This window comes from Thermobia domestica, chromosome 10, assembly GCF_964235325.1.
Source record: "Thermobia domestica chromosome 10, izTheDome1.hap1.1, whole genome shotgun sequence".
Lineage (NCBI taxonomy): Eukaryota > Metazoa > Arthropoda > Insecta > Zygentoma > Lepismatidae > Thermobia > Thermobia domestica.
The window spans coordinates 77,476,713-77,765,070 of NC_137463.1; the positions used below are offsets into that span (position 1 = coordinate 77,476,713).

A 288,358-nucleotide genomic window follows, 5' to 3' on the forward strand; every position below is an offset into this window, starting at 1 on the left:
AGAGAGAAAATTAAAATTAATATTATAATCAAACCTCTTAATATTTTAGAATAATTTGAGTGAAAACTGAAGACGACTCAACTGTCTGTCTTTTGTGTAAACTCAATACTGTTGACCTGTATTAGAAATACAAAATAACTGCATCAAACTCCAACTTATTTGAAGTCTCACTTGTGAATATGGATCACCAGCATCAAGTACGCACTTCGTTGGGGTAAAATAATAATAATAATAATAATAATAATAATAATAATAATAATAATATATTTCGTTAGTCAATCACTTTTTTACCACTAGTAAAGCGCTCTGTAATATCGGTCATTTTCGATTATTTTTATGTTTCTCTCTCCTCCTTCTCCCCAAGTTGCGGCGCTGAATTTGGATTTAAACGGCATCACAAGTGTCACTGTTCGGGTCAGAAACCCCGAAAACTATGGATTCGGCACTAATATTTGGTCGTTTTTGATCATTATTACGTATCTCCCTCTCCCCCAAGTTACGAGGGTGAATTTGGTTGTAAACGGTGTAGGAAGTCTCAGTATTCAACTCAGCGACTTCGAAAACTATGGATTCGACACTAATATTCGTCATTTTCGATCATTTTTATATATCTCCCCTCCCCTTCGCCAAGCTACGGGGCTGAATTTTGATTTAAACAGCACCGGAAGTATCATTGTTTACCTTAGCGATCCCCCAAACTATAGATTCCATTTTAATGTCAGTCATTTTCGATATTTTTGAATATCTTTCCTCTCCCTTTCCCCTAAACTGCACCGTCAAAGTGATATGGCAGAAACCATCTCAGGTCCGATCCTCACCTATGCTGAAAATAAGATCGAGTTCGGTCGGGTGGTTCAACCCTTCCTCTCCTCGTCCCCTAGGTTCTACCATCAGAGTGGAACAAACTCTTTAAAAAAAAATCTTTCCAGGAAAGAACCTCATACATGTTAAAAATTTGATTGAGATCGGTTCAAGAGTTATTGAGTCACAAACTTAGTCAATTTTACTTTTATTCATATTGATTTTTGTACTTCTCCCGCTCCCCTACGTTACTCCGTCAAAATGAGCTGACATATTCCAGGCTTGAACCTCACCTATGTTAAAAATTTGATCGAAATTGCTCGTTTGGTTTAAGTTATTAAGTTTTATTTATTAATGTATAACTCCCCCTTCTCCCCTCCCCTAAGTTTTATCGTCAAAGTAAAATAATAAAAATACTCCCAGGCCCAAACTCCATCTATGTTGAAAATTTGATCGAGATCGGTCGGGTGGTTCAAGAAGTCACAAAAATAGTTACTTTCAATTTTATAATATAGATTTATTGTTGTAGTATAATGTTATATCGCTCAATCCTCAATGTGTCGTATAACTAGGGAGGCTAAAAGTTATATTGACAAGCAATTATTCAACGTATAAGCATCCACCCATGAAATCAAACTTGCGTTCACATGTACTAAGTTTTTGTCAATGTCACGAAAATATTATTTCGATATTAATTTTATGAGCACAAATTAAACATTTCCAACGGATGCTTGCGTCTCAGAGCCAAGGTCATACCCATGTAGTCGACACCTATGGTGTACGGTATTCCAATGTTCAATACTACATTTTTCTTTAGTTTTGGAAGAAAAGCACCACTATGTTTTGAAACGAAACGAAATATCTAGTTTAACCTCCCACGATTATGCATCGAGGCTAAGGGAGACGGTAATGATGAGAAATGAATGAAATGGTGGAATGAAGAAAGTAGGAGGAAACGTCAAAACCCCGAGTAAACCCACGCACACGGTGCTTGCCTACCAAAAAGTTCCCATGGCGCAAAGCTAGAATCCAACGAGGGACCCGTATAACCACACGCGACTGCTCTACCACCGAGCCGGTACTTGTGCAAGACTCTTGCGCAAGAGTCTTGGTCTTGGTCTTGGTCTTGCAGGTACGGTCTTGGTCTTGGTCTTGGTCTTGCACCCCTTGGTCTTGGTCTTGGTCTTGCATCGGGATTCCTGGTCTTGGTCTTGGTCTTGGTCTTGGTCTTGCATGCAAGACTCTTGCAAAAACTGCAAGACCAAGACTCTTGCGCTCATCACTACTTTTTGACTTGGGTCATTTTGTCGTGGAACCCTTTTGACCCGGGATCTTTTTATGAGGGGCCTTTTACTCGGGCCAGTTTGACTTAGGACCTTTTGTAGCGGGACCCTTTTATCCTTGGCCCGTTTGACTTAGGTCATTTTGTCTTGGGACCCGTTTGACGGGGCTCTATTTATGAGGGGCAATTCGGTTCCTTTCGATTCAGGCCCTTTTAATCCGGGGCCGTTTGACACGGGCCCTTTTGCAGCGGGCCCTTTTTTCTCCTAGGCCCGTTTGACGCATGGCCTTTTGACTTGGGTCATTTTATCGAGGGACCCTTTAACCCGGGCTATTTTTATGAGGGGCATTTAGATTCGGAACTTCACTTGCGCCCTTTTGTTGCGGAGTCCATTTGACCCGGGCTCTTTGAAGCGGGGCCGTTTGACTCAGGGGCCGCGGTGGCTCAGTGGTAGAGTGTTCACCTCTGCTGCTTGGGATCCCGGGTTCGATCCCAGCCCACGCCAATTGAATTTTGTGGTGGACAAACACCGTTGCGTGGGTTTTCACCCGGGCTCGTTTGACGCAGGGCCTTTTGACTTGCGTCATTTTTTCGTGGGACCCGTTTGACCGGGCTCTATTTATGAGTGGCGTTTTGATTCGGCTCCTTTCGATTCGGGCCCTTTTAATCCGGGGCCGTTTGACTCGGGCCCTTTTGCAGCACGACCCTTTTTCTCCTGGGCTCGTTTCACGCAGGGCCTTTTGACTTGGGTCATTTTATCGAGGGACCCTTTAACCCGGGCTCTTTTTATGTGGGGCATTTAGATTCGGGACTTCACTCGCGCCCTTTTGTTGCGGAGACCATTTGACCCGGGCTCTTTGACGCGGGGTCGTTTAACTAAGGGGCCGCGGTGGCTCAGTGGTAGAGCGTTCACTTCTGCTGCTTGGGATCCCGGGTTCGATCCCAGCCCACGCCAATTGAACTTTGTGGTGGACAAACACCGTTGCGTGGGTTTTCACCCGGGCTCGTTTGACGCAAGGCCTTTTGACTTGGGTCATTTTGTCGTGGAACCCTTTTGACCCGGGATCTCTTTATGAGGGCCTTTTGACTCGGGTCCGTTTAACTTGGGACCTTTTGTAGCGGGACTCTTTTTCTTTTGGGCTTATTTGACGCAGGGCCTTTTGACTTGGGTCATTTTGTTGTGGGACGCGTTTGACCCGTTCTTTTTTAATGAGGGGCATTTTGAATCGTCTCCTATCGACTCGGGCCCTTTAACCGGGAAATTTTTACACAGGGCCGTTTGACTCGGGTCCTTTTGTAACGGACCCCTTTCCCCCGGGCCCGTTTGACGCATGGCCTTTTGACTTGAGTCATTTTGTCGTGGACTTTTTTGACCCGGGCTCTATTTATGAGGGGCGTTTTGATTCGGCCCTTTTTGACCCGGGCCCTTTTGATGAGTTGAGTTTCGATTCGGGACTTTTGACTCGCATCCTTTTGTTGCGGAGACCTTTTGACTCGGGCCCTTTTGACGCATGGCCGTTTGACTCAGGGGAGGCGGTGGCTCAGTGGTACAGCGTTCATCTCTTGTGCTTTGGGTCCCGGGTTCGACCCCAGCCCACGCGAATTGAATTTTGTGTTAGACAAACACCGTGTGCGTAGGTTTTCTCGGGGTTCTCTCGTTTCCTCCCACTTTCTTCATTCCACCATTTCATTCATTACTCATCATCACCATCTCTTTTAGCCTAACCGGCATAATCGTGGGACGTAAAACTCAAAGATTTTTCTATATGGATCTTCGCCCCGTTGGAAAAAATTCTGCGGGAGTTAGTGATTATGATGTTGCGTAGTTACTGTATTATATTGTTTTATACACGGAATAAATACTTCTGTGTTTTATACAATAATGAGAACCTTATTTACGTTTATTACGGTCCTTGCTTTACGACAGCGAAACATATTCACGTTCAGCGTAATCAGTTTCCATTCCCAAATAATTACAGTGAGGCGAATGATATAATTCATGCACAGATTTAGGATTTAGGAAACATATCGTAGTAAATTCCTGAAGAGTGAAAAGCGCTAGTAGCAGTAATTAGCTAGTGAGTCCCTATAGTTCCTTAGTGAATTACATAAATCTTACAGATGTTGTATCTCTTTCTTTCTCTTCTTTCTACGTCATGTCTGGAGACTAGTGTTTGGACAAATAAGCTAAAGTAGCAATTTTAAAAAGTAAGATGATCTACGCTATAAGTGACAGATGTTGTGGTGTTTAACTTAACATATAAGGCAATAAATTGAAAAACAGAGATGACAGTGCACTGATGCTTGAAATCTGTGCCTTTCTATACCTGTGTCTCTCTATACCTACGTTATTTCCCTAGTCAAAATAAAAACTCTTCAAAATTAATCACAAATTCTTATGCAACCATCCGTTCCTTAGAGTACTGCGCAGTCACATACCCGTCACGGCGATGTAAAGGCACTTTTGGCGACGAGGATACATATGTGAACTCTTTTTTCATGTAGTCGCCACCCGTCTCGATGCATTTAGTGAGACGGGGGATTAATTTCATTTTAAGCTCTGGTCAAAGAAGTCTGCTGCCACCTCTTTTACCCAATTCTTCATCTCCACCTTCACCTTCCTCGTCAATTGAAAATTTTTCCCATCCATGTGTATCTTCAAGGAGATGAACAAGGGCCAGGTCAGGAGAATGTGTATATCAATCAAAATCGACAGTCTTCCACTCCTTTGCTCATTTTCCATATCACTACGACGGTTTTAAATTCACGACATAACTTAAACACATTCCATAATTCTCTCGCCATAATCTGATTTGATTTCGTTAAAAACTTCAGACGAAGATTTTCTCTTCGCAAAGAGATAACGGATAACTCTGGCACTTGCCAGCAGATTTAAAAGACATCTTTCACGGGAGACGTTACTGTGGCCACAGTTTTGGACGTACTGACGCCTGATTGGACTCGCTGGAAAGGGTAGGAACTAAACTACACAGCAGTGTGACTAACATAGCAACAACAAATTCCCTCTGTTCGCAAGGGCTCTGCCCCTAGTACACTTATTTTGCGGACGTGCCTCGTATTTTATTGTCCAGGTTAGGTTCGTTCTTCGTCTTCCACATCTAGGTTACTCCACACTTTTTCCTTCCATTACCATGTTAGTCCATCTGCAGTGGTACATTAAATGTCCAAACATGTTATTTTTATAAGCTTCCTATTGTCTTTTGCTTCTTTTAAAAATCTTTCCTTTCTGTTCAGTTAACACATTTTGATTAGTGAATTAAATGCTCTTGCTATGATACGTTCTCTCTTCCCTAATGTGCTTTGTTTCTTTTAATACATCTTTGATACTTTACTTCTATCTGCAGTAAGTTCATTCTGTACGGTGAATTAAATGCCCCGTTATGTTATTTAATATTTTCACTCGTGTCTTGCATCTTTCAATTCATCTCTGATACTTTATATTTCTTTCCGGTGAGTCCCTTCTGAATTAGTGAATTAAATTACTAGTCCCATTGTTTTATCACTTTTCTTATCATGCCTTGATTCTTATAACACGTGTCTGATACTTCTTTAAGTGTCCGGTTAGTCTAATATGAATCGTATCTCTCTTTCTCTTACTGGTAATTTATTTTATTTTTATCAAGGCTTAATATTTTCAATGCGTCTCTGATACCTCTTTTAGTGTCCGGTTAGTCCATTTTGAATGGTGAATTAAACGCCTAGTCACGTTATTTTATATCCTCTCTACGTATCTTGCTTCTTTTAATACATCTTTGATACTTCTTTTGTCTGTCCAATTGATCCATTCCATGTGGTGAATTATCATAAATACACAGTCATATTATTTTATATCCCCTCTTCGTGTCTTGCTTGTCTCAATACATCTTTGATACTTATTTTGTCAGCCCAGTTGATTCATTCTGTGTGGTGAATTAAATACCCAATCATGTTATTTTATATCCTCTCTTCGTTTCTTGCTTCTTTCAATACATCTTTGATACTTCTTTTGTCTGTCCAGTTGATCCACTCTGTGCGGTGAATTAAATACTCGCGTTATTTTATATTTTCAACCATACCTTACTTCTTCTAATACATCTCTGATACTTCTCTTTTACCCCAAGTTAACCCACTCTGAGTGATGAATTAAATGACCAGTCATGTTATTTTATCTTCATTTTATCATGCCTTTTATTGATCTCTCTTTTCTTCCCAGTTAATATTTTCTAAATAATGAAGTAAATATCCAAGTATGTTATTTTATCTCTATTCTATTACGCCTTTTCTTATTCTACTATGTCTTTGATTCTTCTCTGTGTCTAGTTAAGCTATTCTGAATGATAAATGCAATACCCTGCCCTGTTATTTTTATTTATTGTTTCCTCTTTGTTCCTGCTAATAGTCTTGTTGCTTCAAAATACTTCAATCATAATTCCTATCCTCGCTTGTAGTTTTCGTTCACATTTCATATCTACATTAATAATAATTCTGTATATGTACCGAAACCTACACGTTTTAGCTAATCTCGTAAGTATGAAAAGGAAGCTATAGACTGTAGAATGTATTATTTTAATAATGGTATAAGCAAACCTAACGAAGTGGGATTGATTTTAGATTGAGAGAGAAAGAAATGGTATCAGACTTTTTGAGACGTTGGGGTAATGGTTTTAAAACTAGAGAGAAAGGAGATATGATGTTTGTACGTACTAGACAGAAGATATGGAAGAAAACTATGAGAAAGTAAAATAAATCTTTAGTAAAGTATAAATATGAAATTTATACTCACATGATAATAAGAGCTGATTTTAAAGTGTTGTGAGGGAAAGACAGGGGGATGATATAATAGATAAATATGATTTAAGTGAGAGAAGTTAGACCGAGAGGATTGCGCTGATCGAACTTATCAATAGTAAGCTACGCGTGGTTCAACTAGTACAAAAAGAATATATTCCTGAATTTCCACATTTGATGAACAGAACTAATAAACAGATAGAAATGATAGGAATATGTTTCGGAAAACTCGGTAGCACCTTAAAGTATAAGATTCTTGTGTGGGCGATGTCTTTTCATATCACAATTTTGTTCTGGAGGAAGTAAATATACGATTGAAAATCATAGCCAAAAGAAAGGAAGTTGAAGAATTGATGAATTGTTAGAAAAAATGCAAAATTCAAAAAGAAGTGTCTAAATTCAGAAAAAAATAGATAGCACTAAAGGTTAGTGATGTTACTTAAAGTATTTTCTTACAATCAGATTGAGACAGCAGGATATAGTAAAGAGAGCAGGACTAGAATAGCATGGATTTCACAAAAGAAAAAGTGGTGTAAAGAAAGCTAAAATATTACAAAGAAAACTGAGAAGATAAAGAAAACTAGGGAATCGTATATTTGTACCATAAATATGAAATGCTGAACAAGGAGAAATTAGACAGAATAGGGAACTACGAAGAAATGTATTGGAAAGTTAAATAAGTGGCAAACAAGAAAAAAAAAAAAAGAAATATGTCAATAGAAACTACAAATAAAAAGATTAAGTTATAAGCAAGCAAATTGAAGTTTCAGGTTATTTGAAGAAAAACAATGAAGACTTGTAGAATGAAAGTGAAAATTGTCCATATATGAGAATAGGCGCTGAAGAGGAAACGGAAGCAAACAGGGGTGACACAGGATTTGAGATATTGAAGAACATATTCGAAATTGCAGTCTGGAAGATGAAGAATGGAAAAGTAAAATACAAACAGTATTCGATTAATTATATTTAAAAGAATTAGTGAAGTTCTATGAACCTATATATATATTTCTATGAACCTATGTATTTATTTTTATGAGCGTGAAATACCTATGGGATGGTAGTTATTTTGTTATTATTAATTAGTTATTTCTGAATGTCCTCCAGCCCCCTTCCGATAATACCTCTACCTTCCAAGTAGTTTCCGTTTATGGATACACTTCCGATGTTGCCCTCCCGGAGATATCACATACATTAGATCCCTTGGAAAACGAATACTAGCAACAGTTAGGGTCGATGATCGAGTAACACATCAATACACTACCATAACCATCATAACAAAAACTAATATTCTCTAGCCTGAAGACAACATTTGGCGCGTTCAGTGCATAAAAGAATCAAGTCCTCTTTTTTGTCATTTTGGATATATTTCATCTTTAAGATTTCGATTCGAAGATCTTTTCAGAGCTTAAAAGATTCATATCCAGATATTGTATATCACTCTTATAGGATAAGCAAGCAGCAGTGTTCCGTTTACGCTATGTGAAGACGCTTGGTTTGTATGACGTGACATTTCTCAATTAATATTGAAACTGAAAGGTAGTAGAATTCTACCCTTCTGGTTTTACTGGAGAGTGGATATGGAATATACCAAAAAAATACTGAAACACATCTTTAATTACTCTTAACCTTGTCGCTACTCTTAAGGGATTTCAAGATATGGTCATCTTATTTTAAGAATTACAATTCTATCCTTTTTCTTCCGTTTTTTTTCTTTCTAAGGGAAACATCTAAAAGACGGTAAATACTAACTTTCATGCCTCTAATCTTAAGGGATTTCGAGATATGGCAATGTTATCTAACAATTGCAACTCAGGCAAGGGCGCTGATTTCTCTGTAAATTGGAGGGGGGGCATTCAGATGCAGAAAGCATATATGAGGATTTTAGGACAAATTGCTTTCAAATTATGCCAAATATTGTAAATTTACAAATACAATGAGGGGGTACATGATCTTTCCGGGCCCGGGCCCCCTCGGCTTCCTCAGGATTGGGGCCCTTGAACTCAGCCTCTTCCTTCATTTGTAGGAGATATATATATTATTTTAAATGAAAAGTCTAAATACCAAATTTTATGTCTCTAACCTAAACGATAGTACGGCTATCTTATTTTAACAACTGCAACCATTACTTGTTTTTCTTCTCGTATTTTCTCTTTCCCTTTAGGAGAAATATTGAAAAACGCTGAAACACGTCTTTGATCATTTTAAGTGAAAAATCTAAGTACCAAATTAAATGAACAAATTTCAAGATATGGCCATCCGATTGTAACAGTTGTTAACTCCGATCTTTTCTCTTCCCTCCTTTTCTTCTTCTTTCCTAGGAGAAATATGGAAACAAATGAGTATCGTTTCACAATGTGGAACTAAGACTTCCAAACTATACGAATTCAATACCTAAACTTGAAGTAGTGAATCTAATATATACTCGTAAGTACTGGTTGCAATAGAGTAATAAGATAAAAAAGATAGAACCTGTTCCTTGGACGCTAAGTCCATATTAAAAAAAAAAACTATTACTCGCTATCTCTTAAAGTGTTTGTTCTATGGCAATAAAGGTTGAGGCCAAAAATCGTATATTTCAACCACTCCCGGTTTGGATAGAGGACTAAGGAAGGAAATGGATCTTATTCTTGGGAGATTGAATCAATTCCAAAAACGGTACTTCCTCATATGTTTTACAGTTTTTGATCTACGGACATCAGTTTTGAAAACAGAAATAATAGTAAATTTCAATCATTTCTGGTTTTGGTAACATGTTGTGGATAGAGACTCTGAATCGTTTGCAAGAGAGCGCTTCTCGATATCTATTAGTTACCATGATTGTTATATGTCAATAAATGTTGAAACCGGAAATGGTTAATTCTAACCACTTCCGGTTTGAATAGAGCTCCTAGATGAAACATATTCTTTAGAATGCAGAATCGATAGCAAAAAATGCATCTTGGTAGCATTTTTCGTTTTTGCTCTACGAAAATCAGTAAACTTATTGAAACCGGAAGTTATAGTAAATTAGAACCACTTTAATTTATGGTACAGTGTTGTGGATATTCATTACATGTTATATTGAGAAGTAACATTATTTACGAGAAACAGCTTCTCGCTATCCGTTACCGTTTTCATTCTATGGCGATAAACGTTGGAACAGGTATTAAAACCAGAATAATAGTAAATATGAACAACTTCTGGTTTTGATAGAGTTTTGTGGATAATTATGTTATGCTGTCTTGAAAAGCTGAAGTGTTTGCAAAAAAGAAAGAAAAAACGCTCCTTGCTATAAGTTACCGTTTTCGTTTTATGATGATAGATCTAAACAATAAAATCGGAAATCGTTAATTTTAACCACTTCTGCTTTGAATATAGAGTTAACGGAGCACATGAAAATTGTTCTTGGGACTCTGAATCAATTAAAAAAAAAAAAAGAGTTCATATTGATAACGCTTACCGTTTGTATTCTACGGAGGACAGTATTGAAACCGGATGCAATAGGAAATTTGAACCACTTTAGATTTCGGTATAAATTGTTGTATATAGTAATGATATGTTGTCTTGAGACGCTGAATGGTTTGCAAAAAAAAAAAAAAAATCTTATTTGTTGTCGTTTCCATTGTATGGCGATAAATGTACAGCTCACAGATGACGAGAAGAACCCTAAAACAGGGGTAGCGGGAAAAGGTCAACGACACGGTCAAGTCGATTTTCGGTTTTTGAGGTGTGGTCTATACTGAGATGTCGTCTGCTACTCCGGGTAAAGTTATATGTGTGCTATTGCGTGATGTCATATAAAACCCCCGTGCGAAAAGTGGGCAAGCCCATACCTACGTCACACTACTTCTGCTAGGGTTCTTCTCGTCATCTGTGAGCTGTAGCTAATTTGAACCACTTCCAGGTTGAATAGAGGGTTAATGGAGCATTGGGACCTATTCTTGGGGCACTGAATTGATTGCAATAAAATGCATCTTGATAGCATTTACCGTTTTTTTTCTACGGAAATTAACATTGATACTGTAAGTAATAATAAATTTCAATCATTTCCGGTTTCGATAGAATGTTTTCAATAGATATGATATATTGTTTTGAGACGCTGACTTGTATGCAAAACAAAAAAAAAAAAAAAAATGCTTCTCGCTATGTTACCATTTTTGTTCTAGGGCAATAAACCGAAAGAAATGGTAAATTCGAACCACTTTCGGTTTTGGTAGTGTTGTGAATAGTCAGGATAATTATATTGTCTTGAAACGCTGAATCATTTGCAAGAAACCACCTCTCGTTATCTGTTACCGTTCTCGTTCTATGGCGATAAACATTGAAGCCGGAAATTTCTAGTTTTAACTACTTCCGCTTTGAATAGATAGTTGACGATGGAGACGAAAGCTACGGAGATGAAAATGAAATGAAATGAAATCTTTAAGTGTTACGTCCTATGATTATGACCGCTAGGCTAAAAGAAACGGTGATGATGAGAAATGAGTGAAATGGTGGAACGAAGAAAGTGGCAGGAAACGGGAGAATCCCGAGAAAACTTAAGCACACGGTGTTTGTCCACCACAAAGCTCACTTGGGTAGAGGTGGGTTCGAACTAAGGATCCCATGCACTAGAGGTGAACGCTCTAGTACTGAGCCACCCTGCCCAGACGGAACCTATGGCTAAGACGTTGGAGCGATTGCAAGAAACCGTATCTCGATATCTCTGTACTTTTTTTGTTCTGATACCTGTCGACAGACGGGCGGACTCTGGCGTATTGTTTCTATAATACCTCCGACACTTATGCATAGCATAGTTTGAAAGTCTGAAAGAGGTTCAATACGTGTATAATTGTTTTATATGAGAGTCCAAATACCGAATTTCATACCTTTAATTTTAAAAGCTTCACAGGTATTGACATCTTATAATAATTGTAGTTTCCACATCATTTTCCTTCTCACTCCTTTTTAATTCCTTTCTGGGTCAAATACATATAAAAAATAAAAAAGTTGCAAGCTTAGGGATTACTTTTAACATTCGTGAAGACAACAGTATGTCCTAGTATTCAATATGCAACTGCGACTTCTTCTGGAAACACACACACTTACAGTTAGCAAGGGAGAACTGCATGAATGGGCAACCACATTTTTCACTTTCATAAAAAACACATTCACGCATTTCAGGAACATATTCATAGCCTAAATGGTTTTCGTCACGCCTTAACCCGTTAAATAAAATTTACATATGGTACATTTTTTTATGATTTCAACGCGGTAGGCAGCAGGGATGAAAGAAAAATCTAAATTACGAAAGCCATAACAGATACCAGAATCTGCGTTTCTTTTTATGATGGCATTGACAAGACCTGTATATCCACATTAGCATAGAGTGAAAGAAAATGATAGTTACAAATATATATTAAATGATATCTAGTTCCAGGTAGTGACAGTAGGGTTAAAAAAAAAAAAAAAAGAATCAGCGTGTCATTTCCATATATTACTTCTCATTTGAACTCACTATTTTAAAGATTTTTTTCTTCCTTTGATAATATCCATATGAAGGGTAGAGATATTCATAGGAGGGGTGAAGATATTCATAGAAGGAGTAAAGATATTCATGTAGTAATAGCATAGTGTTAAAGACAAAATGAATATGGTAGGGCGACTGAATTTAAATTTTCAATTGTTTCCTGACCCATATTCATTAATCTTCATCCATTTTTTAAGAAAACAAAAATAATAGTATTTTAATGTACCGTGACTGTCTTGCATATTACCTGTACTTATTTTGTATGAATATGTTAGGGGAATCGTAATGCTACTGTTTCTTGTATGAATACTTATCAAATGTAGCATGGATAATTTTCCTCTTTTTTTTTTTTTTTTCGGTGGAAAGACCTAAGTCTAACTTAACCGTCGGCGTTGCTGTATAGTTACTAGACATTAAAAAGATCAAAAGGAGATGACAAACTGCAACCACCTTTTAGTTTAACAGAAATTGCCAGTTACATTTATCTCAATTAATCGTCATTTATGAGGATTCCATTTTTATATTCGTCTTTGGTGTCCTGAGATTGGGATGCTATAAGATGGGAACATGGTTCAATATTCGAATTTAACGTTGGGCGTTAACTTAAATATTTCATTCTACAGGCTGATTGTAAATTCAGTACATATTTTAATTTAGATTATCCTAAAAACTAGCTGGCATGTAATACTGTTTACTAATGTGGGGTTTTTACCATTTATGATTTCAGAAATTGGTCCAGTGAAAACCGTAAAATTACTGGTATACAGCGTAGAAGACAGAACTAAGATTACCACCAGGTAAGAATTTTTGAGGTCGGTGATGCAAATGTAGTGATGGTGGAGGTAAGAACGAGGTAGGAATGCAATGCTGTCACATTTCGATCCAAATATAACGGTGGAAAAAAAATCAACGAAGACTAAAGGTAACCATCCGATGTGGAATGACGTCTACCAGATTCTTTGGTTCATACGTGCTACGCAACATCATGAAGAGTGAACGATACTTGGAGATGCTTCGAACGTACTGTGCGGACTGGACAGTACGTATGGACTGTGATTCTAGAATGGGAAAATGGAAGGGAATTGCTGTTCATACAAGATAGAGCTCCGTCCCACTATCCAATTCCAGTGAGAGCATTGCTTGATGACAATTTCCCTGGCAGATTGATTGGCCACCAGAAGCTCACATAATAGCCTGTACGCAGCCCCGATCTAACCCCATGCAACCCTTCCTTTGGAGTTGGGCCAAGGAACAAGTGTACAAGTTAAAACCAATGGATATTAACAGTCTTGAACAAAGTTGAGATGCTAAAAAGAACCGGATTATGTTTCTAAAAGATTCCAGAGGTGTGTTGAGAATGCAGTACATGCGTTGTAATTTAACTTAATAACCAAATGATACACTGTAATAATTTATTCAAGGAAAATAAAACTGTAATAGATTGTTTACTTTTTCAATATTCATTGTTACAAATAGCTAACCGCCCTGTATATATACTACTTACATTGCTACAACCCAAGAGAGAGGTAGCTATGTGAACAGCACCTAGCCCCATCCAATCTTTATTAGATTGAATGTAATGTAACCCGATCAACCTTCAGTATACGTAGTACCCCTAATGTTAAACCTCAACCTGTTCCTTCAATCAAACTGTGTAACTCACAGGGAAAACAACTGGCCCTAGTCCTGCTATATTGATTAGTTTGTTCAGTTTAGGTTTAGTATCTCTTTCAGCAGCGAGGCTATGCCACACTTTAATGCCTGAACCACATAAGCTTCCGCAGGGAGTCGGAACCCGGGTGTCTTGCGCAAAATTTGCTTGGTTGGTTGTATTAGAGCTTACTAGTTAGCGTCTGTTTCAGCTGCATAATTATATGAGACATGGACCTATAGCTTATCATAGGTTCCAAACCACATGAGCTCCCGCGCCGTGACGCGTGCGCCAACCATATAACCACGAGAAAACATCACATAAACAAGAGACCAGTTGTGATTGAAGGTCAGAATTTACGCATTTTGAAATGAAATCTTTAAGTTTTACTTACGTTCCAAGGTTATACTGGCTAGACTAAAGGAGACTGTAATAAGGAGAAATGAAGAAAGTGAGGGAAACTGGTGAACCCCGAGAAAACTCACGCACACGGTGTTTGTCCACCACAAATTCACTTGGCGCAAGCTGGGATCGAACCAGAGACCCTATGCAATAGAGGTGAACGTCCTACCACTGAGCCACCGTGGCCCCAATTTACGCATTTTGTGTGGGAAAGTCAGTTAGAAGCACTAAATATGTACGGTTGTTTGATTTGAAGTCTTTTGCGTCCAGCACTGAGTCTATATGAGACGTGGACTTACAGCTTACCATGAAATCCGGACAACATGAGCTTCTAAGGGGAATCGAATCCGAGTTTTCCGCGCTGAAGACACGTACACTATAATCACATGAAGAAGCTTCTAATTATTAGGTTAGTGCGAGTGAAATGTCCATTTCGAAGACTGGTGAGAAACTCCTCAGTGACGCAACAATGAATGGACTACGGTCACTAGTGTTGCCACGAGACGAGACATTTCTCGTGTCTCGTCTCGTCTCGTCTCGTAAACGAGACGAGACACGAGACGAGACAGAGCCCTTTTAGGCGAGACACGAGACGAGACAGACTACTTTTCTCGTCTCGAAAACGAGACGAGACACGAGACGAGACGGGACGTCTCGTGAAATGTCTCGTCTCGTCTCGTGTCTCGAAAATAAAAACGCTGGCAGGAATGGCCAAGATTGAAATTGCCAGTGGTCATATAGATTGCAAAAGGAAAACCCCCTTTGTGAGAAAACATGTTGAAAAGCCTTCATAGAAAAGTGTCCTCTGTCTATTGAATGAAACAATCGTGATACGTGAGCTTCCAGGAATATCATCCTTAATCTCTTGTCCCAAATTCTCCTTGCTGTAAACTGAGGATTTCTCATTTTTTTTTTTTTATTTCTGGCTGGAATGATGACGAACAAAACAAAGACAGGGAAGATTTTTACAAGGTCAAGAAACCGAACTACCACCATCAGCTATTCAATCACAGGCTGTAGTTGAAAGTTCTGGCTGAGGTGGCAAAGAGAAACAGACAACACTTGTCTTTATTCTCTGGTGGCGCGGCGGTATTCTTTTTTCTAAATGAACTGAAAACGGCAATTGAAGTACGTCATCTTGCGACTAAAATTTTGTCCTCTCTCTCTCTCTCTCTCTCTCTCCCTCCCACTCTCACACACACACATATAAAAATACACTTTTACCGTTTTACCAATCGCCCGCTTACAGCAGTCATGTTGAAAAATTCACATCTTCGTTTGGAAGCCGGGCGACGGACAAAGAAAGCAAACATATTGTCGACGAACACTTCAAATTGTTTGCTTTCAGCAAATTTATGGTACCCCTATAGTAACAATAACCCTGGAGCTGAAGAGGTTTTACAGGGGAGCCTTCCTTTTGTCACGCGGAAATGTTTGATCTGACCAGAGTGCGAAATTGCCCTCTGCTTCCATGTTAGGGAGGAGGGGAATACTTCACTTTCCTAGTGAAAAATATTCATTAGGACCTGAATTATCTTCAAAAACGGTTTCTTACAGGCGCATTAAGCCTTTCGAACTTAATAAATGTAAAGAACATTTGGTATGATATTCATGGAACTCCGTTGAAAGCAGAAAATATTATGAGAATGATCAAAATTCGAACATTGAAGAACGTAATTAAAAGAAAAGAAATAGGATACTCAAACCATATTTTAAACCCTGCTATAAAATGTATATCCTATATTTTTACTAATTCCATACTCCCATGAAAGTAACCTGGCCAGGATATTCTCTCCAAATTTTTCAGACTGAAATCCGTTTATTCCGTACGATTTCGCCCCCTGACACAATACGGAAAAACAAATGCTGTTAAAATCCATACACATGACCCTTCCGGGACTCAACCCGTGGCCTTCAAGCCGATGGTCTATCCCAGCAAACTGCTCGGTTTGGTATGAAGATGTACGTTGTATGATTACGAATAGATCACGACAATATAAGAAACTTTAATCCAAAATGGCCACCCAAAAATCATTTTTTTTTTAGACCACAAGCTAATCTGGGTATACTGTCATGAGTTTGTTACACAAACGGGGCAACCACCATATAGGGACACACACCCCGCGGGTATGGGAAGAGATTTGTACCATGGAGGTGTAGACTGGCCCCAAGCATTCTTTCCTCCGATGTGTCAAATAGAGCTTACTGTGCAGTAACCTATAAAATTTCAATCAAATACTTTCCATTACACTGTGAAACCTAAAGGCTGGAATATAACTAACTAAACTAACTAACTAACTCTATGGCCTATGGAACCCGGAGGTTCAGTGCCGCGTTCACAAAAGCTCTCCACTGACTTCTATCCTTAGCTAATTGCATCCAGTTTCTACTTTGTATTCCTATCTCTGCGAGATCCATCTTAATATTATCCTCCCATCTGCGCCTAGGTCTTCCTAATGGTCGTTTTCCTATGGGTCTACCAGTCAAGATTTTGAAAGCGTTTCTACTTTCTTCCATTCTAGCTACATGACCTGCCCACCTAAGCCTCCTAGACTTGACGACCCTAACAATGTTGGGTAAACCGTATAAACTATGTAGTTCCTCGTTATGAAGCTTCCGCCATTCCCCATTCTCGTTCCTCTTGGGTCCGAATATTCTTCTAAGGATCCCGTTCTCAAATACTTTCAGTCTATGTTCTTCCCTCAGAGTAAGCGACCATGTTTCGCAACCATACAGAACAACAGGCATGATTATCGTTTTATATATTTTAAGCTTCAAATTCCTCGACAGAATTCGTGACGACAAGAGATTTTGAACCGAATAGTAACACGAATTCCCTGCTTTTAGTCGACATTTAATTTCTTCGTGAAAGGCTGGAATATATGAAATCAAAGTGTACACACATCTATCTATCTATCTATCTAATATATATATATATATATATATATATATACCGACGACACTATAAAGCAAGTGGGCTGATAGTATACGGTAGTGTCGGGGATGGTGACACCTTTACATCGGACTTTGCTTGTCGTGAAAACATCATTTGACATTAGTGTCTTCATCTTCCACGTACCTATGAGCAATTTACTATATATTCGTGTATTGAAACTGGTGAAACAAATTTCAATGTTTCAAAATGTAAAAAAAAAAAAAAAAAAAAAAAAAAAAAAAACAGCGTCGAGAAGCCTCAGACAACTAACAGCAGAGATATTATATTATCTTGTAAACTATTTTTGCCCTTACCTTGTCAGCTTATTTGAATTTATTTTTAAGACCTTCAGGCAACTTTGGCCCACTCCGAATAGATGATGATGGGGAAATTAGTGGAATGAAGAAAGTGATAGGATACAAGACAACTTCGAGAAAACACACACACACACACTCGATGTTTGTCCACCACAAAGCTCACATGGCACTAACCGAGATCGAACCGACTACCACACACACCAGAGGTAAATGCTTCACGGTGTAGCTACCGTGACCAGAGATGGAGTGGGTCAATGGGTCAAGTGGGTCAACTTTTCTGAGTGTGTCAGTGGGTCGTGGGTCAACAGCATGTGACCAACCACCCACCATGACCTACTGTGACCCACTGCGACCCACCACCCACCATGACCCACTGCGACCCACCACCCACCGTGACCCACTGCGACCTACCGACTCAGTATGATCTACCGACCCTCTCTGCTCACTGCACTGTAGAGAGTACCTTCTGAAGACTGGTAAATTTGTCTCCGTTTTACTTTCAAGACCTTCATTTCCCTTTCTTTTCCACTTGTTTCTGTCTACTTACCTGAGGTGAGTATATCTAACCAAGTGAAAAAAGAACTTCAGGCACTTTTGGATATTAATATTTTAATAGTAATAATAGCAATAGGACTTACCGTACACTACAACTTGGCTTTCGAGACCTGTGGGTTTTTAGAGCTACCTACTGGAAAAAAATCACTTTTGAATCACTGTAATATATAAATTATTTATAAAAAATTTAATGTAACTATGTGTGCCTGATCATCACCGTCAAATTGCAAAGTCAAATGAAATTACTTTTGGTATATAGTTAGGCCTTAATCCAAATTAGGATGTCATATTGCTTTTATTATAATGCATAACATCCTAAGGAGGTAGTGAGGATCCGAATTTTTGCGAAACAAAATGAGTATCTCGCAAGCCGTTAAACTTACGGAGCTGAAATTCAGTGTATTAACTCTTTATTGAAAATAAACAGAATGTGTCATAGCATTTTTTTAAATTCTCCTTTATGTGGGGAGGGGGGGAAGCGCACTTTCTATACATGGAAAATTGGTAGTGAATTGGTTGTTAAAAAGGATCGAAAACGATCGATGTTATTTCAGAAAAAAAATCAGAAACAAAAAACACAGTGCTTGGCTTCATATATAAATTGCTTTCTGCTATAATAATTGCTGAAGCTTATGTTTATTATATTGAGCGCTCACAGCACAGGGTAATCAACCCATAAAGTTATGAGAAAAATAGGCATAAGATTTGTACTGTAAGCTTAATTACACGGAAATTTGAAATTTGGATTGTACGCATAATTGTATGGAAAATTTTACACTTTTTTTCCTTTACGTTGGTCTACTTACTTTGATTTGGAACTTCGAAATTTCATCCTTTTTTCCACTGAAAAGTATTGATAATTCAATAAGGAAATAATTATACTATGATAATTTAACTGAAACTCATCGTAATTTGGCACATGGCAAACAGCATTGTGGTAATTGAAGTTGAAGAAGGAGGGAAATTCCCATTCACCTCCGAATACTTTCCAGAAACCTCGTTCCCTTTCGCTTTCTAGACGGAGGAACGAACTTGGTAATGGTATCAAACCTTCATGTGTAATTACAAAAATTAAATTTATAAACAAATAAGAAATCATCAGTTTATCAGGCTTTAATTGATAATTTATTCACAAGATTCCCTATCAAAGGCGTGGTATATGAAGTTTCTGTTCTACATGGGTCGACATTGCCAACTGACATGGTCGATATGAAAAAGATGTTGTATGGTGATAGAGACATGATACTTCTTGCTGAGTATTTCAAAACTGACCAAGAAAAATCGTTATCAGACTTAAGTCTAACAAGTAGATTGTCGATGAGAAGTTGCAGAAATCGGGTAGAAGTATTATCAATTTCCACGACAGAGTGCGAACGGGGATTTTCCCTTATGAATTTACAGATGACTGATATTAGAAATAGATTAAGTGCTCAAACATTGTCTAACTTGTTGCTCATCAATGTTAATGGCTCACCGCTAGACAAGCTCAAAGTAGACGAGCTAGTTATTTCTTGACTGAAGGATGAACATCATTCCACTGCGGATGATTTACCGCCAGAAAGTTACCAACAGGAAATAAATCCGATTTCAGATTTGTTTTAAGGTGGAAAATTACGAGTTACGGAAAATGTATACTTGTATTACTAATGGCTTATTTGTGTTATTCAACTTTGTACCTACTTTTTAGTAACTCTCTTCTTTGGTTTAGGTAAACTACGTTTGAATAAATATTCATAATAATTGTAATTATGCATATTTGTAACTTAAATTTAACGTGGTGTTTTAGTGATTACAATTATGAGCATACTTTATGGAGATGCTCTCACATAGGGTACCCGAGCACCTTTATACCCTATGAACAACTGATTTTTCAAGTCTTTTGTGAGAAAAATACTGTGAACTGAGAAACCATAACTTTTTCCATATTGTACATGGGTATTTTCCTGCGAATATGTTTCTTTTGGAATGCGTTCAGAAATTAACACTTGCAAGAATACTCTCTTAGTACAAGTATATTTTAGGCACACACTAATTTCCCCCCACCTCAAACTGTTTCTTCACTGACAAACCTTTACCATTTTATATCGTAAAGGTCAGTTCCACCGTTATTGTAACAGAGTGGTGCTTGAGCAATTGACTAGAAATTCAAACTCCGATTAGTGACATTTCACAATCTTGTTTTATTACAAGTGTAAACTCTTTAGTCAGTTGGGAAGAGGCTGTGGATCGTGTTCAGACTTCATGACGATGGATTTTGGTGAGTCAGACTAGGTCAAAGTGGATGAGAGTGGTTCATGGTGGATTGTGGGTCACGGTGGGTGGTGGGTCACGGTTTGTGGTGGGTCATGGTGGGTTATGGTGGGTCATGGTGGGTGGTGGGTCAGTGGGTCGTGGGTCACGGTGGGTGGTGGGTCAGTGGGTCGTGGGTCAAGTTTTCATTGATCCACGCCAACTCTGACCGTGACATTTCTTGTCTTGTTTGTTCTGGGTAATAACTTAGTTGTATCTTGATTAGCATGGTGCACTCTGCTACATTTTACTTTCGTTCCCATGGTATGCTGCTATTTTTTACGAGACAAGACGAGACAAAACGAGACAAACGAGACGAGACGAGACGAGACGGGACAGAACCTCTCGAGACGAGACACGAGACGGGACGGGCACATTTTTTCGAGACGAGACACGAGACGAGACATGCTTTGCACGAGACGAGACGAGACAGCCTGAAGTCTCGTCTCGTCTCGTCTCGTGGCAACACTAACGGTCACATGTTTAAGTCACAAACTGTGCACGTCCAGCAAACCGATTGAGATACCGGGACAATTAGGAGTAGTACGTTTTTAAACAGAATCGTACGAAAGAGCACCACGGAGAACACACAATTGCGATCGATTTTGCTTTACAAATTCAAACTGGAACATTCTGTACAGCAAGATAAAAAAAAAACTACATTTAGACCAGAAATGGCAAATGAACGCACATTGGTTGTTTGAAAAAAAATTGTTTCGGTGTTACAGCATTGCAAACTGAGCCCCGTGGGCACTGGGCAACATCATGTTCAAATAAGCTATCTCATTAACACATTAGAAGCAGGCCCTGGAAAAATTGTTGGGGCCGTTGAGGAATATCTACTGTTCGGCGGCTCTGTGCAATCGATAAGGTGAAAAAGTTGAACTAACGCATGCCACATGAACTACTGTCGTTCGGTGGTTTCGTGCAATCGATGAGGTGAAAAAGTTGAACTCGTGCATGCCGCATGAACTACTGTTGTTTGGTGGTTTCGTGCAATCGATGAGGTGAAAAAGTTGAACTCGTGCATGCCGCATGAACTACTGTTGTTTGGTGGTTTCGTGCAATCGATGAGGTGAGAAAGTTGAACTCGTGCATGCCACACGAGTTCATACCGGAGTAGAACTTAAGAACTGCCATCTGGAAGTGTGTAATTCTCTAAGTGTAAGGAATGACCGGGAAAGTTTCCTATGTCGGATCGTCTTGTCAGATGAAAAATGGATCTCCTATGACACTCGTAAACGGTCAGGACAATGGCTAGGTCATCATCTACATTCAGGACGATTTGCTAAACCACTTTCCATAGGGGGTGTTATTGCTGGTAAGTGGTCTATAGTGCATGTGATCGATCATTCTTTCTCAAACAGGGTGCAACTAAGAATGCAGACCGTTACAATGCTTAACTACACCAAAATTATTTCCATGTGTCCAGCAATGGTCAAAAGATATCTATGGTATTCTCATGTTGAACGAGGATACTCGCCCAGAAATCACGCAAACGATAGGATAGGCTTTCCATGAGTTGTAGTGTGAAACCCTTTCTCATCCCCCATGTGTCCATAATAGCTCTCTTATGTTTACTACTTCTTCCAGCATCTCGAGCACTTTTTGAAAGGAGACCTTTTTCCACCACGAAATCAAACCATTGGCCGAGCAATGGCTGGAGTGTGTTGCTACAGATGGAGGTTATTTTTATTAACTAGGAATTGTACGTTGTATGTGGTCTTCATTCTTATTGTCTTTTCGAAATGATGCACCTAGGGTGGTCATTTCATTCGTATCAATTTAAGACATATGGCATCAACTACATGTTAAACTTAGTGTTGCCCACAAGACGTGTCGAGACGATAAATAAGGCATCGTCTCGTCTCGAGTTTTGAAAGGTTCTTTCTCGTCTCGATTCTTGTAATAGCTTTTCTCGCTTCATTTTTTAAAGTTTGTATAAAGTTACTCTTGATTTTTCTTAATTTCGTCTACAAGTTGTCAAAATTCTTTCGTGTGACGAGAGATCCACAAAATATGTGATGTAGCAACATATAAATTATAGTTATTATTGAAGTATATTGTTTAATCACTTGAATATCTTTGAAACTTGATAAATGCTCTTCATTATGTTTGTATTTATCAATAAATATAAATAATGTAACTCTAAAACAGTGTTAGAGATCTGAAACTTGGGTGAACTAGTGTTGCCCTCGAGACTCGTAAATTTCTCGTCTCGTCTGGCTTGTCTTGTTTCTCGTTTTCGGGACGAGACGAGAAATTTCTTGCATCATGGACAAAACTGAACAAATGTCATGTTCCCAAATTTTATCGGCTTCCTCGCTATTAATATTTCCACTACTTTTTCTTTATGATATTACTCATTTCCAGTTATTATTTCGCTGATCCGTTTGATACTGCACTGCATAACAGCGACATTGAACTTAAGATTTCATTTTAAGGGTCTTTTCACTACAGCGAAATTAAACTACCACTAATTTTAGAGATTTTCTGAAATATCTTCAAAACAAATAAAAAATATATTAGAAAATCAGAAACGTAGTGTACTAGACAATACGATTTTGCATGTGATACAGTTATCACAACTCATTTATCTGCTTTCAATTTGGAACTGTAGATATACTTAGCATTTTTTGCTGGTTCTGTAAATAGCGGCGTATCAAAATCGTATTGTCTAGTTCACTACGCTTTTGCTTTTCGAATATTTATATTTGTTTCCAAGATATTACAGAAAAACTCTAAAATTAGCGGTAGTTTATTTTCGCTGTAGTGAAGACCCTTAAGGGAACAATTCTGCCAAAAACTACTTTTACTACATGTCTTACATATCTTTTGATTAAGTTATTACTTAAAAACTAGATGTTTTAATTCGTCAATAGCCATAATTGTCAGAAGCTACATTTCTTAAATGAATATATTATATTATCTTCTGTCAGGATATCAGGGCTACTGGCTTAGTACTACACAAATTATTCGCAATTTATATTCCCTATTATCATATTCCAATTTTCTTTTACACAAGCATTGAAGATGGTAACATATAGCCTATAGTAGCTTTCAGAGGAAACACAAAGGCTTAGAAGAGGCTAAGCGGTTAGTGTACGAGCCTTTGGTGTGGGAGACCCGCGTTCGATTCCCGGAGCTCATGTGATGCAGATTCCACGTTAATCAGTAGGCCCAATCTCATATAGCCTCACTGCTGAACGGGACGTTAAAATCAAAATCAACTCAATAAATGCTTAGAGATAGGGAACTCACATGTATTTTGAGGTGTCCTTGGTTCGATTCCAGGTTGTAGACAATAGCGCGTCAGAATTTTCGCGGAATACTCTGTTTTTTTTTCTTTTTCTTTTTTTTTTTTTTTTACATTCTCATCTCACCAATTCTTCCATGATTAGATTAGACTTCATTTTATTTCAATAGTTTTCTCTAACGTTTCTCCCTCATATTCACACATACAAACACACACTCACACATTCATTTATAGCTAAAGCGTAATAGCAGGAAGACACGAGAAGAATTTAAGGTAGTAAATGCTAATAACTTAACTTCATGATATGCTTGCTTGTGCCGAAAATAAAAGGAATTCAATCAACAATAGTTTTGTGTAGAGTTTTCTTCCCTGTTTTTTTTTACCAACATATCATGTAAATAGTACCGAAAGTTGCTTTATGAATATTACTTAAATAAATAAATAAATAAAGAAACAAACAAAAGAGCCAGAAACTAAATTTGTCACACTTATCTCCCAACTAGGACATAAACAAAATAAATAAATATAAATAAAGTCACGCAACACCCGCGTCCAAAGACACACTTTTTTGTCTCTGTAGTTGTTACTATGTAGGCTAAACAATTAAAGTTCGATTTTCCAATAAGAAACGTATCAATAAAATTTCTTATTTCTCTTAATTATCTTCTGAGCGAACAGAAATTCCGTAAAAGTCTATATGTTTAAGCATTTCAATAAACAACATCTGTTCAAAGCTGACTATCTTATTTATAGTTCTCTGCAATACCCTAAGCAGTATCTCTTATCTACTATCGCTGAGCAGAATATGAAAAAAAAAAAACTATAGATAAGAGTCAGCTTTAAACAGATGTTGTTTATTGTAATGCTTAAACATGTAGATTTTTACGGTATTTCTGTTCATTCAGAAGATAATTAAGAGAAATATGAAATATTATTGATATGTTAGTTAAAATAGAAATCAATTGCTAAATGACGAATTACTTTTTCTCTCTTTTATTTACAGCATCATATAAAAACGATCGATTTTTAATGCTCCTACAACTTTGCATAAGTTATATTTCTTAACTTTTATATGTATGCTCTGACAAGGAATAAAGTAAGTAAATTACAGAAATAATGTTTCAATGAGCGTCTAATTATCGATCATTTACAGAAAGGTTTGAACCTGCGACCTTCAGAGTTCAAAATATTCATGCCATCGTTGAACTCAGGCAGTTCAATAAATGGGCTTTAATTCTATCAACGATTAGCCCTTTGCACACGTGCGGTTCGAGACATGCATAGAAGACCCTCTAAATATCGTGTAGTTTCGACCTTTCCACTTCCCCTTGCTCCAGTACCCGATTATGAGTGTCCGGATTGGCTTCGTACGACAAAAATCACCCAAAATTACCGGTCCATTCACTCCTCATTATTGACATAGTGAAGTTGAACATGCTCATAGACCAACTTGTTCACACAAATGCCCAAGATGATAATCACACACATACACACACACACATTCACACAGTAGCTTTCCCTCCCTTATCTCGCTCACATTCACGCACACATATATATATAGAGGGTATAATAGCAGAGAGGGGCAAAGAGGCACTGAAGAGAGCGTAAATTTTAACCTACTCGGCACGCTTTAATGCACAGATTGCCTTTGAAAACCGGTCTCCTCCATCGCAGAACCCCCTGAAGTAAGGCTTGACCCTTCGACCAACCACGTGTTCTCAACTCAAATAGATTCCCAGTATTGGCTAAGCTGTTTGAAAAGCTCCGCCTTTCAGTGACGGATCAATGCAAGAAATGCGCATTTCACTCCCTGAAAAGGGAGGAGCTTCTGAGAAAAGGTTTTCACGTTTTACGGGGCGCGGGGGGAGAGTTTAACTGTAAAAGTGGGGGTTTGAGACCATAAAAAAAGGAGGTGAATGAAGCGGTAGAGGAGGGGGGAATCACATACTTTGAGAACGTTGACAAGAGCCTTGGTGGTTGGATGGTGGGGAGATACGATGAGGATTTGCGGTGGAGTGGGGAGTCGAGAATTGACGATCTACCCTCTCCCCAACGCTCTCTTTTCAAGCGAAAGCGGGAAATACTTCAGAGGGAGTTATCATCACTTAGCTCTTCAGCACGAGACACTTCGAAGTTGATGATATACGATACGTGAAATTGTGGACTCGGAATGGGAGTTCATCATCCTACATGCTGTTATTTGAGAACATGGTAGAGAACGGAGAAGACCGAATCGCGTCTCGTTTAGTGTATCTTAGAACAGTGTCGAAATAAGAAAGCTTCAAGTGCGGCAATAAGATACGACAATATTTGTGAATTATTTTCCGAAGGCTGAAAGAACAACGCAACCGTGAATGTGTTAAAGTGTAATAACAGTGCTGAAAACATATTCCTGTGTGCATGTGCGGTGTGTGATAGTTAAATATTCATTTTTTTAAAAAAATAAGAAACTCAACAACAGTGCTTTTATGTACAAGTTCTTTTGAGTGTGAATAACTGTGGAATGGAATGATAACTGTGCGAAAACTATTAGTTCACCGTCCCGATTTTTCGGCGGTGCTCTCTGCATAAGAGAGTAATACACGGGCCATGTATCCTAATTTACTCAGTTCATCTACATTGTATCACAGCATGCTTAAAGGACTTCCCCAAGGCGTGTCTGGAGGAACTTCACCGTTTCTTATGGACAATCTTTTAAAGGAACGAAGTGTTGCTGGAACTCTTAATGGTAACGGAGGGACCACGTTATTAGCGTGTCCCATACCTTCTAAAGTACCTTTTACTGGATTGGCACAATCAAGTTTAGGTCTTATGGGTAAACAATCTTTGGATAGTCTTGTAGCGTCCAGGGTTACAGAGCCCCCACCAGCAATGCCGTCAACGGCCACGGCATCTTTGACTCTAGGTATAACTGCGTCATATTCTATCGTTGAAGGACGGGGTAGTAATGGGACAGTTTTAGAAAATGGGACAGCTGACATTCCTCTAGGGACTCAGTTACATTGTAGTGGGATGCTCACAGCTCCAGCAGGGTATTTGACAACAAGTTCAGGTCAATCACCTACAGTGACCTCCTCTTCTGCGGTAGTGACCTCATCAGGACGAATACTTCCGGCCCAACCCGTCCCGCTGTCCCTGTGTTCGTGTACCGGTGATGACTGTGGTAAACAACATGTGTATTATAGTGGCTCCTCAGGGACCATAAGCCCGCCCACGGATGCTCCTGTTGCATGTGCTGGTGGATCATGTACCACGTGTACAGCGGACGGAATCACTGCTGCATCATGCACGTGTCAGCACAGGGACGGATATTCAAACTCTTCATCCCCACATAATCAACAAGAACAGCGTCAACAAACATCGTCGGCGTCGAAAAAGGACGATGCAAAGCCTATTCTCAAATTTAGTGTTAGCGCTATTCTAGGGGCGGACGACGGAAAGCCTCAACCATGCACAGGTATGTTCCACATTATTATTATTATTATTATTATTATTATTATTATTATTATTATTATTATTATTATTATTATTATTATTATTATTATTATTATTATTATTATTATTATATTTAGTTGGAGGTTCCTTATGGCTAATTGGTTAACATAATTGCCTTTGGTGTGAGAGAACCGAGTCCAATCCTTGGTTGAGCAGCATGTAATTGCGATTTCCGTTTCAGCTTTAGCCAGTATCTCTTATACTCTTCGTGCCTTAAAAAAATAAAGAGAACAAAGGGAATGAAAGAAAGAAAAGAAAGAAATTATATATATATATTTTTTTAATTTTCATTGAAAATGTAGGGTTTAGCACGAGCCGGGGCAGAGATCTTCTATTAGAAAAATAAATTTTTCGAGGTATCATATTTAAGACACATTTTCGAGACAAGACAGCATCGACTTTTGTCATGTGCCAATCTCTACGAAAAAGTAAGATGCCCTAAATTTTCAAGTAAATGTTCCTTTCTTTTTAACAAATAAAAGAATCAGAATACGGTACTAGATAGATGCAAGAATGCATAATTTATTAAAAGTTAGTTATACAGACATCAATTCATTTTAGACTCTTAAAGAATGTGGCCTAAAACAAATCGGTTAGTGTGTAGTTTGCAATTCCTGCTTTTCACCAATAATTCACGTGATAATAATTATTCGTGTGAGAATAGTAACCACGATATCTTATTATCAAAGTTGTTACCTCTTCTGAACTATACTTTTATTCTGTTTGTTAAAATTACACTAAGTTTGGTGATATTTTGGCTGTCATTTTAACTTCGCTAAATAAGTCGAAAAGTAGTATAACACAAAGAATCCATATCATTCGAAAATATTAATTATTCATAAGAAAAATGACGATCGATAATAATAGCGGAAATGTTAATTTTTAAGATCAACTGTATTTTCTTGCTGTATACTACAGCAATTTACTGAAGACAAAATGGCATTTAATTTGCCAGTGATTAGTTATACTTTAAATAGAAATAAATCTTTGCGAGTGGTTGTTCTTTGCAATTCTCTGCAAAATTTAATTCCATATTTATGTTTACGTCTCTTCGCGCAAAAACCACAACACAAAAGCCTGAGGAAAATGTTTTCAAGTAGCAATATAGCTTCTTGATATTATATATGATGACAATTTCCTGTGTTAAATTTAATTTCATTTTCTTGTAGTTTAAATTAAGTGGCTGATTGATTCAAGACATTTATGATTTATTAAATATTAGGCCTATTATTAACAAAACTGTAGCTAAAAGATATAATAGTTTTTAATACATTTCGAAACACGTTAGAAAATGGATACAATGCATTTTCTCGTTAAATGGGCTAATAAGGAGATTGACATTTTAATGTGCTCCCGTCTTTGGGCGATTGCTTAGTGCTCGTGTCTCTGGTATATGTAGTCCTGTGATCGATTCACAGTAAAGAAAGATAAATCTCATTATCACGTAGCAACCGGAAACCTATTTCAGTTAGTAAGTCAGTAAACATTATTTTAGAAATGCAAAAAAATTCGGCGGTGCCATAGCCCCAATGAGCTTGATTATATAGCACTGAACTTATAGGTATGAAGTCAGTCGTAGTTCTTCGTCGACATAACACTACCGACTTGGCTTATTTTTAAAGCCAAAGACATATTCTTTCTCTATTTATAAAATACATTATTATTATTATTATTATTATTATTATTATTATTATTATTATTATTATTATTATTATTATTATTATTATTATTATTATTATTATTATTATTATTAAGTATTCTGCCCTTAGGTTTAGAAGAAAGTGTGAAAATTGAATGAAAAAGTTTGCATAAAAGACACTGCAAAAGATCTATACATATTTTCTAAGTAAAGTTCGGCTATAGGATCCGTTAAATATGTTGCCTGATAGACATAAAATATATCTCAAACAGGGGCGTCATTAAGGGGGACAGGAGGGGGCAATTGCCCCCCCCCAAGAGTTTGATTAATACATATACTTTCATAGATTGCCTACTAATATACTAGTACAAAACGTGAAAGTCTCACGTCGGTAGTGCTCTTGCACCCCCACCCAAGCGAAGTCTGAAATGACGCCCCTGATCTCAAAGGAGATTATTTTCCATACCGTAATTACCCTCGTATGAAGTAAATAAGCTACAATTCAATTTTTAAAAAGTCACTCAGATGAGAGATCAATTGCATAGGTTATCAATCTTTCGTATTTTCATCATAGGCCTCCTAATTTTTCAACAAAATATAAATATCTAACTGACTAAATCTGTGGCCTCTGGAACCCGGAGGTTCAATGCCTCGTTCACAAAAGCTCTCCATTGGCTTCTGTGTTTTGGCAACTGGATCCACTTTCTACTTTGTACTTCTATTTCTACGAGATCCATGATAACATTGTCCTCCCATCTGCACCTAGGTCTTCCTAATGGTCGTTTTCGAATTGCATTTACAGTTAAAACTTTGAAAGCGTCTCTACTTTCTTTGATTCTGGCTACATGACCTGCCCACCTGAGCCTCCTAAGCTCGATAACACTAACAATGTTCGATAAACGGTATAAATTATGCAGTTTCTCGTTATGAAGTTTCCGCCAATCTCCATTTCAGTTCTTCTTGAGTCCGAATGCTCGTCTCAGAATTTAATTCTCAAATACTTTCAGTCTACGTTCTTCCCTCAGAGTAAGTGATCATGTTTCGCAACCATAGGCCTACAGCACAACAAACATGATTATCGTTTTATATATTTTAAGCTACAAATTTCTCTCAAAAAATGTAGACAAATTTCTTCAATATAATAAAATGTAGAAATTCACCAAGATATATAGCCTATATATATATATATATATATATTTGCATTTACATATGCCATACCATTGTTGAATTCAGACATTCTTTCATCCGGGAAGAAGTTTGTGGGGCTCTGGGATATATCGAAGCTTTGTGAACCATATTAATGAAAGAGTTGAGTTGAGTTTAGCTTAATGTCCCGTTCAGCAGCGAGACTATATGAGACGTGGACCTACTGATTAACGTGGAATCCGAACCACATGAGCTCCCTCCCGGGAATCGAACCCTCGTCTCCCACACCAAAGGCGCGCACGCTAACTGCTTAGCCACGAAGGATATATTAATGAAGGAATAACCGTTAATTTTGAAAGGCTTTACTACTCTAATAACATTATGGCGAAATAAAAATTATACGTTTTCAACTCTCTCTGTGTGTGTGTTTAGGTTATTAAAGCTAATATGAAAAAAAGTAAGTCTTGAGAAGATTTTTTTTTTTTAAGTAAGTGTGTCTGTGGAACATTTTCTCTTTTATTTTTCACATTTGGGATTTAGCGTTCTTTCCGGCATCGCAGTTACCATCAACAATAGATATCTACTATTTTCTACTTATTATTACACCATTATATTTTTTACATACTTTATAAACTATATATAGATAAATAATAATTAAACGATCTGTACCAGTAGAATTGGCAAGGAACATTCTTTCAGTGTCATAAAAATAGTTTTTTTTTTTATTTTCTCGAAAATACACATAAGAATTTACCGTCAAGTGTTTCACTTTTTTCAGTTTGATTTTACCTATCGATTGGTTAATGTCTCATAGGGATGCGCACGAGACAAGATTTGACGCTGTCTCATCTCGAAAATGTATTGTAAAAGTGATGTCTCGACTCCAAAAATTATTTATTTCTCTGTTGGAAGAGCTGCGTCTCGACTCAAATTTTGTCAGGATAAGTCTTTTTCGTCTCGCCTCGTGCACATAACTAATTGTCTCATCTTCCTACAATATCATAGTTAAAAAATAAATAAATAAATAAATAAAGTTTAAAAGTTTAGTCACAATTTTGACCAATGCCTTAGTAACCAAACCATGTACAGTCAGCAACAAAAGTTATTTCCGTTCGGTAAAATTAATTTTGGAAATAACGGTGGTATGGCGGGAAGGTACAGAAAATTGCATTCTTTTTTTTTTTTTTTTTTTTTTTTTTTAGTTTACTGGAAACTATAATCAAATTGTCCCTTTCACTTTGAAGATATTTACGAAAACTAATTTCATGAATCGCAAATAACTTTTGTCGCTGACTGTACTGTGGTCTTCCTAGTGTAACACTGAAAAATCTTGATTTGCGTATCTACGATATCAGATCCATCTTAATATATGGAGTGTATATATATATATATATATATATATATATATATATATATATATATATATATATATATATATATATATATATATATTTTAGATTTACAAAATTTATTCGTACTTTCTTCGATTTTCCCGAATTCTACGCATGATAATTTTTACACTCACCTACCATATAATTTTGCTCAGCTCAATTAGGTCCATCTATTGGCACTTCTTACTTTTAGACATTCTTTTTCTTGTTTTTTTCGTTACATGCTGATATTGTTGTAAAATTGACGAGCTTATTTTAAAAACGTCTCTTGTCCGTGTGACAAAATAACTTATAAATCTAAATAAGGAAACAAAATGTTTAATTATGTGATAAACTTATTATAAAGTAAATTTTCACGTGATTTTATTTTCAATGTTTCTGGGGCGTTTCGAAAGCCAATCAAAACATGAAAATGATTCTAATTATATATAGGGTCTACTGTTAGTAGATATATGTCATAAAATGTGACTACGGCAATATTAGTTACTATTACAGTAAATGAGTGGAGTGGATTTGGAGTTTAACGTCCCTTTCAGCAGCGAGGCTATATGAGACGGGGCCTACTAATTAACGTGGAATCCGAAAAACAAGAACTCCCGCCGGGAATCGAACACGGGTCTCCCACGCCTAAAGTAAATAAGTAAAAGCATGTAAATCTATTAATTACTTTCCGCAACTATAATGTTTAGCGTTTGAGCGTCCATATAACTTCTACACATAAATACACTGATACTCACTGTTTCCTTAATTGTGCGATATTTCTATATTCCAAAGTGAGTACTTAAGTTACTAAAGGAAATTCAACTAAGCCACATAAACACAACTTAATATGATTAGAGCGACATGAGAGGGAAAATACATGAGAGTCCTAAGAAATCATATTCGACATATCTTGTTTGAACAAATTCCTTCTTGACAAATAAACATTCCAAAATAAAGTATGTGCAATCTTCTGTGACACTTTGAGGTCAGTACAATTATTCCGTAGCATTTTGTGCCCGTTCTAATTCATGGGAACATTAACGAATACATTAGTGTAGGGTTCACGGTTCAGAGACTTTTTTTAAAGAGAAAATAAAGGGAGATTTTACTATTTTTACTGAGAAAAACGGAAGATATGTAATATTCAGAATTTGTACGTAATAAACATATCTGATTTCACATAGTAACGTAGAATTCTAGGACATATTCATTAAATATAATTGCAATACATAAAACACATACACAAACTGTATTACAATTTCTGGTGGGACCCTATGTGGTTCAAATCTTGCATTAAGCTGTAGATCCTCGTCTTATATAGTTTCGATGTTGAAAGGGAGGGTACATTTACTCCAACCAACGAAGTTTGTTGCACAAATCTTTGTTTCTGTCTTTGAATTATAGACTTTACCTCTGTTAAGAATATCCATATCATTTTTATACGTTCAAAAAATAGCGTGAGAGTTATAGAAATTAGCAACTTGCGTTTTTCTTTTTTTATTAGTTCACATCAATATACCTCTATTAATCGAAACTTACGATATGATCATTGCCGTAACTTGTGGGAGGAAGGAATGGCAACTTCCCCCCAAGGAAGCACTCAGATAGCCAGCCCAAAAGTGTAGGGGGGGCAGTAGAAGTTAGGGGGGCCGATCCAACCATATTATAATTCGTCACCATATTATAGTTCATTTACAAGCCTACCGTGAATATTTTAGGGGGCCAGTAAAAATTTAGGAGGGCCCGGCCCCCCTAGACTCCCTGGATACTGGCCTGCAGGGAAGCTCCCCGTCGTTTGAGGGGGACCCATTTTAAGACAAAATTTCCTTACTCCATATACGATACGAACATGAAATTATAAATGAAGCATCAAACAGGTTCACTACATTATATAGGGTATAAACAAAACAGCACACAAAAGGTAAATACAACCAAAATGAGTCGTGGGTCCATTTCAGTACAAAACGTCTAGTATTAGGCGCCCTAGAAATAATATATATTCGTATGGCTTTGAGATTTGTCAATATTATCCCCTTAATTACCGTAATTTGTCATGTATGAAACGGGCCCAGAGGCGTAACTAACGGCCCCGCAGACCTTTTCGCACAGGAGGGCCCATAAAGAGTAAGAGAAAGATGGAAAGAGGGGGCCCAAGAATTAGAAAAAAAAACTTTTTCTAGGGGCCCAAATACGCATATCAATGATCCCCCCCCCCCGAAAAAATCTAAGTTATGGCGCTGGATATGATCGAAAAGATGTCTACAGACAAAGGATAAGGTGCTAAAACCCTAATTATTTTTAAAACGTTAAGTTCGAGATGCCGGTTAGATGGTTAATCGTTAAAAATATGACCTGTTGTATTTTCTCTCTAATACTGAATTGCATCGTTGGATTGCGCTGTTAACAGTATGTGAGGAACCAGTTCGTCTAAATATTTATTTTTGCACTAACTTAAGAAAAACATTTCAAAAGTATCGAGGATTAACAGTTCTTTTACTTAATTTATTTAAAAGAAACCGAAAGAAATTGTTTTACGGGAAGAATAAAAAATATAACGTAAAACTTACGGGAAAAACGTAAGATCTGGTTATCCTTCATTAATGGGGCGTGTGAAACTACTGTTACCAGTGATTTAGTTGGGAAAAGTACGGTCTTTATTCGAATGACTAGAATGCACACGGCTCAGGAGCCAATTTGTTACTGAACAACAAAATATCTGAAACAAATATTTTCTGGGACTCTGTTGTAGATCCCCGCGTTCTGGTCCAACTAAAACATTGGTTGTTAGTATAAGCCAGGGTTTCTCAACCTGAGGATCGCGAAGATATAAATATAATTAGGTAATACCGGAAAATATTTTTAAATTTTGTTCTGATAGGCATATTTTTATTTTATACATACTGTTAAAATAAGAAAAATAGGTCTACTAAACATTTTCAACAGATGCAGAGTTATTTAAAAATCAATTTAAATGAAAGAGGTACGATATGAAGCTAATTGGAACTGCATATTGAAATAACACAAAAATACAAATGCAACAAAAGCTGAATATTCAAATACAATAAAATTGAAAGCTAATGTGATACCTGAGCATTTCATTAGTGCGGCAATGCCCGGTAGAATCTTCATGATGCACATTATCAAGTCATTTTCAACTGATAAGAGATTTCTTGTCTTTATTTTAATGCTTACCAGAGAAGATAACCACTCCGGCGAATGGTATTCATTTTGAAACAGTATCACGGATCGGATTCGATATTTGTAATATGAATGAACTGACCAAATTTGGTTTTAATCTATTTGCTTTTAGGGAAGTTACTGTATCCACTATATACACACAAGAAATGGATTCTGCTACTATAGAAATGGATATCGTGAGATCTTCGCAGTAGATATATTAAAAATCCCACACATGCTTATTACAAACCAGAAATTATAAGGGGGTCACGGGCAAGAGGATGTGATAAAATGGAGGTTGTGATAGGAATTAGATTGAGAACCACTGGTATAAGCAATAATTAATAAAGAATTTGTACCAGTATAAAGGACAAAAAATTAAGAAAGAAGTTTTAGTGAAAAAATATTAATTAGTTATAATTAGTATCAAAGATAGAAGATGACGCTTCAAAATTGTGAAAAGATTGATTTTTACCTTTGACACTAAACTCTTAGAAGTTACATGCAAATTAACAACGTTTTACAATGTTTAATTTTCTTATTCTGTATGTGGTTACACTTTAACATAACCGTATTTTCATTTGGAAAATAATTGTTTATATGTTTAAACACAAGTAAGAAAAAATGCGTTCGTTACTTGGATAAGATGTGCCAACAGCTTCCGTACGTTATAAGTGATACAAGTCCATTCTGGTCCGTGATGTTGTCAGATTGTTTCTTAGTTCGACATAATGCCAATCATTTCTGTCTGGACGTAAGCTGTGAATATTCTTTCAACTATCAGATAAGAGGTGATGTAAATTTAGCGAACTCTTCTATTTACGTCCAATTCAGAGCCCTTGGATAGTTTCAGTGTTTATTAATTCTTAATTTGTACCCCACCCTACCCCCACCAGTTGTTGAATTCAAGCATATTCAAGGGGGTGCTGAGCCCCCCCTAGAATATATATGCTCCCCCTAGAATACCTACACACTTGCATAGAAATACTTGCTTTTTTTCTGTTTATTTTTTTTCGGAAATACAAGTCTTAAAAGCAAAAACAAAATTAGTTTTGCTCAATCTAATTGTTGTAATTAACAAACCGCGTTCTCGTATGAAGTCGAAGTTAAATAAAAAACTTAGAAATTAGGTACATACGCACAGAAATGCTTTACAACGTTACTTTGGGGAAGATGGCAACCGACCAACCAATAACAAGTTGCGAATTTTGTTGCGACAGATTCGTGCTGCACTATTGCAATCTAGAACAGAGCTCCCCCCCTTAAATTCGTATTGCCCCCCCCCCTGTGCAAAAGTCTGAATTCAACACTGACCCCCACACACAGAAAGTAACTTTTTAGTGTCTTAATCAACTAATCCTGTTAAAGAAACTCCTATGTATCGTCATCAGGATTAAAAATTATAAAGATTAATAAAAATAAAAAGCTGTTCTCAATATTATTAGCATAATTATAATGAAGAAAGAAAAAACAATCGTGTACCAATCGATAGATACCTGAGCCCAACAGAATGATATAGGTGAGTAGGTATAAATTTTCATGAACAGTTTTCGAGCAAATCGATAAAAATAACTTTTTTTATAAACCTAAAAATGCCAAAGAGAGGGCGTAAAGTGTATGTGTCTATTCGCAACTGTGCTTCAGTGTCCGTATGTTTCAGTAAGAAAATTTCCCTCAAATTACCCCTAAATTTTCCCTTTTCCTATCAAATTTTCCCTAGTTGGTTGAGTATCCAATTCCTACGACAGAAGTTATGTGATAAGATTAATTTAGCTATATTAAAGGAAATGCCAAACACATTTGCTTTGTGCTTCTATTTTTTAAAAATTAATCTTCACTTAAAAAAAAAGTAGACACAAAATACACCTAGCCAACAATGGGTGCAAATTATGCTACTTTGAACAAACGCACACATACAGAAATTATTGCTATTGTATTGGTTTATACCTTAAAAAAACAAGAAAAATTTAAGTATGGTATTTATATTGGTTAATCAGTCAGCAGGAGAATTTCCCTGGATTCTCAGCGTTTTATCGAAAAATTCCCTTTTTCCCTTTTTGTTAAATTTATCTACGGAATTTCCTTAGATTAGGGAAATTTCCCTTAAACTACGAACACTGTTGTGTTTTTGTGTCGATCTTTTGCTGACCCCTATTGGAATCGTCCTTTTGCTCCCCTTGGGAAAAAAATTATGCGGGCGTCCCTGACCATAACAAATTTTTTTAATATGACATTATAGTAAGATGGCGTCCATTATGGTTAATGAGAGAGTCCAAAATTATTTTTAAAAAATTTAATATCTGTTTAAAGTTTAATATCTGTTTAAGTATTATATCGTCAAAAGATGATAGATATGTCAATCAATAGATGTTATTGGGCTGAACAAGATGATACCTGCAAAACTTCATGCTCAGTTTTCAAGAAAAAAAAATATATGGAGCCCTTAATTGGCCAATAACTAACTATATGCCACTTATTAAAATGAAACTGATACTAAAGCATACCGTATCAAATCTTTCATAATATTAGCAAGAAGACAACTTACGCTATGGTTAATGATTATAAAGACCAAAAATTATAATTAATTGTTAAGCTTTTGATTTTAGGTCTTTGTAAATTAATATTGTATATACAGTTGTACGTGGTGCGGATTCCTTGTAAAGAAGCTGATTGTCTATGAGAAAGTAATATCATACTCTGCAAATGCACATGCACAAAAGATGTCAAGATCTTTTTTACTTTTCTTTCATGTGATATGCATAAGAATAAGACCTATAAAAATTTAGAAAGTAGCACAAATTTCCAGATTTGCTTCCTTCTTTGGGCTACCTTATGGCCAAGTAAGTAACGCAAATATTCCTCAGAGTACTGAAAATTATAACTCTGAGTATAACACAAAGATAATCGACATACTGTAAATTATAACTCTGAGTATAACATAAAGATAACTCAGAATATTATAAATTGTAACTCTGAGTATAACAAAAATAACTCAGAGTAATGTGGGTTTTAACTCTACAGTAATACAAAAAAAAATATTGCAAGTATTGTAGATTATAACTTTAACACAAAGACTACTCAGAGTATTGTAAATTATAACTCTGAGTATAACACGAAAATACTCGGAATATTGCAAACTATAAGTAGTATATATGTCACTGTTAGACAAAGACCAATAACACTTGATTCAGTCTGCTAATTAGCATCGATTGTTTAAAATAAAGTACATAAATAGACAAACTGATTCAGCAAAATAAAAACTATTAATTATTATTGGAAACTAAGGAATATACCGTATTAATTTTTCTCGAAGTTCTCAAAAACTAAGCATGAGAATTAACACTTACCCATCCATTTTGTTCAGCTCAATGAGCTATTGGTCTATCATTGGATTTTTTCTTCCGTTATTCTCTAATAATATAGTAGAAATTATTATTATTATTAATAAAATAATAATAATAATAATAATAATAATAATAATAATAATAATAATAATAATAATAATAATAATAATAGAATATAGAGAAATGCAATCAAAATGTTTTGTTAAAATGAGATTCTAACATCATTCAATTGCTTTAAAATAGTATAGACTAGTAATAATGTAAATATGGCGAATTATGAATGAGAAGAATCCACTGAGTAACAAAAAAAAAGAAAAAAAAAGAAAAAAAGAAAAAAGAAAGAAAATTAAACTTTACATTTTAACGTCCCACAATTATGCCCTTTAGTTTAAGGGAGACAATGATTAAAGCAAGTGAATAATAATAATAATAATAATAATAATAATAATAATAATAATAATAATAATAATAATAATAATAATAATAATAATAATAATAATAATAATAATGGAAGAATTGGTGGAATGATAATGTGGGAGGAAACGAGAATACCCGAGAAAACTCACGTATACGATTTTGTCTACCACAGACTTACTTGGCTGGAATCGAACCAGAGATACCATGCACCAGAGGTAAGCACTGTACCACTGAGCCACCCTGCCTCCATTTAGTAATAAGTTATTAACGATATATAAGAAATATGCATGAGTTCCATTCACATACGTTATGCTCAAAAAGTTGAGTTGATTTTGAGTTTAACGTTCCGTTCAGCAGCGAGGCTATATGAGACGTGGACCTACTCATTAACGTGGAATCCGAACCACATGAGCTCCCGCCGGGAATTGAACCCTGGTCTCCCACGCCAAAAGACGTACTATGCTCAAAAGGTTGATATATCTCTCCCATGGCAGGCTTCATTATTTGACTTTTTTTTGGTTCGCTTTAGTTTGAAAAATTAATGGCGTGGAAAAAGCCAATCCTCACACATATTATACATAATTTTTACAATCATGTTTAAACTTACACAAAAAAATGTGACCGAAAAATTTCTGGGTGATTTAAAGAAAATGAAGTAAAAAAAAATCTGCATAAAATAATACATACAAACAGAGAGCATGTTCGCTAAAGGTTCAAATTAATATTGTCACTAATAACGTGTTCACTTAATTAATATGTCTTTTAAGTTTTAGGAGAAGCACACTGAATTATAAAAAATATATTATTCATGATTGTAACTCTAAGACATATAGTATTGAGTTACATGTTGATTCATCTTAAGTTACTCGGAAAAGTAATAGATAGTATAGACTAGTGGTCCGCAAACTATGGTCCGCTTACTACAAGTGGTCCTCGAGGTCTTATTAGCTGTCACTTTAGTGGAAATGCTTATCCAATGTATGTTTAAACACTAATGATTCAGGAACTGTCTTGGGAGTTCTCGTCACTCCCAACAAGTGGAGGATCTTGAGTGAAGTCGCACCAGTAGTCATTTGATAGGGGAAAAGATAACAATGAAATACCATGTTTTATTTGTATGAACTTTTCCTTATCTTGTAATCATAAAATGGTATATCTTGTTACCGATGTGACTTCTGTCAACATTCGCCACTGCTTCTAATTCACGAATTCAGAACTTTCTCCCGAAGAATAAAATATTTTTTCTAAAGTTGTTTGCGGGTCTAAGTTTCATGGCGAAACAGTCCGTGAAGGGCTGTGCCAATCAAATAACATATACTTAATTCGATTATATATGATCAGTTTTTTTACACTAAGGTTCCAGCCCCTTGTTACTATCATGTTAGTGGAGCCTATAAGATAGTAATGTGAAGTACGTCCGTCTCTTACTCTACACTATAACTCTTGAACGAAGCTATTTTTGAATTGTGTCTTTTGCTATTGACACCTAAAACGATTATCTTGGCCGAGTTCGGGAATAAAGTCTGTATGTTAGGAAAGCTAAAACGATTATCTTAGCCAAGTTCGTTAATAAAGACAATTCATTAATATCTCGATGGGTAACGGTGACTTTAAAGGTGTCGATCCATATTCTATATCCTATTTAAGGAAATATCCTGAAGTTGTTTTTTTAAGGTTAAAAAATATAATATTTTGAGGGGGTTAAAAGTATTTTGGAGGTTGACAGATTTTTAGGTTAAACCTGAAAAAAAATTCTGAAAAACGATTCAAAATCAGCATAAGAAATATCTGTACCTTCACTGGGGATTAAACCTTGTACAACGCACACAGAATTAAAGTGCATATTTTTCAGTTATCATTATGATTAAGTTAACATATTACAATACTATCCAATGGACTGAATCCTTTTTATATGGGAGAATTAATTCCTCATAACCCATAACGTAAAGTGACAAAAAAAAATCAATGGTATGACTCACAAAAGGAATGAAAATAAATTTCAATTAAGCACTGTATGCACAAAATTACAGTACTATGCGTAGTATCCCTAGATTATTTTTCCCATGTTATGTAATACAATTAATTGGGTTGTCACGATGGTAAATTGTGCAAACTGTTACCGCTTCTTTGTTAAAGTACTATGATATCGAACAGAAGTTTATTTATAGAAATAGGTGACCATTAATTAATGAGTTATCGATCTTAAAATATAACACAAAGGCTCCCAGATGCTCTAGTTTAGCTGGGATAGTACCAGATTTACATAATATCTCCCCTCCACCCCCTAAAAAAATTGTTTAAAACTTGAACTGTCCCAGCTTTTCTCTTTACAAAATGTTAATTCTCGCATTTCAATGACTAATAAAACGGGGATTATCTACTTTCTGTTACTCACTTTTGGTGAGTGTTCATCTATTATTTAAATAATTTTCATTTTTCAAAAAAATCCAAGTGTATAACTATGATTACACTGTATATTTTTATATTGTCTTCCGGTCTTTTAGGCTGAAAAATTTTGAGCTCTAAATATAACCCACTTATGATTCACGTTTTTTTTTTTTTTTTTTTGCATAGGCTATAGTAATATTAATATCGATATATTCTGTCATAAATTTGTAGACATTTTAGTAAAAGTTTTCCAGTTCAAATTAGAGGAATGGCAGAGTTCCAATTTAAGAGAAATCTCCAGTTTGTTTCCAAACTAAATTGATCTGAAAGACGAAAAGTTATGTTAGATAACGTATAAAGAACGATTTGTATATTTTACATTACACTAAGTTGTGGTTGTGTAGCTGTAGATGCTTCCAGTAATATTGAGGGACTTTTTATTTCGACACATACTCTAAGCTGGATGGCTTCAACATTAAATGTTTTAATTATTTTGGCTTCAAGCACCTTCATGCCTACATCCCAATATGAATGCTTATGCAATACAAAATCGGCTCAGATTACAACCCAAGCTAAACCGCGAAGTTTGGTTCTACATACAAGAAATTCGGATTAAAATATAATCTAGACTTTAATTTAACAAATAATTATTTCTTATATAATCTTAATAATTTGATTAAGAATAATATTAAAGTTGTTTAATTATACTTCGTACCATTAAAAAAGAAAATAGTGATTACCTTAAGGCATAACAAATATTTAAAAGAAGAAAGGAGGTCATACAGTGTCTGCAAAATATTGTTATATAAACTAAAAGCTTTCTGGAGGTCTTTTCTTCAAGGCTAGAAATTCGGGTGTGCAGTTTATGTTGTTGGGTACTCAAATTTCTGCATAATATCAAACATCTTTAATAAGAAAACAAGCTCATTTAACAATAGTCTGTAATTAATTACCAAATAGCCTACTATCCAAAAATTATCAAATTGTTTGTTGTTATGAAGTTATTTACAAAGAAAAAGGACAGATAAGCTCATGTAACAGTTCCTAGTGTAAATATTCTTATTTTCGCTATAAGCGTAAATATCCTTATTTTCAAAATTTTCCTGTTGTTCGCTGTTACCAAGTTATTTACAAAGAAAAGAAAAAATCATTTAACTGTATTTTGCAAGCATTAAATAATCTACTTTTCAAAATTTTCGTATATTTTACTGTTATTAAGTTATTAAAAAAGAAAGAAAATGTTCATTAAGCAGCATTTAGTAAACATTTTAAATAACCTTCTTCTCAAAGTTTTCCCATTGTTTGTCATTATCAAGTTATTTAAAAAAGAAAAAAGTTTTTTTAACAGCATTTTGTAAACATTAAATAATCTACTTATAAAAATTTTTCTATTGCTTGTTTTCACCAAGTTATTTAATTTTTAAAAATGTTAGTTTGACAACATTTTAAAACAATTAAATCACGTAATTCTCAAATTTTTCCGTAGTTTGATATAATCGAGTTGTTTACAAAGAAGAAAAGAAAGAGAATAGTTCATTTAACAGCATTTTGTAAGCATTAATTAACATAGAGAGGAAATTTTCCTATTGTTTGCTGTTATCAAGTTATTTGCAAGGAGAAAAGTTTATTTAGAAACATTTTCTAAGCATCAAATAAACTACTTCTCAAAATTTCCTTATTTTTTGATGTTATCAAGTTATTTACAAAGAAACAAGAAAGAAAAATTCACTCTGCAGCAAGTTTAACCATCAAATAACCTATTAAAATTTTCCTAATGTTTATTGTTATTAAGTTATCTAATAACAAAAAGTTCATTTAACAACATTATGAAAACATGAAATTACCTATTTCTTATTGATAACTGTTTTGTTATTTGATGTTATCGAGTTATTTGGGAAAAAGAAAGAAAATTTTCATTTAACAGTATTTTGTAAGCATAATAAGCAAGTTCTCCAAGCTTTTCTATTGTTTCTTGTTACCAAGTAATTTACAAAGAAAAAACAATGAAAATAAAAATGTGGTGAAAATAGTATATTCCCTGCTCTATTTTGTTCTGATTTCTTTTTCCCCTCTAAAGAACGGAGTTTCAACAATATAATAATAATTTTGGAAACTAAGTCGTTTAGTACTTAATTATTAAGTTTATTAATACTTGTTTTCAAAATTTTAGGACGGAAAGTTTGAGTTTTCTAGAATATCGGACCCGTAAAAGAAGTTTGTAAACAATGACTTATCAGTTAATGACATTCTGAAAATTCTAGATTTCATAATTTGCAAATGATGGACGTTTTTGTGTTTGCAGTTGCACTATTCACTTTGATACTAAAGTAGGGAAGGAATTCTCAAAAGTAGACGAAATATTCTCTGCTTTTAAGGGCCCTGGTGGCTCAGTGGTATAACGCTCACCTCTGGTGCATGGGATCCTTGGTTTTATCCCAGCTCGCGCCAAGTGAGCTTTGTGGTGGACAAACACCGTGTGCGTGGATTTTTTATCGAGGTTCTCCCGTTTCCTTCCACTTTCTTTATTCCATTCATTTCTCATCATCACCGTCTCCTTTTGCCTAGCCTTGCATAACGGTACGACGTAAAACTTAAAGATTTCATTTCACTTTTTCATTAGGGATGCGCACGAGACGAGTCAAGACAGGATTTTCCTAACAAAATTCGAGTCGAGACACGGATCTTCCAATAGAAAACATACATTTTTCGAGTCGAGACATCACTTTTACAGCACATTTTTGAGACGAGACAGCCACAAATCTTGTCTCGTGCGCATCCCTATTTTTCATGTTTATTTCATGCCTTTTTTAAATGAACTTTTGGAAAAGTTACAAATTTAATAAAATCATTACTAGGAGAAGTTATGATTATCACAATAATATCGTGTGTATAACTGCAGGTATGCTTACAAATGTACAGTATTTTTAAAAGCACTTGTGACTTAACTCTCGTAGCACCAAGGCTAGCAAGTTACGTTAAGCACCAAGGAGCGGGTGCAGGTGCACCCCACATGGAAATAGTTTAATACTTATGTAACACTGTGCTTATGATTTTAAATTACGCTTGAAATTAACAAATAAATGTATTTAACACATTTTAGCCTATTTTTTATTGTATTTAGGCGCTTGCATCGTATAAGTTTATGCACAAAAAATACGAAAACAGTGCATTAAAAAAATTGAAGCTGGGGTGCATGTGCATTAGGGTGGTCCTTATTTCTCAAGTTATGTATATCTGAGACCGCACCCCTTAATCTTTTTCCTTTTAATGAGAAAAGTGTTATCTGTAAATTTGAGTTCGTTACGACAACGATAAATGGTGCCGCAAAGACATTTTAATCTTTATAGGAATAAGATTTAAAAAACAGTAGTTTCCTATGTTGCTCAATAGATGGCAATACATTCACAAATGTAGATTATTCTATTTAATCCCATTTTAAAAGTAATTTGAAGCAGGTTTATGAACAAAATTAAATTCAAAATAATAAATAAATATCAAACAATTATTTTTTACGACCCTTTACAACTAAACTGTCCTCTCCTTTGTTTTTAATTACAACTGTTATTGTAAATCAAAGAATTTTAGACTACTTGTAGCATATATTTGAATTCTTTCGGTTTGTATTTATGATCTTTTAATATCATTGTTATTTTTAGGGAATTGAAGTTTCATTGTTGATCTTGTATCATCACATTTGATTAAATGAATATAGTGATCTTTATGTGTTCGGTGTCTAGTGAAATAAGTTATAGTAGTGGTATTTACCTTATCGGCTCGTTGGTAATATGCGTGACAAATATTGGGTTGTAAGCTACTGTCCAACAGACAAGTAGGCCTACTTGGTGCATTCTTTTATAACATACGAATGTGAAATTACCTTTAAGAGAGAATGCCTGGTTAGCAATTCGTGAAACAGAAATGTTTTGGTCTAAAGCAAGAATACCGATCAAGGATACTCACCACAGAACAGAAAATACAATTCCAATGGAAGGAGTAGATTTTGATGAAATAGTGACAGGGTCTTCGAGAAGAAGAGGGAAAGTACGTTTTAGTACTCCACGACTCGTTGCGGCTGTTGATCGCTATAAATTGATTGATAGAGCTCCATGTGCATATTAATCGCAACAGCAGAGACATTGGAACACAACTTCTTCTAATACTGTACGTATCAATCGAGCTTGTATTCTTCTTGAACAAAAATTGGAAAAAGATCTTTTATATCTTCTGTGTAGGCATCACATTTTTGAATTGATATTAAAGTGTGTATTTGAAGAACGTGATAGTTTCTTCCGGTCCAGAGGTGCCAATTTTTAAAAAGTTTCCAGAAAGAGTAGCCGAGATTTCAACACAACAATTTTGTTACATGAATTTCTAATCGAAGTGTTAATTCAGCTCTTTGCAATATGAAGAAAGATAAGCTAGTTTTTGCTGTTCAAAATTTTGAAATGCAGAGAAGCATTGCAGAGAAGATTACAGAGAACTTTTGGAGCTTACAGTAATTTTTCTAGTAAGTACGCCTCCTGGAGGTATTTTTTTCCGTTTTCCTGGAGCTCTAGATCAGACAAGGTGGATGGGAAAATAGTTATGATGTTTAAAAATATTTCTCTTTAGTAATCACTTCAAATTAAATGAGCGGGAAGAAGAAGGACTGGGTCAAGTGTGCACTTTTCCTGTTCTAAAAAGCTTGGTTTACTTGGTTTAGCTACTTGTCCCAGTGCATCTCGTTCACCACATCAAGATTTACAATTTTTGAAGAGCCTTCAAACGTACAAACGTATAAACTCTGATGTCTCGAGAATGGCTTTATTGAAGTTTTCCTAACATCTTTGGTACCTCTCAGAGGAGTGTGAGCACTTTTATTTTTTTGACGAGAATATCAATAATAAACAAAACACAAAATAGCAGAAAAAATTTAAAATAGTGACAGTTCATATGAAACGATGAAGCGATTTGAACTGCACGCTAGTGAAATAGATGATATTGAAGAAAAATAAATTGCTAATTTTGTGATAAGAAACACGAAGTTCTTCGAAAGGTTTCGGATTTCTACAGGTTTTCTAGATCTTGATCCGGTTTGTTGGTCGACAAATGATGAATTTATTATCGGAAAAATAGTTGATAAACTGCATGTTACAAATGACGCAAAAGAAAGAGCGTAAAGTTAATGGAAAATCAGAATGCAGTTGTAACTAAAAATGAAAAACAGAAACAATTCCTTTTGTAAGTGGTGAAAGACAATAGAAACTTGTTTCCAGGATGTGGAGAAGCTACCTTGCGTAAAAAGTAAAAGTTATCATTAAGTCGTTCTACAATTCAAATCAGGCACGTAGCCAGGATTTCGTGAAGGGGGGGGTCCGTGACATGAAATACTGTGGTCATCACAAAAGGGGCTCGATCATTCTAAACTATTTTACTGGAACATATATTGGTTCGTTTAGCCAGGATTTCGTAACGGGGGGGGGGGGGGTAACATGAAATAATGAAGGCCCAGGAGCTCGATCAATCTAAACTACTTTACTATCAACATATATTGGTTTGTTAGGACAATAAAATGAAGATATGTTGGCAAGTATTTTAATAAACTATGAAGAAATTTCGAGCAAAATAATAAAAAATAGTATTGAAAAAGATTTTACAATATTTACGTCCTTCTCCTGTTCATTCAAATATAACAATTTTCCTTTCGTTATGACCTCAATTATTATAAAAAGTACATACTCAATACTGTCTTGTAAACTATCTTCTAATATAAATAAAATAAAAAGTTTGTTTGTGTGTTTGTCTGTCTGTGTGCGGCCTGGAGACCAGACGAGTGGACCGAGAGTTACCAAATTTTGGTCAGGGGTACCTTGGCCCAGGCCCCAGGTCAAGACGAAGTGTTTTTTTTTTTTTAAATTTCGAAACAGGGGGGTCTCAGGGGGGCGTTTACCGGAACCGGCTTGGGAACCAGAAAAATTGACCGAGAGTTACCAAATTTTAGTCACGAATACCTTGGTCCAGGCTCCAGACCAGAGTTAATCGTTTTTGTCGAAATTCGAATCAGGGGGGTCTCAGGGGGGCGTTTACCGGGACATGTAAAAGTAGTTGAAACTGACCGATATTTATTTATTTATTTAACATCACCAGATGCAGCTCAGAGGTCATTTTACACTGGATATCCAACAACATTAACAATGGAAAGGATTTGGGAAGGTATCGGCCAGGGCCTGTTTAGTAGGTGCCATGCCGGCATTTGCCTGGTAGGACTGAGAGAAACCCTGGAAAACCTCAGTCAGGATGGTCGGCAGCGGGATACGAAGCCACGACCTCCCGAAAACGAAGCCAACGCTCTACCACTTGAGCTATTTTGTCGAATTCATATTTACGCGGTCGCTGAAATCAATGGTGAAACTCGGATTGCATTAACTTCCAAATTCACGCTATTCGGCTCCGGGTCGGGGGGTCACCGAAGGGGGGTGAGATACCAAGACATATAAAAGTAATCCAAAATGACGGATATTAGTGTCAAATCCATAGTTTTCGCGGTCGCTGAAATCAATGGTGACACTTCCATTAGCGATGACTTGCAAATTTAGTTACAATTGTATGCGGGCCGGGAGTCAGCGGAGGTTGCATACCGAGACATATAAAAAATAGCCCAAAATGACCGATATTAGTATCAAATCCATAGTTTTCGCCGTCGCTGAAATCCATGGTGATACTCCCACAGGCGTTGACTTCCAAATACAGCCCCTGTGCGAAGCATGTGTATGTTCAACTAGTTTTACAATATATGCGTTCCTTTCTCTGTTGAATCAAATGCTAACAGAACTTTCTTTCAACATAAATTTTTGTTTTTATTATTCCGTCAACTATTGTCGGTTCCAAATGACAGGTTGAAAAAGCAATAGAAAATTGTCCTTGAAACAGCATGTTTGATACTGCAAGGATGCGATGACGAAAAACTATGATTTAAAATGTTCACGCTGTTACACAACGGCACTATGATTTCGAAAGCTTGAAATCTCCCTGACTAGTAGCGGAAATTCTGAGAATTCCATAACTTTTCTTGAAGTTTCACATTCCGCGACTCTTCCAGAATATCTCGCTTACCTCGCCATCATATTGCAAGTAATACAAAATCTCCTCATAAGAAAGAGTAAGCAAAAGCTTCCTGTAGTTTTCTTTTTAATTTTTAACGCTGATCCTTCTTTTTGTCATTTCATTTTATTTTATCCTTCCTTATTTTTTTTCATTTCTGGTCTCGAAGGGGGGGGTCCGGACCCCCCGGACCCCCCCCTTGGCTACGTGCCTGATTCAAATATATTTTTTGTCCATTTTTTTTGGAATATCAGCCATTATCATTAAATTTTTTACTTGTATTTATTAGCTGATTGATTTCTAACTCACGTAAATTTTACTAACGAAGTAAGTGGCATGAGAAACAGGTTCAAATATCTTCTCCACAGTGGTTCATAACACTGTGCATTACCATAAGTACTATATATACGGACAATGATCATGATGCTTGTAGCTTGTTACCTGATAACCAAGTGACTTTATTTGAACCCCAGTCAATTCTGAATTTCAGAGGAAAGCTTTATATTGTCCTATTTACATTTATGATAATTATTATACGTTTATTGACAAATAATAAATTAAGTGCCATTGAAATTCAAATGGATTTCTTTTTACAGAAGTCAACTGCTTTGCGGCACGGGTTAACGTTGTCGGATTTTTGTAAAATTTTGTGTATGATGTTTCTATTACCAAAGGAAAAGAAATAGGGGGTGCGGCGGAAGAAATTCGAAAATTTATTTTTTCCCATATACCTAAGGACCACCCTAATGTGCATCTGCCTTGGTGCTACGAGGGCTACTCTAGCAACAACAACAACAACAACAACAAACACATTATGGGCATAAAACCTGCTAGAATTGTTAAGTTTCCGAGTAAAATTGCAAAGAATCGATTACAAATGAAGTACCTTCATATTATTGGGAAATTACGTAAAATCCAGAGTAATAGTATGGTTATGTCAAGATTAGATTAACATTAAGATCGTAAAATGATAGATATTAAATTAACGATCCGTTATTGATTCTTTTAATATTAATTACACAATACTACCCGTGTTATTCTTGATAATTTTAACAATTTTTCACTTGCCAATTTTCATTATAATATTACTAAGAAAACATTTCGAATATTTGAGTTAAAAAAATTACCAGTAGATAGCACTAACCGTCTTATTCCTTTGATACTATAACTTAGAAAATTAAACATATCCACAATATTATTTGGAAACATTTTTTAAAAGCAAATAATTGTCGGTATTCAGCTAAGATATTAGCTAATTACTAAGCACTTTCTGTGCAAAAGTGAATGTCAAGAATGTAACAATTCCAACAGAGAATTAATCACTGACTTTTATATATAAAGACATTACTTTCGTAGGTGTTAATAGCAGAGTATTTCAGTTGACTGTGTTGCAAAACTTCGTACAATTGTACCAAATCCAGCCCTTTTTTGTCATTCACCCTCCCGTTGGTACCACGCTGGCATTTTCAGCCCCTTTAAAAAATGCTATAATTCTAACCAATTCAACACCATTTAACAGACACTTATCACATTTTCAAAAGTGTCAGTAAGTCTTTTTCTACTCACGTCACTCATACTGTGTGTTGAAATCTTAAGAAATGCTGTTGCAGAATGTCTATCGGTCACAATAGTCACGAAAGTCATGAAAAAGTCACGAAATCAGAAAACGGTCATGAAAGTCTAGAAAAAATCACGAAATTCAGCTTTTGGGTCACGATTTTTTTATCTGTACAACTATATGTATAGATTGAAAAATTTTGTTCTATAAAACGTCAAAATTCACCACCAAAAATGTTTAGACGCTATGTAGTAAATCTCAAGCAAAAACACGCTTCTACTGCGTGCATTAAAATTCGGCCCAATTCGCACCCAAATTTGTTCTTGAGAATGTTACTAAATTTTATGGTTTGGGAAAGAAAAGATCACGAAATTTCAGTTTGGAATTTTAGTAGACACCCTGTGTTGAACATCCATTCTGTGGTGTTGAACCGCATAAAGCTACGAACTTTGTGTGGAAAATTCGTAATTCGAACTACATCGGAAAACAAATGACGCTAGATGGGCGTATCCGCGCCGCGCATGAAGGAGACGAGAAAGAAGCAGTGTTGTGGAAATTTTAGCTTGAAATAATAATAATAATAAAAAAGATCCATACACACGATGAACTAAGTGTTGAAAATTCTGAAAAAGACCAGCGTGTGCTCAAGCGATCTGGGACCTTAGGTACCACCCGGGCATTTGCCTGGTGTGAATGAGAAAAACCCAGCAAAACCTTATTCAGGATGGCTGGTCTGAAAAAGCTTTATAACACTTTTTCGACCGAGTATCCCCACCGAGAATCGAGCCCGGGACCGCTCGCACAGAAGTCGAACACTCTTCTAGAGTTACTTAATTCATATTAATGAAAACCATAAAAATGATAGTGAATGTACGAACACAGTAAAGAGCATCCATGAACGTTTAAGGATAAGTAAGTGATTACACAGTATACTGCAATAGTAAATATGGTTTAAATGTTATTATATCACACCTTTCATGGACCTCTCGTGGTATGGAATTGTTATGATTATTTCCAGATGAATCTTTTTTGAAAAACGAGAACACAATTTGTACACAAATATATAAAACAAAACGGCAAAGATTTCGAAACGAGACAAGAACAATTTTTCAAGAATCAGGACAAGACGAGAAAGAATTGTTTGAAAATCGCGAAGAAACGAGCCTTCTAAAAAAAATTTACGAGACGAGATGAGTAAACATTATTCCTTGTTTTGTCTCGTCTCATGGACAACACTATTGATCATGATAATACTATATTTGTATTTTTTAAAGGAACTAATCATACTTTGAGAATTTACCGAATATTATACCTAATTACCCATTTCTGAAGTAGTTGGACATTTTTTTAATCGAAATATCTGGTTGTGGCCAAGGGACAAAGACACATGATCCCAGGTTCAGTTTCTTAACTCGAATACTTACAAACCCGAGTAGGCGATCTGATTCTAGTATAGCCAGTGTAGGTACCGTCTCATGTTGCGTAGGTGCTGAAAATTGAGATTTAAACTTCAATCAATTAAAAATTCATCACCTCCAGCGCACCGAGGGGTCAGAAACATTATTTCAGGTTTCGTTTAGGGGTGGAAGAAGGGGGGGAATGCAAAACTCTCTGAAAGAAGTAAAGTATTACATTTTTCATTAATATATTATGTTCCTATTTATTAAAATGTGTACATACCTCAAACTCTGGAGATAGGAAGGGGTGGGTGGAATTTCCTCCCTGCAGTATTAAATGACGTCCCTGCAAGTGATCTCATTACCTTGATTTATCAAGGACTGCAACCTGAATTTCATTATAAGCCAGTTGAGAATGCTCCAAGGGCATTGCTAGAACAAACTTAAAAAGAATTAATTTTTCCTATTAACTTCTACAGGCTTTATACCAATTATTCTATGTACTTTATTGTTATACTCATTAAACAACTCTTGTAATCAGTGTTTCTTCCAGACATGTTTTTTGGGGGGCACTGCCCCCCCCCGGAGCTCTGAGAGTGCCCCCCGGAGAAGACCAAAATAATGCGTCTATAATATAATAATAAATAGAATAGTATGTGAAGTGCCCCACCTGAATATTAAGTGTGCCCCCCCTGGAACATTGTTTCTGAAAGAAACACTGCTTGTAATATACGCGTATCTATCCATTTATAATTTCCTTGAGTACTAATTTTTTTACATATGTTTTGTTAAAACGTTCTACGATATGTTGTTTTACGAAGACACATGCTCAAAATGGAGGGCTCAAGATTGAAAATTTCGCAAAATATCATCTTTTTATGACTTACAGTTCCCGAGGTATAGCTACTTAATCTCCCGAAATCCGAATTTTTTTGGCCAATATCTAGGGAACGGTGACCAGTTAACAAGTGGCCATCGGTTACTATTTGATACCAAAATGTTCACTATTATCTTAGGTGTTGATCAACAATCAATATTATCTCTCTATGACTTAGGGTTCCCGAGATTATGGCTCCTTAAATATCCTGAAATTTGAACTTTTTTGGGGCAATATGTCGGGAATGATAAGAGTAACGAGAAGAATTCCTTCATTTCTTTGAGATAGTCTTTGATGCTCTATCGAATGGAGGGCTCAAAATTTTAAAAAATCGCAAATAACAGACACCCCCGCACCATGGGCGCCCACACAGGGGGGGGGGCAAGAGGGGGCAATTGACCCTCCCTGGATTTTTGAAAAAGTTTAACATTTATAGGCTCTTCTGGTGACAATAGTATACTTTTAAAATCAACATTCACTAAATGATGAGTAACAAAATTTAGTCAAACACATAACCAAGATTTTAATCTACTTCTCTACCCCATGTGATGTTTCATATTTTTTCAGTAATAATTATATCCAGCCTGATGCTGCATGCGATGCTAAGTATTTTGAATGATGGTATCCGTCAGTTGAGTTGAAAAGATAATTTCGCTCTTTGTTGTTTCTTTTGCTGATTTGGTGCTGATAGCAATGAAGTTTTGTTTTGTTGGGTTTCATTCTAGCAATTGTATGTGTGTGTCTTGCCCCCCTTGGAAAATATCCTGCGGGCGCCCATGCCCCGCACATACACACACACACACACACACAGAGAGAGAGAGAGAGAGAGAGAGAGAGAGAGAGAGAGAGAGAGAGAATAAAGAATTCATTAACGAACTTTTTAAGAATACTTTTTAATCTTAGAAAATACTATGATGGAATTCATTCATCATCCCTTCAATCCTTACTAGATTGATTAATAGCATAGGCGCAACTAAAGAAGGGACAAATGTGGTCAAGCTTCTCTAGAACATTGATGACCCACTTGAACACCTTGGACTCTGTGGTCGTTCTCAGTAGTGGGAGGTCACGGTTCCCCTAACAAAATATCCTAGTAATGCCATTAATTACTAATTAGTAGAGCAATCCACATTATGCTTTATTTTTTGTTTATTTATGATTTATTTTTTTCCAAATTATGCTTTATTATGCTTTATTGTTAATTTCAATCATTGTTTTACATTAATCGTGTATAATGTATAATATTTACTATATATTAAATATTCTAAATATCTCGATCTATTTATTAATATTTTATGCAACCAATTTCTTTCATATTTAATGAACTTTCTACTTAATGCACTGTAAAGATACATATATCTGCTCGAGTCAGTTTTCCTTATCACTTGTATGCACCTTAGAGGTGCGTATATACAGAAACTGAAAGTAAAAGATGCCACCAAAAAGTACAGAAAGTGCTCAAGTTCAAGAGGTACACATAACAATACAGTGTGGAGTTCTTGTATACTATTCATTGTTGGCGGAAAGTTTTCTTCTTCTTTTATTTTTTTTCTCCACATCAAAGAATTACACCGAAAAGAAGTTTACAGGAGTAAAAATAAGCTTTTCATTGTTGCATTGTTATGTTCTCAATGATTTTGTGTTGTAAATATTGGTTTTAAAAAATATTAATACAGTACTGTATGTTAAACTGGCAGTTAAACAGAATTTTTCAAGAATTGTGCTATATATTTTAAATAATGCTTTATGCTTTATTTTCTAAAATTATGCTTTATTATGCTTTTAAAATTAGTTTCTTCTGGACCCTTAGACAACCACAACCATGTTTAAGGTACCAACCATATATGTAAATTGCTATTATGCTTTTTATGCTTTTGGGTTGCTCTACTAATTAGTTTCTATTCCCTCTTTGCTAACCATTCTCAATTAGTCATTTTTTTACCTCCCTTAACTAGTTATTTTTCTATTAGACGAACTACAGATATGATAATGGCAATGTACTCTATCGAAAAATAAATAACCTTTTCTCAAACAATAAGGATTTTACGTTGTTGAGATTGTATATCCATTACACAACTAGATGCCACAAACTAGATGCCACAAACAATTAGTTGTTTTGAGCACCCTCCACTTGCCTAGATAATTTATCACGGTTCTTACACAAATAATAACTTTTTTTTTTTTTGCTAACAGATAACTTATTCCATTTTAAAAGACTTAAAAAATTGAATGTTTAAAGTCTAAGAATTCTTTACAGTCATACTATAAAATATAATATTTTTGTCTACGTCGTACATGTTGCTTTGATGTCATTCCCCTACATTAAAACTGTGCTGGTGAGTTAGGTATACTACTTAAACTGATTTTATTATAAATGGAGATCATAGATACTAGTTATGTAGTTTGTCTGCACCACGTCAGATTTTTTCCCAGTAAGAATTCCATACAGCGGGAAAATACACATGCCTGCGAAATTGATGTTTTTTTTTTTTAATTTAAGAGTTTTCGTTCAGTTGTATGTGATTTAGCGTGCTGATTTTGAAAATGACCTCCATTTTTGTCCATCACGTCAGGATTTTTTTTTTTGTACAATCGATATCGATATTTTTGCTAAAATCCTATTTGAAAAGGAATTCTCTCGAACAATGTTGCATGTACTATCTGGCAATAGTGGTTTTATCCATTTAAATCTATGTAAAATAATCGAGTCTTGGTGAGGCAAATTGATTTTACAAAATGGATGAAAACCACTGTTGTGAAATCGCACGAGTCGCCTCTGGTCGAGAGAAAAACAAGAAGTTCCTTGAGATTAAACTTTCGAGTCAGAGGCGGATCTAAAAGGTAAAAACTGGGGAGGGGCAGTCAGAAACCAGACTATCATGTTTACTATAAACTTCCAAAAATATATAAATAATAGCTTAAATTATTTTTGTTACTCAGAAGACATGTTAATTTTTTCTATGTATTGGTGCATTTTAAAAAAAAATAATGTATGCATGTGGTTAAGTGCTCGGAGAAGGCTGCAGAGTCTTAACTTCGCCACGTAAAAGGAGTCATAAATAAATAAATAAATAAGACTGGAGGCCTAGGCTAGATCTGCCACTGTTTCGAGCAGTGTTGAATTCAGACATTTTCACCCGGGGGGAATGTGAACTCCTCGGGGGGAAAGAGTTGTTTTTCTGTATTTTTGCAAGAATGCAGCATATTTAACAATTCCATTCACATCTTACCTAATATTGAGACTAATTGCTGATAAATATTCAATGTGAGATTATAATTTAAAAAAAAAACAATCGTTTAATTTTATCTAAAACATTAAATAAAGACTGGCAAAAATATTTTAGACTAAACTTTAACTGCTATTTACAGTAGCTATTTTTGTTATTATTTCCTATATTCAGTAGTTACTGTTTGTTACTAATGTAGAAGTTTTCAAAAAGATTTAAATTAATGCAAATATTTTTTTGTCCTAAAACAAACATACATAGGAATATCTTAACAAAAAGTTATCATTCTTTCTCACACTTCTGATTCTAAATCAAGCATATTAGCTTTGGTTTCTTCATTGCATACACATCAATAGTTTAGTTTACGAAATCTTCAGTAGGATTTTCCACGACTTTGTGCCGTGTCGTGGAAAATCAGCGGTGGGGCGAGAGTATACGACGGTAGCCCCGTACGTGTGAGTGAGGTCGACAGACCAGCCGCGAAAGATGAGAAAATTTTAAAAAGTAAACCCTGTTTTTCCTTGATTTTGAGCACTTTTTATTACTTTTTTTTCTTTCATTTTATATATGTGCACATGCCCACATGCTCATATGTGTTTCATTCCTCTCTTTTTTTTCTTTCCTTCTTTTCTTTTCTTTTTCCCTCCAGAATTTTGCGCCTCTTACTTCGGCGCCCGGGGCCGTTGCCTCTCCCCCATTGCATGACACTGAGCAGGATCTTCGTCACCTTCAATAGCAATCTTTCACTTATATACTACTATTATATTGATAAATTCTATATAAATCTCTAACCTAGGAGGGATAACTCTTCCTCCCTGATCCCTCTGAATCTCACCCTTTAACTCACTTATTTTTAGTTAAAGAAAGGTGTGTTTACTTTAACAATCGTAAAACACATTTACGTCTGTTACTTCCGATGCGAAAAATGGAATTTAGGCGCTCTATTTCAAATAATGCAAGGACTGTACATTTTCAAGAACTGAATGAAATCTGCTGACATCAGAGATCATATGGAATGATCAAAGCCCTATCTTTCCTTTCCTATCTCAATCTGTGCTAGTGCTACCTACAGTACTAATATATAATATAGGGCGAGAGTATAGTACCTACTAAAATACAAACCCTTCTTCAACAGTTGACAATTTGATGTTCTGCCAAACTCGGTCATAGCGTTAAGAAATACAGGTTTTATTGACTATTTTGGTATTCTATCTTAGATGTTAATTGTTTAATATTTATATAGAATGGGTCTGCGTCATTTATATTTATATTGAGAGATCGGATTTCGTCTGCACGTGCACGGAAAGAAAACCAAATAACTGGGTGAAGTAATTTCTACATTTTGTGACTGAAATTTTGGAAGTTTCTCCGGGGGGAATGAATTTTCTTCGGGGGGGGGGAGATTCCCCCCGGGCTATCCCCTGAATTCATCCCTGGTTTCGAGTGTCCGAGTGTCCAACTGGTACAGATGCATACCAGCTTTCGTGATGAAGAAGGACAGCTTTAGGGTTCCTTTTCGAGGCATCTATAAACAGCCTCCATTCATCTTTACCGAGGTGATACTACATTTGCTCATCAATCAGGAACATCAGAACAATAGACTAGATTCTCCTCTTCCTCAAATTATTTAACAAAATCATTTTCTCGATCCCTGTACCAAGAAAACGAGCTTCCTCTGGTCAATATTTGTTTTCTTTCAATCTGGAACCTAACAATTCAGCTGCCTCTTTCGAAAGGTTCAGATCTCTAGTCAGATCAATTAAGTTCAACCTGAAAGAAAAGCTGAAGTGAATTGCTTCCATAGGGCTTATATTCGGTATCGGAGCCTTAAACTTCTGGACATTCGAGTCTGAAATCTCTGAAGAGATGACTGGCAATTCAGTTGGAGGTAAAGGCACTGGCACATCAGGTCCATGAGGAACGGGGCGTATGGCCGATGGAATGTTCTCAGGAAAAGAGATTACCATTTGATTTTTGCAGTTATATCCACAGACATGGCAGGAACAAAAGTAACAATCATCAGAGTGATTTTGCTGCCACCTCCATAGCATTGGAATTCCAAATCGTAAAGCAGTTTTCTTTCTTTTGAGCCATAAGCGTAGATCATTTTATGAGAAGCTCACGATTTGTCCTGGTCTTCGAGTTCTTTTATACATTTACTTACGTCGACATTCGAATTTCAGCAACTTCTTGTAAACTTTTAGTTCCGGCAGCCGTATTGGTCAATCGCTCTGACATATTTTGTTGACAAATTATGCATCTGATGCTATCGAAGGACTCTTTCATGTATAGACGACTACGTTGAACACCTTGAGGAGTACTTGTTGCAGAAGTATTAGTCACCCCTGCCTCTTTTCTGAAATAATAAAAAGAAATCTTATTACTTAATTGTATACAGTTTTCGTGGCGTGTAAGTACACATACTTAGTACGAACATACTCAAAACCATTTAAAACTAATTTGGAAACGGTTTCATCAGATTCTATAATCCCGAAAACATGGGTTTATACTTTCAAATCACTCAAAAAGTGTCAGTAGTTCCCGAGATAATGTGGAAAGTGTAATAGCAGTCGCCATATTGAAAAATGGCTGCCAAAAGATAACGAACAGGATAACAGATGTTTACCTACGATTTTATTCTTATTCGGTCACTGTTTATCTCATTTCAGCAATAAAATTCTCCGGACCTAGAAATTTTTAAGGGGGTATAGGCTGGGGCCAGGACTATATGATTTGTTATCTAACATAACGATCTTATTAACAATCCGCACTTATTTCATAAGATATTTAGTATTTTTGAATCGCATTATTACTTCTTCCAATCACTTGCTATACAACAGTAAGATTTTTCCGTGTAATTATAACAGACTAGGGCAAGTTCGCCCTATATTTTTTTTATGTTTTTAATGTTTACTTATAGATTGAATACTGAACACAAGAGATGTATACTCACTGATAGTATTCAGCAGTGTATATACATCCATGAGTATTTGTTCTAATGCGTTCTAGAAGTTAAAGTTCAAAGTATTGTTTTAGATATACGTCAATTATATGTATAACGCCAACATGAGAAATTTCTAGCAGCTTACAATAAATTTAATTTATTCTGTAATATATACGGAGAGGGGGAGCTTATAGTTTCACTTCAGGTGTTCTTGTGTTTGTATGTAGTACTTTATTTTGATAAGTACTGGCCGGATCTGAACGAAAGTCGGTAGGCAATTAGCCCATCGCCTAGGAACTTTAGAGCAGTCAAGCTTGGTCAGGAATACGTTTAGTTCGGTAACAGAGCACATATTCCATAGCTTTGCACGCCGGAAGCTTCTGAGTTCGGTTTCTCCTCGTCATTTTATTTATTTATTTATTTTTTTTTTATTTTTTTTTAGCAATTTTCTCAAAAAGCAAGGATAAGAAGTTATGCTGATATCAGTTTGATTCAGTTCAATGACATCGAGCACGTCTTATCTCTTCTCGATAAATGCTAATAATGTTGTAGATAATGAAAAACTAAGATAACTATTTAAAGTTATTCACACTTTCTTTCATTATTATTTTCTGTCCATGACATATTTTCCACATTTTCTTTACCCTTCCACCCTTTCCTCTTCTCATAACAACAACAACAACAAAATCTAAGTAAACAGGGCCAAGGCCAGAAAATTTCAAGCATTTGAATCGAATTTTTACTTGGCGAATTTTGTAATTCGAAAATGACTATTATATGCCCATGCTAACCTCAAATCATTTTGTTTATAACAGCCATTGCATGAAAATTGCTTTTCTTTTCTCTTTTTTAGTTTTCGTAGAATCAATGGCGCCTTCTAAGTATTAACTTTATAAATGTTTGAAGTTTTTCCATGTGCTATGCACCATTATTTTGAATGAATCACTAAGTTTCAAAACCGATCAATAAAATAAATTTGCAACATATCCCCCACGAAAGAGAAAAGAATAGTTTCTATTAAAAATATCACAACTGATACAATGTGACAGTAACATTATGAAAAATTTTTTGTGGTTGCTGAACAAGCTCATGAGATAAGGCAAATTAAAATTTAAACATTAATTAAAAGAATACTACTCGTAAAATAATTCTTGCTTTCTTAAAAACACGTAACAAAATTCATGTGAAGTTAACATGATCAAGCATATTATTCTTTTATATAAAGAAATAGTACTGGCTTGCCATCTAACTTCAACAAAAGTTTTGTTGTCATTAGGTAGTATAAACATTACGTATAATTCTTGCTCTAATAGTAACTTTGACACTTCAATGAAAATAGTAACATATACATTTTTTTACGATTATTACTAAAATTTACGGGTTATTTAATATGAAAGATACGTAAAATTTACAGGATAGAAATTATGAGTCGGTTATTTTTCGTGAAATTCGTACAAACTAAACAAGCTTAATGTGTTATATACTGTTTTAAGTACAGTAGAGGCATGTTGAGGTCAGGCATCAGGATATAATTAGGCAATGATTTACTCCTAGCAGTTCTATGTGACATTTCGATTTTCAGTTTTTAACAACGTATCAGGGGCTTTATGGGGGAAAATTTCCTCCCATAAGTTTGACATTTGTGTACATTTTAATCCAATGAAAAACTTGAAAATCTACTGACATCTAGAATCCCCCCCCCCCCCAAAAAAAAAAACTAAAACGAAGCTCCTGCAACGTATGTTGATGGGGAGCAGAAGTTATTACGTTTTGTGGAGAGGCACAGGCTATTGAAATTAAGCACAAAGTGTGGTAAGTGTAGGAAGACATTGAAAATAAAGAAATGGAGAAACAGTTACATATTCAAATATGAACATCGTGTTCATAATCTAAAAGAAAGAAAAAGTGAGCACATAGAAAGTTATGTATTAGAGTACTTATTAGAGTCCTCTGGCAGAAACGAGTCGGTTGTTCATAATTTAATGAAAGGCAGTGTCGAAATTGTACAGGTAAGTAACCACAGTGAATGTATTAAGAAAGGAAGCAACCTAACGTAGTGTAGTGCTTTTAGTGACATTCTCAAATTATACACGAGGAAAAGGAGCAAAGGAATTCTCGAAGAATTCTTCCTCATCCTGTCTAGTTTCTCGATAAAACTTTTATCGTCTTGTCTCATTTTTTTTTTTTTTTAATTAATGTTCAAAATTTATGTCCAGATTTTTTTTCCCTCTAGAAGTTATCAGAATATTTGAGCCACGAGAAGTCTTCAAATTGTGTAGTATAACAACATTTAAACCATATTTGTAATTGAAGTAAATTTATTGTGTATCGTCGATGACTGTTCTTTATTGTGTTCGTTGAATCACTATTAATTTATACTTTTAACAGTAAAACAGTGTGTGCCATCTAAGACTTGGGTGCGTTGGTATCGCCCATGACACCCGTGAAATTTCTCGTCATGAAAACGAAACAAGACAGTTCTCGACTAGTAGGGAACGCCACATTGTAGTTCAGATGATGGTCTTCAAAACACTTTCTCCAGTAACATTGCGCCCAGTGTGAGTACTACCTGTCCTGGCCTCTTCGGAGAAACATTTGCCATTCCCAAGTGTGTAATAATTACATGTTACTCTAGTCATAATTGTCATCGTTCCACACGATACACTGCTGACTGTTTCCACTGATTTCAGAATATCCACGTTTAATCAGTCCATCTATGGTTCCATACTCTGCAGCGTGTGGCGTATCCTATGATTCAATGTGTACACCTCCGAAACAGTGTGATATCACATATATGTTGGTATGTATGCAGGCCCCTGGCGAATTCTTATCGTATCCTTCTCTTCTGGTTTCTACAATTCACAATAGACATCCTTATAATTTTTATAATAACTGAATTTATTTTACACCCTGCTATTAGAAAAATGCAAACTCTTAATATAATTTATCTGCAAAATATATAGAATTTATTTTTAGAATAATGCTTTTATAAAAGAAATTTTCAATAACATTTTTGCATGCTTTAAAAATTTATTTATTCTTGCTTTGACTTCGGCAAACTTGTCTTTTAATTTTGTGAAGTCTAGTTTCCTAAATTTAAAAAAAAAAAAAAAAATAGCAGCTCCATAGAAGAAAGTGCTAATCCTTTCAATAAACTATTTTCTTGACCTATGGTGCTATTAGATAGTTATTATTACTAACTAGATACTAATAGTCCTAAATAGTTTGGACAATGAACGCTCTGCGCAGTCGGTTCTGCATTACCCATACATAAGATACAAGTTTTACAAGTTCGTTACTGTAATAATTTAGGATTTAGGAATTTCACGCATTGATAAAATTACAGAAATCATCATCAACATAGGTATTCTGGCATTATTGGCAGGTTACTCGCTGCAACTGAGAAGCTTCCATGCTTCACTGTCCTCTACTAACCTCTTTGTCTTCACGTACGATTTTTCTGTTTTGATATCGGCCATTAATTCTAGTCTCCTTCTCCCCTCCCTCTCCTTCCTGCCACCGTACCCTCTAACACCTCTCATGATACAGTTCCTTCTTAACCAACGTCCCAACCACTTTCTCTTCCTCCCATACCATTTTTAACACACTCTCATTCGTTATCGCTCGACCCAGTTAATTCGCTCCATTCTTCTTCACACCTACATTTCAAAAGCTTCCAGTTGTTTTTAATCATTTTTGCGCAACGTCCATGTTTCTGACCCATACAGTACAATATTTCATACGAAACATTTTATGTGTCTTTTTTTGTCAACTCTATTCAAGGTCCCACAAAATAGTATTTTCTTCCTCCTAAAGGCTTCTTTCGCTATTCCTATCCTTGCTTTTATTTCACGTTCACATTTCATATCATTACTAATAATACTATCCAGGTATCGAAAGCGAGTCACTTGTCCTATTTTCTCCCCTCCTACTTTTATGTTTCACACCGACCCTTTTGTTGCAATCACTATAGCTTTTATCTTTCTAACATTAATTTTCACCCCATAGTTTTCACAGTCCTTCTTCAAGTTTCCTAACATCGTATTGATTTTCTTTTCAGATTCTGCAACGAGCGCCATATCTGCAAACCGTATACAGTACAACCCCTCAAATCCGAACCCCGGAAATCCGAACACGCTCTCAGGAAAAAAAAAAAATACAGCTAGAAAATGAAAAAAAGATATAATCACACAAATTTAGATTTTTTTTTAAGGTTTTAACATTTTTAGTCTTAATCCTTATTCAAAACGTTATAAAATACAGTTAAGTTTAGATAAAATAGGAAATAGTTTACGTCTACTTACGTATTTCAAAAAATCCAAAACAATGAAATCATTTTAGGTTAACTGGATTACGATTCACATGAAAAATTACAACACAAGATTAAACAAACACTGATTTTTCACTTGAAGTCAGTTATCTTTACTTGTCGAAGATTAGAAATTCAGTGACGAAATAAGTACGTAATATTATTTCCCGGGTAATCCGAACCCCCCGAAATCCGAACAGGCCTCAGCCCCAATTAGTTCGGATTTGAGGGGTTGTACTGTACACCTAATCATTTTACCCCTACTGAAATGCCATCTTTATTTTGTAGACTCTTTTTCACGATCGCTATATAGATATTAACTAATGTTGGCAAGAGACTGCATCAACTGTCGATCTTCCCTTTCAATTACACTCTCCTCTGTCATTTCCTTCCCTATTCTTACATTTACTTGTTGGTTCATATATAAATTTCTTATGAGTCTTCGATCCAGTGGCGTAGCAGCTGCCCCCGCAACCCCAGCAGTGCGGGGGGGCCCCGAGGTATAGGGGCCCCGAAGTCTTGCGATGAATAAAGATTTGAAGAAGTAGAAGTTCAACCTTACTTCTGTCGGCTTTACAACTAGGGCCCCTTCTCTATACTTTGCGGGGGGGGGGAGCAAAAGTGTGCTACGCCACTGCTTCGATCTTTCCATACCAACCCAACTTTCTTTAGAACTTCCAACAACAATTCCCAATTCACGCGGTCAAAAGCCTTTTCTAGATGTAATTTTTTCCTCTAGATCTAGAAAGATTGAAAAATTACAGAAATCAATAGTGTTTAATCTTAATAAGTTAAGAACGCTTTCTTGAATAAAATATTTTTAAAAAGTAAATATATATATATATATATATATATATATATATATATATATATATATATATATATATATATATATATATATATATATATATATATATATATTTATCGAGTCTTCGTTGGGTCACTGGACATTTGCGAGGCCAGTAACCCTGTAGTAGTTACGTAGCTGCTGCTTCTTAAGAAAAACAATTTGTACTTCGTTAACGCAAGTAATTAATCGTAGGACTCACAGAGTTGAGATTCAAACGAAGATAAAAGAAATTTAGGTTCACGTTAAAGATAGCAAGAACAAGTGAACCAAAAAATGAATTAACATGTATGTACAGAAAGAGAAGTATATATATATATATATATCATAAAGAGATTATTTTTCAAAGATACCAGTACGTTGGGCAATTTTCATGTATTATTATTATTACTAATAGTCTCTTTTTGTTTTCAACACGAATACTTTGCTTTTTCTATCCTTTTTCCATACATACGCACACACTCTCATACACAGAGAGAGAATAAAAAAAAGAGAAAAATCGCATCAGTGATTTTCTAACAGAGGGAATATTATTTTCCCCTCCATTGGTCACAAGAGGCGAACGTAAAAGCTGCCACTTTCAGGCTGCCTGGAATAAACCGCAGTTGGTCGGCATAATATATATATATATATATATATATATATATAGAAAAAAGAGTTGGTAGATTTAGGTGGGAGTCCCGTTATAAGGGCTTTTGGTGTGAGAGGAAAGTGGGGGTGTGAGAAATAGGTTGGTTTTGGTTATGAGGGTGGAATTGGAAAAGGATATATATATAAAAGAATAAAAAAGAGAGAGAAGCCAGTATGCGGAAAGCAAGCGAGCGGGGAACAGAATTCTCTCAGGTGTGAACTTCACAGAAGAATCAACTTTTTTTTTTTTTCCTACTTGCCGGTATGTTTTTGTATTTTCTCGTCTCACTCAACTGTTAGTCAGAGCCTAGAGGTTCTCTCAGTTCCTCTACATCACACTACACTGACACCAGCACCCTCTAGGCGACAATGCTGTCATCAACAAACCTCTTTTCCTGTTGATAATGTTTCGTTAATGGCAAAACATATAAATAAGCAAATGTAAAAGAGGAGAGGATAGCCATTTTTTTAAAAAAATTCCTTGTATTGTTACATGCATCAATGTTGGTTTTTACAATTTTACCAATGATGGAGTGTTTATCTCCAAGGTATTTGTTAATCGGGGAAAGCAACAACAAATATTTTCTCTAAACATCAATATATATATTTTTTTTTTTTTTGCATCAAATATAATGGTCATTTTTATACGTTTACTAGAGTCAATTACCCGCCTCACTGTGTTAAAAAAATAGTAATATGTTTCGTTAGTCAGTCACCATTTACTATTACGGAAGCGCTCTCTGATATTAGTCATTTTCGATCATTTTTATATAGATATCTGCCCCTCCACCTTCTCTAAGTTGCGGGGCTGAATTTAGATTTAAATGGCATCGTAAGTGACACTATTCATCTCAGTGACCCCGAAAACTATGGATCGACAGTAATATTGACCATTTTTGATCATTGTTATATCTTCCCCTCCCCCAAGTTACGGAACTGAATTTGGATTTAAACTGCATTGGAAGTATCACTGTTAATCTCAACAACTCCCAAAACAATGGATTCGCCACTAATGTTCGTCATTTTGGGTTGTTTTTATATATCCCTCTCTCCAAGTTATAAGACTGAATTTGGATTTAAACGGAATCGGAAGTGCCATTGTCTAACTCAGCAACCCCGAAAAATATGGATTCGACACTAATATGAGTAATTTTCGATCTTCCTTTTTTAAAAATATATTGTCCCTTCCCCTCCCCTAAGTTACACCGTCAAAATGAAATGATAAAAACCATCCCAGGCCCGAAACTCATTATTTTAAAAATTTGATCGAGATCGGTCGGATGGTTCAAGCGGTACAAAATCATAAACATAGTCATTTTCATTTTTATATATAGATAGATACATTGAACAAAATGAAACACTACATTCTCACAACAAAATAAAACAAAGGTTTTGACATTAATCTAGTGTAGAGGAATATTCAAATGAATTTATGAAAAAAAAAACGAAAAAGAAAGAAAAATATCACCATCTATCCTTACTCTTATGTAAGTCCTCAACATATTCTTTCCATCTTCCTAAGACTTAATCAAATTAAAAGAATCGAAAAATAATGTCAGTTCAACATTAACACTACTTTATATTTATAGTTGCTGTTATATTTAAGTAATGTTAATTGCTTTCAAAACATGAAAAGATCAGAATAGCTACAAGAACTATAAGTGTACACTCAAAATTTTGACCCATAAATATATATGAGTTATCATATGGTCATAAAGGTAAGCAGGTATCATGATGAAATTGGTAATGGCGGAACCTCAAAACTTGTGGGAAAGCGAACATACCTTTTCCTTTTTTCTTTCTTTCTTTCAGACCTGTAATCACATGTCTCTCCGAATGTTAATATCTCAAAAGCATTTTTCTGTGGTCACATTATAAGTTCCGAAACTGCATTGTTTTGGATGCCATAAATATACAAAGTCGTAGCAGCTGAAATATTGATTTTAGTAAATTCTCTCATACTGCTACCAATAGCGAAATTGCTGCACTGCTTCGTACAGCTTCATCAGTTATCAATACAACTCTTTGTGTAAATACTGTCTCCTCTATAATTTTCTCCATATTTTAATTTGGAGCCTTAGACTCCATTGGTAGTGACCAAAACCAAAAAAGTATATTTATATTTCTCTTAAGAGTGGCCATTCATTGTATTCGAACTGCGAATTGTTCTCAGAAAAATACTTATACCATAGTATAGGGTTATTGATGAAATGTGAATATAGGTATGTGGAAAAACCAAATCATTCGGGCCATACTATAGAAAATAATACTTTTTATTTTTATCCTTTAATAAACTACTCTTATTTTGAGGGTACGAAAGAAAATTTGGGGAAAAAATGAAGAATCTTATATAAACGTTAAAAGAAAATTCGAGGAAGAAAAACTGAAGAACCTTATAAAAATCTTAAGTTTAAAGTTTGGTGCGGATATGTTGAATAGTTGACAGACTTTTTGAAAAAGGATGTCTGCAAACTGCTAGCGGTTTTTTCGATAGAGATTTATCGATATTGTGGTATCCACATAGAGATACTATATGTTAAATAAGCAAATGTACACCTATTTGTGAATGTAAGGTTTATACACCAACTAGTGTGAAGAACATGAGAATTAAATTATAAAAAGCTATAGTTTTGTGGCGAGAGCCAATAAAAGTTTGGAATACATTACGTAAGAGAGCAGAAGTTGTGTATATATAAATTATACATATTGTAGATAAGTAACGACAACAGAAGAGAAATACGAAAGAGTCCATGAAACAGAGAAAACTATGATAGAAGTTTCGAAATAGGAACACAGAACTCGATTGCCGTACAGACATCAATGACAATGTATTCAGAGCGAAGTGCTCGTGGTCTAATGGTTAAGATAACCACCTACGAATCTGGAGCCAACTATAGTTTGAATCAACTCAAAGTGTACTTTCACTATTTATTATTATTATTATTATTATTATTATTATTATTATTATTATTATTATTATTATTATTATTATTATTATTATTATTATTATTATTACGATTCTTCATAGACAAAACGTTTTAATATTTCACTCTTCAGTAAGATAGAAATGCCATTGTCATTGACGATATAATTTTAACGATACAAACTAAGTGTGTATAAACATAGAAACAGAAATAATTATTTAGGGCAAGTGTGGGGTTTTTATTTAAGACCATTTGAGGCCTTCCAGAACCATAAGGTGTGGCCTTATGGCGTATAAGGAACATAAAATAAAATATTCTAGAAATATATTTCTGAAAAAGCAAATGAATTATACATTGTCTTACATTATCTTTTCAATACGTTATAGAGTTATGAATTTTCATGTAAATTATTAATGTAACTAATAAATATAAACTAAGTATAAAAATTAGGTATGTTCAAAACTACCATATGGACATTGTCAATGTGGCCTTTAAAATTTGTTTTAAAAAATAAGGTTTCTATTCTTAAATTAGTGGATAAAAGTAAGAGAGAGTGTTGTTTACAGCATATTGCTCAAAACATTCATTCTGAGAAGAAAATCATGCTGAGTCCGCGTGGTGGTCAATAGTTGACAGTAACTCAGCGTGGTGAAACTATGGGTTGTGCATCACAAGGCCGAAATACACCTCAAATCACCAAAGCACTTGGTTGTGACCGATGAACTGTTTGCAAATGTTTGGAATTAAGTGAGCCAAATCTCCTTCTCAGATCAGGTAGACCTAAGGCAACAACTCCAGCCAGGATTAAACACTGATAGAATTACATCAGAAGCAATCTAATACGCCATAGATCCGTCTTGCAGGATAAGCTTGTAAAGTACAGCTATTCTCACGAAACCATATGCCAAAGATTAAAGACAGCCTGCCTAACAAGTAATCGTGCTCATTAAACAATCGGGATTCTAGATGTGGTATATATATATGCCCATAAAGTGCTAAGATAAGTTTATTAAAAAAAAAAAAAAAAGAAAAAAAACGAAATCTGAACGGCAGACACCAAAGATTGCAGGAATTGGAAAGGTCTAAAGCTAACATAGTAATCTATGAAAATCTAATTTATATGTTAGTATCGAATTTCTTCAAGCCCTTTTTGCTAGTGTAGGGGATAGCGCATGTGCCTCTTGTGTAAGTGGCCCCAGGTTCGATCCCCCGTAAGAGAACACGGAACATAAAATTTTGATGTTATAATCATTCACTTTCATTAATCATCCTTCTCTTTTTTCATCTTGCTAAGTTGTATGAGATTCCCAGCTATCTATAATATGTGATGAACAAGTCACTTACATTTTTTTTTTTTTGACTAATATCCGATTTAAGAGGACCACAGTTTAAGAAACTAGGTATAGAACATCAGAAAGACCCACTAAAGAAGTCGTTTAAAAGATCCTAAATGTGTATGGATTTTTTAAAAAGATTTTTACTAATTATTTTTTTTTAATGGAAGAAAGAACAAGGAGTATTTACCTAGTTGTTTACGCCTAAATTCTAATAATATTTAATCGATGTTATAGTTAACTTCCTAAGAGAGAAAAGGGAATATTATAAACATCGTCTTGTCTAACATAATCTTTTGGACAAATTATAACCAGCAATTTCGATACAAACATACATTTAAACTTGTTAACGCTCTACAATTGCATTTTTGCCAATCTGAAATGTGAAGTTATCCATGTTCACATGCCACCTGCTACTTGCCATCTACTTTTCAGGAGGGAGAAAGCTCTGAACCACCGAGAATTGACAACGGAATGACGAGAAGAAGAACCTCTTATATACGTATATATATATAAGATTCTCTCTAACCCTTACAACGGGTGCCCATTTCCAGCTATTCTTGACCAAAAATCTTTGTACGACAAAAAGTCAATACCACCACGACGTCTGCGTCTCAGCCAGATGGAGGTTTTCGGTTGACGACTAGAGAAGGGAACTACAGGAGGAAGGGGGGACGAATACGCAAGCTGGATAGAGTGCAGAGCAGAGAAGAGTGTGTAATAATGAAATAGACTGCGTCGACAAAGAGATATCAACGACAGAGAAGAAATCATACCAAATTCAGAAACGGAGCTCTTTTAAAAGTTTTCTGGGCACAATAATATTAAATTGTAAGGAAACGCAACTATCGTAAACATTTCTGATGTATTTTAGTGCTAATGTAGCCAGAGAAGTGCTCGAGGAAGTAAATTAAATTAAATTAAATTAATGGTGTGAATTGTGTGCTATCATTCTTATCAATATATCGCAGCAGCTATTGTCGAGAAACTCAAACAGGTTAGTTTCATTAGGAATTCAATTTTGAACCTGGAAGTTATGTTTCAATAGTAGGTTCAAGGGAAGGAAACTGACTGACGCTGAATTTGTATATACCGTTTCCGCACGATGAAGATCCATCATTAAACTGGAAGTTTTGAAATTAACCATTTTCTGTTTTCATAGAAAGATAAGAATGGATATAAATTCTATGCTTGGTACACTAAATTCGCAGCGAAAACCTTTCTCTCTCTCTATGTCTCTCTCACTCTCTCTCTCTTTTTTTGGTGTATGGAAATCCAATATTGAAACCGGAAGTGATAAATCTCTGCCACTTCTGGTTTCAATAAAGGAATAACTGCGGAGACGGAATCTATTCTTGAGACTTCGACGCATATACATAAAGAAGGAAACTTTTCGTAAATATATCTTGTTGTTTTATGTTCTATGGGAACTAATGTTAGAAGCGGAAATTGTATATTCGCACCACTTTGGAATAGAACGAATAAGGACGGAGACCTGGGACGGGGAATCCAGATTTACTTTCAAATCTCACAATTTCCTACCGTTTTTGCTCTGACGAAAGACGCACGGACGAATGGACAGATTTGTTGTATTAGAGTTTCAATACTTTTGCATTGCATATTTGGACCTCTCAAATGAAATTATTCTCAAAACTAAAATTCTTTCTACTTAAGTCTGTGAATGCGGAAGTTGACCGACTACTTGGAGGAATGAACACAAGTAAACATTGACTGATTGATTGAGTGATTTGAGCTTAGCACCCGTTTCAATCGCGAGGCTATATGAGACGTGGACCTACAACTTAACGTGTGATCCGAACCACACTAGCTCCCACCGGGAATCAAACCCAGGTTTCCTCCGCCGAAGGGGCGTACATTAACCACGTAGCTACGAGGAACGTCACAAACATTGATTAAAATCAAAGTTTTTATAGCAATAAAAATAATAATAATGTAAGCAAAATTTCGGAGCAAAATTTGAAGAACAATCCGGGAAATGAATAAAATTAAGCTTTCTCCACGTCCCCACAACTTTCTCTTTTTCAGTTGAAATATTTCTAACTCAAGAACTACAAACAAATGTATTAGTTTGAAAATGAAATCTTTCAGTTATACGCTCGACGATTATGCCGGCCAGGCTAAAGGAGATGGTGATTATGAGAAATGAATGAAATGGTAGAATGGAGAAGTGTGAGGAAACGAGAGAAACACGATAAAACCCACGCACGTGGTGTTTGTCCACACATAGTTCAATTGACGTGAGCTGGGATCGATCCACGGACGCTATTGCACCAGAGGTGAACGCTCTATCACTGAGCCACCACAGCCCCTGTATTAGTTTGAGAAGTGCACTTTTGAATACTGTCAAAACAGTTTTTAACTGAGTTGTTGCTGTCAAGATCTTACGTATTAAGCAGAAATTTGAGAATTCTACATTCTTGATACCTAGACTTCTTGAATCTAGAGAAAAATATTTGAAATAATATATATCTTTTCGGTTAATAGCATTATGTACATTCTATCATCATTATATAAGAATTACCCTCTGTAATACTATTGGGTATTTGTAATTGTATTCGTTTCTTTCGATTTCTAACTTCCGGCATACCTTCTTACAAATCACTGATGAGTTTTTCTCAAATAATGTCCTAATTCGTTTCTTTTCATATTTTTAACTATTTCCAGTATCACCCTTATTTCTCCAACTTCCTCATTGGATGTTCGTTTCTCCAAGCTAATCTCCTTCATTCTTCTCTAAACCAAAATCTCGAACGTTTCAACCTTCTAGTTTCTGCTCCGTACAATACAACCTTCCACACGAAACATTGAATGACTGTCTTCCTTGTTGATCTTTTTATGTACGTGCAACGTCTCACAAAACATATTTATCCTCTTCTTAATAGCTTCTTTCGCCATTAGTATTTTTGCTTTTATGTCTCGTTCTCATTTCAGATCTTAACTAATTATGCTTTACATTCACTCACATAATTTTGTTCAGCTTACAGAAATCTATTGATTGGTGCATTTTTCGTCTTTCGACGTTTTTTGAACGCTTACATTACTGTAGAATTTATTTATTTATTTACCTTGCCTTAACATATTTCACTTGATGAATTTAGCATTAATTGTTAATCCTCGAAAAGGGAATTCTAATCCATTTGTCTAGCAAGCTGCTCAAGGACACTAACCCACTATAGCATTGGTATTTACGGTAGGTGACCAATGTCTTTCCTCTTTGGTTGGGTATATGCCAAATATAGAGTTTTAACATAATTCCACAATTTCAATAACAGACTTTCAATTTTATTATATTGTTCAGAGATGATACGTTAATAGAACATCGATAGAAGATAAATGAGTTTTGAATTCTTTTCAGCAACAAAATGTAATAAAATTTTGCATAGATTAATTCGATTTACGTATTTAGTTAACATCGTCAAATTCGGAATTCTGGTAGAGGGAAAAATAAAATAAACTTCACCAATTATAATCTGTAGAATAAAAATGTTTTTACTTAAATATCTTCATATAATTATAAGAATTATTTCTTAAATTACAGTATGTAATGTTCCAGTTGTTTCGAAAGTAAGTAGTCCAATCAATGGTCCTCGAAGATTCTTATGATACGTAAATTTCAGTGGCTCAAATAAATGATTATACTTGTAGCACAGTGTACCCAGTAAGGTATTTTAGGAAGGAAACATGACACTTTAGGGAGCCGATGGTATTTACATACCAAATATCTTCTTTCAATCTATGATAACTCATTAAACATAGAACATACATTATTGCAGACGTACATAACTATTGTTATTATTATTATTATTATTCCAGCATGTACCTTTCTGAAGCATATGTCTTGGCATCACAGGTTAGTAGACAACATTAAAATTAGAGATTGTAAAACACGTACGAATAAGCTATTCATAAGAAAACAAAAACTGTTTATAGATGTTCATTTGTTTTGATGCTTGTATACTGCTGTAAATAGTTAAAAAAAAAAAGAAAAATTAATATCAAATTCTGACAATGTTATACAATAGAATGGTAACAAATTCGCAACTGTGCACTCCCAGTTACGCAAATGAGAGAAAAAAAATGTATGTTTAATTTCAGTTGTATTAATTATTTTAACGGGTTGAAATGGTTTACAATGTATTTTTTAAAAATATTTTTGCTTCACATTCGATAGACGTAGGCAGATTTTTTCCTTTTACTATAACATTCTAGCTTGCTTATTTTTACTGAGTTTTAAGTGTACTAAAAAAGCAGATAGTGTCAAAGAATGAGTTAAATGAGTTAAAGAATTACAGGTAATAACATTTTTGAATACATAACAATTGAATAAAATCTAAAGAATGGGTTAAAGAATTACAGGTAACAAAATTTTTGAATACATAACAATTGAATAAAATCTAAAGAATGAGTTAAATGAGTTAAAGAATTACAGGTAATAAAATTTTTGAATATATAACAATTGAATAAAATCTAAAGAATGAGTTAAAGATTTACAGGTAATAACATTTTTTGAATATATAACAATTGAATAAAATCTAAAGAATGAGTTAAAGAATTACAGGTAACAAAATTTTTGAATACATAACAATTGAATAAAATCTAAAGAATGAGTTAAATGAGTTAAAGAATTACAGATAATAAAATTTTTGAATATATAACAATTGAATAAAATCTAAAGAATGAGTTAAAGATTTACAGGTTGTAACGCTGGGGTTCCGGTATTGGAAGCCAAGTTTTGTAACGATTGAAATTACTAATAATGAAAGGAAAGTTTCTCTGCTCGGGCTACCAAATAGAATTACCGGCGTGATATTATGAATAAGCAGATCTTACGTATTCGGGCGACGAGGAATATGAAACGTGTTGTTTTCGGAATTCGATTCCTTATCTCTGATTTGCATATATAATCTGAACGAGAATGAATAATTAAGGCACTCACGGATGAGCCTAATATGCATCAGAAAAATGAATACCGGACCTTGTACTTGAAAAGTGAATGGTACTGATGAGCGACAACTCATCTGCCTATTACACAAATGAAATAAAAAAAATGAATGAGAGTTTGGAGAATTGAAGTTGACTCCACGAGGCTCGAACTTCAGTTCTCCAAGGTAAAAATACAGTTTTGCTAAGATGGTTTGGAATAAAAAAAATTGATATATATATATATATATATATATATATATAACGAAAGATGACCTAATGTCTAATCGATCCTGTTTTCCCCCATAACGGTGTCTCCAAGGCGCTAGGAAAAGAGGTGCGTAGTTAATAGTTAAGTGATTTAAACATGCGGAGCAAAAATCTCACAAGCTGCAAAGCTGAAAGAAAGATTTTTCGCTAATGGCTTGTTCAGTTGGCTACACTGACTATCACCTTGTCACCAAAGTGTGTGGAGATAGCAAAAATAGTTAAAAGCAACAAACAAGGAAAGTTTAATTTAAAGTCTAAAAAAAATGAGTTAATTTAGATAAAAATTTCTGATGGTCAATGTAACCGTGCTTCAACTTTTTCAGTTCTTCTAGGTATGCTAATACCGGTTAAAGAAATAGGCATATCTTTGAAATGATAATCACATAAATGCTTTGGTTCTAACGTCAAATAGACTTTTAATAAATTTAACGAGAAATAAGGTGATATCTACAAAATTCAACAAGAAAGTTAATTTGGATTTACAAAAAAAAAAAATGAATTAATTGACTTTACTGAAAATGAATCAGACTTTTGACTGTTTTGACCAAATAATATGATTTCTCTTAACACATTCTTCACTGTACAACGTAATATTCAAATTATTTTATCTTGACTGTAAAATTTAGCAACAATTTATTTCTACTCAACTAAACTGGCGATATTCGATTCTTTATAATTACCATGACGTAGTTATACAAACAAAAATTTCTATTAAACTGAATATTAATTAGCAAAATGATTTATTGTTTTCCTCCCAGACATAACCGACTATTAAGTAATTCGCCCACAGTTACTACCTCTTTTTATTAATAAAAGAAATGGAAATAAGTTTAAGAATCGGATTGCGGAATGAAAGAATTAATGGTTTATGTTGCTTGCAAGACTTACTGGAGAAATGGTTTAGAAGCGATAGTATGCTTTTGAGAAAATTTAGTGCACTGATTCTAATGAACTCTAATGAATTCTCAATATTAAAAGATTTGCATAAACAAGACATAACTTTGTACACATACTATATCAGTTGGAAAATAATACAATTCACAATAAAAATCGTTACACAACACTAACTACACAAATATTTCATATTCAAATACACTACACAGAAATATATATATAGTACTACCATTATTATAGTTTGGCCAATTGATCAAAATAATTATATTGTCGACACTTTTTGATTTTCTCACTGATTCCTTCTTTTGCGAATAAACGTTTCTCCATAGCTATGGACCCTATCTGCGTTCGTTGCTCAGATAGGTACCTCCGAAGGGATTCACTCGAGTATCTTAAATTGTTTACCTTATTTATGAGACTCTAACGATATTACGGGATAAGAATATTTACACTTATTTGTCTGAAACTTACTCAACATAGCACGTCTTTGGCAGCTTTATATTGATTGTTTCTTTTAAAAATGAGTATAATAAAAATTGACAAGTTACAATAAAAATGGTATTAAGCCTGTTTTCCGTTCTGACACATATTTCCCTAACACAACCTATACAATTGTTAAAATTTGAACAACTAGACTTTGACGCTAAATCATAATTTACTCAACACAGAAATTACATTACATTCACACATCTTAAACGCGATTTATGTTTAAAAGAGAAATAATCCATACTTGATATAAATAAATACTGGGTTGCATATAAATGATTATAATGACGGCTTCAAGGATCTAAATATTGACACATGACGATTACAAATAAATGCATGATTGAAGATCAAATCAATGTATACAAATTTCACTAGTAAAGTTATCAAAAATTTTATGGTACTTATTCAAGAATGAAATTAATAGTTCCTATATCCGTGAACTAATTTTGGAAATGCAACCAAGGCATTAGGCTATTTGTTTACTTCTTTTAAAAAGAATTTTAAAAAAAATGCTCTAAATGTTTACGGACAGTTCCGTATGAATAAACAATGTCCCGAAGTTTCTAGAAAAAGGTGAGTATGGAGATCACGAATCACGGAAATATTGGCCATAGTCCTTCTTCAATAACGAAAATAACAGAATACTTTGTCCTACCTTAATAAGTCCTTCCGCTTATATTTCCACACTTCAGAAGAAAATTGCACTGTACTTAACTGACCGTCACAATGCTTCCTAATGTCCCTTCTCAGACCCCGCTGTCCTCTGGATTCAACTCCCGGAGAAGAGGTCCACGTTTGTCTGAAGCGTCTGGGTCTTCGTGTGGCAAGGCATCTGTTCTAAGTATCGGGGATCGAACCCGTGTCTCCGTCCTTCATCTCCATGTTGTTGAAATGCAACGATGCGTCACTTATCACATCCATCTGCACTTAAATTTCACTCGCACAGTTTATATATATCCGCCATCCATCGCATTACTTTTCCTCTCTGAATACAGGAAGTCCACGTATATAGCTCAATCACAGACTCAGTTCAAAATCACAAATTACGTAGCGTCACCGTAAGATGATAAAAATAATATCTGTGGCTAATGTTTTAAATATTTACATAAGTAATTTTGTAATGACTATGTTGCTGTGGATAACGCGTGGTTTGAGTAGCTGGCCGCTAAGGGGTCTTTAGCTAGCCATTCTTATTAAATTAATCACTTAAGTATATATATATGTGTGTGTATATATGAATTGACGTATGCTTATGAGTCGCGTATTGGTGATGTTTATACGATGAAGAATCGATTTAGAGTAACCTCTCTTCCGTGTAGGCGTTCTCCCAGCTTTCTTTCTTTCTTTCTTTTTTTTTTTTTAAAAAAAAATAGACGCTTCATTCTTTTCTTTGTGAATTTTGAATTTCGGATTCTGATTCGCCGCTTGAAGTTCGTGACACCATTTCCCCAAAAATCGGTTGATGGCTTGGCTTGGGTTCCTAGCGTCTCTTTTGGGCTAGTACGTGATGTTAAAGAGTTTCATAAGCACTTACGAAGATTGTAGATAAAAAATTTTGGTTCCTGTGTGTCTGTGACGTGATATTTGCGATATCGAGGTACTTAGGTAGTGCGACAGTATGGCTGGAGTAACAATAGCAAATTCCATTACCGTTTACTGGCGAGGTAGAAAAATGGGTGGTCTATTAGTGCGGTTACCGTCTTGTGTTTTTTTTTTCTGAAAAGCAGAGAAACTTCTTTACCTGGGACAAATGGAAGAGGTTGCTTGGTTGCTAAATGAAAAAAATAAAATTTTCCTTGACTTTCAATGTAAATTGAATTTACATATAAATATGTTTTAATTTGAATATAAGAACAATTAATTGAGTGTGTGAGCGTAATTGTCACAAGGTAATAACATTTTTGAATATATAACAATTGAATAAAATCTAAAGAATGAGTTAAATGAGTTAAAGAATTACAGGAAACAAAATTATTGAATACATGACAATTGAATAAAATCAAACCATTTTATTATGGTCGCGCTGACACATTCACACCTCATTCGCCTATGATTTACTGTAAGTGCTAAACATGTTTAATAAACATATAACAGGCAAATCCCATTTGGTCTCATTCCAACTCCGTGCCTACACTCGTGGAATAACATCATTTTTCTCATACTTTTTTAAATAACAGTACTTCACGTTAACTCTGCCAAAAATTCAATCAAATCTCTATTACCTAATGCACCTTTCAACCCTAGCGACAGGAGATGGAGAATTGGAGGATATTTACGTTACCGTTAGGTAATAGAGATTTTATCAAATTTTTGGCCGAGTAATTTGAAATAGTGGTATTTACATTGGCATACAGAGACCATAAAATGTGTAAATTCGTTGTAAACACGAATTCGATTTTATTTTTCACGATTACCGTACTTTCTTCTCTGGAAAGTAAAAATAAAAGAAGTAGCTGATTGTTATTTAGGAGAATAACTATGGAGAAAATACGCGGGAAAAGCCTGTTGGACGTTAATTTGAAATTAAAAGCTGAGTAAATGTAGTGTATATTTATGTATTTACAACAAAAAATTCCTAAAATTGATGTTGAAAGACCACTTTTTTAATGTATGGGAAACTCTTTATTCCCTAAAATTATTATTCGGAAGCACAATAATTCATAGCTAGTAGAAGCTGGAATCAGTGGTGTGGTCTTTAATCCAGTGCTCTTTTGTAGGCAAGGATATTGTGAAGGAGAACTGTCTATATTTCTGTCGGGGTTGGTCTTATATGATGGTCTGTGCACCCGCCAACTGCATCGAATTCGAGCCCTTAACGTGGTTCAGAACTATGTGGTTCGGATTCCACGTTAATCAGTAGGTTCACGTCTCATATAGCCTCGTTGCTAAACGGGACGTTAAACTCAAACCTCGTTAATAATAGATTCCATCCTTCATAAATTCGGTGTTGTATAAGAACTCAAAATAAAACGTGGAGAACTAAAAACTAACTAGTAGGAAGATTAATTGTTTCTTAATTGAATTAGGTTTCGTGATTCGAGTGACTAATTATTAAGAAGGAGACAAGGATTATTTTATAAATAAGGTTTCAATAAACACATAAATATTCAATGTGTCTTATCAGACGATTATGCAATTAATCTAAATAGACATAAATATTCAACTATCTCATCAGACGATGATGTAATTAATCTATAGAAAAAATATTCAACTTCTCTTATCAGGTGATGATGTGATTAATCTGTAGAGACATAAATATTCAACTTCTCTTATCAGGTGATGATGTGATTAATCTGTAGAGACATAAATATTCAATATATCTCATCAGGCGATGACGTAATTAATCTATAGAAACAAAAATATTCAACTTCTCTTATCAGGTGATGAAGTGATTAATCTGTAGAGACAAATATTCAATACCTTATCAGATGATAACATACTTATTCTATAGAACATAAATATTCAGTATGTCTCATCAGATAATGACATAATTGATCTGTAGAGACATAAATATTCAACATGTTTTTATCAGAGGTTTATCTAATTAATCTATATAGATATGAATATTTAACATGTCAAATCAGATAATGACATAGTTAATCTATAAGGACATAAATATTCAAAACACGTCTTATCAAATGATGGCGTAATTATTCTATATAGTCATATACAGTTAAAATGTCTATATAGTCAAGATTAAGACCACAGTCTTTTGATCCATTTTTAAAATCATTCCTAAAATTCTTGTTTCTCTAAAACGACTCAGGCAATTTTTTTCACATGGCTTATAACCTCCGGAACTAAAGACCTAATCAGAACAATATATCAAACCTCCTGACATACAATATTTTACATGCTTATCAATGAAGTAAGAGCTATCTGTACGAAAACTTTGATCGAGATCGAAAGAGTTGCTCTGCATATCGCGTACATTCATATTGTCCTTGCAATCAATTTTATATTTGATATTATTAAACAGAAAAATCGAATGAAGAACAAGAATAACGAATACAATATTCAAATAGTCCAAAAGGAAATCGTTGGAATACAAATAACGTATACGAAAGTATTCGAATTATTTTTAACAGCAGAAACTTCTTTAGAAACTTGTTTGTTATAGAAGAACTGAGCCCAAGTATATGAACATCTTTGACTCAGAATAACTACCGTTATCTTCAGCCCAAAATATTTAGTATTCTTCCGACAATACATTGAGTAAATATATTTTAAATAAATCTTCCGTAGTTTGTAAGTCAACTTCTGTAGAGATAGTAACTTGACATTAAATTAAACTACAGAAAAGCGTTATAGGTATATAGGCATATACATTCCAATGTCTTACCTGCTGTGGATTCTCAGGTAAGGAACATTTTTGTCTTTGTTATGCCGTATTACCCTCCCATAATTCTTTGTATTATTTCGTTTATTGACACAACACTCTATTGAACTTTTTCTTGAATCCCAAATCAAACGCGGTTGACATATTCAAACAGAAAAATATTTGAATTTCATTGAGTTTGCTTCGCAGGAAACTCGATATACCTGCAAATAGCTATATGTATTATAAAGAAGTCGATGCATGTGTAGAAGTAAAAGTTTGTTTAAAAGAGAAGAGAAATAAAAAAAAAATAATGTTATTTGATATTCTTTTCGCAAGGACTTGGCTACATTGGTAAATTTTGATTCATGCAACTAATAGAAGCGAAAAGATGCAACTTCTTACAACTTTTTCTTTATATAGAAAAAGACGGAGAAAATGATAAAAGGGTGGAATGTTTGTGTGGACGCGAATACAAAAGTAGCCAGCACAGCGTTGGCAAATCATGAATAAAATATTATCTGGGAAAAAACCCTTTCCTTTCATATTCCAACATGCGGGGTTTTGAATCTTCTACAAACTTCGTCTGTCTCTGATATATATAGTACATCTGCACAGAAAGAAACTCCAATACCAAACCAACGAAGAAAAAGAATTTTAAATTTGACTTGAGTAAAATTCAGCTGTATGTTTTAAAATTGCTTCATTTTAATAAAATTTCCATCTATAGTCTTTACCCCTTTCATTTCTTTTTCAGAATGAATAAATTTTCGTTAGTTCACAATCTATCTAAAGAAATAACAATTTTTTCTTCGTTACATAGAGGTACTGATGTTCCAACGTATAAAATGTATGTAGGGTCCATATTGTATACTACTGGTGGCCAACTCATCAACCGCCGTTTATGGGGCAGCAAGTTCTGAGAGGCGGCCTGTGCTATACTTTCTGTATTAATTATTGTCATTCTTTGGTGGTTTCCTCTAGCGGACTATTAAAAAGATAAGTAGACCTCCAGTGATTTCTGAAATAAGAAAGTAGCTCTTAATCCCGAAAAGGTTGGTCACCCTTATCGTATACTGTACAAGGTAAATTTGCTTAATATCTTGTATCATTTTTGAATAAAATAAGTTACATAAAATATACTTTTCATTCGAGAAATGAGCGGCTCGGGCGAACACAAATGGTATGTCACATTTTTCTAACTTCCGAGTAAAATGAAAAAAAAAAAGGTTCAACATTCCCATCAATCCAATGCAATGAGACATAGCAAACAAGCCTTCCCTCTCATATGAAGGTATATTCCCAAATCAAACTACCTACATACTGTTCTGTGGTTCAATCCCAACTCATTTAATCTAGTAACTTAATTTCATCGGAAGCAGCGCTATCATTATGTTTCCCCAAATCGTTCAAATATTGTAGTGATCTTTAACTTTAGTACATTACATTTAATCAGTATCATAAGGAAGGGAGGTTTCGGGTTTAACTATCTTCCTTTATTTTGAGCAAGATATTATGGAACAATGGCCAGTTGCTATACACACACACACATACACACACACAAACATACCTATTTCCGCAGTATAATATTAAATCTATATTTTTATTAATAAACAAACTATTTTGAGAGAGATATCAGCACTGGTTATTTAGCAAGTAACAAATGCTCATAACAAAAATGACCTAAACCCAAATTACACCGCGCCGGGTATCACCCCTCCCGAACCCCCCGCGCCTAGTACATCTAGTAATTCCAGTGCAAGTAATTCATTAGATTTCACTAAATTAGCAAATCAAATGGCTGAACTATCTCTTCTTGTAGCTCAAAATGCCATTAAGAACTCACAATTTAGGAGAGGTGGACGTAATAATTATAGGTCGAAAAATACAAATAATGGAAATCAAAATCGGCAGAGAAATGGAAATAAGAACAATTCTAAAAATAATAATAGTAATCCTAGGCCGGAAACAGTTACGGTATGCGATACGTGCTATAAAAAAGGTCATTCTTCCAGTACATGTTATAAGAATAATCAGCAGGGAAACGCCTAAGAGGGCCCCAGGACAAACCCTCTCAAGAACATGTTCTGAGGGCCGAGAAACAGGAAATAAGTGAACAACAAAAATTGGCAAATACATCACTTTATGCAGTAGCTCCGTTATCAGATAGAAGGGAGAACATTAAAATGTTAAATCAGGAACATAAATTATTAATTAATGTAACAATTAATAAAGAAAAGTATCCTGTAATCATAGACACTGGCAGTTCATTGAGTCTTTGGCCTAAAAATTGGCTTCCACCAAACACAAAATTGATTCCTTTTAGCACTAATCTACGAGGAATTGAGAATTCTGTCGTAAATTTACGCTATATAGCTTTGATTACATTTAGAATTGGCTCAACAACATTTTCTCATTATTTCAGAATTTTAGAGCATGGAGATTTTTTGCCTTTATTCGGTGAAGACATTCTAAATCGATTACAGACCAAAATTGACTTAAAGAATAACATGTTGTCAGTATACAAGAAACCACGGCCTCCGCAGTATCCAATTGAAATTGATAACCAGGAAAAATTATCTGCTAACGCTATGCATACAATAAAACAGCACAAGTCGGCTGATGTTTTTACAACTCGGAAGGTTACCATACCAGCCAGGTCACATTTCTTTTTACCAATTAGTGTCAAGAATCGGCAAAAGAATAATAAATATTTTTTCATCTCTCCATTAGAAAATTTGCTGGACAAATACGGACTACAAACGTTACCTACTAAGGTACTAAGAATAATTTGACTTTATTAATATCAAATCCTACTAGTAGACCGGTAACATTAGTAAAGAGCACCCCAATTGCTTACGTAGAAGAGAATCTTCAAGAAGTAGATTTACAGGGTAATTGTCAAGATAGTGGTCATGATGACGAAACTTATTATAGATCAGAAAAAGAAATTCAGGATCGATTAGAAGAAACAAAATCATTTTTTGATATTAATTTGTTTGACATAAACCCGGATTTATCAGAAGAAAAAAAGAAAGCCGTACAAGATTTACTCTTTAAATACAGAGATGTTTTTTCCTACACACCAACAGACATTGGATATTTCCGAGGTTATATACATAAAATACGGATAGACAAAGGAGCATCCTTCCATCAAAGATCTCCTCCGGTTCCATTAGCAGTAAGACCTCAAATTGACTTACAAATTAAGCAACTCTTAGACGCAAATATTATCAAGGAAACTAGCGATAGTTCGTTTTCATCGCCACTTCTCATAGTGAAGAAGCCAAATACTTCAGAGTTCCGCTTAGTTCTTAACCTCCAAGCTTGTAATAGGTTCTCACATTACCTAAGTATACCATTTCAAAATACGGAGGATATTCTACACGTTTTAAGAGGAAAAAACTCCATATCCACAATCGACATAAAATCCTCCTATTTCCAGCTATTGTTGCATCCCAAAAGCCAAAAATACATGACTTTTGAGGTCAACCATACTAGAAAGGCATATAAATTCCAGAGGTGTACCATGGGTCACTCCAGTTCCGCCGCCGGACTCAGTATAGCTGTACGCATGCTTTTAGAGGGCCTACCACCCCGTATAACTGCATTTGCTGATGATTTGGTCATAGGAAGTAAAATTGGAAACAACAGTTATCGGATTTAGAATTACTTTTTCAAAAGATTAAGAAAGCATGATTTCGTGCCAGTCCAAAGAAGACCCACTTACTATACACAGAATTGGACGTTTTAGGCTTCACAGTTAGTGGGAAAGAAATCAAGATTTCACCCAAAATCGCTAACAAGATTCGAAATTTTAAGAAACCAACTACTAAAAGAACTCTGAAAAGCTTTTAGGATTATGTTCTTATTTAAGAGCACATATCAAAAATTTCTCAGAAAAAATAGAACCATTTCAGTGCCTTTTAGACAAGAATTCAAAATTTAAATGGACCTCTCAGCATGACGAATTATTTGAGAAACTTAAGACGGACATCATACACGCGCCATCTTTGTTTCACTTCGATCCCTCACTGGAAATACGTGTGTATACCGACGCTTCCTCTATCTCCGCAGGAGGCTTATTAGCATGTTATAACCAAAAAACGAAACAAGAACGTGTTGTTGCCTATGCTAGTAGACGTCTTACACCAAGTGAAAGGAAAGCATCCACTTGGGCAAAAAAGAGCTGTACGCCTTAATTTATGTTTTGAGAAAATTTAGATACTTCCTACTAAATAGAAGATTTAAATTATTTATAGACGCCAAATGCTTGACATCTCTCACAACACAAGTGGACAAAGTGGGAAAATTTAGTCGCTACCGAATATTCTTAGCAGACTATAATTTCGAAATACAACACATTAAAAGTCAATTACACCCAGCGGACATCTTCAGTCGTTTAGAAGATAAACAGGAGATTAAACAGGGGAGAAAAACAAGAAATTGACAATTTCTTGGACACGGAAGATGCTAAAGTATTTGCATCCCATTCTTTAGACACTACTCTCCAAATTGAACAACCTATAATCCTACCAAATTTAGCAGAAGAACAAAGGAAAGATCCTTCATTCTCTGACATCATCACTGTTTTGGAAAATAAGGAACCTAATAAGTTGTCTACTCTTCGGGCCGCAAAATATTTTTCTCTAAAGGACGGGATATTATACAGAACACAGAAGCATCCCCAATTAGGATTGTTATATCTACTTTGTGTGCCGAAATCTTTATTAAGTAAGTGGTTTGATGCCTTACACAATAACCCAATGGCACCACACTTTGGATATACCAAAACATATCATTCGGCGCTTAGGAAATACTACTTTCCTAATATGAAAGCGTACATTGCCAACAGAATTAAAACATGCATTTCCTGTCAGAAACTCAAGAAATTACCAGTTAAACCAGCGGGTCAATTACTCCATCACCCACCTAAGCCGATCGCAACAGCTTGGCAATATGATTCTATTGGAAAAATAACAGTGGGAAATGGACAGTTTAAACACATATTAGTGGCCATAGAAATGTGCACAAGATATTGTGTGACCAAGGTTGTGGACAACATAACAGCGGAAGAAATTGAACAATTTCTCATATATGACATCATACTCAAATTTGGACCTTTTTCATATTTATACCTGGATAGACATCCAGTACATAACGCTAAGAGGCTGCAAAATTTGGCAAAATGCTATAACTTTGAATTTAAATTTTGCCCTGCATACGACCATAAAAACCTAGGCATAGTGGAAACATTCCACAAGACAATACAGAATGCACTTAAATTTTTCGTGCAAGAAAACCAAAATCTTTGGCCGAAGCTGATACCATATATTACATTCGCTATTAATACATTTGTGCAAGCCGGAACTAAATATTCTGCTTTTTTCCTCATGTATGGATATGAACCTAAGACCATCTCTGATATTGCGTTAGCGTCAACTCCAACATTATGTGTCAACAAAGAACATTTGAATAAAATACGTGAGAGTGTACAGAATAACTTGATCGCTAGCTATAATAAGCAGAAAAAGTATTTCGATAGCAGACACCGACAAACTCAATTTGAAAAGGGACAAAAAGTACTAGTCTACTTTCCTAATCGGCAAATAGGAGTGCCGGAAAGTTTTTCAGCTTCCTATGTTGGACCCGTTCAAATCCTGGATAGACTGAATCCTAACCTTTATAAGATAGAATTTCCAAATTCTTTTCGGAAGAAAATACAAGAAATCTCAATAGACCGAATCAAGCCATTTTATCAAGAATTACAAGACATAGAACAGGATAAATAAGTTCTTTTTATTCTCTACCAAAAAAAAAAAAAAAAAAAAAAGTGCAGTACTCACACTAGGAAGAAAGAAATACAAAGACGACTTCAACCGATAAAAACACTTTTCATAACAACACAAACATTCATTTCCTCTTTGTTTTATAAAAAGCTGAATCATTATTCTGCAACTGAATGAAAAAAAAAAGTGCTGAGATCTGCATTTCCGCATTTAAAAGGCAACTGATCTTTTACAAGGACAGCCAACATAATTCTACATTTTCATCGATATATTTTTCTTTTCCTCTGTGAACTACATATTGTCACCGACATTATGCAACATAAATATTGTACAGGATGTTCCAAAAGTTATGACCACTTCTACATTATACAGGATGATCAGGAATTCAGGACCATCATTACTATTGTCATTGACATTTAAAATTGGATTATTTTATTGAAATACATATCTTTAGTGCAAATATTTTAGAAACTTTTACACCTTATACAGGGTGACCAAGAAATCACGCCGTTCGAATCAGAACTTTCCAATATAAATTATCTTTATATCTCAGTGTCAATAGCAGCTTTTTTAATAATTCTAACTTATTATTTTATACATATTATATCGTCGTCTTCGCTCGTTACCAAACAAATCTAGAACAACCCGCATAGAAATTTCATCTCCTATTCCATTGGAAACATTTAATACCAATAATACAACTAAGGAGCAACAGCTAACACAGACTCCAACCCCACTTACTATAAGTGAATTAGTTTATATTTATTGACGCCAAGCCAAAAACAGCCCTATCTCGAGGGAAATGAAGTATCATGTACCATGTACGGATCCTGCCTGTATATAGGGACCACCTGTTTAGTGCTCTATATTCCGCTACCACATTACTGCTCCGAAAAGTGATTTTCATTTATTTCAGTGCCACAAGTGTTTAGTGTTCAGTGATTTCTTTTGTGTGTGTGATTCTTCAGTGTTGCCAACTATCACATAAACAAAAATAACCCTTCGGCTTATTTTTAAACAAGCCAGGGGGGTGTAATATCCTATGTGATGTCGTAAACAAGCAGTTCCACGCTTCAATGTTTACAAACAACACCACATGGTTCGGCAAGAGGATCTTCCACCAGAGGGACCTGCTATCACCTGCAGACGACGTTTAGCCCCTCCTACGGAGCAGAAGACGAAATCGAAGCAGAAGCGCCACCGCCACCCAAGGGACGCTATAAATTGGGCAGAAGAATCCAGCTCAGTACCAGTTTTCTGGTGACCCTCCTACTGTCTGCTTCGGGACTTTAGGAGTAACCTATCCCAGGGCCTCTAGTCTGCTACGGGACTACGCCTATCCTTTCTCCTGGCTTTGCCTGCTTCGGGGCTCTGTCTGGGAATCCAAACCTCAGCCACTTTGCCTGCTTCGGGGCTCTGTTGGCCATCTAACCTACCCACTGCTTGCTTCGGAGCTTTGGGAACCTAATTCCACTCCACTCTGCCTGCTTCGGGGCTCTGTTGGAGATCCTGTCTGCGACCTTACGGTCAAAGACTACCTTTCACCTACCCTTTTAAAGTAGAGAACAAATTGTATAGTATTTTTGTACAAATACTCTTATAGTGGATTTTTATAATAAAACTGGTAGTGGGAGTCGATTCCGGACACTCTTTTTATTAATTGCTCTACCTCTTCCTTATATGAGACGAAATTACACAAAGTTTTACAATATATTCAGCACCGAGATTATATAAGACGTAGACCAACAGTTTAAATTAGAATCCGATCTACATACGTAGGCTCCCATCTGAAATCGAACTAGGATTCCCTGCTCTCAAGGCACGAATGCAACCTATTTACCTATGCGAGAGCTCTGACAAGTAAAGGGTCCAAATATCAGATATATCAAATTTCAGTGTTAGTTTTCTTGGCTTGTAGATATGTTTAACTTACATGTGTTTTCATGATAATACAAACTTTCAACATACGAGTATCCGTCTCCTAGATGTTCGTAAATAACTATAAATATGATCCTAAATCTTCCAAATAAGTACAGATAACGATCACTGAAGTTCATAATTGACTTTTTGAGAACATGCTGGTCGTAATTGATATATCGCATGACTACCTTTACATTTTAAAAGATATCACAGATTTCAAAACGGCAGATTTCAAGATGGCGGCGCAGGTTCGTGATCTACACTGCCCATTCTTCTTTTACCAATATGTGAAACTACCATCATTTGTATTGTATATCTTTCAGTATTTTCACGATTCAACAGTTTATTTGATGTATTTCAATAACATAGCATAGCTCTTCTCCTATCAACTTTGACCCCCTCCCCCTAAGTTTCTTATGGCGCTCAGCCGCTATAACTTTGCACATATTCATATTTTCCCATCCTCTATATCATGCGCACTAAGTCTCATCCCGCAACTCGATTCATCCATTTGGACCCTTTACTTGTGAATGGGACATTTGTTCAGCATTGAACAGTAATGACTGATCATATCGTTACCTTGACAATCAAAGCATTACCACAGAATTTCTTTGCGATTGCCGTACAAGTACGTAATGAATACAAAACCTTTTTTCTTTTCCTAAAACGTCAATCATTGAAACATTCCAAAGTGAATTGTCCAAAGAAGATATTACTATCACCAGTTTCATTGTATAAACAACCTATGAGATTCCAGTAGTGTTTTCTTTCCAGCGAAGTATTACATAATCGGAAATCCATGAAGAACAACATATCCTTTCAAGTTTACCTAATTTGTGAACATGGGTTTGACATTGTGATATCATCATAGTCATCATCATGTTTGAGATAGAGTGGCAGTAAGGTAAACAAGTAACAAATACACAATCAGCTTCTGTTCCGTTTTGTTATTTTTGGCGTTACAGAGGTGAAGAGGCCAAAAACTCAAGTATAGCTAATTAGAATATTCATGGTTGTTCTCTTCAAAGTCTATTAGAGGCACCAGCATGATTCTATACCGTGGCAAAAGATATTTTAATTGCAAAATGGTTTTATTATTTTACCAACCTCAATTCGATGTTAAGACTATGACAAGAGTAATGCAAAATATCTAAATCGATAACAGTTCGTAGCCCTCACCGCTCTGAGCTTAATTCTCTGTTTGGAAGAGTTTTGAAATTTTAAACACATTACGATGTTTCGGATTCCATCTTAAACTGAAGTTTCACATAAATAATTAATACTTTCTCTTTTGGCAAAGTATGTACTTATTTATTAATTTTCTTTTAAAAAAAGCATAATAGTTTCAATAAATTAACTTTAACTTCATCAAACTATCAAACGTTAACTGGAAGAGATATTTTCATAATATTAAATTATTATTGTTATATAATTGTTATTGTTATATTTTATAGTTTTAAATTTAATATTTTATACTTTTAATAAATTATTCCAAGAATCATTTGAAGTTTCCTCTCTATTCAATGTTCTATCATATAATTTTATTTCTATTGCTTCTCTTAATAATTTCTCATAAACGTAATTTTTATTCTTCAATTCATTCTAACAATCTACATCCCGTAATTAATGTTTAGAAGTTCATTTGTCCAGTTCGTTAAGCTTTCATTTCTTCTTTCTTAATTCTGCGTTCTTCTTTCAATTTTCTTAGTATTGCTCTATTCTCTTTTTCTATAAGCTTTTACCAACTCTTCCCTCTCACCACTACTAAAACCTGAAATGGTGCTGAAGGATTCGATAGATAAGATTTCGCCTAATTTGAGTTTATTTTATGATTATACATTCATTTCGAACTCAGCAGCTTTTCTTCTGGGGTCTCGTATATTTCTTTTCTTCTTCTCATTATTATTATTATTATTATTATTATTATTATTATTATTATTATTATTATTATTATTATTATTATTATTATTATTATTATTTCCAAAGTTTTGTTCTGACGAGATTTCGACTTATGAATTTTATTCCTGTGAGATTTGATCCGGGAGGTTTTTGGGCAGCGAGGTTTAAATTCCGAGAGATTTTGATCGACGATGTTTCGGCTTTAAGATTTTGTCTGTATAACCACCATCGTACGACACAAGTAAATTAACCATTACACATCTATAGTCATATACTGCAATTAAATTCAGCACCTAAGATAAACAATTCATTACACATCAGCAATACATGCTTCGTACAATGAAATAACAACACGATTTATGTATATATATATATATATATATATATATATATATATATATATATATATATATATATATATATATATATATATATATATAGAGAGAGAGAGAGAGAGAGAGAGAGAGAGGCGGATTCAGGATTTTCTGACGGGGTTGCACCAATAATTACTACTACATTTGAATTAAATTTGAATTTGTTAAATGCTTTTAGACATTTATGGCGTGAATAAGGAATATTGTTTTGCTTGGTGTGAATTCCTTTCCTTCAACTTTCAGAAGATTGATTTAAACACTTTTGCTTTTGCAAAATTCCACTTTCTTTTAAGCCCCAAACGGATACATGACTACTGAAAGTTTCGGAAAGTGTTGCTATTTTTACTGCTAGCTTCTCATTTTAGATAGTATATATTTACAACGAAGGGGTCTGCACGTGCACCGGTGCATCCCAATTCCGTCCTATATATGTATTTATAGCACTAGTCACTCACTTTTATAGCTAATAATATGTGAATGATCTTTTTGTTCGACTCTATAATCATGTTCTACTAAAACTACCTCCATATTTTATACATGTAGGAAAATAATCTATCACGCCTTTGCTATACATGAATGAATATATAATAGAAGTTTTGACGTAATTGTAGCCTTGTTTTCACCTTATCTTCTTTCTCTGCTCCATATCTTTCATTATGTCTTTCATGATATAGTTTCTTCTTAGACAATATTCCAACCAGTTTTTCTTCCTTCTTTTCATTATATACCCTATTATTCCTTTCTCGTCTTCTATTTCTAACACTTTCTTCATTGGCTTTCCATCCGACTACGCATTCCAATTTCGAAAGCATCCAGTCCAGGTCAACACTCCAAGGTGCTGTTGTTTCTTGCTTTGTATATAGATTTGCACAACTATATTCTTTTCTTCGTATTAATAAAACTTTTGTTAAGTCTATACATAATAATGATCATCTTAGGGGTCAAAATGTTTAGACGTAAATATTTCGCATTCAAGTACTTTATTTGGACAACATTCCAAGCACTGTAGATGTCCACACAAATGATGTGACAAGAAAAAAATCTTTCTACAGCAGGATTTTTTTTTTTTTTTTTTTTACATTTATCTCAGTAGAGTGTTGATAAGTCTGCTTTTAATAGGATTAGCTTCGTATCTTGGTAAGAATTTACTACTATTTTAAACGATAAAGAAAAACTCTTGATAGATAGAAATAAGACCAGGACACAGTTTTTTAGGAGGCAAAAAAGAAAAGCTCTTCAGAGAAGACCCTTCACTCAAGTTCTTTAAAACTTCCGTACCCCCAACGAAGCCTAATTTTTTTTCTATTGTGACCGTAAGCTACTAGCTTAGGTCAAATTCGAAATACTTCAGCGGCTTTACTTTTTTTCTGTCCTTTTTATTTAAAAAAAAAAGCGAAGAAGAAGATGCTATTTGCCGTTTAACTTAAGCCACTGTGACGTAGATAAACATTGTATAAATGTGGTTTGCAGTGCTGAATATAGTCCTTTAGTCGAGTTCCCTTCTAGTTGTTATTACAGGTGCATTAGATCTCTTCGTCAACTAACAAACCATGTTCTTTTATTGGCTGTGCGTTTTCCCTAAACACATGCCAATCATCGGGTGTAGGCCTCCCCTATTCAATGTATCTTTTTTTTTTTCAAAGTCCTATTGTCGGAAGGAGAAGAAAAATGCAATGATTTCTTTTTATATGGATATTACGCGCCAGAACGGGCGTAATAGACGTTGTAATACAACTGGTTTTACGGTCCATTCTGTTCTTTATGTATAAAAAAATATGCCCATCGGCAACTAACGACCATAGAGGGAATAACAAAGACGACAAAATTCACTTGGTAAGTAATAAAAAGAGCAGTCTTTTGTATTGGGAGTAAGTTTGCTGTAGATATTACACCAATCATTGGTCTTCAGCAATGCATCAAGCGTAATGAATTGAAAAGATATACATTGTGGTAATGAATTGAAGAGACATGCCTGATGCTATATATGATGCGGTGGGGGAGAGAGGTAGTGGACTTGGTTGAGAAGTCTGTTACCTTCTCAGCGCAATGGTTCATAGCCTGGGATTAGCTCTTCTTACCCAATTTCATCACTCGTTTTTCTTGTTTTCGTGTATTCACGAATCATACTGTGTTTTGAATGGTGAATAGGTATACTTCTTGTCAGAGGCGTGGTGGCGTCTACCAAACGACCTGAGCTCGATATCCAGTGAAACGGAATTTATTAGTCTTTCCAACATGGCTCAGGCGTTCACTCAACATTTATAAAATTGATACCGAGAACATCTGAGAGTAAAGGTGGTCATTGAGTGTGCTGACCATATTCTTGCCTGTATGTAGTAGGTGTATAGCTAACCAACTCTATGGCCTAATGAACCCAGAGAGTCACTGCCGTATTCACAAAAGCTGCTTTCTTCTGCTTTCTGCTTTCTTCCATTCTGGCTATATGACCTGCCCACCTGGGCTTCCTAGACTTAATGACCCATAAATGTTTAGTAACGGTACAAATTACGCAGTCTCTAGTTACGAAGTTTCCACCATTTGCCATTTCCGTCCCTCCGTCTTTCTTGGGTTCGAATATTCGTCTTAGGATTTCATTTTTAATTATTTTTAGTCTGCGTTCTTTCCTCAAAATAAGCGACCATGTTTCGCACCCATACAGTACAACAAGCATATAATTAAATATTGTTTTATATATTTTTAGCTTCAAATTCTTCGACTGAATTGATGAAGACAAAAGATTTCGAACTGAATAACAATACAAGTTCACTACTTTTACCTATATACAATATGCTGAAGTCAAGTAATTGAGGAGCTCAACTTCCATGGATGTCATTGGGTCAGTCCGGAGTAAGGAGCGGGATACATCTTTACCTTTTATGCTTCTTCCTTTTATATAGCTTCAAAATGGAGATTATTGGAAAGTTCGATTGATGGACAGATTTAGAGTTTAGTCTTCCTCTTAGCACAGAGGCTATATGAGACAAGAATTTACAGTTTTAACGTAAAGTTGGAGCCACATGAATTCTCACTGAGAATCGTACCGGGCCTACTGTGTAGAACGTGTCGGACTTTGATCCTTCCTACAGTCTCGAATATTTAACTTGAAAGAAATATGTTGAATTAGATTATAAAATATTATAACAAATGACAATGATATTTGAATTATATAAGGCCCTTGTATTGGAATTGCCCTCCTCCTATAAAATTTCGGCGGCGCCGCGGAGGCTCAGTGGTAGAGCGTTCACCTGTGGTGCGTGGGTTTTCTGGGGGTTCTCCCGTTTCCTCTCATTTTATTCATTCCACCATTGTACTCATTTGCCATCATCACGGTCTCCTTTAGCTTAGTCAGCATATACGTTTGACGTAAAATTTAAAGATTTCATTTTATTTCATTTATAAAATTTCGGCGTACAATACTCACCTTACGTTCTACAATTGTTGTTTGACACTCGATATTAAAATTAATGGTTATGATAATGCAATAATAATAATAATAATAATAATAATAATAATAATAATAATAATAATAATAATAATAATAATAATAATAATAATAATAATAATATATCTATTATTGAGTTCTATAAAGCTATTTTCGGGAAACGTGAAAATCTAAATGTTCTGACCTCTCCTGCCCCTCTTCGAAAAAATTAAACTTACATCATTGAAATTGAACTGGTCATATAATAGGCTGATTGCAGAAAATAACTCACTTTCATTTTCTTTCTTTTTTCTTTTTCTTTTTCTTTTTCTTTTCTTTTCTTTTCTTCTTCTTTTTTTTGTAAGGTTTTGCTTCAAAATGTTCATTCTTCTCACGTCGTCTGAACCATTTTGTTGGGTACTAATGTTTAAAAGTGCTACTACAAATGTATTAAATCTATAACATTGTTTATTGGTTTTAAAAAAGAATGTCATTGCTATAGCAAATTTATTTTCTCCTTAGCCAAAAGTTTACCAGATTGTCGAGTAGTAGCACAACCTTCCAATTTCTCCTTTAAAAGAAGAAAGAGAAAGTTAAATTAAAATGACTAATGTTTGGTGCCGCCGCTGGTCGAAATCTTTAGTAGTTTCGTCTTCTCCAACAGCATGCAGCAGTAGGAGAAGAAAACGAAGCCACGTAGCAGCTTTGTGGAGGCCAACTAATGGAAGATCCCTCGTTCCAGAAACGCTGTTGCCTGCGCCCTTTCTGGGATACGGCCTTGGATCAGCAACGTGCATAGCGAAACCAATCCCTCGTCCAGCCGCCCCAGGACCTGTGTTCGATCCTCATTTGCAGTCCCTATTGGCTTGCAGACATCCCTACCTCACAGGTAAGTTGTTTTTTCTTTCTTTTTTGCCTTGTACATTAACATAATAAGAGCACAAAAGAGATGATCATTAACATGTTTGATGTATAGTAAATAGTAATAACGTGTTGTAGGGGCGGAGATAGACTAAGGAGGGAGGTTATGGGTTACCTTAAGGCTATCTCTTAGCCAGAAACGTGCATATTATTATCCTAAATCTTTCGATTTTCAAAATCTTTTTTACTTTGTTTTATTGTCTAATAAAACTTCCTTTTCTGGCATCGCCACTAAGACTACTTTCTCTGGTATGACAAAATTGAATTTTTAATCTCAGAAAACCTAAACAGGATGAAACGCTTAGTACAATGAACATATCCTTGCTGACCAAAGATTTTAATTTAATATCTTGTTGAACTACCCTCCAAAATAGCACACAGCTTCAAACAATACAAAAATGCGCTGCTTACGTCACAGCAACACAAAAAGTTTTTACATAAAGGTAACCAAGAAAGTCCTGTAGCTTTTAGTGGAGGTCTGTGTTCAATTGGCCTTTACACCATAAGTTGAATGTAAGTGGAGATAAGGCAAACGTAAGTTGTTGGTGTAGGTATATCCAAATATTACCTGGTTGTGGCAGTTCAGTTACACCGTGAATTTGCTTAAGGAAAGAGTGAACATGGGACCTCCATAGTGTGTCATAAAGACATGTATGCTATACGTATTCAAACTGGGATCAAACGCCGCTACAGCGGGGAGGAAGATATACCGGGCCTTTGATGAGGGTGTCGTGACTACGCGGACAGAGCAATGGTGGTTTAATAAGTTGTTTAAGAACGGTGACGAAACACTCAAAGACGCACCACGTGCCGAGAGACCAACGCATGTACAAAATGAAGAACTTCAGTCAGTAATTGGTGCGAACAGTGGCCAGACATGTGAGGAACTGGGACTACAATTCAGCTTGAGTAGAGAAACCATCCTGCAGCACCTCAATCAATTTGGGAAGCACTGCAAGTTGGTACGATGGGTCCCACATGATTTGACTAATTGCCAGAAGGTAACGCGAGCAGACACCTGTGTTTCTTTGCTGTCTCGTCTGAGGAAGGAGCCATTTCTGGACAGGGTGTTGACATGTGATGAGAAGTGGGTCCTGTACGAAGCTCCACGGCGCCGTTATCATTTGTTAGCATCCCATGAACCGGTTCCAAAACAGCCGAAACCAGCACTGCACTAGAAGAAGGTCCTCCTGTGTTTGGTGGATTGCTCGTGGCATCGTGTGGTCAGGAATTGAGCCGTGTTAAAAAAAAAAACAACTCACAACTCTGGAGCCAGCACTTCTGAATCGCAAATTGGTCCTCCTGTTACAGGACAACGCTAAGCCCCACATGGCTATAGTGTACCGGGAGACTATTCTATGCCTTGGATGGAAAACACTATTGCATCCACCATAATCTCCATACATTGCGCCGTCCGATTATCACCAGCTCCATTCCTTGGACAATCACCGTAGAGGGCGCCAGTTTAAATTCCTACTAGAGGTGCCAAATGCACTTGAAACTTTCTTCGCCTCACGGGCCACCAAGTTCGACCGCTATGGAATTCATGGCCTTAAAGAACGTTGCCAGGAGGTCGTCGATGCTGATGGGGACTATTCCAAGTACGTATTAGGGACATATAGATGTTCGAAGGTGGTGGGTGAAAAAGCGACAGAACTTTCTTCGTTACCTTTTTAGTTCCTAAAGTGGCAATAAAAAAGTGGTAGAGCGCTATCTCTAGTGATTAGGGTCCCTGATTTGATCCCAGTTCTGAGTTTGTGGTGGACTACATCATGTACATGGCTTCTCCGTCGTTTCCTTCCACATTCCCATTTTACCAATTCTTTTATACAATCACTTTAATCATTAATCTGTCTCCTTTATCCTACAGGACATGACAATATGGTCGTAAAACTAAGTATTTCAGATTTCTAAGGACATAAATATAAATTAATCAATCTTTAATTGGTAAATGATGAGGATATTTGGCTTCTGTGCAGTTGACTCGAAGTGTGATAGTATATGCCAGGATTGCACATTAAACTATTAGTTCACGTAATAATATCTCCGCGTAGCGTAGTCGCTGGAACACTTTCGCTTTTGGTGCGAGCGTTCCCGGGTTAGATTCCCGGTGGAGAAAGTCGGTCGAAAAGTTGTAACACTTGTTTCGTTCCAGTAATCCTGAATGATGATTTTCATAGGTTTTCCTCATTCACAACAGGCAAATGCGGGGAGGGTACCTAAGATAATAGTCCCAGGATGCTCCCATCGTTTCCATTTCTTTCTTTCTGTCCAATTGCAAAGGCAGTGTGAATCGCCGAGGAACGTCGTCCCTCATGTGTGTGACGGGCTAACATGCCATAGATGCCGAAAGCTCAAAAATAAAATTCCTAATGCTAATCCTAGTTCCTCTTCCTAATTAAAAAAGAAAATATCCTCCTTCCCGTAAAAGAAAAAACAAGTAGCGAAAAATTAATATACAGATAATAGGAAAACAAGAAAATTAGGAAAACCAAAAAGGGATCAAAAGATTGGATCTTGACCAATAATTAGTTTTTGGATCAGCGCCCACAAATTTTTTGAACGGCCCCTAAATCTGGTTTCCGTATTTTCTGTGGAATAAGCACATCATACTGAGTTAACTGATAGTTTGAGTTTGGCTCCACTGTCTGTAGTTCTCCAGATATAATGCCTACAAGAGAATTGTTGATTAAAATACTATATTGGACCTTTTGATCCAAAAATAATTATTTCAAATAACGTGTATATGAATAATTTTAACAGTATAAGTTGAAATCTACCGTTAAATTGTAAGAATATTTTACGTGTAGATAGGGTACTAAAAAGAAAAAAAGGACATTATAGACTCCAAACAATCTTTGATATAAATCATTGTCGTCACGCCATAATTCATATAGACTCCATTCAAGAAGAGATGTTTTCCCTACACATTCTTAAAATGAAAACCACTTTTTTTTTTTCAAAACAGAAAAGAGAAGCAATGTAGGTATAACATTTAGAAAAAGAAAAAGGTGTCGATAGCTTTTTTATTGAATGTAAGCGTGCACCATAGCACATCAACAAAGTCCGCCCTCTCTTCACTGATAAGCTCATCTACAAAAGAACCCTTTTAACAGAAATATTTCTTCTTAACTTTGTATCTTTTCTCCATTATTATTTCCAAAACTTTCCGCCTTTTTTGTTCTGCATTTACCGAAGATTTGTGCCTTCTGTCGAGCTCCTTGAAGAGGAAAAAAAATGTTATATGTATTAAAAATGTTATTCGTTTTATATATATAATATATATAAAAAAGATTGCAATATATCAAAGAGAAAAAGGTATGTCGACATAAAGAGGAAAGAATAACATTCAAAGGTGGTCTTCTAGACCCCCCACGTATTGTTACATTTAGACTCACGCCCTTGTACAAAGGGTTACTCAAGACAGAAGGGTATGAGATCTTTCTGCCCTTTCAGAAGGGAAATTTTTCTTGCCCTTTTCTGAAGGGCAATATATACACACACACTGATAGTCTCTTTCCTAGGCCTATTATGTTTACATTTTGTCCATTTTAAGTTACAAAGAATACCTTTCCCCCCTTTATAGTCAGAACAAGTATTTTATATATATATAAGAAAATAAGGAAGACCTTTCTATATAAAGAAAAGGTATATGGTTCATGCCTGATATCTCCTTCACGTCACCTTCGGGTACTGTGTTGCAGATATTCCTCAAGAAGGTTACCTTTCCATACTACGTTAAAATCTCTCGTTTTTTTTTTTTCCTTTTGCTAAGGGGAGACCACTGGTACGTTCCTTTTTTTTATGTATTATTACTTCCTATGCTTCTTTAACCTTTTAAAAAAATGTTTCGCCACACCTTTTTTCATTTGCTTGTGTAGGTATATAAAAAAAGACTGCGATTTTGTTGTACTTTTTTCTATCTTTTTTTTTGATATAGGGTATGTGTGTTTGTGTGGCAACAATTTTAACAAACAAGTGAACAACGATAAAACATGAAACAGGAAAAAAATAGCAACTACTGTGTGGATAAATCTTGAAAAACGTTAAAAATAATAAATAAATAAATAAAAGTTAATGCATTTGGATGATAGAATAATAACCGGAAGAGGGACATCCGTAAGAATACGAAGCGAAATTTTGGACTAGCAATTAATATTTCGATATTTGTTTATCAATTGATCAGTACTTACAGTATCAAACTATCAATATCAAATTCATTCAATCGATATATCAATCAAACATACCGGTATAATACCAATTTTTATACGAAAACTTTCATATGGTGAAGTCATACATGTTGACAAATGAGACACACATACTATAGCCTCCATTCTATTTCTAATTCTCTATTTTCTTAAGGATCTTCTATATGATCTCGAAAACAAAATAAAATTGAGTACAGTTGTGAATAAATCAAAGAAGTAAACAAAATTAAAATATTCAATAATAATAATAATAATAATAATAATAATAATAATAATAATAATAATAATAATAATAATAATAATAATAATAATAATAATAATAGATATTCACCTGTTGGAAATCTAGCAACAACACTGAGTAATTACATCGGAAGGACTTGATGGATTTAAAAAAAAAAAAATCGAAATAGTGTCATGATACAAATCTTTTAATAAATGATATACCTAGGTAGTATAAAAATGGTTACACAAAGCTATGCTAATCAGAATATACTCTATATAAATTTAATAAGTGGGAATGTACTCTAGATAATATGAAACTAGATTTTTAATGGCTGTCTCGACTCGTCTCGAGCAAATCTCTCATGTTATCTCCAGAAATTGTCTCGTCTCGAAAATATATGTCTGTGAGGTATATAATTAAAAAATTAAATTGTGGGAAATTTGCAATTTTCTGACCAACGTGGAGCATATCTCACAAGTTATGACGGAAGTAATCAACAATCAACAATACAAGAACTATGAACGGACAATTTACGAAGCAATACCTGTATTTTTCTGCCTTTTGGGGCTGTCCTACTTTTGAAGTCAACAATTTCTTTTTAAGTGGTGAAATTTTGATGTTTGCATGCCCATCAGTCGCGCAGCTACTTTTCCACATTTTAAAAATGCTATATAATCCTGATTTTACGTTATTTAATGAGATATTAACTTGATCCCGGTAAATAACATTACTTAAATAACGCATTTAAATCCGAGTTTAAGTTTTTCGAGAATAAGTTTTCCGTATTGAACGAAAAATAATGAGGAAGACATATCATTATTAAATAGAAAGTATTGATATACATCGCTCACGGAACGCCATATTTACTAGAACCAATAAGTCGATTTATATAAAAGTTTTCGATATCTATTGACAAAATCAAGTGCCAACAATTCAACAACTATCAACTGACAGTAGGATCGGTATTTCCATCGAATGTCACAAAACTCGATTTCATAACGATCCACATGTATTCAGCGGCACCAACTTCGGTGTAAATTTTTAGGATCGCGTTCAGCTATAGATTATGTGTTTAATTTTCAGGTAGGCCTATAGTCTCAGAAGACATCAATGATAATTTTGATACAAATTTGGGGGGAGCAATCAAATTTTGTAGGATTCCATGCCCCTTTGATTTTCCGGGATCGAGACCAGCTTCTCGAAAAGGAAGAAGCTTACAAGAAAATGTAAACATAATTCATGAAGCTGAGGGAAAACATAAGTGACTCGTTTTTAACAATTTGTTTGAAGCAAGATGTTTTCTATGCAATTTAAATGTGCTTTTTTATCTTTCTAAATGAACAATCCTGAAAAATGCAGATCAAATACATTCAGATCTAGTATTTTTAAAGACACAAAATGTGATTAAATATTAAAATCTTATATTACATTTTAGTGGAACTCTTTTCTGATGTGTACTTCTTTTATAACAAACCCTATTTAGTTAAACTCCCAATTTAACACGTTCACTAACACTGTATATCCCACCTTGGTCTGATTTGAACTGACGTGTATGAACTATCATATCCGACTAAAGTCGGATTCTAGCATGCACGAATATTTTATGTTATAAATGTCACATCAAATGATTTAGTTCGCCTTGCTCTCAGAGATGTCAGATAAAAGTTCGTTTTACTAAGGAGTTAAGTGTTTTAATGTTAATTCCTTTTTCTTAAGATCTGTTTTCTAAATATTATGTCAGAAGCTCACAGAAATTTAAAAGTGAGTGGGCTCTGCGTGGAAATATTTTGTAACTGCTGGTAGTGAAAATGTTAAGAAAACAGTCCCCAGGCAAGCTAAGCCAGACTTCAGAAAATCCCGAATATACGAGGATAATTCAAAAATTATCCGCAATTTTAACATAACTTTTCTTCCATTTTCCATACTGACCTCTGCCCTCGTTCATTTTATTGTTATGTTGTTGTGGTCATGCTATGAACGTTTGATCCTAATTCCTCAATTTGCCTTCCTTTTGTTGCAGATAGATCATGGCCGCTCCATTAGAAGTTTGCACCAAAGAGGAACAACCAACACTGATCCGGTTTTTGTGGTCGGAAGGTGTATCAGGAACCATGATTAATCTCCAGACGATGTGCCACTTCATCAATAGTCTCTCGTCTGTCTAACAGAACCATGCCACGTGCACGCTCAATGTTGTCATCGTTTGTGACCGTAGATGGTCGTCCGGCTCCATCCTTGTGCGTAACACTTGGGAGACAATTTTTGAATTTTTCAATCCATCCGTAGACACTGCGTTGCGGCAAGACACTGTTCCGATATTATGCCGAAAGTCTTTGATGGATTGCGGCCCCTGATACACCTTCCGACCACAAAAACCGGATCACTGTTCGTTGTTCCTCTTTGGTGCAATCTTATAATGGAACGGCCATGATTTATCTGCAACAAAAGGCAGTCAAATGGTGGAATTAGGATCAAACTTTCACAGCATGACCACAACAGCATAACAAGGACAGAGCTCAGTATGAAATGTAAGAAGAGTGTCAAAATTGCGGATAATTTTGACTTCTCCTCGTATATATAAACTAACAAAGGAAGCTATCCAACTTCTTGACGAGTATCGCATTGAAACTTGCATCGCAAACGAAACTCGATTCGCATCAGTGACGTACCAGAGATCACAATCACCATTGGCTGTTATCATCTTGAATTTGCAACATTTGTCTTCGTGGGAAAACAAGTTCCAGTGTATTAGATTCGTAACCCATCCAAGGCATGTACGACCCAAGTTATGAGTACATAACTTTCAGGGGCTATGGGAAACGATCATTATACTTCCTGTTCGACGACGTTGCAAATCGTCAAAATAAGCATGTTTCCATCTTTCAACATGTCCTTCCATTTGTCCAAGTTTCAATGCGTTACTTGTCGAGGAGTTGGATAGCTTCCCTTGTAAGCCATGGTAGGATCAATGCTATACTGCTTAGGAAACAATGAAAGTAAAGTGGAAAGGAAAAATAATGTTGTGGCCCCACAATGCAAAGTGTTCCGGTTTTCGAGATATCGCTCGATTGAGATGATTTACGTAACAAGGATTAAGAAAATAGAAATTATACTGATTTTTAAAAAAAATTCAGTTGAAATATAGCGCTAAATAAACATCTGAATATCAGAAGACGATACAAACTGTTGCAATGCTACAACGTGAAAAAAAATCCATCTTAAACATTAGAAAACAATACTTGTGTAAAGAAATTACTTTCGTGAAGAATATGAATAAAATGTGTATTCGAATTCATGGAGAAACTCTCTTGTCTCACAGTCATTGTTGTTCTGTGAGATTCCATGGAAAAAGAAAGAGAAAGAGAAAACTAGAAATATAAACCTTAACAAACATATCCTTAAAATTCAAAGAGTACTATGAACGCAAGAGAATTATATATAGTTCTTCACGATGTTACATAGATACATTTTATTACACAAGCGGAAAATGCGAATCTCCATTGTCTATGCAAGTCCTTGTTCTCCTGCAACTTCCTTTGTTGTAACAGTCAGTTTCATCTTGAGGTGGGTTGGTGTAAATTTATCTTCTTATGTACGCGTAAACGCTGAGGGTTTCTTGTTTTCTATGCAGGAATAAAGTAGATCTTTGAAACATGATTAGACCGGAATGAATTTAAATATTGAACACGACAGATGACCATTCCATAATAGGATCCCATAATGAAAGAGCTATCATATCCAATTTAACCCGATGTAGATCAATACAATGTCCTGCTATTTTCCCTCACTGAGAAAAAATCCCTTATCCGAACAGGGTATATTTGCACAAAATATACGGTACCCATATGTTTACTACGGAAACATGTACAGAGCATATGATATCCATATGCTACATACGTATAGCCTTTTTCCCGCTTAGATGCTACACCATGCCGATGCAGGATATCCTAAATCTAAAACAGTCTTCCGTATATTACATAAGTATACGTATGTTACATACGTCAGCTATATGTTATATACGTCCATTTGTATGTGAGATCCTGACCGTCAATATACAATTCTGTCTTTCTCACGGAAAGTACAAATATACAGAATATTATACGGAAAACACGTATAAAATATACTTTTCGGTTATATATTTGCTGCAAGATGTTACGTACGGCTGTACGTTAAGTCCAGAAACTACAGGATTTACGCATTTGACCTTTTTTTTTTTTACGTAAACCACGCTTTTTTAGTCAGTGCAGATCTCATACCAATGGGACATTAAATATGAGAAGTACGGAAAAGTTTTTTTTTCGACAATATAAGAAATTAATAATTTTATTAAGAAAAACGAAAGTTACAACTGAAATCATGCTGCACGAGATGAGATTGAGTATCAGAACCACTGAAATGTACAGCAAACGAGTGAATATGTAGCTATGAAGAGAAACGTTTTGTTGTGTTATAGGGTACTTATATCCTATATTCTCGTTAGTTGGTTGAATTGGAGTTTAGTCCCTCTTTCAGCACCGAAACTATATGAAACATGGATCTAAAGCTGTTGTTGTTTGAACCACATGATCTCCGCCAGGAATCGAATCTGGGTCTCCCGAACTCGAGGACGATTACGCTAACCATATAGCAACGATAGGAGCTCGATTATACATTCTTGTACGTTCATAAAACCACCAGTCGCTCCAAGGCTGAAATGAAATTTCAGTTTAGGTCCCAACAGGCCCGGTGTAGAGATGGAGTGGGACAGTGAATCGTGGATCAACAGGACGAGATCCACTGCGACCCATCACCCACCGAGACTCATTCTGACCCACCATGACCCACTTTGACCTACCGACTTACTACAATCCACTCTGCTCAGTGCATTGTAGACAGCATCTTCTGAACACTCGTGAATTTGTCTATGATTTTTTCATTTGTTTCCATTTACTTCTATTTACCTGAGATAAGCATATCTTAAGAGAAAAAGGAACTTCAGGTACACTATGTGATCAAAAGTATCCGGACACTCCCAAAAATATACGTTTTTCATATTAGGTGCATTGTGCTGCCACCTACTGCCAGGTACTCATTATCTGCAACCTCAGTAGTCACTAGTCATCGTGAGAAGCAGAATGGAGCGCTCCCCGAAACTCACGGACTTCGAACGTGCTCAGGTGATTGGGTGTCACTTGTGTCAGAAGTCTGTACGTGAGATTTCCACACTCCTAAACATCTCTAGATCAATTGTGTCTGATATGATAGTGAGGTGGAAACGTGAAGGGACACGTACAGCACAAAAGCGTACAGGCCGACCTCGTCTGTTCACTGACAGAGACCGCCGACAGTTGAAGAGGGTCGTAAAGTGTAATAGACAGCCATCTATCCAGACCATCATACAGGAATGCCTATGACAGTTAGGCGTGAGGTGAGAAAACTTGGATTTCATGGTCGAGCGGCTGCTCATATGCCACACACCACGCAGGTAAATGCCAAACGACGCCTCGCTTGGTGTAAGGAGCGTAAACATTGGACGATTGAACAGTGGAAAAACGTTGTGTGGAGTGATGAATCACGGTACACAATATGGCGATCCGATGACAGGGTGTGGGTATGGCGAATGCCCGGTGAACGTCATCTGTCAGCGTGTGTAGTGTCAACAGTTAAATTCAGAGGAGGTGGTGTTATGGTGTGGTCGTGTTTTTCTTGGAGGGGGCTTGCACCCCTTGTTGTTTTGCGTGGCACTCTCACAGCGCAGGTCTACATTGATGTTTTAAGCGCCTTCTTGCTTCCCACTGTTGAAGAGCAATTCGGGAATGGCGATTGCATCTTTCAACACAATCGAGCACCCGTTCATACTGCACGGCCTGTGGCGGAGTGGTTACACGACCATAACATTCCTGTAATGGACTGGCCTGCACAGAGTCCTGACTTGAATCCTATAGAACACCTAGATGTTTTGGAACGCCGACTTCGTGCCAGGCCTCACCGACTTACATCGATACCTCTCCTCAGTTCAGCACTCCGTGAAGAATGGGCTGCCATTCCCCAAGAAACCTTCCAGCACCTGATTGAAAGTATGCCTGCGAGAGTGGAAGCTGTCATCAAGGCTAAGGGTGGGCCAACACATATTGAATTCCAGAAGTACCGATGGAGGGCACCACGAACTTGTAAGTCATTTTCAGCCAGGTATCCAGATACTTTTGATCACATAGTGTATTTTTGCATATTGATATTTGTAATTGTAACAATAACAATAAAACTTACTACTTGACTTTCGAGACAGCTTATGCGCTTTTTGAGGAGTTGACTATTGGCAAAATATATTTTTAATAACCTCTAATATATGAACTACTATGAAAAAATTGAATGTTAACTATGTGTGTGTGATAATCACCGCCAAAATTGCTTTTGCTTTATAGTTAGAGCCCAGTCACAACTACCTAGTAGAATATTATATCGCTTTCATTATAATGCATAGGGCTGGGGAAGTAGGGTTCAGAATTTTTGCGAAAAATTAAATGTCTTATGAGTAGTGGGTCACAGTCGGTGGTGGGGCAGTGGGTCATGGGTCATAATGGGTCAGTGGATTATGGCTCAAGTTTTCATTGGCCCACGCCGTCTCTGGTCCGATCAGAGTGCGGTTGTGTGAGACTTAAAAAACACAGTCAATTATGTCTAGAAAGTGCCAAACTATAATCCTAAACCAGGGTTTGAGTGATTTAGTACTCTGCTTATTCTGAAGAACGCTTTATTAATATCAGATTGAGATCTTAAGATATCCAAAAACAAAAATTAAATTTCAAAATTCATTGAATTAGAAACGAATTTAGCGAAGGTTTATTTGAGAAATAAGCTTTATCAATTTTATTACTCATATTTTATGGAGTCCGGACTTCAAAATCATTTCACGTTTCGTTAGTCTTTCCCTATCTTTCTTTTCAAAAATCTTTTTAAGCGAAATTTTTAACATGAATATAAAAATCTAGTAGTAGTACTCTATGTGAAAACATTGAAATGACGTTACTTACAGTAAAAAACATCCTCATATAACTGTCTCTATGACCTCGTTTCCCCTCATCCTGGTTCCTATTCCAGGTCAACTACTGTTGCGTGTATGAACAAACATTGACCTACTGAAAGGTGGGGAAAAAGGGGTTCTAACAGGAGACAGAGGGATGGGATGCAACAGAGAAGAATGATGGAATAATGAATTCGTGAAACTGGAAAGAGGGGAGGTTGTTATTCTAAGCAAACCAATGGGTTTTTACGTAAGGTTTACACATGGAACACTTTGAATTGATGTTCTCATCTGAAGTAAGAGAAGAGGGACTAAACAGCAATGAACTTTTTTAAATCAGAATGGCTAATTTGAGTAAAAAAATAAATGAACCATCTTAACCTGTAATTTTCTCATGCACATAAATAGGAATATAAAACAGACATATGGAAACAATGATATCTTTCAATGCAGCAATAGATATATGTATTGTATGTATTCCGAGAGACATAGCCAGTTCGGACTCAGAAAGATCAAGTTTCTCAATATTGTATAGTTACTTTGAAAGAAATTGTCTTGATTGGTTGATTGTAGTTTAGCGTCCCTTAAGAAGTTTTTATTAGTTATCTTCCCCGCACATACGGCTTAGGTAGGGCCTATATATGTCTATACAGGGTGGTAAAAAAAAAACTATTTGAAAAAAATTCTGAAGCTGATTCCCGACGCTGAAACCAGCAAAAAAGTCCTCTGGAACTTCGGTCAGTGAGGGATAGTTCCGGCGATATAATGTGATGAAAGCGTGGAAAAATGAACTTCAGAGAACTGTAATTAAAAAACAGCGCAACGTAAAGAGTGCGGTTTAGAACATGACACTCCAAATCATACATGCTCCATTGAAAAATGTATGTTTCAAATCTCCGCAAGTTGTCTGCGAGGGATTCCTCAAAAGAACGTAGGGCTTACTTGCCAGCTTGAATGGAATCCCTCGCAGGTAATACCCTCGGTCGGGGAATCCCTCGCCGACAACTTGAGGAGGTTTGAAACATGCATTTTTCAATCGAGCAGATATGACTTCGAGTATCATATTCTAAACCGCACTCTCTACGTTGCGTTGTTTTTGAATTACAGCCCTCTGAAGTTCATTTTCCCACGCTTTCGGTACCTTATATCGCCGAAACTAACCCTCACTGACCAAAGTTCCACAGGACTTTTTTTCCTGGTTTCGGTGTCGGGAATCAGCTCCCGAAGATTGTTCAAATAGTTTCTTACCACCTTGTATAAATAGTGGCCATATGAATTTTTTTCTTATATAACGTGAATACCCATAATGCGAGGAAACCTTTGTCATAATCTTGTTGGAACTTACGTACTGCTTAAGGGCCATAACCAGTGTTAAATCAGCGAACAAAACGATTTTAATTTCTATGCAATTATTCTCAACCTGAGTAAGGAGTGAGTAAAAGGATAGGAAGAGAGGTGCACGTTAAAAGAAGGAAAACATTTCTTTCTTCTTCAATTAAAGAGTTTGTAACGTCATCAAATAAAAGAATGCTGCTGGGTATGAATTGATAATTACCGGGAAGATTATCTATGAATAAGTGCATGACTATTCGATGCGTTCGCAACGCATTTTATGACTCATGTGTACGCTTGGAATACGCTGATCATGTATTTAAAGGTAGATGGCTAATCAAAATGCGTTACAAACGCGAAAGCAATAAAAACTAGCAGAATACATCGGCTTGAGCGTATTCAATGCGTTTCGGTACAACAGACTGTCTGCTGTTTCGGAATCAGTAAAAGATGTCTAAAGGAAGGAAAAAAGGAAAGACATGTTGCCCGGCAAGGGGATTTTAGCAAGCCCTTCATGTCTTCTCACAACAAACCAACTGAAGCAGGTCATTGTGATTCTACCCTTCAAGCGCTCGAAATAAAAAAAAATGGAAACCCTGACTGGCTCATAGTGATTTGTAACTCTGGAGAAAGTAAAATGACCGAGTAGCCACCTAGGTCGCGTTCGCTGCAGGGCTAACGCATCGGAAACGAATCCTCGTCTAGCCATAGCCTAAGGACGAAGGTAGGTTTAGCATGTTGTGTCACTACTATGTGGCATAGATTGGTGAAATTTCAACCACATGTTGAAAGTAGTGTTATAGTATGATACAGCAAACAACAGGAAGAAACACGTGATTAGAAAAACAAAATTGGCACTTTTATATATAAGTAATAACTTACACTGAAAACACTGTGACTCATGACGCTACCCCTGACATCAGAGTAGGAGTCCTTACAAGGGTGTATGATTACCACATACAGTAATGTATAATCTACAATGTGCTCAATATATAGACGAGCATGAATAATTATGGTTAACATTATTATAATTAGAAAACATTAAAAATATAGATATTTCCCAAGCTAGTTCCAGAAAATTAAAAAAAATCAATCACATCTTTGTTTTTTTTTCAAAAATTGAGACCTGATAGGTGAAAACGAATATTATTTTCGAATTCAGCAAAAAATAACTCAGAATCACCTATTGCTTTTTAGGAAAGAAATTCAACCTTAGACACAGTGATAATTAACACATATTTAGCAACTTGTGAACGGAGGAAAACATCGTTCTTGCATGAAAAAGCATTAGATGCCAAGCTTAACCTTTAGTATTCGCGGTTGTTTCTTTCTTACTTTCTCTTGATGTATGTTTTAAGTTTGGTTATGGGGTTTAATGCGAGAACAGTTTAAACCCATATTTTGTCCATAATCTTCGATGGTGTATTCTGGAAAGTAAGGAGACTATGTTTTTACAGAGGTTGTTCAGGCTACTTTTGGCCAATTTCGACTTACCTAAAAATTTAAAAGAATCCATGGCGCCAGGTCCGTAAGTGCTCGATGTGTTTCCCTTGGTTCTTAACAAAAGCCCGACAGCGTAATTTCCACTGTAATAGGCTTCCCTGAAGAACTGGGAGGGGAATCTTGTCTCATTCCCTTTGCACAGCTTTCCAAAGTCCTTCCACAGTTGTCACACGCCGTTTTTCCAAAGCCCGCTTCAGCAATCCAAATCCACAATAGTCCATAGGACTTGCATCTGGAGATTTAACAGGTACCTCATTGAAAGGTATCACCTCTATACCACTTGCCTCCTCCATTTCCCTGTATAATGCGAGGGACGATCGTGAGGTATGTGATGAGGCCCTGTCCATGTGGATGCGCACCAAATTGGCGTCATTTCCGTACATTGTTAGAATCTAATGCTCGTAGATCGACCGCATGATCTGCTCCTGAAAATACTGCGAATTTATTTTGCAGTTCTTCGCCACCCTACGAATCTTCAGTTTACCTCGGTAACAGTACCCAGTAACGACCATGAACCCTTTTGGGAAGGATTCTTTACAGACACGGACCCATCTTCTGAAGTTCTTGGCGCCTTTCTCTCGGTACATGATGGCTCTCGGTTTGCCGCAGTCGGAAAGGTAAATCCATGCTTCATCGAGCGTTACGACGTACATCCACCTTTGTTTTGCCAGATGCCGTTCGTACAGCTTCCAGGCGTTACACTTTCGTTCTTTTAGTGGGCATCCGTGAGAAGATGGCCGCGAGCTTTCAGGACTTTTCCAGCTTGAGTTGATGGTGTAACGTCCGGCTCACAGTCCCCAAAGACACATCAAGACGATTAGCCATACACCTTTGTGTTGGCGGATTTTCTTGCACTGCCATTTTGCGAAGTTTCCTCTGCATGGTGGAGGTGGTCTTGGTGCATTCCCGCTTGTTAGGCAACTTCGTTGGTGATCCAAATGGTGGAGCTTCGTTGCCCTTGTACTTTTTAATAACATTTTTTATTCCACTTAAACTGATGTTGCAACCATTCTTCTTGCACTGTTTTCTAATGACAGAAACACTAAAGTGGGCGTCATAAAGAGCCGCAACATAGCACTCCCAAAACCGGCTTAGTTTGGGCGGCATTTTGGTCACGAAGCGGAAACCCACACACTTGGAAACAAATTTAACGCAACACTCACAACAATGGTCCTGTTTTGTGCGCTATTGTCGTCCGCGCGGAAAAAACAACTCCGTTCCCAGGAAGCCACTGCACAACACTACAGGACGCCACGAACCAGGTCGGGTGAGTCCATTCTGCCCGGAACGGGGAAGGAACGAAATCGGCCAAATGTAGGCTGAACAACCTCTGTAATTAATATTCATATGACACAATCCTGTTTTTATTTTAATGCGTATGAATTGACCGTGTAACTCCAGTACCATCAGAAGAAACTTTGAGTACTTTGAAGAAAACACTTTGGAACATCTATAATTTAGAATTCCGTGATTAACGTACGAAACTGAATAAAATCATGGTAATCGATGTACCTATACTGTTTGGAGAGTATACAAACACGTACTGCTTGTTCATAGTTTTCTGTATTACTATCTGATTAAGTACTGTCATTATGTTCGCTAATCAAGAACAAATTTTTGAAAACTTTTACTTTAAAGCAATGGAAGCGCCATCTATCGGACAGCACAACATAAATAGAATAACATACACCAAATGTCTAACAGTTTGACCAGACAGAAAAGTTAGCGAATTTGTAGGAGAACGATCGCATTAATTTAACGCAAAATTACCGTTTTAGAGATCAACAGTTTATCAACAACTTTAGTTCGTTTATCTATGCAGAATTTGACGTCTCTTTTCAGTAGCTGGATGCTATCCTTAAAGCTGTATTTTCAAGAAAGATCTGAACCGTATACAGGGAATATGCTGACAACAAATTCATGGCGTCATTTGGGAAGGGTAGAAAGACAATTGGTCCTACTAGTATCAGTGACAGTTGGCAAAAATTTTGTGCCCCTGGCTCCCTGGATCAGGAGCCATAATCACTGCTCAGGACCACTCCCTCTAAATTTCAGCAGGGGTACCATGGCCCACCTCTAAATTTTGGGGGACCTAGGACCACCGTTCTTAAATTTTGAAAATTCTCAAAACAAGAAATTGTATTGTAATATAGTCCTATAGTAGTACCATAGCTCCTGGGCCAGGGACCATAGCTCCCGATCCAGGGACTCAGGGTCACAATGTTTCCTCAACCGACGAAAATAGTACTGTCTCAACTGAGTTTTCCCTACCAATTTCTAAAAGATATTAATTTAAAAAAAGTTAAACTCTTATGTCGATTCAGAATCTTCATATCGAGAGGGAAAGACAACCTCGAATCCGTTTCCCATCAATACTGTATTATTGGTATAGTAAAGGACCCAAGGGAACGGTCTGCTGAATTGGTAACTTTTACTTTTTTCTTCTTTTCATTTAAAATAGGGCGCCTTATCAGCGTGAAGTCCAAACGGCTGATGCGATTGGAAAGATTCCTCCATTTTGGATTGAAAACTACCTATTTCGAACAACGTTCCTCTTTTTCCATTTTTTCGTATCTTGACTCATAACGGAGTTGGCCTATGGCTTCAGACTTTTGATACACCCTGTATATATTTTGATATATAGAGCTATAGAATGTGGTTAACTCAAATATACGTATTACATACTTCTAGTTTATACTTTATCTTTCCCTCTAAAGCTACTTTGCCTGATAAACAGCCAATTGCCATCCTTCTTTGCTTGTGACGTTCAAGAGATAATAACGATAGCGCTGCTCTTTCTTGACATTGTTGATGTGCTGATTGGCTGTTACTTGTGCTGCCCACACAACTCGAATATCAATACCACAGCACTGACAATAGGCCTTACAGTGGTAAACAGAAGGCTAGTCAACTGCCAACATTGTTCCTACATTGTACACTCAAAAACAAACTATTAGGCCTACGTATAAAGTAGGTTACATGCGTAAATCCTGTAGTTTTTTGACAACGTATAACCCTATGTAACATCCTGCAGCAAACGTAAGTTTTAGACGTACTTTCCGTATAAGTATTCCGAATAAACGTACTTTCGGTATGAAAGAAAGAACTGTATACAGGCGATAAGAATCTCACATACAGATGGACGTATGTAACATATAGCTGACGTATGTAACATACGTATACGTATGTAATATACGGAAGTACGTATGTAGTATATGGATAATGTATGTTCCGTACAGATTTCCGTACTAAACATATGGATTCCTTATATTTGTACAGTACACCGCTGTCCGGCTAACGGATTTTCCTAAGTGTAATTGGACGCCTTGCCGAAAATTCGCAAAAATAACCCTCGCCTACGAAAGAAGTAAAATTAGGGTTTGCAATACGAGGTTGACATTGTTGGATAAATAACACCAAGTTGTTGGTTACCCAACCAAGTTTTAAACTTTATTGAGACAGCGAATTTTTCATGTGTATTTTTAGAATATCATCTTCCTACCACGCCGACCATTTACCTACGACGAACCCACCCAAATGTGGTGTGTAGGTAGGAGAAAGTACGTCTGTTTGTTTGTCTATGGTCAGAGTCATACAAGTATAGATCCTTCAGGAATAAACAAGTAGCAGCAACTTGTATGGCGCGATATTTTCTCAATTAATAATGAAACCGGAAGTGGTAGTACATTTCTAACACTTCCGGTTTTAGTAGAGATATTCAAGTGGAAACGAAATATATTCTTGGGACGCTTAATTGATTACAGAGCACATCTCGCTATCTATTACTATTTTAACTCTATAGTGAACAACGTTAAAAACCGGAAGAGATTGATTTCTGCTACTTCTGGTTTCAATAGAGTATTAAGAGTTTTCATCCCGGCGAAATTAAAATACCGCTAATTTTACAATAATTATGTGATATCTTCAAATAGATAAAAGATAATTGAAATATGGAACAAGAGCGCCCTAGACAATATTATTTTGCGTGAGGCATCGTTATCACAAGTCACCCAGTGGCTTTCCCTTTTCAGCTGTTTAAAAATGCGAAAATAAATGCCGATTTTCAAAATGGCTCGAAATCGAAAGCAGATAAATCAGTCATGATAACGGTTTCTCATGTAAAATAATATTGTCTAGGGCGCTCTTGTTCCACATTTCGATTATCTTTTATCTATTTGGAGATATCACATAATTACTGTAAAATTAGCGGTATTTTAATTTCGCCGGGATGAAGACTCTTAAGAGAAAAGACAATGTCTATTCTTAGAATGCAAAATCGATTCCAAAGAAAAGCTTCTCGCTATGTCCTGTTGTTTTTGGTCTATGTAGATCAACACTAAAACCGGAAGTCGTAGTGGATTTCTATTATTTCCGGATTGAGTAATTAAGGATGAATATTCAATATATTTTTGAAACGCTAAATTAGTTGCATGAAACCGCTTTTTGCTGTCTATTACCATTTCTGCCCTATAATGACCAACGTTAAAAACCAGAAAAGCTTTATTTCTATTTGAATATCAGCGCCATCTACAACGAATTCGATTCATAGCTTTGATTCTCTATTTCTTTGCCAAATTCGGTGATCCACCAAGTACAGTAGAACGTCGATAATCCGAACGACAAAAATCCGAAACGTCAAAAGTCCGAACGCGGCCCCTAGAAGCTTTTTACATTTTGTCTTAGCGCTAGCGATAAACAAACAATAGAGTTGTTCGTCGGCGTTGTATGTAGTCAAGTGTTTTTACAAAAGCTCATTCATATGTAATTGTTTGTCATGCATATTTTTGTTTTTTATTTTCCCTTAAGCCTATACAAGTTAAGTTTTAAGTGTGAGTTACAAGAACACTGTAATTTAGTATACGAGCAGGTTCTTCAGAAAAAAATAAATGTAAGTAGCCTTACTTACGGTATTTGTAACTACTGTATGTATTGTATAACCACTGTATCGATAAAAGAGCTTACTGTACGGTATATTTAAGCCTAAATGGCATTTTCTTGGTCATTTTCGAAAATCTAAACAATTTGGAAATCCGAACTACCTGTGGTCCCAATTAGTTCGGATTTTCGACTTACCTACTGAAGTTCTTGAGATATTTTGTCCTTCGGACAAGCGAACATACACAGAGACCGTCAGGATGAATATGTAAAGATTTTGATAAACCAAACAGCTTAAGAAATGTGCTTCCCACATCACAAAAATGTGAAAACGCTAACTCTATATTAAGACTGGAAAAGAATACTTGTGTTACGTTCATATTTGTCGTGGTGTACAGACATTTTGTTCATAATTGTACGTTTAACACACGTTTCTTGTTTCTGTTTAAGAAAAACAATATCCATAAAGTGAAATTTTAAAATTTGAAATCACCTTTGAATTTTTTTTCCTAATTAAAAAGAGATAAACTAACGTGAATCTGGTCTGTTTCTTCCTACATAATATCCTGCCCATACATACATGAACAGCATCCGAAAACCCTTAATGGGAAATGCAAAGAAGGGTGGTTGAGTAGTTAGAGAAGGGAAAAGGGAGGGAGTCTTGTTGGCAGTAAATTTGTCCAATCAACTTCCTCTATAGCATTGGGAGTTATGAACCCAGAAGATCAGAAGTTCTCTGACAAGACAAGATCTATCTACAACATACACTAATCCAGGATTTACTAGGGTTTTGTAAGAAGGATTAACGTATCCTTGTTGTGTGGTATGGCTTGAAACTACTAGAAAGAAGGGAAAGGGGGATTTTCAAAATACAGTTTCAACAAGCAGGACAATAGAAACCAGCTTTTTCTTCCTCTTCCTTGTCTTCTATTTTCTTTCAAACAAGAGATACAGATAGTCAGTGTAGCCAGTGTTCATTTTTTATCCATTACCAATTGATGTGATGAGGACACACCACTGTATTCAATCAAGTTTCTTCCTATTGAAATATGATTTTTTGGCGGGGGGAGGGGAGGGGAATAAGGGGGAGATCCTCGACGAATGAGAAGAGCTCTGTAAAGATGGATGGAAACATTCTATGTAAAACTGTCCTTTCTTTCTCTCTCTTTCTTTCTCCTGGATTTTATACAGCTGCTTCGATCATCAAAGTGGGAAAAACGTCAGATGGTGTTTTTATATCTTGCACAAACAAAAGCAAGCAAGCAAGAAAGAAAAAAATGTAACAGATGCATCTAATGGTTCATTACGTATCAGAAAATTTAAATAATTCATTAGCTACTATTAATTTCTTGGCTCCTTTTTTTTTTTTTCGTCTCTGGTCAAACTGAAAGATGATGCTTACAAAAAAAAAAAAAAAAACTCGTTAACTCACTCTCAGTAATATATTGATGGAAGAAAATGCATAAATGTTAGAATTTAATTTACAGATAATCTGTACCTCGTATATAACGTGCTCTCGTGCATTTAAGTGCTTAATGCTTGGGTCTTTAGTGTAAGAAGCCCCGGGTTTGATATCCGGTAGAATAATAACACTTTCGGCATTGATCCAACATCACGAGACGAGAAGAGACGGGGAATATGATTTTACCGTCTCGTCTCGTAGATTTTGTAGAAATCTCGTCTCATCTAGATTTTCGAAAAAAACCTTTCTCATATTATCTCATTTTGTAAAGTTATGGATAAAATTTATGTCCTGATTACTTCCTAATTTCATCTAGTAGTTATTAGAACCCTTCCGCGTCACAAGAGATCCAAGGAAACTGTGATATAACAACATTTAAACCACATTTATTGTTAGAGCATATTGCTTAATATTACTCATCATGCATAGACTACATAGTAATATACTGTATATACAGTACTACACATGTTATTATAATTTGCAGTTGAAATATTGGTTTTGACACCGTGCAAAATTAGAACCACATGTTGTAGGAAGTGTGTAAACTATTCATAGGGGGAAAATAAAAGTATTTTAGAAAGTTAAATTCTTTGACTTTGCCTTTATCTGTGTATAAATAATAGATATGGACGAATACACTGAACTTTCTCGCTCTAATTTCTCGAACTAAATCATGTAGTGCTGCAGTTATGACTGAAACATTTATTTATGAAGTACAAGGAAAATTATATTTTCGGAAAACTTCGTTCCATGGAAACTCAATAGTAAACTACTCTTTATGGACTTTTTAGAGTTATTTATGATATATTTGTATTATTTATTAAGTGAACATAACTTTTATCTTGTCATTGAAATTAGCTAATAAAAAACAAACTGTACTTACTTAAGAAAAACTATTCAAAAATGATAAGCCTGATGAAATACACACTGGGCAATAGACCATAACAAGAATTTTAGGAATGGATCATAAGGAAAAAAAAATGGAAGGAAAACTGGATCAAAAGATTGCGATCTTGGCCAAGAATTTTAGGAATGATCCAAAAAAAATGCATCAAAAAATTGCGATCTTGGGCAATAATTAGTTTTTGAATCAGGGGCCACAAAAGTTTTGAACGGCCCGTAAATTCAGTTTTCATTAAAAAAAAAAACGGAATAAGCACATCATACTCGTTAATTAAGTGTTAGTTTGGATTTGACTACACTTCATGTACAGGTCTCCAGATATAACGCCTACAAGTTTTTTTTTTTTTTTTTTTTTTTGGCCTGAAATACATTGGATCTTTTGATCCAAAAACACTTTTATAATGTTAATGAAATAAACAATGCAGGCCTAACGAAAACAATACCTTTGGTCTATACAACAGATCAAGTTAGAAAAAAAAAAAGGAAATGAAATCTTTTAGATTTACGTCCTACGGTTATGCCGGTTTGGTTAAAGAAGACGGTGATGATGAGAAATAAATGAAATGGTGGAATGAAGAAATTGGAGGAAACGTGAGAACCCCGAGGAAACCCACGCACAAAGTGTTTGCTCACCACAAAGTTCACTTGTCGCGAGCTGGGATCGAACCGAGGACCCCATGCACTAGACAAATCAAGTTAGAAATGAACAAATGTTTGACTTCTTCATGGTCGATTATTACCATCACCTTACTGCAGAAAAGTATGTAATTTATTTCGGGGGAGGGGCTGCAAATTCAATATGAGTATAATTTTTGTAAAATTACCACTAAAATTAGATTAAATTTATAGAAAAGTATGGATTTCGGGGGTCTTGACCCCCCCAGAATGCACTCCTGCGTATATTCCTGCCTGACAGAACTCTCAAATGTCATAGTAATAACTGAAATTAGATTACACATAGACCTACGTGTAAGGTCTCTACACTGTAAATTGAACAATTGCTTGAACTCTGACAAAGTTAACATTCAATGATCATCAACTTGCTTCCTCAGACTACTCCAGAGCTCCCTCGTGGCTAAGCGGTTAGCGCATGCGCCTTTGGCGTGGGAGACCCGAGATTCGATTCCTGGTGAGAATTCGTGTGGTTCGAATTCCACGTTAAGCCGTAGGTTTACGTCTCATAATATAGCCTCGCTGCTGAAAGGAGTATCAACTCAAAATCAAATCAAAACCATACTCTACCACCTTGCTTCTCCAGACTACACCCCGTTTTTTACGTTGCTCAACTGTAAAATCTCAAAATAGTAATTTTAAATGTTTACAAGCATTTATAGAGTTCATACTTCAATAACAAAAGACCCAACAATAGTACAGTACATGTTAGGCCTATGTTTGACAATGTTACTTTGAAATATTTTTTTATCTGCCTTAATTTTTACTTGCACCGGGGTTAAAAGAAACTTACCGATACTAAAGCTGGACTGGGCTGGCTTTCAATTAAGGTAACGGTAATTTTCATAATACATTACTATCCTTGTTATTTCTCTTCTACCTTTATATACGGATGACCTAGTAAACTCTAAAATCTTATGCTATAAATACCTGATGATATGAGGTGCTGTGGTTCAGAAAAATCACATGACTTGTTACATTTTATCTAGTTTCTTAGAAATTCTCTAGATAGAGAAGGAAAATACACCTTCGAATAACAAAATACCTCTTCACGATTATGAGTGAAATTAAAAGTACTCCCTCAACCTTTCACAAGTTTCATTTAATGATGTATTGCGATATTAGGGATGTTTCGAAATTGAGCACACTTGCCCTATATCTGTTAAGTAAGAAGTATCGATATTGGAATTTTTTTTTAAAAAAAATCTTTATCCGTAAATGAAATGAAATATTTTAGTTTTACGTTCGACAGTTGTACGTACACCTAAGCTAAAGCAGATGGATGCTTAATTGGAATTAATGACTGAAAAAATTGGTGGAATGAGAACGTGTGAGAAAATGGGAGGACATCTTGAAAACCCAGGGACACAAAGTTGTCCATCACAGACTCACAAGGTCTGGAATTAAACCAAGGACCTCTTACACCAGAGCTTAAGAGTTCCAACACTAAGCCACCATGCAACCAAATATTTATTAGTGTTTCAAATTGAAATAGTTTAATGGTCTAGATCAACTTAAAGAACAATAATATTTACACTTCATTTACTTGATTAAATACGATATAGCTATATTGTGCAAATATTTTTTCTATAATGCATTTCCTAATGAAAATGTTATATAAACCGCTAATAGAGTGCAATAATGACTAGAAAACTAATTTTTTTTAGAGTGCTAATTTTTAGAAAACTGTTTTAAATTCAGAAATGATAAGTTTTTACACATTATAATGGTGTATGTACTTGGAATTTCATTGCTCAAGTAACGGATAAATTTATACTGTAAATAAGAGAAGATTGTTATAGTCCGAAAGGAGCTTAGTTAGCGTGCCTCACTAGAACATTTACTCATATTGGGTATAATAATTGTAGCCAGCTCAATCTGGTGATGAAAATTGATAAAAACTACATCGTCTTTATCACGTTATCATTCTATGATATTTTTATGGATAAAAGGTTAGGTTTGTGAAGTTTCTTTGCTCATCTTTTTGGTTATTTCAGCATATTTAGTTTTATGTTAAGATTCAAACAGAGGGCGTAATACTCTAATGGCTGCGAGAAGATTTTATATATATATATATATATATATATATATATATATATATATATATATATATATATATATATATATATATATGAATCCAAATACGATGAAATAACTATACTTTACAAACCTATCCCTTACCTTTAGAAAAATAATGTCATAGAACGATATAATTGAGACCGATGAATCTATCAACACTAGTTCCATATATACTGCACATAACAGTTAATTATTACAAAACTCATGGCTCTGAGGCAACAGTTTATTACCGCTGTCAGCACTCATGTCCCACCATTCCTCACCATATACGTTTTATATCTTCACCTGATAAAGTCTCATACAGTTTGCAAGCATTCTACAAGTTCAAGCTCCATGAAATTGAAAATATCTCTGGCCACAGATAAGCTACTTAAACGGCCCACCAATTCTTGGCTGGGAATGAAACTATTATTAAAAAAAAAAAAACACATAATGTAGGATGTTTAGTGTGGATTGGTTAAGTACTATTCTTAATTGGTTTATATGATTACAGTAAGTGTCAAGAAAGTCAGCATTACGGAGAACGTCACGTTAAAGGTGTCACTCATATTAACAGAGTGATGTAAACACCTACATAATCGGAATGTTCCTCACTTCAATCCGGCCAAAAGTTTGTTGTACGGTACGGTCCGTTGTCACATATATCTCTATATAAAAACAAGCAAAATGGGCTTGTAAAACTATGGTAGATAACCAAACCATGCGAATTATACACTGAAATAGGAAGTAGTATGTAGATTTATAATTTTCGATTAAAATAAAGGTATAAGGTTAGAAATGGAACTTATTCTTGCAGTTCTGAATTTGTATCAAGAAACTGCTACCTACTAGTTTGTTTTCATTATGGTAATCAATGATGAAACCGAAAATTGTAGATTTCCAACAATTCCGGTTTGATTAGAGGAACATAACTCTATATGAATTCATTTCTGGAACACGAAACCAATATCAGAAAGCCATTCCTTGCTCTTGCTGTTTTTAATCTATGAAAATCAATATTGCATCCGGAAGTAGTAGAAAATTTCTGGTTTTAGTAGAGAGATGAGAATGTAGATGATATCATTCCCCGTGGGACGTTGACTCGGTTCCAAAATATAGCTTTTCATTATATCTGACCATTTTTGCTCTATGGCGATAAACGCTGAAACCGGAAATGGTTAATTTCTACTTCTTCCGGTTTGAATAGGGAGCTATCAGAGTAGATGAAATCTATTGTTGAGGCGCTGAATCGATTCTAAAAACCCCCTAATCGGCATCTCTTACCATTTTTTTAACCCTAAAACCGGAAGTAATAGTAAATTTACTCCACTTCCGGTTTTAGTAGAGAGATATGGGTGAAGATGGCGTTTATCATTGAAATACTGAATCGATTTCAGGAAAAGGGTTGTCATTATCTGTTAGCATTTTATGCAATGGAGATCAACGTTCAAACTGAAAATCGATAATTTCCACCACTAAATTGGTTCCAAGGAAATGTTTCTCGATTTTTTTTCTTTTTTTTTTTACCTTTTTTGCTCGAATCCTTATCAACATACGAACAGACAGACATGACCGTTTGTATAAGCCTTCCAGACTTAATGCATAGTATAGTTCGGAAGTTTGAAATGAAATGAAAAAAAATGAAATTTTGAGTTTTACGTCCCACGCTTATGCAGGTTAGGATAAAGGAGACGGTGATAATGAGTAATGAATAAAATGGTGGAATGAAGAAAGTGGGAGGAAACGGGAGAACCCCGAGAAAACCCACGCACACGGTGTTTGTCCACCACAAAGTTCACTTGGCGGGAGCAGGGTTTGAACCCGAGACCCCGAGCACCAGAGGTAAACGCTCTACCACTGAGCCACCGCGGCCCCCAGTTCGGAAGTTTATTCGACGATACAGCATAGGGAGTAAGTAAACCAATGTATTTCCGCCATGAAAGCAGGACGGAGGACGGCCTTCTGAAGTTTTATTTTTAAAAATATGAACTTCCACTTAAGAAGATTTGCTCGTACTCTATTTATCATCGATTCATGATTCGCATGTCATTGTATTTTAAAACTTTGAAAGTCATTATCTTTAAAATAAATCAGGCTTTCAAATGATATTCCGTATATGTCACATGGATCTATAAATTTGGATTTTTTTTTTTTTAAATATTTATGACATTTTTCTTAGAAAGGATTTGCTAGCTCCATTGAAGTATCATGATGAAGATAAAGAAGTAGCAATGCCTCACGTGAAGGAGTTTGGTTTGTATGGTATGATATTTTCTCAGTTGATATTGAAACCGGATCTGATAGTATGTTTCTATCGCTTCCGGTTTTAGTAGAGGGGTTAGAGTGGAGGCGAAATATATTCTTGGGACGCTTAATTGATTGCAGAAGCAGATTCTCGCTATCTATTTCTGTTTTTACTCTATAACAATCAACTTTAAAACCGGAAGTGGTTGATTTCTGGCACTTTCGGTTTGAATAGAGAGTTAAAAACCTTCTCTTACAGCTCTGAACCGATTACAAGAAAGCAGGTTGTCCCTAACACTTACCGGTTTTGCTCTATGTAGATCATATTGAAACGGAAGCTGCAGTATTCTTATAACTTCTTTTTTTTTTTTTTTACCACAGTTTCTCACTATCTATTATTTATTTATTTATTTATTTATTTATTGGTTTTTGGTAATCAACGTCAAAACTGGGAATTATTGATTTCTACTATCTACTTCTGGTTTGAATATCCCCTGAATAAATGAACTCGGTTTATAATTGTTGACCCACTAATATCCTGGCGAAATTTGGTGGTGATCCACCAAGAAGTAATTCAGATTGTTTTTCTTCTCCGAACGGACGGTCGGATACACAGACACACGGACAAAGTAAATATATATATAGGAGTTTCGGTGAACCAAACTTCTTAAAGATAGTTTGTTGAAACATTTTTTTTTTTTTCGGAACTAATACAATTTGCAGAGAGAGAGAGAGAAGGAATGATAGTTTTCCATACGTAAACTTTAGAGCGTAATCTTATAAGCAAAATGGTAGCGGAGAAGCACTGAACAATTTAACTAAACACATATGAATACCCAGAAGTGGATCTAGCCCGGAGCCGGGAGGGGGGGCATAGCCACCCCAATTTTTTGAGTGACAAAAATAATTGAAGCTATTACATATATATTTTTGAAAATTTACAGTAAACTCATGATATATCTATCATAGTTTGGGTTTTGGTTGCCTCCCTTCCCAGTTTTTACTAGCTAGATCCACCTCTGTGAATAATGGTTAAACGATCATCTAACATGATTGTGAAATTTAGTTAATTCTGAAACTACATAGTAGATGGCTGTAGTAGCCGTCTTCTTTTGCTACAGTTCAGCAACAGTTCAGTTCGGCTGCACAAGTTTCTTCCCTCTGCTATAATTGTCAAAGAAACGAAAATAATTGAAAATGCTATAGGTCTACTGCTTGCTATCGCTCTGTTTTGCTATGTTTTTTTTCACTGACACCCTCTCACGAGTCATGAAAGAATCGAAGGTTTCAATTGCCTTCGCAGAAGTCAGTGGGTAGTAGAAAATAATAGTGATTATGGTTGTCTAAGATTTATTATTCATTCCAGATAAGTTGATAGAGAATCAAAACAAACTCCCCTTAAGTGACTAATCTTGACAAGGAGGGAAACTTGTGTGATATTCTCATAGTATCTTGTGAAATCTAAATGTTTACCTCAATTCCTTGCACCTGATGTTGAGAAAGCGTTAGTGTTTCTTTTAGCCACTATCAAACCGCGCTACATTCAATTACTGTACAATTTTTATTTCTTGACTTTGTAAGAAATATCGATTATTATTTACGTACTAAAGGCTTGATTTTAATCGTACTTTGATCGAATTTATAGAAACAAGAACTCATTCGTTATACAGCTAATTTGTATGATTATTTCATTTAAAAGTCAGGGGAGTTTGTGAATGAAATCAATCTTGTTGAAATTCTACTCTTTTCTTCTCTTTTTTAAAGAATATCATACTTATAAGAGGGCTGAACGAGACCTGCATTGTTTTTAAGTCCACGTTGTTACTGTAATATTTTTTTCATGCAAATATCTAGGATCAATATTAACAGAGGAAAATCATATTCACGGAGAAATTAAATGTCGACTAAAAGCAGGGAATTCGTGTTACTATTCGGTTCAAAATCTCTTGTCGTCGCGAATTCTGTCGAGAAATTTGAAACTTAAAATATATAAAACGATAATCATGCCTGTAGTTCTGTATGGCTGCGAAACATGGTCACTTACTCTGAGGGAAGAACATAGACTGAAAGTATTTGAGAACAAGATCCTGAGACGAATATTCGGACCCAAGAGGAACGGGAATGGGGAATGGCGGAAACTTCATAACGAGGAACTACATAATTTATATGGTTTACCCAACATTGTTAGGGTCGTCAAGTCTAGGAGGCTTAGATGGGCGGGTCATGTAGCTAGAATGGAAGAAAGTAGAGACGCTTTCAAAGTCTTGACTGGAAGACCAATCGGAAAACGACCATTAGGAAGACCTAGGCGCAGATGGGAGGACAATATTAAGATGGATATCGCAGCGATTGGAATACAGAGTAGAAACTGGATGCAGTTAGCTAAGGATAGAAGTCAGTGGAGAGCTTTTGTGAAAGCGGCATTGAATCTCCGGATTCCATAGGCCATAGAGTTAGTTAGTTAGTTAGTTAGATTGTATTTCCTCTTGGATTGCAAATTAACTCCTTGCGTACTAGTGACATCCATGTGGATGCCATAAAAATCTATCCCAGGGTCGTATTAATCCTGGAGATGCTGAAATGTATTAGTGGATGCTTAGTTCTACTATTTCTCGTTAGGTGACAGCACCTTACTGACAGAAAAGACAAAACAAAAGTGTTGTCTTAGTAGGTGGCAAGCCTAAGGGAGCATTCAATTACAACACACATGTATTTGTTTTGAAGATAAACAATTAGCAACTTCGAGATCTATTTCGAGATCGGAAAGAAAAACCGTTGTCTTTGATCTCCGGTCAGTATCGTCAACCTCAAGCAGCATAAAATCCCTTCAGAACATCAGAATTTCCCTTTTTCAGTCCAAATGAATTGTGTGTGTGTGTGTTTTTATCAGTAATGTGAATGCTCTTCTGACGTGCACATAATAACTATGCCCTATATAACGGTCTAGCAGGCCTGTAGCCAGCCCAAAAATGTGGGAAGGGGGGGCGATCCAACCATATTATAGTTCATCACCATATTATAGTTAATTTGCAAGCCTATCGTGAAAATTTTAGGGAAGGCAGCGAAAATTTAGGGGGGGGGGCGGCCCCCTAGACCTCCTGGATACAGTCCTGCGGTCTAGACAATCTTTTATCAGTAAATGAAGCCGGTATTACCGCACGCACATAGGAAAATGACTCCTGGAACGCAAGGGGTTAACACAAAATTATTGTAAGAATACAGTAAGTAACTATTCAATTCCCAATCGCAATGCCAACATTTTACAACCCCAATACCAAGAAAACGATAACTGCTCATCTAAATTTACTATTATACTAAAATATATTACTTATTTTACTAATATAGATAAATGTAATAAAGTATTCTAAAATATATAGAGCAATTGAATCACTGATTGGAAAAAGGGAATAAGTGCATCAGACCTAAGTTTTCAAAAACGCTAAAAAACCTTCCCGAGGCGTTGTTTGTACTTGTTGCAAAAAGTGTATAATTGATTACTTGTAGCAAAAGAACTAACAAACACTAAGACAAGAAGGAGAATCTTGTATTGCAGCACTGCAATTGGTTAAATAAGATTAAAAATGGAAAAAAATATTCCCTTTTTCCAATCAATTAGAGTTGGACGCAATTGTAATTGTGTGTAGGGCATGTAATGTGCAGTTTATGATAGAAAGCTATGAAAATATACATGCTGAATACAATGTTGTATGTTAATCTTAGATATACAGTATGTATCCGAACTATCACGCATGTTAGGCTTCTAACCCTTTTATTGTCACCGTTCTTTTTTTTTTTTTTTTTTTTTTTTGTAGAGTACATGTTATTCGTACAGCAAGAAAAGTAGTACAATAGACAGCTGAACAAAATACGTAGCAAAATACGTTGTCAAAATAGAATGACTTTACATAGGGTCCTACCCGTCTGCATCTTCGTCTTCTGCAGTTTCTTGGTCAGTGGTTTTCCATGAACAAATCATCCTATAAAACTTTTTGTATTGGTCAGGTATGCATTTGATGATTTGTGAAGAATCGTTTATCTTTTTCTGATTGATCGGGACTTGCCAATCGTATGCCTTTGACATTGGCAGTGGAACGTTTGTGACATTATTTTTGAGTTATCGAAAAATATCAGTTCTTAGTTCATTGATAAACTTATGAGCTTGCACATAACCTACAGATTCTGCTTTATAAACAGTGTCTCTATTTACTTACTTGGAATTTCACTGTTTTGTCCACAATGCTACCTGAAGATTTCTTGTAAAACGGTTACCACCAATGTTTAAAATCTAAGATTTCATCATTGACAACTTCGTAAACCTGAAATTTAGTATCAGTATTTCTTGCATTCGTAATCATGTGGTTATACTACCGGTATGCTGGTAAATAAATGCGATTGTGTCGTTTGAGTTCTCGTTTGATTATAACAAAATTTCGGTCACATGGTAAAAACTGTGACCTCTGACAGGCAAATATTGCTGTACAGTGGTAAAGCGTTGTGACACGATCAGACTGAAAAGCATTAATGTCATTGTATGATTCCAGTTTTGGTATTGTATGATCACCATTTGTATCACTGAAAACACGTAAATTTGTAACTGATTGGGTCAAATATTTCTCTATAGATTGTGCAATGCGAAGACAATGCGAAGTATCGTAACGTCAGCAGAGGGCTCTAATGGTTGTCTACATACACACAGTCTCACAGTTGTGGTGGTATCCTATAGTGATTGGAAGAAGGAAATAAGAAACGTAGTTATTCCCTTTTTCTAATCAGCGAGATATTTTGTCTTCTACATTGGTCATATAGAGTTGCCCAAACATTCCTATTTTCTACTCAACGATGTAACTATCTCAAAGGAACACATCTGCTATCTCAGGTTAAAGTCGCAAAAAATTGTACTTATTCCCTTTTTCCAATCAGTGGTTCAATTATGAACGTTCTTTGGATATATTTACACATATTATCTAGTTAAGTGTGAGGAGTGGGTTGATTATAATGTAGCTTCAGTTCAGATTTGGCGAGGGGTTAAGATCGCCCACTACCTAAAAGTTTTTTTTTTTTTGTTAATATATTAGTATACAATTTATTAAAAAGTGTGTGCTTCACAGACTCAGGAGGTAATTGCCTTCCCTAAATGACACCCTTGTGATAGTGGCAAGAGAAACACCAAAATTGACGTCTACAAAATAAAAAATTTGTAGAAATGTGTATAAGATATTAAGGATAATGGTCTGTATCTTATGATATCATTTCCTATGGTCTGTATCGTATGGTATCATTACCTTTTTTTTTTTTTTTGTGACCGAACATGTAAAAACGTGTTTGTTTTGGATAGTTCTTTATATATAAATAGTATCAGAGGAAGCCATAATGGATGTGTTTATGGATGTATGTGTGTGATAAGTTCGTTTATAAAGAAGATTAATTATAAAAATAAATTAATTGCAGAAAATCCACAAAAAATACAGTAATTGAAATAAATTCATTTTTGTGTTATCATTGAACAGTTGATAGGCTATATGAATTATTTTTGAAATATTTCCATAATTTTAATATAACGAACTCAGGGTTATTACTATAGCTATAACCTAAAACGTTATAGTTCGGGGAGAGAAAACTTGTCTTGATCTCTTACCAGTTTATCTGGAATGAACCATAGTTACTGGGAGATATATAGGATTGTACTCGTAGTTCAAGTAAAGTGTTTAAATATCAAATTATGTATATTCATTTTTATTAAAAATAAAAGGACGTGAAACCTATAGTTACTCTTTGTTATGTTTAAAAATAACTGGAGATGTTCATTTGTGTTTTCACATTTGACCGGTATTGTATTTATTTAGCATCTGGTTGTATTTAGAGCGTAGAAAGGGGTTAGTTATATTTAATTTGTCCTTTTCCACTCAAGAATTGTATTGGGCTTTGTGAGATTCACTCTTGTGTGACCCCCCTTCCTATTGTCTAATAAACCATCCACTTTCCGTGGATAACTAAAAGTTGTCACTCTTACTCACCCTAAGTGCAAACGTTTCCTCTTGTTCACAGATTTCTAAATATTTACCAAGTACTCAAAAACCAGAAGTGTGCCATAACGAAGTTTTGAGGTTAGAAAACAAGAACCTCTGACTCACCTTTTTTTTTTCTGGAAATATATATTTATCCATTGTGTTCATCTGTCACGTTTAGTTAGTTCTACAACCATACAAAAGATGGATGTTAGTAGCGTTATTTAGACAAGTTCAAGTATCAGAACCATGTGTTCCTTCCACGTGCCACAATTGTCAAAGAAATGAAGAGAAATAAAAAAAGCGGAATATAACCTAAATATGTATATATATTTTTTATATAATTTTTGTGCATATTTTTTCATTAATTTTCTTGTTTACGACGAACCGTCTATAATTAAAACTAAATATCAATAAAATATTGTGAACGATCATGGAAACTGGATTTGTACGAGTGAAAAAAAAAAAAAAAAATGTAAAGTGGTCACTTAAAACAGAATTATTTCTCTCACTGGAAACGGGCAAATAAAGACACTTTGGACATCAAATCATGTCAACAACGCCAACAGGAAGAATGAGGCGGAAAAAAAATATGATGCCATTTTTTTTAATCTTTCGCATTAGGGTAAAGCGGGGTGATTTGGAACAGGAGTTATTCAAGCACACTTCATTTGGAATGAGGTATTGGGGCATCTTTTATTTTCGTTAATGATTTTTTTAAATCCTGACATTTCGTTAGTTCTTTTTTTTTCAGAATATAATATTTTACTAACCGTGTTCTTCAAAGAATAATAGGATGCTATGTTATTGGTAGAAATGAGCTCATATTATTTTTTTTACATAAAAAATTGAAAGTAAAGGAAATGAGGAGGTGTCAGTCATTATAGGAGACAGCTATAGAAATAGTGAGATAAGTGTGTGCCTCATATGAGAGAAATTAATGGTGAAGAAGTGCTATTTGATGAAGTTGAGAACAGGAATTTCACAGATGGACAATTGGTGACTTTTTTTTTTTCACCAGTCTGGAATGCTCATGGCTCACTGCTTTTTTTAAAACTTTATTTATCCCGCTAACAAAAAAGGCTAATGAATGTTTTGTTTTCGTGATATATATGATCAGTTCTGAGATTTTCAAACACAAAACCTTCAGCAAACTACAAGTATTCAACTGTCGTTCATATCTACAGTTGAGATTTGAAAGAACAAAACCTAGCGAACATCATTCAACACGATGATAATAGAACATGATCTATTTGATTAAAGGTTGATTTTATAAAAGCAATTTTCATTTACTTGAGTTTTTTTTTTTTTTTTTTTTTTTTTTTTTTTTTTTACAACAATTGTACTGTACTTCAAAAGTCAGATGCAAATCATGCAATTTCTATTCGTTTGCAAGTGTGATGTTATGATGCTCCTACATCAGAATAGCCTCTCCGAACTGTGAAGAACTAAGTTGGCTTTGTAATTAAAAGAAAAAAAAAATCAAAATTGAATATAATTCTCAGTTCAAACAATGATAATAATGATAGATATTTAATATTTTTATCTCTTAAACAACTATTTTTCATAATGTGGAATATATTATTTTTTCTATATAATAAATACTCCTAACCACTCTAGAATATGAAGTTAAACGTACTGTATGTAATTTGTGTTCTTGACAGCAACTCATTTTTGTTTAATGTGTAGTTCTATGCGTTTGTTTTGTAAAATAATTTGTTAATCAAGTAACTATACAGTAATATGAACAGGGGCGGCTCTAAAAGGTAAAAACTGGGCGGCCAGCCAGAACCCAGAATATGAAAGGTATATCATGAGTTTGCTGTAAACTTTCAAAAATATATAAATAATAGCTTAAATTATTTTTGTCACTCAAAAAACTGGGGAAGTTAGTTCCCCGGCCCTGGTCTAGATCTATCTGAATATGAACAAAAAGTTGTTCTTTTTAGAAGAAACAGAAATTGGTTTAGTGATGTGAAAATAATAAATGCAAATAGATTTAGGATTTCTGGGTTTCCGGCATCTATGGCCATTTAGCCCGCCACGTCCCTCGGCGAGCACAGTATTCGCCGAAAGGGAAGAAAGAAAGGATTGGGGAAACAAGGAAAGGGCCTGAGACTTTTTTATTAGGTACCACCCCGGCATTTGCATGGTGTGAGTGAGGAAAACCCAGGAAACCTCATTCAGGATGGCCCGACCTCAACCGAGTGCCTCCACCGGAAATAGAACCTGAGACCTCTCTCACCGAAGGTGAAGGAGTTAGCGAATACGCTACGCGGTGCCACTGTACTTCGGGACAGGCCCGTATCTAAGGGGCGTCTAGGGGGTCCGCCCCCACTAAATTTTTACTGGCCCCCCTAAAAATTTTCACGGTAGGCTTGCAAATGAACTGTAATATGGTGTTAAACTATAATATGTTTTGATCGGGTTCCCCCAAACTTCTACCGCCCCCCCCTACATTTTTGGGCTGGCTACGGGCCTGCTTCGGGAGTGTGTCCATATTTCAATTTTCAAAAGTTGGTAACTCTAAATATGAACCCAAAAGTTTTTCTTCTTAGAAATAATTGAAAGTGGTTTAGTGGTGTCAAAATAATACATACAAATAGAATATTAGCTTATGTGTATGCTTAAGGATTGTATAAATTAATGTATTGTTATCCACATTGGCGGTAAAATATCATAATATACAAATAATAGTCATATTTTAAATAAATACCAGAATGAGAAAGTAATATCTGGTTAAGTTTAATATTGAATTATAATTCTTTGATAATAAACAAAATGTCTGTGTATCTAAGTGTGTTAGTGTGTGACTGGCAGCAGACTTTCACACAGAAAGTCACTTAAAGTCACCAAATTTTGTATATCTTCTCCAGATCCAATCGGATATGAAGCCGAGGGAGGATAGAGCGATTACAAGTTCTGCAGCGTCAAAAAGAATGAAGCGAGTTTTCTTAATCTGGGGGTCGCGAGAGAAATTCACGGCAATCGCGAAGAGAAGTGAAAAGGATAACCGTAATTAAGATATAGTAATAGAGAAATATATTTTAAAATATTTTTTTTATTTAGATAGACATTTTTTTAATTTCTTTACTTATTGTCAAATATGGCAAAGAAAATTAAACAAAATTTTGTAGAAATAAAGAATCGTTCAAAAAAATTGGATCAAATGTAATTTTTCAGTTTTACGTCCCACGATTATGCTGGCTAGGCTAAAGGAGACGGTGATTGATGGGAAATAAGTGCAATTGTGGAATGAATAAAGTGGGAGGAAACGGGAGAACACCCAGAAAACCCACGCATAAGGTGTTTTCCACCACAAAGTGTATTTGACACGGGCTGGAATCGAACCAGGCACCCCACAAACCAGAGGTGAACGCTCTATTACTGAGCCACCGTGGCCTCATCCAGAATGAGCGTATATGGATATACGCTATATTTTTTGAAAGCAGTCTAGCACATACCGGTACCCATAATTGTAAAAGTACCGCCTCTCGCCAATTGGGACAGACGAGTATGGCCTATAGGCTGTAAGAATAAAGATGCCTATATTCACGTAATCACACTCAATCAAACTCAAGCTCATGTCATCAGTCCGACATTACTCTCATCAACCTCATATTCACAACATTACTTCGACATTACGCTCACTCGATCTTACGCTAGCATCATTTTCGATATTATACTCACTTAACCTAACTTTCAAACCATATCGACAATACGCTCACATAACCTTACCCTCACAACACCCTTTTGATGTCATACTCATCGTGTCGCTGAGGTCGCATGAGCCTAAATAATGAACCTGTGAACGCCTATTCCATTAGTTTGGGCATTTTTACTAATAACCTACAATTGAACAAATACATAATAAATTTGTACGTCTAAGGAAATGATAGCTCCTTGCTTTAATTGAATTTTGAATACTGTACATTTTTCTTTACTTCCGAATAGTGACTGACAGGTTTTTTCGTTGTCTATGTTCCTTGGCTTATTTGCGCTAGGACCTTATGTGGTTCGGATCCTTATCGTTCAAAGGACTCACCCAATATAACCTCGGTGTTGAAACGCCAAATTTCATACCAATAACATACACGTATAGTAACATAACTTTGGAACTATGATTACGCTTTTAGTGTCTAAAGAAGCGTGACCAAGGCAGTAACTTACTTTCCCTTTTGTTTCAGTAACGACACCCGTAACTGGAGCGACAACAAATTCAGGAACCTTAGGAACAGGTGGAACCCCGACGACTGTGTTTCCTCTTCCAGGAACGTTCCCATGGGCCAATAGCTCTCGTGGGAAACCTCGAAGAGGAATGATGAGACGGGCTGTGTTCTCAGATTTACAAAGAAAAGGACTGGAGAAGAGATTTCAAATCCAAAAATATATTTCGAAGCCGGATCGCAAGAAATTAGCCGAAAAATTAGGACTAAAAGATTCACAGGTAAGACTTCTACTATTCTCTATTCTTTAAACATTATTTATTTTCTCCGTATATTGGGGAGATATTTTATACTTAAGAGTCTTCATCCCGGCGAAATTAAAAAACCCCTAATTTTACAGTAATTATGTGATATCTTCAAATAGATAAAAGATAATCGAAATGTGGAACACGAGTGCCCTAGACAATATTATTTTACATGAGATACCGTTATCACGACTCACTTATCTGCTTTCGATTTCGAGCCATTTTGAAAATCGGCATTTATTTTTGCGTTTCTAAACAGCTGAAAACGGAAAGCCACTACGTGACTTGTGATAACGGTACCTCACGCAAAATAATATTGTCTAGGGCTCTTTTGTTCCATATTTCAATTATCTTTTATCTATTTGAAGATATCACATAATTACTGTAAAATTAGCGGTATTTTAATTTTGCCGGGATGAAGACTCTTAAATGTTATTGTCTTTAGTGCAGTAAACCTAAATATCGTGTTTAATTCACAATTGGAGAACTTGTATCGCAGATCTGTGGGTTATTTCTTGGAACTTAAATCATTGTCTACCGCCTATCAATGATAGTTTCTTCAAATTGTTGTAAATTCAAGGTGTCTTATATCGAAGAAATATCAATGACGTGAACAATGATATCTCTAATTTTAATTATCATACTAATTCTTCATTCCAGCTCTCTCAGTTCACATTTTTCGTATAAATTTTCAATAAAACAACGGAAAGAAATTGTCACCATTAATCTTCCCACCTAAGTATACAGTAAACAGTACACAGTAAAAACGGTTGTGTTAACAGAAGGGCTCTCTGCTACCCGAATTGTGTTAAATTTTGATACGCACTTGGTGCTACTTGAATTTTATCACACATTGGAGCAAATATTTAAAATTGTAGTCGTTTAATCAACCATCAGATATGATGAGAAGTCATTTTAGTCATTTGTGTTGTTGTATATGCAGTTGTCACCGAACAATGGCTCCGAAAATAGAATCTCTTGAAGCGAAACCATCCCACACCTCTACTAGTAATAAATTATGACAGAAAGTCTTTAATCTGATTAGATTGGATTGGGTGAAGGTTGACAGCCATGACCTGAAAGGTAGTTACCGTTGGCATAACTTTAATATGGAAGAAAAGACAAAAAATAACCAAATAATGCAGCAAAATATAACAGAGTATACTTACGAAACCAATGCAAGAACACAAAACGAAGTACAGATTGAACCATTACGTGAAGCATTGATGCCGAGAAAAAAAAAAAACTAGAACAAAAACAGATTGTAACTTACTTGTGAAAACAGAAAAATCAATTTATCCACAAACACTAGTGCTTATGCCAACTCTGAGTCGGAAGTGGCCTTCCCCGACGCTGAGACCTATTAGAAATATCGTGTGTACTGTCTTTAGTGAATGAAGGTAGTACTCTATAGACTTAATCAACTGAGTAGTTTTTCCTCTTCCTCGATTTTTCTTTCACCTGTATCACAAATTATACATTTGTGTCAAGTTTTAAACTTCCATGTCTACAGGAAGTACCCTATAGGTTTTGAATCAAGTGAAGTAAATTTGCTCTTCCATTCCTCTCCTCCTTTTTCTCCTTGGGAAATTTTCAGTTTTCGGATTTTCCGTCTTTACTTTCAGTTCCAATTCCACATATAGCCAAATTTCAAGTTTCCATACCTAGAAGAAGTACTCTAGTTTTTATTTTTTTTTTTTTTTATTTTTAAGTAACACATTTGTATGTAAATTTGGCCCTTGTCCCTAATTTTCCTCCTTGGAGCGGTAAAGTTCCGGTTTTCCTTTACTTGTACAACAATTACTATAATTTCAAATTTCAAGTTTCCACCTTTACAGCAAGTGCTCTATAAATTTTGGTGAGTCAGTTAGTAACAAAATTTGAGTTTTTTTTTTTTTTTTTGATGATTTCATTACCCTGTATCTCCTAAATAGTTTGAGATTTTTTAAAATGAAATTTTATATAGGATATGGCAGATTAGTGACACGCAATTTCCGTTGGACTACCTTCATGGGAAGCAAAATTGTAGATATTCGAAGAATGCCTGAATTCTTTCGGGTAAATATACACACTTTGTGTTCCAGCAAAGAAAATTTGGCTTGGCGCAGCACCGTGCGTGTTGACTTTCCAGAACCGAGGTCTAATTCACACAAATCCTTATCTGAATCTTCAAGAAACTTCATTTTTATTGCGTATTTTGAGTTATCTTAGTAAGCTGTTGATTATTTTTTCTTTTTTCTTTCTCTTCTTTTCTCTTTCTCTTTTTTATATCTTCAACTTCCTTTTCCCCAGCTGAGTCCGGCCTCTTTCTTTCTTTCTTTTTTTTCAGCAGTCACAGTTTCGGAGTCTCATATACCAAGCAATTCTGGGGGCACATATTACAACCTTCGACATTCATATTGGAATTGGAACATTCAAAATTAATCTTTATGACTTGCAAAGTTGCATAGTATCCACACAAAAACAATCTTTCGAACATACACTTCCGTTTATGAAAATTGCAACATCAAAATAATTGGCTCGAATGAATCCAAACCTTGCGAATATGTTTATGGATGTTGTAGGAGGAAGTGATTAAAATTTCAGACAGATGACGTCCTCTCGTCTGTGATCGTTGTGATACCACACACGGTCAGTTGATGTCGCAAGGAGGCAGTGGATAATGGCCAATTAAAGTGGAAATAAATAGGCAGTATGCTTCGTCGACGTCAAAGGGGACAATATACGCAACTGAGTGAGTTCCAACGGGGCAGAATGATCGGTCAGCGGAAAATGAGTTTGTTGTACTGCGAAATTGCTGCTCGTACAGGACGAGAGTGATGAGTGTGGAGAAGCAGTGGACAGAAGAAGGTCTACAAGGCGACAAGCAGGGACTGGACCACGCAATGTGACCACAGCACGGGAGACAGACACCTTGTCCGGATTGCCGTAACGGACCGGACAGCGGCACCCACATGTTGCTTCACCGTTGGAGCACTGTCACTGGTGTTGCCATGTTTGCGTCGACTGTTCGACGTCGTTTGCTGAAAACTGGATTGGTGCTTAGCATATCATTGCGACGACTCCCCTTGACCACAAACCACAAAAGCAACCATACGCGCCGACTACGTGGGTGCTCCGGGGCTCCAGCTCACACACACAAATAATCTTCTGTGTGTGTGTGTGTGTGTGTGTGTGTGTAAAGAAGGGTATTTCGAAATTGTGAAAATATAAAGTTATTAAGTTATCTAGCAACGAAGAAATCCAGTATTCTTTCACATCGGTGTGTATAGAGCGATATTTCTTATTGCCACTGGTTGCAAAGGAACTTGACTGTGTATCTCAAAGTAACTTTGCGATTTCCTAGGTTTTGTTGTGCAAAGAGATATGATCCATTTAAATCAAGATTTTAGGAGTTACCTCACTTTACACATGCACCTTAGAATACACGTATCCTCTTCAGTCCGTAGGTACACATACGTGTACCTCTGGCTTTTTTTCTTTCTTTTTTTTGCTTCTATTCTGAGGGTTGCATCGTAATAGAAACTGCTTTGTAACGTTTGTGTACTTCCCACATGTGTTTATTATTAATATTGTTCATTAGATGGCATCAACAATCATCATATTTCAAGCAATAGCTACGAAAAGAAAATGTGGACCGCTTAGTGCCAGATAATCTGAGGTGCATGTGTCAAGTGAGGTAACTCCAAAGACTTGATTTAAAAGGATCATATCTCTTTCCTTGATATAACATTGTTGTATATATATATAACAATTATTTGTCGTTTGTATGATTTCGAGTTCTTTTATTTAATATATTTTACGTACACCGAGTTATGCCTTTAGGTACAAAGAAATAAAAAATACATAACATAAATTCAAAAAGTAAAACAACGTTCTCTTTGAATATTTTTTTAAAAAAAGAAGAGGAAACGGTTCAATTAATTTAATTAAAATTATTTTTTAAAAAATATTTTGCTTTGAAAGAAAAAAGTTAATCGTGTTACCGTAGTAATGCAATTAATTTTTGAATTCCCTTTGGATACATATACATATATATATATATATATATATATATATATATATATATATATATATATATAACTTTACAAAGATAGAAGGAAACGAAGGGAGGAAACTAAGAGAGAGAGAGAAAAGAAAGGGAAAGAGAAGATGAAGAAGAAATGAGAAGTGCGCGAAACAGATACAATTTGAACAAGTGACTGCATTTGGCCTTTGACCTAGGCAATCGGAGATGAATTTCTTTTATATTTAATTTTTTAAACACCATAACAACAAGTGCTGTAAATGACAGAATGAAAAATTTTTCCTCCAATATTTTTTTACCGTTGGATTTTTTCACCACCTCTGGAAATATTTATTTATTTTTTTAAAATCTATTTATTAAAGTTATACTTACTTTTTCTATCAAACGAAGAATATCGAATTACCAAAATTTACGTTAATCTTTTCCTTACAAAGTTTATGGTTAGAAAATGTATATGTGTAATATAATTTCAACGTTACCAAACAATATTATCTTTTGATAATGTTTAAAGTGACAAGTTAATTTACAAAGAGACTTAAGGCTCTTTTCTAAGCTCTACTCTTATTAAAAAAAAATAAAAATAAATTAATGAATAACTTAAAGACAATGGAGATATCAAAAAATTGGAAAGTGAGGCAGATAGTAACTGCAAAACACTATTGTATATAGTAATAATTATTATTTTCTAGAGCTTTCGTATAGTGTATAAATTGGAAGTAGGAATGGTACCGAGACCGAGACGGACTTTTATATACCGAGACGAGACCGAGACCGAGACGGACTTTTAAATACCGAGACGAGACCGAGACCGAGACAGACCTCTATAAATCGAGACGAGACCGAGACGAGACTTAGGTCAGTCTCGAAAGTCTCGGTCTCGTCTCGAATATTGATATTGATAGATAGATACTAAAATTGCCTACTAAAAAAACTAAAAAGCGTTGTGGCAAAAGATCTTTCATATCGGGCACTGTATTCAAAATGGCCGCCAAGGCATATTGCCTCTATCAGATACAGTAAAACGTGCAGTACCACTAATATGAAAACGGTTGAACATAAACGAACCGACCATAAACTCAAATAGAAAATGTCATGTGGCACATCGATTGATGGGGGCCCAGGGCGCAACTTCAAAATTGTAAATGGAAACATGGGGTGAGTGATACCTTGTTCGGCATATCTCTAAAAACTAAAGAGTGCTGTTGCAAAAGATTGTTCATATGGGTCACCGTTTTCAAAATGAGCACCAAGACATGGTTCCTGCATCAGGTAAAACGTCCAATATCACTAATATGAAAACACCAGAACAAATATTCGAAAAGGAAATCACAGAGGTTATTTATCATTCTATAGCTCTGGAATGTCGCAACAGTCGAAAAGATGATTAGAGTGAAAGTGCCATAATGGAAAGAAAGAAATCTAACTCCTAGAAAATTATGGCTCCAACCTCACTCCGTACGTGAGTGAAGCAGGAAGGATCGGTGAAATTGCAAATGAGAGCCTTAGTTTTTGCAAATTGTATCTACGAAACAAAGTTATTTGAAATGTGTTTTTATAAGAGATAAATGTCTCTGTAATGGGATAAAGTATGTAAAATTCTTGTTAAATGGTACCTTCCATTTTGATTGCGGGCAATGGTTTGATACAAAAATGAATCAACTGAAATGCGAAACCAATTTGTCGAACAGTGCAATTTTAGAACAATGTTAGCAAACGTTGGTTTTGTTCAACAATCGTCTGCATGATATTGGTTCGCTTCTTTTTCTTCTATGTCTTCTTGCATGTGATAGAATATGAGTTTCACTGAGGTGTCCGCAGTTACATTCCGAATAACTTTCAACGGTAATTTCAGTTGTGATCCTTAGTAACGAAATGGTACATACTGATGCAGATATGTCCCAAAAATCTTGCACGCAATGTGTTAAATTATCAGGGGCGAAGAGGCGGGTAAAATGTTGTTAAACTTGAATTTCAACTTATTTTTATTCACCTTATTTCACTTTATTTTTATTTATTATAGTACCAGTCATTTGTACACACAAGTATTTCAGACAAACCATATCTATTGCAAATAAAAGTGAGGTTCTCATTTGAGATTTTACCATTCATTCCCGCTTCACCTACTTACGGACAGAGATCGGAAAGATAATTTTCTATCATTTCCTCTTTTGCATCATGTCAATTATACTTTAATAATTTTTTTTTCCGTTGCATTATACTCGAGCCATGGAATGATAAATACCCTCTGTGCTTTCCTATACGAGTTTTATTCTGTTCATTTATCTCTAACTATTTTCATATTAGGGGTCTAATTGTACTGGACGTTTTATCTGATACAGGCACCATGTCTTGGCGGCCATTTTGAAAACGGTGACCCATATGAAAAATCTTTTGCTACAGCACTGTTTAGTGTTTGAAGATTTATCCAATGACGTATCACTTGACCCATATTTCGGTTTAAAATTTCTAAGCTTGGCCCCCTTGAAAGGCAGCCCTGGGAGCACTGCGAGAACATTACTCGACGCGCCCCATGCCTTTCCTGTTTCACTTTCTGACTGATCGTTTATCTCCAACTGTTTTCATATTAGTGGTACTGGACGTTTTATCAGATACAGGCACCATGTCTTGGCGGCCATCTTGAATATGGTGACCGATATGAAAAATCTTTTGCCACAACGCTTTTTACTTTTTAAAGATCTATGGAACGAGGTATTATTCGCCAAATGTTTCCATTTAAAATTTTAAAGTTTGGCCCTGGTACCCCATGAAAGGCGACCCCAAGAGGCGCCGCGACAACACCATTCAGTGTGCAGCATGGTATTTCCTATTTGAGTTTTTGTTCGGTTCATTTATATTCAACCGTTTTCGAGATATCTCCGTGGAAAGATTAAAATGGGCCATCCTGTATATACTGTATATATATAAAATGGGCCATCCTGTATATATATATATATATATATATATATATATATATATATATATATATATAGATGCAAGGGCTCGGAAAAAACCGGCTTTTTTTGGAAAAACTCGGTTTTTTCTGCTTCGCTTTTTTGCTTGGGAAATTTTGGGCTTTTTTGAAAATTCTGCTTTAAATTGATAAACCAAATTTTGTTTCGCTTCTCTACATCACAAAAAGTCATTTAATTAGTGGTTGATGCCGATAATAATTTAAAACCTCGAAAATAAACCATGAATTTCGAAAAGACATTTCAAACAGTTTTACTTCTCAACATATTTACATTATGAATTCCAAAGGATTAACCAATGTATATAATAAGATTTTTTTTTTAACCTCCTACGTACAAAAGTAAGCAGGGTTGGCAAGAGCCATGGTTGTTTTTGAAAATGCCAAAAACCCGTTTTTTGGGGGAGTTTAAACTAGGCTTTTTTGGTTTAAACCAGGTTTTTTTGGGTTTAAATATTTTGCTTTATGTATTTATATTACATATTGACAGAAATAAGTTTGTTTCGCCTTGGTGTTATTATGCAACAACGGGGTTATGCTGGAAGAGGTCACATAAGCTTAAAGAAGTCCGGTCAGTAAATTTCTTAAATTGAGAAACTCCCACCCTAGCCATCGGGAAAATCCTGTCATTACTCTAAATGTAAAACAATAACGGAAAAAATCATGTTATTGCTTTGCATGTAAAATTTAAAGGTCAACGTATCATAATCAGTACGCTAAAACTGAGGTATTAAATTACAAATTTAGTACGTAGATATCATTGAAAGTCCAATCCAAGCTAATGTTGGAAGCTACGTAGGCGATCGATAAATTTTGTCAATTTATATCAGTATATTTAAGCAATCTTGGCTTCTTTATAAAACAACAGGCATTCAGGCATGCAGAAATATACAATTTAGTTTCGTTTCGTATGTTCAGGCTTAACATCCTTACGTAATACCGAGGTTATCAAGGAGAAGACTTTCGCTTAAACTGACATCCGAACCGCTACTTTGCTTACGCATGAAAGAAGGGTTGTGGTTCGACCGAGAATTGAACATGGGACACCTTGATTAAAAGGTGAAAAGGAAATAAAACTAATGCAGATTGTTTGATGTATGGAAACGTCACCATGAAGTTCACACGATTCGCATTTTTCGTACCTTTTATTTTTTTTCGGTTTAAACCAGTTGTTTATTTAAAAAAAAAAGAAGAAAAACAGTTGGTGTAAACCAGCCAACCCTAAAAGTAAATACTTCTTTTTAAAAAATACTCAAATAAGTAGCAAAATGAAAGCTGATTTTTCAAATAAGTCTATACATGAGGGATTAAACGAAGCGGTATGCGTTGCTGCCTATCTGATGCTGCGTAACTCAGCAATTGAAAATTTGTTAGTTACCATGTTCTTGGCTCACACCCTTCATATCATTATGGAACTCTCCCCACCCCACCAACACACACACACAAAAAGGACTACGGAACATATTTAAGTTAAGATAAATACAACTGCACAACAAACATGATTGACTGGAGCTTTTGCGCTTCTATCGAGAAGTCCGGAATTCAACTCAGCATTCGACCATTCTGACAAAACTTTTCTTCATTCCATCTATGAAGTAGAAATAGTGCGTGTACTGTGAGTTGGCTGACTTCATTTCTTATTGTTTTTAAATCGTTATTATTACTAATTACCAACAGTGACGGTTTTGCGAGGGTTAGGGGGGGCGGTCTTTCGGACTGAAGCCTGTTCCCCAAAATTACGGAATGTCTAAAACAAACGAAATATCTATTAGTTATGCCTTTACTCATAAACTTTAAGCTGCCGTCAAATAAAAATTACGAATGTTTAGAAAAACTAAACATTAGTAAGAAAAAAACCCTCCCAAAATACTTTTCTAAATCCGCCACTGATTCTCAGTATAAAATGATCTTCAAGGTTGTATCCGGAAGATTATCGCTAAATATATAAACGAAACGAAATACAGTATTAGTTATGCCTTACAACGACTCACCAAAGGTAGTCATCAACCCTGGTTCGGCTAATAATATAAGTAAATCTTTAGTGGCAGTAATCGTTTACACCTTAAAATATCTTCCGTAATTATATTCACTAGTATTATCACCTTTTCTACTGAAATTACAAGTCCATGATAAGTGTTAGATAATTTATTCGTTGATTCTCTTTTAACGTATATTCACACAAACTGTCTTGCAATCATACATGTTAATTATGTATCTATAAACAACTACATAGCAACCAACTATACAATAATAATGTATATTTCTTACATCTTAAAAACATTCTTCTTTTGTTATTTTTAGTTAACATTATATCAGGTATAGTGCTTGTGTAAAAGCACTTTCTGCCCAAGATACAAGTAATTATCGACCGATACAAAGTATCTCGTTGTATAAAATGTCGCCCGATGATGGGACTGAATATAAAAGTTACAAGGTAGCTTGACTTTTATATTTAAGAACCACTGGTCCGTTTATAATAATGGTATTCTATTAATTGTGTCCTTTACATTTTGATCGCCCCTCGTATATAACTTCATTAAGTTTCCTTCATATAAATACATTTATAATAAGTCTTTTATTTCATTAATATTTATCTTTTATTATAAAAACGTCGTCGCTTACTAATATAATCAACGAAGGGTACGAAGTCAAAAACGTAAGAAATAATTTCATTTTAAAACACATTACAATGATCAACAGTTTCAATCATTATTAAAAACGGTGATGTTAACAATGTTTGATCTTTCTAGGGCGCATTATATAGTAATTACTTTAGATGATATTTTACAGTATACATCGTATCAATAAGGCGTCATAATACAGAAGAATCTTATGCGAGTAACATATAAGGTGGCGCATGTAGACAGTCGTCGGATAATTAGCTTAGTAGAATGAACCTTATACTTAACATAATCTTTGACAATTAAGTTTCAACACAAATCAATATAATATAAATAACCTTTGCTTTTAATCAATTATGAATCGAACTATAATTCTTCACATTAACAATAAAGAATTAAAATCATTTGAAAATTATCATTTATTGAAACAGACGTAATAAAGTATCTACGGGTCCATTACCTACTCCTTTAATGTGTTGTACTTCAAAGTCATAAGGGTTGTTTTCATTATTGTCATTAACACATAAATTTGAAGATAAATGTTCATAAGAATCTATAACTGATATGGGCTTAACCCTTACTACATCAACTGCAGTCAGTTTAAATTCGTACTTGCATATGATTCTAATAAAGTACATTGTACTGCACAATCGTGATTATGTTCCGCATTATTTTGTACATGAATTGCGTCATTGTTTTGATTTAGATACGAAGTGCCATCTCTTGAATTACGATTACGTCTATCCATGTAGTTTACTGTATTTCTAGAATTTCGCCATGTATTTCGACTGTTTTTGAGTCTACTTCGATTAAGTGATCTGACATAATTATTGTCACGATTGGTTAGGTTAGGTGGATTCCCAACATATCTTTGCCTATTTTGATCGTTCTGATTGTTTAAATTTGCTCGATTTAGGTTATGTTCCGTATCGTTCACATTACGTATATTTAGATTACGAACAGGTACAAGGTGATCTGAATTGTTTTTAATTTTACCTACTCCCGCTTGACGATTCAGTGCCTGATATTGAGTTTCATAACATTGGACAAGCATTAATAAGTGATTAAAACTCATGCACTGCGTAGAAAACAGGATCTGTTGTAATTTAAACGGTAGTAGATTTCGAATAGATGCAATCACTCTAGATTCCGATTGCAACGGATTTACGACTTTTAATTCGTTATACGTATTTACAACAAAATCAACAACAGATTTGTGCAAGCGAGGATTAAAAGGTTGATTTCTAATCGTAGCGTCTCTGTTGGCAAGTAGAAAGTCATTTTCATAATTTGCAATCAGCGCTGCCTTGAATTCCTCATATGTGTTGACGTGTTCACGTACTGCCTTAAACCATAAAGAACATGGTGGGAGTAATAAATGAGGGATTAGTTTCATATATTGCGATTTATCTATACACATTATACTGCACTCATCTTGAAATTTTTCTAGGAAAGAAGTAGCATTTTCATTACATTTACCACTAAACTTACTCATAGCACGTATTTCGCTCATCTTTACACTTAACTTTACATTCCTTTCACCATTTCGTGTTCGTGTTGAGTGACAATTTCTACCTGCTGCGTTATGCGTGGTTCCACCATCTCTTTTCCGCCCATCTGTATTCCTTGGATGAATTCTTTCCAAAATAATGTCCTCATCGGATGGATTACTTGAAGAAGAGATAACGTAAGGTCCACGTTGATCTGCTGCAGGTGAATGCGAGGTCATCTCTTGTGAACAAGGGAACTCCAAACGATCATTAACCATGTTGTTGTGGTATGCGTTGTCCTTAATCTGTAACGTCCTAATTTCCTCTTGTAAGGTAGATATCAATTGAGTATTTGCACGTATTTGGTTAGAATTATCTGTGACCTGAATCTTTTGCTGACGAACAGAAGATTCTATTACTTCCAAATCCTTTTTTACACAATTGACTTCTTGGATTACATGGTTGTAATTATCCTGGCAATCTTCAGATAATCTTTTTAGCTTTTCATCAAACTGTAATGTGATGTCTCTCACAGCCTGGATAACAGATTGTTTCGTCTCTTCTGATTTTTGATCTATTTGCTCCAATCGTCTACTTAATTCTTCATATTGTCTACTAGATTCTTCGGATTTCTGCTGTACCGTCTGTTTTAATTCGTTGGACATCTGAGTCAAATTTTGCTTCATGGCTTCTAAATCGTCTTTTCGGCTTTGTTCCTGTCGCTGTAATGCCATTAAAATTTTGTCTTCTAATGTCAACATTTCGGGTGTAATGGGAGCTATATTTTGCTCGTTGTTAGCACTGTCAACAGTTTCATTTTCTACTATCTCACCGATCATAATTTTTCTTGTGATTACTCTGCCACTTCTGAGAATAGTTGAGTTCGTATTCATGAACCTTCTTACAGAGGTAAATTCACCCTTACTTTAGACTTCGGGATATGAATTTACAAGAATCCCGGGTGAGGTAAACCAAAAATTTTACAACGACTCACCAAAGGTAGTCGTTAACCCTGGTTCAGTTATATCTTCAGTGGCAATAATCGTTTTCACCTTAAAATATCTTCTGAAGTTATATTCACTAGTATGCTCACCTTTTCTACTGAAATTACAAGTTCATGATGAATGTTAAATAATTTATTCTTTGACTCCTTTTTAATGTATATTCACACAAACTGTCTTGCAATCATACATGTTAATTATGTATCTATAAACAACTACATAGCAACCAACTATACAATAATAATGTATATCTCTTACATCTTAAAAACATTCTTCTTTTGTTATTTTTAGTTAACATTATATCAGGTATAGTGCTTGTGTAAAAGCACTTTCTGCCCAAGATACAAGTAATTATCGACCGATACAAAGTATCTCGTTGTAGCCTGTACTCATAAACTTCAAGCTCCTCCCAAATAAAATTAGGAGATTTTAGAAAATGAAACAATCAGAGAAACCCGTCCCAAGGTACGTTTCTAAATCCGCTACTGATTATTTGTATAAATTAGTATTCAAGGTTGTATCCGGAAAATTATTGCTAAATCGTTGCACAGCTACAGTATAACAGAAATGTGGAAGTACGGTTAGACGGATATATTGAAAAACGTACGCTTTGACGGATATATAGAAAAACGTATGTTTAATTTCTGCGTTAGAAGCTAGAGTACTAAGCTCTTAGAAATGAAACAGACGACAAACTGAAATGATATCGAGAAGAAAAAATATCGATAACTCAAAAGTTAAAATAAAGTTAAATAGCCTCTAAAATTGCCCTCAAATACTACATTCTTCATGTTAGCTTTAATTCGTAAAACATGTGCTCCATCCATCTTGCTGGTGAATTTTAGAGCGAAATATGGCATTTAGGTCATGGAATTCTTATCTAAGTATAGAATATACTATAAGAAAGCTATTTAGATAGAAAAATCATGAAAATGAAAAAACCCAAAATTTCCAAAATTCTCGTTTTTTCCCAAAAAAGCCGGCTTTTTATGTGAAAGAAACCATCGATTCAAAAAAGCCGGCTTTTTTTGCATATATATATATATATATATATATATATATATATATATAGCCACGGGCCAGTATATGATCAAGGGTGAGGCTAAACCATGGTTTGCCGTTTTATCCAGTGTAAAGGAAGTAGGATTGAAGCCCATTTATCCAGTGCATACCTGAGCGTTAAGGGGGGCTATAGTCCCTATAGCTATAGCAAAATAAAGTTTTATTTTCTCAAATTGCGCTATGTAAAGTATTACATATTTCTAATTTAGTTATTTAAGAAAGCCACAATAGCCCATACATTATTTAGTGTAGCTTGGAAATATCTAATAACGCAAATGGCATGGACGGTGCAATGCGCATCAACTGTACCTTAGCGTCAAATACTGTGATCATGGTATAATATATTTCGAATGAGTGAAGGAACAAAGTTACAAGGAACCGAAAATGTAAATGTTTCTAAAGACTTTACTTCGAAAACGCGCTGACATATCATGTCTCATTATGCAGATGCTTCCAAAAGACTTATTTGCTTATAACGCCATTTACAACAATTGTTATTTCAAATCGTTTCAGAGATACCAAACACATTGGTAGTGATTGCTATACTGCTTAAAATGACGTATTTGTATTGAAGTTTTATAATGATTATTGCTTTCCTTTGCTTCTATAACATTACAACAATAGTTTTTGGTGGTTTTAATTAAAAGTCGCAGTTGCATTATTTTAAGCAGTGTTGCCCTCTTAAATAAATTGCTAAATATTATTCTAAATATGTGCAAATAACGTAAATAAACTGCAAAATATTTTAAAATTACTCGTAATTTGTTTCATGGTGCTAGAATGCTTTCAAGAGACGACGTTTTTCATAGTCTTTGGGCTACTTATGATGTTAATGTTTAAGTCTTCGTTCCAGCAACACATGTAAATGCAAATTGTAACTGAAATTAAATGTAACTGATACATTTTCAGTAACACTAGTTGTTCCCCCTAAGCCTTAGGCCTGGTGTACACTTTAGATTAAGACCGTGCTTAATTAAAAGTTCTAATTATACCCTAATTACATTTCACTTGCTTTAGTTTGACCACCGACCACCTCAAACTCGATCCATACCATATAGCTATATGCAATTATTCAAGGACTTAGAGTTAGTAATACACAGTGTTCACTTTTGTTTTGTTTTGTTTTAGTTTAACGTCCCACAGTTATGCTAGGGTGGCTAAAGGAGACGTGGAGCTAATGATTATAGTGGAATCCGAACCACTTCAGTCGTTCAACTTTACCCCTACTGGAAATCGAACTCGGGACCACGAGAACCGAAATCAAGAGCGCTAACCGCTAGACCAAATGGGGGTCCTCATGTTGTGTTGATTTAAGTCATTCAGTCAGTGTTGCCAGATCTGAAGATTAAAAAGTAGCTTGTCTGTACTCCGAAAGTAGCGAATTCGAACTATTTGTAGCCCACATATATATTAATGAATATGATGGTGCTAATGAAATAATTTAATATGAGCTGGAAAGTGTGCTGGACGTATTGCAAGAAGAAATTATGATCGACGGACGAAAACAATTCTAGACTGGATACCATGAGACAAAAACAGCCTAGGAAACCTCCGCATCAAGAAGGTGTGACGAAATCAAGAACCACTGAGGAGTAACCTGGAAAAGAATTGCCCAAGTTAGATAGTTGTGGAGAAGACTTGGAAAGACCTTCATCTAGCAATGGATTGATAATGGTTGATTATGATGATGGTGATGATTTTATTATATCTGGACCTCGGAGGTAAACTAAACCAAGTCATAATTTCGCAATTTTACAGAAGCGAAAAACCGGTTCCTCAACTAAGACTAACTATATAACTTTTACTAGGTAAGGTAGGGTAAAAATGGATCCAAAATTTAACGAAAATCATAGAGCGAAAAAAATATTTTTGACTATTCAATCCATCATGTTGCAGCAAAACTACGAAAATTAATACAAAAGAAAACTAGAAAGTTAAGAATCACTTGTTTTGGCGAGTGAGAAAAAATAGATACAGGTAACTCGAATTACCTATATACTTATATAATATGCATATCCATGTTTCGCAAATAATTTTTAATCAATATAAAATTTCAACGTAATGAACGCAAGATTAGTTTTCTCGAATAAAGATTGCATGCACCGTTGAGAGCTCAGGAATAAGATTAATCTTATGTTATGACATTGCATATGTGCTTACGTAATGCATTACGACCTTATGAACTTGTATAAGAAACAGAATGCACTTAAAATGAGACGCGAACTATGCGAAACATCGGACTTTGAATCTAACTTGTTTTGTGATCCAACTCGAGACCTCACATAGCAAAGTTGAGTGTAGTAGCTCCCACCACAAGGTTCAGGACGTTCGTGTTATAAAGTGTCAATTAAACACGGAGATGTGAAACGGTGATATAGTATTTTATCAATCTAAACAAAATACGTATATTGTAGTAATAATTTACCCTATTTGTTAAGATAATGAACGTTATATTCTGTTTTTAAAATGACAGTCAAAGCAGAATATATTGCATAATAAATGAGAAATTGTAAAGTTTCAATTTCGGTACGATTTAATACATTCGTGCTGCTATGTGTTGCGTTATCCGTTAGGAGGTATTGAACAATTCTGATTCAAAGGAAGGAAATAAACTACTGTATAGTACTAGAGTAATTTAATAGTGTTTAATTGTATAGGCAGTTATGAGGCTATATGAGACAAAGCCTATTGCTGAAAGTGAAATATGGGTTACTATTAGGGTTTTAGGGTGATATACCCACTGATCATTGAACCTGGAATACACACATGGAAAGCATTAGCACTAGCAAATTAGCTTTGAAGAGGTACAACATACCATAATTCTAAGTCAAAATGAAAGGAAAAAATAAGCGGAAACGACAGACTGTACAAGAATAATAATTTCATTATTTTAATTTCACAGTATTTATTTCGAGACTTTCGAGACGAGACCGAGATTTGGTACTCGAGACCGAGACCGAGATCGAGACAAGCATCTGTTGAACGGGACGAAACCGAGACCGAGACGGTGATTTTTTACTCGAGACGAGACCGAGACCGAGACCGTCATTTATCAATCGAGACGAGACCGAGACTGTACAAAGTCTCGTCTCGTCTCGTCTCAATACCATCCCTAATTGGAAGTCCTAACTATTATGAAATGAGGGACACTATGGCTCAGTGGTACCTCTGATATGTAAGGTCCTTGGTTCGATCCCCGGCCAAGTAAGTTTGTGGCAGTGCCGTGCCAAATCAGCACCTGAGGCGAAAGTATACGACTGCGCCCCCGTACATATGACTGAGGTTGACAGACCAGCTGCGAAGCGCCACCATGATTAGCGCAAATCGTTAAGAAAATTTTCAAAAATAAAACCTGCTCTTTCTTGATTTTGAGCACTTTTTATTACTTTTTCCTTCCATTTTATATATGTCCTCATGCATTTTCCTAATACGAGTAACATTATAGGATCACTTTCTAAAGCAGGAGGAGGATTTAAGTACATACTATAGTTCATTCAAGGAACGTTCAGTACCTCATGTAAACAAATACACGTGGTGATTGTTTCATTTTATTGGTTAAAGAGTCTTGCCACATCCATGCGGCAGAAGAAAATAGTCCATCGTCAAGTAAGCTGTTTTTCAATGTTTTCGTTGCTTATAAGGCTCATTACCAGAAATACAATTTACAGACAGTAAAATAACAGAAACAACATTCTATCTAAGAACTAAATTTAATTAATGCAATAAAAGAGAATACGCATGCGTAGAAACTGGGTTTGGCCCACCTTATGCGCGAATCACATTTTACAATATGGCTGCGTGCGGGGAATGTGCAAAACGCCGACAGGGTACAAGCTCGTGCTTCTCGAAAGAAGCGGTGACCGATAGCCAATCATCCGATGACTGGCGGAGTAATACCATTCTACAATGTTTACATCAGGATCAGAAGTTTCGTTGAATGAACTTTAGTAATATTCCAAGTAATTTTCCCTCTTTTTTCCTTTTCATTTTTCCTCCCGAATTTTGGGCCCTCTACGGCATGGTACTAGTTTGTGGTAGATAATATCGTGTCCGTGGGTTTTCTCGAGGTACTTTCGTTTCCTCCTACATTCTCATTCTTCTCCATTTTCCCATCATCATTCACTTGCCTTAATCATCTGTCTCCGTTAGGCTAAAGGGTATAAATATGGGATGTTAAACTGAAAAATCTCATTTTATTACATTTCCAACCATTATCAAGCAGTAGCAAGTTCAAACTATCCGGCTTCGCCATGTGAGAGAATTCTTCGGTTATATACTTCAGTTATAACGTTGAATCCACTGATTGCCCGGATGAATCACTTCTTATATTCCTAATGGAAATCCAAATCGTTCCCACAATGCAACGAAAGCGACTCTCAGCGACAGTACCGGCTAGAGTTGTAACTAACTGCATCGTCTGCTACTGGCAGTAGCTAAGTGTATCATTGGCTAATTCTATGAGACTCACGCGCTCTGAATAATTTGATTCGTTCTTGCTTTTAGTACTTCGTAGTATCCAACTTCCTTGTGTGGCGGCGCCACAGTCTCCACAGTTTCAGCGAGAAGAGCAGCTGTAACCTCCTTTCGAAAAGTTCTTAACCGTACAGGAATTTTATTAGTTTGTTCTAATCAGCATGAATTGGTCTTTCAAATGGCATGCTTAATTTCTCTGCAGGCGAGTGCTTTCTCCCGAACTTCCCTTGTAAACTTAGGTTAGTAAGGTTTCTTCAATTTCGAACCGCCACGTTTCACTCCAGAATATTACCTGTCAGACTGAAAATTAATCCGTTAGTAGTAGCAGATTCGCAAATCTGTCTTGAACATTGGGGGGGGGGGGGGTTAAACCGTTTCCATATTTTTTTCTTTTCTAAGCGATGTCCAAAAATATTTTTGAGGTTGAAACACAATGTTGTGGAGGACCAGGGGAGCATAGTTGTCTTCAGCATTGGGAGACGGACAGATTTGAGGTTTATTCCTGGGGGAACAACAATTTCATCTCGCTTTCCTTTGTGGCAATCGAATACAAATCATCACATTTCTCCCCAGAAACACATTTCAAATCAGATTATTGGGGGAGACAGTCCCCCCAGTAAAGGGCGTCGATTTCTCTGTAAATTTGGGGGACCCATTCAGATGCAGAAGGCATATGTATGAGGATTTTAATACAAATTGAATTCAAATTATGCCAAAATTTTATATTCATAAATACAATGCGGGAGCCCACATGAGTTTTTTGGGGCCCGGGCTCCTTGGCACCCCCAGGATCGGCGACTTTGCCCCCAGTTCCAAGATTGGAGGGGACATGTCCCCGTCATCCACCGGGATTTGCGCCAGTGAGTAGTAGCCATTATTAGTTTATTTTTACATTAGCGCCATCTGGGAGATAAATCTATGATATATTTTAAGCCTACATGATACTGTTGAAGAGGTTATATGTTTGGGTTATCCGTTGTTTGAGAGAATTACATAAGGCTAAGGATATAACATTTGCGGATTTGAGCTTGAGAATGGTTAGGGGATAAAATACAGCACTTAATATATATATATATTCTTTCACGTAAATACACAGCAACTGTTAGGGCTTTGTTGCATTGGTATTTGTTGCGTCTAAATGCACGAACGTCTAGCGTTCGGTCTACACATGAAAAACACGACCTCCCCCTCGGCCCTCAACACATACGCTCATTACACAACAAGTTAAAAGACAATTGTGGTGAGAAGCCAAAGGGTATGGGGTCTGAAATTTCCTGCTGTTTCAGCGGAAGGGGAAAGTGTTGAATGTTGAGAGAGTGAATGTAATGCAAGCGAGAGGGAGTGAATGTATAAGGGGAAGAAGGTGAGAGGTCGAGATTCAAACAGACGCTTTAATTAACTCATTGTGCTATCACATTGTCACTTCCTCTAAACATTGCAATATTTCTTTCTCGTTTCTTACCTTTTAAAAAATATAATTTAAAAATGAGAAAACCAAATGCAAATTTGTTAGGTTTGGCTGATATCAAAAGGAAATAAGGATAGGAAAGTATTAAAAAATTCTCAGCTCAAAAACAAAATATAAATATTTTCTACTTAACGGATTTATGAACAAACAGGTATGCGGACACAGGGTTTTGTCACCATATTTTGTTTTCTGTCTCTATTTCTACCTGTGGAAACTTAATTAAAACAACATTCGAGTTTAGTCACGCTAGAAGTCCTGAATTGCATAACTCTTAAAGTGTGCAGATTGTAAACTGTATTGAAGCTTACTTGAACGAATTCTACTGCAGAAAAACGATCAACATACATGATTTCTAAAATTCAACCACATTCATGGGCACCCGAAGAAGGGGCCCGTCCCCTGGCTCACGAAAATCTCTACGTAATACATCATACCACGTATATTAAATACCAGACGTAATACAGCACCCAGGGAGATGCCTCCCCCCTAGGAAATTTTCTTCGAGCGCCCATGACCATGGTCCATGACTGACACAAGTCTTGAGAGACAAGTAGTCAATTCTTAAGAACATGTAGAAATCCAAGTAGTCTCGAGTAATGTAGTCGTTAACGCTTTCGCCTCTGGTGCGAGCAGTCCTGGGTTCAATTCCCACTAGGGACACTCGGTCGAAAATACAGCCATCTTGAACAAAGTTTCCTGGCTTTTGCGAATTCACATCAGGCAAATGTCGGGATGGTACCTAACATACAGATCCCAGATCACTTCCTTCCCTCCCCCTTCTCCGGATAGGGTGCTCGTCGAGGAACGTCATATCTTATATGGATAGACTTAAGGCCATTGATGCCTGTAATGACCAGAAATATGCATAATAAATAAATAATGCAGAAGTCCATGTAACACTCCTGGCCACTCTTTAAGAACATGCCAAATCAATTCAGTGTGTTAAGAGAATACTTAATTTTCTCTTGCATGTATCTATTAGGACCCGATATGATAGAAATGTACTTCTTAACATGTTCCATCTGTCACTTTCCCTCTATTGCAACGGAAAGTTATAGATCTGTTTCAATATTAGATTCGGTTAATTTGGAAATCTACTGTAGTTTCTAAACTTTGATCGAAACTTATTGATTACTATGGTAACAAATCAACTTCTAAAGTACTCCGAGATATATGATTTGCTATAATGAATCTGGTAAATGTAAATTTTAAGAGAAACACTATTCTTTCATTCGTGACAGACAGCGCAATAATTAGTGAAAATGAAACTCACTTAGGTTTTTTGTCAATTTCGAGCAGCCACGCTTTCATTCCAAAATATATGATTTATATCTTGCGCTCTCGAACAAAACATGACGGTCCCAAATTGAAGAAATTTTAGTAAAGTTAGTTTCCACTGATTACAGAACTACCTATCGCAAAATCGAAAAATAAATTAATTAATTAATTAATAAACGCTTCGAATAAAATTTACGTATTTTTTCCAATATAATCTGAGTCCGCCATAATAGAAAAAGGGGGTTTCCAATTTAAACTTTAAAGTTGACCCCTAATCTGCTCAAAAGGGTGGAACTAGGCTAATTTTAGCACAAGTGAATTTTCTCGTTCAAAATATTAGCAGCTGTATCGCGAACATTTCTTTTGTCCGATATTTGGCAGTCTTAAATTTTTATAAAATCACCCTATGTATGCAACTGTTACTAATCTTCACGCATTTTTTTGTTGAAATTGTTATAATATTACCTATGTTTCTGTAGTTTTATCTTTATAGTACCCTACTATTAATCCTTTACTATGGATCCCACCCAGGGGCAAGGGCACCGATTTTCCTGTAACTTTGGAGGGGCCCATTCATAAGAAAATATATGTAACAATACATATAACAATAAAAAAAATACATATAAAAATATATATTCATAAAAATACATGGGGCCCACATGAGCTTTGGGAAGGCCGGACCCCGTTGGTCCCCCCAGGATCAGCGCCCTTGCCCAGGGGGTACCCACGTGGAGATCAACCGGGTCAGAACCCCTTTAAACTTGATATACACTGTATTTGTTACTAAAACTACACTTGTTAAGCAGAGGAATGACTAACGTAGCTTAGGTTTGATCTTACAGTTCATCTGACTTCCTTTCCTTATAAAAACAATCTATTTCTATCATTTTCCCCCCTGAGAATATAGGTAGGAATAATTAGCAATTACTTATCGTCTTTTCGGATGTAGAATAACACTTCTTCAATACTTAATAGTAGTGTCTTTGTAGTACTGACCCCCTAAACATTGCACCTTCTCAACAAACAATTCTAGGTTTGCGCCAGATCCTAGCTATCCAGCAAAGTTAATATAAAATCCCAAACACAAACCAAAATGTGGTAATAATTATATCAGAACACAAGACATAAGTGTCTATGCAAAACTAAAGGAGGAAAAGATCTGACTGATTAAGCACATGTAGTCGGGACAATCGCTTTGTTCGTAAATTTAACATGAAAATGTTTAAAATTAAATCACGATTACATATATACCTTCAACAGTGACGAAAATGTATTATTCTAGAAGTAAAAAAATGGCCAGAAAAACTTGCTTTGATTCATACATACATTTATAGATAGATAAGCAAAATTCAGAATTCCGTCATCTATTTTCATGCCAGAAGCTTTGATTGTTCGAAAATGTATGTATATTTCAGCTGACATGAGAATTTATAACTATAATTAGTTTATTTTTACCGTGTAACTGTTCCTCGTTTTGGCAAATTTACCTGTTTTATGCACTGTACTTGATAATTTCAAACAATTTTCACAGTAAATACCAGAGAGTATTTAAATCTTTTACTAGTTTTTGTTTTCTTTTCTAATATTACAATACTCTTGTACTTCAATTATACCAGTTGTCAAGAAGTATTGAGCCTTTATACTCATTTCAGAATGTTATTATGAAACCATACGTGGACCATTTTGTTTTATGATCTGCCGTATTTCCGGCAATATAACACTACCGTCGCTATAAAATTTACATGGTTTCCGGTCAAAAATTTGTGACACGTGCTTTACACAGGGCTCTTTTGAAACGAATTTAACACTATTTAGGCAGTTCTGCAGAAACCGAAATAAATGATAATCTCACGGGGTCAGATACGGACTCTACGGTGGATATAACTTATAAAAAACTAACAGTCAAATTCTCTCATTTTCCGACAGGTCGTTAAAAATGTATGCAGCCTGGCGTTGTCTGCGTGTATACAACACCTTTTCTATTGACCATTTCCCGGCCGCTTCTGTTGAATTTCTAGCTGCGCTCGCGCCACATTATCCACATTATCCTCGCGCCAGGTTCCAGTCTATTGTTGTGCTTGGTGGCAGCAGATCGTGATCTACGATGCCCTTCCAATCCTACTAAACGCACAACATAACCTACCTGGGCGTCGGCGTGGGCTTTGCTACAGACTGTGGAGCTTCTGCTTACATCGACCACGATGTTTTTCGCATATTGTTGTCATAGGTTATCCACTTTTCGTGACTCGTGATCAACCGATTCAGAAATAGCTCTAGTTTCGTTACGTTTTAGTAGAGATTCATAGATAGAAATTCAATCGAGTAAATGCTTTCGAGCCAGATCATGCGGCACCGAACTTCGAACTCTGCGCCGTAACTTAGATTTTTTCTGGGGGAGGCAAGCATTACTATTACTAGGCCTCTTTTCCCAACTTCTCTTACTCTTTTTGGGCCCCCAGAGCCTGTGGGCCCTCCCGCACGGCAAAGTCCGTGGGGCCATTAGTTACACCCCTGGGCCCGTTTCATACATGACAAATTAAGAGGACAATATTGACAAATATCAAAGCCATACGAATAAATATTTCTAGGGCCCTTAATAGTAGATTTTTTTTACTGAAATGGGCTCACGACTCGCTGTTGTTTTATTTATCTTTTTATGTGCTGTTTTTATTAATGTAATGTACTGAACCTGTTAGATACTGATACTTCGTTTATAATTCCAAATTCCTATCGTATAGGGAGTAAGAAAATTTTGTCTTAAACTGGGCCCCCCTCGAACGGCAGAGAGCTTCCCTGGGAGGACAGTTGCCCCCTGCCCCCCACAAGTTACGGCCCTGGTCGAGCTTCTTCTTGTAGCCCGCCGTTCTGCAAATGATTTAACAGTCTTTGGTGATAGATGTGTAGGTCATTGGCGATGTCATGACTGCATACATACCGGACTTGTTCCACTTTTTCCAGAATATCACCCACTTTTGCTGTGGCTGGGATGGTCGTCCAGTGCGAGAAGCATTTTAAAATCGTGCTTAATTAAAAAGGTTAATTGTTTGAATTTAACTTTTTCCTTACTTTTCCCACCTACCAACATTATTACAAAAATATTAATGCTCATATCTAAATATGGTTACGTCCTTGTCCTATTTTGAAGTAGTTTAATTGAAACAATACAGTTTATAAACTGCAATTAAATTGTCAATAGTATTAAATCGGGAAATTTGCAGCACGTAAGCATTAGCATTCAGGCAGGTCAGGAGGTGATATATATTAGGTTGGCTGTGTACTATTTGGAATTAGGGTTACACACTGACTGGCATGTTTTTGTATAGGATAATAAAGTGTTGAACTTCCAATTAATTTCGTTATATATATACTAGCGTAAATTACTTCCCTAGTTAAAGCTTCGCTGACTTAATATAAGAAAAAATAGTAATTGGTTCCATTTGTCGGTCACTTTTTACTATTAGTCGAAGCACTCTCTGATATCGGTCATTTTCGATCATTTACATACATACATACATATATATATATATATATATATATATATATATATATATATATATATATATATATATATATATATATATATATATATATATATATATACCCTCTTTCCCCTCCCCTAAGTTGCAAAGTCAAAGAGAAACGATAAAAAACATTCCAGGACCGAAATTCATCTATGTGTCAAATTTGACCGAGATCGCTCTCATGGTTCAAGAGTTATTTTTATTTTCATATATATCTCCCCCTCCTCTTCCCCTACGATGTATCATCAAAGTAAAATAATAAAAAGTTCCTCCTCCCCCTCCTCCTCCTCCTCCAAAGTGGGAGGAAATGGAAGAATATACCAGTGACAGGAGCCTAACTGGCTAGAGGTCTTCCAGTTCCGCACGCGGTGTTTGTCCACTCTCAAAGCCTACTTGGCGCGAACTTGGATAGATACACGGACACTACGCATTAAAGATGAAGTCCAACACTGAGGCACCACAGCTTCTCCCTCACATTCTTGAGGTTATTAAGCCTAGGAGGCTCAGGTGTACAGGTCATGTAGTCAGAATAAAAGAAAGTAACTGTTTTCAAAATTGTAACTGGAAATCCAATAGGAAAAAGACCATTGGGAAGATGGGAGGGCAATATTAAGATGAATCTCGCAGAAATAGGATAATTTAGAAAGTGAATCCAGTTGGCTAACAACTGAAGTCCGTAAAGAGCGTTTGTGAGTGCAGCATTGGACCTCCGATTTCCATAAGTTATAAAGTTAATTATTTAGTTATGATCAATATTCAGTTCATAATTTATTTATGTTATTCTGGAACTAACTCAAATATATTTCATTCCTAACTTGTTTTCTTATCTATGGATTTATAAATTGTTTCTAATTGTTCCCCACTTTAGACTATACCATCTCTTACATACTCATTATTATTAAAATATTATAGCTAACAACTAGAACTCTTGAACATTTCACAGCTTGCTACAAGGTACGTGTATAATAAAAATAGGCCTATAACTTTTCTTAGGTAGTACAACTTGTGTCACATTAAGTTCATATATTTTTACCACGTTTCTCTTTTCAACTCCCATTCACTAAAATATAATAAATAAAACCCGTTCTTCTTTCTTTTTGGAAGAATTGAAAAGAGACGAAGAATCATGGGGAACATAAGTGGAATATTGAGCGTCGTTTCTTTGCCTTCTGCACCCTCTTTATTTAATAGAAAAAGATTATATATGCATGTAATATGTCCGTGCCATCCTGTGTCTTCCGGAAAAGAATCGAAGAAAATGGAGAAGTAAGAAAGGATTAAAAAAAAGCAAATTTGCCGAAAGAAAGGGGGGATTAAAAAGGGTAGAAGCAGAATGTATATATTCCTTTCCCCCTTATGCTTTTGACTTTTTTGCTGTCTCTCTCTCTCTCTCTCTTCTTTCTACTAATTAAAATCGATTATGAACGTTTTACTAGAATTCTTTTAACCAAGGAAGGGAAAATGGAAGGAAAGGGAGAATATAAAGGAAAAGGATAGAATATATTAGCATCGTTGGTGATAGTTTCAAGCATCTCTTTCTAATTTCTTCTTCATTCCTTTTCATTACTATATTTTTGTCTTACTCTATCTCCCTCTTTAGTATATATAGTCTAATTTCCACCCCGCATTTGCTTTGACTTATTCGTTTCAAAAAAAAAAAAAAAAGAATTGAAGTACTGTACGCAAGTCTCTATCAATTGCAGAAGCTAGATTTTTAAAAATCAACCTCAACTATCATCCACATTTGACGCCTTAAAACATATAGCGAACCAGTGCGTGAAGCAATTCCTTTGCATATAGAAATATATATATATACGTAGCGTAGCGCCCAGCGTGGGGCACAAACTCCTATTGCCTTCTCGTATTCGCGAATGTGTATACGACATATGAGTATACGGTAGTGTTATATATATATATATGGTGTGGGTTGTGTGAATCTGTATTGGACTCCTTTTTTCAATTGCTACTATTTCTGTCTCCCTCTTTATCACTTTCTGTATCTCGTTCTTTCGCCTCTTTCCCCACTCTCCCTGCGTTCCAATACCAATTTCTCCTCTCTCACTCCCTTTGGTGTGGCTGGCGAAGGCGAGAGCCAGAGACCGAGATCGAGAGAGAGAGAGGTGAGGTCTATGGGGGAACTTCAGAAATGAATTAAGCCATCATTTGCCCATATTTCACCCTCAATTGCGCACTTTCAGCGGCAGTACTCCCAAGCAATATTAATATAGCAGTCATTATTAGCTTTCAAATGAATCCATGGGCCCATAAACGTGACGTCATATGCCTGCAACAGCTGTAACCAATAACGGTCGTAATTCGTCTCCTGGACTCGACCAATGGGAAGCTTCGATATAAAATGGTTCTTTCGTATTTTTCCTTCCTTCTTTTGTTTCTTCCTTTTTTCATACTTTTTCTCAGCTTCTCCCCAATCATCGTCTTCCGAGGCGATTTCCTTCTCTAGCATTTTGTTGATTTTTCTTCTTTTGTTTTCTTTTTTTAAATTTTCTATCCACACGATCCTCCTCCCATCTAGTGGTGGATTGCCTACTAACATTGTTGGCGTCAATAAAACTAACGTCCAATAGACGGAAAGAAACCTTGTGCACAGCCCAACCCCCTGTTTCTTAATGTTATTTTCCACCCCCTCATCATTTTTAGGACCAAGAAGAAGAAGAAGAAGAAGAAGAAGAAACTGAAAGGGGGAGAAAAATCTTGCTTGTTTTGATGCGCGGAGGCAGAAACGGATCTTCCAGAAAACGTTGATGGTCTTTACGTCTCCCAGAATTCACCCCTTTCTTTTCCCTCCTCCACAGCACATTGGTAGGGTTATAAAAGAAGGGTGCAATCACTCTCCTGGTATTTTTCTTTACTTTTTTTGAGGAAGAAGAGAAGTAAGGTAAGGAACTAAGTGGTCTGTTACTGGAACGAAGAACGGTAGCCCTTGAATTTCATATTGCTTCCTTGATACGTTCTCAATATGGCCATTTTCTTTTGATAAATCACCAACATTTTCCCTGTCAGAAAGTCAACGGAGTAGGGTAAAAATGGGCCCTGCGGTGTAAAAGCGCGGAGATCCCTTTTTTCTTTAGTATGAAACGAGATAGTAGGAGTAAACGAAAAGAGAGGGGGGCAGAAAGAAAAAAATCCATCCCATAACGTAGTGACTGTAAGAATTGCCCATAAAACACACGCTTCTGGCGGCTGAATTAAACATGTGCTTCTGGAACTTATGGTGTTGACAGGCTGAAGAGTAAGGGGTGGACATAGAATGGAGGAAAATTCTAGTAGGCTGCTTCTATTCTTCTTTCGTTTCGAACACACTCACACAACGTCAACGAGAAGAAGTAGGGAGAAAGTCTCAAGTTGAAGAGCAAAGAAATATCTTAAGAAACAGATAACGTGGGAAAAGGAGGGAGAGGCTAGACATGTAAGAAAGGATGAGGAAGTACAGGCAAGTGGGGGAAGGGTTGAAACAAAGTGATACCATAATCTGAGAAGCAAAAGGGGGAGAAAGACGTTTTGTTTTTATCACATGTCTTAAATCTTTAAAACTAAGAGGCCGTGGTTGTTGTATAAGGTCTTTTTTCTTTGGAAAAGGGGTAAAGTAGCGTAGAATTCTGTCTCCATTTCTAGTACCATGAAACGAGAAAATAGCCTCTTTTTTTCCTTCAAAGTCTACTTCCGTTTTCAATCTACGATTTTTTCTAGTTCTTTTTACGTAAAAGAAATGTAGCAGTAAAACAGAATATAATATTATGATTCGAATGGCATAAAGAAGTAGATACGTCAATTCGTTTAAAAGAAACCATCTTCCATTAATAGAAACAGACTTCATAAAAGTATAATTTTATTGCCTTTTAGCTCTATTTTTTATATATATAACCACACAATCTATGAGCTGCTAAGTTAGTTTTCCTTCCCAATTAAAATGTGACAGAAAGTAATTAGTTTCTAATTGGTATGATCTATTAGAAGATTACTTATTTCATTATTTAACACCTATTAGATAAAAGTTATCGACAAGTAAGTGGGTAACTCACTCTATAGTTCAAGGAACTACAAGGTCCATTGTGCCCCATCATGGCGAAATTAAAATACCACTAATTTTACAGTAATTATGTGATATCTTCAAATAGATAAAAGATAATTGAAAAGTGGAACAAGAGCTTGCTAGACAATATTATTTTAACATTGAGATACCGTTATCACTTGTCACTTATCTGCTTTCGATTTGCAAGCATTTAGAAATTCGCCATTTATTTTCGCGTTTATAAATGGCTGCAAACGGAAAACTTCTAGGTGACTCGTTATAACGGCACCTCATGCAAAATAATAATGTCCAGAGCGCTCTTATTCCACATTTCGATTATTTTTTATCTACTTGAAGATATCACATAATTAATGTAAAATTAGCGGTATTTTAATTTCGCAGTAGTCTAACTATGAATCGTTTCTCCCATATATATATATATATATATATATATATATATATATATATATATATATATATATATATATATATATATATATATATATATATATATATATATAGTTTATATATCGTATATATATAAGATTACTATTACCCCCCTTTTCTAAGATCTGACTTTATTTTCTCCAATCTTCTATCGGCCTACCAAAAGATATCTTTCCAGAAAGTTTTCCATTAATATTCTATGTATTACAATTATATTTTCCGTATCCGTTCTACTCATGCGTCCTTCCCATTTTACTATAGATATCCCAATTCAATTATTTTTACCGAACTCTATGGCGATAATATACTTGTAATTACATGATTTCGATGCGGGACTTCGAATTCATTTTAAGCTGCTGGTTTACGTTTTATATAGTTTCAATACTTTAAAAGAACAGTAAACTCCAAATAAACCAAGAGGAGTACGATGGCTTGGTGGTAGAGTACTTACCTATGGTGTTTGGGGTCTTTGGTTCAATCCCCGGCCAAGTAAGTTTGTGTTAGGCAACATTGTGTCCACGGGTTTTCTTTCACTTTCCGTACTCCCGTTTCCTCCCACTTTCTCATTTCACTAATTCTTCCATCATCATTCACTTGCCTTAATCATTCGTATTTCTTAGCCTAACGGGCATAATCGCGGGACGTTAAACTGAAAAATTTCATTTTCCCCAAACAATCAATTTTGTGTTCATTTACGTCTATATACCTATAGGTACATATTTTCTCAGTACTATTTTTTGGAAATGCTTTATCATAGAGGATGAAATACAATCTTAAACCGACGAACTGCATTTGCAGTAATTAATAAATGTCATAAGTATCTTTGGCTGTTGATTCGAATAGCTCTCATAGCTTACGTGGAGATTTAAGGTTGTATATATAATATAGAAGTCGATACTGATATTACGATTATTTCGTTGGATTAGCTGACACCTCCAAGCGTTATATATATATATGATTTATAATTAACACCTAATGCTCGTTTTTTTAGCATGTTTCGCAAAATAAAAACTTGAAATTCAAACTTGAAAAAATGGAAGTTATAAACTTGAGTTGAAAATTACGCTCAAAATGTGTAAGAGTCCTGATTGAATTCAATTCTTGGATTCAATGGTGGGTTTTGTTTTCTCTAGCAACTATAGGAAAAAAAGAACGAATATGTGGGCGTAAAAAAGTCTAACGTGGGATTTGAACCACAGCGTATCGCACTAGGAGTTCAACACCTGGGTCTTCTACATCGAAAGTACGTATGCAAACCATAGAACCAGAAGAGAACTCTTTGAATCTAATGTGAGTCCGAAAATGTTATCAACCATTGTTCTAGATAATAAATTACAGCAAAATATTGCGTTTATGTTTTTGACCTTGTTTACAACTGTATTATTTAATTGCAGTTTATGATGTAAAACAGCAGTGTCAATTAGATTGCTATTGCTTTGCGGAGAAACCAATTAAAGAAGAAAAAGAGAAGTCAATTTTAAATTCATCGTGATGACAACACTAAATGATAGCAGAATACTGACTTCAATTCTTCTCTCTCATTTCCCCATTTTTTAATTATTATTAGTAGTGCTATTATTAAATGTGACGGAAACATGATTTTTTTGCTTATGACATTAGTTGACAGGCCCGATTGAATGTTTCTCGCTCTGAAAATAGTTCGTTTGTTCCGCCCCTAACCACAGAATATCATTTCTTTTTTCATAATCGTGCATGTGTGGTGTATATTTGCCCTTTTGCTCCAATCTGTCCCTTCCTCGTCCAGTTTTTTTCTCTGTTTCTCGCTGCCTGAACTTTTATTTTTCCTGTTCATTTACGTTTGTTTGCTAGAGATTGAAAAAATATATGAAATACAATATATATATATATATATATATATATATCAGCCGATGGCGACAAGCGAGAATGGGAAATTGAAAATTATACGTCATGTTATATTCTTGATCCTGTCTCGTGCATCTTTTTCCCCCCATATCTCCTCCAATGTGCTATCCCCTATATCCCTTCAAAAAGTTAAAAATAGAAAAAAAGGAAAAAAGGTTTCAAATTGTGGATGTGAATAGGCACTGAAACTTAAACGGAAACAGATCAGTTTGATGCATGAATAAATAAATTATAATCTTCCATTTTGAAGGGATGGATATCACGGATTTATCGAATCCAAACAATTGATTTTGAAAAGTCTCCTTTTTGAGTGTAAGTTACCACTATTTCCGCTGTTAACATACGCTAATGGACAGTTAGTGTTTTCTTGCATTAAAAGTACATCAAATGACTGCTAAATTTCTTGCCATTCAAACATTTGTTAATCTACCACACTATGTTGTTAATATGAGATATATTTTGATTGATTAATTTAGTATCTAGTCTCCACGTAAGCTTTCACCAGTCTCCAGTGAGATATATGTGATTAGCAGTGATTATATTAACACCAATCACTATTATTTTAATATCAATGGCATCCTTGTATTTCGCTTTCTGCAATTTAATACTGATACACTGGCAATGCTTTTATCAGTAATTCATTATTAATTTACAAGGTAGTATTACAGTGTAGTCACAATTCCAGTAAATGAGAAATTAGTAAATTTGACTATATCAAAAACTTGACCATTTCCTAATTTATTTGCACTTCATTCAAATTATTTACTCCACAATTTTGCTATCCACGTGTAGATCATACTTCGTGCAACATTTAGGATCAAGTCAGTTTATCATTACTCTGAATAATTTGACCACTTAGGGTGATCATATTATTTGAAACAAATAGAACCAATATTAGAAAATGAAATGAAATCTTTGTGTTTTACTTCCTACGCTTATGGCGGTTAGGCTAAAGGAGACGGTGATGATGAGAAATGAATGAAATGGTGGAATGAAGAAAGAGGGAGGAAGCGGGAGAAGCCGAGAAAACCTACGAGCACGGTGTTTGGTCACCACAAAGTCCACACGGCACGAGCTGGGATCGAGCCAGGGACCCGAAACACCTGAGCTGAACGCTCTACCACTGAGCCACCGAGCCCCCCAGAACCAATATTAGTTATATGTTACACTATAATTGGTTACCTACTTGGTCCATACTTCATGAGACATATATAACATTGTTTTAATCATTGTTTTAAAATATCAAAGTATAATTTATGTATAATTCTTGTATATATATGATGATGTATAATTGATTTTTGTTATTGTCACCATTCTGTGATCAAGCATGTGCCGCTCGACCATCACCAAAAGATCTAATTTTTTCATGAATGTTTATTCTATATCAAGGTACTTCAAAACCACAATTAATTATTTTTTACAACATCCCATGGCGACGCAGCGGCTGCCGCCATTTTGCATTCTTTCAAATTTAGGCTTTTACGTTGTTTTGAATATCTCAGCATGTATTTGTCCTACCAAATTGAAAATTGCTGGACGTCTCCAACACGTGCAGAGCTAAAACTTTGATCTCTTAACATTTGCCTAAAACCACTTGAAGGGGTGAAATCAGAACCTCCAGTAGCAACATTTTTGGACATTTAAGACATGTTTGGGAAGAGGAAAGAACTGACATAGAGGTCTGAATTTGTGTATGCATGTAGTACGGGATCATAAGTTAATACACAAACATTTACAGACCTGTAGCTGCTCCCAAAAGCCTGAAAAAAATGGTAAAGTTGGGGAATTATGGCAATTTAGCATGTTTCACTGTCCAATATCTCCAATGGACCTGGATAAAAAAATCTGAAGTTTTGGGATTAGTTAGTCCTTTAGTATACCATAACACACAACAAAGTGCGTTTTGTGTTTTTAAGCAGTAGGGGATCAAAGTATTAAGTAATGACGTCATACTCTAGGATGTGTTTTGTTCATAAATTCAACTGGAAATTTGTTGTTGTGAAGTAAAATAAAGCAGGATGAATGGTTAGTCCAGTCAAGGCTCTCAAGCTCGTTTCTTTCCTCTAATTGTAACACTGTCTTATGACACCCACAGCAGCACTGGTGAAGAATGCCGCTATCAGCAGAAGGCGAGGAAAGTCAAAATGAACACTTCACAAAAAGTTCATAAGTACTCATTGTTCTTGCTGTTTCCTATATTAATGATATTCAATCCTCTTTATTCTTGTTTTAACTGTGAACTCATGCAAGAGACTGTTGTCCTTTCGTTTGATCTTCATTCTGCAGTCAGTGTTTACAGCGAGTAAGTGTTCACTGACTTGGGCATGTACACTCATGTCCAAAATTATTGTCGCATATCTATAACTGTCTTATTCTAAGAATATAATTTGATAATAATTTTGCAGGGTACTTTTAATACTGATACTATGTATATAATGGGGAAACGTATATTTGTGGTAAATTTCATAGGAAAAGAATTATAAATACGAAAATTAGAATGAGTAAAACAAAATGTTGCTAAATGGACAAGAAAGTTTTATTTTCGTTTTATTGTTCTTATTTACTGCTCTTTTGACATGAAATTTGCCACATACATGTCTTTGCCGATTATACACATACTAACATTATAAGAAATACCGGGCAAATTCGTTATCAAATTATATTCCTAGAACAACAACTTTATAGACATGCGACAATAATTTTGGACATGTGTGTACATTGTTTTACTGAGAAGGGCTTGTTGAGATATCGATAAGGTAGGAGAGGTTTCTTTTTGAACTTACGACAGTAAAGCTAACCAAGTTAAGTAGAAGTTCCCTTGTGTCGGTCTAAATTTTCCCTCATTCCTTAAAATAATCCCATGCTCCGAAAATCGATTTTTTAAAAAAGTCTTTAGCCCTACACGAAGTTTCACTGTACATTCACAAAAATAAACCACTTTATCATTAATCAAAGCATTAGGAGTTGTGTTGAATTATTTCAACACTTTTGTTCAGTACTTTTCTCTTTAAGAAAAACGAATGAATAACTTAAGATTAATTAAATGAAATAAGGACATGCGTATTGTCGACGCAGTAAATATTATATCATATATTATATGATACAATACCATGATATATTATATCATTGTATCATATATCATATACGGTACTATTATATTTGTGTCCTACTTTTCCTTTGTCAGAATCTGGTCACCCTGCTTCCGCTTCCAGTAGAGACTTAAAGATGGAGATGCAATGAATTTTTGGGACACTTCAATTACTGTAGGAAGCCACTTTCTCGATATTTATACCGAGTTCGCTCTATAGTAATCAACATAAAAACTGAAAGTGGTTGATTTCTACCTCTTTAGGTTTGAATATTGCTCCTTCAACCAACTCGGTTCCTAACATCAGATCCTCTCTATCCTGACCAAATTTGGTGCTGATTCATCAAATAGTTTTTTAAGTTTTTTTTTCTTCTGGATGGACACACACACACACACACACATGGAGACATGGAAAATGCATAATGGAGTTTTGGTAAACGAAACCCCTTAAAATCATCGCTGTATCAATGGCTTTCTTGTGGAATTATCTTAGTAGCCAAAAGATTAAAAAAATATTTCTACAATTAAATATCAAGTTCTGATTGAGGTACCTTATAATAGCCAAGTACACTCTTCCTGATACTCATGGGTTAAAAGAAAGGAATAAATTATATTTTTACATTTTCATTTTTATTCGCGAGCCGGATTAAGTATACTCGCGGACCCAAAATCGGATCTGCGGGCCACCGTTTCTCCCTCACTGCTCTGCAGCAATAAGAAATACTATGCATCTTATCCATTAATATAACTTTGCTCAACTTACGTGGTCAAGCTACTTAGAATAATGAACAAATCATTTGTAAATGTTGCAATAAATTGATAAGCGGATTGACCAATTTACAGAATGACAATAGGATCAATCCATGCTGTGATCGAAAAAAAAAATGCCCCTCGACCTTTTCAAAGAAAATCTAATTGCAAAATAATGGTTCGTTTATTGCTCTCCTTCCCTTAACTTTTGAGGAGTGTTAAAAACCACAGCGGTTCATCATTCAGTAGAAGAGTGCCTGTGACTCAAAATGTTGTGAATAAAGAATGAAACATTAAAATATTGCAAATAAGGTAACTCAGGACATTTTTAAAAAAGAAGAACATTTCTTTGTTTTCTAGGCGTCTTTGCAAAACGCAGGACAGTTCTTTGAAAAACAGTACTGTACTGTACTGCGAAAATCAGTACGTCTGGTTACCCTAAGCGGAAGTGATAGAAATCAACTACAGCAGGGGTTTTCAAACTGTGCGGCCGGCCTGGAGAGGCGCCGAAGGTTGTGAGGGGAGGCGCGAAGATTTTTAAAAAAAGATCCTACAAAGGAACATATTTATAATGCAACACGGATACTTAAGTATGCATTCTTCTTTAGTAACACATAGTACAAACCTTTGTATCACCTCTGTTCCACATACAATCAGGGATGACCCTTTCATCTTTGACTTAACCGGTATAATGCTTCTTAGGTGACCATTAAGAATCTTCTACTTTATCTCTGTAGAATAGTATGTCTTCTTAAATGTCTCTGGAATTTCGCGCGACGCCATGAGAGCTGAATTTTTCTTTCTCTTAATTTTCTATTATTATTTTTGGGACGATTCTTGAGTTTTAATCTTATCTAAAGTATTACTACTATTCACAAATAGTCTTATTTGTTTTATTTTCATTAGTTGAAGCCGTCTTGCGTCTTGCCATTTCAAAATATGTACCGAGATTTAAAAAATTATGTGACTCAAAACAAGGCCATACATCCCATTGACTTTGCTCAACATTTAAATGTGCCTGATTTTTATTATTTATATTTCCCTCTCTGCTCGTATTTTTTTCTTTCAATTTTAACATAAATATCTGTCTTATCACAATTTATAATTAGTAACACCGGATAATAACATTAAAAGGTGTAGTCAGTGTGTGCAATGTAGATCACCTGTATTAATGAGATATTTCCATTAGTGATAAATAAATGAAACATAGTTAATCATAGTGATACTCTTTCTTTTATAGACATATGTACTTATGTTGGTGACACATTTCATTTTTGACAGGGGAGGCGCGTTCAGATTTTGATAGTTGAGGGGAGCCTCAACTGCAAAAAGTTTGAAAACCCCTCTACTACAGATTCCGGTTTCAATATTGATATACATGAGTGAAAACGATAAGATATAGCGAGAAGCAGCTTGTTTGAAATCGATTCAGCGATTTAAAGATCAATACAAACTTCTCTAACCCCTATTGATCCCGGGAATGGCAGTAATCATCCACTTCTGGTTATAACGTTGATCGCCATAGAATGAAAAAAAAAGTAATAGCCAGAAGCTATTTTTCGTAATGAATTAATGGGGATCCTATGGTACAATTTGTACCATACTGGTGTTTCATGGTACATTGCGTTATAACTCTTCTATTTGAGCTTTATCGTCCGGTTTTTTTTATCAAGTCCAGAGGCATTGTAGAACACGTTACGTATGGTTTCACACCTTCCTGCGTCGAGACATAGGAGGTGATGACGTCATAATTCTAATATATATATATTTTCATTTATTAAGCCTATGTTCATTATTTTTTGGCGGGCTTACTTTTGCACGTAGAAGATTGAAATTTTGCACAAACATTCAGTCCACCAAGTAGTATTTACCAGATTTTTTTTTCAGATTTATGCGTTAAAACAGGGGGGTTCAGAGGGGCTAAAAGTTGAAAAAAGGGATATTTCGACCCAAAAAATCCCTTTTCTCGGGAATTTGCCGCCTTAGATACATGATAGAGACATGTGAATAGTACCGCCTGAAAGGCAGTTCCATTCTAAAGAGAATGATGGGCGAAACATGACCCTAGGGTAATTAGGGATGTCTCAGGAAATTTTTTACCTGAGATCATAGTGTTTTGCGGTAATTTGGAGCATTGTGGGAATTCTTGATAAAATTTCTCCCGCCCTTAGTATTCAAGATAGAAACTTGAAATTTGGCACACACATCCAGTATACAAAGTACTATTTATCAGATTTCTTTTGATGGCTACGTTCACACAGGGCCGTTCCAGAGGGACCCAAAGTGCGAAAAAAATTCCCTCCGAAATTTTCCCTTTGGCATCATTTTTCCCTCTCCTGGTATATGGTATGAGCATGCAATTGGTACCATTTGAAAGCCAGCTCTATTCTGAAGAGAATGAGGTATGAACCATGATCCTAGGATAAATAGTGACGATGCAGTAGCTGCTTGACTGAAAGTCTAAAAAATACCCCAAAAACCCAGGATCCCGAAAGGGTCCGATCCGATCCCGTCAAAAGAATATATTCCTCTATAATCCTTCTACTAAAACCGAAAATGATGGAAATCAACTACTTCTCAGTTTCAACGTTGATCGTTATAGAGTTAATACGATAGCATATAGTGAGAAACGGATTCAATTAAACGTTCCAAGAATATATTCCATTACCGAAAGTGGCAGAATATCAACCACTTCTGGTCTAAACCGTCTATATCACTATTGAATAAAAACGGTAATAGATAGCGAGAAGTGGTTTTCTGTAATCAATAGAGTCATAAGTATATATTTCATCTCCACTTTAATCTCGTTACAAATTCACTAGCACTTGTAGTTTCAGTGTTACTTAAAACTATGACCCTACTCAAGCCAAACTCCTTCACGTGACGCTACTTGTGACACTACTAGTTGTTACTAAAATGCAGTATTTCAGAGAGTTGCAGTTGACTACAGATTTACCGCGGTAATAGAGGAAAAGGCATGCACAGTTAACTCAAAATCACGGTTAATCCAAAGGTCTGAAAAAAAAAAAAACAACGAAAACGATAAATAACCACAATATAATGAATTTTTTAAAAAAATGTTATATGGTAATTTATTTGTACGGTATTTTCAGTAACTGTGTTTAATAATCAACTATATCAAAGAAAGAAAAGAAATACGTACGCAAATAACTTGAACAATCTTGCAGATCAAATTTGCGTAAAAAAAAAATTAAATCAGAACTTTCTGTTTCTTCGCATAGTTTTATTTTCTTAAGATCATGATATTATCTTGTATAGCTTCATTTTCTCACTTGGCAGACTTTCTTCTTGCCCTTCCAGAAGGCACTCGGCCCTTCCAGAAGGCCTTCGAGACCAGAAGGGACTCGACGTGATGAAACGCAACTTCGTGTGTAACCGTGTTTTAGCTTACTGCTTCCCACTTTCACCCACCAGTTCGGGCCTGTACAGAAAACTAGTAAATGTGGGCTTACCTGTATGGGAGGCACCCTTTACCTTACTTTGCTACTGAAACAATCGTTTTTTTTGCACGGGGATAATAGATTTATAGGAAAAAACTTACTTAAACCACCTTGCCCCCCCCCCCTAGGATGCATATTTCAATGAAATCATAATTATGAAAACCCATGAGATACTCTAATTCTGGAAATTTTGTGCCCGTATCTTCCTTTGAATATGCCCTTTAATGTGCGGAAAACAAGAAGAGTGTTTTTCCTATATCCCTTAAAGTATGCAACCTCAACTCTCGCAGTGCCATTTTGGTTACGTACCTCCCAGTGTTTTTTACTTTTTGCATTAAATCATTGTACTTTGGCGCGACAGTATTTCCTACACAATATTGTTTTTCCGCTGCTAAATTTAATCGTAGGATGGTTGAATTGTGGCTATTGATTACTTTTACATCCACTGTTGACTGCTCCAAGAGAAAATATGCTTTTTATTGGGGAATGCAACACGGTTCAAAAAGTGTGCAAATGTTCCACTTAGCAGTGGTTGATTGTCCCCGTGTCGTTTGTGGTTTTGTAAACAGAGTGACCCTCGGTACATTTCCGCACTATAGCCTATACACCACTTGGCATTGGCAAATTTAGTTTTCTGGGTCCTTCTCTGTTTCAGGAGTAGCTTGGTCTCGATCGCCCGTTTAAATTGCATTATAATCGTGTTATCAATTACTAACGGTACACCTAACACAGCGATTTGTAGCAGGCTCCCAATGCCCAAAATATGCAATTTCGGGTAAATTCGTTCAGCTTCTTACAGCCCCCTTCCGTGTACCATGATACAATTTGTTATACTCCATGCTTGCACAACACCGCCTATATCGTACTCATAAGCCATTTTCATTCAATCGGTGTTTCGCGAAAGTTGTTGTCCTTGTCGTCTATTAACCTATGTCAGAATAGTATATATATATATATTTCTGAAAACTTATACATATGTGAGAATTTGTGTATAGCACATAATCACAAACTATAAATTATTTGAAAATTATCTCTATAAATTTGTTATGGGTGGCATCGCTATTATATTGACTTTTTAATGCTTATATAAATCTAAACAAACTCTTTGACAGAGTTCTTATATATACAGTAGAGCGTCGATTATCCGAACGTCGGTCAACCGAACGACCGCTTAACCGAACTGTGTACTCGCTCGCACCTGTTACTCTCCCACCCTACCGTCCATCATCCCTCTCACTCCCAAACCAAGTTTCCCACAGTAGTCGCCGCACTGAGCCACCGCTGGCGGAACATTGCTTCTAATGGGGCCTTCATAAGGCGCTGCTGACCGGCCAAGCCGCCAGTCGCTGTGTTTCAACAATCAGCACACTTCTGTCGGTTTGGCATTGGCTGTAGAAGTAGCGGCAGTATCAAAGCTGTTCACAGCAACAGCTGCGCCAGCTTAGAGTTGAGGCGTGCCGTTCCGCGCATGGCAAATAAACATGTACAGTTCGATTATCCGAACAAACCAGTTTTCCGAACACCCATGTCCCCCAATTACTTCGGATAATCGACGCTCTACTGTATCAGAAGCCTTAATGAAATTGAGAATACTCACAAGTAAATAAAGGTCTGGAAACTAAGATTCTCGTTGAATTAATTATTCTAATAACATGTATTAAATTAATACTGTTTTTTTGTGATTATTTTGTGCTGACTATAATAATGAAAGTTTTCTTACGTTTAAAAATATTCTGCCACCTGCTATCCATCTTGCAGTTATGAATGTAACAAGCTACAGAAGAGTGGGCGAGAAATGTAAGTAGTTTCCCCTAAAACCAGACCCATATTTACACAGAAGTCACGGTTACCCAAACCCAGAATGGAAAATGTCCAGGGGCGACATATTAAAAAAAAAAAAAAAGTCGAGGTGAAAAAACATATTTTTTCAGTTTTGCGTCCCATAGATATGTCGTGTAGGCTTCAGGAGAACATGATGATAAGAAGCAATGAAAAGATAGAATGAAGAAAATGAGAGAACCCTGGGAAAGCCGACGCACATGTACTTGTCCATCACAAAGTACACTTGGCGCGAACTATGATCAAACTTGAGACCCCACGCACAAGAGATGAATACTCTTGCATTGAGCCACCGCGATTCAAGTATGATACTAGATTATGTACATTTTGTTCATTTATCTCCAACCGTTTTCATATTAGTGGTACTGGATGTTTTATCTGATACAGGTACCATGTTTTTTGTCAGCCAATTTGAATGCGATGACTGATATGAAAAATCTTTCGTCACATTGCTTTTTAGTTTTTAAAGGTCCATCGAACGAGATATCACTCGCCCCATATTTCCATTTAAAATTTTAAAGTAGGGCCCTGAGCCCCCATGAAAGGCGGCCTTGGGTGGCACTGCAACAACACCATTCGATGTGCTCCATGACATTTCCTATTTGAGATTTTGTTCGGTTCATTTACGTTCAACCGTTTTCAAAATATTTCCGTGGAAAGATGAAAATGGGCCACCCCATATATATATATATATATATATATATATATATATATATATATATATATATATATATATATATATATATATGTATGTATGTATGTATATATATATATAATGAAATATTTGGTAATTTGGGTTCGTAAGAAAGGTATAAGCCTCACAGCATACTCCACCATGTGAACTTGGGTTATATTTTATTAAAATTGTGTAGGATGTAACTTTTAGAGACTCGTACGTAACACAGATCTTACCTGTTAGTATTTGGAACTAACAGTACATTTTTAACGCACCTATGATGTGTAAGCGAGAGATGTTGATGATTTAGGAATGTTTACTACTATTTATTTAACCGTCAAACAGAACCGTAATGAAAATGAAAAACAAGTTATTGAATTTGTAAATGTGTATTTATAATAAATTGAATTTAGTGTATATTGTGTTGTTGTGTAGTATGTTTGAAAGATATTCATTTGAATGTGTGTGTTAGGCTTAAACTGATGTAGATAGGTACATACCTTCACGCTGTGTAGAATCACTTGATGATGAAAACAGTGTATTCAGCTTCAGCTTTTTACAGAGTATTAATAATTTTAAACTTTTAATACGTTAATTTTACTAGTTAGTAAATGAAGTTTTTTTTGTTGTATTACTGACATGGATAAATTTGCGATTTTTGATTTTTTTCATTTTTACTACCGATTTTACTCTTTCTTCAGGAAGTAACATGAGACTTATATAATAGTGAAAAGTGCTGAATCTGTTTCTATAATTTGGTTGAAATCTCACACGTGCTCTCAAGATTGATGTAATCTTGGGCAACCGAAAATCTCCCTGACATCAACCATTTTGACATTAAACCAAAATGAACACATCTTTCAACATGCTGTCTGGTGGTTGTGTAGTTGTTTATAAACAGATTGTATAATTTATTTACAATAACGTATCATACGAGTTTCCAAATTGACATATAATACCAGATATACTTTTGTGACATACAAATACATAACAGAGAAAAGATTAAACATTCTAAAATATAGCTACACTTTGTTTCCTAAAATTGTGAAAATGATTACATTTGAAGACTATGGCTTCACAATATATATATATATATATATATATATATATATATATATATATATATATATATATTCTATCGTTTGATTCAATGCGAAGTAAAGTAACTGGAGGTATATGCGCCAGTGCAGCTAAATACGCCAAGTGTTCAGTGCTGGGACGTTTTCGATGAAATCTGCTAGAATGCGCCTCCAATATGTGCCACGGGCTTCTACAAGTCCGATTTGACGAATACTCTGGGAGACAGCGCTGATATCGCACCCCGCACCGTGCAGTGTTGTTGCTTCGGGAAGGTCCCATGGAAGGACGTTATTATTTCAATAGAGGCAAGAATCCGTTATTACTACCTTACTAACTCAGAACATTGCCGATTGTTTACAGCAATATACGCCTTATTTCGTGTCCGTCTAGGAACACTTTGTTTTGTAAGTGTAACTTCAGTATTTCTGATTCCATGGCTACTAAATTAATACCAAGCATGATGCAGCGAAATACGTCAGGGCTTGTGCAGGACTGACTGCAGAAGGCAAAGATATTTTCACTTCTCCCACTTTTTCCATGTAATATCGGTGTAGGATTTTTTTTTTAAGTCACAGTACAGTGACACTGTTTGTTTATCTTCTTATGGACTAAAACTTTTCAATTTGCAACTTCAACTTTAGAAATGATCATTTTTACATTTTATCTTTTTATCTTCATCTTGCACTTTGGTTATTCCACTTTTTTTTCTTCAGCCATGCAGTATAGTAATATTTGAGTTCGTATAATACAGTCGATGTAAGCAGTTGCAAGATTTATTACAGGTTTCAAGTAGTATCCTAGACTTGGCGTAATTACCTCCACGTGTTGGTAAATACATCAGTTTGTAACACTTTTTTTTTTCATTTACCTTGAGTACAAAATAGACATGTGTGGCATCATTGTCACATGTTTCCTACGTGCGGAAAAGGCTATTCTGCAAGACACATGTCTTGTTCTCAGTGGCGGATCAAGAAGGTAAAAACTGGGGGCCAAACAGAGCTGTATCATGAGTTTATTATAAACTGTCAAAAATATATAAATAATAGCCTAAATTATTTTTCAACAAACTGGGGAGCCTAGGCCCCCCGGCCCCAGGCTAGATACACCACTGCTTGTTCTTTTTGTTTCATGAAAATTAAGGGCTTCAAAAAGCCAACACTCTTAACACGGCGTATTTACCTGCACCTACCTTATTTTCAGCTCGAAAACCATCCCATATTCGAGCTGAAAATAAGGTAGGTGCAGGTAAATATGCCGTGTTAAGAGTGTTGGCTTTTATACCGTATGTATTATACCGTAATATATATACCGTATGTATTAAGTGTAATGTGATCAGCGCCGCACGCAGAATTTCCTCAAGGAACCTTAATCTCCTATCGCATCAGGAAAAATATAATTTTCTTGTATATAGGAAGAGGGCTCTGTTGGTTTTGCAACATATTATATGCAAATACATTTTTAGTAAAATTCACAATGTAAAAGTAGTCGTTTCTATCACATCCACCTCTTTTATTCACTTCTATATTTTCCACTCGAAAAGTACAATAAGAAAACGATTGTTGTATTTCCCTTAACATATTATTCTTTTTTCAAAACGGCATATTTTTAGAAGCGCTTTCAAGTCAAACTTTACTTGAAAAACTTTCTTTCTACTGTAAAATTAATAACTATGGAAATATTCCCTTTTGAAAATAAAGCTCCTCATATAACCTAGTATAGTAAACGTTACTCTTTCAATAATATCTTGCTCAAGTAAGTGTTTAAGCCCGAACCTCTGCTTGAGTACGCCACTAAATATGACAAGCTTTTTCGTGCAGGTTTGGGATGTATACAAGAAATTAAGAGAATTTTGTTTCAGAATTTTGTTTGGAAATTCTTGTTTTGCAACTAAATTGAATTAAAGACGTAATGAAATAATCAGGTTGATACATTATTCATCCAGCACCTTTTGTGAACTTGAGAAAAGCAAATTTTATGAAAAATTTAATTTGTGTGGTAACTAACATTAAATTCTGAATGATTAGTGAGATAAAACAAAACAGAAGTTTCGTGTTTAGATACGATACAAGAGAAATCCTCTTCCAACACAGAGATATATTTTCCGAAACTTAACAGCACTTTTACTGCACCTTTTTTGATACGAGACAGCTCCAAACCCCTTCTCGTGGACAACAGTATGAATATTCTAAGGTGATATAATGTTCTAAGGGGTGATTTATACTATGGGATTGATCTTTCATAGTCTGTCATAAGATTTAAGCTATGGTCGGAGTCCATAATAATAGTAGCTCATAATCTTGGTGTTGCATAACTCAAACTCAAACTCAAATTTCTAAGTGCTCTATTGAAATGGTAAAATTTTCAGGTTTTACGAAAGACCGGAAGTAAATTCTCAGACTGAGAGTTAAATTGTAGATCTGTCAATAGAATGAGTAATTCAGATGCAGAAAATTAAACAAGGAAATGAGACACTTCCGAATACTCTTCCAAAATGTCCTCTTTGGTCTTGAAATGGCGTCGAAAGTGCGGAAGAAATAAATTTACATGTTTATATAAGGGATTTACTTTCAACATCATTTTAAGTGTAAAGGAAACCTCATAAAAAAAGAGAAACAAAAAATCTTAATATTTTAATAGTACATCTTTATGTACGTTTCGAATCGTGATCAAAAAAGTGACAAATTATATTTTTATAAGCCACTTCTATTTTGTGACGATTTAATTTTTTTTTTAAATTGTAAGCCCTGGGGCTAGCTACCCTGTAGAGAGCTAAAGCTTCTTTTAGGAAAGGATTGCAATGGAAACTGAAAGAATTTGAAGATATTGGCGTTGGGCCATAGGAAATACCTTTTTTGAATACTATATACATTCCGTGTCAATAAGGTTTTCGTGATCATAAGCATTATACAGGTGAGGTAATTGACAAAAAATAAGTACAGCTGTAAGTAACTAGATCATGTTTAAGATATGCAGAACACTATTTGGGGAGAGAATGAGGTATGAAATGAAATGCGAATCACGCTACAATACATATTAGGTGTTATGTAGCCAAATACGGCTTATCTTCTGCCTAGAGGTGACACTAGATCAATATAGACGGAAGAAGCCATGTTAGATTACAGAGTGAGTTATTGTATTTGATATGACTGATAGATATGCGGGTGATAGACATAAAGGCGATGCTCTAGCACAATTTCGAAGTCCAGATGATTAGGCAATATAGTATAGCAATATAATGTAAAGAGCAATTGAGAGGGATATGATACTAACATGGTCGAGCTGATGAGAGGACGATGTAAAATATTGTTTCGAAAAGCAGTGGTTGTTCTTGCAGGCAACGAGTGGAAATGAAGTTTTGGTGGAGAGATTCAATGTGATAAAGCAATGTAGGAAATGTAATGAGAGAATACAAGTATTGAGTCGTACTAGGAAGAGAAATGCGATAAAGATACGGAAGGCATGGCGCTCGAAAGTTGCCAATTTGAAATAGTAGGAAGGCGAAGTTGAGATCGAGACAGTAAAACCATAGGTAAGAGCGGGACGGAGGAAAACCTTACAGTTTGGATCAATATGCGAGGTGAGACCCCATGTCGTTGCAGTCAGACGATTCAGAAGATTGAGACTTGTAAATTTTAGTTTTAACGTAGTTAATATGAGGAGTCCAAGCAAGAAATTGATCAAATAATTATAATGCTGAGATAAATGACTGTTTCACTGGGACGAATTGATGAATTGAGAGCGGAGAGAGATAGAGAGAAGTGACGGATTATGATGGATTCTGGATTCTTTGCATGGTGGGAAATAGACTATGGCTTACGTTTTGGAAGCATTAATGGTGAGATTCCATATTCGATACTACTGTGAGAAACGATTGATAAATTCCTTTAATATTAGTAGATTGATGTGTCTGATAGTACGACTGAGAGTGAGGAAGGCGGTATGATCGCCTTATTGAAACGTATAAACGTCTGCGGGCAGGGTCGGGAAGTAGAATAAAGGGTACAGAGTTATCCTTCAGTTCATCCAGAAGTATAAATATTGGATAATACAAATGATTGTTGATATGAACATTGGTAAGTGGCAGGCCGAAAAGTGATAGATAAAGCGGATGTATGGTGTTGGCAATTTCAGTTTGACGAGTTTAAAGATGAGAAAGAAATGTCGACTTTGTCGAATGCTTTTTCGAGGTCAAAAAGCACAAGGCAAGATGGACGCATAGAATTATGATTGGTAATAAAGGAACTTAGTCGCTAGAGTTAATTTTTAATAGACTATGACGGACGAAAGCTGGCTTGATAAGATGGAATGAGATTGCGTGCACGGAGATAAGGCTGAAGCCTATTGGCAAGTCTGCGTTCAAGTATTTGATGAAAGTTGAAGTGAATGGTATAGGGCGCTGGGTGAGTTATTCAGTTTCAAGAACATGAAAGTTTTAGACATTTTCCATTCAGCAGAAAAAAACCTGTTCGAAGAATGAAAGTAAAGACAGACACTAATAAAATGAGGAGTAAAGGAGAATTTCCCTTCATATGAAGATATATGATTAAACCAAAACCTGAAGTGGACTTTCGTTTAGTCTGGACAATGGAAGTGAAATGAGAGCAGTGATAGGGGAAGTGAGCTCATGAGGCGGCAATGCATAGTTGTTGCTGGGTTTGAAGAGAGAAGTTGTTGTTTTGGGTTTATCCACTAGATGAGAAAAATGACCAGAGGGTTGTATGGTAAATATATCTTGGAGGTAGTCAGCAAACGTATTGGCCTTGCCCTGATCAGAAGAAGCTTGAGTATCTTTGGTGATGAGTGGATAAGAAGTATTACTGTATTTTCCACCGAGTAAATTGAAACGTTTCTAGTAACGTGATTGATGTGCCGTGTCTGCGAGTGTGTTACAAGTTTTAATTCATTAGAGTTTTATGTGCTTCAATATAGTTTTTGAAGGAACACTGGAGCTGATTGTGAGGACGTAGAACTTCGAAGTTTACTGTTCATATTTATTCACGATATGCTTGACGGGAGCATTTGATCTGAGCTAGGTACTGCGGTGATAATTTAGGGTGATATGGAGTGGGAATATGAGTACAATTCAGATGAATGGGTGATCTGATGTGCTGTGACGTGAGCATAGAGTTTGTCTGGTGATATGGTCGTGGTAAGTGGGGCATTAGATGTGGCCTCGTGCAATATCTGTAGACCAATGGATTTTTGCAATTAACTACTTTGTGATCGTTGTTGGTGTGGCGGATTTCGGATCTCACAGGAACAGGAACTGGCGAGCAAGGATTCAACCTAGTGGCGGCGTTTGTAAATGTATGCGTCAGTAAAGAGCAACGAATCTATAGTATATTGTGAAGACGCGCATCGTGTATGCTGTACTTTGATTGTTCCATATGCGGATGACTTTATGGATATTATTATTAAAGCACAAAAGCAAACACTTTTTTTAAAAAAAAAATTGGGACGTGCTAGGGTTATGGTGGAAGGAAGCAGAGGGAGGGGTCGAAGAAGACTACAATTAATGGAGGATATCAAAACAGAAAAATCGTACGTGAAAACGAAGATGTTAGCGGAAGACGTGGGGCATTGAAGTTTTTCAGTTGCGGAAAGTGACCTGCTAATAATGACCAAATAAGTATGATGATGATGATGAGTATACCTCACTATATTTATCTACACAATCATCTCGTAAATTTATAAACTTTCCGTATCACGTAATCTTTGCCTCATACTCCTTCGTCGCCAGTTTCTAGAAGAAAGAAGGGACAGTCTTCATCATTCATTTAATTTCGTAAAAATAAATAAATGACAGTGAAATTGAGAATTCAGATCTAAGTTATATGGTAGAAGGTTCAATATTTCCCGTTGAAACTGTTAAAAAAAATGTTGAGGACTTTCAGCAACATGATGTCTGGCATGGTCATGGAGAAGCATAGTGCTGATTTGATTTGATGGTGAATATCATATTATCATATACTAGCAGCGTTCACCCCGCTTCGCTGCGGTCACCCCGGAACGCAATAAACTTTGTTACTTAGATAATTTTTACTTTTTCGCTTTCAAATTGCAGTAAATGTTAACATTATAGCGCCTGTCATTTATGTTAACCCGCCGAGTGACACGGTCGTGCGGGTTGCATATAAATACGTTTATTTTTATACCTATGATGAACTAACAAAGGATTTGTACGTTATGAAAACTTGAATGGTCAATTATCTCAAGACACTGGTAATTAAAAATTAAAGTGATATGATAAAAACCATCTAGGGTCCAAATCCTAATAACCCCCCAAAAATGAAAGAAATTGGTTCAGCCGTATTAGCGTGATGAGCTAACAAAGGATTTGTGCGTTCTCTTTTATATAATAGATTTATTGGATTTAGAAATTGAATTACAGAACTTACTCCAGAACTTCATGCATCTTCATTTTGTTATTACTTATAATATTTCGGTCTCTCACTGAAACGAGATATGCATTGATAGGGCATCAAGACCTGGCACGCACCAATAACTAGATGGAAGAATAAGGCTCAATTTATTATTACTCTTGTGGACAGCGTTTCACATGAACTAAGGGTATTACTTCAGCACAAGCCTCCCTGGTTGGTTGGATAGGAGTTTAGCTTCTCTTTTCAGCATTGAGGGTATATTAGACATGGACTTAACAGTTTAAGGTGAAATCCGAAACATCATACGCATTCAGATTTCAAGGCTCACCGGAAATCGACCTCTGACCACACTGTACCAAAGGTGCGCGTTGTAGCCCAATATATATATATGTGTGTGTGTGTGAGGGAGAGAGAAAAATAAAAAAGAGAGAGAAAGAAGAAGAAAAAACTTGGTAAATATTAAACATCAAGAAAGTGCCACATAGCTACTTAAGTTCGCTTTGAATTTCAACTCTTTTGGTTTTTATTCATTCATGTAAGAAAGTATGAAATTAACCGCGGTGGCTCAGTGGTAGTGCGCTCAGGACGCGCGCACCCAGAAACTTATGTTGGGGCATTGGCGGATCCAGGGGGAGGCGATCAGACCGATTGCCCCCCAGAAGAGGAAACTTTCTTATTTTATATATAAATTAAACCCAAATCTCGGAGTTTGGAACTCTTAAAAGTAGCTCTAAGTAGCAGTATTACAACCCACCGTTCCCCAGAAGTCCGTCCTGGATTCGCCCCTGTGTTGAGGGATGTCCGAAGTTTTATGATGGTTGAATCCACAGTCACTATTTAGTAGTCATTATGTCTAGGTAGTACTAAACTGCTATTATTCTAGGCTCGTTAAAACGGTAAGTAATTTTAAAGTAGTGCCATCTATATTCTCAGCAAAAATAATAAAACTAAATTGCTTTTATAAGAAAAGAAGGAGAACAGATCTAGTGTAAAATCAAATTTTTAACTATATCAACCATTTTTCTTCTAGAGCAAACATAGTTTTCTTTAGAAAGTGTTGAAATGTCTGTCAAATTACGAAGTTTGGGGAAGGGGATCCAGACTCGGTGGTGCAGCCCCGCAGGTGCAACCCTGGCGCTCATCGCTGTGTGTAGGGTCCGTGATTTCATCCCAGCTCGCGCGAAGTGGTCTTTGAAGTGGACAAACACCATGTACATAGGCTTTCTCGGGACTCTTCCATTTCCTTCTACACTCTACATTATCATTACTGGCTCCAGGCCGGTAGCCAGCCCAAACATGTAGGGGGGGGGGGCGGTAGAAGTTAGGGAGGCCCGACCCAACTATATTATAGTTCATCAACATATTATACTTCATTTTCAAGCCTATAGTGAAAGTTTTAGCGGGCAGTAAAAATTTAGGGGGCCCGGCCCCCCTAGACCTGCCTGGATACGGGCCTGACTGGCTCCCTTAGCTTCATGCATAATCATGAGACTTTAAACAAAAATAACGAACAGAAATGAAAATGCGAAATAAAAATTTTCTTCATTTAACGTGATTTAACCCATAGCACGAATTTGTTAATCATAATTCTTTATGAGAAAAGCTGCTCACTTGAAAGAAGCACATAATTATTAAAAAAGAAGAGCCACTTATTTTATCTTCTATTAATTGAATCAACACACCGGGAGAACGAAGATTTATTGACAAAATATGTCATCAAAGTATCCAACAACACATTTTGATCCCATTTTGCTCTGACGTGCAGCTAATAATCCATTAATAGAGTGAAAGGATAAAATCTATGAGAGAGCGGGAATTTTCAGTCATGCAGAAACAAGTCTTAATAGGGTCAGCACCATCTGTGTCCACAAAAGTAAATTACTGCTATTGGGGTCCTCTATTTTTCTCTTTCTTTCAGTCTCCTGCTTGATATATATGTATATAATCGTGTACACATATATCGCATCTGGTAATGGCATGCGTACGTTTTGAGGCTGTATTTGCCCGACGTTGCTATTGTTGAATTATTGCAATTCTGGGAAAGTCAATGGCGGGAGGGGGTGAGGGAGGAGGAAAGGGGAGGACCATATAGGAAAAACGAGGGGTTGGAAAGTTAACTTTTGTAACAATGTTCTAGAGGTAATGACGTCACAAAGCGGCGTTTGACGATCAGGGTTAGGAAAGGCGCAATATGTTAGTGGCAGCAAAGTAGCGCGTGTGCGTGCATTCGCGCGCGCGTGTCTGTGTGTGTATATGTGTATAAGAGGGATGATGTATTGTATTCGTCAAATTTGGATTGGGCTATCCCCCCCTCTCTCTTCCAATTGTCCCTTGGGGGAGATCCTTTAAGGGCATCACCATCAGTCGGAGAACTTCACACGACTATCATGTATCTAGTCTCCTGTCTTTTTTCTTTCTTTTAAGGGTTCGTTCGGAACAAGAAGGGGTGTGATTGTTATATTCTGCTCGATCTTTTTCGTTGTTCGTAAGATCGCAAGAAAGTAGAATCCTATGAAGAGCGGGTAGTATACATTATAGGGGAAAATTACAGGCGGCTTTTTTCTTCTTCTTCTTCTTCTCTCCAGCTCCCAATGTTTAGAATCACTCAGTTTGGTTTCGAACGATGGACATTGCTAATTGGAGGCTGCCAAGTGCAAACACTGTCTCTCTCTCGTCCGATACTTTCCTATACCACAATATAAACACTCCCTACTTTACTCGTCCCCTCCCTCCCCCCATTTCACCCCATTCTCTGTCGTGACACCAATTTGTTCGTTTGTCACTCAGAAACAGATTCGTTAAAACACGGATAGCAGGAGTGGGAGGTCTCGGGGGGTGAGGGTGGGGTTTAAACGGGATTGGTGTGTATGGGAGTAGATGGACGGTGGATTTCATGTCTGTCTCTTTTTTCTCGTGTATCCCCCTTCCACCCACAGTCTCGCAGAATCTATTCTCTAACGTCAATTTTCTGTTTATCTGTCTGTCTAACTGAAACTGAGGTTAACAGCCTGTGGGTGCTATCAAAATTATGGAATGACTGGATAGAATTGTCTGCCTCTCTCACTCGCTTATATATCCTTTCCTGCTCGTCCCCCTTGTAGATCGCATTATTACCCAAATCTCATCCCCAGTTATTCCGCTTGTGCAAATCGTGTATATACGTATATATAAAAGATATTTTCAATTATGTAATTCATAGAATATAATTTAGAAAAATCTGATCAAAATGGCCAAAGGAGAGACTTTATTAGTTGTCCTGCATTATTTCAAATTACTTTTCAAACAAATCGAAAACCATAAAGCAATATTATCATGATTGAACTTAATTGTAATAGTAGTAATAGTCAAGCATAACCATTCTTGTGCCAGCTGTGACGGATGGTGAATACCGTGTCTACGGATGTTTTCCTTAATCGTTTAACGTTGGAGATATTTCAAATTAATGTCGCAGGATAGTATAGTAAAATCTAGTAATGGCGTGGTTAAACGTAAACGTAGGATAGGAAAGATCGATCCCACAATCTGGCATAATTTGCATAATTTTCATACTTGGCATCTTGATCTTAGTATCAATGTTAGATCTGGCATAATGTATAGTCTATTAAAGGAAAGCTGACGTCTGTCAGACAATTAAACGAGTGCTGTAAACTAAGCGAAGGGGAAGGTTATTCGTTAATTGCTCTTTCACGCTGTTCCAAGGCAAAAAGGTCGTTGACCCCGCTGTTGCCATTAGTTGAGTTGAGTTGATTTTAAGTTTAACGTCCCGTTCAGCAGCGAGGCTATATGAGACGTGGACCTACTGATTAACGTGGAATCCGAACCACATGAGCTCCCGCCGGGAATCGAACTCGGGTCTCCCACGCCTTGCCAGTAGTTGAATGTTGTATCTTCTGTCAAATATTTCAAATATTATTTTTTTTATTACTACTATTTGGAAATCTTACGCTACAAATAATTTTGTCATGTTGTTAGATAATAGAATTATAACTTGTGAAACTTTCTAACTTTTCAGACAGAGCTGCTGTCACTATTGTTTCAGAGCATTTGCAACTGAACCTCCAATGCACCATGTTTTCTGTCCAGCTGTGAGACACTAATCTTCCTTAACCACATAGTAAGTCTTTCAACTAATAACAATAAATCCATAAATCCCTTGAAAAACAACTACTTTCATAACATTTTAGGTAACTTCAAGACAATGTTGCAGTATTTAAAAAAAAAAAAAAAAAAAACTTATTCACCATTTGTTAATAGAATTTCATCATGGAGAGTTCATTTCATATTTCGCACCATTCGTAATGATATTACTGCTCCGTTGCTGTGCTCTACTGAAAAAGTTTTAACGTTTTCTAGAATGACTATTATTTCGGATTTCGAAATGACACTCGGTAGGCCTTTGCTTTTAGTGAAATGTATAAATAAATGATGCAACTAATGGAACAATCTATTTAAAAAAAAATCTCGATAAAACTAATGATCATAAATAGAAATTAACAAGAAAATGGGAAATTAAGAACTAATTGAACTAATTTTCTTACCACCATATAGCAAACATTATACTAGTAAGAATCTGCGCACAAAAGCTTAAATTTGTTTTATATTCTCAAGTAGGCGTATTTCAAGATTGTTTTTCGTTATCAATGTCCTATTTAAAGTAAGGGCAGTTACATGTCTCCTAGTAAGTGTTCCTCACGAGACGAGACGAGAAATAAGGTTATCTCGTCTCATTTTTCTTCGAATTCTAGTCTGATATCGAATATCGGAAATCCTTCTTTGCCTAGTATCGAAAATTTTCTCGTCCCTTTTTGTAACTTATGAACAAAATTTATGTTTTGATTTTGGTCTTAATTTCATCTTGAAGATATCAGATATTTTTTTTTTTTTTTTTTTGTGACGAGCCACGAAAGGCGTGATTCAACAACATTTAAACCATAATTATTATTACAGTATAAGGTGTAAGGATTTAGTTTATCTTTAAAAGTTGATAAACTATCTTCAATGTGTTCGTACAATCATCTCATCTGTTTATAGATTTTTAGTATGAATTATCAGGCCCGTAGCCAGCCGAAAAATTTAGGGGGGCCTGGTAGAAGTTACGGGGGGGCGACCCAATCATATTATACTTCATCACCATATTATAGTTCATTTGAAAGTCTACCTTGAAACTTTTAGGCGGGCAGCCAAAGTTTAGGAGGGCCCTGCCCCCTAGCCCCCCCCGTGGATACGGGCCTGTGAATCATGTAACACTGAAATAATGTTCGACATCTAAGGCTTAAGTGAACTAGTGTTGTTCACGAAACTCAAGAAATGGCGTGGGTGGATAAGTATAATTAAATGGCCCCAGATGAATCTTGGGACGACAAATGGGTGGTATGTAGGTTAGGGTGGGCCGAAAAAATTTTTTTCAGATATTCAGGATTGAGTAGTTATCAAAAGTTGTGCATTGGTACGAAATGAAGCCATGTCAAATATGTTGATTTTAAAACAATATTTAACCGGGCCCCCGTGGCCCTAAAGTTCCCAATTTTTTGTTCAAATACAATGGTTTTAGGTAATAATAACATTTTACCAGACAATACTATTAATACATAAAACATGAAATACATGGTTTCAATATACGCAAATAACTATTAAAAGCTTAACTAACTTTCATAACTACCATATTAACACACGAAAAACCTTTGTGTTGAACCCAGCTCAGAACTCTCAAACTTTAAGAGAATATCACTTTTTCGCATCTGGATGCAAAATACATAAAACTGGCTTTCCGAAGGCGGCGCTTACTTTGCTGAATTCAAATAAACTAGAAACAATATGGCTGCGAGCCTCTCTTCCTGTATTGTCTTGACTTCGAATTAAGCATATGATTTTGAATTACAACTCAAAATGCAAAACAATCATTAACCCCATTAAGAAATGAGATACCCCATTAAGAGCCAAATTAAAGAAATTTAAGAACGGTGCTCAGAAGTTATGTGATATTTTCTCTTGCAAATGCTGCGATAGATTAACCTGTAAGTGTGGTAAATCAAATTATATACCGCTTTTGGAGTGCGAGCTCATATTAGATCAGAGAAATCAGAGACAAATGACGAGTTGCAATATAGATGAAGCAGAAACCCATAGGTTCAAAAGAAAGCATGACACACAGATCGATTATGATGAAGCGGTACCAATTACCAGAGGGTTACAATCGTTAGCCTCAATCCCGTACTTGGAACATACATTAAGCGCTTCCACCCCGAATTCAGACGATGAAGAGTTCGCATGGAGCTATCGTTTAAAGAATAAAATCTAAAGTAAACCTAAATAAAGAATAGTGAGCCCTAAACAATTGAGTACCTCAAAAGATTTAACAGGTGTCTCGAATAAGTCGGTTGCTAAAATTGTATCCGCTGTTTTAGAAGATATGAATTTACTGAACAAAACTAACAAAGACAAGGTAGTAGATAAAAACAAAATCCGTACGAAACTAGCAAAAAAGAAAAAGAAAAAAAAAGAAACCGTCTACAGTGTAAAGCTACTAATTTTAAGGGCCTCTATTTTGGTGGCCGAAAATACCAAACTATAGTTCTAATTGACGATTGCAATAGGCAAAGCACTGAAGAATATGCGGATTATATCGATTTGACCGATTGGTCAGAAGTAATAGTAACGAAACCTCCAATTTCGGCTGACGTATCAACAAAAAAACTAACCGAAATTATTGTGGAAAAGAGGAGGTTTCACAGTTTGTCACGTTCCCTTTCCACACACAGGATTTGGAAAAGTGTCTAAGGGTAGTAACAGAAACTTCTTCAGAAGTATGCGGTAGTGTTGCACGAGACGGTTATATTCGCGCAAAACTGGAAGCACGAAAGTATCTACCAAGCTTCGGACATAAATCTCAATATTTTGTTCCAAGATTCCGCTAAGGAGCTTTAAGTAAAAGGAGGGTGGGTGGGAGAACTCGCTGTGTAGCCATCTCCACGTGGTGAGTTCTGCGCTGGTTTGGTGTTTGTTGGTCAATTTTCATCCTTACCTTATGTATTTGTGTCCGTACTATTATATCTACTAAACACCAATCAGGCAAAGAGCTGCACATCAGATCAGAACATTTAAAATCCTGGGGTCAAGTTAAAGTATTAGGAATCTTAACCAATTTTCTATACATACTTGAAATAATGATATATATATATTTAAAAAAAATAATAATAACACTTTCCGGACCCGCAGGGCCTGGTGAAATATTTTTATCTGCCTCTGTTTTGGGGAAGAAACATAGCATTATACAACTTTTGCTACGGTACTCAAACTTAATTTTCTGAAAACAAATATTTCAATAATATTTTCACTACTCACAACCATATTTTTTCAGCATTAACGTTCTTTTGGATTCCCGGGGCCCGGTTAAATATCTTTTTATCCGGCTCTGTTTTGGTGAGGAAACATGACATTATAAATTTTGCACGGTACTCAAACTTAACTTTCTAAAAAAAATATATTTCAATAATATTTTCACTATTCACAACTATTTTTTTTTTCAAAATTAACGTTCTTTGGGGCCCCCGGGGCCCGGTTAAATATCTTTTAATCCGGCTGTTTTGGTGAGGAAACATAATATTATACAACTTTTGCATGGTACTCAAACTTAACTTTTTAAAAAAATATTTCAATATTTTCACTACTCGCAACTATTTTTTTTTCAAACTTAACGTTCTTTGGGGCCCCTGGGGCCCGGTTAAATATTTTTTAATCCGGCTCTGTTTTGGTTAGGAAACATAATATAACATTATACAACTTTTGAACGGTACTGAAACATAACTTTCTAAAAAAATATTTTTTAATAATATTTTCATTGCTGGCTACTTTTTTTTTTTTTGAAAATTAGCGTTCTTTCGGGCCCCCGGGGCCCGGTTAAATATCTTTTTATCCGGCTCTATTTTGGTGAAGAAACATAACGTAATATTATACAACTTTTGCATGGTACTCAAACTTAACTTTCTAAAAAAATATATTTTAATAATGTTTTCATTGCTGGCTACTTTTTTTTCAAAATTAACGTTCTTTGGGGCCCCCGGGGCCCGGTTAAATATATTTTAATCCGGCTCTGTTTTGGTAGGGAAACATAATATAACATTATACAACTTTTGCACGGTACTCAATCTTAATTTTCTAAAAAAAATTTTTTTCGGCCGTTTTCGGCCCACCCTAAAGGTACCCCTAAGATACATTAATCTCTCACGCTTCAAACCTCAACTCTCATTGGTTCATGAGAAATAGCACAAAATCGAAAATGTGGGATTAATTTATTTCTAAGAATGGCTCAATCGATTTTGTTCAAACTTGGATAGGTGTATATAAGGGCTTTGTCTGAAAAAAAAAAAAAAAATTAACAGCTCCGCGACCATTCCCTCCTCAAAAAATTCGATTCAATAATTTGAGCCCCTTTTGACCTATGATGGTCTGCGAACACAATTATGAAAAAAAAAAAAATTAGATGTCGCTTTAACCCTACAATCACATATATTTCTTCCAAAATTGTATCACGTATACGCCATGGTCAAAATTAGCCAAAACCAACTATACCATACCCATAAGGGGGCAAATTGCAAAAAGAAAAAGCAAAAAGAAGATTGACTTTATCTTCGCCCCCAAAATTGAAAACGAAAGATTTTTTCTTAGTTTAAGGTTATACGATTATACCCTTTAAGATAAAGGAGACGGATAATTAATGAAACTGAATGTGGTGAAATTAAGTTTTTTGTGCTCTCCCACTGGGAATCGAAGACGCCCCAAAATTCTTCAAAATTCCAAAGTTCGTTTTTTTTTCCGAGAAGGTAAGTTAAAGTCATTCGTGCGTATTTAAACATCCCTCTTTTATTAGTCATCAATATTGAACTAATAGGAGTAATCTACTCTTTTGTTAGTCATCGATACTCAACTGATAGTTATAATCTACTCTTTTATTAGTCATCGATACTCAACTGATAGAAATAATCTTCTCTGTTACTCATTTTTGGTGAGTTGTGGTCTATTATTTACGAGTAATTAACTCTGTTATTTGAGCAAAAACCAAGTCCATAACTATCACTATATTGTAAATTTTCATAGGAGGTTCCGGTATTTCAGTCGGGCAACGTTGTACCCTTCACAGGTTTAAAGTTCTATCGAGACCTTTGTGTGAATGGATTCAAAAAGAAGGAATTAACTGCACTAAGGAAAAAACAAACATGTGTGGCGTACGTAAAAACGTAGGTTACATGTGTAAATTCTGTAGTTTTAGGACAACGTATACTGAGAAAGTATGATTTATACGTACTTTCTGTATAAGTGTTCCGAATGAAAGTACTTTCCGTACGAACGAAAGAACTATAGATAGGCGGTCAGGATCTCACATAGAGATGGACGTATGTAACATATAGCTGACGAATGTAACATACATATATGTATGTAATATACGGAAGACTATTAAATATCACACATCCTGCAACGGCATAAAGTAATATCTAAGCGGGAAAAATATGTAGCATATGGATAACGTATGCTCCTTGCTTATTTCCGTAGTAAACATAAGGATTCCATATATTTGTACAATGTAAAACTGTCTGGATAGCGTATTTTTCTCAGTGTGAAATGTTTATTTGCGGAACGAATAGTATGTTCGATTAAATGAACTCAAAACAGAGGCGGATCCGGAACGAACTTCTGTGGGAGGGCGGTGGGTTGTAATACTGCTACTTAGAGCTACTTTTAAGAGCTCCAAACTCTGGGATGGGTTTTATTTATATATAAAATAAGAAAAGTTTCTCCTTCTGGGGGAGAGCGATCGCTCCGATCGCTCCCCTGGATCCGCCCCTGACTCAAAATTGCCATTTGACAGTCTTGAAATAGGAAATAAATAAGAAATTATTTTGAAAAACTTCTATGGCATTCCTTAACAACAAAAGCATCTATTTTTGTCAGAAGAAACTTCAGAATCTTTGCGAGTGACCAAAGTAATCACTCAGAACATGCCTAAATTACTTCGGTGCACACAAACTGCATGCATGTTTTTACGACGAAATTTAACCAGGGCCCTGCTTAAAGACATCGGTTTCATTCACAATAAAAATTGTGACGACTACACTACTCTATATCAGTCGACTTCTTACAATTATGTTTTTCAAAGTATCCCTCGTTGGGTTATACGATGTAATTATGTGTTTCGGGCAGATTGCATTGAGATGATAATACATGAATTTTCAGTGCTTCGAAGTTCAAGTTGTTTGAGAAACACTTGCTCAGATAATTACTGATATTAATATTTCATCATATCATGTGTGACGAGTTTTCAAGCAGCAAATTACCAGGGACAGGAAGTCAAGATTGGCCACAAAGTCAGAAGAATATAATATTCTACACGTATATTCATGAATTGTTTAAACATAGTGAATAAAAATTGCCATAATTCAAGTGCGTTCTTAGTCTTCCTTGCCGCTTCTTTTCGGACCTAATTACGCTACCTAATTTCGTGCCGTTACATTTAGCTCACTTCCTTATAATTAAACTCGTTCTCACGCTAAGCTCGTTGGAGCTTACATTCGCTCGGGTTCAATTCCTTTGTTGGACTTGCATTTCACTCTGACTCTGGGTCGGATTCGCATTCCTTAGTCCAGCTCGCGCTGTTGCACGCGCTCAATTATTGAACGCGAGTCCCAGGCTCGAGACTTTGGGCATCTCTGATAGGCAACGGCGTTCGAAGTAACATCTTACAAATACAAAGCAAGAATATTAATCATCGCATTTTGGTTTCTTGATGGTAACCGTGATCCTAGAACTCTATGATGTTAATGGCCGCGGTGGGTCAGTGGTAGAGCGTTTACCTCTTGTGTATGGGGTCCTTGGTTCGATCCCAGCTCGCGTCAAGTAAGCTTTGCGGTGGACAAACACCGTGTGCATGGGTTTCTCGGGGTTCTCCCATTTCCTCCCACTTTCTTCATTCCACTATTTTCACCCATTTCTCATCATCACCGTCTCTTTTAGCCTAGCCGGTAGAAACGTGGGACGTAAAACTTAAAGATTCATATTCTATGATGTTACGTGGGCAGAAAGACCACAAAGAGTGATCAATGTTTACTAAAATATCAATGAAAAGTTCTAATCTATAGAATGTACAAGCGATGTAAGACTTATTTTTAGAAAATAAACAAAGCACTCTTAAATGAAATGACAAAAGAATGAAGTGAGATGCGAAGATCAGATTTAAAAAAATAAAAATAATAATGAAAAAAATTGCGAGTGCAGAAGGGATGGCCGGCGAAGCCCCGTCATTGAAATCAATTTTATGATAACGACTCCCCAGCTCATGTTTGATGCATGGGAACTGATGCGGATAATACGATTGTCTATTCATACCCAGACTCCTCGCCATCTTGCTTTCTCCTCGTGTGCAGGAACAGCAGCAGTGAATAAGGGGATGGAAAAAAGGTGGGAGGAGAGGAGAGGGGAGTTGAACCATCTATACATATTTTTTTCTTTTCAGAGGCGTAAGTGAGGGAAGGAAGAGATAGATAAGTCATATTAAAAGGAGCAAAACCAGAGATGATGTCTGACGTAACTGAGCCCTAAAGGAGTGCACGGGGGCGGGCGGGGAAAAGAGGACGAGAAGAACGTTTCTAGAAAAAAAAAGTATAAAAATTTTTATTTTCCTGCTTTCGTCATGAAAGAAAGTCGGTGAGAAGTTCCTCACTTTCAAACCTAAAATTCGATCGTCAACTTTTTCAAAAATGAAGGAAAAGTTATGTATCTGTAATTAAATGTGATTTGGCAAGCGAAGCAAGAAAAACAATGGCGCTATATTGCAGTGATAGTGATGGTAGTGGTAGCAAAGTATGGGGAGCGGACTAATAAAGAATATTAGAGAAAATAAAAAAGAAGATTATAAGAATAGAAACTTGGAAAGAGGACTCAAAAATTGAAAGAAAGAAAAGATAGAGTGAATAATATCCTCGCTGTTCTATATGAATACACTGAAGGAAAAGAAAGAGAGAAAGGCGAAAACTAATGGAAAAAAACGAACTCTCCGAATATCAAATCATCCGTTCCATTATTATTAAAAATCTTTTTCCTCAATAAATGGAAGGCGATGAAAATTTGTTCCATAACACTTCATTTCACTGCTGTTTGTACTTATAAGGTTAAATAGAAGAGGAAAATTATTTTAAAAAAAAAATAATTATCTAAAATGTAGATGAATATTTTATTTTTAATCTTATGTTCGAAAAGAATATAAAAATCATAAATGATTCTTAAAAATATACCTACAACCTACCCATTTGAAACCAAAGAAATGACCAAATCTTGTAAAATCTGCCTCCCATTTTTAAACGACTTCCCCCCCCCCCAAAAAAAAAAAGGAAGGCTTTCTCAATTGAACACGTTTTGTATATCTTCTGGGTATGTTCATATATTGGTTCATCGATTTTGATTATTCTCTTTTGCTTGAAGGAGCATATATATCTTCCCGGTGGTCCTATATAAATTTCTTTGGGATTTGTTGGTAATCTTTGACCCTAGATTATGAAGTACCGTAATGAATGTTGGATTACGATAAAACGACATGCTTATAAGTAACCATATATTCTTCAGCGTGATTAAGGTTGCATAACACAACAGGGGTTGTACTGCAAAGATTCGGAACACTTTCATAGTACTGTTCTTTCATAGTCTCTGTCGTTTGTAACGTCATAAATGGGCTACGTGTGTGAAATCGGATAAGATTTTTTTAAAATAAACTTTTACATTTATTTTCATAATCGTCATAGGTATTCTGCCAATATTAGCAGGGTCACATGCTGCAAACTAACTTCCATGAACCACGATCTTCACCCAAGCTCTTTATTTTCAAGTAGGAATTTTCTGTTTTATTACCTTCCATCAACTGTAGCCTGTTTTGCTCCCCTCCCTCTTTTTCGTTTCAGCTTACCTTCTAGCACACTCCTTATGATATAGTTTCTTCACAGCCAATGTCGCGAGAAATTGTTTCTTTTCTTCTTCTTTTACTTGTATATAAAGTGTTCTTTTCTCCTATGATATTTCTATCATTTTTTTTCATTTGTTTTCCGTTCAACGTAGTATTTTTCCCTGTTCTTCTCCATACCTACATTCCGAAAACATCCGGTCTCTTTTAATCAGTTTTGCGTAATGTCCATATTTGTTCCACACATAGTGTAATGCTCCACGCAATCATTTTATGAGTCTTTTTCTTACCTCTTTATTCAAGAACTCACCAAAAAAATTCTTCTTCCTTAATGCTTCTTTCGCCATTCCTATTCTTGTATTTATTTCACGTTCACAATTTATGTCCTCACTAAATAATACTACCCAGATATCGATAGCTAGTAACCTGTTGTACTTTTTCCCCTCTTTGGGTATTTGATGCTGATCACCAACGTTCCAATCACTATTGTTTTTGTCTTTCCAACGTTCATTTTTATTTCATATTCTTCCCAGTATTTCCTCGAGTTTTTTAACATCTTATTAATTTCCTATTCAGATTACACAACAAATATCATATCATCTACAACCCCTAATAATTTACCTACCAAAATACCGCCATTCTTATGCAGATACTTTTTCACTATCTGTTCTAGGTATTTATTATATAACTTGGTGAGATGGAACATCCTTGTCCAACTCCTCTTCCAAATGCACCCTTCACTTTCATTTCCTTCTCTATTTTGTATTTAACATTTCCTTCTCTATTCTAAGTTTTTAATGAGTCTTCGATCCTTCCAATTCAATCCATCCTTTTTTTTAGAACTCCCATTCACAATACCCAGTTTACCTGCTCAAAACCTTTTATAGACCATCAATTCAATGAAAACATTAAAAATGTTACCATGGAGAAGTATATATATATATATATATATATATATATATATATATATATATATATATATATATATATATATATATATATAAACACTTTTGGCTAAGTATGACATTGCAGATTGATATGCAAACGTCTTAATTGTCTCTCTCTATTAATGTATTCGCTTTATTTTCTACTTTTTTACCTTACTTGCGTTTCTATAAACTGCAGTCTGTCTCACCCAGTGCTTTTCAAATCTAGTGTACCTTAAGACCATATCTCTTATTCTTATTTTATCTATTATTCATCACCCATATCCCCATTCTCTTCCAGAGTAGTAGTTTATTTCAATACATTTTTGAGATACTGATTACAATTATTAATCAAATTGACCAGTAACTTTAAACCCCAGTCATTTCCAGGCTTCTTATACTATCTGCTGATTCAAGTTAAATCTTTCGAAAGTTCTACCTATCGTTTTATAGACGGCCGGAAACAATCAAAGGTTCACCGTAACTATAACTATCCCAGTCTGTCTGTCATAACAGAACATACTTGCCTTACAACGTAGAATACCTGAAATGTAATGGCTTACTTCCTAAATTTCATCTACTTTGGAAATCTATTTTACGACACTTACAAAGCGTAAAATAAGATAAATCTTCAGGTATTCTTAACGGGCACTGTTTGAATTCTTCTACTGTATTGAACATTTACAGAAATATTGTTTGTTGGAGGATGAACTTCATTAGAGTTTTAAAAAGTTCAATAATCTGAATACCTGTAACTGGTTTTGACATATTTTAAGCAGCGTCTTCAAAATATCTGGAAAATATCTGTAATTTTAAAAATATCTGGAAAACTACAAATCGGATTTTAAAAAAAGCTGTAACAAAAGTTGTTCGCCTCGAAGAGGGACATCCAATGATACCACACTTGACCCCCTGCATCCACCCACCGGGGGCGGGAGGGGGTCAACTTTGAAATCTTAAATAAGAACCCCATTTTTTTATTGCATATTCGAATTCTCCGTGAAAAAGTACGTAACTTTTGTATTGAATATTTTTTTTTGCTCTTGTTAGAGCTGAATATCAGAATTTCCAGTGACTGTGTCCCCTTAGTCTGAACACTCCTACTAACGTCTATCATCGCTTATTCAGCAGGATATCCCTGACCTATGTATGAGCTTCCAATTGAGCCCAAAAATTGAATACCTCTATCGTTGCCATATCATAGCGCACTTAGCAGGATATTTCCAATCAATGCATTTGGCCTGAATGACACGTATTTCAAATAGAGGAATTTCTAAGTACAAGCATACACTCTTGGGTTTGTACTGACCCTTCTAATCCAATTGTTTTGTAACATTTTTCAGCGCCTCACACATTATCTTTAACTTATATATATATATATATATATATATATATATATATATATATATATATATATATATATATATATATATATATACACATTTCTTGACCGTACATTTGCAACACTTCCCATTGTTTCAAATTTCTTATTCACAGTTTTCACAGTTGGTGTGGTATTAGTGAAAGCTCATATCAGAAAGCTTGTCGCAAAAGCTTTGCTGCACTCCGATTATTTCCTTATAATTTTTCCACGACAGTTAAAGCATTTTCACATGATATTCTATTGTGTACTTATGTGCTACATTACAGTTTTCAACACGTTACAGAAGTAGACGCTTGCTTGAACACTACATATCTGAATCTCAACTACCGACAAAAGAGTGAAGAGCGTACTATTCACAAGGTCACACTACAATGTGATCTACCCTATCGCTCGAACTCGTTATTTAGCACAAAGTATACAGTACAGTGACTGACTCTCTCTCATAAATGACTTCTCCTTAACTGCCCGTTGGCTTAGCCGCCTATCTTCCAAGAAATAAGTCGTATTCGTTACGGTATTAGTTACACCAGAGCTTCACAATAATATACAACCCCACAGATCACATATTTATTATAGTTTGTGCACAAACAAAACCAACTTTATTTCTTGAAGGTCAACAATAACGGATGACATTATTCAAGGGAAGAGAAAATCAATCTTTTTAAGCCTTCTGCTGATAACGACATGTGGCTAACCCTTTACAAGGTGTCCATATTTCATTTATTGACAACCCGCACGCAGGTCTGTAGCCAGCCCAAAAATGTAGAAGGGGCCCGGCTGAAGTTAGGAGGGGGGCGATCCAACCATATTATAGTTCATCACCATATTATAGTTCATTTGCCAGCCTATCGTGAAAATTCTAGGGGGCCAGTCAAAATTTAGGGGGGGGGGCAAACCCCCCTGTTCGCATGTGGTTGTAATAACATTTACTGCTGATAAGAAAAGTTGGTTTAGTTTGTAACTCTACTTTATATTTTTAAGTCCAAATGTGCTTGTCTTCATTTAGTAAATGTGATAATAAGAATAAAATACAGTATTGTACTTCATTAACTATTATAGGTTCAATCGTGTTTTGTTTTCTCTGTTTTGTTTCTCTTCCATCAATACATACACCGCAAATAAGTCTGGGGATTGTGTGATAATGTACGAGACGGGACCTACTGATTAATGTGAGTCCAAACGATATAAGCTCCCTCCGGGAATCGAACACAGGTCTCCCACGCCAAGGGCGCGTACTCTAACCGCTTAGCCACGAAGTAGCTCAGGAACTATAATATTGTAAGCCTTGTCAACAACTATAGAGAGATGCTATCTATACAGTTTAGGGGCTCTTAAATAGCAAATTTTGTTCCAACCGAACTTTTTGCTATTCGACTAGACTCCCGTCTCGTTGTGATCGGTTTACAGTGAGTCTGCTATAATTATATAACATTTATTTTCGGTATATAATATTCATTTTCGAAATTAAACTATCATTTCGCCACTTGTGAAATTAAATGGTCTATGTAGACTATACTACACTCTGATTCTATCCAACTTGTTTTCTTCAAATTATTGATGAAAACAGTCATTTCAGCTCCAAATATTTGGCTTTGGACAAACCACAAAGGTATTATTATAATCAAATTTTCATAGTAAGCTATGCGCGTTTGTTGACTCAATTGATATTAGATATTTCAAAGGCATAATGTTGAAGAAAAGAGGTATAATGTTTCTTTCACATGAACGTAAACAATTGTTTCCTTGGGTGCCCCATCTGTTAACCACTTCGTCAATCATGGTACGTTATTCAAAAAAACATAAAACGACGCAATCATGTAACACTTTGTCAAAAACAGGCTCGACGAAGAAAAGCACAATTCATATCAGTAATAATAATAATAGTGACGATGGAAGGGCACCCCCCCAAAAAAAAGGAAAAGGAAAAGGAAAATTGATGTATTGAGGGAGGGGTCCATTTTGAGGGTGTTTTGCCAGACGGACCTATTGGTAGGTAAAAAGTTTTGCTTCTGTACTGGCGGAATCCATTTTCTAGTTGACTTCACCAGTTTCATAACCACTTTCGCGCTTCTATTGTTCCGTCATCACATCTTTTTCTCTTCTTATTTTTCTTCTCTAACACGGCTGCAGTTTTCCTTTCGTCTATCATCCATACCGCTAATGCCACCTACCCTGCAAACCCAGTGTTACCATCTCTTTAAGCATAAAGGTACAGTTGTTTGAAATGCATGGAAAAATTGCTTACATTATAGATTTGCGTCAATTTCAACAGCGAGGTTGCATAAGACGTGGACATCAGCAGCATAATTTCAGATTTTGCTGGGAGAAGGGCGATCAACAGTTCGATATAAGTAAATTTTCACATTTTTCAATAATGATTAAGAGGCATACAAATACAAAACTCTATAGAGAGAATGTCCTCCGAAAGCACAATGATGCCAGGGCCATACGTGGGTTCCAAACCATATTAGCTCCCACCAGGAATACAACCCAGGTATCCCGTACGCTAGCAATATAGCCAAAGTGAACCTCTTAGTATGAAGTTGAACTGCAAAATAACAAGAAATATTTCATGAGTGCAGGAATATTTTACGGCTTGTGTAAACCCACCCTTTCAGGCCTGTATCTAGGGGGTCTAGAGGGGACCGGATCCCCCAAAATTTTTACTGACCCCCCTAAAATTTTCACGGTACGCTTGCAAATGAACTATAATATGGTTGGAACGGGCCTCCCGTAATCTCTACCGGCCTCACTCATTTTTGGGCTGGTTACCGGCCTGCACCCTTTACCATGCCTCAGGCTTTCAAGGGTCTCAATATAATAATAATAATAATAGACTAATAATAATAATAATAATAATAATAATAATAATAATAATAATAATAATAATAATAATAATAATAATAATAATGGTTTGGAATTTAATGTTTTTTATCAGTACCGAGGCTATAGAAGACTATTTACGTGAGTTCTAAACTAGAGCTCAAACCCACGTCTCCAAAGTTTTTGGAAAGGTACAAATTCAATATGAAGATAATTATATTAAAATTCAAAAAATCGCTCCTAAAATTAGAGTAAATTTACAGAAAGGTAGGGATTTCGGAGAGCCGGATCCCTAGGAACCACCTCTGCGTACGTCCCTGCTGATTGGGAATAGAGCAGGTTCCTTCGTGTCGAAGGAGTACATTATATGCAATCCATATAGCCTTTAGTAATAATAATAATAATAATAATAATAATAATAATAATAATAATAATAATAATAATAATTTTTAAATATGAATTTAATTTTTTATAGCAATTATCAGAAGTAATTTCCTAATACAACTCTTTTTGATTCGATTAATGGAGTTGTCACTTTTCAACATCGATGCCATATGAGACATTCATAAACAGCTTCAAGTGGGATCCGAATCATGTAAGCTCTCACCTGAAATCCAACTCCGGTCTCTTCTCGCACCACCAAAGATGTGTATGCTAACTGCATAGCTACGTGTGAGCTCGAATTACGAGAAGTATATATGGTCACTTTACATTACACTGTAGATTCACGTCTCATATGTCCTCGGTGGTGAAAAGGGTTGTTAAAGTTCAATAAGCAAACCTCAATCGAACTCCTCTTGGAAATATAATAATAATAATAATAATAATAATAATAATAATAATAATAATAATAATAATAATAATAATAATAATAATAATAATAATAATAGAGTATGTTTTAATGATGTATCCTTACGGAATAGAACGCTAGTGGAATAAGTTGAACACACACACACGGTGTTCCATAAAGAAGGCATCTATTGAGTGTATAATAACATCCTTCCCTCTTAATGAAACCATACTTCCTTAACATTCATGCGATCCAGTTCAGACCACCAAAATTTTCTTCTACATATTGCGCTAGTGTTCGCCGTTCGCTGTTAATACGTTTCCGGAACAATCTTCGAAGAAATATGGCTCAATTACGCCTTCAACCCAAATGTCTCCCCACACAGTTACTTGTTGTGGATGTAATGACTTCATAATTACGTATTTGATCCTACAATTCTATTTGTTCTCGAAGATCTTCAACAGAAAATGTGCCTCATCACTGAATACTACTTTCTTCTTGAAACTGTTGTCCATTCTTTGTTTCGCAAGGACCCAATCGGCGCTTTTCGTAATAGTTTTGGCTTCAGTTCTTGATTCAGTTGGATTTTATACGGTGTAGGTCCATAGGTGCAAATCTTCTTTCAGAATTCGTTTCATGCTGATTCTGTAAATATTCAATTGTTGTGAACGTCGGCGAATAGATTTCACCGAACTTACAACAACATTATCACTCACGATGGCAGTGTTTCCTGCAGAACGACTAGCACGAGAGCGCTCCGAGGGTTTAATGTCCACAACCGAAGCGATTTTCACAAATATAGTAATCAGTCTCATTACAGTCGAATTACTCGGTGCATTACGTTGACCAAACATTCCACGGAGTTTGCGATCAGTCTTTGCACATATTTCACCCCATTTGTAATAAGTTTTCATTTATGACAACAAGCAATTTCGTTGTGAAGCGCTCCATTCCTACCTGTACAAAAAACAGATGATAATCATGCGCTATTGGCGCTCCTGTGAATACTAACCACAAAGAAAGGTGTAGTTTGACATTTAGATCTGACACACTATGTGTAATTATCATATCGATACTCATTTTTGTTTCATCTGGTTTTCTAGAACGAAGCTCGCTTCCTTTCAATTCACCCACGCCGAAAATTCCATGCTGTTAAAGGTAGAATCGAACCCGAGACCACAAAGCACACATACATTCGGCTGGTTACAACTGAAAACAAAAATAACTAAATTATTTAGGGGCGGTTCCGGGGGGCGATTGCCCCTTCCCCAGAAGAGGAAACTTTCTTATTTTGTATATAAATAAAACCCATCCCAGAATTTGGAGCTCTTAAAAGTAGCTCTAAGTAGCAGTATTTCAAAACACCGCTCCCCAGAAGTCCGTCCTGGATCCGCTCCTGAAATTATTAACTCTGGAAAATGATTGTGCAAAATCATCATCGTACTTGTCCAATGTGACTGAAAGTAAATATGAATGCATAGCAAACCAAGAACTTATGGAAGTGAAAAACAAGATTTTGAAACTATTAATATCCATAAATACACAAGAAAAAATAAAACAATGTCAGAATTCCCCAATATAGTTCTAAGCAATATAAAATATGAGAATGTTTGTTTGAAATTTCTTTATAGCGATCGCATTAGAATGTCAAAACTAGAGTGAGTCAATTTCTCATTATTAAAAAGGATTACGGCAAAATGCTTGAATGTAATGTAATCTCTAAGCAAGAAATCTTCTGTAATCACTGTCGTAGCCGGATATTAATTCTTACGAGTAATCATAATGATTTATGTTAAACAGAAACACAATTATCATTTAATTTTATTAAATTTTCCATGAAATTTAAGGAATGATGTTTTAGAGGAAAGTTGACATAAAAAAAAAAATGTTTCCACTGAACATCCATGTGATGTAGCGGGTAGTCGGTAATAATAAGAAATGCGAGTCCTCTCTTAGTTTCAAAGAGACCAGATTGTGGGTGCGCGGCGCAAAAGTACCTAAAGTGATCATAGTAGTTGGGTATGTGGCGAGAAACTGTTCAAGATCTCTGCAGAACTTATAGCGAAACAACATTGGGAAAGAGCGGGCGCAAGACAAGTCTCAGTGACAGAGATTGCCGAGAATTGAAGACAATAATCACTAGGAACTGTAGAGCGAATGCTCAAAAGTGTGGCAGAACTCAATGAACGCCTCGAACAACCTATTGCGACAATCTTAAACCTATGTGACTTGCATTAGCTGAGCATACGCGATCAGGTTGCAATTTCCAAACCATGATTACCGGAACAACGAAGTAAATAATGATGCTGAGAACATCATAAATGCGGATGATAGGAAATGCGTAAAATTATCCGATGAGTCTTCTTCACCTTATTTCCAACTACAGACCGTACCAGAAGCTTATGCTCTCACGATGTATCCTTCCTACCGTGAAACCTAGCGACAAATGTATGGTGTCTGTAGCTCGCATTTTCCTGGTATTCTGTTTGTTTTATGACCGTGCTCATAGAATGCATTACTACCAACGATTATATCAGGATTTTTGGCTACCACGGAGATCCTATAGTCCAAATATTGTTTACCGCTAATGATTTAATTTTCCAAGAAGATAATGTTCTGTTGGAACTGTGGGTTCATGAACATCGGGATGAACTACAGCACTTCCCCTGATCTGCACAATCCCCAGACTTCAAAATAACTTAACGCATCTTGGTCAGTTCTGGAGCTCAGATGTCGGGTTAGATATACTCCTCCAACTTCGCTGATAGCACTGAGTGCTTCACTATATGTAGAATGATTTAATATTCCTCTACAAACCATTCATTATTTATATCTCTCATTTCATGACAAATTAGAATTGTTCTGCAAGATAACAGTGATTTCTCGTCGTTATCAAGTAACTTGCATTTTCTTTTGGCATTTATATTGTTTTGACATTAATTTGCATATATTTCCAATAATCGTATTGTCATATTTGCTACCATCTATGTCAAATTAAACTTAGATATATCATTACAGGTACAGACCTCCAAGTACATTATTGACATCTGAAGACATTTTTTCATTGCATTTGGCATATATTAATATCAATCAGTCGGACAAACAGAAAAGAGCAAGACATCTCGGATTGTATTAGCGAAACAATGCAGAAATAAATGAAATGAAATGAAATCTTTTTAAGTTTTACCTTCCACATTTATGCCGGCTAATGGAGACGGTGATGATGAGAAATGAATGAAAACGCGGAATGAAGAAAGTGGGACGAAACGGGAGAACCCCGAGAAAACCCACGCACACGGTGTTTGTCCACCACAAAGTAGCGCAGAAAGAAATCATAGAACTAGCACGCCCATCAAGTCCAACCATCACACTTGATATTATGTCCTTACTTAGCTCGTAATATCACATAGTATCATTGGGTTCTTAATTCAACTGGAAGCGACTATAATCCAGCTCCATCTCAAATACCTTAACCGAACAGTCTTCTATGCAAATTAAAATGTATACCGAGGTACTTTAAATGAATCAGAAACCACAATTATATCAGACCTACTTAATTATATTACATGTATCATAATTGGACGTCTACTCTTTTAGGAAAATTAGCAATAATTTATGGTAGAATAAGAATGCATTTTACGTAAATTCTGATAAAAGTTTACATAACCTTTTGACTGAAAAATGTACCAAGCGGTGATATCTCCTAATTGTTCATGACTGAGCATTCCAAGCCGATGAAAATAAATCAAATATCCTTGTCGATCAGCTATCCTGCAGAAAATGTTCACACTTTTGCCTACTACTGCAATTCCACCTACGCTTTTAAGAACAATAGACCGAGTATTAAGCCCAATAACTCACATTTGCACTCCAATATTGAAAATACTATGAACATTAACTTTTACAAATTTTATTACTTCAACCATCATTGAAGCTACCGTAAAAATAGATACAATTTAGCCCTAGGTTTTAACAATATCGCATGACAATGTATCAAAGAATACTTTACCTTATTAACAGTTGTCGTGTTTTATTATTATTATTATTATTTACAATTTTATATTTCTTAGAACTATTATCTTTCAGAGTGGAAAACTTCAAAAGTACTATTATTCATTCCAAAGTTGAATAAAGATCCTACTGTCGATTATAGATATCGATAGACTTATGCATTTGAAACCTATAATTGCAAGAGGAGGAGAGAATTGGTTAAAAGACATCGTCACCAACTAGAAAGTACCAATTTTTTACAGACGCAGATGCAGGTTACTAGTGATAACTTACTCCAATTAATTAGAGCTATTACAAACCATTATAACAGAGTAATTGACAGGCTTAATTACTTCTGTTGATATAGGAAAAGCATTCGATAAAGCTCATAATGAAATACTAATATAATTATTGTATAATTTCCAATTCCTGTAGCTTACATTCAGCTAATCAATAATTTCATTAAAAAAAACAACAGAATAGCATATGTTCAAATTAGACTAATAACATATTATTACTTCCTTTTTTCCGTACTGTGACGTGCCTCAAGGATCTATCTTCTCACCAATGCTGAATATCCTTTACAAGTCGTCGATTTACAACACTTACGGGGTCATATCTATTCCTTTCTCATTGTGGATGATACTACTCTTCTGGCATGAGGTAAAAACATTTAAAATATAAATGATCTTCTACACGACGCTTTTAATAAATTTGTACGATATTGGAATCATTGATGCTGCACCATTTATTTTATGAAAACAAATGTTTTCCTTTTTCTTCCACCGGAAGGTAAAAAGTATAATATAACGTAATTTCTCTTTGCTCAATCTTTTAATTATAGGAACCCGAATATACTTTGATGAAGCAACAAAATATCTTAAATTGGCCAGTTGGGCCACACAAAGCTGGCCAGTAGAGAGTTAATCAATGGCCACCGGTTACTATTTGGTACCAAGTTGTTCACCATCCTCTTAGGTATTGATCAACAGCAATATGATCTCTGTCTGACTTATGGTTCCCGAGATTTGGGTCCTTGAATCTCACGAAATCTGAACTATCTTTTGGCCAATATCACGGGAACGGTAAGTTATAGAGGGACGATATTGATGTTAATCAATCCCTAATAGAATGTTAAACATTTTCGTACCGATATTAATTTATGGCCACTATACAACTGGCCACTGGCCAAACCAGTGGTCAATTGGACAGTGGCCACCGGTTACTATTTGGTACCAAAATACAGGGTGTTTGAAAAAGAACTCCCTAGTTTTAAGTATAAATTTAATTGGGAAATGAATGAAAACTTACATCTATGAGTACATATCATGAAAGAGAATTCCTTCAAGTTTTGTTTAATGTTGGTAGACTTCATCCTGGGATCCATTTGTGGCCCTGCACACGTCGAGACGATATTCCACTTCTCGCCACGTATTCACCAACATTTCAGGTGTAACTGTCCCCAACGACCTTTATTAGCCTGGGTGGACAACATCATACACAGTACCTTTAGACACTCCTAATTGTAGACTACGACTGGCAAATGACTTCTTCGGGCTCCGAACACAAGAAACACGGATGTGCTCAACAACATCTTCAGAAGTTCTCGATCTACCTGGTGATTTTGCTTTTAAAACACTACCGGTTTCATTGAAAGACTTTAGCCAATGACGGATAGTTTTTGCTGTAGGTGGTTCACCACCATACTGACGTCTAAAATTACGTTGCACTGTTAAAACTGACTCAGTTTTCACAAGCCAAATAACACACTCTGCTTTCTGTTGGAGTACACACTCTGTCGGAGTACACATTGTTGCTGAGTTGCTCTGCACTGCAAGCCTGCCTGAACTGAACTGATGAAACAGAGGGAAGAAACAATACTGGTGCCGTCTCAAGGTCAGGCAGACCTGCCAATGCAGGGGAGCCAAACTTGGAGAGTTGATGAATCAAATACCACAAACTAGAATAGTGTATGGCACTTTGTACAGATTCTAGGACACATTAAAACTAGGGAGTTATTTTTCAAACACACTGTATTTACCATCCTCTTAGGTATTGATGAATATTAATATCACCTCTCTACAACTTATGTTTTCCGAGCTATGGCTTAGAGTTATTTAACGCGAAAAATTTAATTACTTTCTCTGATAGTTTTTAATGCTCTATCGAATGCAGTATTCAAAATTGAAAAAAAATCGCAAATAACAGACAGACACACAGAAATAGAGAATTCAGTAACGAACTTTTTAAGTTCGTTGAAAACGCGTTCGCGTTCCCGAAGCTTCTGGAAGCGTTCCCGAAGCTTCTGGAACACTTTTGTTAGGCAAAGAGTGGTGTACCACTGAGCAGTCCTTTGTTCTTTAAGTGGAACAGTTGCAACATGCCCAGATTTGGAGAAGAAAGTTGAGACCATCTTCTTCCCCACACTTCGCGGTCGCTTCACTTTTGTGGGTGGATTTTCGTCTGGAAAGATCCAAACTGTAGACTGGCGTTTACTTTCAGGGTCAAATTGATAGATCCAAATCTCATCACCAGTAACATTGTTAGAGACGCGTCGAGAATTGCCTCCATCAAATCTTGCGAGCATTTCTTCACACCATTCCACACGCATGCGCTTCTGCTGTTCAGTCAAAGTGTGAGGCACCCAACGAGATGACTCCTTCCTGAGCCGAAGATGATCATGAAGAATTTTTGTTACTGCTGGCGATCCAATGTTCACTGTAGATTCAATGTCCTTGAAAGTTGTTCGAGGATTTTCTCGAATCAATTGTTCCACAGCGGCAATGTTTTCATCTGACACAGCTGTTGCCGGACGTCAAGCTCTCTCTTCATCTTTAACTGATGTCCGGCCTCTTCTGAATTCAGCAAACCACCGAAAAATTGTAGCACGGGAAGGAGCAAGGTCCCCAAATGCCCCCTGCAAACGGTCAAGGCATTGTGTCTCGTTCAAACCACTTTTGAAATCGTAAAGGATCATTGCCCAAAAATGTTACCTTTCGAGCTCCATTCTAGACAGCCGAATACTGCTCACATCAACAAACAAGTGAAGGCGATATGGCCACGCCGATAAGCGAGGCGAGTTGAAACTTGCTTCGCTTCTTTGCTCTGGATACCACTACCGAACGCACTTGTTGGAATTCAAATACTGCCCTACAACAGTGCGTATCTCAAAACGTTCGTAGTGACCCCTGTATACCAAACTATATTTATATAGTATTTAAAATGTAGCATTTTCGAAAGGTTTTTATTGTCAATTCCATTTTAGTCGATTGTGATACTGAAGACTTAAATGGCAAAATGAGCAAAAGTGAAGACTACATCAACAATACTGATTAGTTGAAGCAATATTTTAAATTTACTACAAAATCACTAAGAAATTTTTCTTTGATTTCTTCAAAATTTTGAAAAAAAATTGTAAAACTGGAGACAAGATGGATTGACATCTCTAGGCCATAAAGTGAGCCGTAAAGAAAGATTTTTTTTAAACAAATAGCAATGTCACGTGTACACCACGAAAAGGAATTTGGTTAGTTTAACATGATATTAACTCAATTGATATTGAAACCAGAAGTACTCGTAATAATAGATTTTTTTTATCATTTTCGGTTGTAGCAGAGAGACTAGAGTGGAGATGGGATTTATTTTTGGGACGCTTAATTGATTCCAAGAGACAGAATCTCCCTATCTATTAGTGTTTTTGCTCTATGGCGTTTAACGTTAAAATCTGAAATAGTTGATCTCTGCTACTTTAGGTTTGAATATATAGTTAAGAGAGAATGTACCATATATTCTTGAAATGATAAATCGATTCCAGAAAAAAAAAAAAAAAAAAAAAACACTATCTCTTATGGATGGCTTTTGCTCTATGTAGACTAGCGATGGCCAACATTTTCAGGATCCGAATTCCGGATAATTTATTTACTAGAATCAGAAATTTCACTTTTCGGGTTTCGGGAAAATTCCGGAATTTTTCCGAAATCCAGAATTTTCTACATTCTAGAATTTTTCCGATTTTACTTTCCGGATTCGTATCACCCGATTTTAGTAGAGGCTTAAGAGGCCTCATCCCGGCGAAATTAAAATACCGCTAATTTTACAGTAATTATGTAATATCTTCAAATAGATAAAAGATAATTGAAATGTGGAACAAGAGCGCCCTAGACAATATTATTTTGCGTGAGGCACCGTTATCACAAGTCACCTAGTGGCTTTCCGCTTTCAGCCATTTAAAAACGCGAAAATAAGTGCCGATTTTCAAAATGGTTCGAAATCAAGAGCAGATAAGTGAGTCGTGATAACGGTATTTCATGTAAAATGATATTGTCTAGGGCGCTCTTGTTCCACATTTCGATTATCTTTTATCTATTTGAAGATATCACATAATTACTGTAAAATTAGCGGCATTTTAATTTCGCCGGGAATATATTCTTGATACGCTTAATCGGTTGCAGGAAACAGATTATTGCTATTTATTACCGTTTTTACTCTATACTGCTTAACATTAAAACCGGAAATGGTTGATATCTGCCAATTCCGGTTTCAACCTCACACCCGTCAAAGAGCTCAAATCCTAGTTTTTGACTAGCCAAAATTAATGGTGATTCACCAAGTAGTTCTTGAAAATTTGTCTCCCAGATGAACATACGGACAGACGGTAAATTAAAAAATAGTTTTCGTGAACTAAACTCCTTAAAAATGACGTAAATGGGCAGATCTTTTTTTTAAAAAAAAAATATGACGTCACATTAGCTCAGTATTTACAAGATGGATGATCATTCTATATGTTGGCAACTCTGCACCACACCTACTCACTCATATGCTCACATACACCACACACACACACAGATACAGACAAGTTCTGCTTAAAGTTAGCAAAAAAAAAAAAAAGTTCGATTTCCATTTAGCTAAGCCTTATTCTTCCTGTACCCCGTCAGTTCTTTTTGCCCCCATACGCCCCTAACTACCCTTCTTCTCGCTGATTTTTAAGGAAAAATTGTAGAATCAGCGAGGATCGGGGAGGAAGAGGAGAAAAGAAAAGAAAGAAGAGAGGACGTGGCGGGGTTCAGCACACCAAGAGACTATGATTGATCATTTTCGTTTTTATGGTTTTCTTACCCTTAATGCCAAATCGATTATTACATCATTTGGGGTTTTCTGCAGCTTTTGCCCTTTTGCGGGAGTTGAAACGAGTTTTCAACGACTTATCTTACAATGGTTTTACTTACATTACAGTTGGTGCGGAAGGGTCTATGCTTGATAACAGAATTTTCGTATCCTTCCCTTTCCCCCTGTTTTTTTGGAGAATGTATCTGAAAGGGGGAAAAGTAATTGTATTGAGATTCAATTCGTTCGTTCGAATCCCTGACGAAGCATGTAACAAGAAAAGAGAGAGAAAGCTACATTCTATACAATACCCTCTTGTTTGTTAGTTTTTGCGTTATCATTATTCTGCTAATATTACGTCAAGAGCATACATTCTGTGTTCTTTTTTGTAGCTGTCAGTTACGGATTGAATAACTCAATTATCAGCATTCTTATAGCAGATGGCGCAGCTGTTGTTGCTTAGTGCGAAAATACATGAGGAACTTATTTCTGTTTTTGTGGTACTATTCTGGTGACCTATCAGAAATGCGCACATTATAATAAAGAATTCGCTTTAAGGAATTGGGGGTTTGCCGGTTTTTTTTTTCTTCTTTCGAAATAGGTACGGTATGTTCTTAACAGCAGAAGTATCGTTGTCGGTAAGCCCAGGGTGGCCCAAGGGTTCGATCCTCGGTTAGTGCGGTAATTTTTCTACCTCTACTCTTTTTTCAATGTGGCTCTGAGTTTGTGAAATGCCTGTCTGGAGAAACCTGGAGAAGTAAAGAACGCAGGAGTGATGCGGTGATCACTTCATTTCTATGACTGCCGAAGTCACATGAACTATCCTTAAAAAGAGGGTGACCTTTTACCTTACTTTTATTATAAAGTATTACAGCTTTTGTAATATCGTAGTAAATTATTGAGATTTAGAAAAGAAAAAAAAGTGACCATACCATATGAAAATAACCATCTAAATATTAAATAAAAACTCCTAATTCCTGATACATATCCTAACCAAAAATATGGCATAACTGTATAAACAGTTTAACAAAATAATTTAGTATTTTATGCTTCAGTTATCTAACATGTTATTTATGTGAGTTTGCACTAGCAAACTGTCTTAAATTAAAAGTAATAACATGTTTGATTTCGGGCAAAACTGTGTACATCGATGTATAGTTAATGTTAATAAAACTTAATTTTAATACAGGCCCATGACTACTATTTTAGCGTGTTATTTCAAAACCAAGAGTCCAGTGTTGCGATTAACACGTTGCGAGTAGTACCGGTTTGGAACAGAATGTTGCGATTAACACAGGCCCAATGGAACCGATTTGACACAAAATTGTTGTTGAGCGGCATGAAAATAATACCACGGCGGCGAATAAACAAAGGAACGTGGAAATAGGAACATCATGGGGGTCTTTCTATTTATACGCTATATGGTGTTAGTAACACCCCTGCTAGCATGGTGAACGCCTTTGATATATTAATATCAACAACTGTATTATTAACAAGCGCATTACTCAGTAATACGTGTGCCTTGGTGTACGAAGTCCCAGATTCGATTCTCAGTGGATGCAGATCCCAAACTATCAGTAGCTTAAATCTTTCCGTCACTTTTTTTTGCTCGTGTGTCGTTCCTAAAACTTCATTGACGCACATTCTGCCATGTGTGTTACGTTCAAAAGTGTGTAAGTATTTCACATGAGCGAGAATTATTTCGAAGTCAGAAGAAGGGTATTAATCGTGGAATTCATGTTCTAAGATATCTTGGCTGGTTGATTTGGAGTTCAATGTCTCTTTACAGCATCACGAGAAGAGAGTCCGAAGAAGAAATATTGTAGCATACTTTTAATTACATGTTGTAATTACATATTGTACAAAACTATATTATAGTAATGCCATATTTTACTGTCTTCTCGTTTCTACTCTTACTCCGATCTTACTTCTAATTCACGACAGAAGCTTTGAACATTTCCATTTCGAGAGTACGCCAATATTGTATTTTTAGCATTTTGTAAATAGTTGAAGCGTAAAGTTGTCAGAAACCCAAAGGGCTGTAATTTACTGTTAAATTACAGTGCAAAGTAAGGTGAAAAAATTTAAGAATGAAAAAGTTACATTTTAAATTTAATTGATCCTTGGCTGAGTTTTTTCATTTACTTTTATTTTAACGTTCCACGATTATACTTCAAGTCTCAGACAGTGATGATGATAATGAATGAAATGGTAGAATGAAGAAAGAGGGAGGAAACGGGAGAGCTCCGAGAAAACCCCTCATACACAGTGCTTGTCCTCCACAAACCCCACTTGGCACGCGTTGAAATCGAAGCAGGGACCTCACCCACCTAAGGTCAGCAATAAGTCACCACGGTCTCCAGATCCGTGGCTAGCAATCGTGTGTATGTGTGTGTTTAAGGTTCAATGATGTCTGATCAGGTAAATCAGACATTTTCACAGAAACGAAATAATTCAATTTCGACAGATATCACAATTTAAATTCACCTTATCAGCTGGAAACAGCAAATCAGGTATGGCGCCGAAATGTTACATAAACCCCGAAATGGAGTCCCACGGACTCTACGCAAACGCTCGAGCAGCACTGATATAAACTTTCAGTACGCCCGTTGCAGAACAGCGTTCAAACTCAAGTGACTAGAAGTTACTGAGAAGGGGGTGGAGCTACATAAAAAATAATTAATCAGCTTCCTAATATATTTCCCTAATGGCCCTTTTTAAGTGAAAATACTTTAATAGAAACGGAAATTACTTGGCCGACAGGCTAGTAATTTGCCTATGATACTGATCTATTCTCCTCTGGACGCCAGGATCTAGTTCCAGAATAGTTTGTTTGCGTGTTACTTGCCACGGTGTTACTTGCCACTATTGGAATTTCGTGTTACTTGCCACGGTTACCTTATCGCATATTTATCTGTCTATGACAGCGTGTCCGTTGCCACGCACCTGCATCTAGATTTGACCTTGAGGGGGTGGGAGTAATTTCCCAAGCAATTTTCAAAGCAAGGCAAAAACCTGAAACGCAAGGAACAAACAAATTTCTGATTTAAGAAATAGAAACCTTGTTACGGAAGCGTCATTTCAAATTTTGTTTGGGGGGTAAGATCCCTTGAAATAATAAAATTTCGCGTTTTTCACTGATTTGCTACTATTCTGTTGATAAAATCTATATAAATCTCAAACTCAGGGGGGCAAATTCCGCCCTACCCCCCTAAATGACGCCCCTGCCTTGTTACATTTATGCGTGTCACAAAACTCACAAAACTAGCACGAAATACGGTACAAGAAACAAAACAAGATTCTGATGAAAGGAGTATTCTTGCAAATCTACACAAACAATTGAAATTCTTCAGTAATTCGAGCGCTCATTTTGCCGCCTGAAAGCATGGAAGAAACACAATGATTTATATATTACATCACATTCGATCCATACTCCTAGGTGGTTCCAATATGAACCTTGTCACTTGCGCGTCGCACGTCATAATGATTATAAGTGGGGTTTGTGGTGGACAAGCACCGTGTAGATGGGTTTTCCCATTTCCTCCCACTTTCTTCATCTTGCCATTTTATTCATTCATATCATCACCGTCTCCTTTAGCCTACCCGTCATAACCGTGGAACAAAACTCCAAGGTTTCATTTCATTTTCATTTCAAAATGTAATAGACTCCTGTGTAAATACCTGTGTTATTTTTTTCTTGGCTGGGAAGCTCATTTCAGTTTCTTACAATAGCGAAACACACTTTCTCCCACAATTTCTTCTCTTAATTTATATCTGAATATTCTTGCAAACTTTTCTTTTTATATAACACTGGGTGTTTCTCTATTTCCTCAATTTTTCATTGTCTTTACCACTAATTAAAGACATACATGTATTAGCTTCCATTGCGAACACTTCTTTTGATACTCTACACACGGAGCGAACTGTTATGTGAAAAAACTTGTAGAAAAAATCTTTTTTTTTATCTCTCTGCTTGGATGTACCTCGGCAACTTTTCTGTCGCCGTCGCCGCAGTGAGCGGACTCTCATAAGACTTAATGCATTTTTAGATGTTGCCCAACTGTTTCGTCGCCAAGCTGTTGCCTTAGGCGTACCGCTCACTGGCAACATTTTGTCGGGCAACTATTTTGTTGCTCTGGCTAAATGCATTGAGTCTTATGGGAGTCCGCTCACTGAGACGACGGCGACAGAAAAGTTGCCGAGGTGTTGCTAAGCAAGGTAACAGCAGGGCAACAGCTCGGCGACGGAACAGTTGCGCAACATCTGAAAATGCATTGAATCTTATGGGAGTCCGCTCACTGAGGCGACGGCAACAGAAAAGTTGCCGAGATATCTCCAAGTAGAAAGGTAAAAAATAAATCTTTTCTACAAGTTTTTTCACGTAAAGTTCGTTCCGTGTGTAGCGCGTGAAAAGAAGTGTTCGCAATGGAAACTAATACATTCTTTGATTAGTGACTAGCATGTCTTTAATTAGTGATAAAGACTATGAAAAATTAATTGAGGAAATAGAGATACGCACAGCATTAAAGAAGAAATATATATAAAGAAGAAATTGTGGAAGGAAGTGTGTTTCGCTGTTATAAGAAACTAGAATGAGCTTTCCAGCCAAGAAAAAAATAACACAGGTATTTACACAGGAGTCTATTACATTTTGAAATGAAAATGAAATCAACACAGTTAAATTACTCCCACCCCTTCAAGGTGAAATCTAGATGCAGATGCGTGGCAACGGACACGCTGTCATAGATAGATAAATATGCGATAAGGTAACCGTGGCAAGTAACACGAAATTCCAATAGTGGCAAGTAACACCGTGGCAAGTAACACGCAACGGAATAGTTTTGTCAGTCATTGGATGCTTAAATGGTTTCCATGAAGTGGCAGCTCCAAGGGAATACAATGGCACGACCACACTTCCTGTTCTTTCACGGACCCAGGGGTGACATGAAGGCAGAGCATAAGTGGAATGTTAATGTGGGCTGAAAAATTAATATTTCGGGTTGCACTGACAGATTCAAATCGTACGGCTGTCATATGCTTTTTTTGTAAACTCAATTGGTAACCTAGATATCTTTAACATGCGCAAACTTGTCAATGCAAATAGAGGAAAATTAAATGATTCTAACGGCATCGGACAGAGATAGATTTCTTCTGCTTAAAGTGTAAGACTGATAACATATGTTCAAAATGGACAGAAAACCATAATTTAGAAGCAATGTGCAGAGCCGTAGCTAAGGGGGGGCCAGCGGGGCGCCCGCCCCGGGCGCTGACAGCAAGGGGCGCCGCACGAGAAAGGGAAACAGAAAAAGTGATGTTAAACATGAGTAAAAGGCGAGTCGCCCCCAGAAAGTATTGGCGCCCCATTAGATAAATATTGCTGTAGGTTATCAATGAAATACATAGATTTCTTAAAAATTTTCTTGCTCGCTTCGCTCGCAATGCAAGAGTTTAAATAAGTCACAACAAGTTTTTATTTATTACTTGAAGATTTATTATACATGATTTCTTAATGACATGTGGTATACAAGATGCTGAGTAATGACTTATAGTGCACGCATGAGCATTTTCAAAATCAGAAACGAGCAAAGTCGTGTTCGGCGTTTTGACAGTGATGAATTTGCTGACTTCAAAACGTTTTTCTACCCAATCGAAGTAATCACGACGCACAGTGGGGCCAAAGCACTGAATTCTTGGCAAAAATAAGAATTCGCAATATGAAGCGGAAAGTTGAAATCAATTAGTTCGGCGTATGCAGTGGCTATAATAATGTTATTTCGACATTATTTAATCAAAAACATAGAGTTTTACATCATAAAAGGAAATATTCCTTATATTCGCGCCTAAATTATATAACAGATTATATGATTGGCATAAACAAACGCGTGGGCAATATGCTTTGATTTGGCAATTTACGATTGGCTTATATTATTATGTATGAAAGAAAAAAGTGTACTTATTCATTTTACAACTGAAGAGTAATAAAATTGAAGAAAAGTTCTTGCTTCTCAAAATTAGTTCAAGTTGTGGAGGATTCGTTATGACAATGAAGATGCAAGGACGCTTCAATACATAAAAAGTATCTCATCACAAGTGTTTGATATGAATATATTATCAGATATATTAAACATATTATGATTTACAAGCATCAGTAACCTGTTCAGGTTGTTTCATATATTGCAACGTGCATATATTGCATCATTTCAGAGCTTGATTGGAACACTCTGAGCTGGAGCGAGCGGAGTCTCATTACAGTTGATTCCAATGTCACTTCTGTGCACGCATCACAGAAAACACAATACTGAATTGATCAACACCATTTTAATATGGTTCTATCTTATGGTCTATAGATTGTTTAGCATTGACGTTTCAAAATGTCGCCACCATTAATCAAATATGTTTGAGTAGAGTTTAGTTCTGTTGGTGAATGACAGAGAAGTATGACTAGATGTTGGAAACAAGATGGGGCTGGGGGCAAAATTCCCAGAATCGACCTATATTCAACTTTGTCACTGCGTGCATGTCTAATAACCTAACACTTGTTCTCACATTCATCCCAGCTCAATTCAAAAGCAGCATTGCATCCAGAATGCGGTTTTTCTCAAACATTTTCATGTGCTATATTTTCCAAACGTGCAAATATGTTCAGGTTTTCTCTTTGCATACAGTAAGAACAATGTTTCTGTTACGACATATTAAAAAATCACAGACATATTATGCCATATTTTCTAGTAAAATGCCATTCTATCTTTTGACCATAGTTTATATGCTTTCAGTACCACAGCATTTTCCAAATATGATATTAAGTAGGGGATTATCATAAGGATATGATAATGATATTAGCATCATTGCTAATATGATTATTGACTACACATCAATATTCTAAATATACAAAACGATACATACATGGCGGTCGTGTCACCATGTTTACCAGCCACTGAATATCTACACGCAATGTAGGAATAGTCGCATTCAAAATCAATTTCCTATCTTCTCTCCGGCTTCAGCGGATAACCAAATTTACACGTCCCATGAGTTCATTGTAAGTTGCTATCACTTATTTTCCTGCACACTATCTTACGTGTACACTATCAAGGCTTCATTATAACAAATTATATCGAGTCAATCTTTTACTTCATTCTTCGAGTTTTTGCTAAGAATTGCCTGGTTCGGCCCCACTGTGCGACGGTGAGAATGAAGGTATGAAAGTGAGAAGAGTGAAGAGACATTCAAGCTGCTGTTTGTGGGATAATATTAAAAATAAAGATAAACGAGGGGAACAATAACATTTTCGAACTTCAAGCAGTTGTAGAATAGGGACTTAAGGGATCAGAACTTAGCCCAAAGAAGTTCAACTTTTTTAGATACTAAACACTGCCAATGATTTATTTTTAAATTCCATTAACATATGAAATTCTTCCAGTTTGAAGGAATTTATTGGGGTCATTTTTTCATCAACTTTTTGTATTGTCAGCATATTATTTTGTGCATACGTATCTAGTTGTGTCATGTTTTTATCTATCTACATACATACAAAACATAAGTACGCACACTCTTAATATAAGTACGTGTTAGTGTATTTTAATATGTTAATTAATAATAAGTAGCTTAAATTCGGAACTTTCATTCATTAAGAAATTAAGTAATTACTATAATTTCAGACATATGTAGTAGCCAAAGTATATTTTGAATTTTAAGTACAAACATTGAACATATTCTTCACCTCCATCGATCAATATTTAGAAATTCACAAAGAAGGCTCGTTCTGAATTTCCATTACATTTCACAAAATATTTTTTACCGTAAAAAGATCGAAATTAAAATGCTATTGATGTGGTCATATACAGAATAAAATTAAAATGTTTACAATTATTATAGGAAATTAATACTGTCACCCATTTCGAACAATTTAGAAGCACATAGTTTTTAATGTATTGAAATTTAATTTCTTATCGATAGTATTAAACGTTGTAAATAGTAGTAATTTTCCTGAACTGTTCTCCTAGTGAATTTGTATACAACCAAACGTAGTTTTGTCAATCTTAACAAAAAGCCCAAAATAAGACTCTTGAAAACAGCTCTTATTTGAAAAAGGATACATAATGATCGTTTTTAGTTGATGCAATGGTCTTTCCAAGAAGATTTATAAAAATTCAGCGTAGCATAACAACAAAAGCTGCTTTTCTTACACACACACACACACATATATATATATATATATATATAATGATTGGTAAGATTGGTAAGATGAGTGTAGGGGCGCCGAATTCTACTTCGCCCCGGGCGCCGAAATCTCTAGCTACGGCTCTGGCAATGTGTCTTTCGGAACACATATTTTTAAAAACTTGTATGTACTAACGCGTATTATATGGCTACTGTTTTTTTATTATAACAAATCAGGGAAGTTATTTCGTAAGGACGGGGATCAATTCTCCCTGAGTTTGAGGCATATATGTAGAACCAGATTTAGGGGGTGCAAAGGTGCACGTGCACCTCCCTTCGTTGTAAATATACACTATCTAAAATGAGGAGCTAGCAGTGAAAATAGCAACACATTCCGAAACTTTCTGTCATCATGTTTCCGTTTGGGGCTTAAAGGAAAGCAGAGCTTTGCAAAAGCAATAGTTGAAGTTGATTTTCTCAAGGTTGAAGGAAAAGGATTCACCAAACAAAATAATATAACGTTTGTCAAGTAGGGAAGAAAACAGAAGGCAGGAGGAGAAAAGGACATTTTTGTCCTACATTTCACTTGCGACCGTCTTTAAAATACTTTCCTCGGGCTGTCTTTAAGAATATTGTCACATGTCACTTTGAGGAGTTTCAGTATGATTGGTTATTTTGGTAGTTATTGGTGCAACCCCCTCAGACAAACCTGGATCCGGCCTTGCATATATACCCCCCCCCGCTGCATTTTAATAAATTGACCACTAATCTTCTAATAAGAAAACGTGAATCTCTTATGTTGGATGAAATGAATACTACTATAACAAATACAAGAGAAATTAACGATTTAGAGGCATTAACCTTTAACCCCGACGTGTAGTCCTACGGACTCCGCGAGTAATGTAATACCTATATATATATATATATATATATATATATATATATATATATATATATATATATATATATATATATATATATATATATATATATATATATATATATATATATATACAGGGTGTCCGAGAAGTCCTTCCCTGATTACAGAAATTGATAACTCAGGCTAGAAATAAGATAGAAATATGAAACTGGTGTTGAATTGTTTATAAACTATAAAAGTTTTGGTCACATCAGTACACTTCCACATGAGCACCCTTGGTAGCACGTAGCACATCTAGGCGATATTCAATTTCCATCCACACATTAGCCAACATCACTGGAGGGATCGATGCAACGACTGTGGTTATTCGTTGTTGCAGGGTTTCAAGATCTGGTACACGTGTTCGGTAGACCTCATCCTTGACATAACCCCATAAAAAGAAGTCTCAACCATTATCGTCCTCAATACGTGATAGCATTTCGACCGCAAAGTCATATCGACGTGTACCGTCGTCGGGCAACAAGGCCTGAACGAGTTGCACTTTGTAAGCACGAAACAATAAACGTTTGTGTAAAATGTCATGGATAGAGCTTTTTGGCATCTGTAATTCACGTGAGGCCCTGCGCACCGATTTCTTAGGACTTCTCAGAAAAGGCTGCCGCACAGCCTCCATCGTGTCTGCTGAGGTTCTTGGTCGACCAGACCTCGGAAGGTCAGCAACCGACCCTGTGTTCTTGAACTTCTCATACCAGGCTTTAATGCTCTTGACATCAGGTGGAGTCCTCCCAAATGTTGTCTGGAACTGTCTCTGCACCGTGGTTGGTGATCGTGTCTCATGGTACCACAGGACACACTGTGCCTTCTCCTGGTTGGTTGGCATGGCTTCTTGGGCTTCTTACTTACGTACTACAAACCTAAAACAAAAAAAAAAAAAAATTGAGACTTGGTAAAACAGAAGAAACCTAACACAGACAAAAACTGTTATAGTTTGTAAACAATTCAACACCAGTTTCATATTTCTATCTTATTTCTAGCCTGAGTTATCAATTTCTGTAATCAGGGAAGGACTTCTCGGACACCCTGTATATATATATATATATATATATATATATATATATATATATATATATATATATATATATATATGTCCTTTTATTTTTTGTGTAACTCCACGCCCTTCTCAGTACATTGTAGTCACTTGAGTTTGAACGCTGTTCTGCAACGGGCGTTCTGAAAGTTTATATCAGTGCTGCTCGAGCGTTTGTGTAGAATCCGTGGGACTCCACCTGGGGGTTTATGTAACATTTCTGTGCCATACCTGATTTGCTATTTCCAGCTAATAAGGTGGATTTAAATTGTGATATGATATCTGTCGAAATTGAATTTTTCATTACAATCCACTGTGAAAATGTCTCTGCTGTTCACAGCTAAGACTTCTGAACCAAAATATGCAGAGAAAGTCGCAGGAATAATGAACGATGTGGGTAGGGATTTGTCTTATGTATTGTTTTCGGATGTGGATGATGAAAAGGCTGTCAGTCAAAGAGACCATGAAAGGAAATGGGAGATATCAAAAAATAACAGTGACAGTTCTTCTGAAAAAGCTTAATGTGCTGCTATTGGTGTATTTTATTACGGCCGAAAGGGACAAGAAGTAGACTGTAAAAACATTGGCGATATTTGTCCTGCAGGTTTGTAAACTATTGTGTTTATTAAAGATGGGGTGGTTTCAGTGTATTCTGATATCCTTTTTTAACAACAAAAAACGGTATTTTGTGTTAGAAACAGTAAATAAGCTTTGTAACTATGAAAAATGCAACTAATGTAATATGGGCATATTGCTAACCTAGTTGATTTTTCGATGTAGTGTGTACACATTGTTTTTAACTCAGTTATGTAATAATACTTTATAATATACATAAAGCATTACAAAATAAGCAAAAGAAGAAAAATTTTAAAAACAGCCATTTTTACGTAAATATATATATACATTATATTGCGGAGTCCGTGGGACTCTACGTCGGGGTTTACGTTAAAAATTCTGACGTCGGGGGTTAAGGGTTAGTTTCTTTAGCGGGTTTCTTTTTTACAGGTGTTATATACATAAACTACCGTATGTACAATATGAAAAAAGTTTCTATGTTAATTATGCTGTGTTACTAAACTTTCACCTATAAAAAGTCATATAAGAATAAAGATACTACATATAAAATTGGTAGAAAAAATAGTATAATACACTATCTACTAGAAGAAAAATCCAAGAATAAATTTTATTATAAAACTACACTGAGAAAAAAAATGTTGGTGGCGTACTTGAAAATGTAGGTTACATGCGTAATTCCTGTACTTTTTGGACTTAACGTACAGCAGACGTATATCTGAGAACGCGTGTTTTATAATACCATGTAAGTGTTCCATCTATACTTACTTTCCGTATGAAACAATGTAGGCTGTCAGGATCTCAAAAATGAACGTATGTAACATATAGCTGAGGAATGTAACATAAGTATATGCATGTGATATACGAAAAACTGTTAGATGTCAGGCATCCTGCAACGGCATGATGTAACATCTAAGGGCAGTGCGTATGTAGCATATGGATAACGTATGCTCCGTTCTGATTTCTATAGTAAGCAAAAGGATTCCGTATATCTGTACGCTGCCCGGAGAACGGATTTTTCTCAGCGTATCAATGGATCAACGACTTAAAGGAAAATAAGGAAATTTTAAAATTATTGATATTCAATGTGAATAAAAATAGGTTAAATGCAAGAATAGGTTTGCTTTTGGTTTTGCTTTGCTTTTGCAATAAATTGTATATTAGTATTTTTTTTTTCAATATCTATGTGTCATTTGGTAATACATTGTAATAAATATAAAAGATGATCTGAAACTGTGTAATCGATTTTCATTTTGTAAAAAAAAAAAAAAAAAAAAAAAGGGGGGGGAGTTGCTCTTTTGTTTAACGCACTCCTTGCTCACGTATTCACGAATCCTGAAACTATCGGTCTCATGAGACGGGGAACCACAAGACGATGAAACCGATTTGTACCAATAGATCCACTTCGATCTCAATTGTTTGAGATCTAAAGTATTTATAGATGATCTCAAGGAGAGAGTTTGAGCTCCTTCGTGTCTAAGCGGTTATCGTACACGCCTTTGGCGTGGGAGACCCGGTTTTAAATCCTGGTGGGAGAGGAGCTTATGCTCGGATTCCACGTTAATCAGTAGGTCCACGTCTCATATAGCCTCGCTGCTGAACGGGACGTTAAACTCAAAATCAACTCAACTCAAGGAGAGATTGAAGCGTTCAACTGTACTTCTCGTGGGAATTCGTTATGAAAACGTTGATGTGATGCTGAGTTTAACCGATCACCAGCGTTTTTGTGTGTACATATTTATATGTGGGACAGGCTATTTTTTTTTCACCCAAGACTATCCCCTTTTATTTACTGAATGCTATGTGAATGCACTGATATCTCCAGTTTGAGATTAAGATACTTGTCTGCGACAATAATCATAAATAAAAGATAATTTGAATTGAGTACACAACCACCTAATTCACATAGTACTCCAGTTACCGCACGATAATGTGCCAATATTGAAAATTAAATATTCCCTGAGAATCGAATTTGCTACCATTGACAACACAGGCATACCTAGGTACACGCTAATCATTAGGGTATATGGTAGTATACATTCAATACATGATTAGCATAAATAATTCATTCGTTTTGAAAAAGCTATATTTTCAAAAGTATTACATGTACACACATGAAAGATACACCCTCTAAAAAATGTTTAATATTTTCCGTTTCGGTGACACGACACACGTTCAGCTCGAGCTCATACCACACATTTGTAGCATAGTCCTGTCAATTGTCTGCACTGCAGCAGTGATACGTTCTTTGGTCTCGGCTAAGGGTTGCGGTAGTGGGGGTACGTAAACATGGCTCTTAACGTACCCCCACATGAAGAAGTCGCAGGGCGTTAAATCAGGAGATCTAGGAGGCCAGGGAAACAAAGTTAGCTCATTCTCACCAATGCGCCCAATCCAGCGTTGTGGAAGTTCATCATTTAGGTAGTCACGAACTGGGATGTGTCAATTGAGGGGGTGCCCCGTCCTACAATACAAACTTGGTGAGCTTGTGGTTCTTTCCTAATATCTTCATGTGTGTACGTGTAACAGTACGTGTAATAATTTTGAAAATATAGCCTTTTCAAAACAAATGAATTATTTATGCTAACCCTATATATTAGTAATTTTTTGTTGTTATGCTTTAGTGTAAAATACATACTGTTTTCAAGTTCACATGTGAGATACCTGGTTAGATTCCCGTCCAAATTAGTTTGTGATGCACAACATCGTGTCCGTGGGTTTTCTCGGGTACTCCTGTTTACTCCCACATTCGCATTCCACCATAATTCATTTGCCTTAATCATTCGTCTCCTTAGCCTAACAGGCATAATCGTGGGACGTTAAACTGAAAGATTTCATAAAGTTCACAGATTACCATTATCTTTATGTATAACTATAAAAATTGCATGAAATGTTTTATCAATAGAGCAGGTGTTGTCCTATACCCTTTGAATTATTTCATCACGTGACTTTGTTTTTGATTTTTTTTCTTTGGACTACGAAAGAAAGAAAGGATCCAAACTCCTCCCACTGAAATGGTAAAGCTAACAAATATCCTAAATAAATTAGCAACGAAAGGCCTTCAGTTTTTCGCAACTTTTCAAAACAGTTCATTCGTTTTAGAAAAGGGTTGTGAACATTTAGCAAAAAAAGAGTTGATGTGAGAAATGGTGTAAAAAAGGAGAGGCTAAATAAAGGACATAAATGAACAAGATAGACGATGAAAAGGTGTGTGCAAAAGAGAGAGAGAGCGAAAGCAGAAAGCGTTCCACAGGGTACACTGCTGGCGCATGCATATAAATTTTAACGTTGTTTCATTGCAAAGGTGGTGCTGATGATGATGGGTAGGGAGACATAGAGGACAGAGGAAAGAGAAGAGGAAAAAAGAGAGGATTTTGTTATGATGTATAGGGGTGACCTTAATAAAATGTCGCACTGTTGCAACTGCTGTAAATTGTGTTGTTGCAGATTTTCCCCATTATTTTTCGCTAGCACCTCTATTTGTTCCCCATCCATGAAAAGTCTCCCCCTCTCACCCTTTCCTCGAACTCCCAACGTCCGCTTTCATTTTCTATCTCACAAAATAAAGAACTGTATCTTGATATATTATTACCTACCAAATTTTCTCTCCTTTTTAATCTGATCATTTTACTAGACAGTGTGAAATGTGTTCTTACAATATATTGTTTTATGCTGTGTTATTATTATCAGATTCCTGATATGCCTTTATAATAAAAGTAATTTAATTTTATTAAATTACAAAATATAAAATACTTTTTCTTTTAAAAAATGAAATTATATGCCCTTATATAGAAATAACTAATATATACTAACGTAAATGCCAATTCTAAGCACAAGTAGAATACAGATTTACGGAAAATATTCCTGTAGATTTATGAAAAAAAAAATGAACTATCCTTATGAAACGAATGTGGAATGATAAAAACAAAGCATAGGATACTCTATTTTTCGCAGAAACTTTGAACCTCTACCCTCTTTAGGATACACTCTTTTAATCAATCTAATATAATAAAATCCTAGTTTGAGCTGGGTACTAGCTACGTTCCAAAATCAATTTCAAGCATGTCAACCGATTTAATGTGATGTGATCATAAACAATGTCAATTTCAATCTAAAGAAAGCAATTATAGAAAAATACGCCCTGTCCCCCTTAAAATAGAGATTTTCAGAAACGATTAGACATATGCTTCTGATTTTTTTAATGACGACTTTATATACCGAATTTCATCTTCCTAACTCGATGGGTTCATGAGCCGCTGTGTTTTTGGCTGAAATTTTGAACCTTTTCTACTCCTTCAGGGTATATAATCTTTACTCAATGTAGCAGGATAAAATTCCAGCTCATAGTATATATTAGGTCTAACTATGTTTCTAAGTTCATTTCAAGCTGTTCAACCGTATTCTCGTGATTCAATCACAAACAACAGGCAATATCGTTTCCAAGGTGAAGAGCGTAATTATACAAAATACCCCCTTCCTCCTTAAAACAAGGATTTTCAAAAAAAAAAGAAAAAAAGAAAAAAGAAAAAGAAAACGCTGGTGACTCAGGTCCGTTTATTTTTAATTAGGAGTTCATTTGACTGATTTGTGAGATATTTTATATTTCGCATAAATTTGAGCTCCCGCTTGTCATTAAGATACACATTTTAATTAAAGGAGCATTATAAAAATCCCAATTCGATATACGTGATAATTATGGTACAATTGTCTTCAAATGGTTTGGTCACAAACAAGGTCCTTTTTATTTTATGAGCTAGAACCTGCCTTTGTGCACAACACTCAGGTAGGTGTCCTCCCATCTTGCCTAATCCCATCTCGCCTAACGATTTATCAGCTGCTGATATCTCCAAGATAAGAATATCTGCCATTCTAGGCAAGATGGGAGTTCCCATCTTGCCTACTCCCATCTTGCCTAAGATGTAAGAAGGGAATTTCTGCTCTAAAGAAGGAATTCCTGTACTAATATTAACCACCAACACTAAGAAATTGTGAAATCATACGCACATTTCAGAAAAGAAATAATCTATGTATTAATCTTTCTACATAAGAAAATCAATAATCTAGTTTCAGTATGTTTCAATGAATATTTGCAATATTTGCCATCGCCACGAGGATGCGAAATCAGTGCAACGACACCCGAAGTCGTTAATGTCGCTTTCTAGACCAGAGTCCGTTACTTCTTAATTGAGATAGCTCTCCAATTGTCCTTACGATGCTGGTCAACACTGAAATTTTTGAGTGTCCCCATTGGAAATCGAACTCGAGACCATGAGAATCGTAGGCACGTGCACTAACCATTTAGCTAAACAATACTAACCCTTCCAACACGTGGAAACACAATTGTGCGGGTTGGTTAAAATCGATATAGAAGTGCCCCTATTACCTTTGTGCTTCGAAACGGCGTGCAGTGATTGTGTAAGTTTCGTTCAACGATTTGCAGTTGTTTTGGTCTGTGATACGTCATTTTTGGCGCGAACAAGAAGAAAGAAAAGTAGTGTTCTCAACGAAGCCATGACTGTCGCCGTGTTGAAAGTGCCAATCAGCGAAAATATTTTTAATTTCCAACGTCTCTTGTATTTTGACAATTCAAAGGAGGCCCCCCAAAACAGAAGAAAATTGTACCAAAAATTGCTAGTAATCTAAAATTTCACAATAATTCTTTCTCACACATAATAAACGAATAACAATATAAATATTAAGTACGGAATAATAATCTGGTTGAGCGGGGCCCTTGTGCGTTCCAATGCTTCCTGTCGCTATTCTTTACTGAGTATCACTAAGTTTCATATTTTTGGTCTAAATTTCAGCAGCCCACTAGGCTTTCTTTCTTTCAGAATTTCAACCAAATTTGTGTACTGCAAGGTAAGTTTATATTAATGCTTATTACAAGCATAAGTTAGTGCGAATGAGGCATAGCCTTACAGCTTTGAAATAATTTTCACACATCCTATGCTTGAATGCGATGGAGTAGTACACGTTTTTAATACCAACCAAAAATTTATCGTATTGTTCTTGGGGGCCCCTTCATCTCCGGGGCTCTCGGCGATTACCGACATGCCGACCTGACCAGACCGCCCCTGATCTGGATCTTCTATGATCTTCGTCCATGTGCAGTAGGCCGTTTACCGTTGTTACCACCATCTATAAGTAATGCTTATCAATATATATAGATATACGATTTACAGTTTATGACAACTTATGAATATATGAAAATGCAACCAAATATCATCTAACATCTTTTGAAACATCGAAACTACCCAAAACCTTTTTTTTTTTTTTTTCAAGCTTCATATATCCTTTTTTTTACCTTGCAAGCTGAGATACTTTACGTCGTAAGCATGGTCACTTCTCCTGGCTTCTAACTTGAGAAAACGGACTAATTCGATGACATGAGGATTTTGCTTATTTAGCAGAGTATTTAATCTATTATCCCAATCCTCTGCAGGATTATTTGTTCTATGGCGTTTTTTATGACAGTACCACATGCTAATTAGGACTGTAGAATTTTCTAGCCACTGGTCAATGAAATAACCATAAAACTGCTCAAGCTTAGGGAGTGTCTTCTTGAATATACAGTCAACCACTGTCGACCATTTCTAACGGAAGAAAAACTAATGACGCAAACATTCGAACATGAAGTCATTGTTTTTGTAGTCTGTAACCAAGAACAAATCCTGTATCTTAAACCAAAGACTGGTTAAAGTGAAAATTTCACCCACTTATACTTTCTCTTGTTCGGGAGAAGGCTAAAAACCACTGGAATCACATTAGTTTCCTCTATTGAACTTTCAATATCTGCATGAATTACAAAAAATTGGGAAGAACGTTTGTTGTAGCTCTTAAATATCTGCCAATAAAGAAGGTTGTGCTGGCGTGCAAAATGAAATTATTTAGGGGCTCTTATTCGTTGTGGCTGCTACTCGAAACGAAACCTTTAGATTCCACATCCAGCTCTGCTCAAAAACAAACAAAAATTCACGGAAATAGTACCAGCTATTGAACCTGTACGGAAATGGGAATTCTTATCTCGCTTTTAAATCATGACATTTCATTGCATCTGGCACTTGTACGCAGCTGGGAAGGATTTTGACATATACGAAAATGGGAACGTACTCAAGTGGGAAGACACCATTTTTTGTTGTTCTTAACAGTATGTATAAAAAATATGCCTGTCAGAACAAAATTCAAAATAATATTTAAAGGTACTTTTCTGTATTAGATTTTAATTATATTTATCTCTTCCAATTATCTTCGCGACCTCCATGAAAGCTTCTTGCAATCCCTAGGTCGATAAACTCTGGCCTAGAGAGACCCATGGATGGTCTGCTCAACCGACTTCTTGAATAGATTGATTGGCTGAGATTGTCGTGTGTTGGGTGGAAGATCATTCCATGCACGGACAGTGGATGCAAAGAATGATTTCTAGTAATATTTAGAGGAGTGTAGGAGAAGTGAAAAGAGTTTATTTACACCTGATCTTGTATCGTGATCGTGATGAGCATTTAATGGTTGCAATCGTTGAAATAAGTAAGAGGGTTGTTAAAAGCGCAAAATCTTAGAGAAGTGTGAGTCGATGCAGATAACGTCTATCGGAAAGTTTCATTAGTCCCAGCTTTTTGATCGTTTAAGATTATAAGCAAACCGTATACAGGCGTTTTGGATACGCTATAAACAGTTCTTCATTTAAGTCTGATAGAGCTACATCATAATATTCGAGGTGAGGAAATATTAGAGATTTTACAAGGAGTGATTTTGTGTCAATGGTAAGAATTTTCTTTAGTCTGGTGAGTGAATGAAAAGTCCAGAACGCTTTCTTACGCACAACGTTGAACTGGGGTTCCACTCAAAATATGGATCAATTGTTATCCCGAGATTTGTGATGGTTTCAGAAAATGTAATAATTGTTCCAATGTATCTGTACTGCAGACATATTCGAACGGCGAATATTGATTGAAACATCTGGTTAAAATGATTCCTTCTTTAATGGAGAAATTCCCTCTACAGAAATTCCTTCTTTAGTGCAGAAATTCCCTTCTTACATCTTAGGCAAGATGGGAGTAGGCAAGATGGGAACTCCCATCTTGCCTAAAATGGCGGGCATTCTTATCTTGGAAATATCAGCGGCTGATAAATCGTTAGGCGAGATGGGATTAGGCAAGATGGGATGGAATCCTCAGGTAGACACATATCATTCAAAATTACAATTGTTTCCACTTTTCAATTACACGACGCATGAAAGCATTCTTTATATCGATAAATTTTACTAGTATTCTTCTAAAAGAGAAAGGCAGAGATACACTAGGAATCAAGAGTTGAGAAATGAATCGTGAAAGTGGTATCTCTTCTCGAAAGATGTATTTCCTTTTATTGGGTGAGCTCTGTCTCATTTCGAATGTCGTCACGGAAATTCTGCTTTGTCTCTCAATCCTAGAAAGATAATAACTAGTATTACTTATACGGCTATATAAATAAATCTATACAACAAGATTCTTTACATTTTTATTGTATATTTGTATATTTGTATACAATACAGTAAGTACTTTGACCTAAGCATATAGACTATGTGAGACATACTTTTAAAACTTAATAGGAGATCGAAATTATATGGATTTGCACTGACAATCAAACTCACATCTTTTGCACTAAACGCAAGAGTGTTTCATTTTATCTTCCAATGTTTGAACTTCTGTGAATAGGTTTAATTTAAAATAGCAGGTCAAACAGAATGTGGTAGTAAATACGAGAAACATGTACAAAATCAGTTATTGTTATTATTATTAATAGTTAAATTATTAGTTTGATTACAAAGAATTGATGGCAGACACATAGCAGAACATCATTGTTAAATTTCGCACCAATATAATACTTTGTCAAAAATTCGTAGTAATTTAAGAAACAAAATTTACAACAAAGATATTAAGAAAAACTATTCGTTCATCATTCAAGAAATAAGCATAAAATTAGCTACCCTTTAATTCATTCTTGGTTTTTCCTTTTTTCTTTTCAGGTGAAAATTTGGTTCCAAAACCGTCGCATGAAGTGGAGGAACTCCAAAGAACGCGAGTTGTTAGCCAGTGGAGGTTCCCGGGAGCAGACGCTACCGAATAAAAACAACCCCAACCCCGACCTGAGCGACGCCGAAGGAGACAAGCCAAAAATCGACCTGTCTGATCTCTCCCCGCTCAATTCGCCTCCGGAGATCACCGAAGGGTCAAACAGGGTCAGTGACAATGAGGACGAAGAACACCTCAAGAGACAAAGGTTACAGCGGCAAGAAAAGGGTAGCGAGGGAGAGGAGAGTCGAGGAACTGCTGAGGAAGAAGAGATTAATGTCACATGACAATGGTGAATCAAGCATAATGGTTCTTTCAATTCTTATCATATCACCAACTATGACTATTTATTATTAATATAATAATTATATATAATTAATTGTGAAATACAAAGACTTTGCAAGAGATATGTTATATGGTACAAATCACTTTCTTTTTCGTTTCCCTTTATTTTGTTTTTAGCTCCTGACGTTTCGATTATAGGTAAAGAACTAAGCTGGAAATCACCTTAATAAGTGAAATTATATTATAATCTTTCGTTTAGCGTTATATACTTGTGTAAAGTAAGATAGAGGACGCAAATGTAAATGATTATGGAAGAGTTTGTGTAGGAATGGTTTATAACCTGGGATTCTTTGCATCAAAAAATTATTTTTTTAAAAAATCATGTCAGTATACTCATGTTTCTAATTTAATTATAAAAAGTGTCTCTTACCTTTTTTCGGTGTCATTTGTAATCAAGTTTCGCTGTCGAGAAGGATAAAATTTGAATTTTCATATTTCCATAAACTAAGATAATTTAAAGCTCACAATAATGGTTTAAGGTGAATCAGAACCCGGAAGTCAGTACGTATTTTAGCTCATTCCCTTAACCACTGCACAATTAAACATTGCATATTATAAATAATGTACTATAAGATAAAGTTATGTTTCAAGTACAGCACAAGACAATGATTCATTTAATTGTGTGTTCTGATATCGAAAAAGGTAACAAATAGAAGAAAATATTTGATTCGTTTTACAATGAGCACACAAGATGGAACTTGCTGTTAGATCTTACTAGAAGTGCTCAATTTTATGAAATATTTATTTGAATCTGTAAAGTACTTTAAAACTAACGATCTTATTACGAAATAGATATATTGTTTGACCTTTTTTCGTGTTATGTTTCACATTTCATTTAAATATTAATTTATATTTAAGGAAATAGATTTTGAGAAGAAACTTACGCAGAGCTCCATTACGCGTTGTTGCCAAATTTGTACGTTTAATTCCTGGATTCTAGCGTTGCACAGCGGAACTTAGCTGTGAATTGCAGTAAGGGGTCGAAAACTAATTTCTCCAATAAGTATCCACGCAGAATTCCATGATTACTTTTTTTTTATTATTATCTGACACCACTAAACACACGATACTACCTGGCAACGCCGCACTATCCAAGCAGTGTTTAGCATAGCACCGAGAATTGTGATCTACCTTAAATACCTATGACAAATAATCAATTAATAACATTCTTGTGATTCTGAATGTTTGGCAGTGACGTAATTTTATCTCCGTTTCCCAGTTCTCTCTCGGGCTGATTGTATATTCATAGACAATCTAGATCAGTCACTTACAACTGACTGATGGGGATAGACAATCTACGAGATCAGTCACTTACAACTGACTGATGGGGATAGACAATCTAGATCAGTCACTTACAACTTATGGATGGGGATAGATAATCTAGATCAGTCACTTACAACTGACTGATGGGGATAGACAATCTAGATCAGTCACTTACAACTTATTGATGGGGATAGACAATCTAGATCAGTCACTTACAACTGACTGATGGGGATAGACAATCTAGATCAGTCACTTACAACTTATTGATGGGGATAGACAATCTAGATCAGTCACTTACAACTGACTGATGGGGATACAGTAGCTTAGTGGTATAGCACTTACTTCTGGTGCGTGGGGTCTAGGGTTGCCAACTTTTGGAAATGTAATACTGGACATACTCCTGGGGGTACTTATACTCTTAAGATAGTGGCATCAACCCTCTTCACAAATAAGAACAACCTGAAAGTGGTTACTTCACATAAAATTGTGCGATTCGGAGTTCGAATTTAATAACTTTAGGTTGCTTTTGAAGCATTTATTAAAACTTACTTATTTCCGTTTCGGTTCAGTTGGCACATGTAAATTTTGTAGTCTACCATCAATACATCGTATTTAAAACAGGAAAGCAAATATAATTATGGCATGCATAAAATATACTAGAAAAACAAGTTTCGCCGGGACTGGTAGTCTCTCATAATGCCTTCATACTTTTACTGGCTCTGGATCATTATCTAATCGGAAGATGTAGCTGAGGGTGAAGTGGTGCTAGCTGAGCTCTTGAAAATGTACTTTTGTTTAAATATAGCAGTTTTGATAAGTTCAGTAAATTTTCCTGCATTCAACTCTAACAAAGGCAAAATTTACTATACGCCTACTTAAGGCTATAAGAATTTCATATATTTGTATGGCTAAACGTCTCTAAAAGTATGGTAAATTTAGCAAAAAATAGGCCAAATTAACATCACTGCCACCTTGCAAACGATAACATCACTGTGGCGTAACAACAAATTCGTTGCAGAATGGAATTGCGCTATCCTATCATCAGCCGGATGTCAAATGCGAATCATGTCAGAATCAAGATTCAACTAAATCTACTTTCGACGGAATTAAAAAATAATCTGAATATAACAGAGAATAGGACTAGTGAGAGGAAAAATTACCGGATATTTAACGTCCGGTTTGGAGGCCGTACCAGACACCGGATAAGAAGGTCAAAAACCGAACTGTTCGGTAAAATACCGGATGGTTGACAACTCTAGTGGGGTCCCTGGTTCGATCTCAGGACAAGTAACTTTGTGGTGGACAACATAATGTTCGTGAGCTTTCTCCCGTTTGCACCAACTCTTTCATCATTATTAATTTGTCTTAATCATCCGTCTCCCTTAGGCTAAAGGTCAAAATCGTGGGAGGTTGAAACTGAAAGAAAAGAGACAACTGACCGATGTAAGACGTAGGAGCAGACTTTTACGATGAGAGCCAGGACAGTAAGAACAGGTTGAGCGAAAAGAGGAGGGTCAAACGAGGTAGGTGGAATGAAGTAAAGAAAGTGTTGGCAGTCGCTAACCTACGAATAGTGTAATTGCAAGATCATAGACTGGATCTTCTTTGCCTGTCAACATTGTCTTCTAAGTTTCTTGTCCTCTCCTTGCTCTCTCTGTGAGCTTTATTGGGAATACGAGCAGCAAACTGTGACCTCATAGAACATCTAGTGAGAGGTGACTGATCTAGTGCTATGTTTTGGCTACGTTTGGTCCAAATCTATTAGATCCAGGGTACTAGCTGTCTACTTTCTTGATGATACTTGATGATTACATTTTTCATATCAAAAGATATCCTTCTTTAAAAATTAAACATCTTCCTTTGTAAACTAGTGCATAACACCTTTTGTTTATCTGAAACAGTTTACCAATCAGATTTGCCACAAACATGTAAAGTAATGTGATTACCGAAACGTCAGTTGCTAAAGATAATATAAACACTGATGATAATAAAAACCCAAGACGCTTTATTTATAGTAAGTATAATTATTTATTTACGAAAAAATACATGCAAAGAGGTTATTTATAAACTAATCAGTGTGTTGATAGGTGCAAAGTGCGGTTTGTTTTATTACACAGAAACTTTAAGACTTTACAAAGTGAAAAACATAATAATGTGTCACAGTGAAAGAACTGTTTCTTTTCTGGATTTTATTTCGAAACAAAATGTAAAATTAAATAATTGTATAAATTTCACTTTACGTCTGTAATTTATGAAGAGAAAGACCTTTAAAAATACTGTTATTAAAACGAAAATCACAATTTGTGTGTTTTCTGTTAATTTACTGTACCTAGTACTACCTTAAATTCTCAAATGTCATTATTTATAGTTTTCATAGGTAGCAAGACACAAGGTGGATTTCTTCGAATTTCGTATTCAGTATTAATTAAACTAGTGGCGGCTTGTGAAGTAAGTCACATTGGTAAAAGTTACAATTTTATTGCTAAAGCAAAAATATAGCAAACTTAACCAGTGTCCAAATTCTTGTAGAAATTATAGAAATTAGAACATTGATTCATTTTCTCCTTTTCAGTTTATACCCATTGTGATTGTGATTTCCCTTACGAACCGCCACTGAGTAGAGCATGGACTAAAATTTACTTTATCAGTCACATGCATTAACGCTACTTTTGAAGAAAGAATCAATGCAATCAAATTTATTTATTTATTCTAAGTGCAAAAGTATAACGCTCGAATATTCTAGAGTTGACACAGAAATCAGTATGAAAGCTTCGCCTTGATTAGAATCTATGCAGATATGGATGGAGGGATATTAAGAATTTTTAAAAATTATTTTTTTGTTAACTTTTGTCTTTGATACGTCTGTTATTTTGCCACACATCTGAGAAGAGAAATCGAACCAATTTGAGCATGAAAGGATCATTCTAAACAGTGTGACCACCCAGCAAAAATATTTCGTACTAACCTATGCAGAAAAAAGTACTAGATCTAGGAAAAAATACTAAAATTTTATCTGCTCCCATTTCACCCTATTTATGATATTTTACGATATTAATATATTACTAGATGGTTTCCGGCAGCTCCCCCTCCCCTGTGTGTGAGTGGAGCGACTTCCCACATTCTTGAAAGAACCTTCAACTTTAATTTTTTTTATAGTCAAAATTTTACACAAACCGTGCAAACCACTTACACTCTCTCAATTTTGACTTTACACTCTCAAATTAAAACTACTGGTGGAATCCCTGCTTAATTGTCATATTAGAACGCACTTTTAAACCACAAAAGTAACACAAGTATGGCAAATATAGAGGATGTTGGGAGAAAACAAGAAATTTCATAAAATGAGCTTATTGAGAAAATCGAGTTTTAATTCCCTAATAGCCTACTGTTTAAATGGATCACCAAATATGTATCATTGTTTATTTTGGTCATTTATTAGTTGAAAGGGGAGACCAGATGTCTCCTATGTCCTACTTCCGCTCTTGTAAATACCACTATTGAAAAAGTTTTTTTTTTTTTAAAAAAAAAAGGCAGAAAAAGTTAGCGGGAACAGTGAAATTTTCGTACATTGCCAAATTTTCATGAGATTCCCTTTTCTCTTCCAAGTGTATGTATGAGCAAAGAAGAAAAAGTACATTTGTTGGTGAATGTACAAGAACACTAAATATTATGAAAAGTACTAGATCTATTACGTAACTGGTGGTCACACTGATTATAAAATTTAATTCGGTTTCAACACTCAATTTTATTTTTAGGAAATAATATCAGTTAGTTATTGTTTTATATATCAAAAAATTCAATTGTTTTTCCCGCAAGATCCAACTCTTTCGTATACAATATGATGCTCAACAGACAGAATAGGTAACATCAAAGTCTATATTAACATAACTGCACTGTTATGGAGGTTGTGTATAGAATGCATCGAAAGATATAACACACAAGGCAGTGTCTCAAAGTCAAGGTGTAAAAGTTAGCCCGAGAGACATCTTGACACACTGGGTACAATGGAAACACTCATTAATGTATTGTACGAGTAGTCAAGGAGACGGGTAGAATGATAACAGCGATCACTATGAGAAACATAGTTAATCATTGCAACCTTTGAGAATGACACACGACTATTGAAAGAGGGCAGAGACAGAGATGTCCGTCAAGTTGCCCGGGACATTTTAAAATGGCACATATTTAAACATATTAATCGTTTGTGCTGAAAAGTGCTCTAGTTTTAATGTTCGTGCAATGAAACTAACGACGTTATTCACATTTCAAATGTTCTGGAGCCAACTTGACGTGAAGTTGGCTGGGACATTTTCCTAATAAGTAAATTTTAATATCATTATCATTTGAGCTAAGTTACGTTTGTGCACGAAAGTGATAGAGTTTCATTGCTATCGGAGTAAATTAAATGGTGTTAATAAACTTCGAAATGTCCCGGCCAACTTGACGTCAGGTTGACCGAAACATTTTCCGAAAACAACGTTTTCAATATGTTAATCGATTCTTCAACGTTTGTGCTCAAAAATGCTTGAATTTTATCGTTTGTGCAGGGAAACTAACGGAGTTATTAAATAATAAAACGACAAACAAAATGGTAATATTCATAAGCTCAGGTGCATGAACTTGGCCCACGGACTTCAAGCACAAAGGATCGAAGTAGTATCATTGGTTAGTGCATCGTTTATCCACGAAACCTCATCGTTTCTGCTTTATTAATTTTAGAGATATAAGGGGAAAACAGCTGGCGCCAAGTTCACGCTGGCCCCCCGACTTCAAGCACACACAATCAAGGTAGAGCCGTTCGCTAGTGCATCGCTTGTGCACGAAACCAAATCGTTTGCTTCAATAGCTCCTGAATTTTAAGCCAAAAAGTGAAAACAGAGTTGGAAACCGGATAAAAATTTTTGCAATTTCTTTTGAAATAGAATGCCTTCATTTCTTCAACATGTGAAGCACAAACGATGAGATTAGCACGATTGGTTAGTATATCGTTTGTGTACATTTTTGCACGAAACCCTATGTTTTGTACTTTAATAGTTTCGGAGATATGAGTGAAAAAGTGGTAGGCGGACAACCTGAACTTGGCCCCCGACTTTAAGTATAAAAAATGAAAATATAGTTCTATGTTCTGTGTTTATTGCATCAGTTTTAGTTTCCTATTTAAAAATACTCAAAACATTTTACAATGTATGTACATAAGGAATTTTACATAGTATATCTTATCTAATATAAATAAAATAAAGAAAAAAAAAAGTTCATTATTTGTCCTCGTCTGTGCATAAAACCTCATCTTTTGTGCTTCAATAGCTCCTGAATTATAAGCCAAAACCTGAAAACAGAGTTGGAAACTGAATACAAATTTTAACTATTTCTTTATAAATAAAATGCTTGTTATAATACCCCACGTGAAGTACAAATCATGAAACTAGTGTCATTGGTTAGTGCATCATTCGTGCTCGTTTGTACACGAAACCTCATCATTTGTGCTTTATTAATTCTAGAGATACAATGAAAAACTAGTAAGGGAGCCAAGTTCATACTGGTCTCCCGACTTCAAGCACAAATGATATTATTGTCATTGGATAGTGCATCGTTTGTGCTCCTTTGTGCACGAAACCCCATCATTTGTGTTTTATTAATTCTAGAGATATAAGTGAAAAATTAATAAGGGAGCCAAGTTCACACTGGTTTCCCGACATGAATCACAAACTTTGTTATTAGTGTTCTTGGTTAGTGCATCGTTTGTGTTCATTTGTGTACGAAACCCCATCGTTTGTGTTCTATTAGTTCCGGAAATATAAGCGAAAAACTGGTAGGCGGACCAAGTTCATGCTAGCCCTCCGGCTTCAAGAGCAAACGATGAGACTAGTGTCATTGGTTAGTGCATCGTTTGTACTCCATTGTGCTCAAAACAACATTGTGCTTCGAAAACTGGTAGGGGGGCAAGGTCACTCTGGCTCCCAAGTTCAAGCACAAACGATGTTGTTAGTGTCATTGGGTAGTGCATCATTTGTGCTAATATTTGCTCGAACCCCATCGTTTGTGCTTTAGTGCTTCCTGAGTTATAAGCCAAAATCTGAAAAACAGTGTTGAAAATCTGATAAATTTTTTGGTCAAATTTTCTCCTACATATGAAGCACAAACTATGGAATTAATGCAATTGGTTAGTGCATCGTTTGTGCTCGTCTGTGCACGAAAGCCCGTCATTGGAACTTTGTTAGTTCTAAAGATATAGGCGAAAAACTGATAGGGGGCCAAGTTGACGTTAGCTTTCCGACTTCAAGTACAAACTATGTTATTAGTGTCATTGGTTAGTGCTTCTTTGTGCACGAAACTATGGTTTGAGCTTTATTAGTTCGAGAGATATAAGCGATAAAAAGTTAGGAGACCACGTTCACGCCGTCCCACCTTGAAGCAGAAACGATTATATTAGTGCCATTGGTTAAGGCATCATTGTGCTTCTTTGTGCACGAAACGATATCGTCTTTGCTCCATTAGTTCCGGAGATATACGTAAGTGAAAAACTGATAGGAGGACAAGTTTACGCTGGCCCGCCGACTTCAAGCAGAAACGATTAAAGTAGTACCGTCCGGTAGTGCTTCTTTGTGCACAAAATAGAGGTCTGCACGGGCCGAAATTTTTAGCCCGGGCCAGGCCCGAGTCCGAAATATGTTTTAGCCTTTAGGCTCGAGCCCGGCCCGAGCTTGTGCGATAATCAAACGAGCCCGAAATAAGCCCGAATTACAGAAACTTAATAATGATAGGAAAATTGCATTTTTATTTACAGCAATTAGAGGTTTAATTTTGCAGTTGTGCTTTAAAAGTTCTCCATAAAGAACGGTTCAATAAATGTCGTTGTACAGTATATTTATGAAGTTAGGCCCGAAAATACCCGAGAAATATGGGTGTATAATTAAAAATTTAAGGCCCGAGCCCAGCACGAACCCGAAGTGATATATGCTTTGTAAGCCCGAGTCCGGCCTACGGGCTTAGCCCGAGCCCGTGCAGACCTCTAGCACGAAATCCCATCGTTTGTTGCTTTATTAGTTCTAGAGATATAAGCGAAAAACTGGTAGGGGGGTCAAGTTCCCATTGGCTCCCCGATTTCAAGCACAAACGATCAAAGTAGTGCCGTTCGGTAGTGCTTCGTTTGTGCTGCTTTGTGCATGAAACTCCATCGTTTGTGCTTTAATATTTCCTGAGTTATAAGCCAAAAGGTGAAAATAGAGTTGGAAACCGGATACAAATTTTTGCTATTTCTTTTCAAATAAAATGCTTTCGTTTCTTTCATATGTGAAGCAAAAACGATGGGATTAACGCCATCGGTTGGTGCATTGTTTGTTTTCGTTTGTGTACGAAACCCCATCGTTTGTGCTTTAACGCTTTCGGAAATATGAGCAAAAAACTGGTAGGAGGCTAGCGTGGACTTGTCCCTCCCCTTCCGACTTCATATAAAAAAGATGAAAATAGTGCCATTCGTTAGTGCATTGTTTGTGTTCTTTTGTGCACGAAACTCCATCCTTTGTGCTTGAATAGTTCCTGAGTTATAAGCCAAAAACTGAAAACAGAGTTGGAAACTGGATACAAATTTTTGCTATTTCTTCTGAAATGAAAAGCTTTTATTTCTCTCACATGTGAAGCACAAACGATGAGATTAGTGTCATTGGTTAGTGCATCTTTTGTGTTCATTTGTGCATCAAACCACATCGTTTGTGCTTTAAGAGTTTACGAGGTATGAGCGAAAAACTGGTAGGTGCCAGCGTGAACTTGCCCCCCGACTTCATGTATAAAAGATGAAAATAGTGTCGTTCCTAAGATTATTGTTTTTGTTCATTTGTGCACGAAATCCCATCGTTTGTGCTTCAATAGTTTCTGAGATAAGAGGCAACAACTGAAAACTGAGTTGGAAACTGGATAGAAGTAGCTTGATTTACAAGTTTCAAGAAGTGAGACTGTGTATGTCAAAACAAAGACTATGATTGATAGATTCATATTTTACATTGGCTTGCGAACCGCTATGATCTATACACATACTTTTAAATTATACCACAAATTAGTATGATTATTGTTGGTAGAAAGTTAGCTAATTTGTAGTCTTATGACGAAATGTGGCAATGTGCAGTAGTTTGGAATCCACATAAGATCGAAAAACCAATAAGACAGTTTTGATGTTGAAAAGAAGGACGTGTGTCCAGATAGCATTCCGCACAGAAGAGACACGAAGATCACGAAAAACAGTTCCCTTCGAAAATTTCTTTGTTGTTCCGACTTGTTGCAAGTGACTGTAAATAAGCTGGTTTGACGCTATCTTTTTAGCCGACAAAATCAAATAATAACATACAGTGAAATTCACTGGACTCTATTGACAGCAACTAGAAAACCGGATCTGAATACTCAATTTTCAGCTCTGGAACCGAAAACCCTATTTTCGATTTTGCATCTGGATACCGATTTCTCGCTGCTGGATCCGGACGTCTGATTTTGGGTATTGGGTCCGAGTACCCGTTTCTCATTGGATCCAGAACCAGGTAACCTGGATTCGAAATTTTCTGGCCATTCTCGTACAGGCGTCAATTCTCTTTTATAAGACATTGGTTCTACGATGATGCTCCCTTTCAAAATTTAGAAGGGGTACATTAGCGCACTCCTTAAATTTAAGAATTGTCAAAAAAAAAAAACGAAATTTGGTAAGTGTTCTCTAGGACTCAGATATATAACTGTAAATTTAGATGATCCTACTGTTGGGAGCATATGGGCAGAAAGTGTTAAAAGTTAGTGCACATACTGAAAAAGAAACTGAAGAGCGTTGTGAGGTAGATTGTTTGTATAATTGTGGTAGATTTTCATAGTGTGTGTTTATGTACAGTTGGCAGTTGCTAATTTAAGAGTTGAGTAAGTTTTTGAGAAGATTATGGTTTGTGGTTTAAAGGAGCAATTCGGTATAAATGTATAGATTAAGCCGGATAAAGTAATAAAACAATGTTTTGATGAAAGGTAGAGTTTGTCCAGGCAGTCTAAGGTAGAGTTTGTTTAGGCCTAACAGATTGGCGCAGTCAGTATCAAAAGAACATTACGCTTGTGAATCAGGAAAATGGCTTCAATTGGTAACTTCGAACAGTTGGATATTGAAACAGGTAGAGTCCAAATCTACATTGAGAGGTTCGAGCAACTAGCGTTATCGGCGAATTTACCAGAAGAAAGAAAGGTTGCTACTTTTCTAACTGTTATAGGTGGTCAAGCATATGAAGAATTAAGGAATTTGTGTGCACCGGAAAAACCTGCACAAAAATCATATGGTGAATTAAAAAGGATTATGCTACAACACTATGGCGTAAAAACCAATGAAATTGCTGAGCCTTACAAGTTCCACAAGTTAGTGCAGCTCGAACATCAGATAGTTCCTCAATTTGTAATGTCCTTAAAAAAACAAGCAGCATATTGTAATTTTGATGAATGTTTAGATCATTCACTCAGAGACCAGTTCGTTTTTGGGATGCGGAGTAATGTAGCAAGACGACAGATATTGACTGCTGGTTCACTTAGTTTTCAACAAGTAGTAGATGTTGCTACAGCTGTAGAAAATACAGATGAACAACTGACAGTGTTCAATGACAGTAGTTCAGGAAATCAACATCAAATTAATTTAATGCAATCGAAAGGAATAAGAGGAAGAAATGAAATGCTAAGAAATTCACCTTACGCTAGTACGACACCATCACCTTATGCAAGTAGTATACAGAAAAGTACAAGGCAAACATCATCTTATTCAGTATCATCAGATTCATCCAACAAAAATGAAACAAAGGTTATTAAATGTAGAAATTGTCATCGTGTTCATGCTAAAAATAAATGTCCAGCTTTCGGTAAACGATGCTTTAAGTGTACGGGACTTCATCACTTCGCACATGCTTGTGTATTGCAACAGTTACATGGAGATATAAACCAACTACACATAGATGAACAAGTTAACGTAAATGGGCAAGATTTTAAACAACAGGTACAAATTGAAGATGAGAGGCCGCCACCGTTGGACATAAATCAAGTGCAAGACTTATATCAGGCGTTAACGCTGGACACAATTCATTACCAATCATCGAGTGAAGTTCAGAAAGAATTATCGGAGAACTCACAAAATGATATTAATGGCAAGCTGGAGGATGAAAAAGACATGCAGCAACCCATATTTAAAAAGAAGAAATTCATTAAACATAGATCTAAGACAGCAAATAAATCTGGGAGAGGACCAACGGGCTCTAGCAATTATAAACTGTTTACAGACTCGGAGGAAGAAGATTCAATTAATGCAGAACGGAATAGGTATAGCTCACATATGGATACGGAGCAACAAAAGTGCAAGGGCAGAAGTCTAAGAAGGAATGCTTACGGGAAGAAATACAAGAGAAGTGAGAGTCTTAAAAGTATAAAGAAGGTGGAGGTAGCGGAAGATATTTTGAATTTGAAGCAGGAAGTAATTCAATTCGTTGTGAAGGATCTTAGTAATTGGCAAAGAAAAGTGCTTAAGTGGTGGAATCTAGTGACTGACATTGAACGGAGATTAAAATGATCAATATCAGAACAAATAGACAAGGCTACAATGAAAACAAGAGTTACCGAAAGAAATGTATGTTAGATTAAAGTTAAGGAGCAATTTGAGTTTATGGTTTTAATTTTTTTTGTTGATACCCGGGAGGAATGTTGGGAGCATATGGGCAGAAAGTGTTAAAAGTTAGTGCACATACTGAAAAAGAAACTGAAGAGCGTTGTGAGGTAGATTGTTTGTATAATTGTGGTAGATTTTCATAGTGTGTGTTTATGTAAAGTTGGCAGTTGCTAATTTAAGAGTTGAGTAAGTTTTTGAGAAGATTATGGTTTGTGGTTTAAAGGAGCAATTCGGTATAAATGTATAGATTAAGCCGGATAAAGTAATAAAACAATGTTTTGATGAAAGGTAGAGTTTGTCCAGGCAGTCTAAGGTAGAGTTTGTTTAGGCCTAACACCTACTTATCCCCTTCTGTGGGTGAAAGAAAATATTTGTGTTGGCATATGGTCAGTTATTTGCCTAATTTATCTTTGGTGAGGCTTTACAACGTATGGTTATTTCGTTGAGTACAGATTTCAGTTCTCTTACAAGACATACTGTATGTACATGGATACAATCCTCTTAAATTTTGGAGTGGTACATACATTGAATCACTTCTTAAATTTGGGATCTATCAAAAAGAAAATTTGGTAAGTGCTCTCTAGGACCCAAATTTTTGTAAATTTGATTGGTATACCTTATGCTTATTTCCTTTCAAGGCTAAAAAATTATCAAAAATTATGAAAAATCAAAATTCTGAGGTTTTTAACCTATTATATCCTCTTTGTTGGAGTTTTAGTGTATTCTGTTTATATAGATAAGTACATGTTGAACTTCGTGTTCAGTTTCATCTTCCTAAGTTGGCGAGCTCATAGCATTTATTTTTTTCTACATACATGAATTTTAAAACACTTTACCCCTTCCCCTAGGATGCGCTCTTGTATCAAAGTCATATGATAAAAGAAAAAAACTGTTCAGAGTATAAGTATTAACTACTGTATGTTCAAAAATTCATTTCGAAATCCTTAACTGTTTCCCCATGATGTGATCAGAGACAATAGGCAAGATCGCTTTCCAAGTATAGAAAATACTTCCTTTTCCGACTTAAAATGGAAATTTCCAAAAACGCTGGACACGGGTCCATTTATTTTTAATGTGAAATTTATATAAAAGTTTCATCTTTCCTAACTTGACAGGGTCTGAGATACTAAGTTTTTCGCATAGATTTTGATCCTCTGCTCCCCATTTCTTTCATAGAATATACATTTTAATAAAAGTAACGTAATTAAGAATGCAGTTCGAGGTATGTGTTAACTACATCCAAACTCATGCCAAACGGTTAAATCGGTTAAATCATTTCCCCTTGATCCGAGCACAAACAAGGTCCTTTTTATTTTTATGTAATAAATACGGTTGAAAACTGTTAAAATGAATTTGATTGAGTGAAACACAAATCGTTATGCATGCGTTTTTTGTTTTCAATGGATTATGTTCTAGTGATAAATACGTATTTTAAGCCAATTCTGAAACCAGGCAATTTGCTAAGAAGCATGATCAATGAAAGTAATTATAATCACATAAGGTTATTTCAATCCAAGTTTTGAAGTGTATTTATGGAGGTCAAGATTTGGGGTTTGGAGGGTGTTATTGTGGGTTTCTGGGATTTTACCCGCAGAAATAATAATAAAATAAAATATAAAAATAAAATAAAATAAAAAAAGTAATATCGCTGGGGAAAATTCCACTAACTATGATAAAGTGGAACAAGATGAACCATCCAAATTTACAATAGTATATATTTGGGTCCTAGAGAACACTTACAAAAAATTTTAGTTTTCCCAATTCATAAATTTAAGTATTGATCCTATGTGTTCCTCCAAAATTGAAAAGGGAACATCAATGCATCTACGCCTTATGAAAGGTAATAAATGGATCTTATATTCACATATATACCGCATAATGCTCGTGAAAGAGGATAAAATAGGTCAAAACTCCACGAAATTTAAATTTTTGGCATTTTTACCTATAAAAAGGGAACGAGATGGACCTCCAAACTTACTAAGGTGTATAGACCGGTCCTAAAATACCAAGTCAGATTTTCAAACTGGGCAATTTCCAGAACGTAAGAAGGTGAAAAACGGTATCCCTGTCAAAATTTGTATCTACTTTGTTTTCAGTTGTTGGTTTACATCTCAGGAACTTATTGAAACACAGCAATCGAGTTTCGTGCACAAATGAGCATAAAAGAGCACTGACGAACGATATTATTTCATCCTTCGTGTTTAAAGTTGAAGGGCTAGCATGAACTTGGCTCCCTGCCAGTTTTTTACTTGTTTCGCTGGCACTAATTAAACACAAACAATAAGGTTTCGTGCACAAACGACGCAATAACAAATGGCACAATTCTATCCTTTGTGCTTTACATGAGGCAGAAATTACCATGTGATTCATTTTATTTAAAAAGGAAATACCAAAATTTAGTATCCAGTTTCCAACTCTGTTTTAAGTTGTTGCCTTATATCTTAGGAGCTATTGAAGTACAAACGATGGGGTTTTGTGCACAGACGAGCACAAACGATGCACTAAAGAACGACACTAGGGTTTGTGCTTGAAGTCGGTGGACCAACTTGAACATGGCACCCTACCTGTTTGTCGCTTATATCTTTGGAACTAATAAAGCACAAACGACGGAGTTTCGTGCACTAACGTACACAAAACGATGCGCTAACCAATGAAACTAATAACATCATTTGTGCTTGAAGTCAGGAGGAAGGTGAGAATTTGGCACCCTACTAGTTTTTTGCTAATATCTCTGGAAATAATAAAGCCCAAACGATGAGGTTTCGTGCACAAACGAGCACAAATGATACACTAACCGATGACACAATTTTTGTCATTTGTGCATCACTTGGATATTAATATAAAAATTTTGTTTATATTGAAATAGCAAAAGTTTGTGACCAGTTTTTAATTCCGTTTTCAGTGTTTGGCTTATAACTCAGGAACTACTGAAATACAAACGACGGGGTTTCGTGCATACATGAGCACAAACACACTTACGAGTCACACTATTTTCATCTATAAAACTTGAAGTTCATTCTGGCTCCTACCAGTGTTTCGCGCATACCTCCGAAACTATTAAAGCACAAACGATGGGGTTTCATGCACAAACGAGAACAAACGTAATTAATAGTACTTAATAATATTAAACGTAAACGTAATATTAAACGTAATTAATAGTACTTAGTAGTAATTAATAGTACTAATCTCATCGTTTGTGCTTCACATGTGGGAGAATTGCAAGCATTTTATTACCAAAAAAAAATCAAATATTTGTATCTACTTTCTCTGTTTTCAGTTTTTAGCATATAACTTAGGAACTATTGAAGCATATATGATAGGGTTTCGAACACAAACGATGGGATTTAGAACACAAACAATGCACTAACCAATGACACTATTTTTATCTTTTATACTTGAAGTCGAAGGGCCATGTTCACGTAGGCCCCTACAAGTTTTTCGCTCATACCTCGTAAACTCTTAAAGTACCAAAATTGGGTTTCACGCACGAACGAGTATAAACGATGCGTTAACCAATGGCACTAATCCCATCGTTGCTGCTTCACATGTGGTAGAACAATGCATTTTATTTCAAAAGAAATAGCAAAAATTTGTATCTGGTTTTCAACTTCGTTTTCAATTTATGGCTTATAGCTCAGGAACTATTGAAGCACAAACGATGGGATTTCGTGCACAAACGATGCACTAACGAACGGCACCACTTTGATTGTTTCTGCTTCAAGTCGGTAGGACTCGTCCCCTACCAGTTTTTCTCTTATATCCTTAAAACTAATAAAGCACAAACGATGGTATTTTGAGAACAAACGAGCAGAAACGATGCACTAACGAATTACACTAATCCCATCGTTGGTTCTGCAAGCCGTGGGGCAAAGTTCACACCCTTGATCTTCACACCATTTTGTTTCTCGTTATGTACCAAATAACACCGTTAGTTTCCATGCACAAACGATAAAATTCAAGCACTTTCGAGCACAAACGTTGAAGAATCGATTGATATGTTGAATACATTGTTTTCGGAAAGTGTCCTGGCCAACCTGACGTCAAGTTGTACAACGATAGTGTATATTTTCTATGTATTTCTAAATATTGTTTCTATTTACGGGCGAAAAGTGCTATTTAAAGGGCACGAGCTATCAAGAAGAAGAAGAAGAAAGTATATGAAGAAATAAATAAATATTTGTATTATATTGAGATACTTATTTTTTATGTTGCTATGACAACTTGTTTATCTGGTTGATATTGTAATGTAGAAATAGATAGAACAAAGAACCATATTGTTATAATTGAATGTATATTATTTTAATGTGACAAACAAGGCATATGTGGAAAAATATATATAATCTAAAAGTGCATAACTGTGGTGCAATTCATTTGTAAGCTCGTGGACTTTATAAGTATTCAAAATATATATGAATCAGGGAAAGTAACGAAGAAATAACTTTACAGTTGGACGAGACATTACAAAGTTTATTGACGGCATTTAATTCACTTTGATAGCAATGAAACTCGATCACTTTCCTGCACAAACTTAGCTTAAATGATCACACATTAAAATTTACTTATTAGAAAAATGTGCCAGTCAACTTCACGTCAAATTGGCCGGAACACTTGAAATGTGAATAACGTCGTTAGTTTCATTGCACGAACATTAATACTAGAGCACGTTTTAGCACAAACGATTAATGTCTTTAAATATGTGCCATTTTAAAATCTAGAAAAATGTCCCGGCTAACTTGACGTCAAGTTGGCCGTGATTTTTGAAAAGTGAATAACGTCGTTAGTTTCATTGCACAAACATTAAAACTATGATCGGCACAAACGATTAATGTGTTTAAATATGTGCCATCTTAAAATGTCCCGGCCAACTTCACGTGAGACAGAGTTCCGGAATGTGCGCAGCGTTGTAAGAGGAACTGTTGAACACGACCAAGATCTGCACAGAGACGGACAAGAACACATCACGCCTGCACTCACATGTTCAAAAACGCCTACAGTACCGTTGCTCGAGAAGTGTTGAACAAAGAAAGAGAAATTTCTTGTCTCGAAAACGAGACGAAAATTACATTATTAAATTCGGAACGAGACGAGAAAAATAAAAATTTTCATCTCGTATTTGGAGAGGCTGTAGTGGCTCAGTGGTAGAGGGTTCACTTCTTGTGTACAGGGTTCCTGGTTTGATCTCAGTTTGTTCCAAGTAGGCTTTGTGGTAGACAGACACCGTGTGCATGGGTTGCTTCAGGGCTGTCCGTTTACTCTGACTTCTTTCATTTTATTCATTCTCTCATTACTGCCTCATTTAACCTACACGGCATAACCCCATACACGGACGTAAAACAGAATATTTTCATTTCTTTGTTTCTGGTCCCGTTTTCGAGATGAGAATCGAGAAGAAAACAGAAATTTCATAAGTCTGTGAGCAACAGTAGCTCACCCAAATCTTAGATCTCAAACACTATTCTAATGTTACATGATTCGTAGTATAAAAACTATAAATTGAGAAAGCGATTGTACGAACACAATGAAGGGAGTTTATCAACGTTTGAAGGTACACAACTTATTACACTATACACTCCAATAATAAATAAAGTTTGAATGGTGTTATACTGTATCACACAGTTCGTGGACCTTCGTGGCGCAGAAGAGTGATGATCACTTCTAGATGAAAATTAAAAAATGGACATAAAATTTAGTAATATATAGATCTACAAACTGATACGCGAAATGTTTTTCGAGAACCGAGACGAGACTAAAACCTAATATGTCCTCCAGTGACCAACACTATGTTCGATGGTGTAGAAGCCTCTAAAAATGTGCTTCTCCAGATACTCAACATCTTTGACAGGTGACAAAATAGACAAAAGCTTTAAGATGGCCCCAAACTTTAAAATTTATTTACGATAGGCGTTCTGCCGTTTAGAGAGCATGTTCTCGAACACCTTGTATATTTCCAGAACGGTGAAGTATAATGTATACTGTATATTGATAATAGACATTTTTGTTGGCTGTCCTTAGACTAATCATCTACTAAAGTTTGAACATACCTTTGCGTACCACCCTCTCTCTTTCTCTCTCTCTCTCTCTCTATCTATCTATCTATCTATCTATCTCGTTATATATATACTGGGCAATCATAATTGTAACTATCCCTCCGAATAGTGGATTCGACATTGTTGCCACGTGACTTTTGTTATGACGCAGCTTGCACCTGGTCTAATCCATTGCTACAGCTTTAGGTAACCAGTCACTAGTGAGAGTTTAGGCGCAGTGGGTAAACCTCAAGGTTTATCAGTGTTGGACAAAAGTCAAATGATGGGGTTCCAAAAGACTATTTCCTTGATGGCGCAAAAGGTTGTTCGAATGCGATTTTCTAAAGCAGTACAGCAAAAGGGTATCAAGTCTGGTGTCAAGGAAAGTTTAGCAACAAACTTCCTGCAAAATTTTAATTATCTTATTTATTTATAAATGTTTCAGATACAGATCTAACGTGTAACTCCAAGTTTATTTTCCCTGAAAATAAATAAGAAATAACAAAAAAGAAAGAAAAAAGTTAAATATATATACAAAATAATGAAAATAAAATATACAAAGTATGTGCAACATTACAGAGACTCCAGTTTGTTTCTAAAATGATTTTCAGAATCGAAAATATAACACCTGACGATAGACTATTATACAATGATGCCAGCCTGAAATATAAGGAACGTTGAATAACTGAAAGTCTGGGTGTTACATATGATAGTAACGTATGACTGTGAGTAGGGCGAGAAGGTACACAAAAACTGAGAACAGAAACCATTAAATCGGAGTTAATATTCCCATTGATAATTTTATGGAGAAACAGCAGGTCTGCCACCATGCGTCGAGTAACTTGCAGAGGACGAAGCAAGATTGATTGTAAAGGTCAGCATAGCATTAAGCAACTAACTGGTGTAGTACTTGGTGACATGGGAACCATGGTGGTTCTGCAATTGACTTATATATATCTTCAATGACCACACGCTGTACATTTGCAGAATGGTTATTCCAACAGAAGCTCCGTCATCCACTCTTCATTTAAGTACAGTAAGTTCTGTTCGCCTGTGAATTGATGGATCAAGTATAACATACTTCCTTCTCAATTTGTTTTCGGTAAGTTCTAAAGAAATTTGCTATATATAGAACCTACAATACATATTTTTTTATGTTGGCCAATGAGCAGTACAATGAAAGGGGGAATTGAGAAGGTAAGAAAACTGTATGGTATGAAAATACATATAATACGTCCTTTTGGCTTTCTTCATCTAATAGACAAACTATCTTCAAGCGAAAGTGCAACTTTACTTTGCTTTGGCAAGCGGAACCTACGCATGCGCATCACTCAGATGCACATTTTCTGTCTTTCCTCTTGTCGTATGCTATGTTCCTTGGGCATCCAGGCCTACTACAAGCATAGGGGATTTCGTCTGCTTTCTGTCGAATGCGCATGCCCAACTACTTCTTTTCCTACTCCCCGTCATCCCTTGCAACCCAAAATTTGCTTTAGATATAAGCTGGCGTATGCTCAAGTACTGCCAACTCTATATATTTTGAACTAAGCTATGGTTTCTGTATAGAACGTACGAGCGCTGCCAAGGAAATAGAACAAAACATAAATAGTTAGTTCAACGCCATTATGAAGCATGTCGCTTATGTAAGTGATAGTATAAAAATAGTTATGCTTTAATCAAATGAAATGCATCGTAATTGTAATCGTAATTAAAGGCAAACTAATAACCTACATCATAAATACATATCATGTCCCAGGGTGTAGCCAGATACTCTTTGAGAGGACTCACATACACAAGCATAACTATAATGCATTCTGTAGAATCACGGTCACCGATCTGGTAGGCCACCCTCCGCCCTTCACAAAGTTTACTTGGGCTTTTCCGTATCTGGATATCTGACAATGAAGTAGATACACAGAAATAGGCCCCCAGAGTTGCTTTAAGTGCTTTCTATTTGTATCTTCAAATGATATACACACTCAGGCCCATATTCACGAATGGGCACCTGAGGTCCGGAGCCAAGATGACAAATTTCTAGGGGTGACATTAAAAAAAAAGAGAGAGAGAGACATTGAAGTAAGGTATGCGGAGAAAGAAGCTGCCCACGAGAGAGAAATAAAGGGAATTATACTGAAAACAATATTTATACAAAAGTGGAGTCGGTTTTTCTCGTCACAGTGCTAGTGGCAGAAAAGGAGCTGAGACAATTGCTTATTGGCGTCTAATGTAATCTACGCATTTGCTTCTGTATGCCCCACCAGGCGTGCAATTAGGGGAGCCTGATCCCCTAAATGTTTTGGCCTCCTAATTATTAAGAGTAGTTATTGATAAAAGAGATCCAGAATTGTGACGATTTGACCCCCTAGCATATTTGTGCCTCTCTCCTAAACTTTAATGGCTGGTTGCGGGCCTTAATGAGCAGACTCAGCCTATTTGTGTTGTGTAATCGTATGGGATGGTTGCAAATTATGCCGTGTTAAATATAAAGGTTCTGCAACTTGTTTAATGAACATGGTTTTACAATCCTTTCTTGGGATAAATTATTGGCTCACCTCTCCCTGGCTATGCCCTTGCGTTCTATATTAGATTTATGCTTTTGACTAGCAACATTGATCGTTGGTTGTCAAGAAAAATTGGCGGTACAAAGTTTCTTTTGCGTTGTGATTTGAAATGAATATTTGTTTTATTGTTTTACTGTAGTATGAAGAAAATTGCATTTATAACTAAGAGACAAAGCTGTGGAAAGTGTTCGGCTGCTACAAGGTATAGTACCTTACTAACTTTTAGCAAATGATGACTACGATAACAGTACCAGACACAAATTTAATTGATATTTTGTTAACAACTACCATATCTCGGTTGACTTACGAGCAGCGCTGCTCTCTGAAAGGGATACGATCTACCCAAAGCTTTCCATAAAAACGACAACTAGCAATCAGTCTCGAATATTTCAGTCTTCGTGGTATGATGATAGGTTTTCTTGGCTTTCTGGGTGTTCTGTAGGGAATAAAATGTTATGTTTCGTTTGCATTATGTTTGGAGCAAAGGAATCGGAGTGGTGTTCAAACGGTATTTCTGATTTAGGTAATTTCATAAAGAAAGCTATAAAACATGAGTTATCGAAACAACATTTGCTGCATAGTGAATCTTCTCACTTGTTAAGGAGAATACACATTGAACATGTATTGCATTGTATTGTATTATATCAGACAAGTGACTAACTTTGGCATCCCCATTTCGGAATACCACGCTACGCTACTGGTCTTTAGTAGTAATAAATAGTGTTAAGCATTTACTAGTGGCAAGAACTAGTCTCGTGGTGGCTCTAAACGAACATCTGACTGGTATCTCATATCACAATATTCTGCCTGATAAGGTACATCTTACCAAGTTGCATTTCCTCTTATGGTGATGACATCTTCAAAAATCCATCCATTCCTCGTGGTGATGTTATCTTCAAAGATATATCCATCCCTCATTGCGATGGTATTTTCACAGATCTGCTCATCCTTTATGGCGATGCTCTTCAAAGATATATTCATCCTCATGGCGATATCTTCAAATGTCCATTCACCTTCATGACTGTTGTACTTTCAAAGACCTATCCATTCTTCATGGCGATGGTATCTAACCATCACGCTCGTTCAGAGCACGAATGGTTTGAAGAATATAATGCGTACTTCCAGTGTCTTCATTGGCTCTCATACTCTCAACCCCATTGAGTTGTTATGAATAACTGTTTAACGCCACAGCCAGCCTCTCCAGACACCAGTGGACTACTACTGACATCTCATTACATCTTTGCCACGTCAAAATGGTGATATACGGACGACGACAGAAAAACATAGCCTCCTAATAGTTAGCTGGTCATAATGTAGTAATCGGTCATTTTATACAATGTTCTTTAAGAAAACTGTAAGATCTGTAAGGCAGAATATGGCGTACGAACAAGTACAATTTCAACTGGATGGCGCACGAAATGAAATGAAATGAAATGAAATCTTTGAGTTTTACGTCCCACGATTATGCCGGTTAGGCTAAAGGAGACGGTGATGATGAGTGATGAATGAAATGGTGGAATGAAGAAAGTGCGAGGAAACGGGAGAACCCCGAGAAAATCCACGCACACGGTGTTTTTTCACCACAAAGTTCACTTGGCTTGGGCTGGGACCGAACCCGGGACCCCAAGCACCAGAGGTGAACGCTCTACCACTGAGCCACCGCGGCCCCAGGATGGCGCACGAATGGGACCAGCAGCACCATCAGTACGGTACACGGAGTAGTGCTGCAAGAGGCCGGTTATGTAGCACTCGGATAGTGAAGCGTGTGTACAAGTACAAGTTGAGTTAATACGTTGTCAACATGAAAGAGAGCAAAAAGAAAAGACAACCGTTCGAACGGTGTCAATGATCTTTCTACTGAAAAAGAGGTTCTCGCACACATGGAAATTATTGAGCGTATAGAACATGCTACCACGACAGTAATGCGTGTGTTGAAGACACTGAGAAAATACAGAATATAATAAAACTGAATGACAGTAATCTCGTCCACATGACAGTGGCCTACTGTACATCGTCGTCATAGTGCTAATTCGACGCTGGAACACAGTAAAGGTTATGGACTTGTTCGTGTAGACGGTTCAACAATGTCTCATGAACACTGGAAGCAGCACGCAAGTCTTTACGTCAACTTTCTTTGAGACTCAGAACGCCAAACACCTAAGCATCCAAAGGACGTATGAACATTGTAGCTGGAATCCAAGTTGCAGACAATCGTTTTAACCTGTCCTACAGTGATCGGATATTCATTAGGCACTAACGTGATTAGTATAATCTGCCAAAGATGTGTAAGTTGACCGAACAGTATATACGATAGTGTGCGGTACTGTTGGGTCGAACACGCGGTGTCAGTTACAACACATTGAGTGCAACCTTACCAATGACGCTACACCAAGGAAGTTTTCGAGACCAAGATCATACGCTTCTTCTAGATCTCTGAACGTCATATTTTAGCAGTACAAATGACTGATCAATCCATCCTTGAAAGTGAAATCTTCTTTGATGAATGACGGATAGTACTATCGTTTCTCTTGCCTGTACAGTCGACTGACATGTTTCCCATCGTATATACATGTTATTTGGTTGTTGAAGTTTGTTCGTCATGGTTCTCCAGCAGGCTTTGATCTTATTGGCTCTTATAAAAGAACATGGAAGGAACGTGTTAAACGACGCATCCAACGTTTATTTTATTTCGATGTCACGGCGTATACATTCCTATAGAGGTATAGCACCATTCTGGAGATTCATTGGATTAAAAAATCGCATCTATGGTTCTTGATCTTACTTTATACTGAAAAATGACATACAAACATGTTTAACATCCTGTTTACCAATTCATGGATCCGCCCATATAAAAACTTATATATCAAATAAACTTATGTTACCGCTCTTACAATACTAAATAATTACAAACACCAATGTGTATGTACAGAAAATGATTGTGTGTTGTAATCGCTTCATCCTACAGATTGATCTATAAATCAGGAGTTTCAACCAATTGTAGATTGTAATTATGGAAGTCAAAGTTTGAGCTTCTGTGATGCAGATCATTGTGAATTTGATTGGTTGCAAAAGGGAGGCCCAGTGCTTGATTGGAAGAGCGTTCAGCTCTACTATGAGGGATACCTGGTTCGATCCAGGGTTATGCGTTCTGCTGGACAACATCGCGTATGTGAGTTTTCTCGGAGTTCTATCTTTTCCTCCCACAATTTCATTTCTTGTATTCTTTTCCTACCATTCACTTCTATTAATCATCTACCTTAGCAAGCCTACTGAGCGTAACGAGAAGCGTCATTTGAGATTTTGCCAGGGGTGAAGGGAGGGTAAGATGTCCATTGGCATAAAAGTTTCTTGTTGTTTATTAGTATATTAGTATACAATTTATTAAAAATCATATGTTTCTGGAACTCAAGGTGGAACATCCCCCTTGCCCTCCCCAAATGACGTCCCTGGGCGTAATTGTGGGATGTTAAACTATAAATTTAATTTCATCTTCATTTACAATTTGCGAGAGATGTAAGTAGACTTACTTATCACACAAAACACAGCATTTCCTACTATAAGCTGATGCCTCATTATAAGGTTCTGCTGTAAGTTTTTGCGAAGCGAGATACAAAGTGTTTTTTTTTTTTTGTGTGTGTGTGTGTGAACTTTATATGGCATATCTAGTTCACAACAGAATCAAGTGAATTTTTAGTCATTTTGGACATATTTCATATTTAAGATCTCTATCCGAAGCTCATTACAGACAGATTTTGGTCCAGATCTTTTGGGAGCGCACTCGTCCCTCCCCCGGAACGTTGTTTCTCAAAGAATCATCGATTACAGAGCTTAAAAGATTAATATCCAAATATTTTAAATAATTCTTATAATGTAAAACAAATTGTGTCAACTGTTTCATATTTGAAGCAAAGCGTAAATCGTGAGTGGGAAAGGGGGAGTAGCTATATTTTAATCTTCAATTTCCTAATTTAGTACAAATATAAACTAAAATGAATTTTAATATTTTGTTTTGTATGTATGTTTTGTTATTGGTTAATTTATATCGGACTTCCGAAGAGAAATATCAAAAGAATTTAATGACAGTCTCTATAGCGACGACTCCCAGTCACGACCCCTCTTCAGTTTTATTAGAAATTAGAAAAGGAAAAGTGAGGAAGAAGAGAAGAATGTAGAGGGAAAGAAGGAAGAGGAAGAAGGAAAAGAAGAAAGAAAGAAGGAAAAGAAGAAAGGAAGAAGGAAACTAGAGATGGAGGATTACTGGATAATAATGGGAATATGGTAAAGAAACTTGAGTAGAGATTAAAAAAAGGTGATTCATACCTGGATTTTCCTATTTGAGAATCAATTCTGAATTGATCCTGAAGAGATACATATTCCCTCATATTACCCTGACCTGGATCCAGGCAACTACACAAGTGGTAGTTGCCCTGACCCAGCACAGGTGATGAGAAGTTTTAATTTAATCGTATGTCTGTTATTTCCAAATGTTGAATAACCTTTATCCAGTATTTGAATTTCCATAGTGGAGATCGAACACATATTTGAATTAGGCAAGGAAAGAAAAAAAAATCCAAAGTGATTTACATAATTTCCACAAGTAGAAGTTTCGAGATTCCTGAAAAGACTGTCGTTATTAAAGCTCATCTTCTTGTTTTGGCTTTCCTCCCAGAGCCGATTACGCGTAATTTAGAGTTAGTTATCTTTCACGACCTTGGTCATGCACCAATACATATAATATACTATTACACACATATTATAAACACTATCGTCGTAAATCAATATTAAATGCTACCACTTAAAACGAAATTTGTCATTCATTCACGCACACACACATACATACAGGATTGATATAGGTAAATCAGTTTAAAAGAAACTATCATCTAACTACAGTTGGTAAACATTTATTCATAAATTAAACACAAAATATTAAGAACATTCAAATAAGTATACATATAAATGTATCATTCTACATATAATATTGGATTACAACAATGTATATATATATATATATATATATATATATATATATATATATATATATATATATATATATATATATATATATATATACGTATTTGATATTAACATAAAGATGAAAAGAAAAATAATTTAAATTTTGATAAAATGAGATGTAAATCTGAACATCTAGTCATATTCTATGACATTACGTATGAAAGAAAAAAAACTTAAAATAATGGTTAAAATGAGTCTGTATCTCATATGAAATGAAAAAAAAAACTAAAAGAGAAGATGATTCGACGAGCCCTTTCTCGTACTTTCAAAGGACTTTTTATATCGTACGTTCGTAAAGCACCCTCAAGTGTTCATGTGTTCTTTGAAATACATGTTAAAACTTGTTAGATGTGGCGTAGCCGGATTTCATATCGGGATGGGTCCGGAGTGCTGCCCGGAACGTTTTTGACAATGGAGAAATTAAAATGCAATTTTAGAGTTTCTTTTAACAACTTTAAAATTTTCGGGGAGGTCCAAGTTCCCTCAGTGTTTGGTAATGTGGAGACTGAAAACAAAATTTTAGGTTATATTTTAAAAAACTTTTGAAAATTTCCGAGGCTCACTAAAACAAGTATAAAGTTAATCAAGAAAGTCCTGTCGCTCTTTCAGTCACCACCTTCAAACATCGATATGTCATCTAAGACGTGCCTGGAAGATCAAAAATAGTACCCATCGACGACCTTCTGCTAACGTTCTGGAAGGCCAAGGATTCCATCGCGTAAGGTATCAAGTGCATTTTACACCTCTACTAGAAATTTGAACTGGTGTCCTCTAAGGTGATTGTCCAAGGAACGAAACATGATAATCGAAAGACGGAATGTCCGGGGAGTATGACGGATGCAATAGTGTTTCGCATCCAAGACGTAGAATGTTGTTCTGGGTCATCCTAGCAACGTGGGGATTAGAGTTGTCCTGTAACAGGAAGACCCCTTTGCGATTTAGAAGTGCTGGCTCCAGAGTTTTGATTTTTTCTTGAATACGGCTCAACTGCTGACAGTATATAGTTGCATTGATGCTCTGACTAGCTGGTAGCACTTCCCAATACACGTTGTCACAAGCAGTCCACTAAACACATAGGAGGACCTTCTTCTGGTGCAGTGCTGGTTTCGGCTGTTTTCGAATCGGTTCATGATATGTTAACTAATGATGACGGAGCTGTGGAGCTTCGTACATGACCCAGTTCTCGTCGTATGTCAACACCCTGACCAGAAATGGCTCCTTCCTCAGACGAGACTGTAAAGAAATACAGGAATCTGCCCGCGTTGCCTTCTGACCCGGAGTCAAATCATGTGGGACTCATCGACCCAACTTGTGGAACGAACCATTGATCCAACATACCACACACTGAATTGTAGTCTCAGTTTCTTACATATCTAGCCACCGTTCGTCTCAATTGTTGCCCGAAGATTTTCATTTTTTTACATGTGGTGGTTTTTCGCACTTTGAGTGCTCCTTCACCGTCCTTTAAACTTGTTAAACCTCCACTGCACTGTCCGTGTAGCCACGACACCGTCACCAAAGGCTTGGCATATCTTCCGCTACGCTGCAGCGGCGTTTGACCACAGTTTGAACTCGTACAGCATACACGCCCTTACGACGCTTTGTGGAGGTTCCATGTTCACTATGTCCTTACACAAGTTCACAGTGTAACTGAACTACCACAACCAAGTAGTATGTTGGGTATACCCACACCAACAATTGACCTTCGCTTTATCACCATTCGCATTTGTCACTGTGTGAGGGCAATTGAACACTGACCTCCACAAAAAGTGACAGAATTTTCTTGATTACCTTTATAGTACACAGGTGTTCAAAACTTAAGCATAATGACTGTTCGAGTACATAGGGGACGAAGAACGTCAAGAAGGCACACCAAATGGAACCACAATACCATCATATCACATGTAAAGGCCACACGAACACGGAACAGGCCAAATTGGAAAGAAAATATGTTAGAAGGGGTCCCAAAACACAAACTCACAACGTGACACTATAATAGACATATCACAAAAATACTGTGAGACGCACTGGTGGCATCGAAAACAAGTTAGTATGGGATATGGTCGCCCCAAACAGCTATACATGCCTGGCAGCGACGTTCCATGCTCAAGATCGGGTTGTTGAAGAGCTCTTGGGATAGCTGGTTCCACTCCTCACGAAGAGCATTGCAGGGCTCCTGGTGTGTCCTGGAGGGCGACTGGCGGGTTGCAACACGTATTCCTAATGCGTCCCACGCATGTTCAATTGAGTTGAAGTCCGGGGAACGCGCTGGCCACTCGATATGTTGGATATCTTCCGTCTCGAGGTCTTCTTCCATCAGTTTGGCCCTATGGGGGTGAGCAATTTCATCCATGAGCAGAAACTGTGGGTCCATTGCGCACCTGAAAAGCTGCGCATGGGCATGCAGAACCGCGTCTCTACCTCTGACCATTGATAGACCCAGCATCGAAGATGTGCAGGACAGTAGGACTATTCATCATAATGCCTGCCCAGACTAGTACTCCACTACCACCATATCGATGCCGTTCCACAATGTTCGTGGGATGTAAGCTAGTCCCCTGCTCGCGCCAGATCAGAGTATGATGGGAATCGCTCTGGGAAATGTATCAGGATTTATCAGTGAACAGTACGCAGCTCCATTCGTTGGGGGTCCACTGGTGATGTTCCCGACATCACTGTAAAAGGCCTCTTTTGTGTGCCAGCGTCAGTGGAACACATATTGCTGGTCGTCGGGCATACAGACCACTCCGCACTGGCACGTAGTCTCCGGTACACAGCCTGAGGTGACACTCGCATCCCTGAGGTGGCTGCAAGCTCCGCTGACAGTTGTCTTGGAGGCAGAGTCCGGTTCTGACGTGCAGTTATGGTTAAGTAGCGGTCCTGTTGTGGAGTTGTAACCCGTTAACGTCCCCCATCGGACCTACGGCGGCAGTGTCCGGTGTCACAAAACTGTTTCCAAAACCTAGGCACGATACTTTGTGCCACATTGATGGCTCGTGGTACTGCTGTCTGTGTGTCACCTTTTTCTAAGCTCCCAATGATTCGATCTTTGGTAAACGCATCCAACTGACGTCTTTGTACCATATTTCATTAATATATTGCTACATTCAAGTCAGCAGTGCCTTCCGTTCACTACAACGCTGCACTCACTGCACACACGCAAGGCACCTTTTTCGAATTCAAGCACTAGTTTTCGATTTTTTTTCCCCATAGGGACTTTCCGAACGTTTGCCATAACCGATGAATGCTCCTCACAAGCAATAAACGTCACCCACGAAAACTCTTGTGCTCGCGATGACCTTCACGCCTTTTACAAGCAACTTCTTGCATTATGCTTAAGTTTTGGACACGTGTGTATTATGACTATGTCCTTTTCAGATATAACATACTAATATTGCTAGTTCTAGATTTACACACACACACACACACACACACACACACATATATATATATATATATATATATATATATATATATATATAAAATTTTATATTGAAATGTACCTTATATATGTTGTCTATAAACTTTCACTCATTATTTAAGCGTACATTTTGATTGAGGAGTTCCGAGGTGTAATGAAGCTCTTCCTGCAACAGAAGTCGCCCAAGGAAATCCATGGTTGCATGCTAGACACATTGGGTGGACAGTGCCCTTCATACTCCACTGTAAAGAAATGGTGTGCGAACTTCAAGCGTGGTGAATTTTCAACAGAAGATGGTGACAGGTGTGGGAGGCCAGTGTCAGTGTCAACTCCGAAAAAAGTGGACCAGATTCATGACCTGATTTTGAGCAACAGACGGATTTCGCTTCAGGAGATAGCTGACAAAGTGCACATATCCAAAGAACGTGTTGGGTCAATAATCCATGATCAGTTGGACATGCGCAAGCTTTCTGCGAAATGGATTCCGAAACGTTTGAACGCGGATCAGAAAAGCGAACATGTGAGATCATCGCAGGTGATTTTACGGCATTTTGCGAACTCCAAGGACGATTTTTTGAATCGGCTTGTTACCCAGGATGAAATGTGGTTGCATTACTTTGATCCGGAAACCAAACAGCAGTCATGCGAGTGGCGCCACTCAGGATCTCCAAGGCCCAAAAAATTGAAAGCACAAAAGTCCGCAGGGAAGGTGATTGCCTCAATATTCAGGGATAAGAATGGTGTTTTGCTCTCAGACTACCTTCCAAAGGGCCAAACCATAACTGCAGAGTATTACTGCAGTCTGCTGGCTAAGGTAAAGGACGCTATTAAAGAAAAGCGCCGGGGAAAGTTGACACGAGGTGTCTTGTTCTTGCAGGACAATGCTCCCGTCCACAAGGCTGGCAGAACAATGGATTTTCTGAGGGACCTAGGGTTTCAGTGCATTGACCACCCACCTTACTCGCCAGATCTTGCCCTTCTGATTATTATCTGTTTCCAAAACTCAAAAGAGCACTGAAAGGACAGAAATTTCACAGTGATGAAGAGGTAATAACAGCTGCATAACAGTTTTTTTTTTTTTTTTTTTTGCAGATCTTTAGAATTTTTTGGAGGGGTTGGAGAAGTTGCAGCATCGAAGTGCCAAGTGTGTTGACCTTCCAGGGGACTATGTTGAATAACCTCACACTTTCATGCCTGCAGCCCACGGGGCCGAGAACTTATCAGCCCACCCTCGTATATATTTGACATCCCAGGATTTGTTCTTAGGAGATGGATGATCAATGAAAGAGAGTGATTATGAAATTAAGTTTTGTGAGCTCTCCCACCGGGAATCGGGCTCTAGGCTATGTACATCACAGGCTCAGGGAGAGCGCAATATATATATATATGTAGGTTCGACAGTCCTGGGTGCAACTTAGTTGGAAACCTGGGGCCGCAGAAAATGCTCCCAATCGGGCCCCGCACCACCTAAGGCCGACGCTGTTCGCTACATGGAGAAATGCCTTATTAAGATTATTTTGACAGGAAAATACGAAATGAGTTCATGAGATGGTGCATAACGTTACTATCGCAGCTAATATTATACAGCTGGTAGTTTGCACTTCAAACGAAGATTACATCAACAAAAATTAAGCAAAGCAGAATATTCTGAAATGTATCAAAAATGATAGACTTTTTAAGAAAATGAAATCATACCGTAAGAATGTATAAAAACGCTTGCTACTGATAGAATTCATACTTTTGTAAAATTCTATATAGATAGTAGACACTTTGAATTTTGTAATTTAGAATGGGTAGGCAGTTATGCTAATTTAGCCTATTTTTGGCTAAATCTAGCCTATTCGGAAAGTTATTCAACCATACAAATCTACGAAATGCTTATAGCCTTAAATATAGCTTATTTTATGAAACTCTTTTGCCATTTTTGGCTCTTTTATTAGCAGTTAAGTTAATTCTAAAATTACTTTGTTTTTTAAAAATAAACTGTTATTTTTTTAAAAAATTAGCCAATTTGTCATTACTTTGACAAAAATTAATCTGTAATGACATATTATCACATTAATTGATTTCTCCAGACACAGGGTGTTTTATTACGCAACGAACCATTGTTTCTTATTTTTCTTCTCTCTCATCACCCACAGGCTTACAACCACTTAACAATACTTATCGTCTCAGAAAGAATTTTAATGTCACTCCCGTAACCGTTTGGTACTTTCTAATTATTTAAATTTTCGCATTTTAATGCAAGAATGAAAGTTTTCTAATACAAATTTTTAGTAAACTATTCGATTCTTCAAGCCACAGACATTTTGTTTATTAAAGGAAACAAATAGGATATCTAATTAGCTAGAAAACTCTCAATCTAATCACGATCCATGTGGGTGTACTGATCAATAAAAAGTGTTTATAAGAACTGTGACCTGCCGAAAGAAGTACTACTGAAAATTGGGACAATGGCAGTCTACACATACACAATCAACTAAAAATCCAACGATTGTGCATCCAGATTCAGCACCTTGGCTAACTGCGACGTCATCGATGATGACTTATTTCAAATCAACTGATTAGACCTATATGGCAGATGAGTTGTTGATGGATTTTATTGTAATTAAAAGTCATGTATGTTGCTTGTTAAGTCTTCAGTGGATAAAATTTAACATTTCAAATTGTACCATAACTCACTTATAATCCTACACACAAAAAGAGGGTTTGAAATCTCCAATGTGGATTATAGATTAACAGTTCAAAATCTAGCCATTTTTTGCGTAAGAAAGCTTATTTCTGAGGGTCATCTACCCTATTTTCTTCAGATGTTGTTGGCAACACTGTGGGTAACGTAATAAGCTGATTTAATGGTAGATCAAAGATCGTAACGGTGAACTTGTATACGAAATTTTTATGAAACAACACGGAATCCGTGTAAAAAGAGTTACTGTATTATTTTGCAATAAGTCAATGCACGTATCAAAGATGTAAGGAACTTCAAGATCCATGAGCAGTTAGACTACGCGCTACGTCTGCATTTTGTATATAGTGACATCTAGGGAATGTTGTAAACCACTTAGACACCATACTTGTCTTTTCCACCAGTAGACGATGTAGAAGTATAAAAGTTGGCTAATGCTTACTTATTATGTAGCGCAGGGGCGCCCGAAGAAAATTTTCTAGGGGGGACATTTCCATGGTTGCCATATTACGTCTGGTATTCCTGGTATTTAATATACGTGATTTGCAATATTAAGTATACATTTTCGTGAGCCAGGAAGGGGCACCCTGCCCTCATGTTCGTAGCGCCATATAGTTGAAGATTAAGGAAAACATTAAAGTTGTTCAGTAACTTATTCAGGGATTCTGATTTGGTTAAGCAAGATAAATTTTGATTATACGATCATTAAAATATATTATGATAAGAGTGAAGGAATGTGACATAAACATAATAGAACAGAAGTATTAAGATTGTATGAGAAATGTTACTATGGTTTCGGTAATAAATGTAAGTGAGGGAACATTGTATGCTAATTAGATAAATTACCGTTTCGGTTTTGAATCATCAGCAGTTGATAACGATATATAGTCAACTTAAAGATTGAAACTATTATTGATGTCAACACAGAAATCATGTGTGATTCTCATAATAGAAGCTAATTTTCACGAAAAAAAATGCAATTTACAACGAAAATATGATACGGGATTTTAACATTTGAAAATATCCAAGTAATAAGAACCTGTTCAGCTCCAAAGAGGTAACTAACATTTTAGTTAAGAATTGTTATTCATTATTTTTCTTATTATTATTTCTTCTTTATTATCTCTTAATAGTAATTCATTATTTCTCTTTTTCCCTCGTTAACTCCGCATTCTTTTATCTTAATTTTAAAACTTTTCCAATGTCGATTAACTTCCAGAATTACCTACAGTTTTTCAAAGCTTATCACCCAACCTCCAGTGCAAGAATTTATGACTGTTTTGTTATCAAAAACTTGTATTATTATTCTTTAAGATAGGTTGATTTTTTTTTCGAATTTCGTTTGAGCGATTTACGAAAAAAATATGATTGGGTTAGAGTAATTTGCATGCAAAATTATTGATTCTTTTGATTGACTTCTTTCCCTGCCTCAAGAAGATCAAAGTTTTCAGCTGCTGAAGGTAAGTAACAAGTATATCATGGGCAGGGGCGGACTGGCCCACCCTGCTACCCTGCAAATGCAGGGTGGGCCCCCCAAACAGGTTGGCCCCCTCCACTAATGTTAAAAAGATGTGCTCAATTAAACCTACCAGCATCAAAAATATGGCAGGGTAACTCCCGCAAACTTGTGTTTTGCATAAAAAGACGTAAAGTTAAACTTTCATGAAGAGATCTTATTCTTCTTCACGTTTATCGACTTGAAAAGGTTCCGTCTATGAGACAATCAGGCCCTAAAACATTGCGGGGTTTGTGATACAGCAGCTGTTAAAAACGAGCACGTTAACTACTACTTTTTAAAATATAAGAAACACAGTAGATTTCAGGCTGTTATTGGATTTGGATACCATTGCCTACTCCGGTCCTTTTACAAGCCGGTGAGTGGCGATGTTTTAAAGAAACAATAGTTTCGTAGATATTGTTATTGTGGAAAGTGGAGGTGGAGCCGGAACGCTTTTGAACTGCATTGTCGATATATAAAGTGCCATATATTAACAGCAGATGAAGCTATCACTTCCTAATTAAATTCACGTCCATCACTGGTGTAATATTTTTCGAATGTGAATTTATATCTATGTATTTACTGTGACAATAATTACATCTATTTACCTTAACATCTGCACTACAGTCGGCGAGAACTATCTTGACAGTGACGTCAACGCTCTCAGTTGCAATGCTACCAACTTACGCTATTCACAAATAGTGCTTAGATGACGCACTGAACGCTTCGCACTACAGTTTAAAATAATGCTGGTAGCAAACTAGAGAGAATTTAGATAATGTATTTGAATAATACTAGCATATATATATGCATTGTTACGACAAAGAAAGAAAAATAAGATTAGACCCTATATTTATGTCGTCAAACGACAATATCTTTCCTTTCAAAAAGCAGTTTTCTATTTTCAATAGAATTTTTTTTAAACCTAAATCCAAACTTGCGCAGTATTTGTTGTAATGCCCACTCAGAACCGTTGAAGTCAATGCTTTCCTTAAGTTCGCACAATAATTTATTTAAGGTGGCGACAATGCCTTCAGCATAGAGATTGTGAATTGTTCTACGAACTACTATTTCATCGAAAGAATCTAAATTTGTTTGTCTTTTCTGTGTATTTGGCCTTGCTTTACAGGGTGTTACGACGGGTTGTCCAGACTTTACTCCTTCTCTTTCACAATTCGCCACAAGGATCTCTCACTGACACATGTTGCTCGGGAGGTTTCATGAACACTGTCAGATTTATTATTGTTTGCTGCAAGAAAAGTTGTAAACATTAAAAACAATGTCTCCTGCATCACAATGCAACGGCTTGCCTTTCTTTAAGGTACTATCCCCCATTCTTATACACAAAATTTCGAGAACGAGAATAAAACAAAGGATTGACAACTTTCACCAGTCAGCACAAACTGTACAGCCCTAGAGAAAGAAAACACGCGCTTTTCAGTTGATTTCATTTCGCTTTTGTTTTTTAATTTGTTTGTTTTTCCTGGAAGTGCTGTTCTTATGTCTTATTGGTAAATGTTATACTTTTCGAAGCTACATTTACTAACCCCCACGCTCTGTTTCCGCGACCAGCAAACACGTTCACATATCATCCTCTAACTCAAGGACCGTGATAGGTAAATACATGGGGGTTTCTTTAAAATTAACTTTGGACTTCCCTTCCCATTTCGTCCACTGCATATTTGTGCCTATCTTCAATAGAACGAAAGTTTGTAGCATGTTGAAATCTGAGTGTTGTTAGAACAGAATAAACATAAATGGCTATCATTTAAAATTATTTTCCACATACTTATAATATAAAATTCAAATATAAAATAACCATATTCTTCATGAAAGTTATATAAATATAAAAGCAAAAAAAATGTAGCATTTATGTCTCCTCGAACTCCAGTTATCGTTATACAAAGATGACAAGTATATTTATCAAAAACGAATCTCCCATTTCGGTTCATATCCTTTCGCTTTCCTGTTGTAGAGAACGGAGCGTGCTTTTAAGTTGGTATTTGTGTTCGCACATTTTCTCTTTCCTGGGATTGGACGTTGAATTAAAAGAAGCGTCTGCTTTAACCAGTGGGATGGCATTTGAGCAAGAGCGAAGTCTACGTCACTGCCAGGATAATTCTCGGGCACTGTAGTGCATTCAATTGGGATTTGTAGGCCTATGGATACATTAGAATCAGCTGAAGTCGGAAATTGTGAAAAAGTGAACCAAGAATTACGTCCAAACGATTCAATACCTGATCAGCTTCAGTCAGAATTAGCAGAAGATCAGTTTGGAGATGAACTATTCGATAGTGATACTGAAGACGTGTTTCGTCAAGGAAAGTCGAATGAAACTGATAGCATGGAGTTACAGATTTGTCCAAGTTTGTACCCCCTCCCCCTTCGGTTTTAGAGAAACTCAATTTCCTTAAGTAACATCCAATTCAACCCACGGAAAGTCCAGATATGATTCTTCCATTCAAGCCTTTGAAAACATATTATTGTACTACTTCAGATAACACTACTGAAAAGAGAATGTGGTTTTCCTATTGTATGGAAAGAAACTTGTGTTTCTGTTCTATTTGCATGGTTTTTGCAATTGACAGCGAAAGTCCATTTGTAACAAGCCAGAAAATCATTAAGAAACATTTCTATAAAGACCTTACAGTTCATGAAAATTCAAAAGTACATATCAATGCTTCCGCAGCTTATGTAATGGCCACTATAAGTGCAGATATAAATACACTTGTAGATAAAGGTCTCATGGACAGAAGAAAAGCTCAAGTTGAACTGTGCAGAAACATTTTGAAACGTATATTGGATATAGTTGTTTTTCATGGATGACAAGGACTAGCTTTTCGAGGGAAGCGCGAAGAAGCAGCCGCTGATTTCAACAACAAAAACGTTAATCATTGGAAATTTCTTAGAATTGGTTTTATTGGTATGCAAGTATGATGATATTTTAAAGAACCATGTTTCAGAGGCGATTATGAAGAGTCAAAACAGAAGATTGCGCCAAGACAAGTGTGGTGAAGAAAGTTCACAAGGAAGAGGCTCATTAGTAACCTTTTTGTCGAAGACATTTGTCAAGAAGTTAGTAACCTATCTTGTTCTTCAGATTCAAACTAATGGTGTTAACGAAATAAAGCAGACTGGTGCATTTAGTGTTGAAGTTGACTGTACCCAGGACATTACTGTTATTGAACAGTTAGCATTGGGTGTTCTGTATGTGCTCCATGGTGAAGTAAGAGTGAAACTTCTGAAACTAATTCCTGTCAACAAAGTTACTGGACTGGGTCTTTACAAACAGATTGAACTTAGTAAGCTGAAACTGTCAACATTGCATATTGTAGGCTGTTCTTTTGATGGTGCAGCTAACATGAGTGGCTAGTATAACGGTGACCAAGCACAGCTCAAAAATTTAATCCAAATGTTCAGTATGTGCATTGTCTCGCGCATGTTCTAAATTTGGTAATGATAAATGCAACAGAATGTTGCAAAGTCGCAAAAGACTTTCTTGGGTTACTTCAAATGACAGTTACTTTCATCTGCAATTTATATAAAAGAATGCAAGTGTGGATTAAGTACAATGAAGAAAACTCAAGTGGTAGATAGCTACTTCGCAGATTACAAAAATTAAATCTGACAAGGTGGTGGAGTAAAGATTGAGCTCTAAAGAGTATCTTGGATGATTTTTCGACACCTTTGCAAGGTCGGAAGAGGTTTATGACACTGCTTCAATGTCTACTCACTATTGCAAGTATGAGTGATTTTCAAACAGAAGTCACATTTAAAGCCAAGTGTTTGGTTCAGAACTGGTGTAAATTTGAAAACATTCTTGTGGCTTTTGTTTTCAGCCAACTTTTTCGCCTATGTACACCTACTTCGCAGTATTTGCAAAAATCTGGTTTGGATTATCTAACGGCTACAAAACTGATTTGTACGTTACAATCAGACTTAAAGCAAAAACGGAACGTGTTTTGTTCTATTGAAACTAAAGCTATGGAGTTTGCAAAGGACTTGAAAAGACAATTAAAGGATGCAGGATACGATGTTGCAGTTGAAACTTCTCTCCTTGCAAAGAGAATACCAGTAGCAACTCTTCAAGCAGACGAGCTTTCCCATGATGAGGCAAGAATTTTAGATTCTCCATCAAAAGTGTTTCAGATAAACGTTTTCAATGTTATTTTCGATACTGCAATTGAGCAATTACATTCTCGGTTTATCTGCAATGATAGTCTCATGAAGGACATTGCATGGCTGGATCCTACCCGCTTCCATGAGATAAGTACTTTAGAAGAACTACCTGATTCAGCTCTCAATACTCTACTACATTATTGCAAAGTGGAAAAAGAACAAACTCAAGAGGAACTGCTCCAATTTGCTGGTCATTATAGGGACTATAATCCACCAATATGTAAAAAGCACGATATTTTAAGAAATGAGCATGGTAGTTAGCAATATGCTCATATTAGTGAAAAAGAGGAAAATGAAGAAGAAGAAGATAATGAAACTGAGAGTGAGGAGGAAGATGAATGGAAATGCAAACCTGCAAGACAGTGTAAAGTGTGTCTAGTTTGTGCACTGCACCTGCTTCACGAATTAAATCTTTATGGTCCATTATATTCATCGCTGTATAAAGCGTATAAGTATGTTCTAACTCTATCGTGTACCCAAGTATCATGTGAAAGAATTTTCTCGATTATGAAAGTGATCAAAAATCGGTTGCGTTCATCGCTTGGACAAGATTTGTTGGAAGACTTTATTCTTTTATACATAGGGAGATCATATACGTTTGATTACGACACAGTGATTGACAATCTTGTATCTATCTCCAAAGAATTAGGTAGATATTTGAAATTGTGAGTGTAACTGGGGCATAATGAAGATATTAATATTAGGACACATTTCTGGCATTCATATTAATATTATATTATATTAGGTTACAGTATGCAATTCAGTAGAAAATTTCAACCAATTTGATATTAGAACTGATTTATGAGGAAAGAAACTTACATTATTTCTGTCAGTGCTTTAATTATTTAGTGTTTCAAAGTTGACTTGAGATTAGTTTTTACTTATTGCACATGTATATATTTTGGGTTTTCTAAAACATGACACTCATTTGTTTAAATAAATTGTTTAAATTCATTACATAAAAAACAATAGCACTATATAAATAACTGAAAGCACCAATTCCGGTATTGTGTGTGTTTACAATAAAAAATGATAATGCCAATTACACACTGTATGAGTAACTGTAAGACTTTAACTGAGTAACTTAACTTTCCTACTTAAGATTTTTTGTAATTAATGTTTTCCTTTTGTATGAATATATGGGATACTATTTATGGGTTCGAAGATGGACTTTTATATGTAATACAATGCCAAGTACATTTTTTACATTTTTATACAGTGGGCCCTCATTTCAGTTTAGCAGGGTGGGCCCTATGGTTGCCAGTCCGCCCCTGATCATGGGCTGAATTTTCCCCCTTTTTTCGCGCTTGTAATGTATATTAATACCGAGAAAACCGCTTTTCAAGGTAGGTCTCGGAACTTTTAATGTTTTTAATGTGAAAAATTATATCTTTCTGCTTAGTCATTTTTACGTTGCGGTGGTAAAATTGTGAAATATACCCCTCAGTATAAGATTTGTTTGATAATGTGCATGAGAGCAAAATAAATAAATATGTGATATGTCTCAAGACATACTACAAGTAAGCACGCAACATACATCAAAGTGAGATTATACATCAACATAAACTATGAATGAACATATTAATATGTTCCAAAGTTCGTTAGACATCAACACAAGCTGAACAACATGCACGCTTAACAGTAATAACAACATATTTTCCATAAATTTGTTTCTGAGATCCCTCATATTCAGCGAAAGATTCATTCTGTCCCTTGCACAGGTAAATAGCGCACTTCTTTCATTTTGTGGTGTGTACTGGAAAGATTAAAAGACATTTGTTGCACAAAGCACGAACACGTAGTCCGTCTTACAGGACAAGAATAAAAGTTCGACGTGAAATTGTGGAATCGAAGGACTATCTTAAAAGTATCCAAGAATTGAGTGTAGCAATGTCAAGGACGTAAAATACTGAACAGGACACTTTCTCAGCATTTGGTCTGCTACTCCTACGCCATATTTAGTGGCTTCTTCTTTGCGATGTCGTCTGTATTATGCTAACATAAGAATCGTGACGTTCATTTGAACTCCCACTATATGAATGTTGTAGTACAACAGATGAATATTGTGGTATTGAAGCGTCATGTGCAGTAGGATGTAATTCTCGCTTGTTCGGACGCATTGAATCATATCAATAAAAATGATTAACTATTCCTGAGAAGTCCTGCTCGAGAATCGTAGTAACTACTTCTGGAGTAATTTCCTCACTCAATTTCGTATCAATAAAACAAGCCACTACTCAGGTCGAGACTGCTCCAGATTTATGAAAGTTTACTCGCGTTTCCTCTGGGCGTAGCAGTGAGTTGTATCCATAAAAGGAGTGATTACTCATTTCTCCCATCTGTCGGGTGGTCATTTAGTTGGTAACCCACGGCGCAGTATCCTAGACGCCATAGAAGGGACACGTAACAACGACAGTTGTGGATATTATAAAAGAGCTTCCAGTGGTACTTTCAAAGTCATAGCTACCAGAAAGTAAACGGAGGAAAGCCGAAGCTTTGAAATCAATTACAGTGAAATGCAACGAAATATCAAATACACCAATGACTGAGACACAAATCCAAAAGAAAATCTTTAATACTCGAAATATCAAATAATCTATAATAACAAGAATGCTGATTTGAAAAAAAATGGGAAATAAGAAACTAATACTAAAACAATGGAGGGAACATTATTCGAACTGACGGATGCTGATTCGAATGCAGCAATATCAAAATTAAAAGATAAGTTATATCGCTCTGAAGCCGAATAAATTCATAAAAACCCACATGTTTTTTGTCTTCAGTTTTAAGTATTCATGACCTTTAGGCACCTCAGACTCTTCAAAGACCTGCCTTCTGGCAGAATATCAACATCATAAGAATGCTGTCAGAAGATTCCTGTGTGGCTCAAAGTACTCTGTCTGACTGTTACGAGTGTAATGGATGCGATTATTGCGAAATCTGAAAACTAGATTGTTTCCTTGCTTTAGCAGCATTCTTGAATATGATGTTGATATTCTGCCAGAAGGCAAGTCTTTGAGGCGTCTCATTTGCCTAATGGTCATAAATACTTAAAACTAAAGACAAAAGACATGTGGCTTTTTATGCCGGACTCTGCCGGACCGGGACCTGGAATCCTGGTTTTGGTTGATTCTTTTTAACAAAAAAAAAAAAAAAAAGTGCCACCCACACCACATAAGTGAACATATAAAGTCTTCTGTAATCAACATTTCTACGAAGTTTATAAGTTTTTCTACGCTGTAAAACAATCATGTAATCTTTGTCATGTTTCGCACGGAGTCACCTACTGAAGTTGCTCCACAAATTTGGAGAAGTTATTCGCACCACAGAACAGTCTCTGAATTTTACTGCTATCAAACGCGGAGTAGTTACTCAGCTTGAGAATAGAGGTATGGTTACTCTAAAGGGGCGGGGCTTCTCCGAAGTCAGCCGAGACGAGTAGTGCTCAGTTCTCTTTTTATTGATACCAATGCGAGTAACTACCCCAAAATTGGGAGTAATGAGTAACTTCTTCGTTTTATTGATATCATCCAGTCTCAACAATTGTGATTTACTTCGCAGAAAGTTCGCCTGCCATTATCAGATCGTCCGAAATTCCCATGTGTTTGCAGTAATTTGAGCACAACTTCTCCCTAAGTTGAATATCATCTGGTCGCTCTTCATCTTTGCGCAAAAACGGATAGCCATTCAAGACATATTTAGATGTTACATCAGTTACTAACCAGAACCTGATACCAAATTGTCCTGCTTATGTGCCATGTACTGGATACAGAGATGGAGTGGGTGAGTGGGTCGGGTCAGTGGGTCGGGTCAGTGGGTCAAGTGGGTCAAGTTTTCTGAGTGGATCAGTGGGTCGTGGGTCAAGAGCATGTGACCCACTGTGACCCACCACCCACGGTGACCCACTGTGACCCACTGTGACCCACCACCCACCGTGACCCACTGTGACCCACCACCCACCGTGACCCACTGTGACCCACCACCCACCGTGACCCACTGTGACCCACCACCCACCGTGACCCACTGCGACCCACCGACTCAGTCTGCTCACTCCATTGTAGACAGTATCTTCTGAAGACTGGGAAATTTGTCTGCGTTTTACTTTCAAGACCTTCATTTCCCTTTCTTTTCTATTTGTTTCTGTCTACTTACCTGAGGTGAGTATATCTAAGAGATAAAAGAACTTCGGGCACTTTTGGATATTGATATTTGTAATTGTAATAATTGTAATAGGACTTATACTACTACTACTTGGCTTTCGAGGCCTGTCAGTTTTTAGATGAGCTAACTACTGGAAAAAATACATTTTTGAATCACTGTAATATATAAATTATTATATAAAAAATGGATGTAATTATGTGTGCCTAACCATCACGGCCAAATTGCAAAGTCTAATGAAATGACTTTTAGTTTTAGTCCTTAATCCAAACTGGGTTGTTCTCATTTCGCTTTCATTATAATACATATCCTAAGGAGGTAGTGAGGATCCGAATTTTTGCGGGGAAAAATTGAGTATCTCGCAAGCCGTTAATCTTACGGAGCTGAAATTCAGTTTATTAACTCCTTATTGAAAATAAGCAGAATATGTCCTAGAATTTTTTTTTAAAAATTCTCCTTTATAGGGGGGTGGTGGGACTTTCTATATATGGAAAATTGGTAGTGAGTTGGTTTGTAAAAATGATCGAAAACGATCGATATTAGTTGAGAAAAAATTTCAGAAGCAAAAAATATAGTGCTTTGCTTCATATATCCATTGCTTTCTACTATAATAATTGCTGAAGCTTATGTTTATTATATGGAGAGCTTACAGCACAGGGCAATCAACCCATAAAAAATTTTGTACTCTAAGCTTAATTACACGGAAACTTTAAGTTTGGATTGTACGCATAATTACATGGAAAATTTTACACTTTTTTTTATTTTACGTTGATCTACTTACCTTGATATGGAACTTTCAAATTTCATCCTTTTTTCCACTGAAAAGTATCGATCATTCATCAAGGAAATAATTATACTATGATAATTTAATTGAAATTAATATGACAAACAGCAATTTGGTAATTGATGGAGAAGAAGGAGGGAACTTAGTAATGAATCAAACCTTCATGTGTAATTACAAAAATTAAATTTGTAAACAAATAAGAAGTCATCAGTTTATCATTCCTTAATTGATAATGTATGTATATAGAAGATTCCCTATCGAAGATGTGGTAGATGAAGTTTCTGTTCTCCATAAGTCGACGTTGCCAACTGACATGGTACATATGGAAAAGACGTATGGCGATAGAGAAGTGATACTTCTTGCTGAATATTTCAAAACTGACCGAGAAAAATTGTTATCAGACTTAAGTCTAACAAGCAGACTGTCGATGAGGAGTTGCAGAAATCGGGTAGAAGTATTATCAATTTCCATGACATAGTGCGAACTGGGATTTCCCCTTATGAATTTACAGATGACTGATATTAGAAATAGACTAAGGGCTCAACCATCGTCTAACTTGTTGCTCATCAATGTTAATGGTCCAACGCTAGACAAGCTCAAAGTAGACGAGCTAGTTATTTCTTGGCTGAAGGATGGACATCATTCAGCTACGGATGATTTACCACGAAAAAGTTCTGGAGGCCAACAGGAAATAAACCCGATTTCAGAATTATTTTAAGGTGGCAAATTACAAGTTATGGAAAATGTATACTTGTATTACTAATGACTTATTTGTGTTATTCAACTTTGTACTTAATTTTTAATAAGTCTCTTCTTTGCTTTAGGTAAACTACTTTGAATAAATATTGATAATAATTGCAAGTATGCATATTTGTAACTTAAATTTAACGTGGTGTTTTAGTGATTACACAAATTAGAATTATGAGCATACTTTATGGAGATGCTCGCACAGAGGGTACTCGAGCACCTTTATACGCTATGAAAAATTGATTTTTCAAGTCTTTTGTGAGAAAAATGCTGTGAACTGAGAAATCATAACCTTTTCCATATTGTACAGGGGTATTTTCCTTCGAATAGAAGTTTCTTGGGGAATGCGTTGAGAAATTAACACTTGCAAGAATACTCTCTTAGTACAAGTATATTTTAAACACACACTAATTTCCCTCCACCTCGAAGAGCTTCAATTTCCTCACTGACAAACACATTACCATTTTATATCGTAAAGGTCAGATCCACCGTTATTGTAACAGAGTGGTGCTTGAGCGATTGACCGTAGAAATTCAAACTCCGATTAGTGGTAATTTCACAGTCTTCCGTGGATCATGTGTCAGAGTTGATGACTATGGATTTTGGTGAGTCAGAGTAGGTCACAGTGGATGAGAGAGGTGGGTGGTGGGTCAGTGGGTCACGGTGTTTGATGGGTTATAGTGGGTCATGATGGGTGTTGGGTCATGGTGGGTCAGAGTGGGTCGTGGGTTAGAGTGGGTCATGCTGGGTGGTGGGTCAGTGGGTCGTGGGTCAAGTTTTTATTGACCCACGCCAACTTTGACTGGATAAATCTGCATCTGGATTTACATGGCAACAACTGTTTATGAACGGGTACGTTTGGCCCAGCACGATGGCACGAAAAATCGCTTGTACGAAATGTTAAAACAGAGAGCAATATTGTTAGTGGCCAGACGCTCAGGTCTACTGCATTTGACGTCAAATATGACAATCATAATGATTTTACGAAACCGGTTGCTTCTCTAATTATTCAGTCTCCAATTCTTGTTTACAAATCATCTGCACAAAGTTTCGAATGAACTAGTGTACACGAACATACAGGAGGACGAGAAATGCAACAAAATTTTCCATAGTAACATTCCAGTTGCTGCCATTTTCAAGATGATGTCGTGCTTTGGCAACTGAACATTTCTTGAATGTATTAGGATAATCTCAAAAGTAAGATCTTTATTTTAGGAATACAAAGAAACGTTTATTTTCAATAACGCTTACACCATTTTACAGTTTGTACATTTATCTGATTTTCTACATTATCGCCATTTCGGTCGACGCCACGACTTGCCATACACTTTCGTCAATAAGCAACGACTTACAATCGGTTCAACGCCTTTTGCGCTCCAAAACTGAACAACTACGTGGAGTTCACACTTGGCGCTAACGCCAAGCGGGTGCTAAATTACAAACGATTAGCCAGCCAAGATTGATATTCCCCGCGAGGTGCGCACAGACTTGTTTGGGGGTGGGGAAAACGACAAACGCACCAGTTTTGACAACAGCTGTTAAATATTTCCTTGCGTTCCCAGAACTTTGGACACTTCGCTTTTGGGATTATTGATTCTTTAACCATTGATTTTTTAGTATCAAGCGTTAGGCTGAAATATGACTTAACTCAAAGTTTACGGCGAGCAAAAGGCGTTGGACCATTTGCAGTTGTACTTAACTCAAAGTTTACGGCGAGTAAAAGGCATTGGACCATTTGCAGTTGTACTTAACTCAAAGTTTACGGCGAACAAAAGGCGTTGGGCCATTTGCAGTTGTCATAAAATTGCGAGCTGGAGTGTCTTCTGTGGTAGAAGCAGTGCTGTTAAGGTTAATCGGAGTCCAATAGCACTGGGTGAGATGTACTTACCGTCACTGCTGCCACCGAGATAAGTGAGCATGCTTTTCCCTTGTCCTTCCTCACGTCTACATGAAATTCCTTATTCGCGTACAAGGGCGCCGATTTCTCTGTAACTTTGGGGGGGCCCATTCAGATGTAGAAGGCATATATGAGAATTTGAAGACAAATTGTATTCAAATTGTGTAAAATATTGTATATTCATAATTACAATGAGGGGGCCCACATGACCTTTGGGTGCCGGGCCCCCCAGGGTCGGCGCCCTTGTCAGCGTATACTAAGGAGAGCAACAATGTCGGAATTTCCTTTCCCATCACTGTTATTGTTTTCAGAGGGCGACACAATCTGTAAGATTACATTAGCAACTCGAAAATCTTTATGGTTTCTGTAATCAACACTGCTACCTAGATCTAATGGCTGTAGAAGGCAAGGCGTTCCTCTATAATCTATTCTATCTGCATCGTATACACGGTAAGATACTTGCACATTGTATTGGTCAAAAGGTACAATAATATCATCAGCGTATCTCTATTGAAAAATTTCGCGATAAGTGAGTAGAGGAGTTACAATATTATTGGGGAAAGTGTTGTAACTCTGCAGTAACGCCATTTTAGGTTTTGCCAGAGGGGACGAGGACAAGATTGTCCACCAACATAAAAGTTTTGCACTTTTTGATAGTATTTTAGCATAAAGTTTATTTAAAAGCATGTTTTTCTCAAACTCAGGGGAGTGGAATTGCTTTTTTTTTTTACCGTCCTCAATCACATCGAGACAAGGGCTCCCTGGCGGTTTCTTTCTTCCTCTAAATCATCACGATTAGAGGTGTGTGTTTCTCAGTAGCGTAGCGTGGTATTCCGAAATGGGGATGCCAAAGTTAGTCACTTGTGCGGCACAATACTACTAAAATCAGCAATACATAGCTATACCGATGGGAAATATAGGGTTATTAAAAATTTAGGGAGGAGGCCCCTAATTGGTGGCCTAGTGAAGTATACAGAAGCAAATGCGTGGGTTACGTTAGAAGCCAATAAGCAATTGGCTCAGCCCCTTCTTACCACTAACGTGTGACAAGAAAACTCGGCCCCACTGTTGTATGAACATTGTTTCCAGTATAGTTTCCTTTATTTCTTTCTCGTGGGCAGCTTCTTTCTCCGCATACCATACTTCAATCTCGTTCTTTAAAAAGTCGCCCCGACAAATTTGTCATCTTGAGTCCGGAACTCAGACGCCCATTCGTGAATATGGACCTGAGTGTATACATATATCATTTGAAGATGCAAATAGAAAGCACTTAAACCAACTCTGGGGGCCTGTTTCTGTGTATGTATTTCGTTGTCAGATATCCAGATACTGAAGGCAGGGGCGCAAATCTGTCTCGGGGAACGGGTAAGACCGTTCTCATTTTTTTAAAGCGATGTTCAAAATATTTATGAAGTTGAAAAACAATGTTGTGGAGGATCAGAGGAGCAGAGTTATCTTCAACATTGGGAGGAGAGCAGATTTGAGGGAGGAGGGCATATTTGAGGCTTATTCCGGGGGAGGGAGATGAGATTCATATTACTGTAGATGAATCTGATTTCTGAGGTGAATCTGTTGTATTTTATATACCAGGCGATGTAGATGAAATTGTGATACGTATCAGTACCGTGAACACATTCTGAAATCTGAATACATGCATATTTATAATTGATATGTTTCTATTTACTCATCCACAATGATCCACATTAAAATTTTAGGACACTTGTTTTGTAATAATATAAGTAATGACTTCCCCAAAACTATGAAAGAAAATCAACTATGTATGGCGCAACAATACTCTTATTTGAGCAAAATTATGATGATCACAATAGCATTATAGGAATCGTTACAGGAATTAAACAAGTAGCTGCAAATAGACTAAAAATAATTAATGACTATGAAATATTAAAGAATACGATTCTTTTTTTAAAAAATAAAACAAGTCAAGGGACATCAATTTCATCTTGCTTTCCTTTGTGGCAGTTGGATACAAATCATCACAATTTCAAATCGGATAGTTAGGGGGGAAGTCCCCCTGTTCCAAGATTGGAGGGGACATGTCCTCCTCATTTCCCCGGGATATGTGCCAGTGACTGAAGGTTTCAAGCAATCCTTACGAGGGGCTAGGAGTACTGGCTTTCTTGGTCTACTAGATCGGCGACCGTGATTCTACAGAATGCTTTATACGTATTTATGCTTGTGTGTGTGAGCTCCCTCAAAGGGTTTCTGGTCACACCACTGGATATACTATGTATTTATGATGAAGATTAATAGTTTGCCTTTAATTACGATTACAATTACGATGCATTTAATTACGACTAAAGCATAACTATTTTTATACTATTATTTACATAAACGGCATGCTTCAAAAAGGCATTGAATTAACCATTTTTGTTTTGTTCTATCTCCTTGATGTTAGAACTCGTACGTTCTGTACAGAAACTATAACTTAGTTCAAGATATATAGAGTTGGAAATACTTGAATACGCCAGCGTATATCTAAAGCAACATGTAGAGTTGGAAATACTTGAATACGCCAGCGTATATCTAAAGCAACATGTAGAGTTGCAAGGGATGAAGAGAGTAGTAGCCGGGCATGCGCATTCGACAGAAAGCAGACGAAAACCACGTTGCTTGCAGTAGGCCTGGATGCCCAAGGTACATAGCATACGACAAGAGGAAAGAAAATGTGCATCTGAGTGACGCGCATGCGTAGGTTCCACTTGTCAAAGTAAGGCGAGAGAGGACATCCAGAAAATTGCAGTGGAAATAATTGTGATAATTATAAGCAAACAATTTATAAATATAATGAAATAGGTATTTTTTCTTATTAACAGGTGATGCCGGGCATACCGGTGTTCCCTTACGCTACGCCGCTGGTGTTTCTCCATGTCCAGGAAACAACGAGTCATCGAGAATACGAAAAAGGGCACACACTTGTAAATTATTCATTTTTATGAGGTAGTTATTTATTTTAATCATTGGTAAAAAAAAGAAAAGAAAAAAAAGAAAGTATGAAAATTTGTCACAGTATACCTTGAAGCATTCTAGGAAACCTCAGCTTCCATGTTCCATTATATGTTGAGATAAAGCATGAGAAATTTTACACAAAAAAGTTTAAAACGACAACGGCGATTCTGAAGGGCGTCGTTTAGGGGGGCAGGAGGGAGCCAGTTGCCCCACCCAAAAGTTTGAGGAGTACATATACTTTAATCGATTGTCTACTAATATACTCAGTGGTGCCCCCCCTTATGTCCATGACGCACCCCCCCGCAATTGTCGATCCATAGGTGTTCTTCCATGAAAAAAAAATCTTTTCGATTAATTTTTACACCTCCTCAAACATATTTATATAGATTTTTACCCCCCCCAAATATTTCAATGACGCAATTTGCGTCATAACCCCCCCTTGTGTGCACCCCTGATATACTAGTACAAAACGTGAAAGTCTTATGTCTTGATGCTGTTATTCCCTCAAGCGAAGTCTCAAATGACGCCTCTGGCTATTTTATGTAGTCTTTTAAAAAGAAACTTCACACGTAGGAAATAAAATGAAAAGAGATGGTAATATGGTAATAGTTAACAGTATGGGCGTTTCTTTTATTGAGCATGAGGCTGCTCAAAACGTTTTATTATTATTATTATTATTACTATTATTATTATTATTATTATTATTATTATTATTATTATTATTATTTATTATTATTATTATTATTATTATTATTATTTTCTGATTGACCAAATTATTTATTTATTGGCTCAATTGGCTCAGCAGAAGAATCAGAACTGCTCTCTGTTAGCACGAAGAAAAGAGGATAATTTCATTTCAGGACAACATGCTTTAGATGGTATTGCGAGTAGGTGGGTCGAAATAGGGCCTTTCCTCAACCAATGATTTTGACACTTTTATATATATATATGATCATAATTAATGAAATAAAAATCACAATTAGCGTTTCCAGGTTCGTATTAACATTGTCAGCCAGTACCAAACTCAATTCATAATTAATGGTATAGTTTGAAAACAAGTAGGAGTTTCGGGTTTGGCAATTTTCCCTTTTTGATTTGTAATTTCGTAAGTTTGAAACGTATTTCGTATAACCACATTACATTTTCTCATTCTCTATTCACGGTTTCTTTATTCGCGACGTATTTACGAAACGTAATCCCTGCTAATAAGGCTAAGCTAGGAAGGCTCCGATGTAATCTCATAGATGAAAGTACAAAATCATTTTTAAATTATCGAGAAGTGTTAGACAAACGTTCATATTATTCAACATTTATTTTTACAAAATAATTTTTGAAGTAAATTTCCTCTCACATACTGTAGTTATAAATTGCATAGCTAATAACTTTTGTATAGTACAAATAAAATATAAAAATTAGTCACAGCAAATTAAGTGGGAAAAGCTGCATAATTTTCAATATCAAAGCTTGCTCTTTGAAGGTCCGAAATGGCTATCGAGTATGAGTGTATCGACTTTCTATCGAGTATGAGTGTATCGACTTTCTATCGAGTATATTAGTTCTATTTTTGATTACAATTTTTGAAATGTTATTAAGTTTCATACAATGAGTTAATCTCATTTTTGTTTATACTTGAACATTCCACGATTATACACCGAGGCCAACGGCGCAATGGTAACGAGATAGATGATGATGGTGGAATGAATCAAGTGGAAGGAAACAAGATAACAAAAAATTATCCATACAGTATTTATCCACTGCAAACTTCACTTGGCGCGAGCTGGGATTGTACCACAGACTTTATCAATAGAAAAAAATCTCTAAATTCAATAAAATCTGTATTTTCTTTCCGTTGACTTTCCAAAGGTGTATTTCTTAGATTATCCTTCGTTCCTCGGTTTTAACAATAAACTTCCTTGGGAGTTTATATTCTACTACAAGCGGCTTGGGCGAACAGAATGGTAAGAGCCACTTCCTGTAAAATTAAGTTATTAGGTGGAATGGGTTGTGATCAAAACACATAATAGTATGTAGGTTGTTTAATTTCGGAAAAATATATATCTGCATATGGCAAAGAAAGTTTCTTTGGTATGTATCATTGCATTGAATTGCATGGAAATAATCAACCATCTTTTCCAGTTTACTCGAAAATTAGAAAATGTGACCTACCATTATGTTTCCCTGAACCGCTCATAAATCAAAAGTAAATTTATAAAGGATGTCCAAATGTGATAAAGCTATCATCCGAGTCGCTTAGTGAGATGACTGTTCTGATCATACTATCAATGTTTCGTAGCAAGACGTTTAAAGTTCAAGGATTCTGCATTTGATGTACCTCTGACACGCTAGATGTCACTAGTATCAACTGCTCAATGCTAGCCATGCATAGAATTACTCATAGTGGATCATGGCAATAGTTTCTACCTTGCTGTAAAGTTTAGCCTCCAGTAAAGAATACTAGAGATTTAAAAATTTAATATATATTTGGCTACGGGCATATCATTTGAAATACTCACTAACTACCTCTATAAAAATTGTTGCGGAAGTACCGCAGGATTCTAAAACTTGAATATTTGGATAGGGCACATACTAGTTCCTAAATAACGTCTTGAAAATATCCTGTGGGTTCCTATGTAAAATCAATTCGTTTTATACTATGATCCAGAAAATTGAAAATTACAATCTTGTAGCTATTATGCATCAAATCAACAAATTATACATACAAAGTTTCGTAAGATATACAAAATGTTAACGAAAAAAATTACAAATGATACAAATTACAGTCTTTTTAAAATTGTTTTTATGTGTAATACACTGAAGTTTTTTTTTTTTTACATGATTGCTTTATCCATCTAAGACTTTCTAATGCATTTCGAAAAGTGTTTGAAATCTAGTTTATTTATTTCAGTTAGGTGTGCGCTATTTTCCCCTAAGCTTTAAACAGTTATTGTAAAATCCTGTATATTTAGATGACAAATAACACAAGTCTGCAACCAAAAAGCTGTTTGCATAAGTTAGCTGATTTTTACGCTTCTGGGTGCACCGAAGTCAAAAATCACCCCCGTTTCTTCCTGGGACGTCGAGTTTTTGCATAATAGAAATATAACGTGGTCAAACAGATAGATGGAAATCGCTAAATTGCAAATACATCACACGAAAATCAAAATCAACATGGAAGAATACATGTATTTGTGCTTCCTGAAACATGAAGATGCATATATATTGGTCCGGATGGGGATCACTGACACATATCGTAATGTGTCATGAATGAGAGTACGAGATTACAAAGAAAAAAACAAAAACAATAAATCTGTTCATAAAACGAATTTAGTAAGATTACATCTTAGGTTTGTAAAACATTGGTAAGTTGTATTGGCTACACTGTTTGTTGCTGAAATACTATGATACGCGAATACGTGGGTTATTGTTGGCCCTGATATTAGAAAACTCATATTCGACAAACTTCATCAATTCAATGACTACAACTCAAAAAGAGGCTTGGGTTGCTTTTACTGTGGTCATAAAAACGTTTTGGGGAAACCGAAAAGACCCACAGTACAAGGAAATGGTAGGAAAAAATGTTGCACGTGTTCCGAAAGCTTGGTTGCTCCATGAGCTTAAAACTCAATTTTCTCAACTCCCACCTTGACTACTTTCCTGAGAATGTGGGAGCAATCAGTGAAGAGCAGGGGAGCGTTTCCATCAAGATATCAAAGAAATGGAACGACGGTATCAGGGGAACTGGAGTGTTACGATGATGGCAGACTACTGCTGTATGTTGTTTAGGGATCTCCCGGCAGCCACCTACAGAAGGATAAGCTCCAAACGAAGTTTGACCTTTAAAAAAAGACGATTTCACAAGCAATCTGAGTGAGTGTGATATTCCTTTTTTGTCTTCACGTGTGTGCGTGTTTCTGTACACAAATTTGCGTTACGTTGTTAATGGTGTATCTGTAAATCGCATATTTGTGTTCATATTTTTGTTCAACAATGACCACCCGTTTGTTCGAAACCCAGACGTCCCAGGACAAAACGGTTGTCATTCCTGGATTCAGCGCACCCCAGCACATACGAATCAGTTAACTAAACTGAAGCAGCTTAGCACTGTTTTATTTTTGCAGGCCTGAGTAATCATAATGGTTGAATTAAGGTACTATTATACCAAAATTTTCCTCTTTCATCTTTCCCCAGTCCTCCTCCACCTATTAGGATGAAATAGAAACTGATGTTTTTTTTTTTTTTTTTTTTTTTGTAGTTATTCTACTAGTAAAATGACAGCATACATTATGGGTAAAGAAATATAGTCCAAAATTATGATCAAGTCTTAAATTACATTTATCCTTAGTTTTTTATTTAACTATTATAAAGACATAGCATATATAAATCAGTAAATCATATCCAGATTAACAAAATGTTTTTTTCCAGAAGATTTTGCAAAAAGAATCTGTTCCATTATGTTAACATATTTTTTTTATCGAAATATATACAGATAATGCTTGTAAGCCACACTTAGTTATTTTTTAAAATAATAACTCTCCATTTTTAATAGACTAATTAAGTTAGGATATTCTATGGGGCCGAATTATACCTTTCCCATAAATTTGATAATTTTACATAAATCTTTGAAAAAATTAAAACCTATTTTTAAAAAACTTGAAGTACCAAAAAAATCACAAAAAAATGTTTGCAGATTCGTATTGACATTGCTAGCAAGTACAAAACTCTATTTATAATCAGAGCTCCCTCGTGGCTAAGTGGTTAACGTACGCGCCTTTGGCGTGGAAGACCTACGTTCGATTTCCGGCAGAAGCATCATATGTGGTTCAGATTCCATATTAATCTGTAGGCCACCGTCTCATATAGTCTTACTGCTCCAATTGACACTAAACTAAAATCAAATCAAACTCAACATAAGGTTGGAAAAACAAATAATGGTGTCGGGTTTGGTTACTTTCCTCTATTGATTTGTAAGTTTGAAACATGTTGCTGATAATCGCATTTCTTATCCACGGTTTCCCTATTCGCGACGTAGACCTGTTTACGTAACGCTGCGACCTTAACTAGATACCGAGACCGACACAGTCCCATAGATGGCAGTACAAAATTATGTTTAATTGTATCGAAAAGTATTGGGTAAACACTGACTTTACTAAACATCTACTTTTACAAAATCATTTTTGAAGTAAATTTCCCCTCAAGTACTGTAGTTACAAATTACATACCTAATAACATTTGAACATCATAAATAAAGAGTAGAAAGTAGTTACAGATAATTTTTTTTATAGAAAGCTACCTAGTTTCGAGTGTTGAAGTGTGTTGATAGTAGATCTAAAAAATGTAGGTATGTGTAACTTTTTGAAAAGTACAAGGTGGATGTGTTCTACCTTTGCTTTAAGTTTTTGAAGTTATTAAGTTTCAGGCGATAAGTTACTCAAATCTTTGTTGAGTTTAACGTCCCACGATTGTGCTTCGTGACTCAGTGATCAGTGATAATGAGATAGATGATAATAGTGAAATGAAGTAATGGGTAGGAAACAGGAGAACACGAAGAAAACCTATCCACACAGTATTTATCTAACACAATGCTCACTTGGCGCTAGCTAAAATTGAACTAGTAACAACCAAGAAAGAAAAGCTTCTCAATTCAATGAAATCAGTATTTTCTTTCTGTTAGTTTTTTCAAAGATATGTTTCTTAGATTATCCTTCCTTCATAAGTTTTAGCAATAAACTTCCTTGAGAGTCTAAGTGGCTCGGGCGAGCATAATATTCGGCGCCACTTCCTGTAAACTTAAGTCATTAGGTGGAATGGACTGGGATAGAACCACAGAATAGTATGTAAGTAATTTAATTTTGTAAATTTACCTACAGATGGCAGGGCAAACTTGTTTGGTATGTGTCATTGCATTAAATTGAATGTGAATGTTGAATTTTCTTTTCCAAATTGCTCCAAAGTTGAAAAATATGACAGATCATTATGTTTCCCCGGGCCCCTTATACAACAAAAGTAATTATACAAAGTATGTTCAAATGGGATGAAGTCACCATTCCATTCGCTTACTGAACATGAGATAACTTCTGATCATATTATCGATATTACGTAGCAAGACGCTTAAGTAACCACAATTTGTTATTACTAGCTAAACCTTCGCTGTCTACTCAGCGTATCGTTCTGCTATGACCATGAATCTCCTTCCCACCGTGCATGTCTTCTTACTCACACAAGTAAAGAATAGGAGACTCACAAAGGAAATGAATTGCTATGTATAGATGTTGGAGTCAGTTTGTAGCAAATTTGTAGAAGTAACACGATATCAAGTAGAAATATTTTTTCCTAATAAATCCATATCCATCCGAGTACGGCTTCTTGAGGCCTTTGAAGTTGCCAGCAGTAGGTAGGTTTTGTCACTCAGATTTAAAGAAAGCGCCTGCAATGTTCGTCAACCCGCCATGGTAACTTCTCTACTGGTTGCCGGATCGGTTTGAGTTGAGTTGATTTTGAGTTTAACGTCCCGTTCAGTAGCGAGGCTATATGAGACGTGGACCTACTGATTAATGTGGAATCCGAATTCCGCTCCAGCCGGGAATCGAACCCGGGTCTCCCACGCCAAAGGCGCGTACGCTAACCGCTTAGCCACGGAAGAGCTCCCGACCGGTCTGCCTGCAACACCGTAGTTTCGGCCTGCAACAATGTTAATCTTATGTGCTTATAAAGGCCCCTAAAATGTTGAATAGAACAATAACGACACGGTTTCTGAAAATTTGAATGAGTACTGGACAATCTACACAAAATTTGGAATCAACCAGTGAAAAGGCACGTCTCTAGCATTTGTGATTTTCGAGATCTCATTGTCGAAAGGATTGGAGACAAACATATAAACCTAACATTTTAATATATAGACTAGCTGAACCTGCGCTGTCAACTCAGCGTATCGTTCTGCTATGAACACGAATCTCGTTCCTACTGTGCATGTCTTCTTACTCACACAAGTAAAGCGTAGGAGACTCACAAAGGAAATGAATTGCTATGTATAGATGTTGGAGTCAGTTTGTAGCAAATTTGTAGAAGTAACACGATATTAAGTAGAAATTAATAAATCCATATCAATCCGAGTACGCCTCATTGCGTCTCTTGAAACCCTTGAAGTTGCCAGCATGTAGTAGGTTTTGTCACTCATATTTAAGGAAAGCGCCTGCAATGTTCGTCAATCCACCATACGTAACTTCTCTACTGGTTGCCGGACCGGTTTGAGTTGAGTTGATTTTGAGTTTAACGTCTCGTTCAGTAGCTAGGCTATATGAGACGTGGACCTACTGATTAACGTGGAATCCGAACCTCATGAGCTCCCGCCGGGAATCGAACCCGGGTCTCCGACGCCAAAATCGCTTACGCTAACCGCTTAGTCACGAATGAGCTCCCGGGCCGGTCTGCCTGCAACACCGTAGTTTCGGCCTGCAACAATGTTAATCTTATGTGCTTATAAAGGCCCCTAAAATGTTGAATAGAACAATAACGACACAGTTTTTGAAAATTTGAATGAGAACTGGACAATCTACACAAAATTTGGAATCGACCAGGAAAACGGCAGGTTTCTAGCACTGTGGTTTTCGAGATTTCATTGTCGAAAGGATTGGAGACAAACATATAAACCTAACATTTTAATATATAGACTATTATTATTATTATTATTATTATTATTATTATTATTATTATTATTATTATTATTATTATTGTCAATCTTGCGTTGTTGCAGCCGTTGCCAACACAAGGATCCAAGATACCTGTAGGAAGGTCTCGAAAATTTCAGTATATTTCAGTATGTATCTTCAAAATTTATAAAACATCGAACAGCCAACCTGTAGCTATGTCCAGTGAAGTACGCAAGACGGATTTCGGGATTTGAACTCACCCTTGACAAAGTATTATGCAAAAATGAGCATATACCATATTAAAATATAAACCCCTGAAATTATATGAACTTGGAAGCTTGACTCCCCTTGACGAACTTCTGTGTACGCTACTGGGTATGTCAATTTCTAAGTTACTTAATAATAACTAGAAATGCATCCCACGGAAATGAGGTAAATAAATTAGTCCTAATAGAATTGGATCAGTGAGGCTGATCAACTCATAGAGCTTTTAGCTTGGTATACGTGTGTTTATGTCATACTATATTCCACACAGCTATAACTATTTAATAAAAGAAATTTGCATGATATTGTTTACATCCCACTTATATACTAAACTAAAAATCACACATCATTTATCAAGGAAAAACTAAGATTTTGTCAGTGAACAGGTCCAAACACCCAAAGTACTTCGTTTGGAATGTCTTGTATCAGAATGTTTATTGATTAGTGGAATTTCTATTCTCGCACCAAAATGCATTTCTTCTAGGATGAAAAGGACATTAGTGTTTCGATAGTCTACCTTTCGACTATTGCACTTTGTAAGTGCTCAGGCTTTATATACCGTAGCAGTCAAGAATTTTCTCAAAGAAGCAGTAATATTTCTGAGTAACATGAAAATCTAGGGATCTTCATACTACAACTATCTGTTTACATTAATGAATACAGGTAATAGAAGGAATGAATAAAGGGGACGTCAACACCAAGGCTATTTGCTCCCGTTCAACGAATACGTAATAGAAAATATTTTACATGTTTGTAGAGTTCATTGTAAGAATCGTTTGATCTCTAAAGCAGCGTTTCCCAACCTTTTTAAACTTGCGGCACACTACATATGTAACTTGAATTCTCGCGGCACACCCATATTATATATATATATATATATATATATATATATATATATATATATATATATATATATATATATATATATATATATATATATATATATATATATATATATATATATATATATATATATAGATAGATAGATAGATAGATAGATATAAAATTACTATTATTATTTGTAAACATAAAATACCGTGGTATTTTTATGTGATTACTGATCTTCTTCTTACAGAGAAGAAAGTTCGATCACTGATTTTCCCCCGTGGTAAATTATTATGCTTTGTTTTCATTCTAATTTTAAAATAAAAATACATTTACAATGAAATATAGGACTCGGGTTTTTAAAAATCTCTATTCTCTTTTGAAAACTGTATCTAACCTTTCACTAAAAGGGAAGATCACTAAATAGCGAATAAATAAACAAATCTCCTGTACTTTTAAAACACAAATGCAGGTAATTTGTATGCATGTTTGCTTTGTTGAATTTATTGAATCATATATTAAAATTTCAAGTTACGAAACAGTCTGCAACAATAAAAAAGCAATAATGGTCATGACAATTATAAATACTTTTTACAACATTAAAAATAAGTAACACAGTTTGAAACTTAAAATTGTAGATTTATGGTAGAGGTTCATAATAATGTGAAATATATATTTTCCCCTATGTCTTGCAATTTGGGTCCTATCGAATTAATAATTTGTTTCGATTTCCTCGCGGCACACCAGAGGCCCATTCGCGGCACACCAGTGTGCCGCGGCACACCGGTTGGGAAACGCTGCTCTAAAGGATCGTTTATGCAATCAATGCCTATCTTCTACGGCTGCTAGCGCAAATATCAGGAGAGAGGCAATTGCGCAAGAATTAATTTCGGGAGCAGTGGCGGCTTCAGCGGGTAGACCGGGCAGGCACGAGCCTACCAAAAATTTTGAAAAATATATAAACGCTAAAAGATATAATAAAGAGTGAATATATTTTCCACTATTTATATTAAAGGTAGATAATTATTTTTTTTTTAAAAAATAGCATAAGCCACTACTGTAAAAGTAACTTCCTGCTGTCATATTCAATTAATTGTGAATATATACCCATAAGCGAGGGAGCAGGCCTACCCAAAATTAAAATCCTAAAGCTGCCTCTGTTCTGGAGTGTCTCAAACCTTTTGGGATATCCGAATACAATATCAGGTTAATTTGTAATAAACTTTGTGAAATCAACACTAAAAAAATGTACTAAATTTACAGAAAATTCATTGTTTCGGAAGGTACGTCAAAACCTACGAGACCCACCCCTTGTGTACCTCTTCGTAAGTAGGTTTATTATTTTTAAAAATCCATCAGTAGATAAGTATAATTATATAAAGGTAACCAAGAAAGTTCTGTCGCTTTTGTGACGTCTGTGTTCCATTGGCCCTCACACCTTAGAGTTGAATGCGAATGGAGATAAGGAAAAGGTCGGTTGTTGGTGTGGGTGTATCCAACATACTACCTGATTCGGCAGTTCAGTTACACCGTGAACTTGCGTAAGGACAAAGTGAACCTGGAACCTCCACAGAGCTTCATTAGGGACGGTGACGAAATACTCGAAGACCAACACATATACAAAATAAAGATCTTCAGGCAGCAATTGAGGCGAACAGTGGCCAGACATGTGAGGAATTGGGACTACAATTTAGTGTGAGTGGAGAAACCTTTCGGCAGCACCAGCATCAACTTGAGAGCACTAGAAGATGAGTCGATGGATCCCACATGTTTTGACTCTGGGTCAGAAGGCAACGCGAGCAGACACCTGTGTTTCTTTGCTGTCTCGTCTGAGGAAGGAGCCATTTCTGAACAGGGAGTTGACATAGAATGAGAAGTGGGTCCTGTACGAAGCTCCACGGTTCCATCATCATTGGTTAGCATCCCGTGAACCGGTTCCAAAACAGCCGAAACCAGCACTGCACCAGAAGAATGTACTCTTGTGTGTTTGGTGGATTGCTCGCGGCATCGTGCATTAGGAAGTGCTACCAACTCGTCAGAGCATCAATGCAACTGTGTACTATCAGCAACTGAGCCGTGTTAAAAAAATCAAAACTCTGGAGCAACCACTTCTGAATCAGAAAGGGTGCTCCTGTTACTGGACAATGCTAAGCCCCACGTGGCTAGAATGACTCGGGACTCATTCTACGCCTTGGATGAGAAATACTCTTGCATTCGCCATACTCTCCGGACATTACACCGTCCGATTACCACCTGTTTCATTCCTTGGACAATCACCTTAGAAGACGCCAGTTCAAATCTCTAGAAGAGGTGGAAAATGGACTTGATACCTTCCTCGCTTCACGACCCACCAGGTTCTACCGCGATGGAATCCATGGCCTTTCAGAACGTTGGCAGAAGGTCGTCGATGCTGATGGGGACTATTTTTGATCTTCCAGGTACGTCTTAGGTGATACGTATATCGATATTCGAAGATGGAAGGTGAAAAAGCGACAGAAGTTTCTTGGTTACGTTCATAACTTGAAAATTCAAAAGTTCTTCTCAGAAATCAACAAGGTTCATTACACTGCTTTGTAGTAAAAATAGCGTCAACTATTCCTCTCCCATTTTATTATGGCGTCCTCTTATCACCAGAATTAATATGATGAACCTCTCTATTTAAGCACATGGTAAAAGTACAATACATAATAAATAATAATAATTATAATTTGTAGTAGTAATAATAGCTTATTGTTGTAGATGCATATTCATACTTCGCTACAGAATAAAACAGAATTACACGTGTTTTCAACTCATTAAAGTTAGTTTCTACCATTAAGAATCAATTGCCCTTATTATTATCCTAGAGAAACTTCGAAAAACGCTTTTAAAATATCAAACGCAAAGCTAATTTTTTAAATCACTAGCTTTCCTGCCGACTTGCTGAAAAGCAGGTATGAATTGAGGCGAGTGTAAGTTTAGCGTCCTTTTTAGAAGCGAACCTAACATGAGACGTGGTACTACTGATTAACGTGAAATCCGAACCATATGAGCTCCTGCCTAGAATCGAACCCGGGTTTCCCACTCCAAAGGCGCGTACGTTAATCGCTGGAGCTCTTGCTGGAAAGCAGTTTTCACCGCTGAGTTCAATTGTAAATCTGGCAGATTTAACGGGAAACGACTGTTATTGGTTACATCCTCATTCAGAGACTACTTTATATCTTTTTTTTTTTTCAATCCTTTGGGACTGGGCCATCACGGAGAAGATTTATTGATGATTATTAATAAATTACCTCCGCTCTCCTTCAAATTGTGATCATTTACTTGTGGTGTAACTAGGATTTTTTTTTAACGTCCCATGATTATACTGCGAGGCTTAAGTAGATAGTAATAGATGATGATAGTAATGATTAAAGTGGTAGAATGAAAGGGGCAGGAGGAAATGGGAGAACCCTGTATAAATCCACTCACGTGGTGTTTGTCCATCACAAAAGCCACTTGGTAATAGCTAGGCTCAATGAAGGGTAGAACTCTGCACGGGCTCGGGGCGAACCGCGGGCCGGACTCGGGCCTACAAAGCATACATCACTTCGGGCTCGGGCCGTAAATTTTTAAATACACAATCATATTTCTCGGGCCTAACTTTGTGAATATACTATCCAACGATATTTATTGGACCATTCTTTCTGGAGAACTTTTAAAGCATAACTGCAAAATTAAACAAACCTCTTCTTGCTGTAAATAAAACTACAATTTTGCGTTAATTATTAACTTTCTGTATTGCGGGCTTATTTCGGGCTCATCTGATTACAATACGAGTTCAGGCCGGGCTCGGGCCTAAATGTTAAAACATATTTCGTACTCGGGTCGGGGTCTCACATTATAAACTCACGGGCCGGGCCGGGCTCGGGCAAAAAATTCCGGCCCGTGCAGACCTCTAATGCAGGGACCCTAGAGCACACTAAAAGTAAGAGTTTTACCACTGATTAGGATGTTTGTTTTAGTATTCGTGTCATTAACAGTTGTACGGGTGAAGTATGACAAAAGGGCGTCATCCTTTGTCGATGCTTGTTATGCAGAATTCTTATAGTTGACGTATAAGCCATAAGTGTTGTTGGTTATGATCTTACAGTTAGGCCTACCGTTTACTGGCAACAAAACAGTTTCGTCGCTGCGGTCTACAGACAGCAACTGCATGAGACAAAAGTTTTAAAATTCCTTTTTTTTTTTTTTTTTCACATCCTTGCTCACTGACGACGGCAACAGAAAAGTTGCCAGGCATTTGATATCACAATTTGGCGGGATTGGACACAGTACGACAGACTTCGAAAAATGTGTTATTGCTTGTGTGCTAGTGCTGAATTTAAGAAGGAAAATAGAAGAAGAAATACCTATATACAGTGAGAGATTGCTGAAGGGAAAATTTAACATACTATATAGTGATTTACGCAATTATCCCTCGAAGCTAATTTCAATTTCTTATAACAGCGAAACACATTTCCTCACACAGTTTCTTCTTCAAATTTGTAACTTAATATTCTTGCAGACTTCTTTTTATATTACGCTGGGTGTTTTTCTTTTTCCTCAATTAATTTTTCATTGTCTTCATTGCTAATTAAAGACATTAGTTTCCACTGCAAACACTGCTTTTCACGCGCTGTACACGGAACGAAATGTGCGAAAAACTTGCAGAAAACATTTTTTTTTTATCTTCCTGTTTGGAAGCATCTAGGCAACTTTTCTGTCGCCTTCGCCAAGTTGTTGCCCTGCTTAGCGACACCTCGGCAACTTTTTTGTCACTGCCGCCTCAGTGAGCGGACTCTCATAAGCGGCAATGCATTTAGCCAGGGCAACAAGATAGTCGTCCAACAGAAAATTGAAAGTGAGCAGTAAGCCTTATCTTTATGATTTTCTTTGTAGCTGTGTCAGTTGGACTTTTTATAGGTCCAATAGTTCACGTTGATGTTTGATAAAGGGTTAACACAGGCGTAATCAATGTTATAATTTCTTGAATTAGTCTTCCCGATTTGTTATATGAAATCTTGTAATTCATAGATGGCTTCTGTGTTGCATACTTGTGATTTCTCTCTGACAGATACGATGTCTTGATTATTCCGTTGTCTGGCTGCTAGTTTGTCGTAATTCCGGACTTATTGTTTAATGGAAGTTCTGGTTGAGTCATGTGCCGAGTATCCCTTGGGTGGATTGTGGTCCTGAAAAGAGCTACGAAAATTTAAAATATCACTGTAACAAAAGTTCTATTATTATTATTATTATTATTATTATTATTATTATTATTATTATTATTAAACATGCAAATATTGTAACAGGTTATTTACTTAGAAACTGGTCGAATTTCAATAATCACGGCACGTATATAAGACTATATAAAACTCTTATCAGACCTAAACTTGAATTCGCAAATGAGATTTGGTCAAATATTTGCAGAATAAATAATGATAAAATAGAAAGGGTCCAAAAAAAGGTTCATAAAATAACTATGTACATTTTCATTTACATTTGTACTAATACTATTGTGACTACGCGAAATTATTAGAGGTGTTTTAATCTAGACCTTTTATCACAAAGAAGAGAACAACAAGCATTAATATTTTTAGAGTCCATTCTAGAAAATAAATTATACAGTCAGTACCTTGTAAATAATCTCTCATACAGTTTGTGAAGAACGAAAAAGAAAAACTTTTCGAAAAACGAAAAAGGAGAAAAAACTAAACACAAAAATGTTTTCGAAAAAACGAAAGATTTTTCAAAAAACGAAAAAAAAAAATTTTTCCAAAAACGAAATTTTTTTCGCAAAACGAATTTTCCGAAAATCGGAAAACAGATTTTTCGAAAAAGGCCAACAGAGTAACAACTTACAGAGTAAGGAAAGCAAATTTATTGTGTAAGAATGGTACAAAGGATTCTACATTAAGTACCGTACCGGTACCTTACTTACTATGTATAGACTAATAACAGAAAACTGGACTCTTAGACATCAGGCTTGTATTAAGTTTTCAGTACTTTTATAATGTTTTATTCTTTTATAACAATTTAGACAATCTGATTCTCTTTTATAAATATTGATATTTATATTTTATTACTAGACAATCTAATCATTAAGATT

General features: G+C 36.0%; 1 protein-coding gene across 2 annotated transcripts; it reads left to right on the forward strand.

Annotated features, from left to right (window-relative positions):
- The first annotated feature begins 25,717 nt into the window (after positions 1–25,717).
- Positions 25,718–229,217, forward strand: Dbx (homeobox protein Dbx). Of its 2 annotated transcripts, none has more exons than XM_081728160.1 (4): positions 25,718–27,221; positions 92,925–93,071; positions 129,776–130,035; positions 225,270–229,217. In XM_081728160.1, exons 1-4 carry the CDS (start codon positions 26,354–26,356, stop codon positions 225,600–225,602), a joined length of 1,608 nt encoding a protein of 535 aa, XP_081584286.1. In that variant the 5' UTR covers positions 25,718–26,353; the 3' UTR covers positions 225,603–229,217. The 2 variants fall into 2 exon arrangements, with proteins under 2 accessions (XP_081584286.1, XP_081584285.1); XM_081728159.1 differs by having other exon boundaries at positions 25,721–27,221; positions 92,847–93,071.
- Positions 229,218–288,358: the final 59,141 nt, after the last annotated feature.

Coding starts and splice junctions, on each gene's coding strand:
- Dbx (XM_081728159.1), top strand. CDS start 26,354: ATGTATCCTAATTTACTCAGTTCATCTACATTGTATCACAGCATGCTT. Junction 93,072..129,775: donor CAGACATCCCTACCTCACAG/GTAAGTTGTTTT, acceptor CTTTTGTTTCAG/TAACGACACCCGTAACTGGA. Junction 130,036..225,269: donor TAGGACTAAAAGATTCACAG/GTAAGACTTCTA, acceptor TTTTCTTTTCAG/GTGAAAATTTGGTTCCAAAA.